At 43.5% G+C, this 222918-nt stretch overlaps 1 protein-coding gene and 2 long non-coding RNA genes across 5 annotated transcripts; 2 read left to right on the forward strand and 1 right to left on the reverse strand.

Annotated features, from left to right (window-relative positions):
* Positions 1–10987: 10987 nt before the first annotated feature.
* LOC139434876 (uncharacterized) lies at positions 10988–12974 on the forward strand. Of its 3 annotated transcripts, none has more exons than XR_011644181.1 (3): positions 10988–11366; positions 12026–12104; positions 12502–12974. It is a non-coding gene; the product is annotated as an uncharacterized lncRNA (long non-coding RNA). The 3 variants fall into 3 exon arrangements; XR_011644179.1 differs by lacking the exon at positions 12502–12974 and adding an exon at positions 12199–12427; XR_011644180.1 differs by lacking the exon at positions 12502–12974 and adding an exon at positions 12202–12427.
* Positions 12975–40768: 27794 nt separating this feature from the next.
* On the reverse strand, positions 40769–188033 carry LOC139434889 (rab9 effector protein with kelch motifs). The gene is given in 18 exon segments (XM_071204932.1): positions 40769–40873; positions 70512–70616; positions 72126–72257; positions 96157–96247; positions 116391–116439; positions 119422–119509; positions 119596–119681; positions 119772–119853; positions 120894–120940; positions 120943–120978; positions 166888–166988; positions 167081–167132; positions 167312–167458; positions 168824–168912; positions 186565–186643; positions 187013–187055; positions 187171–187243; positions 187960–188033. Coding segments are annotated over 18 exon segments (1479 nt in total).
* On the forward strand, positions 89866–94220 carry LOC117455955 (uncharacterized). Its single transcript, XR_004553214.2, has 3 exons — positions 89866–90002; positions 91321–91377; positions 94123–94220. It is a non-coding gene; the product is annotated as an uncharacterized lncRNA (long non-coding RNA).
* Positions 188034–222918: the final 34885 nt, after the last annotated feature.

Genomic DNA, 222918 nt, shown 5'->3' on the forward strand with positions numbered 1-222918 from the left:
TAATTTAATAACATGCTTTAACCACTAGGCGGTGCACACAAGGTACACACAGCATACTAATAATAACTTTGTATTATTAGTGTAGACACTTATATATGTACAACATCTGAAGATGTGCAGTTTTATTCATGTGTTTACATCATTGTACAGGATATTGCTATACTATTTCTCATGTTTTACTTCTACACATTAATATCTGATTTGTAAAACATCACAGACAGAAAGGTATATCCATCATTTAAAGTAAGCTATTTAAATTGTGATTCATAGATGTGTCTCCCATCACCCAAACCCCCTGACTATTCTCTCAACTCAGTATTTACATTCTGATATTCAAAGGAAATCAGTAATATCTTTAAAAACGTGCATTGTGGCTAAAACATCCGATCAGCGAGCTGAGGGTCTTTCCTACGTCTGTTTCCGGTATTGTTCCTGTGATGAGAGTTCACATGTCTGCTACATTGAAGGGTGGAAGACTACACATCTTCAGAAACATCACTTGCTTCAGATATAACTCATAGCAAATAAAGTATAAAAATATAAGTAATAACAAGATAAAACACTGGCATGTAATTTACGTTAGAATAAATAGAATGGTTTTGAATAATAGATGAGTCAAATCTACGTCACTTTACAGCCCCGCCCACTTTAGGGGGAACCAACGCTGGCATTTGAACGGCGATCAAGCCTGAAGCCACAGAGCTCTTAGGCTTGTTTGAGACACATTGCGGCTCGCCTCGAAAGTAGACGAGAGTAGCCGATCGCAGCCGGGGGAGGTGTCAAAAAGCTCGTCTTAAGTCGGACAGCTCGGACTCGGAGTCGGCTTGACTGGCTGGGTTTGCAATGGCGGAAATTGATTTAATCTTGCCATTTTAAATGATGTATTCAATAAATAAGGTTAAATCAAATCATTACATTACAATATATTGTATTTTAATGATTTGGTTTAACTTAAAGAGAAACTTTATTGTTATTGCACATATTACAGGTACTGAGACAACGAAATGCAGTTTAGCTTCTAACCAGGTGCAACAAGCAGTGAAGTGGAAAGTAATGTACACAATCTACAGAATAACATATAGAATGAATTGAATGATGAATAAACAGTGGGGTATGAATACACTAGATATCAGCCTGAGAGCAGTATGAACAGTGTGTATTAATACACTAGATATCAGCCTGAGAGCAGTATGAACAGTGTGTATTAATACACTAGTTATCAGCCTGAGAGCAGTATGAACAGTGTGTATGAATACACTAGATATCAGCCTGAGAGCAGTATGAACAGTGTGTATGAATATGCTAAGATATATAAAGTATGAAAACGGTAAGCAGTATAGTATAAAATATATAGATATTAATTTCATGATGATAAACATTGTGGAACAATGATGAAAAATGGGAATGGATGTGGCGACGTAAAACTGACACAAAACAACAACAAACTTTTGCCAGCCAATGGGAGAGCTTCATCAGCAGCACGTGGTAAAACCCACCAATGAGCGCTCAGCTCGAGATCCCAGCGAGCCGTTTCCCATCAAGCATTTCGCTTCCGCAGCTCGTGGAGAGCAACTGCGCCAACTCGCCTCGCTCTCAAGGCTGCGGGCGTCTTTGTCCCGCGAGATTTCAACGTCTCATGTGGGCGAGCCTCCAGAGCAAGTCGGACAACATGACTAACCATCATGCAACGCACTAGCAAGACGTTGATCGCAACTGCACAGGTCTGCGCAGGTCTTGCTTGTCTCAAACAAGCCTCTTCTGTTGCTGTCCTTTCTTCTTAGAGGAAGTTCAGAAACACGTAACTCTGGATTTGTTTTAATGTTTGAGGTGCAATAAACGACACAGCAGCTTTTTGTCATGTTAAAACTATTATTTTCTGCCTCGCTCATGAGAGGAACAGCTGGCGAAATTACAGCCTCGTCTACTGATTTTAATTTAACCATATATCAAGCCCGATTCTCGATTTCAAATGTGTGCTCTAAAATGATATTTATAAATGACTATTATCATTATTATAAGCAAGACAATAAATGGCAAAGATATGTAGAAAATAAACGTATTTAAGACACGTTCATAACGAACGTATCTGGTGTTTTTGAGTTGATGAGTAGTGCAGATATCACTGTCAAACCAATCGACAGTAAGGAGAATACTTACTTCCGGGTGTACAATTCTCCGTTATCCAATGGGAATGGACGCTCACATTGCCTTTAAGAGCTGCCGACATAAACGGGTGCGGTGCTTCCATGAGCGTCAAATCCCGCCGCCGATGGGAATACATTGCAATCAGTTGAAAGCTCTTTGCGTCCCTTTATGACGCTGAAGGAGCCTCGGAGCGTCACAACTGCACGCCACGGACACTGACCAAGCGTCGCTCCTGGACGCTTGGGGAGTGAGAGTGTGTTGGGCAGGCAGGCAGGCAGGCAGGCAGGCAGGCAGGCAGGCAGGCAGGCAGGCAGGCAGGCAGGCAGGCAGGCAGGCAGGCAGGCAGGCAGGCAGGCAGGCAGGCAGGCAGGCAGGCAGGCAGGCAGGCAGATGGATAGATAGATAGTTCATTCATCACACATTGGGAAATGTGTATAAACATTGCTGCAGCTCCAGCTCTTTCTGATACTGCACCATTTCCTCGAGCCATTTCTGCTCCAGCTTCAGCTTCTCAGCGGCCGCCTGCTCAAGTTCGCTCTTCATTTTGCGGTTATTCTCCTCCAGGATTTTGACCAGCTCCTCCCGCTTAGATTTGTCTTCCTCCTCTCTGGCCTTCTGGTCCGTGAGCTCTGCTGTCTCTCCAGCTCCTCCAGCAGCTGATGCTCCATGATGCGCTTCTCTTTTGTTGTCTTCTCTTTGTGTCTCACAGTTGAAAAGGTCCAGCTCTTTAGCCAATCTTTCCTCTTGTTCAAGTGGTTTTTTCCTGGCTGTTCTCTCCTCCTCTGACTGGATAAGAGCGGCCTCCACCTGCCTGTTCCTCAGCCCTTCCTTCCTCTGCCTCCGGAGTCTCCGTTCTTCTCTTAACATGGATACCTGTTGCCAGGGCCGGACTGGGACAATAAGTCAGGCCGGGAATTATACACCCAGCCAGGCCACTACCAGTTGCCATTCTGCTGGATTTATTTGTAAATATTTACAGCGTAGCTGCCCATAGTGATAGCTCTATAGTTTAAATCTACCCAATAATAAACATATGGACAGGGGTTACTATTTAAAAGAATATGCAAATGTATTTGGGAACCTATCCATGTGAACATATTTTAAGTGGGGGTGGACCTCAAATCCTCTAGGGGGGTCTGGGGGGCATGCCCCCCAGTAAGATTTATTTTAAAATGTTGGAGTTTAATGCATCAACCTGGTGCATTTTGAGGGGAAAATAAAGAGACTACACCTGGAACACCTATATGAAACAGAACTGTATACATTTCAATAATCATAAAATCATGGCCATAACCAATAACATATGAAAAACACTGAAAGTTGTTTATTTATTTATTTATTTTTGGTTCATTTATAGTTGTGAGTGTGTCTGTGCTCCTGAATCAGCCTCCCCTGTCTCCCTCCTCTCCTCCCTGCTCCTCTTTGAGGCAGCAGCAAAGACTAGTTTTAGCTCTCAACAAGTTTTACAAGTGTATCTTACCTTCTTTCTTTTTATTCATGCATATTTTACTAATCACTCCCCCCTCAAATGGAAATATGGGTTTACATAAATGGTGACCAAACAGTTTGAGCCTCGCAACCGTGCCGCGCCACACTAAGCGCCGCATAAGCGCATAGGTGCGCCGTATTTGCGGCTCCCTCCGCGAGATGAGGCTCCCTCCGCGAGATGAGGCTCCCTCCGCGAGGTGAGACCCCCTCCGCGAGGTGAGGCCCCCTCCGCGAGGTGAGGCCCCCTCCGCGAGGTGAGACCCCCTCCGCGAGGTGAGGCCCCCTCCGCGAGGTGAGGCCCCCTCCGCGAGGTGAGGCCCCCTCCGCGAGGTGAGGCCCCCTCCGCGAGGAGGCCCCCTCCGCGAGGTGAGACCCCCTCCGCGAGGTGAGGCCCCACGCAGTGTGTGTGATCAGCCTGTAGGGAGGGACAGCCCTGTCGGCAGGCCACATCATGTGTGGACAGACAGCACCCTGTGTGAGGCAGACCCACATTTGCGCAGCGTTGCGTTCACAATACATTAAAAAAAAGTAAAATCGCCAGGCCAGCAGGCCACTTAACAGGCCAGGCCATCGGGAAACCTCCCGGTCCTCCCGATGGCCAGTCCGGGCCTGCCTGTTGCTGTATCTGTGATAACTGCTGCTGCATGCTTCTCCAATGGCACTCCCGAATTGAGGACGCCTTCTTTGTCTGTTCATCTTCGGTGGCTTGAGCTCGAACTAGTTTTGGACTCAGCTGTGCTGCCTGGCTCAAGTGATGAGGAGGCTCCCCCCTCTTGGTCCTCCTTGCCATCCTTCTTTCCACCTCTCGTCATCATATCACTGTAGTGTGGGGCCCAGCTTCTGACACCATTTGTGAGGCGGCCCTTTAGTGGCTAGATTTGCAGTGAATGAATCGACAACGAGAGGAGGTAGAGTTGCAAACCATGGTGACATTTATTGATCAAAACACCACAGGTTAACAGATAGCCAGCATGTAGGTGTTCATCGCTCCCTCTCTTATGCCCCCTTTTCACACCAACGCGGTTCCAGGGAAAACCGGTTCTTACCAAGCAAAAAACAAAATCCGGTCTAGAAGCAAGAACCACATACGTCACACTTACGTCGGAGGGGGGCGAGATTAACTTGAGCTAACAGTTTATAATATTAAAATAATCACACTTTTTTTCTGACTATAACGGTTGTGTCTCGTATGTAGGCTCTAACTGTTGGATAAGCTATCTGGCCGTGTGTGGTTTGTGAGGGCTGCGTATAAACAGTGTCCGCTGTTTATGCACATTGGATACAGATCATACAGACATATAGAGGAACGGACCGACTGTCACTGCCCGTCCCTGAAACCCCTGTTAGTGTTTGTTTGTTTGTTTGTTTCTACTGTGTGTCTCTCTCCCTGCCTGCTGGTCTGCTCGACACGGCTGGGAGCAATCTCCAATCAACCACACCTGCAACCTGCTCGTCAGCCACACTATGAAAGCCTGCCGCCTGCACTCATTCCCTGCCAGATTGTTGACGTGAACGGTTTGTTGGGTGCCGCTCTACCTTTTTACCAGCATATTCTTTGACAGCTTTGCCTGCTTTTGCCTCACACTCATTTGTGTGTCTCTGACGACGAGTACTCCATGTACTTCCTGGTTCTCAAGAAGACAGGGGAATAGGCTACATGCACTAGGCAGTGTTGTAGTCAAGTCACCAATTCACGAGTCCAAGTCACCCTCGAGTCACCGCTCTTCGAGTCCGAGTCCAAGTCCGAGTCACCAAGGGAGAGTCGTAGTCGAGTCCGAGTCCAAGTCCAAGTCACCCAAGGAGTGTCCAAGTCGAGTCCGAGTCCGAGTCATCATTACCTGTGTTCGAGTCCGAGTCCAATTCCGAGTCACTTAAGAAGAGTCCAAGTCAAGTCCGAGTCACAAGTCTTCATGTATTAATCTTCGTGGATATATGTTTTGAAATGTAGCTGCTCCTCTACATTGCTGTTATCCTGTCTATTCAACTGCTGTGAAGCGAGTTTGGCTACAATTCTTGTAATAGATGCTATACAAATATAAAGCTTATTTCTAATATTAATATTATTATTATATATAAATAGACTATATTTAAAATGAGTTACCTTTTAGAGAAGTGATTATATTTGTATGCCAATATTTTCCTATGGTAAAGTTTTCGTTTTGCACTTTTATTTTGATAGTAATAAGATCGGGACTCTTATTTTGAAGGAACTTTTACGGGTTAAATCAGTTTACCGATAAAGATTTATCCCCAGAAAGCACATGGCTACTTAGCATGCAAAATGACGTCATTCTGCATGTTAAGTATGTGCTTTCGTTATCGGCTGAATCTTTATTTATTGATTAGATCACGTTACTCTGATGATAGTGTTCAAGACAGCCTATATGTCTGAACTCGATCCTTAGAGTAATGTGTTACGGAGCCTTCTCTTCTATATTGTTTCCACATAACGAGCATTGTGCGCTGCTCTTTTCCGATGTGGAAGCAGAATGTGTGAAAGCATACAGCACGATGCGGGGTGTGTCTCTAGACATCTCTAGACTGCAACAGCGGGGCCCAGTACGTGAACTCGCCATACAGGATAGAGGACAGGGCCGGCCCTGACCAATTTGCCGCCCTAGGCAAGATTTTAGCTGGCGCCCCCCCCCCCCAAAATGCAGACACTCACTATTTTTTTTTTTTTTTTTTAATATTTATTTGACAGGGACAGTGCACATTAATTGACATTTCTGTAACTGCGCCAGAGTTAGCCAACAGGCTATTTTTCGTCTGTAGTCCCTGGACAGATGTTAAAAGTCATCCTAAAAACAAAATTTCACTTCAAATAACAGGTAAATACTATTAGTAAAACAACATTCAACAGAGATACTTATATTATGATAAAAGCATATATAAAAACATAAAAACTAAACTAAAATACAAGCATATATAAAAACATAAAACTAAACTAAAATACAAGCATCTATAAAAACATAAAACTAAACAAAAATACAAGCATATACATAAAAACTAAACTAAAATACAAATTCACAAAGCAGACAGATACAGGTCAAGGCATATAAACAGAGCGTTGTCATGTACAGATTGTGTCAGTGTTGACAGAGATGACTTTCCACTAACCATGTTTTTAAATTAGATTTAAATAAACTGCAGGTGTTTTGTTCTCTAATCTTTACTGGGATTGAGTTCCACCACAGCTTTAAAAGAAAAAGAAGATTGGGTGAATGAACTCTTCCTTAATTGAACAACGCAGTCCCCTCTTGTTGCAGCTCTTGTTGACCTGTTACAGGTGTGCGTATGGTGATAAAATGTCTGAGCGGAGGTGAGGTAAGGCCGTGTATTATTTTGTACATGAGGCAAGCATTTGCATTTCTCATTACATTTTCCAGCTCAACAAGTTATATTTTGTGAGTATTGGGCAATGATGAGAATAAACTGACTTCTTATCTACTATTTTAAGTGTTTGTTTGTATAATGATTCCAGGGGTTTAAGAGTGGTTGTACAGGCATGTGACCAGGTTGTTAAGCAGTAGGTGATATGAGATAGAACGAGAGAGTGCATGCAGTTCCTGGTAAACCTCAAGTTGAACAGACTGAATTTGACCCTGTTGCAAACCTTTTTCACCTGAGCCTTAACATTGAGTCTTGAATCAATTAAGACCGCCAGGTATTTGTACTGTGAGACCACCTGTAGCCTCTCCCCGGACACAAACACATCTGGCTCAACGCAGGAGGACTTGGTTTTGGTGAAGAACATACATACAGTTTTAGTTTTTACTATGATTCGCACGTGCATGGTTGTGGCATGACCACAAAAACAAAGATATTGACACAAGATGTGTGCAACTGCATTTAGTTTCCTATCCATTTGAACATGATTTAAGTGGGGGGGGGCTCCTCTAGGGGTCCGGGGGCATGCACCCCGGGAAGACTTTTTTTTTTTTATATTGAAGTTAAAAGCATCAATCTGGTGCACTTTGAGAGCAACATTAGGAGATCTATGGATACATCTCTCAACACCCAGATGAAACAGAACTGTAAGCAGATTTTCTTTTTCTTTATGGATATTTTACAAATCACTCTCCTTTCAAACTATTCTTGTTTATTAATAACATATTTTTTGTACTGTCAGTATTTTATACCTGTTTTTCACCTGTTCTCTTATTTTTTTATAACTATAATGATCATATAAAGGTGTGCCTTTACCTCACTGAGCTGAGGTTATCAGAGCCTCTCAGTCTTTCAGGAGAGAGCTCTCTAAAGCTCTCCCCCCCCTCGTGGCCGCTTACACAATAAATTCCAGCACAAAAGCACACAGAAGCTGTGTACGTTTTTTGGGAGTTTGATTTATTTTATTTGTATGGGTGCTGTACGCAATATAGGCGTAGTTCTGTTAGTATAAGATTATAAGATGTACTTTGTTGATCCAAAATCGGGAAATTGTGGTGTTATGAAATAAAAAAAAAAATATTTTTTTTATTTCTAACTTTTTTTTTTTTTTCAATTTTCGGCGCCCCCTATGGGTTGATGCGCCCTTAGCATTCGCCTATACTGCCTATGCCGAGGGCCGGCCCTGATAGAGGACATCAGACTCCAGAGAAAATGTGCTCGAGTCCGAGTCCAAGTCGGAGCGTCAATGTACGAGTCGAGTCCGAGTCATCGTGGGGGGGGGGAATTCACGAGTCCGAGTCCAAGTCATCCTGTGCGAGAATTCACGAGTCCAAGTCCGAGTCGCGTCAATCAGTGCGCGAGTCCGAGTCAAGTCACGAGTCCCGAAAATCGGCACTCAAGTCCGACTCGAGTCCGAGTCCAGGACTCGAGTACTCCATCTCTGGCACTAGGGCAGGGGTCTGCAACCTTTTTGACCAAAAGAGCCATTTCGCTTCTTTTTCCCAAACATTTTTTTGTCTGGAGCCGCAAAACATATTTCATAGTTTTTTATTGTTATATCAGACAAAAACTACAGTTTTTTGCCTTTATTATGCTATTTATTACATGATATAAAACTGTTAACCTCTAATAAGAAACAAAGAACTCTTATAAGGAGAATTAAAAATAATACACAGGCCTACTTTAAAATAAATGAAACACAGCACTTGGGGAGTCCTCTGCACATTTGAAGGGAAAAAAAATATTATTAAAATGGGCCCACTTTGAAATAAATAAAACATATAGCTGCACCCTAAAAAGAGTTAAAGGTAGGGTAGGTAAGAATGGAGAAACCAGCTCGAGTGCGCTAGAATTTGAAAATACACAACCAGAAAATACACAACCTCTTCCTTCAGACTTTCTTACAGAGTCCCTCCTCCAACACACACGAACGCGCACATGACCAATGAGGGCACGAGATAAATTTGTGCACAGATGGAAGGCTGACAGGCAGGTAGGCCATCCAGTTATTTTAGCCGGGTTGAGGCAGATGATTGGTCGTGCTTTTTACAGCGCTACGGCTTCCACAGATTAATTTGTGTATGTATTTATTGTCAAAGCATTTAATATATTCATTGCTATCGGGACGTTAAGAGCATTCCATGGAATATAACAAAAAGTGTTTTCTGAAATAAATTACATACCCCATTGAATTATGACTGACGATCGTCAGCTGTCTTCTCTCCCTCGTAAAGGCTGCACCACCGTTGACAACTTCTCTCTACATATCAAACATACCGGTAAACCAGCATCGTTTGCTGTGAAAGCAGATAACTCTGTCCACGCAGAATTAAATCCTGTGTTCCTCCGGTACTTTTCTTTGATTTATCCATAGTTCGCTCATCGAGCCGGGGGTCAGGTTATTCGCCTCCAAGAAAAGGCGCTCGCGCGGGACCGGAGCAGGATGTGACGCATATTTTAGTTGACCTAATTAAAACCGTTTTGTTTTTTATTTATGTGTCACAGTATCACCTCAAAATACAAGATACGAAACATTTTCAACCATGCAACAAAATATAAATAGTCCTACAAATACTTTTATTTTATTTCCTTCTTATTTTTGTCTAAACTCAAGGGAGCCAGAGCAGAGGGATTAAAGGGCCGCATGCGGCCCGCGGGTTGCCAACCCCTGCACTAGGGTCTGAGACGTACTTCCGCCTTAGCCGTAATACGGCTCGGCAGCTTCCGGTTTGCTTCCGGTCTGCGTAAATCTATGGTTTAAATATAAGTCGACGGAAGATTTTCAAAACGGAGCATTTGCAAAGACAAGTAAAGAACTACTCCGAGCACTGCTGTGTCCCACTTTGTACGGCGTCAGCTCAATTCAACGGCGTCCTAAGTTTCCATGGCTTTCCGACAGAACTCGAGCTGCGAAGACAGTGGCTGGTTAAAATACGACGCGATAACTTTACAATCTCCTCTCACTCCAAGGTCTGCAGTCGTCACTTCGCTACGGATAAACTAATAGAGCCATTGATGGCCGTAGGAGGCTTGTGAAAGGTGCTGTACCAACTCTGTTTGAGTGGAATCACTTTACTGCTCAAACGCCGCGGGCTAGTGTTTGGGAGAGAAGGGAGCGGCCCACTGAACCAGTCTGTCGGGAGGAGCAGGAAGAGCACATGGATGTCCGTGACCATGATTACTGCTCAGCCCCTGAACCAGCTTCACTGGACATGTCCTCTCAAGCTCCAGAAGACGACTCCAACAGTGGAGGATCTGCAGAAGCAACTGCAGGAGTTAAGAGTCCATCGAGTTTGGCTTCCAGCGGTTTGCTGGCTCCGACGACAGCATCCGATTCTATACCAGGTCATGCTTTGGCTAAATTCTATCCACGTTTTGGAGATGGGTTAGCTTCTAAAGAATCCTGTTTACCTGCCGTTTGACTGCTGACTATATGCATGCAGTGTTGGAATATGTAGGCTACTCAACTTAACTGAAGTATAAGTACAAATACTATGGTTTGAAAATACTCCTGAACTGAACATGTAGAATCATAAATCATGTGTTTTCATATATAAAAAGTAACTAGAAACTATGAAGGTTAACTAAATGTGGTGGAGTAAAACATACTAATACTAACAACATACTGATAATACTTTACTACAAGTGGAAATCTTCAAAACCTTACCAAAGTCAAAGTACATGTCAATATCCACTGCGTTTCCCCCAGTTGTTAAGAATGAAGAGTAAAAGTAGTCATTCTGTGTAAAATGTTCCCTTTATGTTTTAGATTATTACTGCTGCTTTAAAGAGCTTACGAAATGCTTTTAGCACCTGTTAGTGGGCTTAGTATATGATAGAGGTTGCATTTGTATTGTGGAATGTGCCATATGATTTTTTTATTATTGATCTATTTTTAATAAATCACGATTATAACAGCATACAAAAGTTGTCAGTTAGTAACAATCGTTCGTTGCGCCGGAAACATCAACTTCGGCCATTTCCGGCGGTGACGTCATGAGTGGAACACAGCTGAGCTCAGTCCCGTTTGAATGCATTGAAGGGCCAAATATTACGACAAAGGATGCACAGCAATAAGACGCCAAGAATAATTGGCAAGCGATATGTTGTATGGGGATGTGGGGCCGTCTCAACATCTGGTTATGGGATGTTTTTGTGGCCAAAAAAATGATCAAATGTTGCGTATATGGACAAAACAAGTGCGTCGTACGAGGCGGACGTTTGCTAGACCAGGTAACCCGGGGTCGATGTAACCGACGATGTGTGGGGCAGCACATCAAGAGATCGTGTTTCGAACAATCAACAATGCCCGCTAAGGAGAGAGAGTAAACGCTTTCTCGAAGGTTCGTTTTGCTTTCTTACAACGTTACGTTAACTCAACCTTACGTTTGCCATGAGGCTATGTTACTTCCCTTAAGAGCTAGCTGTCTTAGCTAACAACAGTTAGCAGCTAACGTTTTCTGCAGTTTGTGTTTCCACTGAAAAACGTGATGTAGTTATTTAAGGGTAAGTTAACTAAACGTTATCTTACAAGTAGAGAAAGTTAAGTTGTGTTTAAAATCGTCAATGTAATGCACGTTAAAGGTTTTGTGTTGAGCATGAAGTTAGCTTTACTGTAGCTCACCAAAGGTTAGCATGTTAAGCTGCACTTTCTTTGGCAGCTCGCTTAACACAAAGAGGGATTTTGTGCTTCATTGTAAACTTTTCTTACAAATGTGTGTTAATCTACCTGAAATTGTAGGGACAGTTTTTTTCTACTCAACTATACAGACCATTGTTGAGGAGATGCAAAACATACTGTAAATGAGTTGGGTCTGACATACATGTTACTTTGCTGCTAAAAAATGAAACATTATCAGATGAGGACATCACCAAAGTGTGTGAGTCTGTCAGGGGATTTGATCTGTTCTCTGCATGTCGTGCAGGGCCTGGACACACTGCTCTGGTATGAATTAAAAATATAATTGTAAAATGTATGTCTCTCGCTCTTGTCATCATTCAGGCTTTGCATTTGAACTCCTATGACTGGTTGCGGACTTGAAGGGAACGACTCCATGGCCTTCCTGACATCCAGGAAAAAGGTGAGATTCTAATCCATTTCAATGCCAACAGCCAGTCATTGTTTTTAACTTTTTTAATATGATTTCTTTGGGGAATTTCTGTTTTATTGGATAGTAGAGATCTACTGGAGAGAGAGATAGAGGGAGGAGATGATATGCAGCAAAAGGCCGAGCCGGATGGTTGCTGCTCCGTGTGCTGACAGTGCATTGTAAAGACTGAAAAAACATTTATTTGTCTCAACATTCCTGTAATAATTTGTTTTTTTATTGTTGATATTGTTTTGTTCTTTATTTTTGTTGTGAGAATCACTTTGCAATTGTGTAAGTGCTATATACATAATTATACTAATATTATTGTTGTTACCATCATTACCATTATTAAAAAAAAAATCTTTGTTTTCTTTATTTATCGCTGCAGAAAGGATCATGCCAGCCCACATCAAACACCTGATCAAGAACTCGTGAATCTTCAGGCAGAAAAGATGAAAACACCTGTTCCAGTTTCCTGTACATGGAACCATGCCTGTCCTCTGTTCCACATGTCTTCAGTCAGTCCTGAGGCCTGTACTACGAAGCAGGATGTTCTCTTCGCGGCTAACTTCAGGGAAAACTCCGGCTTTCCGGTCCTACGAAGCTGGTTCTCTTTTTAGCGGGCTAGATCTCCATGGTAACTTATGCTGAACGGCTAAACTGCCCCGGAGCAGGTTAGGTTGCAGGCTAAGAGCTCAACTCAGTGAAAGCACCGCCTGCTGACCAATCAGAGCTCAGTGTGCGGAGTTTAAAGCGATCAAGTCACAGGAGAAAGGAAACACAGAAAAGCTGCCGTTGCAGGAAAGACGGCCGGCAAAAATCACTGACTGTGTGAACATTAATAGAATATCACCTCCATCTTCAGAGCAATCTGACTATTATACCATTAGCGGTAAGAAAGCTTACTTAAATATCGGCCACAACATCAGTAACCGGATCAGAGTAACATTAAGTGCAGTCCGCGGCATATCACTTCATAATGTATCATATATCTCCTGATCTGAGTCAGCTGAGCCGTGTCTGGCCGTGCAACACTCACAGCGTCACAGACTGTATGCAGAAGTATTATTTTAAGCAACACATTAAGTTGACGAAACACTCGAGACAAATGTAATTGAAGTCAGATCGTGTGTTAGACGGGGCAGTGATATCATAAACCTGTTAATGTACGCATTCAAACACGTGTTCTGTCCCAGCTGTGTTCACCTTGCAGGTGCAGCTCTGAGGCTTTGATCCTGATCAAGTGTTTAAGTCATGGATGTTTAAAGTTTAACTTCTTCATATTTGACTAGTATTAAAGTTCACTTTTCATTCAGGAAGTATGACGCTGCGCTGTCGGTAAGCTTCTCCATGTCTGTGATTGGTCGAATGCTCCAGATACCACCTCTCTCGTGAACGCGCACCTAACTAGATAGGACACGGCTGGCTTGAGCGATCCACTTGATAACCCACGTCGTAGGACCGCTTAGCGAGAGCGCGTGTGTTTTGGATTAGGCCAACCGGCTAACTCAAACATATCCAGGTTAGGTTGAACCGGCTTCGTAGTACAGGCCTCTGGACCCTATGACTCGGACACTAGTTCTACCAATGCTCATTAGAGGTAAGAGTGGTAGGAGAGGAGTGGAGTTATCTTTGTATTTAGGCTGCAAGTCGACAAAGGTGATCAGATGCTAATAATGATCCGATTCATTTGATATTGATTGTCTGCCAATACCGAATCCTGATCCGATTCTTCTATTTCCCAGATAATACAGCTGCACCGTGTACACTAGCTCTATTTGTTTTTGCCATTGTAATTCACCATAAGCAATTGTTGACTGTAACGTCTAGACTCTATGCCAACCAACTGTAATTTGTAATGTATTATACTTTAACGGTTCTGGCAACCACAGCAGCCCAAATGTTAACGTAAATATTAAGTTTTCTTTTTACATTGTAGTTATATCTGTACATTTCTTTTCAGTTTGCTTCAAGAAGTGGCTTCAACAGACAGAAGTGCAGGTCAGATTGGGAAAGGCTGGACGCTACACAACGAGAAACATTATGGACATGAACAAGGAAAAACAAAAACACTTTCTTTGTTGCCTTGTTCTTATCATACATAGTGTTACGGTTTGTGTTACCATTTAAATATTGAATTCTATGTATTACTTTTATTTTAAATCAAATGCACCGGTTTTAGATAATATATTTATTTTGATGTGTAGGTTGATTTGCAGGTTGGTTGTTATTTGTATAATTATTGTATTGTTACTGTGTATTTTATTATATTAACTAGCTATTTATTAAATTAAAATACTATTATAAACACTATACAATGTCTTTATTTTGTAGATACCAGAATACATGACACAATGAATCTTTGTAATATATTTATGTTCTCTTGTTTAAATAATCATACCAGTATTTAATGTATGCTGGTCACCTGGAATCCTGGTAAGCTCCCAGCAGGGTATATTTAATACTATTATTAAACATAAGCTGGTGATAGATGGATAAACCAGCCATCCTGGCCAGCTGAAGTGTCCAAAACCCCTCTAAACCAGCCAACCATTCCAGCCTAATATATACTGGCTGGTCAATTTACAACAGCCTGACCAGCTATATGTATCTAAACTGGTTATTTCAGCAGAGTCATTATTATTTATTTACTATTTTTTGAGAATCTCTGAATTTTAGTCAAATGTATATACCAGTCTCTGTTCTGTTGCCTGAGCCAAGTTTGCCTGCTACATTACGATGTATTATTATTGATTTACTATTTATTGAGAATCTCTATGAATTAAAGTGAAATGTATACCAGTCTGTGTTCTGTTGCCGCATCGGATCTCCGCCAAATGAGTCTTGTCTGTCACTCGATTCTGTCTCCAGAGTCCGACATCAGCCACAGAGGTAGTGTATTATTCAACAGGTGTTCTACTCGTGACGTGCGTGACGTCACTAACCGGCGAAAACTGTTTTGTTCGGAGCGGTCGTGTAACATCGGAAGTGAGCATGGAAAGTTGTAATAAACCACGATTTATAAATACTGCGGGCATATTGTCATGAATGACATGATTTCCCATTAATAATAGTATATATATTATCGTAATAAGAACAGTATTGTCCTTCATTTCGTAAGCTCTTTAATGTAGTTGTTACATGTTACTGCTGTATATTACTATACCTGCACCAAGTGCCTTCTTAATCAGTCTGTTTGAACTGTAATGTATTATAGCAAACAAGAGGAAAGCATTAGCCCATGTGTTTCAGTTAACGAGTCATTAATGACTGACATGTGTCTTTTGTGAACAGGTTCCCGAGCTATAACCACCTGATGGCCTTCTGGTTTTTGATTGAGCCTTCCATTTATAAAATGGTTCGTGTCACAAGAGCGATATCAGCTGCCAAGAGGAATGAAGAAGTGGTTACACACGCATAGTGCTGCGTACCTGGACTCACATTCAGGTTCAGGTCCGGACTCAAGTCCAGAGGTTCAGGTTCAGGTCCGGACTTATAAGTCCGGACCTGAACCCATGGCTTGTGTCAAGTTGTGCGAGTAACTAAAGTGAACTTATTGTGAGCTAATTATCAATTGAAATTAACTCATAAACAACTCAAATTCAAACTCGTCAGGTTTATTGTGCTCCCTTCCAACTTGTGTCTACATTTCTCTAAAAAGTACAAATGTAAAAAAAAACACTTTTTTCCACTTAGTCTACAAATGACTTATGACAGCAACTACAGTGAACTACTACAACGTTCAAACATTTATTTCATTTACCAAACTAAAGTAACCAAACAGTCCCTGAGCTGACTGAGCCTAAATCCCTAAAACGTTGCTGAAAGGTAGAGTGTAGAGTAGACTATACACATTACACTGTTACACACCTACTATACAGTATAGGCTACACTGTAGTGACTGTACAGTCAGAGTGTACTGTACTGTCTGTACACCATGTCTTTTCTACAACTCTACATGTTTACATTATACAGTACATACTACATACATAGTGATGTACATACATACTGTTAGAAATTAAAATCAATGTTGATATGGCGTAATTTTGAATTAAATACACTATTTAATTTAAATCAGTTTTATTCTGAAAATCCGGAAGTTCACACTATTTACTTAATACTTTTATTATGAAAATTCTTCACTTCCGGTTAGCATTAGCATGGGGCGAAATGCTACGTCTTCAAACCGTGAATCGAAGGTGAAATGACATGTGATGTTGTACACTGAGCACACTGGGATTAGCACTCATTTATTGACACTGAATAACGTTTATCAGGGAATGTTTAAATAACCACAGACACCAGATAATACGTAAGTGCTAGTTTTTTTGCGAGTCCAAGTACCGGTTCCTGACGTTCCGGTTTTAACCGGACTTGAACCGAAACTTTTTACAAGTCCAGTACCGGTTCGGCGTACCGGTACGCAGCACTACACACGCACGTCCATCAACGGTAGGCTACGTTTCTTTTAACACACAATCTAAACACAAACTGAAGGGAAAATGTTTCTCTGACATTTCATTGCTTTTGTGTTGGCTAAAAGGCTATAGTACTCGAACTAAAACAACTTAATGTTTTTCCCATGGTGTGCTACACTCATGACAATATTATAGTACCCTTTTTTTGTTCTTCCTTTTTCTCTGCTTCCTGTCGGTGGGTTTGAAAGAAAGGGACCTTGCAAACCGCTTCAACATACACCAGTCCACTGTGAGCCGCATCATTGCAACATGGACGAGTTTTCTTACAACTTTATTGGGGTCACAGTGCATCTGGCTTACACCTGCAGAAGTTCAAGCCCACCTCCCAGAGGCATTCAAAGATTTCCCAGACACACAGGTGATGCTGGATTGCACAGAGCTGAGGTGTCAAACACCATCCTCACTCCTCCTCCAAAGTGAAATGTATTCTACATACAAATCTCACTGCACCATGAAAGCCCTGGTTGGCATAGTCCCACATGGCGCAGTGCCATTTGTTTCCAGTCTGTATGGTGGTTCTGTCAGCGACAAGGAGATATTCAAACAGTCTGGAATAGCTGCGTTGTTGACAGAAAACATGGCAGTGATGGTAGATAAGGGCTTCCTGATCAGCGATTGCTGCAAATGCAAAGTGTACTGCCCAACTTTTCTGTCAAAGCAGAAGCAAATGCCAGCCTATCAGGTGAGGGAGACACAGGCCATTGCCAGACTGAGGGTTCATGTGGAGCGTGTCATCAGGAGGATAAAAGAGAACAAACTGTTTGATGGTGTCATCCTTAGGGTTGGGTACCGAGAACCGGTTCCGGTTCCAACATTTCGATTCCAACGGCATCATTTAGACATGTGAATTTCGGGTTCCGCTTTTCGATGCCTGAGGAAATGTTTCTCGCCGCTCTCCGTAGCCTACTGTATGACTGCGGCGGGGCGGGAAATGTAGCGTTGTACCTACACTTCCTACAGTGTAACCTGAGACCAGGGCCGGCCCGTCGCACTGGCGTTATAGATGTTCGCCTAGGGCGCCAGATCTGGGGAGGCGCTGCACTGACAGCTCTGGGAGAAAAAAAAAATGTTTTGACCGTTGGTGCTCATCCTAATTTTCGGCCTTGATGTAACAACATTCATAATTAAGTAATTGTTACACCCTTTTCATCCCGGTTACACTTTTCATTTGCCCTGTACGATGGGCGCTGCAAGTGATGAAAATGGGGGATGTTGGCTTATCTGGCACCCGCAGCTCACAGCCAAAGTGCGCGTGAGCGAGCGAGGGAGAGAGGGAGGGCGCTGTTGTTATTAGCATCTGGTGCTAGCTGCTCTGACGGAAGAAGAAGATGTTTCTACAATGATGTGGAGGGAGAGTCCTCTCCAGTCAGACTGAGGCTGATAACTACAGCTCAGTGAGGTAAAGGACTCTGAGTGTTTAGATAGTTCACTTTAGTCTAAGTTATCTCAGTGGGTCTCTCCTTTATAATTATTGGGATAAAACAGGTTTGAAATCATTCCAATGTAAACTATAGGACAGTAAACCAGACATATCGTTTTAAACTGGAGAGATAAAAACATATGCATAAATAAAATAGTAAAATAAGATATGAATGAACAACAAACATAAAATACGTTACATGTATTTGTTATTGGCTATGGGTTACTGGTTATGTTCACATACTTATTTAATTATTAAAATCTAAACCGATCTTTTTCATATGGGTGTTTAGAGTTGTACTAGTCTCTAGTAATTAAAAAAAACTGACGCACTTAGCACAGAACTCAAGGTAACATATGCTTATTACTTATCGGATCTGCACAAACAAGATATCGATTAGCAAACTGAGATTCCACAGGTTCCAGATGTATATGTATCATCACTGAGCGATCAGAACTCGGGAAGCAAAACCAGACATCACACCACTGATAATCCTTCATTCCATTTTTATGTCAATAATGGAGATTTCATATTAGCTGCTACGATAGCTACTAGAGTGTATGACAGCTTCCGGTTCCGGGGCATTCTGGCTATGCATCACTCTCATTCACCAATGGGTAATGTTTAGATGGATTTTAGGAACTTCCCCTCGATTCTATTGGCTCTATCGGTTAAAAAGAGGTGTCAATCATCAAAATCGACCGAGGGAGGCCAGAGATATGGAAAATGCACCCAAATGACCCCAGAAGTGTTTTTTTTTTTTTTTTTAAATCTCTCTAAAAAGGTCAAATGTCACTTATTTTGCATCAATCTTGATACAGGGTACTTATATGTTATAGTTTGGATTCCTAAAGCTTTTAGTGTTTTAAATGTTATAACACCAATGTGTTTCCTTAAACTATGGAGTCAGATTTGGGTCAATATTCTAGCGCGCAAAACAAGCTACTCACGACCGGGAAATGTGCTTTTACACGCGCATGAAATGACCCTCACTACAGAAACACTATATATTATACTATAGTAGTACTATTTAAAATAATATAGTCTTAATACGGAAACACCAACAAAAACACTATAGTAATACTTTTACAAACACTATAGTAATAATATGCATTCACTATGACAATATCATGCTATTAGGAGTGTTCTATAGTGTGTTTAAAAAACAACTACAGAAACACAATATATTATACTATAGTTATACTATTTAAAATAATATAGGAATACTACAAAGATCTAGATACATAGTATTACTATTGAAATATTATAGGGCTACTATGGCACTACAGAAAAAACTATAGTAATACAATAGCTGGTGAAAAATACTACAGAACACTACAAACTTACGGACACTATACAACTCTTATAGTATACTATAGTAATACTATAGTTCATTTATAGTTCATTTCGTAAGGGAGGTGCATACAGCAGACAGTAGCTAGCAGTTTTCGACAGATACAGCCCACTCAAAAATATATTGTTTTATATATATATATATATATATATATATATTAGCTGTACACTTTACGAATGTAATAGTTTTTTATGGACAACTTTACCATTCAATCTCGTCCAAATGATCTTGCAGCTGTCACTCCTCGGCTCTTGGTAGTTCAGGCATTTATCAAACCTGGCAACTCCGGGCTTCCTTGCAGCTGTCAATCAAAGTCCAGTGGCTCCGTTATGGGCATAGATATGTCTCATAATTATTTGTGTGAACATAAAAATAATTTGTGTGTAAATATGTGATTTGTAAATGTAAAACAACATTCAAAAATGCATTTAAAAGATTTGCAAACTCACAAATACATTTGCAAGTGTAAAACGGATCTGCAAATACGCTAAATATGTTCACAAATAAAAAAAAGATCTGTGAATATCTCTTTAACATTTACAACTTTCGATCAGGCATTTCTGAATCCATTTTGTATTTGTGGACCAAAAATGCGCTTGCGGATCTCAAATCTCTGTTCGCGGATCTCAAATCTCTGTTCGCGGATCTCAAATCTCTGTTCGCGGATCGTCTTTTTACACACACGGAATTTTGAGACATATTTTCTGCCGGTCTCGGCTAAAATCTACTCGTGTCACTCGGTTATTTTCGGAAACCACGTGATGGCCTGCTGATGACTACATTTCCGCATGATTTCAAAGTAAGAGCATGATGGTTTGTTTAATGCTCTGTTTTTGTATTATAATGAACAGCGGAACGTTAGATGCATTCTTCATCACCATCACCCTCATCATCATGTTATAGTGATACAGTTAGTTTGTGTTATTGGTTCAATATAGCATATATCGAGCACTTTCGTTGATGTTGAAGTGCAGGCTATACGCCACTTTCGGGTCCTGGGGGAGCAGCTGGCAGCGAAGCAGCCCAGATAAAACTCTTTCTTCATTGTGTGTTGTGTATTCAGTCAAGCGGGTCAAAGTTACAAAGCACTTCACATCTTATTAATCGCCCTAATTTTACTTTACCAGTGCAGTAATAAAGTAATCTGTAGAAAAGCACCGTATTTAGGTCAGCCTTCATAGTAAGGCTACATTACATGTTATAATATTCATCGTGTCCTTTCTACTGATATATTCCTGTCTATTGCTTTCATTTGTATTTAATGTTATTGTGTTTTATAGGGAGTGGCTATATACAGGACGGTCCTGTATATAAGGTCTCTGAAATGGCTATATACAGGTAGGGTGACCAGATCCCAACAAACCAAATGTGGGACAAGGAGTATGGTTGTGTGGGACAATGTGGGACACCCTCTCAACAGCACCCCCCAACCCCCGGAAAAAAAAACGTAACAAATATATAACAACAGAGCAGAAAGTGAAGTCAAAATGCAGTTTTTTAATAAAGAAAAGTAAACTAAGGATAACCAAGGCAGCAGGCATTATTCACTTCAAGTGTTTAGAAATGCATCTTCTTAATTCAACTAGTGTATTACCTGTACAAGTAGGCACAACATAAATTAATAGATAAAATAAAACCAACACTGGCCAGGAGGGAACAGAAACATAATAATACATCAAATAAAATAGCTTTCAGTTTTGTCCATCACAGCAACAGAAGGTGGGCCCCCACACACAGTGTGTGGGCTATTTTGTCACCTAGAACCACTGGTGTCTTTGACTCTGTCAAACAACTCTTCACAGAGGCAGGGGCAAGCACATCTGTTATTATGGACGCTGCTTTTGTACGACCACATGACATTTTCTTTACTCTCTCAGAGTCTGGAAATGTTTTAAATGTTGGACTTAAATGCATCAATCTGGTTCACTTTGAGGGGGAAATAAAGAGACTACACCCATATCAAACAGAACTGTATACATTTAAATAATCATAAAATCATAATAATATGGCCATAACCAATAACATACCATATCCAATATGAAAAAACATTGAAACTTGTTTATTTATTTTTGGTTCATTTATAGTTGTGAGTATGTCTGGGCTCCTGAACCATCCTCACCCGTCGTCTCCCCCTTCTCCTCTTTGAGGCAGCAGCAAAGACTAGTTTTAGCTTAGTGTTTAAAGTTTATCTTACATTTTTTCACCTATAGTTAACGTTTTTTTACTATTCATGCATATTTTACTAATCACTCCCCCTTCAAATGGAAATATGTGTTTACATGAATGGTAACCAAACCGTGAGATCCACTGAGAACTAAGTTAACTATTGTGGAAATTGATGTGAGATATTGTACCAAAGAAGTGTGATACATGTGAAATGGCAGAAAGTCTTGTTGCAATTTCCAGACATTAAAAGAGGTCTGTTGAGTTCCCTGGTAATTATCAAATAGTAGCAGTTAAGTGAATACTGTTCAAGCAATACCTGTGTTTGTGTTTTATAGTGATTTCTCTGTTTTTATCCTTTCATAAATGTGAGGACTAAAATGGCGAGAGACAAAGGGCTGTAAAATAAGTTTTATTGCAGTGGGGGAGGTCGAGGTATGCAGCACAGGGTGTGGGGAGAGGAAATTCTGTTTGAGATCTCTGGCAGGCCAGGTTTTAAGGAAATCTATGTATCTTGAATAAGTATATGTGTGAGTTTATACATTCCTGTGTGTTAATAGTTGAAGGAACAAAAGGTACATTTTTCCTCTCCAATATAGAGAGGTTTTTTATAGATTTCTGAAACAATGTTCCCTTTTTCTTAGAAATAGATGAGCACAATAGTTTTTTCTTTGACTTTTTACCTGTTTAACAAAAGAGTGTTTTAAGCTATTTGTGAAGAAGGAAGATGCAGAATTAAGGGTGATTTCTGTTTGGAGTGTAAAGATTATCCCTGATAATGTTTTCTGGGTTAAACCATCGATAGGTTTTACAAATGGGGAGGGACATTTTCCTTGAGTTTTAATGAGGTGCCTTCCCAACACCTGTGGCTTTCAAAGCTGCCAGCCGCTGATTTCCCTGTGAGATAGCGTTTTGGTATCTCCCCAATGAAACGCCACCCCTTCTTTGCACTAGGGAAATGTTTTTCTGGTTGTTTGGTCTCTCTTCATGCGCTGACAAGACGACAGGATGTCCGCAGTGCGTGAATAAGGGCGGGAGTACTCCACACGTTGCTTATATGATTCTTTGAATTGTATAGTAATGTATTATATTATATCGTATTGCATTATTACTACTTTGTTTAATTAAAACGGATTATTGTTTAACTGGTATCCTGGTGTCTTCTAATTCCTTCCCTGTTATGATTTCAAGCAGGACTCGTCAAAACAACACGCGGTGAGGAGTTGGGTTGTAAAAACTCAGACCTCGCAACACTATCTAAACACTCAGAGTCCTTTACCTCACCTGAGCTGTAGTCATCAGTCTCTCAGTCTGACAGCAGAGGACTCTCCTCCACCTTGTTGTTGAAACAGCTCCTTATATCCGTTAGCGCAGCTAGCTAGCACCAGATGCTAACAACAACAATAGCACGTAACCGGTGCGCGCGCTTTCTCTCTCTTGCTCACTTGCGCCACACATACACACACACCCTCCCAAGCTTGAATGACACACAGAGACCAATCGAGGGCATTAGTGTATGGTCTGTATGAAAGTGGCCCTGTCGGCAGGCCACTTCATGTACACAGCCAGTCACCCTCTGTGAGGCAGAGTCAGACCCACATTTGCGCAGCGTTGCGTTCACAATACATACATATTGTGAACAACATAAAAATATCCTCAGGCCAGCAGGCCACTTAGCAGGCCAGGCCATCGGGAAACCTCCCGGTCCTCCCGATGGCCAGTCCGGGCCTGGAGTGGGATGTCTCTTTTTGAGCGACACGTTTCTTGTGAGAATCGCATTCTCTGTGTCTTTTGACGTCGTATTCACTGCCATGTGAAATTTAAAAATTACTCTTGCAAAGATTGCAAAAAACTCTCTGAGAGTCGCCCTGCACTGGCTTCACCCATGGGTAAGTGTCTTCCCAGTCTTTGTTGTATGTGCATCTTCTTTTCTTCTTAGCTGTAGTTTCAGTTTCCTCCATTTTCCATAACCTGCTGCGTCGCCTGCGTTCGTTGTTGTTGTTTGGCGGGTGGGGGGGTGTGTGTGAGTGAGTTACTCTCATTGGTTAACACTTGACCAGCACCCGCCGTGTGTTACAGTTTGATTGACAGCAAACACAGCCCCCTGATGATAGCATTCCCTGCTATCTCAACAGCCATTGGATGAATCTGATTTTAAAGAAAAGCGTTTTAGCCAATCAAAATGAAATATGCGGGACATCGTCTCAATTTGCGGGACGCACCAAAAGTCGTGAAAATGCTGTGCAGTCCCGCGCAAAGCGGGACATCTGGTCACCCTATATACAGGACCCCCAACATGAAATACCTTCACGGAGTGCGTCAATGCGCAAGCTGTCATCCAAAGAACAGGAGGGTTTAGCTAGCGCCTCACAGCAATCTTTAAAGGTCGTTTTCTGAAAACTAGTTTTTTCTCATATTCTGAATGAGAAATGTCCACTTCAGTAGCACGTACATACACCAAACCTTCCAGTTATATTCCTATCAATATTCTGAAGGTTTTTATGGAAGGGTTTGTTCATATATCATTCATAGCCTGAATTATATAAAATGTTATACCTAAAAACATGGCTAAAATTGATATTTTAGGGCTGTTGACAGTATTTTCTGATCTATGGAGTGATAAAAAGAAGTATCCAAAATCCTTTCTGTAAAAACTTTAGATTCTAATATGACTACAAAACCTGGCTTTATCCAATGTTCAGATGTGTGTTCTTGAAATGTATTAAAAATATGCGCATTTTTTTTAATGATATTTCATAAAACTTGTCAAATCAAATCAAGTTTTATTTATATAGCACATTTATAAACGATTTTTGGTGGAGCCAAAGTGCTGTACATATAATAAAAATAGCCTACAGTAGAGACACTTTACAGCAAATACAACAGCACAGATTTTTCAGAATATCAGTATGAGAAAACGACACCCTCTGTCCTTAGACCCTCTGTCCCTAGGCCCTCTGTCCTTAGACCCTCTGTCCTTAGACCCTCACATCGTACAAGGAAAAACTTCCAGAGAAAACCCACAGTTTAAGGGGACATGGGAGAAACCTCAGGGAGAGCAACAGAGGAGGGATCCCTCTCCCAGGACGGACAGGCGTGCAATAGATGCCGTGTGTAAATCGAAGAGATAATACATTTTACAGCATAGAGACCGAATGTTAGGAAATGCATGTGTCTGTAATAAGAAGATGAATCCACGAGGATGTCAGCTACAATCCTGTGGAAGCCATCAGGGAAGCAGCATGGTGAGACCCAAGGCAGGACCGCAGAGACAGGTTCAGCCACTACCCGAAGTCCACGACTTAATCCAGAACTCAGGATAGAGGATCCAAGACACGGGACTACAGCAAGAGGATCAGCCTCGACTCCGGATCCCGGCGTTGATATAGATACAAAACAAGAAAAAAGATTTGGCTGGGTTAATCGGAACAAGAGAATACACAGACACAGACAGAGAGGGAAAAGGTAATTGGATAAAAGTTATTCTTGATAACCCTCTAGAAAGATCTCATGAACTTCCCCACTCAATCTATCAAGACCCGAGCAGTTCTATTAGATATAGATAAGAAACAGAGATAGGGAGCACAACAACCTATCTCTTCGTCAGATGCACTCCCCCGCTTATCTACAGCAGGGGTGCCCACACTTTTTGGGCCGGTGGGCTACTTTTGAAATGACCAGCTCTCTCTCTCTCTCTCTCTCTCTCTCTCTCTCTCTCTCTCTCTCTCTCTCTCTCTCACTCAAAGAGCCGGCTCTCGCCCCGCGAACGAGCCATTTTTTTTGCGGAGGGATCTAGATCGGCATGAAAGCACATTATGCAATCTGCAATGTGCACATTATCCCGCTTATTACACATGGCCACATTCTCAACAAAGTAACGACATGACTCCCAATATTAATTGAAATGATTTTATTGATTTAAAAAATAGTTTTATGTATTGATTTAAATTGACATGCATCCGCTAAGAAAAGTAGTCCGTTGTTACCGTTTGAACTAACGTAACAAAGGCAGGAACTGCTTCTATAGTGTTTTTGAGGAGCTTTTTGATTACAGATTTGAAAACATCGTTGCTTGCACAATGTGCACAAAGTAGCACAATTCATGATGTCAAACCTTGGAAAGTATCTAGATATCCCTTCCCTAATGCCAAAGTAACTGGCAACTGAATATGTGTCGCCGTAGCTATGATGTCTATGTCTGGACCGCTGCGTAAAAAGGAGGGTTTCTGCCCCATTACTTCTCTTCTTACTTCTATAAGAATAAAACACGGAGGACGGAGATCTCTTTTTGTCCCCCTCTTCTCCCCGCTGCAGCCCAGCAGCTGATCTCAGAGCACGCTCCCCTCTCCTGCAGGGGGGCGTGGTCAGCTGCAGCTCACAGAATCAGCCCCCTGCAAAAACAGCGCTGGAAAGAGCAAATGGAGCGAAATGAGGCATGGCATTTGATTTAATTATAAAAGGTATAATATGTGGTAAACTGAAGAGCCCTTTGGGAGCCGAAAGAGCCGGCTCTTCTTGGTGAGCCGAGCCAAATGATCCGGCTCACCAAGAAGAGCCGGAATTCCCATCACTACCCGGCACTTGACTGATGTTATATCGCTTTGCATTCTGGGTTAACAGACTGGAAAGCGATAGGTCGCTTTTTCTGTCAATCAAGTAAACTCCTGCATTAAGTGGCAGGGAGGACAAGGGAGGAGGGATCAAAACCTGTTTTGTCTATTTTAACGGAGCTTGATTTTTTTTATTTTAATGAATGACTCGCGGTCTACCAGCATTGCCCCCGCGGGCGACCGGTCGCCCGCGGTCGACGTACTGGGCACCTCTGATCTACAGTAAGCGACTCTGTACCCCGTTACCCTCTACCAGAGCCATTTAATAGAAGAGTTACGACATCTCCGTTCACTCCAATGGACCACTTTTTTACAGCAATGGCGGATCGTGGAGCCTCTCAATCGTTCCCCGGAAGTTAGCGCCAAGGCTGGCAGAGCTGTGGAGTTGCAGCATAATACACCGTTCGTGACGGACTTTTAAAGGTAAGAAGAAGTTTAAAGATTTATATTGCGGATATTATCAGTACATCTGATTCAAATTAACATGTGTATTAAAGGATGTCAGTGGATTATCCCTAAATTAGTAGATTTAGGGAACGTTTACAGATAACAGATTAAGCTAGCATACCGAAGCAAGTTAGCAACACACGTTGAACAGCCTTTTAATTGTAAATTCCGTTCTCTCTATGTCATTTCGTCCAACATGTTGAATTAGAGAAGAGGAGCTTCTAAACGGGATTGTATGCGGGGGTGGAGGGAGTTAAATATTAGATAAATATAACTTTGGTGCGTGTAAGAGTGAGTGTTTTTAGCAGACCCATATTGTGTCCTTGTGATTCTGTTGATTATTACCTGTCTGTATAATGTTGCAGCTCAGCTGATTCTGGATTGATGGCAAAGGGAGAGGGACTTAAGTGAGAGTGAAAACACAAGGTACGTTTAATACTACTGTTTTATATAAGTAAACACGTTATCTCCCCAAGGCAATAGGTGTGCTATATAGGTGTGTATAACCCTTTCTCCTGTCTGTTACTCCCTCTCTCAGCACAAGAACCAGAGGGGGGTTCAATGGAGCCTGAATACCTGCACTGAGACCCTCACCCTGCACCCTGAGTCTCAACTCTCAGTATTTTTCAAGCCTTTCCCTGTTTTTTTGTATTAAACAAAACATTAAGCTTTCCCAATGGTGTGGTTTTCGTTTTGTGAAAAAGTGCAAATGCAGTGTTTGTATATAAATCACATATTTTGTTGCTGTTAGTCGTGAAATTGCTCCTGCTGACTTGAGCCAGCCATTTTTTCCTCCGCTCTGTGTCAGTGGGGAAGCCGTACATTCGTACTCCTTTCTCTGAGCGATTTGAGCATCCCCAGGCAGCACAGCAAACCATGGTGGCGACTAGGAGGCAGCACAGCAAACCATGGTGGCGACTAGGAGGCAGCACAGCAAACCATGGTGGCGACTAGGAGGCAGCACAGCAAACCAGGACAACACGGAGGAAAAGGCACCGACAAACTGCATGATATGCTATTCAATGTTTATTGAATTCCATGTATTTGCAATGGATGTTCCTAAAGCAACACATTTAACATCATCATCATCATCATATCCTGTCGGTCTCCTGTCCTTTCTGAAAGCCATAAAGACGACATTAATCATTTAGATAACTTGTGTCCTCAATTACCAGGGGATTACTGAAACTACCATGAATTTAAGAAAATGGTAGAAATGAATCCAATCTGAATTTTAAAGCATTACTTTAGATCCCCTCCCTCTAAATGTATCAATAAACATTAGAAAGTGATGCTCCTGACTACCATACAAGTTTAAGAAGATAATATTGGTTTGAAAGAATTCAAAGCTATAAATAAACAGCAACAGGCTCTTTAACCAAGGCACTGTTAGTAACATGTAAACTAGTTGTTCACACTAATCCTAATAGTATCACTTAATATTAGCAAATCCGATTTTATTTTTTAAAACATATTGATGTAAATACATACACATATCGATTTGTTATCGATATTGCAAATCAAAACCTTTATTCACTAATAAATACCAAAAATCGTAGTTCTATCTCCTGTTATCAATGCATTCACATTGCCCGCCATGAACTTCCGGGGAACGATCCCTCGTCTACATGAACCACGTGACGATAACCGTTTTTGGACTTCCGGTGTCGTAACTCTTCTATTAAATAGCTCTGCCCTCTACAAGGCCATAGACCAGCGGAGGGGACCGTTACCCTCTACAAGGCCATAGACCAGCGGAGGGAAAATGGGGGGTGTGTAAGGGTAAGGATTTTTAAGAATAAACCACAAGGGTCTAAATGGAAAAAAGATGAAATATAAGGTACTATATTTTAAGTAATCCTATCTACTATTCCTATATTTGAATAATGTATAAACTATTTTAAAAATACTTTATGAAATCCTATGTTATGTTATAAATATTAAAATAAAGAACTAAATGAATAAATAAATGAATAAATAAATAACTAAATAAATGAATAAATAGATAATTAAACAAAAGTCAAAGAGAGAAAGTGAGTTTTAAGTGTTGACTTAAAAACCCCCAGGGTCTGGGCCGACCTCACATGGAGGGGCAAAGTATTCCAAAGCCTAGGGTCAGCCGCTGCAAAAGCTCGGCGCCCTCGGGTTTTGAGGCTGGTCTTAGGCACTATCAACAGCAGCTGATCAGCCGACCTTAAGGCTCTGCCTGGGGTGTAGCGATGGAGGAGTTCGGCTATATAGGCCGGAGCCAGCCCATTTAGGGCTTTAAAAACAAATAAAAGGAGTTTAAAATCTATTCTGAACCGAACTGGAAGCCAGTGCAATGAAGCCAGAATTAGGGTGATGTGGTCACGCTTTTTATGGCCAGTGAGAAGACATGCAGCTGCATTCTGAACTAGCTGGAGGCGTCTAATTGAGGCCTGGTCCGTACCCACATACAGAGCATTGCAGTAATCCAGTCTTGAGGTAACAAAGGCATTAATAACCCTTTCTAGGTCTTTAAAAGATAAAAACTACTTGGTCTTAGCCAATAGTCGTATTTTGAAAAAGCAGGTCTTGACTACAGTGCTAACCTGCTTATCAAATTTAAAGGCGCTGTTGAAGGTCACTCCAAGGTTCATAACAGAGGGGAGGATATTTGTATTGAGGGAGCCCAGAATATAAACCGGGGAGACTGTTGGTTGGCTTCCAAAAAAGATGACCTTGGTCTTACTCTCATTAAGGGTGAGGAAGTTTTGTCTCAGCCAGGATTTAATCTCTGTTAAGCCTTCCTTCAACTGCTGTAATGAGTTGGCATTTTGATTGAGAGGCAGATAGATCTGTACATCATCAGCGTAACAATGGAAGGGGATATTATGTTTTGTAAGAATTGAACCTAGGGGCAGTATGTACAATAGAAAAAGGATGGGGCCCAGAATCGAACCTTGGGGAACCCCACAGGTAAGAAGGGCTTTGGTAGAGGAGAAGACACCTAACTGCACTGAGAAGCTACGGTCCGTCAAATAAGACCTGAACCATGTATGGGCAGAGCCTGTAATGCCTGCGGACTGTTCAAGCCGTGACAACAGGATACTATGATCCACAGTGTCAAAGGCAGCAGTTAAATCTAACAGCACCAAAACAGCTGGGCTGCCTGAAACGGCGGCTAAGAGCAGATCATTAAAAACACTTAAAAGGGCTGTTTCAGTGCTGTGCATAGGTTTAAAGCCAGACTGAAATTACTGCAACTGGGCGTAGACTACTCGCTCCAGGGCTTTAGATAAAAAGGGTAGCTGGGAGATGGGCCTGAAATTTGCGAGAATGGAGGGATCGAGATTTTTCTTTTTAAGTAGTGGCTTAACCACGGCATGTTTGAAGGCAGCTGGGACACATCCTGAGCTAAGAGAGGTGTTTACAAGCAATAAAACACTTGCTCCAACTGATTCAAAAACATCTCTAATGGCCCGTACACACTACAGGCGTCAGAAAAGCTTGAAGCTGGGCGTGTCCGAGGCTTGGCGCTTTCTCGCACCCAAGGCGACCAACAACCAATCAGGAATCTCCCGCCCGCCCCTGGCATAGCAAAAAAAAGCCCGGCTCTTCTTCACTATTGCCAAAATGGATGCCGGTTTTGTAGCAACGGTAGCGTTGGTTTATTCAATGTCTCGCAGGAGGCCACGTATAGTGCGTCGCTGTTGGGTACATCCGATACTCAGAAAACGTCTGCAACGGGGGGAATACCACGTTCTTGTCCAAGAGATCCGCCTGGATGGCAAACACCCGTATGCGTTTGTCAAACGGACCCGCCGAGCGACTCGCCATCTGCCTACGGTACGTTTTGTGTATATAAAGAGAGAGAATGCATGCAATGAATGAATGAAGTCTGTGATTTAGTTCAGATTAATGACATTAATTAAGATAGCTAGGTAAACGCAGTATTGCTCCCGTGTGTGTGTGTGTGTGTGTGTGTGTGTGTGTGTGTGTGATATGTTGGTGTGTGTGTCTGCCTGTGGTGTAATTGTGTGTGTCTGTCTGTGGTGTAATTGTGTGTGTGTGTCTGCGGTGTGTGTGTCTACCTGTGGTGTAATTGTGTGTCTGTGGTATGTTGGTGTGTCTGTGATGTGTGTGTGTCTGCCTGTGGTGTAATTGTGTGTTTGGTATGTTGGTGTGTGTGTCTGTGGTATGTTGGTGTGTGTCTGTCTGTGATGTGTGTGTCTGTGATGTGTGTGTGTGTGTGTGTGTGTGTGTCTGTGGTATGTTGGTGTGTCTGTGGTGTGTGTCTGCGTGGCGTATAACTTTTTTTATTTTTTTAAATCATGTATATTACTTTTTTCTCAGGTACCTGGCAACCGGTGACTCGTACAGGACCATAGCATTCAGCTATCGGGTCGGGCATGCAGCAGTGGCTGTCATCGTGAAGGAGGTTGCGGGTGCCATCTGGACCGCCCTGGTCGAGGAGACCATGCCGGTACCACAGACGGAGGACTGGAGAGCCATCGCTGCTGGGTTCCAGGAGCGCTGGAACTTTCCAAATTGCGTTGGTGCCATTGATGGGAAGCACATGGTGATCCAGGCTCCGGCACATTCTGGGTCCCTGTACTTCAACTACAAGTCCACCCACTCCTTGGTACTACTGGCTGTCGTGGATGCCCAGTACCTCTTCAGGGTAGGGGATGCCCAGTACCTCTTCAGGGTAGAGGATGTCGGAGGTTTTAGAAGGAGCAGCGACGGTGGAAGCCTGCGGAATTCCTCTTTTGGAGAGGACCTCCGAGATGGCAGTCTGCAGCTACCACCTGACACCGTCAACACGGGAGCAGAGCGGCTCGGCCTTCTCCCCCGTGTGTTTGTTGGGGATGAGGCTTTTCCGCTGCTGGACAACCTGCTGCGTCCGTTCCCTGGACGTCACCTCACAGGAGGCTGTTCAACTACCGGCCAGGTTGGTTGTTGAATGTGCGTTTGGCATCCTCTCATCTCAGTGGAGAATGTTCCGGCGTGTCATCACCACCAGCCCGGAGGTAGCAGAGTTGTATGTGAAGGCCACCTGTGTGTTGCACAATGTCCTCCGCAGGAAGACAATAGGAAGGCCATCACGCACACCTGTCGTCGCAAAGTCGAGTGATGAAGCTCCAACCCTGCGCGATGCACCTAGGATGGGCTCAAACAACGCCACACGCCGATCCATCCAACTGCGGGAGACCTTCTGCTCCTATCTGAATGAGGAGGGTGTTGTCATGGCAGCATAACGTGGTGTAGGGGCACCATGGCTCCTCTAAACCAAAAGCTCTTTTAAGAGCTACCCATTTTCAGAGCAAATATTCCAAATGAGCCATTTTAAAATCAAACATTCCTAATAAACATGTTTCTTGAATTGATATTATTATATTATGATATGACTAACAACCTTTTTCTTTCAGCCCTGTTTTTACTGATAAACCACTCATAACTTCAATATGTTTTCACATGACCAATTACAGAAGAAAGCACATTATATATACCGACATACATGAAGCTTCTGGTATGTTGCAACTGACAAACCACATGAACAAGTGAAGACACAGTATAGCCATAACATACTTGAAATAATGTTTTATTTGAGTGAAGTGTGTGTGATGAGTGTAAAAAAATGTAATGTGGATCAGTATGTGTGAAAAAATTATAAAATTATACATTGTTCTCCTGGTCCACCTCAAAAATGAGCTGGTGTACCCCGAGGCGGACTCTTGCCCTCTGTGCCTTTGTCATCTGCCTCATGGTGGGCAAGAGGCTCTTGAAGAATTGAAAGTCCTCGTCCTCCTCCACCACTGGTGGGGTTGGCTGGGCAATTGGTCACAGCAGACAGCAGACTTCTTTCATCTTTTCTTGCAGACGTTCTCTAATGAAATGAAATGAAATAATAAAGTTAATAAATAATAAAGTGAATTTCTTTAATTTACTAAATTATTCCTCCATTAATGAATGCTATTTTTATGCTACATTCCATGCTGGCTAAATATACTGTCTATGCTTGATAGCTGTGAATCAAATCAAGTTTTATTTATATAGCACATTTATAAACGATTTTTGGTGGAGCCAAAGTGCTGTACATATAATAAAAATAGCCTACAGTAGAGACACTTTACAGCAAATACAACAACACAGATTGTTCAGAATATCAGTATGAGAAAAACGACACCCTCTGCATGTATTATGTTATATTATATATTATGCTTATACTTATATTATATATTAATATATATTATATGTTATGCTACATTACTAGCTGGCTAAATGTACTGCCTATGCTTGATAGCTGTGCATGTATTATATGTTATGTTATATATTATGCTTATACTTATTATAATATTTTTTTATTAATATATATGATATTGTAGTGCCGAGAGATATGGGAGTCGGAGGCGATCGAAGGTGGTCACCACAATATGTTATTATTATGCTACATTACTAGCTGTCTGTTCAATGCTAAAACGAAGTAAACTGGATATAAACTCTCCAAACAGTTTAAAACCTACCAGTTTCACCAACTGTCTCTGCCACCTCCCGCCATGCCTGGTTCCTCCGGTTTAGGTCCCGGTAGGTGAACAGAGTACAGTCATACAGGACTGGGACATTTGCCACGGAAATGATTAATTTGTCCTCCATTTTCTGACATAAGGAAAATAGTCGAGACCTGCATACACGCGGTTTGATTGGCTAGTGCTTGTAATGACGGGAATTCAAAAACGGGATTTGATTGGCTGACGCCAGCTTCGAGCAAGCCTCGAGCCTCAAAAGTTGAACATTGTTGAACTTTTGACGCCGATAGACGCTCGCGAGGCTTGCAACGCCTTGCCATGCTACCCACAATGCAGTTCGGTGAATTTTGAAAATATCCTACGTCACCCCATTCAAATGAATGGGCGAAGCGTTGGAAGCCTTTTTTGACGCCTGTAGTGTGTACGGGCCGTGAGGAAGCGAGAGGGAATGCTGTCTAAGATACAGTTTGTCGGCCGCAGGTGCTTGACTACTTCCGAGAGAGAAGAGAGGGATACAGGCTCAAAGTGGTCGAGGACAGCAGGACACAGAAAGGGTGCAGGATCTGGGGTAGTATAGGCTAGCCTTAGAGCAGATACTTTTTCGATAAAAAATGTAAGAAATGTATCGCAGAGAGTAGTTGATGGCACAATTGGAGAAGCATCACAAGGATTAATGATCGAATTAAGGACATTAAAAAGAACTTGAGGTTTATGGTGTTTTTGGAGATGAACAGAGAAATATACTCTGCTTTGACTGCCGTCTGATAGTCGGAAAGGCAAGCACGAAGAATTTCTAAGGAGACATGAAGTTTATCCTTTTTCCATTTTCTCTCTGCACGCCTACAAGCGTGTCTAAAAGCGCGAGTACAATCATTGAGCCACGCCTCTGAGAGAACTTTGGTGCGTCTAAGCGTAAAAGGAGCAACGGAATCCAGTATTAGTGTGCATGTCGAATCAAACAAAGAGATAAGCTCATCCGCACTAAAAGCACAGTTCACCTCTAATTTACAAATCGGATAAGTATTAAAAGCATCTGAAAACGGTGAGGCAGTCAAGGGGTTAATTGAACGCAGACAACGCGCAGGAGCACGTGATTCGATTCCTACAGAAGCGATCGAGGTTGTAAACAGAACCGGTAAATGGTCTGAGAAACGCGTTCCTGCACAGATTGCATCCACAGAGACAGACAATCCAAACGATAATACTAAGTCTAAGGTGTGTCCTTTATCGTGTGTTGGGCCAGCCACAGACTGAATGAGACCGAAAGAGTCGAGGAGGTTTAAAAAATCCCTAACCAGAGGTTTAGACTCGCAGCACACATGCACATTAAAGTCTCTGCAGATCAAAACACGATCATATTTCACCATGATCCCGGACAGAAAGTCAGAAAAGTCAGTTATGAAATCATTATTGTACTTTGGCGGACGATACACGACTGTGCAGAGTACAGACGAGGCTGGGTTCAATTCAAAAAGCTGCAAGTCAAAGCTATCATAGCTAGTTACTGGGTGAAGCAAACGGCATTGGAGATTATCTCTAAACACTGAGGCTATACCCCCACCACGGCCGGTGGTACGGGGGGAGCTGAAGGAAGTACAGTCGGGAGGAAGAAGTTCAGAGAACGGTACATACTCGCCGGTGTGGACCCAGGTCTCCGTCAGGAACATCAAATCCAGATCATGAGAGGTGAAGAAGTCGTTTAACAGGAACGTCTTGTTTTCTATTGACCTAGCGTTTAGCAAAGCCATGCAGAGTTTTCTCTCCGGGCTGGCCGAAGGTGTAGTGCGTCTCATCTGATGCGTGGATAAGTCACGGAAGAAGCCGTCAGGTGTGCTTTTTGATGGACAAGCGCACCACCACGCTTTCCCCGTCGTCTGAAGCGCTTTCGGTGAGGCAGGATGCAGGGCAGCCGGCGCAGGTAGGTGGGAATATCTGACAGTAGAGGGGGGGGGAGTCGATTTACGGTTGCCAGATATAGGTTTGGGCAGCAGTATACACTCCAGTGAGGGTCTTAGGTGGAGGAGAGCTTGGCGATCATAGACAAGCAGAGCAGGGACATTCTGACAAACATAAAACAGGATAGCTAAAGGCAGAGAGCTGAGGGAGCGGGATGCCGACACAGGCGCCATCTTGAAATCCTTCTCACGTATATTAAAACTTGTAATACAAAAAACAATTGTCTTAATGTAAGTAGCCTAATTAACTGCAGACATTTCTTCCTGATATCTTTAAGTGAACAAAATTAGCCTATTCACCTGTAGTGTCTGGCCTTAACTTATACTTTGACTTGATGAGTAATGCCGATATCACTGTAAAATCTATTGACATTAGAGAGAATCCTTACTTCCGGGTGTAAAATGATGTGGCTTTGGGGCAAAGTGAGCCACATGCTGGGGGGTAAACTGAGCCAGTGGTTCAACTTAACCCGCCATGAGGCACTGAGGTTAAGATGAGTTTCTGTAGTATAAAGTAGTGTTTTTTATGTTTTAAATATTGTAGAAGCAACAACATTCCTGTAGCAAATAACTGGAAAGAGAAGGGTTCAGCAGGTTGGGTGTGAGAGATCACATGATCCAGTAGGTCAGCTAAGATTAACTTACCCCTTAAATGGGGTAAGTTAAGCCACAAGAGCACATTTTTTTGTGATTCATTCATTATTTTCATTTTGATTGACAGAAGACATCCTGAAGTTAAGCTTCTAATTTTGCCTTGCCTAGAGGACAACATACGTAAACATTGGCTCATCTTACCCCACTCTCCCCTACAGACACACCGATTTGCTGATAGCAGCAGAGAAGAGAACACATGTAAAGTCTGACAGCAGCACTATATATGCTGTTGCAGATTTTGGCAACATCTAATCTCTGGTTAAGTGAAAGAGTGGACGGCCATAACCAACTGATTAGAAGCAGCTGAAGCATTGAGAAAGAGTAACTGTAAGGTAGTCTGTCTGATTGAACTGCAGTGAGCTTCATTTCAATCAAGAGTCTTATTTCTGAGTGAAAGAACATTTATTGAAATATGCACAATAAAAATATTAGGACTACATAGCCTATCACACACAGCCAAACAGTAGGTGACCTGCAGTCTCAACACAAACATGCTGTTGACTTTTCGTTAGCAACTTGGTTAGTTAGAAAATGTACATACTATTTCATAATAATTACAGTCATCAATACTGTTTTTATTGTGTACTGCAAATACAATCTCCACCTTTTTGTTTTTTTGAATTGTTCTTATTATCTAACAATTCCCTTGGTCACATTTGTTTGCATATTACTTCCCTGATGTAACAATGGAAATACCTCATCAAGATAGTTTGATTTTGTTTGTATAAGGTTTTAATTTAGATGGAATTTAGAATTGTAACATGGTGATAGCCTGTAAGTAGTTTATTTAGTTTATTCAAGAAGCTATAAAAGCTTATGGAAGGAAGCAGATTTGCCCAGCTCACCCAGCATTGATCACAAAGTGCTTTGTAAATATAAAACAGCAGGAAATAGTCTATCTATCTATCTATCTATCTACAGTTGAGGAAATTGTTATTTGATCCCTTGCCGATTTTGTAAGTTCACCACTTACAAAGAAATGAACAGTCTATAATGTTAATGGTAGGTTTATTTTAACAGGGAGAGTAAGAATATCAAAAAGAAAATCCAGAAATTGACATTATATAAAAGATCAAATGTATTTGCATTTAACTGTGGGTAATAAGTATTTAATCCCCTTGCAACCAACAACAAGTCTTCCCACAGACCGGTTAAATAAGTCAATTTCCTTTAAGAAAGTACAATAAAAGATCACCTGTCTACAGAATAAATCAATCAGATTCCAACCTCTCCACCATGGGCAAGACTAAAGAGCTGTCTAAGGACCTCAGGGACAAGATAGACCTCCACAAGGCTGGGACTGGCTACAAGACCATCAGAAAGCAGCTCGGTGAGGAGGAGACAACCGTTGGTGCGATTATTTGAAAATGGAAGAAAGACATGGGTCCTTCTCACTTCGGTTAAATGGATTCCTTGCTTCCCTCACTTGTGTCGTTTCCCTGCCTCCAGTCCCTCCCACCAGGGAAGCATGGAGAGACGCAAGGAAACCACGAGAAGCAGGGAAATGGGTTTTAAGAGCAATGGAACGTCCTTTCCTCCGGAGCGTCACGTGAAGCGACGTCCGTTTGTGATGACGCTGCACAGCTGATCGTCTGACAGCAGCTCTGTCCCCGTTATTTTCACACACACCCCCGCCTCTGTTAGTACACATTGACTGACACAAACATTTGTATCATCTGTTGTAGACCCAAATAAATAAAATAAAATAATAACTCATTCTCAAAAAAGATAAACGCCATTCTTAAAATGTAAACGAAAAAAGCGATCATGAAAATGTTTCCAATAAATGAATAAAATGATTTTTGACCACGTTGTTGTTCAGATATATCACATGTTTGTAACTAAATGAAACATGAATTGAAACAAAACACGGTATAAACTGAGGAGTGAGTCCCGTGAGGTTCATGTGTTTTCTTCACTCCGTTGGGAAACTGCTCTCATGTCAAGAAGCATCAGATCAGTGCATGCGCTGCATCGTCCAATAAGTGAGCGGTACACAGTAAGGGGGCGGGGCGAGTGTCTGAGGATTTCACCGGAGGATGGTCTGGTGGTTCCTCCATTATCGCTCCTCCATTATCGTTCCTCCTGCAGAAATAAGCGCCATGGGACGCTACTCAAGATGGCGCAGACAAATCAACTTCCGGTGATACCGAGGACCAAGGATCGAGGAAATGAAAATAACCGACCTGAGACGCAGCCAAAATGAGCATCAGTCGCCCTCGGTCTGGGGCTCCTCCACACAAGGTCTGGCCCCGTGAGGTTTGATGATAAGGAGAAAGGGGAGGGGTCAGCCAGAAGTACACAGGAGGAACTTGTGAATGATCTCAAGGCAGCTGGGAGCACAGGAACCAAGACAACTGTTGGTATCACACTCACACCATAATGGATCAAACCCTGCAGCGCCTGAAGCCCCCCCCCTGCTCAAGAGGAACATGAGAGGCCGTCTGAAGTTTGACTACAAACCTCTGAAGGATTCAGAGACGGCTTGGGAGGAGAGGATGTGGTCAGATGAGACCAACATCGAGATCTTTGGGAATCAACTGGACACGCCGTGTTTGGAGGAAGAGAGATGCTGACTATAACCCCAGAACACCATCCCCCCCCCCGTCAGCATGGAGGTGGAAACATTCTGCTTTGGGGTGTTTCTCTGCTAAGGGGACAGGAGGACTTCCCTGCATCGAGGAGAGGGTGGACGGGGACATGTACCGTAAAATCTTGGCCGACAGCCTCCTTCCCTCAGCCAGGACTCTGAACATGGGTCATGGAGCGGTCTTCCAGCAGGACAATGACCCTGAACATACGGCCAAGGCAACACAGGAGCTGCTAAAGAAGAAGCACATTGAGGTGAGGGAGGGGCCTAGCCAGTCTCCAGACCTTACTCCCATAGAAAGTCTGTGGAGGGAGCTGAAGCTTCCAGAGGCCAGGTATCAGCCTCAAAACCTGAAGGTTTGGAGAGGGTCTTCAGAGAGGAGTGGACCAACATCCTTCCTGAGATGTGCACAGACCTGGAGACCAGCTACAAGAAGCGTCTCTTGGTGGACACCAAGAACTAACACATGTTTTGTAAGGGGATCAAATACTTATTCCCCTCAGTTAAATGCAAATACATTTTAATCTTTTATATAATGTAAATGTATGGATTTTCTTTTTGATATTCTTAATAAACCTACCATAAAACATATAGGCTGTTAATTTATTTGTAAGTGGGCAAACTTACAAAATCTGCAAGGTATCAAATTAGGGCTGCTCGATTATAGCAAAATCATAATCACGATTATTTTTGTCAATATTAATATCACGATTATTAAATACAATTATTCATTGACTTTGAAAACATCCATTTATTGAACTTATTACTTATTATTGAATAATAATTTGTACTAAACTGTAATCTTTTTAACAGTTGATTACCCTGAACTTTAAGTATAAATTCAACTGCAAAGTATTCAGCTGAAGCCACATATTTTTCAACTTCCCCACGGCATTTGTCATTTGGGCAGTTAGTGCAGATCTGGTGAAATGATGCCGAGATGGCATCGAATAACGCCATAGTGTTAGCCAGTTGTCCATAGTGTTAGCCAGTTGTCCATAGTGTTAGCCAGTCGTCCATAGTGTTAGCCAGTCGTCCATAGTGTTAGCCAGTTGTCCATAGTGTTAGCCAGTTGTCCATAGTGTTAACCAGTTGTCCATAGTGTTAACCAGTTGTCCATAGTGTTAACCAGTCGTCCATAGTGTTAGCCAGTTGTCCATAGTGTTAACCAGTTGTCCATAGTGTTAGCCAGTTGTCCATAGTGTTAACCAGTTGTCCATAGTGTTAGCCAGTCGTCCATAGTGTTAGCCAGTCGTCCATAGTGTTAGCCAGTCGTCCATAGTGTTAGCCAGTCGTCCATAGTGTTAGCCAGTCGTCCATAGTGTTAGCCAGTCGTCCATAGTGTTAACCAGTTGTCCATAGTGTTAACCAGTTGTCCATAGTGTTAGCCAGTTGTCCATAGTGTTAGCCAGTCGTCCATAGTGTTAACCAGTTGTCCATAGTGTTAGCCAGTCGTCCATAGTGTTAACCAGTCGTCCATAGTGTTAACCAGTCGTCCATAGTGTTAACCAGTCGTCCATAGTGTTAACCAGTCGTCCATAGTGTTAACCAGTCGTTAACCAGTCGTCCATAGTGTTAGCCAGTCGTCCATAGTGTTAACCAGTCGTCCATAGTGTTAACCAGTCGTCCATAGTGTTAACCAGTCGTCCATAGTGTTAGCCAGTCGTCCATAGTGTTAGCCAGTCGTCCATAGTGTTAACCAGTCGTCCATAGTGTTAGCCAGTCGTCCATAGTGTTAACCAGTCGTCCATAGTGTTAACCAGTCGTCCATAGTGTTAGCCAGTCGTCCATAGTGTTAACCAGTCGTCCATAGTGTTAGCCAGTCGTCCATAGTGTTAACCAGTCGTCCATAGTGTTAACCAGTCGTCCATAGTGTTAGCCAGTCGTCCATAGTGTTAGCCAGTCGTCCATAGTGTTAGCCAGTCGTACATAGTGTTAGCCAGTCGTCCATAGTGTTAACCAGTTGTCCATAGTGTTAGCCAGTTGCTTAAACCCCTGGTTGCCAACTATGCACGTCTTTAGCTATGTAGAATGTGATGGCATCAGTTATATCTTTGTGTCTTTGCGAACTGGTTGAGTCGGCCGTTGCACTGTAAAGCGCGTCCTTAATTGATAACTGTGATTTGGTGGATGAAGTCGAGGGGGCACGCTCGTGAACTGTCAACGGGGGGGCGGGGGAGCCTCGCTGCAGGGAAACTGTGGACCTCTGTCACCTGTCAGCGAAAACTGAAATGATGACGTTTAAAAAAAGCGGGCCGGGCCGGCCGTCTGTGATTCTCCAGAACACACAGACGGCCGGTCCCCCCCTGCTGCACCCCCCCCCCCCCCTGCTGCACTGTACTTTTTTTTGTTCCACGTCGGATTTCCAAACAGCGGAATTCGTTTTCCTTTCTTGTTAGCGAGTTGCTCTTGTTTCTTCGAGATTAAATTACGATTAATTGCACAGCCCTAGATCAAATACTTATTTCTTCCACTGTAGCCTATCGATCTATCTCACATTCCTTTGAACTGCTGCATGATGGACAGAAGGTGTTCGCTGCGTTTCTGAATGCCGTTCTGCTCCTCTTTCATCCTCTCCTGCTCCTGTAGCACCGCCTCCTGAGACACACAGAGAGACAGGGTCCGTTTCAGTTTCAATGTGTTTGTTTCTCCCACAAAAGTAAGGAATGACCTTGCATGTTTATTATCTTGGTATTGTATTTTTCAACTAATAGAAACATCAGCTGTTCCTTTGTAAGTTCTTCAACAGAGCATATACTGTATGAATATATTTGTAAGGACATGTTGCATTGAACAGGAAAACAACTGTGAGAAAATCCACAAGAACCAACAAAGGGGGGGGGGGGTGATGAATGGTCACCAAGGTCAGTGAATGTGTGAAGGTTACTTATTCGCTATCATTTAGCTAGCTCTCTAGCTTACATTTTCTCTAACTGTGGAGTCTATTTGTATATCACATTAGAAAGACTGAGTCTTATTATTATATTATTTGCTTATTGTATGTGCTGTGATTTAGGAATAAATGGACCCAATCACCCCCCCCCCCCCAAGCAACATTATGGTTTCCCGCTATATCTGAAGAAACGTTATAGAAAACAAATGAGTATGATGGTGCCAGAGTAGGGAGGGACTTCCACAGGCCGGCCGAATGCCGATTGGAGGATCGTGTTGCCAAGAGACTCTATCTGAGTCTGCGCAGCAACCAAAGAGAACCAAGTCTAAACCACGGTATCTCTTCAGCTAGTCTTGACCAATCATAAATGTACGGGCAACGCCCTGTGTAATAAAATGTATTGTCGCACGAGGTTCGAGGCTCTTGACGGATTTGGTGGTTACAGATTACAGCTTTGCTGCCTGTGATTCCCAAAGACGTGATGAGTCCTTGGCCAAGTAATATATATATTTTGCTCTCTTTACAATAAATAGTTCAACTTAGAAGTTGTCTGTCTTTTCTGGAATTCTGAACCCAACATAACTCATATTAGCGACACCCAGCCTTTTTTGAATTTATTTTTCATAAGCATAATCTTTCAAACTACAACCTTTCTTAATAATAGTATCTTAAAATGTCATCCTCACTCTGAAGCAAGAAGCACTGCAGTTTGTATTTTATACAGAAGTAGAACACTGCAAATTCGCCAGTGTGAAAATCCTGGTGTTAGGGCTGTTAATACTGTTAATACACTATATAGTACAAGGTTGGATCATGGTGTTAAACATATTTAACGATGGATAGTGTGTTCTCTCAATCCGGGTACTTTTACATGATGTGCGTGAAATTATTTAGATCTCCGCCATCTTTTTGATGCAACATTCAGTCTCGAGAGTTACGTGACGGTAAGTTCTCGCTACGTTTCATAATTTGTTCCCCAGATAGCTTACATTAATTTAGCTTGAAAATACAGTTGTGTGTGGTAGGTAGCGTAATAATCTTTTCGTTACTAGCTTGCTAATACTATTTGACTGTATGGCTGTAACGTCAGGTGCAGGTGTAATGTCAGTTGCAGGTGCACGGACCATACAGTCAATGCTTGCTTGCTAAGCTGACGAATTAGATATGGATGTCGAATTAACGGTAGATATGTAACAGAAAATGTAATCACTACGAAGACCAATGTATTGCACATGTCTATCGTTAGTTCGACAGCGAGCTAACAAGCATAGTGTCCGTAAAAAATTTGTTTGATAATTGCCGCCTTTTCCTTTCTAGCATGTTCTCTGTCTAAGGCAGTGGTTCTCAAACTTTTTCTGTCAGCCCCCCCCCCCCCCCTTTGGAGAAAAAAAAAAGTCGGGCCCCCCCAACACAAATAGTCAGGCTCAGTGGCGGCGCCAGAGATTTATTTTGGGGGTGCTGTGGGGTAGCTTGACGTTTCATAGAGGGTGCTCAAACATTTAGGGTTTCCCATTAATGTACCGGTCGCTACAGTGGAACTTTCTACTGCAACAATCCCCACACAAATGGGCAAAAAAATAAAAATGAAACAGCAAGTCAGTTTCAACATTTTCTGAGTGAATTCAAATATGTATTTTTCATGTTTCCATGTGCCCACTGAAAAAGGTAACACTATAAGGCATTTTTATGCATTTCATTGTATACACCCCTTGAAAATGTCATTCGGCAAAACAAGGCTATTTTCCATATGATATTAAAATCAATGACAATGACACAGTCACAGATAGTGAAAAATGTAATTATTGATCTATAAGGAATCTATATCCAGGTATAACATTTTCACACCAAAACTACAAATATGAAATATTTTGTCTTTTAAGGCAATAGCTTTTTATCCGTTAACATTTTTTTCCTACATTATTCCAGTACAGGTAAAAATGCTTTCAAATAATCTGAAACCTCTTATTATAATTAAATTCCCTTCATTCTTTGCATTGTTTATGTCAAGTAACACACTATTTTATATATTTCTTTCGTTGTACTGAATGACATACTGCAATATGCCATTGCACATAGATCCAATAACTGGATGTAGTCCTACATTTAAAAAAGGATACCAAAGACTTTATAATTGAACTTTACATTTATTGACATAAAAAAACAGACTCAGTCTCATAACATGTTTCAGATGTCCCCATACTGCCCGTTCGTCATGTCGGAGGGAGTCGGAATTGGTGGCATACTGTAGGCTTGAGATGTACTTCACATTTTCTCTTAAAAGTTGCTTTCTTAACTCTTCTATTTCCCCCCTCAGTTTCCGTGTACGGTTTTCACAGTTTTTTTTCTTGCTTCCACGTGAAGCCTTATCAGGTGTTGAGGATGAGAGTGGTCCCTCCCAAGGTGAGGATGGCTGACCAGAAACAGATGGCCTTGGAAGTGAGGATGGCTGAGATGGTTCAGGTTGGGCAACTTGTGGAGGCTCCTCAAAAGAGTCCTCAGACAGAGGTGTGAGGTTCATCACAGCTTCCACCTGCCTCTTTCTTTCCCTACGTCGCCTCTGATTGAGCCTCCACTGTTCCCTCTTCTTTTCAGCAGCAGATGCTGTCACTGTCACTGTATTTGTGTACCCACAACTGTTACAATGAAGGCTCGATAATCAGCTCACGGCATATAGGTGTAAGCAGGGGTCAAGTGATATTTTTATAGGTGGTGTGTGGACCTCACATAGGGGGGTCGGGGGGCAAGCTCCCGGGAAGATTTTTTTTTTAAATATTGAAGTTAAATGCATCAACCTGGTGCACTTTGAGAGCAAAATGATTTTATGGATACATCTCCCAACATCCATAATGAAACAGAACTGTAAACAGATTTTCTTTTTCTTTATGGATATTTTACAAATCACTCACCTTTTAAACTGCATTCTTGTTTTACTGTCATATAGTATTTCATAACTGTTTTTCATTTATTCTTATAAATGGTGACCAAAACGTTTGAGACCCACTGAGATAACTAGACTAAAGTTAACTATCTAAACAGAGTCACTTACCTCACTGAGCTGTAGTTATCTCTCTCAGTCTGACAGGACTCTCCTTGTTTTAGAAACAGCTTTTAATAACCGTTAGCTCAGCTAATAATAATTCCTTACATTTATTATAGCGCTTTTTCAATGACTCAAAGCGCAAATACACACAGGAGCAAGTTCAGGTGAAGTGTCTTGCCCAAGGACACACTGGCTTTACAGACTCAGCAGCGGCGGGTTTCACCCCTTGATCTGATGATCATTGCACAGCACACTGCGCCACACCGTCCATCTTCACGCCTCGAGGTCATCGAGGCGCTTTTACAAGTACACATTGATATTATACATGTACTGTGGACAATACGGGTGAAGTGTCGTGCCAAGGACACAACGGCCTGACGCAGTGGCGGCAGGAGCGGGTTTCGAACTGGAGTTCCCCAGCACTCCCCCTTGATCTGATGATCAGATGCACAGACCACTGCGCCACCCGTCCCTAGCTAGCTAACCAGATGCTAACAACAACAATGCAAATAGTGAGTTTGGTAGAAATAAACTGTATAATAGTAACGTTTTTTAAGATGATGTCATATTTATTGAAGATTTTACATTATAAATATTCCCCACAATTATTCAAAAGCATATTCTTCCAAACTCCTTGCTGTAGTATGACCACCAGGAGACTATTGGTGTGTGTAGTGAGTTTGGTAGTAATAAGCTGAATAATAGTGATTGAATATTATTGTATTCTCTTTTTTCGGAGTTGCACTTTGCAGACGGTCCCTGAGCACTCGTTTCTTCTCCGGCTGCAGATAGAGACCAATGTAATGTGTCCAGCTCGGAGGACGGCGCGTATTGGCTTTTTTTAATCAAAATGTGATAGTAGTTTGTTGTCAACCTTACCACGGTACTTAGGATACGTCATTTGTGTCTGAATAACGTTTTGTTCATGAGTTATTGATCCGTGAAATCAGAATCTCCCAATATCGTTCCAACTTTACTGAACTAAGCCAGAAGACCGTCTCATTTCGTAGACCGCTCGGTTTGCTGTTCCTTCACTTCATTTTTACATCCACAATGTTGTATAATTCAGGCTATGAATGATATATGAACAAACCCTTCTGTAAAAGCCTTCATAATATTGATAGGAATATAACTGGAAGGTTTGGTGTATCTACGTGCTACTGAAGTTGAAATTTCGAACTCAGAGTAGGAGAAAAAACTCATTTTGAGAAAACGACCTTTAAAGATTGCAGTGAGGCGCTAGCTAAACCCTCCTGTTCTTTGGATGATAGCTTGCGCCTCGACGCACTCCGTGAAGGTATTTCATGTTCGCGGTCATTTGTATTTTGTATAACCTTGCTTCGTGCAAGTGACAATTGTTGTCGTCTTCTCTGTGAACGTTTTTTTCACCGTTCTTCTGCCATTTTGAGATTTCAATTTCTAGCGGAAAGCTAACCAGGAAGTGTTTTAGCATACCACGTGACGCATCTGAACGAATCACGTTGTCAGAAATGTACACCAGCCAATGAGATTTCGTTTCTTGGTTTAAGACCCCTTTGTGTTTTCACGATTGGTTGCTGATACAAAGGAAATTACCATATTTGGATCTGATGAGATTGTGCAGGAGAGACGGAGCTTTCCAACGATATCTCTGTTGACATGGTGCACACAGCGGTCGCGGTACTTTATGTTACGTTAGAATGCTAACTTTTGGTGAATTTAGGAGAAATCTACAGACGCAAATAGACAAACTATAGTAAAATAAACACTTAAATGTGTATTTTGTACGTTTTCAATTCAATTTGAAAAAAAGGGGAAAAAACAAACAAAACGAATATCCGAATAACGAAATTGAAACCCGAATAGTACTACAACGAACGAATATTCGGATATTCGAATATTTGGGTACAGCCCTAGTATACACTGTTTGGTATAATTGCGGCAGGCATACGTCTGTGAAATATTTACACCTAGGGTTGCCAACTTCCAGAAATGGAGAAACGGGACACTAGCATGTGTCGCGCGCGCACGAAGATTTTCGGGTTTCTGGCGGATTTAGTTACTTTTTTTTGTTACTTTATTTCGGTGTTAGGGTTATGTTATTTAATTCTTTTGGGGGAGCCAGCCCCCTAGGGTTCAAGGGGTCAAAAACCCTCAAAATGCATATAAAACTATGCATACCTATAACACAATACAAACACAATGATCTTACACCTGCATTAGGCTACTACATCACATTGTACATCAGCATGTTCAAATCGGATAGGTGGGCACTATAGGGACATCTGGGCACCTCGATGTACAATTGGCTATTTTGTCCAAAATGTTAAAAAATAAATATTTGAAAAATGGTATTAAGTAATGCAAAGTATACATGATGTGAACATGCACGGTACATCATTATTAGACTTAATGTTATCCTTCAACCAACCATTTTCCCAGCATGTTCCCATCAATCAGCACACACACGCACGCACACACGCAGAAGACCCGAGACAGATCTCCACTCACAGGCTTTACCCAACTGTGTTTTTCTTCCACTGTTTGTTGTAAGAAGACACAAGTCTTTTCCTTTTAGAAGGGCCAGGGCCCAGAACCACATCCTCTCTCTCTTCTCTTCTTTCATTATCACCTCCTCCACCGGCAGTGCTCATTTTCCCACACGACTGAACAGGCTGACATGCCACACAAACAATGATGTCGCGTCCGCGGCCCACCGGAGAAAATCTCACACACACACATGCGAGCATTGTGCCTGCCCTGTCAACTGAGCGGTCCTAGTGCCCTTCGCATACAGCACACAGGCACGCAGCCAGACACACTGCATTGCGCACAAACATAAAAATATTTTTTATTTTTCCCTTTACACTGGAGTCCGGGACAAACAAAGTCCCGAATGGGACACGCCCCTTTTGGCTCAAATACGGGACGTCCCGGCTAATACGGGACGGTTGGCAACCCTATTTACGCCCTGGAAGGATATAGCGTGGATCCAAGGTGGTAATAAGTTGTAGGAACCCGGCATCCTCAACTACAGAAAGAGGCTGCTGATCAAGTCCAATGAATTCCATTACCTTTGCTGTTATTTCTTTTGACTTCTTGCTGTCCCTGCTATAGGGTTCCTGCCGTTTAAATGTTTCACTCACTGTCAACTGAGTGGATGACGGAGGTTTTACTGACTTAGCGCTGGCTTGCCTTTCATACTCGCCGTATACTTTGATGTGATGAACTCTTAAATGTCAAATTAAATTTGTGGTATTAAATTGTCGTTGTTTTGTTCCACCACGGGGGATTTCTACTGCGCACTCCTTGCATACCGCTATTTTAATGTCTGTTTCGGACACCTTGAAATATTGCCAGACTGGTGAAGCCATTTTGTCAGTTTATTTTGCCGCGTCCAGAGAAAAAAAGTGTTATGTATTTCACATCATTTTACGTCATGCGATCGGCTCTCGCAATCGGCATGTTTAGAGGGCACCGATCGATCGGTAGCTGAATATCGGCAGATATCGATCGGTGACCGATCGATCGGAGCATCCCTTGATATAAGTATCATCACTGTAGGACACAAACTCACTGAGCTAGCAGCCAGAACAGAGCAAGAAAACAACAACAGTGTTCTAAACCATAACAATAATTATGTCTTACCGTTGCTGTTTTGTGATCAAAAGTCGTGTTCAAGGGAATAAAAACGCTGCTCAAGGTTAATCCAATGTCTCTTAGTCACTTCAGAATTGTTGCTGATAATCCATCATTAGATTCATGGCCGCAGAGTAGGTATAACGTTTTGCAGTCCGGGGCTCCGGCTGTCTCACGTGCTGTTTACGCAAGGCTCTCTCTCCTTGACGTAAGTGTTTAGCGGGGTTTACTGACCCCCCCTCGATTCTATTGGCTCTAAAGTTTCAAAAAAGGTGTCAATCACCCAAATCGACCAATGGGTTCCAGAGATAGGATCCTGCGTAGTATGAATAATGCCAGCAGCGGCTGCTTTGCGCACATGACGCAGCACCGCCAGCCGCACAACCAGCACAGCACAGCACAGCACAGCACAGCACAGCAGCAACGAACACAGCGAACAGAGAACACAGCGAACAGAGAACACAGAGACAACAGCAGGCAACCCTGATTATGAACTTCAGGAAAGGTATGTACTCTCTCTGTTTGTATCTATTAGTTGTGTATTTGGTGTATAGTGTATAGAGCCCTATTCTTATCTTTCTTACAGTGCAGACGCAAAATAATGAAAAAGGGTATGCTAACTCACAGCTAGTTAACAGCTACAAGGATTCCAAGGAACAGGAGGGCTGTATGCCGGGTAATAAATCTACAAGTGGTAGTCCTCCCTGGAACTCTCTGGGTGCAAGGCCTAAGAGTAAATCATTTCCATGGGATTTGGGAGGACGGATGACAGGCAGAGCCCAGTGCTCTGAAATCTGTGATGCGACCGGCTGGCCTGCATTGTTATCACCCAGGAAGAGTGCCTCTTCAACCCCTATTCATACTAGGAAACAGCTGTGGACAGCTGCTAAAGGGAGAACTACAAACAATCCTCCTAAACCACCAAGTGTGCCAATCCAGAACAGATACGCTCCGCTGACCGAGAGCCGGAGATCTCTTTCTGATGACCTGGATAACCTGTCCTCTTCACACAGCAGGGTAAGGACCAATAGCTACTCCAAAAGTAAAAGGCTAGAGGGAAAGCTAACAACTAGGCCTGAAACTCTGATTGTGGGTGACTCTGCTGTAAGAGATGTAAAAGGTCTGTGTAATAAGAACAACACCAAAGTACTCTGTTTTCCCAAGGATGTGGTCTCTGACTTGGCTGAGAAGATCCTGCATATTGGGGCTGAACATCCGACTGTGAAGAATGTGGTTCTGCACATTGGAACAAATGATGTTGTGAAACAACAGTCAGAAGTGCTGAAAGAAGACTTTAAATGTTTGTTGGAAACTGTCAGTTCTCTAAATGCAGATGTGTTCATCAGTGGCCCTCTACCGCCAGTCAGAAGAGGAGTGGAGAGATTCAGCCGACTGTTTGCACTGAACACCTGGCTTTCAACTGCCTGTACTGACCATTCTGTCCATTTTATTGACAATTTTAACTTTTCCTGGGACCGCAGACATCTTTTCAAGGCAAATGGAGTTTCCCTGAACAAGTCAGGAGTGAAATTGTTTATCTCTAACATATTCAACTGCCTGCGTCATCAATCTGTTCCCTCTGCCAAGGACAAGCGGCAAGAGGAATCAAAACAGGAGAAAGACACAACACATCGCTCAGAAAACCCTGAAGAATTATCACTGCACCTGCCTGAGGCATGTTCTGATTATGGGAGACATATGAGACACACGGAGGAGTCTCCCCCGCCCGTCACCCCACCCCCTGTCAACGCCTTTGAGGATACTCCGTTCACCCTTTCACCCTCGCCCACCCTCCTGGAGATCGCTGAACCCACAAAGGAGATACAGAGGGTTGGCACCGATTCCTTCCTGGAGTTCAAAGACCAAACTAAAGCGATACGCAGGGCTGGCAGCATGTCCTTTACCCCCGCTCCTCAACGACGCCCACCAAAATCACCGCGCCTACGTCAACCACCTCCCCACCCTGGCAGCATGTCCTCTACACCCGCACCATCTCCCCCGTCTCCATCACCGTACCTACGTCAACCACCTCCCCTCCCTTCAAGAAAGCATCTGCAGTCTCCGTCTCCTGATAAGGATGTGTGTGTACAAAACACAACAAACTCTCACTGATATGTGTGGGGTCCAGGATCAAGGGCGTATGGAATTTTTCTACCACACTTGCCCCTGCTAACACCTCAGTAAATGAGCTAGTAGATCATTTTAATTCAAAAATTAAAAATGTTATAGATGCCATTGCTCCAATTAAGGTAAAGGAAGAAAATATCTCTATTATCTATTTTTAGGGGACGGGTGGCGCAGTGGTCTGTGCGTTTGATCATCAGATCAAGGGGGCGTTGGGGAACTCCAGTTCGAAACCCCCTCCCGCCCCACTGCATCAGGCCGTTGTGTCCTTGGGCAAGACACTTCACCCAAATTTGCTCCTGTGGGTATTGTCCACAGTAGATGACCATTACATATCTGTATTTGTAAAGCGCTTTGAGAGTCATTGATAAAGCGCTATAATAAATATAAGGATTATTATTATTATTATTATTTATAAAGAGAGACTTGGCCTTTATAATTTGGAATTGAAAAACGCACGACAATCTTTCTTCTCTGACATCATTACCAAACACAAAAACAACGCACGTGCCTTGTTTGCTACCGTCGACAGACTAACTAACCCCCCAGTGTCAGTAGTCTCTGAATTTCTATCCACCAGGGCGTGCAATGATTTTGCCTCCTTCTTCACTGACAACATTCAGAAAATCAGACAAGCAGTCAGTGCCTCTGCATCAGGAACAGCAAATGTGTTGTCTCCGTGTCCACTTAACATCAATTCAGACATCATGACACAATTCCATCAGATTAATGATAAAGACCTAGAGGACATTATACAACTTCTGAAATCCTCCTCCTGCTACCTTGATATTATTCCAACAGGATTTTTCAAAGATGTTTTACCTTGCATGGCCTCAGAACTACTTCATATAGTAAACAAATCTCTTCACTCAGGTATTTTTCCACGGGCCCTGAAAACTGCAGTCATTAAACCGCTCTTAAAAAAGAATAATCTAGATGCTTCAGTAATGAACAATTACAGGCCCATATCAAACCTCCCATTTCTAGGTAAAATCATTGAAAAAGTTGTTTTTCAACAGTTGAGTAATTTCTTGCATTTAAATAACTGTTTGGATGTGTTCCAGTCAGGCTTTCGTCCAAACCACAGCACTGAGACTGCTCTTGTAAAGGTATTTAATGACATCCACTTAAACACAGACAGTGGCAGAACTTCAGTGTTAGTATTATTAGATCTCAGTGCTGCGTTTGACACTGTTGACCACAGCATATTACTAGACCGACTGTAAAACTGGGTGGGACTTTCGGAACCAGTTCTAAATTGGTTTGAATCCTACTTAAAGGACAGAAACAACTTTGTTTCTATAGGTAAATAATAGGGCTGTCAAACGATTACAAATTTAATCAGATTAATCACAGCTTAAAAATGAATTAATCATGATTAATCACCATTCGAACTATGTCCAAAATATGCCATTTATTTATGTATATTGTGGTGGGAATGGAAAGATACATGAAAGAAGGAGGATATATCAATTTAACATACAGTATCTATGTTTATTATAACATTTTTCTGCATGTCAAAATGAAAGACAACCCACACACCTATCAATCATCAAACCGTGGGGTCTTAATTCATTACGTGTTGATTTCTATCAACGGGGGAGTACTTCAGGAAAGTCGACAGAGGGGGGGGGGCTGCTAGTGGAGTACTTCGTGACCACAGAGTGTGGACGTTGTGATCAGCTGTTTTAGCGCAGTTCTCCAGTGATGGGGGGAGTCTCCCTCCGCAGCCGGTTGGCGTAGTTTTGGCACAGTTCCGTTGTACAGACCGACGTTAACAGCAGCCCTGTCTGTGCACACGGAGACCGACTCTGTCGTCCGGTGATCTAACCGCCTTCTGGAAAAGCTTCACAAGTACGTCGGTACGCAAATGCGCTTTGTGACACAAGTGACGGTATGCATTTCAGATTACGCACATAACCTGCGTACCAGTTATGTGCACCCCTGTACCAGAGCCATATTATTACTATTATATGGCTCTGCCCTGTACTACAGCAAAAGTATTCTCCGTCGGGACTTCCTGCAACAACACCACGCCGTTATCAAAGATGTTCTATTGAGAAGACGATCACTACGTGACAAAAGTTTTCAAAACCGTGGCTACTGAAATCAATCTTACTAACTGCTGTCTGTGCAATTTACTCCGCGCGAGTTGGCAGACTTTATTTTGCTTACTTTAACATCATTTTTCATGGTGGGGCTAAGCCATTTCTTGGTATGGGTGTAGCCTACCCCAGCCATATCCTGGCGCTGCCACTGGTGGCACGTATGGGGCGGCCCGCCCCATACGTGCCACATGCGTTAAATGCGTTAAATATTTTAACGCAATTAATTCAAAAAATTAATTACCGCCGTTAACGCGATAATTTTGACAGCACTAGTAAATACACATCTGAGTTGACAAATATGACATGTGGGGTTCCTCAAGGCTCCATCTTGGGGCCTCTTCTCTTTAACATCTACATGCTACCACTGGCTCAGATAATGAAGAACAACCAAATAAGTTACCATAGCTATGCAGATGACACACAAATGTAAGTAACAATTTCACCAGGAGACTATGCTTCCAACACTGAGTAAGTGCATTGAACAAATCAATGACTGGATGTGTCAGAACTTTCTCCAATTAAACAACGATAAAACTGAGGTCATGGTTTTTGGAGCCAAGTCAGAACGTATAAAAGTTAGCGCTGAGCTTCAGTGTGCAATGTTCAAAACAACAGATAAAGCCAGACATCTAGGTGTAGTCATGAACTCTGACCTGAGTTTCAACAGTCACATTAAAACAGTTACTAAATCAGCCTACTATCACCTAAAGAATATATCTAGGATTAAAAGACTAATGTCACAGCAGGATTTGGAAAAACTTGTCCATGCCTTTCTCTTCAGTAGACTCGACTACTGCAATGGTGTCTTCACAGGTCACAGGAAAGCTGCAGCTGATTCAGAACGCCGCTGCTCGAGTCCTCACTAACACTAAGAAAGTGGATCACATCACTCCAGTTCTGAAGTCTTTACACTGGCTTCCTGTGTGTCAAAGAATAGATTTCAAAATATTGCTGCTGGTTTATAAAGCACTGAATGGTTTAGGCCCAAAATACATTACTGACCTCCTGCTAAATTATGAACCATCCAGATCTCTCAGGTCTTCAGGGACTGGTCAGCTTTCTGTCCCCAGAGTCAGAACTAAACATGGAGAAGCAGCGTTCAGTTATTATGCTCCAAATATCTGGAACACACTCCCAGAAACCTGCAGGTCTGCTGCAACTCTTACTACTTTTAAATCCAGGCTGAAGACTTTTCTTTTTGTCGCTGCTTTTAATTGAACTATTCATATCTTAAACTGCACTGTAACTTTTATCCATGTATTTTTCCTTTTAATGTTTATTTTATTAGCTTTTCTTTTTAATGCTTAATGTCTTTCATTTTTTGTAAAGCACTTTGAATTGCCTTGTGTTGAAAAGTACTATATAAATAAACTTGCCTTGCCTTGCCTTGCCTTGCCTTGCCTATAGTAATTCCACACTCGCAAAATACAAAATGGACGCCGATTTGTTGTAGCGTTATCGTTCCGTGAGAAACTAAAACAATGACAACATCATGTTGGTGAACGTATAAATAGATTAATTGTATTTCGTGACTATAACACGGCAGTATATAAATAAAGCTGTATTGTATATACTGTTATTCCACACACGCCAAATGGATGCTGTTTTGTAGTTCTACAGACATTGACTATTAGCAGTTTATAAATAAAGCTGTATTGTATATTAGTCTATATATATAGCCTATATATATACACTATAGTGTGTGTGAAATAACAGTATACACATATGTGTATAGGCTACTATTTGTAAACTAGAATGATTTTCAGCCATTAACCTTGAACAATTAAATTAAATGATTCTCTCTTCTAAACCATCAACGTGCATGTTAGACCCAATTCCAACTAAGCTGTTGAAGGAAGTTTTTCCATTAATTAGCACTTCTTTATTAAATATTATGAATATGTCTTTATTATCAGGCTATGTTCCACAATCATTCAAAGTAGCAGTGATGAAACCGCTTCTTAAAAAGCACAACCTCGATCCAGAGGTTTTAGCCAACTATAGACCTATTTCTAATCTTCCGTTCCTCTCAACAATTCTTGAGAAAGCGGTCGCAAAACAGCTGTGTGATGACTTAAAAAACAATGATTTATTTGAAGATTTTCAGTCTGGCTTTAGAACACATCATAGCACAGAGACAGCTCTGGTTAAAGTCACAAATGACATTCTAATAGCCTCAGACAAGGGACGTGTCTCTATTCTTGTTTTGCTCGATCTCAGTGCTGCATTTGATACTATCGACCATGATATCCTATTGCAAAGACTAGAGCACTTAGTTGGCATACAGGGAACTGCTTTAGGCTGGTTTAGGTCTTATCTATCTCAACGCTCTCAGTTTGTACGTGTTAACGATGAATCTTCCATGCAAACCAAAGTTAGCCATGGAGTGCCACAGGGTTCAGTGCTCGGACCTATTTTGTTCACATTATATATGCTTCCGTTAGGCAATATTATAAGGAATCATTCTGTAAACTTTCATTGTTATGCGGATGATACTCAACTATATTTATCAATCAAGCCTGATGAAATTAATCATCAAAATAAAATTCAAGACTGCCTCAAGGACTTAAAAACGTGGATGACCTTAAATGTTTTGATGTTAAACACGACCAAAACTGAAGTTATTGTACTTGGCCCGAAGAATCTACGAAACAAATTATCTAAAGATATACTAACTATGGATGGCATTAATTTGGCCTCCAGTGAGACTAGGAATCTTGGTGTTATATTTGATCAGGATTTATCCTTTAACACCCACATAAAATCAATTTCAAGGACCGCCTACTTCCATCTACGTAACATTGCAAAAATCAGGCATATCTTGCCTCAAAACGATGCAGAGAAACTAGTCCATGCATTTGTTACTTCAAGGCTGGATTATTGTAACTCCTTATTATCAGGGTGTACCAAGAAGTCAGTCAAGTCGCTTCAGCTGATTCAAAATGCTGCAGCTCGTGTACTAACCAGAGTTAGGAAAAGGGACCACATTACTCCTGTTCTGGCTGCCTTACACTGGCTCCCTATAGAACACAGGATAGAATTTAAAATTCTTCTTCTCGCCTACAAAGCCCTTAATGGGCAGGCGCCATCTTACCTTAAAGAACTCATTATACCCTACTGTCCTACTAGGGAATTGCGTTCCAAGAATGCAGGGTTGTTGGTTGTTCCTAGAGTCTCTAAAAGTACAATGGGAGCCAGAGCCTTTTCTTATCAAGCTCCACATTTGTGGAATCAGCTTCCAGTTTGTGTTCGGGCGGCAGACACCCTCTCCGTTTTTAAGAGTGCGCTTAAGACCTTCCTTTTTGATAAAGCTTATAGTTAGGGCTGATTAGATTCAGCCCCTAGTTTTGCTGATATAGGCTTAGTTTGTCGGGGGACATCTTACTTCTTCCTTCTCTCTGTCTATACCCGTGTACACTCATGTTCCGATTAACCCAGCTTCCCCAAATGTCTTGCTTTTTGGTGTCTATATACGCCGGGATCCGGAGACATGGATGATCCTGTGGTCCTGTGTCCTGCATCGCGAGCCCTGGATCTTGAGTCGTGGCTGTGGTCCTGGATCATCGGTCCTGAATGGATATCCTCGTGGATTCATCTTCCTATTATACACACATGCATTTCCAAACATTTGGAATACCTATGTTACAAATGTATTATCTTTTCAATTTACACACGGCATCTATTGCACGTCTGTCTGTCCTGGGAGAGGGATCCCTCCTCTGTTGCTCTCCCTGAGGTTTCTCCCATGTTCCCTTTAAACTGTGGGTTTTCTCCGGAAGTTTTTCCTTGTACGATGTGAGGGTCTAAGGACAGATGGTGTCGTATTGTCATACTGATATTCTGTACACACTGTGAAGTCCACTGAGACAAATGTAACATTTGTGATATTGGGCTATATAAATAAACATTGATTGATTGATTGATTATGGGGAAGATGCCACCGCGCTGAGGAGGTGCTCTGATGCTGGCAACACAACGGTGAAGACCTATCTACTGCACTAAGTGCCTGGTGCCTCAATTCAAAAACACTAAACACATTCAGGTTGTGTATATTTTTTCTTTTTTGCCAGTGTTTACGAAAAAATGCTTGTGGTGTTATTTCGGTTTTAGTGTAGTTTTTTTAGTGTGTTATTTTGTAAATAAATCTGCTCCTGTTGGAGACAAATGTATCCTACTGTATGTTTCCTAATTGTTATTGTGTAAGTAAACCTTCCTAGAAGTGTTAGTCGGGTGATCAACATGTAAGGACTGTGGCAAAGTCCACACACAGACACCATACATAAAAAAAAAAATGTAATTTAAAAATAATTTTGTTTTATAAAAACTCTTGTATTTGGATGGAATGATTACCTATAGTGATAATAAAATTATTTTTACAGTATGGTACCTGAAAAAGGTCAAATGGCACTGATGGTATCCAAATGTGCCAAAATGTGCCCAAAGGTCAGTACTCTGACACAGAAACATCTATATTGATTCTGACACTTCTACATCCAACTCACAGATGTAACCTTGCTTTGATAAAAGAAATTATTCATATAACCCTTTTAGTTAAGTTAAGTTAAGTTATAGTCATTTGTTTTGGGCATAGCATTTTTGAGCCTGAAACCTGAAAAACAGGCTCAGGGTTTAAGAGGATCATACGAAGCCAGATTAAATTAAATAACGACTTCTCCAACCTTATACTTTTCTCCGTGGTTAATTGTTTATTAATGTGTTTCAGTGGCCTTTACCGACCGCTGCAGTGCTGCTCTTCCACTGGAGTTAGCTCCGGGTTAGCTCACACGGCTGCGGCCAATGTAAAGTTTTCACTGTCTGACTGTCACACAAGCAGCTGATACATATCCCCAATTCCCCATAAGTGAATGTGTGTCAGTCTGAATTGACGCTGTTTGTAATCACAACGCTGTTATTAAAGTTTCTATGGTATAAAATGGGTGATGTTAGCAAAGCAACCAAAGCTTAACTGACTACTTGTTGTTGCTATCCTATTGTGACATAAGCCGTTTTCTACAGGGACATTTTACTGGCGTATTTTTCATTATGATTCGACTTGTTATAGTCGGACATGTGCAGCCCATGTATTGATTCCTTCCGATAGCTGCTATAATACAAAAACGTCTGCCTGCTCTCCACAATGATCAATAACAGCGAACGGATGGTCAAACTAAGGTACACATCAACAGAATCATACGAAGCCTGGTTATTGTTGCCTGACTTTATAAAGTGTGTTTTTTTTTTACAAGTGTGTGGTTGAGTTCTAGTCACTTTGCTCAGCACTACTGCTTGTTACAACTTTTATTTGCCGTAATCGCCTTTAACTGTTAGCTCCGGTTAATCTCGCCCTCCTCCGACGTAAGCGTGATGTATGCGGTTCTTGCTTCTAGACCGAAAAATGTTTGGTTCTTGAAACGAACCGGATTCCGGAGCTTAGAGCCGGCTCCGCTGCGGTGTTAACAGGAAAAAACTGTGCTTTTCAGGCTCTAGCTCCGAACCGGCCCTGGAAACGCGTTGGTGTGAAAGCCCCAATAGTCATGGCCAGGTCCAGGCAATGTTCCACATAGCCCAATTGATCCTACACCTAACGAAGTTGGGATTTGCGGTCAATTGGAAGAAGAGCAGTCCCGTTCCTCGCCAGCAGGTGGAGTATCTGGTGATGTTGCTCGTTGCAGGTAGACTACGGGCCACCCTGTCAGAGAGCAGACAGGAATCCCCTGCTTCCCTGTTTCCCCAAAACATCTGCGGAGGGGAACTCCACTGGGGCGGGTGACCTCCTACGTCACGGTGTTCACAGATGCATCCGTGACAGGATGGGGGGGGACCTGCCTAGAGAGAGCTATAGGTGGTGGCTGGCCTCTGACAAAAACTCGGCACATCAACCTTCTAGAGCTACGGGCAGTAGTATTGGTCCTACAGCACTTCAAACTAGGGCTGTCAAGTTAACGCGTTAATAACGCGTTAACGCAAAAAAAATTAACGCCACTAATTATTTTAACGCGATTAACGCATGTGTATTTTTTTTCCTCGGCCACCCCGTAGTTTCAGAGCGCATCGAGTTTAAAATACCATCTACAAACTGATGCTGCTGACAGCCCCGCTCCTACCGCCTGCTTGTGGCAGACCACACTTCAACGCTCACCGGCAGGCACCGACTGGCCATCGGGAGGACCGGGAGGGGGTGTATGTGTGGCCCGAGCGAGAGAGAGACCTTACGTGCATTGCAGGGTTTCCACTAGGATTTTTTCTCGCCGGTCAAATGTCCGGGCAGAATTTATTTTACCGGACAAATTTGAAACTTACCGGTCATATTTCAATAATAATAATAAGAGTTGTGTAGCAGAGTTTCCGTTAGCAGGTAATTACCGGACTATGAGCAGATATGCTTCAGTTTAAAACTCAGTTCACGGGGCTCATTTTTATATTGCTTCAGTTTATAATCGTAACAGATCGAAAAATTTAGATTCATTTTTCAATAAATTATTCCACAAACAACAAACAACATAATTATTACATTCAAACAAACTACTTGTAGTAGATAACGTACATTATTCAAAAGTTTACATTACATTTGAATAATAACACGGGAGAAACGGATCCTCTTTTCCTCTCTCCCTCCCTCTCTCTCCTGACAGCCCGTCAGTTTCTCAAGCAGCTCCTGCAGCTCGCTAAACAGAGGGCGGGGCTTCAGGTGATCATGCAGAGCTGCGTGTCTCGGTCAGACTCAGCAGCTGATCTGATCTCTCTCTCGCGTCCGGTTAAACTTCACTCGCGTTTATGTCCATATCGATCAGATCCAGTTCTCCTGATCGGCCTTTATAGAGAGCACCGATCAAACTATTAAGAGTGAATAACGGCCGATAATGACCGGCGGCCGATCGATCGGAGCCTCCCTAATTATTACCAGACATTTTGACCGTAAAGTTTTGAATTTACCGTTTTTTTATAAATGTTACCAGCTAAAAACCGGTAATTACCGGCTAACGGAAACCCTGGTGCATTGTTGTTGTTAGCATCGGGTGCTAGCTAGCTGCGCTAACGGATATAAGGAGCTGTTTCAATGAAAACAGAGGAGCGCTCGATCCACACAACTGCGCCGAGCACTTGACTTTATGCAGGAAGCAGACAGTGGGACATTGTACGAAAAGTCAGCACACTCATGATTGCAGCGTCCAGGCAGCTCCCGTTCGAGCATATGCCTTGAGTTGCACATAGCTCCAACGATACAACACACACACACACACACACACACACACACACACACACACACACACACACACACACACACACACACACACACACACACACACACACACACACACACACACACACACACACACACACACACACACACACACACACACACACACCATTTGTATTGTATGAGAGAGGTTCCAGGTTGAATTGAGGCGAATATTTGGAATGTTCAGAGGTTGTTGTGTTTAATATTCATGAGAATATTTGTCATTGTTCAAATGATAATACACATTAGCATAAAGCATATTTGTCGACTCATATGTTGATAAGAGTATTAAAAACTTGAAAAATATTCCTCTAAGGTACCTTTAGAACAGATCAAAAATATGCGATTAATTTGCGATTAATCGCGATTAACTATGGACAATCATGCGATTAATCGCGATTAAATATTTTAATCGACTGACAGCCCTACTTCAAACCCTTACTACAGGGCAAACATGTGCTGGTAAGGAGCGACAACCGCACCACAGTGGCTTACATCAACAGGCAGGGCGGAGTCCGCTCCGCCGTCTTGTTGAGCGCAGCAGAGAACCTGTGGTTGTGGGCCTCAGCGAATGTTTTTTTCTCTAAAGGCACCCCACATCCTATTTGCATGCTCTATGCCTTTCCACCGCTGCGTCTCATGCGAGCCGGGTGATTGGTTCACAAACCATCGACCTGAGGGAAGCTTACTTTCATGTCGAAATTGCTAGAAAGCCAAAACACAGGAAGTATTTGCGTTTTGCATTCCAGGGGATAGCCTCCGAGTACAACAGACTACTGTTCGGCTACTCCCTGTCCCCACGCACTTTCAGCAAATGTGTGACCATAGCGCTTCAGCCTCTTCGCGGCCATGGCATGAGGGTTTTATTTTATCTCAACAACCTCGTAGTCATGGCCAGGTCCATTCAACATGGCGTGTCTTGATTGATTTCCGGGTCAAGTCCCGGAGGAGGGGAAGAGAGGAGTCGAGGAGGGGTATTGAGATGAACCTACAGCCCAATTGATCTTACACATAACCAGTTGGGGGTTTGCGGTCAATTGGAAGAAGAGCAGTCCCATACCTCACCAGCAGGTGGTGTATCTGGGGTTTTTGCTCAATGCAGCCCCAATCGAGAGCGAGGTGTACGCCCCATCGAGAAGGAGGGCAGGCTACGTGTCACTCTGTCAGAGGACAGACATACGTGGTGTGAGGAAGGGAGTCTAGAGCCTCTGTCCGGTACATTGGGCTCTATTCTACCCTGGCTATAGCTACTGGTGGACAACGGGCTTGCTCATGCCACAGTCAAGGTGTATGCAGCAGCCATCTCGTCCTGTCATGCGGGATTTGGCGGCAGACCAGTCTTTAGCCAACCGCTTATGAAGTGTTTTTTGCAGGGGATCAGGAGACAGCGCCCAGTGGTGCATGTCTCCACCCCCGCAATGGGAACTGTTATACAGCTAGACGGCTTTAGTCGTCCACCTATGCACGGCGGCATCTTGGTCTACGCCAGGCCCGTTCATAAGGGTAAGCATCTCTTAGACATGTCTGGCTCCTTTTTCATCGTAGGTGCTTGCTGGGCCAACATAGGACTGGTGAAAGGAGGAGGGCTGTGGATCAGTAAGCTGTATCTGACCCCCAGGGACCTAATGCACTTACGTTGTCCCATGCTCCTTAGGGACCTGGGAAACGTGGTGCGCAGTAAGCCCCATACAGGGCTGGAAGACTCATGCACACTCTACACGAGGTAAGCGTGTGTGAGTGTGGGGGACATGGTGCACTTACACTCTCCCCATGCTCCTTAGGGACCTGGGAAACGTAGTGCGCAGTCTATGTATAGTCACTTGCGCTGGCACCTGCAGGGTGGAGCTATGGGCTTATTCTGACCAATTAGGCTCTACCCAGCCAAGTAAGCTGCGGCCCCGACTTCTCCACGGTCAGAACCGGATGATAGGAAGTTGGGGTGCGGTGGCTGTTAACCAAAGGCCGGTCAGGGGCAGTGTGGTGGGCTGATGTTGTAGGGCGACAGGGCGTTTATCCCTCGGGGCTCCACCCACTGTACCCATAGAGTCCAGTAGAGGGCGGAGCCTGTGTAAGATATAACGGGGGGTTAGCCCTATATGCACAGGCGGAGCCCTTTAACTAGGGGCCGTGTCTTTCCTATGCCGCTCGCTGAAGAGGGTGTAGGATGACAGTCAGGAGGTGTAGCTGCCTTATATGCCTTAGAAGGGCACAATGTTCTAACAATGTTATCAAAAACATCTTAAAGGTATGGTAGGTAATAACTTCAGAAACACTTTTTGTTATATTCCATGGAATGCTCTTAACATCCCGATAGCAATGAATACATTAAATACTTTGACAATAAATACATTAAAAAGATTAATCTGTGGAAGCCGTGGCGCTGTAAAAAGCACGACCAATTATTATAAAATAACTGGATTGCCTACCTGCCTGTCAGCCTTCCATCTCGTGCACAAACTTATCTCGTGCCTTCATTGGTAATGTGCGCGTTCGTGTGTGTTGGAGGAGGTGCTCTGTAAGGAAGTCTGAAGGAAGGGACATATTTTCTTCGACTGCGTAGTTTCAAATTCTAGCGCACTCGAGCTGGTTTCTCCATTCTTACCTACCCTACCTAAGAAGGTTATCAAAAACATCTTAAGAAGGTTATCACCAAACATTTTAAGAATGTTTTTAGAGAACGTTATTCTACCTTTCAGAAGAACATTCTAGGAACCTTTCAGAAGAACATTCTAGGAACCAAACTAAAACTTCACACTGAAAACATTCCTAGAACAATGAATGGTAACATTCTCAGAATGTTTTTAGAACCAAATATTTCTAGCTGGGCAGTTTGTTGTATATCATAATACCAATACACTACATTTGACACTAGATTAGTGTTCATTTTGAACTCCCAGAGGGTTGAGGCTAATGCAAAATGCAACACCAGTATAATGTGCATTCAACACTAGCTCAGTGTACATTTCTAACTCTTAACACTAGAACCGTCAGAGGTCGCTGTATACCTAAAACCGCCAACGGGTCAAATTTACCCGCTATTAGAATGCATTGATTTTCAAGGTAAAATGTTCTTTTATTTATCATACAAGAACAGTGAGTTTTGATCGCACAGGGATGAAACTTATACCAATAGAATATTTGGACTCTCAGCTTTTCATATGATATAGTTTGTACAGATAGCATGAAGTATAACATATCGCTACCAGTGCTGATTTAAACACTTGGTGTTTCGTAATCGTCTGATAGCCTTGCAGTGTGTCTTCACCAGGCAGGTAATTCTCCTGCGCTCTTCTGCACCGCTGAAGAGCACGTCCACAAGTGGTGGCGCTTTTGATGCCATCCACTCAGCGCGCAGCTCGTGTGCCAGCTGAAACATGACGTCCCTTCTCGGGATGTTCTGGCTCATGCAGCTTTGGTACAGCACCTGGCATTTATGGCAGCGAGATCCAGCACATTGTAGAAGACAGCAACGGGCCATCTACGCGTGCCACCTGAGAGAAACAGAGGATTTAGTCAAAACTATTGACCTACACAATAATAACAATAATAATAATAATAATATTAACAATAATAATAATACCTTTCACCGAATATTGGCGAGCCATTTGGTTGAGCATGTCAACCCCTACTTTTGAGTGGTTATAATATTCCACCGTCTCTGGCTTTTTTTTCTTTCTGTGGAGATGGCCACATGCTGGTGTTGCGTAGGGTGCATCAAATTTGAATGGGACATTTTAATTTCAAAATATCAATTTGGCTGGCATTGCATTGTGTTCCAATTAACATAAAAATGACTTTTGCAAAGTTTTGAGGAATTCCATTGAGATTTAGGGATGCCATAAGACATGAACTTTTGTGAACTTTTGAAAAATGTGCCTTTTTTAGTCTAATTGCCAAAAGGTTGACCTGGAAATGTTGAGTACAGTGAACTTTTATACAGTAACATGTTCTATAGGGTTATCAAATTAAAAGTTGTTTGTTTGCCCTTTGGGCAACTTGGGCATTTCTCAGAATTCAACTTTCAAGATTCTCCATTCATTTGTCCCATAGACAAAATGAATGGAGCTCAATGGGACATGTTCACGTTACCCTGAGTTTTGTGCAGCAGTAATGGATGTCGGACACACATATAAAGTTTAGTTGACTTCATTGTTAAACACAAGGGGCGATACTGACACACTTAAAAGAACAAACCCTAACTAAACTTCAGACTTAATTGCTCAGTCTGTGCCAGAGTCCGCTCCACTGAGCAACATCACCAGGGAGAAAGAGAGAGGAAATGGAACCTGAACTCTGAACCTAGCCCGTGTGTCTCCCCCCAGATATGTCTCCCCACCCGCCACCCAAGAGTAACCGTCCTATCGCAAGCTTGCGATTAGCTTGCGATTAGCTTGCGATTAGCTTGCGATTAGCTTGCGTTTGCAGCGGCGAAGGTTTGGCTGTTGGCTGCGGTCATGTTCAACTGCCTGCAGCACATTCTGCAGGTGCTGCTCCTTCCTGGCCACTGCGGCGAAGTCGGACGTGAGCTTGACGCCACGCTCGGCACAGTCATTGACCACGTTCATTGCACATACATTGACCTCACTTTTTTTTAACGCAGCATTGGTCGCCCATTCCTTCACATCGAGACATACATTCTGGATCAATGTGCAGCTGGTGCATCCCAAACCAGCAATCCTTATTGGCGAGATCAGCCAAGCTGGTGGTTGCCAAAGCGCTGCTCAGGGATGTGCATGGGGAGATCAGCGGGCTTGTGCTCCAAGATCGCACTTGCAAGTGCACGCTTGTCCTCATTGGGCACCTTGCTGCTGAGGAGAGCCAGGGGTAGCATCTCACCTGTCAGGTACCAGCGATGCCTCTCCAGTGCCTTGATCGCGGATGCTGCAATGCCCTCATCTACAGCCTTGTATGCCTGCAGGTGGTGGTAGAGTGTCAGGTCATTCCAGGCAGCATCTACAGATTTCTCGCAGGTCAACCACCACTTTGCATAGATGTGTGTAATGAAAATAACAAATGCCCGAATCTTCGGCACCTGCTGCCGTGTGGTAATTGTGCCCTGGGGAAGCAACGCGATGTGCTGCTTCATCAAAGCCAGCTTGAGAGTATAGAGCAGCTTGGCCATCCATCGTGCCTTGTGGAGCGCTCCCAGTCGTTGGAAGGTCACTGCAGTCTGCTCTTCACCACCTGCATTCAGAAACACAAGACACAGCTGCACAAACTCACGGTAGTCACCTCGCTTGTGGTCAGGCACTTCTTTTGCGCACCTGACAAGTTCAGCACGTAACTTGCCCAGGAGTGGTTGCTCGGTGTTGCCAGGAATGTAACGGGACCATTGGCTGCTGGATTCTTGTGGTAACAGGTTCCATTTCTCTCTCAGACGTGTGAACAAGGTAACCTCTGGCGAGCGTGATGTCTCCACCTTCAGGTCTGTAAAAACCTGGTTCAGGAGGACCTCACCAATGTGGTGCCGGCACCCAGACCAAAGCAGTGGTCAGCCCAGTGAGAGCTGTATGGCAATGCAGGCTGCTGTGAGATGGCCGGTGTTTGACGCAGTGGTGTCAAATGCCATGTTGACAACCTGGTCAGCGCAGCACCAGTCCTGCAGCGACTTGCATGTCAACCGAGCAATGATCACTCCACATGCCTCATTGGTCTGCTTCTTATACGCCGGGACACCAAGCAGTTTCAGCCGCTCTGCATCTCCAACCACCACTGTAAGACGCTCCTTCAACTGGCGCACATTGCTGAGCATCGGTGTTAACTTGCTGTCCCAGTGTAGGGTGCACAATGGAGGTGGTGTCCACTGCTTGTGCCGTTCCTCACTGATTGTCTCCAGCACTTGGCGTCTTGCTCGGTCAGCTGTTGCTTAAGATGCAGAGAGATGTGTACATTCACCGCCTGACTCTGCAACCAGGCCACGCGTGAAGGCAGCCTGTTGCGTTGGTGACATCTTCAACCTTGTAGCCAGTGACACAACACTTGGTCGGCTAAGGATGTCATGTGGAATGAAGACGTTTGTTCCAGTCTTCTTACGCTTGTGGGATGGTTCGGCCTCAGATGTTGGACAGACTGTGTTAGTATCCTCCTCTGGCTCCTCATCACTCTCCAACACCAAGCTGGACATTGCCGTCATCTCCTCCAGCTCCTTTTCATAGCGGGACTGCCTGGCTGCTGCAGCAGCTTGACGCTCACCTTGAGCTGCAGCTTTTTGTCCAATACACCAAATGTGGCCACTCTGTCGGTCTTCATGCTGGCCAAGAAAGCTAGGTCTTCTGGGTTATCAATCAGCTTTTCAACATTTGGAGGCCACAGCGGAAATGTGGCATCAAGTCTGCACTCCATTTTCTCCAATTTGATTTTCCGCAACTTGTTGTTAGCATTGACTAAGTCTACCATCTTGTGGCAGGCACGCTTGTCGCTCACCATTGGGATGTTGGCTTTCTTGTAAAATGGCCGCACCTGCTCCAGGACACCCTTGGTTGCCTCGAACTGTGACAACGCTCCGTTTGCACCAGGTTTCTTGGCAAGCATGCAGCGTAAGATCTGACGACCAGTTGGCAGTTTGGCGCCGGTGATGATGCCATCCTCACTGGTGATGCTGGGGCCCAGACCAAAGACCAGGCTGCGACTGCTAGTCTGGCAGGGACCAGTTGGTGAGGGCAGCATCTTAGGAGAGCTGGATCCTGGGGTGGGTTGTGTTGTGCAGTGCCTGGGAATGAAAAGGACACAAGCTCAAGGATAGTGTTTAAAATCATATCTTAGCATACTTAATATCATTCAATTATGATAAGCCATGCTGTATTTTAGCTGTACATCGTCCAACTTCATCATTACAATGATAACTTACTCTTACATTACTACCAGAGTAGCTAGCTGTGCTTGCAAATATACTTAGGTTTAAAATGTTAATTTAATACAAGGACAAGGATATAGTTTCAAATCATATCTTGGCATACTTAATATCACTCAATTATGATAAACCATGCTTGCATAAGCCTCAAATTTTAGCTGTACATAACTTCAACATAACTTACCGTTACTACCAGAGTAGCTAGCTGTGCTCGCAAATATACTTATATTTAAAATGTTAATTTACTGTAACAACTACAATGCTACTCTCAATAAACATGAGACATCAATACTCGGAATATGACATTGTCCACTCTGGAATAGCTACTACTGTTGATGTTAAGCTTAATAGCTTAGCTAACATAGATAGATAACTGTGGTTAGCAAACTATTGCTAGCTAACGTTAGCTAGATGTAATGAGCACCAAATACCTATAAATATGACTTAAGTATACAAAGACACAACTACAGATTAATCGCGATTAAATATTTTAATCGACTGACAGCCCTAGTAATAATACATACCCAACACAAAAACAGAAAGATCACCTCAGTTTTCTTGAACTGCAGTCTTGTTTACCTCAGATCTCCATGGCGCCCATTGAGCACTGTTTATCACTTTATCCAACAAAAACAGATGTGCGGTGACACCCCTAAATCGTCATGTATTGGACAAATATTTTTGCATGTGTTGTTTCTACATATATTGGAACACTTTTAGCATCCAGCCATATCAAAATTCAAGAATTATGTTTTTTTATGCACCCTCAGTATTGTGACGTTTCTACTAGGCTTACACCAGTGGTTCTCAAATTGGGGGGCGAAACAATCCCACACCTTCCTCACGTGAGGAAACTTGTCGGTGGCCAACCGGTACCGGCGTGTCTCCTTTTTGTCAAAGCGCAGGTAGCACATGATGTCTCTAAACCTGTTCCTCGACAGTGTTGCGTTGAAGAACGCGTTGCCCCACTGCTCGGACCAGAAACTCTCCACCTCAATGATTTTCCCACAATATGCACCTCTCACGTAGAGAAGCGCAATAAAGGCCTTCAGCTCCATAATAGCTGTCTCCATTATCTTTGCGCGCTTCAGCAATGGTGCAATCATGGATTTCCTCCAACATTACACTATCACACAGACACATAAAGGCTGTGAGTTTGTCAGTAATGTTTTCACGTGTGTGTGGTGTTGGGCAAGCAGACTCCGTGAGGATGTTCTGTATCTGCCGTCTCCCTGTGCCTCCGCAAGGCTCCATGACCGTCCACACCGTGCCATCTTTCCCGATCTCTTGGGCTGGTGATGGCTCAGTGGTACACACTAAATAGGAGAGAGGAAAACACTACTTTAGTCTTAAGTATATTTCATAAATGTTTATTTGATAATATTACAGCCTCGAAAGGTAATGAAAAGATCATTTGTAAAAAGAAAAGGCATTATCTATATGCCTTGATAGGCTATCTTATACGATTTGTAGAAAAGTAGGCTAGAGTCTTATTTTGTAGTATTAGTCATTCTCCCATGAAGAGCAGGTAAGCATATACACATTGCTATCTGCAGTGTTGAGTGTGTGTTATCATATCAGAGTCATATATGCGGCCGAGTATTTTTAGCGATAAGATGGTGTGTGTATGTGTGGCTTCACTGTGTGTGTCCGAGCGTGTTTGACAGATAGGAACACTGAAGTGAGTGAGGAGTAGCCTATGTTGTTGTTGAGATCTCCATATCAAGTGAATACTTAAAACGAAAGTTAGTTATAATGAAATATAATCAATTATATTCTTGTATAACCCACAATGAAAATGCTTCATATTTTAGGTTTTTCTATATTTACAGTATAAACAAAACACAAGTGGTTTGTTAAATTGAGTGTAAGGCCTATAATGATTTATGCCTTACTCTCTGATAAGAGAGTAGGCAGTTTCTCCCCTCTCCTCTCACAGCAGTACACAGGGAGGGGGGCTCCGGACTTAAGGAGAAACATACTGAGGCCCCAAAATGGTGGTTATGTCATAGCCGAGAATAATATTTTGCAGGGGTGATGTCCTTTTTACACAAACATGGGAAGGTGTGTCTTATGCCATAGCCATGACCCCTATGGCTATGGCATATAGAATATGTCTGGTCATGTCCAGTCCTGTACATCAGAGGCCATGCCCAGTTTTCACAAATATGGGTGTGGAGGAGGTGTCTTAGGTTTCTATATCCTGTTGTTAAGCATAAAGACACTGGCGGATGGGGAGGAACTTTCTTTTTGGGAGGGAGCGAGAGAGAGAGGGGGGTTCCCCTGGTATGCTCTCTCTCGGTAAGCTCTGTCCCTCAGAGCTGGGTTTTGCTCTCGGTAAGGTTCTCTCAGACTTGGTAAATATCTCTCAACATTTCTTGGTTGAATGCTGAGTGAATTTCTTTGTGAACTGAGTGGAATGATTTGATGGGAGATGTGTTTGTGAATATTAGGCCCGCCACCTGTGAGGACCTTCCTCCGAATTCATGCGGATAGGAATGGGTTTTTGAATGTTATTCCCGCCGTCTGTGTCGGAAAAAAGGTATGAAATTGATGTGAATTGATTGGGTGAAAATGAAAGTTTGAATGTGCTTTTTATTATCACCGTCATTTATGAGGAAATGCCTCTAAATTCTATCGGGAGATTTAGAAATCACGACTGAATTGAGCAGTTGAAATTACAATTTTGGTAATAAATGTAAGACTGAGTTAAAGTTTCATATTTGAACATGATCACAGCATGATATGTTTAGTATGATTATAATGTTGTAAAGAGAGAAGGTAAAAACCCTGTATTAGTTTGGACCTATATTTCTTCAAATAAACTGATCCCAACTTTTGGACTGGAACAACTTAAAGGACATCTGCGCTCTCCTCTCCTGCTTCAAAGCTAAGACTGCACCCTGCCACACACACTTAGGTAGAGTCACACCTCATTTCTGATATCTAAATCCTTCGGGATCGCTTAAACAGATTAAAGAGTTGTCTGAATTGAAACAGCAGTTCATTGAACCTGGTTCTTCAGGAGTTAATAGAGGTGAGATCTTGCTGACGTTGGTGGATCTGAGCCAAGCAGTAAACTTACAGTAATTTCCCGGAATAAATTATCAGGACCTCACCTACTCTATTTATTTGTATCTTACCTTCTGCGTGGGCTGGTACATCAGTAGGCCCATCTTCACGCGGAGGGTCAGGATAGGATGGCCTCACTTTCCGCGGAGGCTTAGGATCGCTGTCAGATGACCCATCAGAGGCAGAACAAACCCAGGACACATCACTCAGTCCTGACACCTCCCCACCATCAGACTCTTCTTTGCTCAGATGGTTTAGCAACGCTAAAGCCTCCTGTACATTCATGAGTCTCTTTCTTTTGTCCATTTCGGAAATATGACCGGCTCTCTCTCTCTCTCTCTCTCTCTCTCTCTCTCTCTCTCTCTCTCTCTCTCTCTCTCTCTCTCTCTCTCTCTCTCTCTCTCTCTCTCTCTCTCTCTATCTATAACTATCTATCCATCTCTCTCTCTCTCTCTCAATCTATCTCTCAATCTATCTCTCTATAAGGAACCGCAGTAGACAAAAGGCGTTGCTATAGCAACACGTCATGTTTATGTTTAAGCGCAAAATCAATAGTGCGAAAATCGCTGCATTTTCTATGAGGTAAACATTATCTGCTGGCGGATATAGGTATAAATGGCAATTTTTCAATCTGACTTCATATTGACAATGTTTAACAACAGAGGGTGCTACATAACACACTTTCAGGAAAAGTCACGGACTGGGAGACTTTAATATTTTATTGAAAAAAAGTTACAATCAAAAAGCAGCTGCGGTTAAAATTGACCCGTTGGCGGTTCTAGTGTTAAAGGTGTTAGATGGGATAAATTGTTTCACTACTGTAGTGTTACTCTACACCAGGACAGTGTAACATTGCAACACTATTAGTGTACATGTTTAACTCGCAAAGGTGTTAAATGGGAGAAGATGTATCACTACTGTAGTGTTACTCTACACCAGGACAGTGTAACATTGAAGCTGCAGCCAACACTATTAGTGTTGTTCTTATCGGTGTTGGTGTTCAGTGTTGGTATAGTACTGTGATAGAGTTATATTGTCAACACTTTGGAAAGTGTTAATTTAACACTTTGCTGGTGGTTTCCATATAAACTCTTTCATAGTGTTAAAATTAACTAGATGGGTGTTGAATTTTAGATTTCAAATTTGCTGTGTGAGCCGCTTAGAACAACTACAGTACGCTCTCATTTTAGAATTAAGAATCTTAGAAATTGGATAAATAAACGCACCCCAGATAGAAAGTCAGTTAAACAGGAAATTGAAATATGTTTTGTGATTGTGTGTGCGTACGCACTCTGAGTCTGCAGAGCTCCCTCCTCTCTCTGTCGTTCTCTTCGGCTCTCGCTCTGAGCCATGCTTCATTTTGAGAGCGATGTCTGTCCAGCATCTCCTGAAGCTCCTGATACACACACACACACACACACACACACACACACACACACACACACACACACACACACACACACACACACACACACACACACACACACACACACACACACACACACACACACACACACACACACACACACACACACACACACACACACACACTTTTAGAGTGTGTGTTTAAAGTATACGACTGTAGATCAGAATAAACTGGAAAATGTGTGTTTGGTTGATTGTATCTTCATTAATGTGACGTGTATTCAGAATGTCACACACCTTTGATAAGCCTGTTCATTTCTCTTTACCTCAATACATTATCCATTATCTGTGCTCAACTGAACCACCAACCCTATCAGTAAAAAGGAATAAACAAGACATGTTTACAATTGATTAATTAAACAACCAACAGTGAAGAGTAGAGAATGAACAGCCTGGCTCCTCCCCTTCATGCTGTTCACACCCGCTGCATTCCTTAACCCGGATTGGCCACAGGTCAGCCAACTCTAACACGTTGAGCAAACCCTGTGTAACCAACGTCTGTGAAAACTGTGGATATGAGGGGGTGAACATGGAATAAGGGAACCATATTGTGGAGATATGGGATCGGCACTACTTGTCTATGTCCGACTGCACTGAGATGGCCTTCAATGGAAATGAGCCTTGTTTGTCTTTTTGATCGATGCAATAATCAGCACAGCGTTATCTAATTAATCTTCATACTGTGACTGTGCCATCGATCTTCCACTAGAAAAACACCTGGACTCTTCACTGAACAGATATTCCTCCATTGTTTGTGTTGCTGACACCATCCCACACGGAAAATACACCGTTTGACTCTAGCAGGGAACATTTTCACATTTCACTAGATAGAACCCCCCCCCCAAACACACACACACACACACACACACACACACACACACACACACACACACACACACACACACACACACACACACACACACACACACACACACACACACACACACACACACACACACACACACACACACACACACACACACACACACACACACACACACACACACACACACACACACACACACACTATCCGCTGCGCTGCTCATCCCAAAGATGCATGATTACAAAAGGGACATCAATGTAAAGGGAAATGAACAGGCTCTCCATTAATAGGCGGGATGATATCACGAGGTTTATATAACCAAGATAGGGCTAACCGACACAAAACACCTTTTATTTTCCTTCTTATTTTTTAAACCTGTAGCTGTTGTTGTCTGCAGGTCTCATGGGTTTCTTTCTCTCTTTGCAAAGCAGCCGCAGCTTGAGAAAACTCAGACTTCTCTCTGGGAAAATAAATCAGCCATGCAGAAATGAATACAAAGTTTGGTTGCAATACACTCAGAGGGTTAATAGGTTAGTCAGCAAACCAAATGATCTCTTCAAGGCGACCCTACTGAATCAATGTTCTTCTTCTGACTTCTGTGTGATTCTTTGTACTTGTTTTGACATTCATGATCTGATGTAAATAGCTAAAACCAACGTAATAAAGGTAATCAAACATGTTCATATACCGATCCAGTTTCTGGAACTGCTGGTCCAGCAGAGTGAAGGCTTTCTGTACCATCTGCATGGCCTGATCTTGACCTGCACTGAAGTCTTTGCGGACCAACACCTGCAGACAATGTGATGAGACAATGGGCTATATCAACTACATTACGTACTGCCACAACTACAACAATTACTACTACAACTCCCACTGCTACTACTGCTAGCTAATAATATAATTATAGTGCTGTCTGCTTCAACATCTACTCCTCCTCACGCACAACCATTTCCGGACCATATAGTAGAGCAGGGGTTTTCAAAGTGTGGGAAGGTGAGCCTCCCCTCAGAGAACTTAAGAACAGCCGTGCCCCCCCCCTCCCAATTATTATTGCTATTATTATTATTATTGTTGTTGTTGTTGTTGTTGTTGCTATAATGCAGGGGCATTCAATTGCATTTCAAAGAGGTCCAGTCAGAGAAAATGTCATTAAATGCTCTGTTTTCGCTGTCTACCTTTCTCTTTTTTGAGCACGCCATTTGAAATGACTCCGACTGTTTCTCTCTTCTTGTCTCGTCTCTGTGTTTGAATCTATCGTGCTGAGTCCCAGTCCTCTCTGATGTTACACTGCAACCTGCCTGTGAGACAGAGTCCAACTACACACTCTGTCTGTCCAGCACATGTCCTGCAATACACATGCTGCAGCTGCCCAGCTGCTCACTGTTTGGAAAAGTCAATAAATAGTATTTTCATTTCAATAATGTACTTTCTATACCCTGCTTCATAAACAATACTGACATCCCTGTGCTCCTCCGAGTCTGGGGGTCCGGGGATGTGAGGACAGCGCGAGGACACAGACAGGGAGGCTGCTTCACTTCATAAAGGAAATGGTGGTCAATATTAACAACACAGGAGCTAACACGCTTAATAACCTTCATTACGCGTTAGAGAAAGAACATAAGAAAGTTTGACAAAGATGAGGCTGTTAAACGGGCAGCGGATGCGCTGTGTGTAGAAAGAGAGAGAGAGCTGCAGTCCGCGGGGCTCGGCCTCGCCTCCTGTCCTCACAACTCTTATTAATCCCGGTACCGGACAATTGTTATTTGTTCCTACTCGGAACTGAGTGTTGCTTCCCAACCCTGCCGCTGTGCTGCACGTCCCACCCGCCCCGTCTCACAGTACAGAAAGCGGCGAGATGCATTTCCTTAGGAATCGACAAGCAGAACCGAAACTAACATTTATGGGCGAAAAACGTCACTTGTCCGTCGGACACGTCAATGGAAAGATGTTTTTGTCCGATATTATAAATAACACGTCCCGGACGATCGGACGTGTGCTTTTTCGCACATGTTGCCGCTCGCATAAAGTTAGCTGAAATTAAGCAGCTAGATTTCACTGTTTCTCGTTATTTCTTTCTCACGCTGCGCCTCCCCTGAAGCTCTCTGGCGCCCCCCAAGGGAGGCGCGCCTCACACTTTGAAAACCGCTGTAGTAGAGGAACGAAGGCCCCTAAAAGTTGAGGTAGAACAAAACACAACCATGTTTTTTCATTACTTTAATATGTCTAGTTTATGAAACGGATGGTTGTATACAAATATTTTACTGCAAAATTATTATTTTTGGTTAATGTTTGGAACTTTCCCATAACCCGAAAATAGTGAAAATGTAGGCTCCTCTGAATGGGGCCGTGTTGGCCTTAACCCATGTATCTCTGGAAATAATTATCAGGATGCCACCAGATGTTGCCTAAATGTTCACAGAGAGGCAAGGCATACAATAAAGCAAAGATGATATCGATAACTTTTACCATCTTTGTAATATTGACACTTAAACACACATAAATCATAGGCGGAAATGGAATAGGAAATAAAAAATGCTAAATGTATGTTTATGCTTTTCTGTCATTGTTAAACTAAAGAGTCCAATCACCCAAAAATGTCATTTGTACCAAAGACTTGTCTTTTCATAAACAAATGTTTGGACTATTCACTTCACCCTCTGCTGTCACCAGCCTCTAACAGCTAACCAGTGCAGCCAAAATGGTCTTCAGAATGGGGCCCTGTGGGTGTACCTGTATGCTAACAGTATGCTATTTGTTCAATTCAGCAAGTTTATCCACTTTTTTTCTATCTAAGGGTCGTAGCACCACAACATCTCTTTACCTATGCATGCTCTATGGGCCCCTACCCACATCCACAGCTATTCCAACCCAGTCTCACAAAAAAACGTGTAATAACTACGTTGGTCCACAACGTAGGACGTAGTATTTCTACAAAAACGCCTCTGAAATTGTAAGATCCCTACGTTTATTTTCACCATTAATTTCCAATGGCTGGCGTCTATGTCACGTGGTCTTCACATTTCTCCCTGCAGAAAAAAAAACATGGCCAACATTCGTTTTATTCTCGGTGGAAAATGCCTATTTTAAGGTTAGTTTGGCCATTAAAATGCGTTTTGATGTCATTTGATGCGAGAAATATGAGTTGTTATTTCAGATTATGTGTGATGTACATGATCTTTAGTTTGCTAGTTATTACGAGGATTACTTCAGGAAATTGCGTCCAAAGAACGTTTTCATTGTTACCAAGGTGGTTGCTAGGGACGCTGCTATCAATATTATTTCTGTTATGTTGTGTAACTGTTTAATGGTGTTATCTTTATTGCTACCCTCTTCCCCGTCAATGTATAGTGTTGGTCCACAGCGCAAACGTATTAGTTTAACACAATCCGCATCTAAAGATACGTTATTTTCCCCTGTGCAATTCCAGTCTCACATCTCACAGCACATCGTCATTAACAAATACCGGAAACATACCAAAAACATTTTTTAAAAATAAAATACTTTATTCCGAGTGCTCTTGCTTTTCTCTTTGAAAGTCATCACATAACGGCATTGTAATACACGGTTCGGCTGCATTAAATATTACTTATCTGCCGTAGTTCTGTATTTATAGCCCTGATGAGAAGACTTCTAGACAAACAGGAGGAACTGAAAACGTGATGTGGTGGATCATAAATATATCAGCCATTAAACAACATCTTACATCTCTTTTCACACAATACGTCTCCTTGCAGTATCAACACTAATTCGGCTGACTTTTATATTTGATCCAATTGGTAGATAGGCTTTATTTACACCATAAAGGTGCACAGCTGATATAAAGGGACACCTAGTGGTTAAAGCATGTTATTGAATTTCATTATTTTTATTATTAGATATTAATAGGATCCCTTTAAAGTATATTCATTACTCGTTATTCTCTACTAATAGTTCATTAAAGACTGTATATAATGACTATTTTGCACATCCCTTTTAAGATTTCAAGATTTTCTAAGGTTTATTGACATATCATATAGGCCTACACAACTATAGTGTAGTTATGCATTGAATGAAAAACCTGGGTTGCAGGTTCCTCAATAGTGCATTACAAGACATCTATCAATATGTGTGTATACCTCCAGCAATGTTAACTATGTTGAAGCACTTATTTTAACTGATATTATACATAATGTATTATACTCTTATAAGATGTATGTAGATAGTATAAGAAATGTGCAGAATAGGACAGTTTAATGGTGGAGTATACACACATATTGATAGATGTCTTGTAATGCACTGTTGAGGAACCTGCGACCCAAGTGTTTCATCTCGGACCTTGTCAGGTATTGAACAATCAATAAATAAAGAACACAGAATTATTAAATATAAAACACAGAATTTGTGTGATTATACTAAATGATTTACAAATAAACACCACTGCATATTTACAACTATACACATGCTGACGTAACGCAAATGTTTCCAACTTGGGATCAATAAAGTATATCTTATCTTAAGATGATCGATGGCTACTGCCATATTTGCAAAATGTGCCTCTGAACCTTGACAAGTGCATGTTTCAGGCTCATCAATGAACAACAGGAGGGGCCACAAACATAAGACCAGCTGTTAACCTGTTAAGCCCCAAGCCTGTTTTTCAGGTTTCAGGCAAGAAAATGACATTCCCAGAACAAATGACCATATCTTCCCTTCTAAAAGGGTTAAATTAATAATCTTTTTTCTCAAAGTAATGATAAACCTGTGAGTCGGATGTAGAAAAGTCAGAATCAATATAGATGTTTTTTTATTTTAAAGAAAATTCAGATTGAACATGGTATATGTTGTACTTATAGTGAAAACTAACTTTGGATGATGGGTTAGTAGACTAAAAGCTTTAGGAATCCAAAGTACAACATATAATAAGTACCCTGTATCAAGATTGATGCAAAACAAGTGATATTTGACCTTTCTAGACAGATTTAGCAAATAAAGCTCTTAATAATAGCTCTTCTGGGGCCATTTGGGTGGATTTTCCATATCTCTGGCCCCCCTTGTTCGATTTTGACATGTGACATCTCTTTCTGATCGTTAGAGCCAATAGAATCCAAGGGAAATCGTCCCGCACACACTCATGTTAAAGAAAAAGGTAGCCTCTCTGCGCATGCTAGCTCTCAGCAGAGGGGAGAAATATCGCTGCTCTGATATCAAGCAATGGAAAAGCTGTTTTATTGCTTATGGATTGTCAGAACATTTCAAAGGGGACGCAGTCACATTGGATTAACCCATGGATTAACTACACCATCGTTTTTATCGTTTTAATGCCATTGAAGACCAGTTTAGACCAGACAAAGACGAAGGTAAGCCATGTTAGCGTTGTGGGCAGTGGCGGCCGGCCAAAAAAATATATTTAAAAAAATTATATTTAAAAAAAAAATAGTTTTTAATGAACAAGGTAAATATTATATAATTGGTATCAGTAAAATGTATAATCTACAATACAATCTCGTTTAAAATTGTATTACGATGTCTAAAGTTACTGATAAGTCACATGATTCCTGCCTGGCCTTGCCCGTGTATCATTACCCTCTCTCGTCTGGGCAATAAGAGAGGAGCCCTCAACCAGAGCAGCAGCAGCCACTAGTAGCTGACTGTTGCTATCTGTAAACTATGCCTTCGAAACATAATTTCAGCCAATCAGCGTCGTCAAATCTGATGCAGGGTTATGGCTAGAAAGGATCCGTCTTGTGTAAAACTCTCGCGAGAGTTTGCGAGTCACGTGGCTGAATGTTTACGTTAGGCAGGCATCCTTTCAGTTACGATCGTTAACATCAGTGGGCCACAGCAAATGATGGTGAGAAGCTAAACTATCTATTAATTATGTCAATTACTGGGAGTGTGATTGTTACTGTGTGTGTGACTAGCTGGATGCAAACAGGTAAACGCTGTCTTTTGTTTCCCATGCTTGCTCTTCAAACAGTCGGGGACAGATACTATGTGCCCGTGATAAATAAACACACACACACATATTATTGTATATAGTTGAGTTTTGACAGCATCCATCAAATTAGATGTTTTGCCTTAATGGTCTGTTTTCTAATATTTCTGTGTTTCTGAACCACGTCTGTGTCTGCATAATGTTGGTATTTAGTCTCCTGATTTTAAATGGGAATTCAATCATTTGAGTGTTCCCAAAGAACCGGTGTTCTGCAGTTTGTGTGGGCCTACTGTACTGTTGCACAGTTTACTGTAGAAACTATGTCCAGGACAAGGTATTTGGAAGTTTTGGAAGATTCATAGCTGACCACACTGACGATTATGGAGGTATTGATCAGTCTTCTCATATCTCTAACATCACCAGAAGTCATAATTTAAGGGGTCATTTCTCAAAATGTTCCACGTGTGGTTTATTCACCATTGCAATAGCCCCACCTAAAATAATTTCCACCAGCCGCCACTGGTTGTGGGCTACCTAGCGCCAATTGTTTTGATGTACGTTTTTGTTGATAACGTCGCAAGTTTGTATCTTTCAGTGTTGAGGTGGGCACTGTTAGATTCTGTGTCTCCTTGCGGTCATAAACAATGTGTTGGATGTGCACCTAGGATAAGTAATAAGGGAGCTAGGTGTGATTATTGGTGCAGTAATAGGTTAGCATTTTCCGCTCGGGTCATTTAGATGCTTCTTATGAGACTTGTGTTTTGTTTTGGTAAAAATGGTTTGTATCGTCAGTTAGCTGAGATTATTCCCATTAATCTGGTATAACACATTAATAGGTTCTTAAATATTAAGATCCCCTGAGACACAGTGTCGTGAAAAAAAAGACTAAAGTACCCGCCGACGGGGACCTTCGGGTGGGTAGATATTAATGCTGCCCATTATGGGCACAAGCAATTTTCACCCATTTATTAATTATATGTTTTAAATGTGAGTGTTTTCTATCCCCTAAACCTCCAGGGATGTACACAGTTTAATACTGGCAACTTCTTATTATGGGAAATACGAAAACGTCTTTTAAAACTACAATTCCCAGTAGAGACGTGCCATAGATAGAGAACATTACATAGCCAGCATGTGTAGTTCTGGGGACGGGGTGGGGGAGGGGGGGGACGGGGTGGACCCGGTCTGCCGTGGTTCCATCCCATTTCAAGTGCTGTTCGACGCTCGGCGTTACCCTCGTGCACACTCAAACATCCAATCACAGAGCTTGAGGACTATCACGGGGTTTGTCAAGCGAAGCGGAGAGAATACTTACTTCCAGGTGTAATATTCTCTAAAGCAAATTAGCTGTAGTATGTAAAACAACTGTTGAACATTCTCACCCTGCAGAGGAACAGGAGCCTTGGTCTTGCTGACTTAATCGTGTCTGTGTGGGGAGACCAGGTCAGGTCCTGACTAAAGTGAACCCAGAGGGACCTGAAGCTGCTGTATCTCTCCCTTGTAGTCCCATTGAGGTTGATGGTGGAGCATCCTTTTCCTTGTAGCTCACTGTCCTCAATCAAGCTCCTTGGTTTTGCTGACATTGAGATGAAGGTTGTTGTCACGGCACCAAGATGTCAAGCCTCTGATCTCCTTTCTGTTGGCCGTCTCATTGCCATTGGTGTGTGAACAAGTAAAGGAGAGGGCTGAGCAGGCAGCACTGAGGGTCAATGTGGAGGATGTGGCCGTCCGGGTCCAATCACAGAGGGAGGTGTGTGCAAGGTCTCTGAGCCTGATGGCAAGCTCGGAGGGCTTTGGTCAATGTGGTAGCAGGCAGGGCGACTTAACACACCAAAGTAGATAGGTCAGTGAGGGTGGAGGTAATAGAAGTTTGATCAACCAACTAAAGCACTCCATAATGGTGGAGGTGAGTGCTTCTGAGCAGTGGTCATTCAGGCAGAGAGTGGTGGACTTCTTGAAACATGTGGGGAGTACAGACTGAAGCTGCCAGATGTTCTGCACACACCTCGGTCAGTGATGCCATCAGGTCCAGGTGCCTTGTGTAGAAATCCTTTTGAAACATCTGAACACATCTGCTCTGGATAGTATAAGTAGGCCGGTTTCCCTTGGCCTGGCCAGTGCATCCTAAGCTATTGTTGATTTCAAACCGTGCATAGGTTAATTTTGGAGAGACAGTTCTTAGTCCAGACCACATGTTTCTGTTTATGGAGCTGTGCTGTCAGACTCCTTGTCTCTGTATTGTCCCTTAGAACATCTACAAGCTCTCTGGATTATGCACATGGATTTCCAAATGACTCTGTTTGTAGGAATCAGTTTGTGCTTTAACTTTGGAAAATACTTTCTCTGGCTCGCTCCAGGGAGGAAGTCGCTTTACAGACGGTACATCGCGTATCACATCTGTCAAAGCCTGGGTTTCATAATGAATTGGAAGAAGAGCTGTCCTCTTCCCTCTCAGACGAACGTTTATCTGGAGTGGAATTAAACTCAGCCAGCAGCAGAGCGCGGCTCTCGCGGCAGCGAGTGGAGGAACTGACAGCTCTCCTCCGGCGTGTCACAACCAGAGTTGGGTGTAACGCGTTACTGTAATACTATTACTTGTGTCGGTAACGGAGTAGTGTAATGCGCTACTTTTATAATTTAGTAATCACACTACAGTTACAAACATTGCCCCGACACGCGTTACTTCGTTACTTACTAAAATCAGTCATAATCAAACCTCAACAAACACCTGCAAAGAACGCATGCTAAGGTGAAGCTAACGCACAGCTATTTGTTGTTTGTTTATATCACGTAGTCTGTTCTTCTTCTCTGTTTTCCGGTTGTTGCCTCTTTTGAATGACGAATACACACTACCGCCGCCTGCTGGTAAGGAGAGTTATTGCCACTCACGCATGCGCAGTTCGTACGTGCTCGGCTGAAGTCTTTGCGGTGCCTGGTTCCAGTGCAACACATGGCCAACACGCAGGAGAACACGCCGACGCAACAGCGTGAGCAGAGATAGACTGCGCAAAATATACAGATAGCAGGAGACAGAGAACAGCCACGGTCAGATAGCAGGAGACAGAGGACAGCCACGGTCAGATAGCAGGAGACAGAGGACAGCCACGGTCAGATAGCAGGAGACAGAGGACAGCCACGGTCAGATAGCAGGAGACAGAGGACAGCCACGGTCAGATAGCAGGAGACAGAGGACAGCCACGGTCAGATAGCAGGAGACAGAGGACAGCCACGGTCAGATAGGAGGAGACAGAGGACAGCCACGGTCAGATAGGAAAACATTCAGGATCTGGATCAGTCTTATGCGACAATGGAAACTGAACTAAAGAGAACATTTGAAACTTTAGCAGTCTGCGTGATCTGCCTGCAGGGAGGGGTGGGCCGGCCCTGCGAGTAAAGTAACGAGTAAAGTAACAAGTAAAGTAAGGAGTAAAGTAACGAGTTAATTTATGTAGAGAGTAGTGTAATATATTACTTTTTTTAAAAGTAATATGTAATATGTAATATATTACTTTTTTTTAGTAACGACCCCATCTCTGGTCACAACCCACACAGCCCTCTCCGTGACGCAGCTGCTCGGCGTTGGCGTCAGCTGGTCACGTGATGATCCCCCTGGGTCTCTTCCAACAGGGGGACACTCCAGAGGTGGTTCATTCGCTGCAGAAGCCTGCTGTTTTAACCTATTGGTTTATAAACTGCAGAGCTTGCGGCATTCCTCTGTCTCAGATATGCCTCCTACACACAGTCATAATAAAACTCACGGGCACCGTTATAATGCCTCGTGTGGACAGCACTGCACACACCACTGTTGTGGCGATCCAGCATAACACAACAGGAAAGAATGAAACAGAGAGGAATCAATAAAACACAAACACAGATATAGCTGATCAGTAATTATTATTTAGTTGTTGCAACAAACAAACAAACAACAATGGGAAGTACATCACCTGCTGCCACAGCAGCCAATCGCGGAAATGCCCCCCAACAGTAGCAGTAATCATACAGCATATATAGCCACTGTAATGAACACACACACATGTTCCCTAAGCATGTTTAACGCAACCTGATCTCACCAGAATGCGTGACTCCACCACGACTCCTTAACACCACAATGCGTGGTGGAGTCACGAACTTTGTTACATTTGCGCGTCGGCACCACGCAAACAACCCCAATGTAAAGTGAATGAGGCTCCTTTGTCGTGGTGCACACACGCATTTCTACAACGTCCCGCAGTGAGCTTTTATTCTATACAACGTTTTTAAAATCTACTATAAGCTTGTAGTAACTCACGGGAGGCTTCTTTTATTTTATTTGTATTCATAATAATTTTATTTTTCGTCAGAATGTAAAAATTACATTAGTTACGAATTTGTGTTCTCAAAAAACAGTGCATTGTGTGTAATGCAACTGTGATTTTTATTAAATTAGTTAGTTTTTAAGGAAGGCCAGAGCTTCAGCTGTGTCAAATATATTGTTCCCTTTAGTTAACGTTATTTAAAAGATAATGATCATGTCCCCTGTATTGTATTACGAGCGTCCATTCCCATTGGATAACGGAGAATTTTACATCCGGAAGTAAGTAGCCTATTCTCCTTACTGTCGATTGATTTTACAGTGATATCTGCACTACTCATCGACTAAAAAACACCAAATTGTCCTTGTTAATTACACAACATTGATTGGTTTGAATTGTGTACAATGCTTTTGTATTTTCCCCCTTCGATTCGGAGAAACAAATATTTTTTCGGAGTTTTTGGACGGCAGAAGACACTACACTACCCAGAATCCTCAGCTATCGTTTGGGACTACACCATGAACCCCGTGATCAACCCTCAAGCTCTTTGATTGGTTAACCTCCAACTGCATTCCATATGAAAAAAAACGTTTCGTAAAAGAGAAAATCATACTTTATTCAGCAGTGCTTGCTTTACTCTTTGAAAGTCATCACATGAATGCATTGTAATAAATGGTTTGGCTGCATTAAATATTACACATCTGTCGTAGTTCTTTATTTATCTACAGAGATCGGGAATCAGAATAGACCGGAAACTATTCTTTTACCGTTCTGTTTTAATTTCACAATAAAGTTAGTAGTAATATTTTGTTTTGATATTATTGTTTTTATTAACTACTAGACGACTGGGTCATGTTAAGACCATCTTTTTTTGGTTGTTATGGGTTTTTTCCATCGCTTTTGTGTTACAAATATCAAAACAATAACAAAATAATATTCGTCGTAAACTAAACCGGAAACAGCAGTATATTTTATTTTGTTAACACTGTAAACTTGACAGCCTTTTAACCTATGCTTTTAACCCAAACCACCTACTGGTTAAAGCACGTTATTACACGTTTAGAGTAATTGCAATGCAGGAAGATTGTGTTGCTTTTTAATGACTGTTTAAAATGCCTTTTTCTTAATGTCTTTCATTTTTGTAACGCACTTTTGAATGTGTTATATTTTATGAAAACATTTAAATATTAAGAGTACATACAAAATAGTGGGAAAGTAGAAGGTAAATTATATAAATATAGAATAGAAAATATCAAGAAGATACTCAAATGATATATAGAGTAAAACAGTTTAGTGCCTGATAGGAGGATGTGCTAACTAATAAGGCTTTATTTAAAGAAATGTGCAGAATACGACAGTGTAATGGTGGAAGTATACACACATTGATAGATGTCTTGTAATGCACTGTTGAGGAACCTGTGACCCAAGTTTGTCATTCATTGCATAACTACACTGTTGTGTCTATGATATGTCAATAAACCTTAGAAGATCTTGAAATGGATGTGCAAAATAGCAATTATATACAGTCTTTAATGAACTATTAGAGAATAACGAGTAATGAATATGCTTTAAACGGATCTGCAGATAAATATTTAGTCTTCTCAAGCACCAACTATCAAATATCTCGCCTGATTGTTGGCACTTGACAATCACCTTCACTGAATTTCACTCAGGTGTAACTAAAGTCTGATTTAAGGGTTGTTTATATTTCACATCATTAATCCAAATCTGTAAAGTAACTAAAATAAATGTAGTGGAGTAAAAATACCAGGTTAACCTTAAAGAAAGCCCTCAGGATTATAAAAGACCCCATCACCCCAGCCACAAACGGTTCTGTCTGCTGCAGTCTGGCAGGCGGTACCGCAGCATCCGGACTAAAACCACCAGACTCAGAGACAGCTTCATCCCACAGGCTATACGATTATTAAACACCTGAATTTAGAAATAACATTCATCTGGCTGCTACTATTATTTATCTAATATATCATATTCCAATCACTTGTATATAGACTCTTATTGCACTATTTCACTATTTTTTCTGTGTATCTGTTTTATTGCGTAGCACTGTTGGAGGAGCCTGTGACCTAAGGGGGGGAGGGGGGTAGGACACGTTCGATTCCTGTTTTGAATAGTGTGCCGTCGATGGGTTTCATTCCATTTCAAAGTCCTTTTGGACGCTCTGTGTGTAAACGTCGCGCATCCAATCACAGAGGTTGAGGACTGATCACGGGTTTGTCAAGCTAAGCACATGGTGTAGTCCCAAACGATAGCTGAGGATTCTGGGTAGTGTAGTGTCTTCGGCCATCCTAAAACTCCGAAAAAATATTTGTTTCTCCGAATCGAAGGGGGAAAATACAAAAGCATTGTACACAATTCAAACCAATCAATGTTGTGTAATTAACAAGGACAATTTGGTGTTTTTTAGTCGATGAGTAGTGCAGATATCACTGTAAAATCAATCGACAGTAAGGAGAATAGGCTACTTACTTCCGGGTCTAAAATTCTCCGTTATCCAATGGGAATGGACGCTCGTAATACAATACAGGGGACATGATCATTATCTTTTAAATAACGTTAACTGAAGGGAACAATCTGAAGCTCTGGCCTTCCTTAAAAACTAACTAATTTAATAAAAATCACAGTTGCATTACACACAATGCACTGTTTTTTGAGAACACAAATTCGTAACTAATGTAATTTTTACATTCTGACGAAAAATAAAATTATTATGAATACAAATAAAATAAAAGAAGCCTCCCGTGAGTTACTACAAGCTTATAGTAGATTTTAAAAACGTTGTATAGAATAAAAGCTCACTGCGGGACGTTGTAGAAATGCGTGTGTGCACCACGACAAAGGAGCCTCATTCACTTTACATTGGGGTTGTTTGCGTGGTGCACACACGTAAATGTAACACAGTTCGTGACTCCACCACGCATTGTGGTGTTAAGAAGTCGTGGTGGAGTCACGCATTCTGGTGAGATCAGGTTGGTTTAACGTACACACATTTTATCATGCAGCCTACCACACAAATGTCACATGTTTATCTCTCTGAAAGCGATACTTGTATATGTTTAAACGTCGACATCTTTAGGAGTAGTTAACTAACAACGGTTAACTGTTTGCATAACCTGAGGCCTTCTCTGAACTTCCTCTAACCTTGGTGTCAGCTCATTTCAAATGAATACATCTATTGATAATTCAGAACGACCATTGTCTCTCTAACTGTGTGTGACCCAACTCAGTAACACACATCTATGGAATACCATGTGATCTTTAATGAATATCAGAAATACGCTGTATTACACATTCTGCTATAACACCACCACTCATCCCCTGAGCGTGTACGCGCCTCATGATGAGAGCCGGAGTGAAATGCAGCGTGTAGTGAGACCCATCCTTGATCTGTCAGTATTCCACATGCTGACGATCAAACAGGTGCTGGAATGTGTTAGAAGCCACGTCTCATCTCCTCTGTCCTGTGTGCGCGCTGTCCTGCTATGTGGCGCGCACGGCTGCTTTGCTCCGTTCCCAGCGCCTGTTTGTGCACTACAGAGAGCGTTCGATCGGGCACAACGGCTGTCACACCGGCTGTGTGAGGCTGTGTCGCAGGCATATGTCTCCTCTGGGGTGGAACCCCCGGAGAACATCAATGCGCACTCCACCAGAGGAATTTCCTCCTCCACGGCTTTGCACGGAGGAATGTCAGTGGAAGACATTTGCACTGCTGCATCTTGGTCTTCCCCCAGTTAATTTATTCATTTATATTTGAGGGATGTCTCCCTTTCCTCTCTGACACACCCTGTACTGGGTGTCCTGTAGTGTGTAACGTCAGGGATCCAGCTGTGCGCTCTACTGCCTGTCTTCACGCAGAGAGCTGCTCTTGTCCCCCTCTTTTTGTCACTGGGCAAAGTATGACCTTCCTCTCTACTTCTTCACAGCGGCAGGTTTGTATTGTTCCCAGCCTTCGTCCCCTCATGGAAAATATTCATGTTATGCTATATTCCAGGGACTGGGATGCGCCATTACGCATGGCGCAAAAGGAAGGGTTGTTATCTAAGCAGGTGTGTCTGTGCTTCTCATTTCATTTCAAACCTTTATTTATACAGATAAAATCCCATTGAGATCATTGATCTCTTTTCCAAGGGAGACCTGCTCAAGTAGTTCCACATGAAACATAAAAGCATAAACAGAACAACAAAAGGACATCATCCAGCATCATTTACATAATTATCCACATAAACAGGTACCAACAGCTTCTGATTGAGTAGCATCCAACCGAGCTTTAAAAACATTTAGTGGCACCAGATTGTTCAGTTTCCATTTAATTTGCAGACTATTCAGACTATTCTTCTAGTGCTTCAGTGGGGCGCAGACTACATCATGCTTCGCCCTTAACCCAATAGCGATAGCCTTAGAGGGCGAAGCCTATACGAAATAGAACTGAAGTTACCTACTGTAACTCCAGCTTCTATGAGTATTGACGTAGCCCTCTAAGCGCTGGGCCCCACTGGCTCCACGAATAGCTGAAGAAAAGTAGTTTGTGTGGGAGCAGATTGTCGGGCCTCCTTCCTATTTATACCGGAAGGGAGCCCGCGGGTGGGCGTGGACTACAAGTGTTTCAGTGCTGCGCGGGTGCACAGGGGATTACCCGATAGCGATAGCCTTAGAGGGCTACGCCAATACTCATAGAAGCTGGAGTTACAGTAGGTAACTTCAGATCTCTCGCTAGAATCTCCCACCATCCAACCAACAACAACAACAACAACGTCAAGCCTTTGCGCTCTGAAACTACGGGCGGCCGAGGACAAATACACATGCGTTAATCGCACTTTAAAATAATTAGTGGCGTTAAAACAATATTGCGTTATTAACGCGTTAACTTGACAGTCCTAATTATTATATATAATATGTAGGTATATAATATTTTTTGATCTCTTAATCTATGCTTTGTGTCCTTCCCTTCACACAGGTACACCCACAGGGCCCCATTCTGACGGCCATTTTGGCTGCACTGGTTAGCTGTTAGAGCAGTGGCGTAGCCACCATAGGGCCAGGGTGGGGCCAGGCTCACCCAGTTTACTCATTGGCCCACCCTGATAAAGCTTCGGTGTAATTTTTTATTTTTTTATTATTATTATAAAAAAATGTATTCACCCATTGAGAATATCCAAGCATTCAAAGTGAAATTCAAGTGAACACATATCGAGTTGAATTAATGTTGTATGTGTTTTATCCTCTGAACCGAACTCATTTACGGTAAAAACTGGTTGTTGGTTCCGGCGCGCGCCATAGTAACGTGAGAGAGGCAGAGAGCTGCCTGCAAATGATGGCTCAAAGTTCACGAATGAACTTTGGTTTTTAAAAAAAAGCCAGACTCCAAGAAGAGCCCCCACTGCCCTCATCTAGCAGCGATCCAGGGCCAGACTAGTCCGGAGACTGTTACGTCCTCTTGCTCCACGGCGCTAGCAGTGCTCCCGGTCATCAGCATGAAGCAGGTGTAGGCCTTCTTCTTCTTCTTTCGTATAACGTTATATGTCCAACTCGGTGTCGTGTAGCCATGCCCGCATCTCTGGTCCTAGGTCGAAGAGGCTGGCTTCCGAGGGTGGTCTATATAAGGGGCAGATGGTGATTATATGGACAGCGGTCTGCTCAGGGTCACCGCACTCGCATGCCGCACTGTCCGCCAAGCCCCACGTCTTCATCGTGGTTTTAAAGCGACCGAACCCAGTTCGTAGACGGTTTAGAGTGGTCCACTGCCGGCGCGGTAGGTCGTCTCCTCCAATGGTGCCATCTCCTGGGTCCCAGATGTAACGGTGGATTCGGGAGGGCCCGGCTGACACCCACTCCTGCTTCCAAGCTGCTGCCAACCATGCATCTCTGGAGATGTCCTCAGAGGTGGAGTTGAGCATCTCTTGAGCTGCTATGTTGTAGGGGTGGCGGGACTTGAGTCTGTTTGGAGGTGCTGGAGTTATTGTGGTGTGGTGCAGGATGTGCCAGTCATACTTTTGTGCCTTCCTGGCCAGGGCGAGGGTGGCAGCCTCCCGTCGGAGGCCGGCCGGTGCTATTCCCGCAATGACTGGCAAGAGGGACACAGGGGTAGGCTTTAAGCATCCAGTTATTATTCTGAGGGAGGTATTGATAGCCACGTCGACCTTTTTCGCATGAGGGCTTCTGCTCCAGACTGGGGCGCAGTATTCGGCTGCAGAGAAGACCAGGGCTTGAGTGGATATTCGCAGCGTCTTAGCGGAGGCTCCCCAGGTTGTTCCAGCGAGGCGGCGGATCAGCGCGACCCTGGATGTCACCTTGGCCTTGACTTCTTCCAGGTGTTTATTAAAGGACAATGTCCGATCCAGACGCACTCCAAGATACTTCGGGGCTTGCTGGACCTCCAGACATTTGTTGTCAACGCGCACCTCAAGTTCCCTCTTGGCTTCTCTGGTGCTAAGGTGGTATGCCGCTGCGACTGTTTTCCCGACGCTGAGCTGTAGGCGCCACCTTCGGAGGTATGCTACTAGTGTGCCCATGTCTTCGTTAAGACCCTCTTCCATCGCCTTCCACGTTGGTCGGCTCAGCATGATGGCAAGATCGTCTGCGTAGCCATACTTTCTGGATGTTGTATCAGGTAGGTCGTGGATGTAAATATTGAACAGCATCGGCGAGAGAACAGACCCCTGCGGTACCCCGTTCTTCAGTCTTCTGAGCCTACTGCACTGGCCATTGCTGGTCTGGAGGATAAAGCTACGGTTGGAAAGAGTCTCCATGATGAACTTCACCATGTGGCGGTCCGGTATTGTCCTCAGCAGCTTCAGGTGGAGTCCCCGGAGCCACACAGTGTCATATGCAGCAGTCAGATCCAAATACACTACCCCAGCTTTCTCATTGGCCTGGAAGCTGTCCTCGATGTCCTGGCAGAGTAGTGTTACCTGGTCTGCTGTTGATCTTCCACGACGGAAACCAGCTTGTTCCCGTGGGAGCTGGGAGTCCACCACTGGCTCGATGCGCCTATGGATCATCCTCTCCAAGATCTTAAATGGGACACAGAGCAATGAGATTGGTCTGTATGACTTGGGGTCTTCTGCAGATTTATTTGGCTTTGGCAGAGCTATGACAGAGGCACGGCGCCAAGTCTTTGGGAGCTTTAATCTCTGGTAGCATGATGTGTAGAAAGCACAGAGCCAGCCAGATGTTGTTGAGCTCTGGTGGATGACGAACTCCGGGTGGATGTTGTCACGGCCAGGTGTAGGCCTACCCGCTGGTCTGTCTGCAATTGGTGAACCGCCTTCACAGCCACAATTCAAGAAGTTCCCTTACACTCTAAATCATGGGAAAGCAAGGTGCTTCTCATCAAGGTGGTATGGAGATTTTCCCTGGGTGGAATACAGCGCAAGCACTTTTCTGCAACATGTGCAGACATTTCCCCAGCCCAGGAGCTGAAGGTGCATTTACGATGGATATGTAGACTGGAAGCACAGCGTAACTCGTTGGAGAGACATAAAAAAGGTGAGGACCACTGCAAGTCCATGAGCAGGTTTGAATGCTACAACCTATTGTTGCTGTTAGTGCAATACAAGAGTAAATAACCCAATTTGTGTTCTGTGAAACTGAAAAGGTTATTACATTGTTTTTGTTACTTTCATTGCAGTTGTAAATATGTCTTAAATGTCATTTAGGTTAACTTCCTGTGTTATTTAGATGCTTTTATTTGAAGGCGAGTTTACGCTGTTGACAGGAAGTTGTTGTTGCTATGGAAACAACGTGACAGAGAAAAGGAGCGGAGATTAATCTACATATAAAGACCCCCCAAAGAGGCACAAAGTTGGTATTAACTATAATATACAAATGTGGGTTTTGTCCTAATTCGTTTATATGCTGTTTTGTAGCTTTGCTGTCTATTTACAGTTAACATTTGGTAGTATGCCAAAGTGATTCTAATACGAATGGAGCCTAAATATATTTGTTATTTTTGTGTCTGTATAGCTCTTACGTTGATATTGGAGATTTCTAGGGGGTGGCTACTTGGGCTCATGTTTCACTTAATAATAAAAAAAAATTAAAAAAAATGTTGAAAATGTTTCGGGAGTAATGTGCAGTACCGGAGTCCACCAGAGAGGCCGCCGCTGCGGGACAGTAGCCTGCGTACTGCGTAGCCTTCCCTGCCCTGAAGAAGAATGGATCCTTCCTAGTGCCTGACTAGTTTTAAGCTAATAGCCATGATGGATATTAGAAAGTTCTTCTCATCGAAGCAGGCACCACAAGCTGCAGCAGCAGCAGTATCAACAGCTGACAACAATGTCACCAGCAGTGAAGAAATAGATGATGTTTCGGGTTTGTGAATCTTATTTTAAATGTTACTTTGCTGGTTTTCTAACGTTAAAGTGAATAACAGGCTAATGGTGATATCTGCACTCTGGCTGACTGAGTAACAAGTGAAAAAGAGTGATGTAACGTTGATGTTATAGCTAGTACACATGGAGTAACTGTACTGTATACAGGCCAACAATACATTTAATATATCATCTAGGGGTGTAACGGTTCACAGAAGTCACGGTTCGTTCGTACCTCGGTTTGGGGGTCACGGTTCGGTACGGGTTCGGAACAACAAGGAAAAGCAAAAAAAAGTCCCAAATGCATAATTCCAGGTTTGTTGTTATTTATTTTTGAACAGTTTCAGTTTAAAATAAGGAACTCTGACATTTTGAATAATTAACTGTATTAAACAGTTAAAAACAAACCACAAACAGTAGCTACCACAAACACTCAGATGGCCATATTATCTTAATAACATAATGGCTGATGTCAAACAAAAAGGTTTCATCAAGCTGTAAAACTAAAAAGAATGTCTTGAAAATATTACATCATAAATAATAAGCCAAAAGCTTCCGTTATTTATTTTGGTTTCACTGCTTTTCTATTGGCTTCTTAAAAACAGCGGGGATAAGCTGTTGAACTGCTGTTGTCTTTTGCTGGGCTCCGGTGATTGGCAAATCTGGGTGATGCCTTCTGATATGATTTAGCATGTTTGGCGTGTGTTCTATTAGCATACCGCACCGCTGTCTAACAACACTGACTACACTTAATCGTTATTGTAGTCCACAGGGAACCCGAAATGTTCCCACACAGCTGATTTAAAAGAAGCAGGTGGTTCTTCTTGCTCCTGTGTGTTATCTGAAATCGCCATACTAACTTTTCTTCTTCTTATATTTTGTTCGTTTTGTTGTGTTTTGTTCTTGTTCTTCATTTGTTGTTTAAGGGCGGCTGGCAAACAGCTTTTAGGCGCAATACCGCCCCCTGGATTATATATAGTGTAGTGGATGCTGCCCTGAATGACAGACTTTTTTCCCACTTGTAAAAAAAAGGCGTATTCGCCGTGTGACTGCATGTGCCGAACCGTGACGTCCGAACCGTGACGGTACGAATACGGATACCGTTACACCCCTAATATCATCACATAACACTTAGCAGGACTGTCAATATAAGTGGTGAGCACAGTCTGCCCTGATATACATAACATAACTAGCCTCAGCCCATCAATTATGTAGTTCTATACAAATACATGATGGTGACTGACGTGTGTGTGTGTGTGTGTGTGTGTGTGTGTGTGTGTGTGTGTGTGTGTGTGTTTACCGTCTATTTTACAATATAGGTCAGTTGTTATCCAATAGAGCTGCACCAGCCAGTCCACCAAGAAAATATGTTTCAGGTTTGTGAATCTACACGTGTAATGTTCTTTTATTTTTAAGACCTACTCTATATGAAAAGTGTCATGACATAACTTTTGTTGTGAATTTTAGCTATATAAATATAATTGACTTGACTTAGTTGTGGTTGGTGAGGGGATGGTTAGCTAATTTCAGTTGATTTGACTGTGAGGACTTTGTTTTTGTCACGCAGATGAGTCAGCTACATGTAGGGAAGAGCAGCAAGGGACAGCAGGTGGATTGTCTACTAGACATTTAGGGACAAAATAAAGTGGCCCTAAGCAGGTGTGCCTCCCCCAGTACCCCTTCAGCCAATTTGGTACTCAGCAGAGAGCCTTTAATAAGAGCTGGTTCGAGCAATGTAAATGGCTGGAGTACTCTATAGCCAGAAACGCTGCATTTTGCTTTACGTGTCAGCAGTTTGGAAGGCAGAATATTCGCACAGATAAAGATGCTCTCCTCAGTAGCTCCGGATTTTCAAACTGGAAAAGGGCTTTGGATTCCTTCCGTGAGCATGAAAACACTGACCTCCACAAGTCAAGCATGACATGTTGGCAGAGCTGTAAATGCACAGGAACTCATGGGGATGTGGTTGAGCAGCTGCATACAGCAAGCGCAGAAGAAATATCAGAGAGGCGCGGCCTTCAGCGCATTGTGGGTGTAACCACGTTTCTAGGGAAGCAAGGCATCCCATTCCGTGGGCATGATGAGCAGGAGGATAGCCGGAATCCAGGCAACTTCCTAGAATGCATGAAACTCCTCAAATAATTGGATCCATTTCTCCAAAAATATACACCTCCTAAAAATGCCACCTACTTCTCCCATTCGTCCCAAAATGCAATGATTACCTGCATTGCACAAGAAATTAGTGAAAATGTCACAAAACAAATGAGATCTTCCAAAATGTACTCAGTGATGGCAGATGAAGGCAGGGATCACCACACAGAGCAGCTGGCAGTCTGTGTTCACTATGTCACAATGGAAGGTACCCCAAGAGAGGCTTTTCTTGGGGTACACAAGTTAGATACATTTGATGCAAAGTCCATTGCAGATGGAATAGAGGCGGTGCTGCAGTCTCACAACCTAGGGGACCTCATGTGTGTTGCACACACTTATGATGGAGCAGCAGTGATGAGCGGAGCAGTGGGGGGTGTCCAGGCCCGCTTCAGAGAGCGACACCCTGAAGCAGTGTTTGTACACTGTTATGCACACGAGCTCAACCTTGTCCTGTGCCACACATGCAAAGCCATCGACCTTCTTGAGAGTATGTACACATTTTTCAGCAAATCCCTGGTCAATCATAACAAGTTCATAGAAATCCAGAACCAACTTGGATTAAAGCCATCTGAACGTGTGCAGCTCTCCACAACACGATGGGCAAGCATGTCTCGGGACCATGAAGACAGCCCAAGGGATCCGGTCAAATCTCTGCAAGCCGAAGACGATCTACATGCTGGTGATGTTTTCCAAACTCCTCGGCATAACTGAAGGGCTTCACCGGTACCTGCAGGGGGAACGTTTGGACTTGGGCAGAGCAGCGCAGTGCAAGACGGCAATCCTTGAAACCTTGAGAGATCTCCGCACAGAGCCTGGGGCTGAAGATGTTTTCAAGAGCACCATGACCATATGTGAGGAACGTCACATCCAGCTCCCTGTTGGCCCCAGGCAGAAACAAAAAAGATTGGATGGTTTTGTGGTGGAGTCAGCCTGTGGGGCAACCTCCAATCCGACCACCCCAGGTGATTTCAGAGGTCAGCTTTATTATCCGTGCCTGGACAGGATGATACAGGAGCTCACCCATCGGTGTTCCGATGTGGGAGAAGAGCTTATGTCAGGCATTCAAGCCTGCAACTCAACCACAGCAACCTTTCTCGCCGAAGATGCTCTCAAAAGCCTTGCTAGCCACTATAAAATCCAACTGAAGTCAGAAGAACTCCTGGTGGCTAAACATTTCTTCAAGAGAAGGCTGGAGAAAGAGAAAGTCCCTGACATAGCCACTGTGTTCCAGATTATTGACAGTGACATGTTTCCCACCCTGAAGGCTGTCCTCCAAGTTGCCCTGACAATTCCGGTAAGCAGCTGCAGCTGTGAACGCTCCTTCAGCGCCTTACGCCGTCTGCACACATGGTTAAGGAGCACTATGGGCCAAGAGAGGCTCAATGACCTGGCCATCATGTCTATTGAAAAGGACTTCCTGGATGCCATAACCCCTGACAACATTATTGACAGATTTGCTCAATTAAAGCCACGTCGGCACATTCTTTGCCACCACAACAAGAAAAGTAGAAAAAAAGATGGGGATGGGGGGGTGGGAAAGAGGGGTGGGGGGGATAGCAGTTGGAAAGGAGTGCAAAGAAGAAATTGAACATATAGGCCAGGGAAGGAATGGATACTGAAGAAGAAAGGAGAAAAGGAGTGGAATGGATATCATGTTGATGTTAAATAGTTAACATTTAATGAAGAAGAGAAAGTCTGTATAAGGACTGAGGAAGAGAGAACAAAGTGAGGAAAATAATGCAGGAGAGAATTGGAAATGAGTCATAAAACTTGTGCAGAAAGCAGAGGAAGAGACGATAGATGAAAACAGGATTAGAAGAAGGGAGTGAAGAACAGAGCAGTACAAGACAGCAGAGGCGCCAGTCAGGATCACATTGTAAGAGAATAAGATGCATTTTATTTGATTGTTTTACATATTAATGATATGGTCAATCTTAATACCCCTTTTGTTTTATATTTTCTTCTTTCAGTGGATGTGAGGCATGTTTCCTGGATCAGTGATCTGAAGTGACTTCAACCAGCTGCTGACTGTATTTGAGCGTGTTAAGGCATTAGTTTGCTTCATTAAAGGGTGTTAATGAATAAGTGTTCTCCAGTGTCTTTTGTCCGCTTTAAGGTATTATTAAGGTAGATTTAATTTCGCTCTCAAAGTGCACCAGATTGATGCTTTTAACTTCAATATTTAAAAAAAAAATCTTCCCGGGGGAGTTTGCCCCCGGACCCCCCTAGAGGAGGTGAGGACCCCCCTAAATGTTCGGTCTCCCCGCTCAACAACTCCTGGGCTAAACCCAGGATTTCCTACAATCCTAAATCCGCTCCTGATCATCAGTCAAGTCGTCGACCATTACATTAGTACAGAGCTGATCCCAGATCAGATGCACGCTGAAGGCTCTTTGAGCAGCTTTTCTCTCACTGATTGTGCTGTTATGTTAAATGTTTGTTGTTTGTGTTTCATGTATTTTTCTCTGGATATTTGTCTGTTGATGTTGGACATGGAGCTGCAGTGACGCAAGTCAAATTTCAGACTTGATCTGACAAATAAAGTAATATCGTTTCGTATCGTATTATTCGGAGGGAAATGCTACAACGATGCTTGGCAATGGGCATTATTATATGTTATTATTATAGGCCAGGCCAACTTAAAGTCATTTTTCCCCCTGGAAAAAGCTGGCCTACCCTATTTGATACAGGCCCGCCCTAAAGTACATTTCTGCCTACGCTACTGTGTTAGAGGCTGGTGACAGCAGAGGGTGAAGTGAATAGTCCAAAAAACTATTTTTATGAAAAGATAAGAGTCTCTGGTACATATAAATGACATTTTTGGGTGATTGGACTCTTTAGTTTAAAAATGACAGAAAAGCATAAACATACCTTTTGCATTTTAAATGTCCTATTCCATTTCCGCCTATGATTTATGTGTGTTAATATTGTTAGAGAATTATTCTGTCTTACTCCGAAGATATTTAACTGTTGACGTTTATGACCAACCCTGACTCTGTTATCTCCTTTAAGGAATGTGCTGCTGCACTTATATGTGGATATTCTCAGTTTTATGACCGGTCAACTCTCGGTCACAAATGGTTTATGGGTGAGAACGCTGGCTTCGAGGCCATTAAGGGCCAGACGCAAGTGGTTCAGTGGGCCCAGCTGTTTAGATGATCTCCCCCAATATGTTGATTAACTCTCTGTAAACTAGTTAAAAGGTCTATCGAGAGAGAGAGGGAGGGAGGCTGGGCAGAATTGATGTGGCAACCCACCCGGGCAGTCAGAACCTCTGGCTGCTGTGACTTGTGATATGAATTCTCCGGCCGATACTTGTAATAAACCACCAGTGTTTGACATCAAAGCTCCAACTCTCCTTGTGTCTCTCTGAGTCCTGACTCTCCATTGCTGCAGAAGTTTCCCTTACAAATATTACAAAGATGGTAAAAGGTATTAATATAATCTTTGCTTTAATGTATGCCTTACCTCTGAACATTTAGGCCACATTTGGTGACATCCTGATCATTATTTCCAGAGATACATGGGATAAGGCCAACACGGCCCCCTTCAGAGGAGCCTAGATTGTCACTATTTTGGGTTATGGGAAAGTTCCAAACATTAACCAAAAATAATAATTTTGCAGTAAAATATTTGTATACAACCATCCGTTTCATAAACTAGACATTAAAGTAATGAAAAAACATGGTTGTGCTATGTTCTACCTCAGGTAGGGGTATCTCGATAACTAAAGCCTTTTGGGGGGTTTGTTCCTCTACTATAGCTGGTCTTTGCTTCAACATTTTATCCACTTGTCAACCTTTACAATACCACTGACACCACTAAGCACACAGATGATGTGGTTTCATAGAAGAACATCTTTATAATTATAATCAACAAACATCATTTTAAAAAATCATAATGCCTATCACACTAACGAATAAAACACATCAAATACAGATGAATAAAATAGAAATGCTAGTACATTTGTTGAAACACTTTCATTGAGCCCAGGTGTGCATTACCTGTGCATTAGCTGTTGTGTTCGAGGACTGATGAACCAGAGCGGACTCGCTCAGCTCGTAGCGAACGTTGGGGATCTTTGTTGGAGTGAAGCTGTTAACGGTAAAAACCAAAGTGTGGAAACTGTATGGGCATAGATATGTCTCATAATTATTTGTGTGAACATATAAATTATTTGTGTGTAAATATGTGATTTGTAAATGTAAAACACCACAAATGCATTTCAAAGATTTGCAAACTCACAAATAAATGTGCAAATGTAAAACGAATCTGCAAATAAGCTAAATATTTTTACAAATAAAAAAAGATCTTTGAATGTCTCTTTAACATTTACAACTTCCAATCAGGCATTTGTGAATCCATTTTGTATTTGTCGACCAAAAATATGCTCGTGGATCTCAAATCTCTGCTCGTGGATCTCAAATCTCTGCTCGTGGATCTCAAATCTCTGCTCGTGGATCTCAAATCTCTGCTCGTGGATCGTCTTTTTACACACACAGAGTTTTGAGACAAACTTTCCGCCGGTCTCGGCTAAAATCTACTCGTGTCACTCGGTTATTTTCTGAAACCACGTTGGCCTGCTGATGACGACATTTCCGCATGGTTTTCAAAGTAAGAGCATGATGGTTTGTTTAATACGCTGTTTTTTTAATGAACGTTCTGATGCATTCTTTATCACCATCATCATCATGTTATAGTGATACAGTTAGTTTGTGTTTATTGGTTCAACTTTCTTCATTGTTTGTTGTGTATTCAGTCAAGCGGGTCAAAGTTACAAAGCACTTCACATCTTATTAATCGGCCTAGTTTTACCTTACCAGTGCAGTGGTAAGCTAATTCGTAGAAAAGCACCGTATTTAGGTCAGCCTTCATAGTAAGGCTACATTAAATGTTATAATATTCATCGTGTCCTTTCTACTGTATATGCATATATTCCTGTCTATTGCTTTCATTTGTATTTAATGTTATTATGTTTATACTTGTTTCCACACATTTCACAATTTGGGATGAAAGTAGTATCTATCTATCTATCTATCTATCTATCTATCTATCTATCTATCTCTCTATCTATCCATCTATCTCTCTATCTATCCATCTATCTATCCGCCTACTTATCTATCTACCTACTTGCCTGCCTGCCGTTTCATAGAGGTTGCTCAAACATGTAGGGTTTCCCATTAATGTAGCTATGGGCTACAGTGGAATTTTCTACTGCAACACTCCCCACACGCACATACAGTACACCCGCAACTGTTACAATGAAGGCTCGATAATCAGCTCACAGCATATAGAAAGGATAAAGTGCTATTTTTTATAAGAAGATTTTTTTATTTATTATTGAAGTTAAATGCATCAATCTGGTGCACTTTGAGAACAACACCCATGAAACAGAACTTTAAACAGATGTACATTTTCTTTATGGATATTTTACTACTCACTCCCCTTTTAAACTGTATTCTTATTTTACTGTCATAGGCTATAGTATTTCATACCTGTTTTTCATGTATTCTCTTATTGTTCTATAGCCTAACTCAGGGCTCTCAAGTCTCAAGTCTTAGACATTCTGCCCTATACTTTATAGACCGGTAAGGGTTTCAACATTTTCCAGGATTTCAATACTTTGATTGATTACATTAATCAGTTCTTTACACATGGTGCTCTTTTTAGATTTCAGGAACTACTACCTTTCCATGGGCCGGAGGAACAGGACAAGGTCAGTGTGCGAAAAAGTAGTATTTACAATATCGGACAAGTAGATCTTTCAATTGACTTGTCCGGCGGACAAGTGACGTTTTTCGACCTGATTTATTGACAAATTATTGATACATTCAGTTTACAAAAGGCAGAACTCATTCGCAAATTGTACGTGTCCGCCATTGTTCGTTTAGAAGTGTTAGTTTCGGTTCTGCTTGTCGATTCCTAAGGAAATGCATCTCGCCGCTTTCTGTACAGTTAGACGGGGGCGGAGCAGGGCGGGAAGTGTAGCACAGTGGCAGGCTTGGGAAGCAACACTCGGTTCCGAGTAGGAACAAATAACAATTTTTCCGGTACCGGGATTAATAAGAGTTGTGAGGACAGGAGGCGAGGCCGAGCCCCGCGGACTGCAGCTCTCTCTATGCTCTGTATCAGCTGATCGCTGCACGGTGCAGCTCAGCGTCTCTCTCTTTCTACACACAGCGGATCCGCTGCCCGTTTAACAGCCTTATCTTTGTCAAACTTTCTTATGTTCTTTCTCTAACACGTAATGAAGGTTATTAAGCGTTTTAACTCCTGTGTTGTTAATATTAACCACCATTTCCTTTATGAAGTGAAGCAGCCTCCCTGTCTGTCCTCGCGCTGTCCTCACATCCCCGGACCCCCAGACTCGGAGGAGCAGGATGTCAGTATTGTTTATGAAGCAGGGTAAAGAAAGTACATTATGGAAATGAAAATACTATTTCTTTACTTTTACAAACAGTGAGCTGCTGCAGCATGTGTATTGCAGGACGTGTGTAAGAGTGCAAGCGTCTTTGCGTTGTAGAAAAGCGCTAGGCCTATAGGCTATAAATATAATGTATTATTATTATTAGGTTATGTCCTATGTGTTGGACATGTGTGGTTGGACTCTGTCTCACAGGCAGTGTAACATCAGAGGAGACTGGGCCAATTGTACATTCTCAAACTGCACCACTTAGAACTAACTAAACAATGCAGAGATTATTTTTATATAATTGTATTCAATAACCGTAAGAAATTAAACAGTATGTGATTTGTAAATAGGAATACAGATTTGACTTAATGTTTTCATAAATATATTTTTCTCCCAGTTTGTCATGGGACTTATTTTTACCCTCTCAAAGATCCGGAACCGAAAATAACCGGAATCGAAAAGCAGAACCGGAATCGTTAAAATCCAAACGATACCCAACCCTTTGTGTGATGCAGTAAAATCTCACTTCTCACTTACGTTAGCGGTGTCATAAAAACCGTGGGAAAATGTAAAATACGATGAAGAAGATTCCAGTGGGCCCAATTTGTGTCCATTCTGGACAAGTGAAAAATGTATTCGGACAAGTACATTTCCAAACTCACTTGTCCATGGACAAGTACTCTCTAAAAACGTTTTCTCACACTGAAGGTGTGTGAGGAGTTCCTGGAATATCAGCTGATGGATATCCCCATGCCCCAAGATCCCACCACCTTTAATGTTGAGGAGTTTTGGGGGAGTATGTCCTCAATCAAGTGCAAGGTAAGAAATATTTGGCACCACATGACATACACATAATCAATTGAAATCAAAAGCAAAGCATTTGAGTAATAGAGTCTCTTGGTTCCTTTTTTTAAAGGTGACCGGTTTGAGCCAGTTTGGGAGGCTCACTAAAATAGCTCAACTTGTTCTAGTGCTCCCTCACTCTAATGCCGACGCGGAGAGGGTTGCCACCAACACCAACAACAAAAACACACACACACACACACACACACACACACACACACACACACACACACACACACACACACACACACACACACACACACACACACACACACACACACACACACACACACACCACACACACACACACACACACACACACACACACACCTTCACTAAGAATGAAATAAATATGTTTTTATTTGTATGAATTTATGTGTCATTTATCAGATAAGACCACCGTCCCCACCCAAAGCCCCGCCGCTGCCAAAATCTCACTCTGAACTCTGTTCAAAACTTGAGAGCCCTGCCTAACTAGTGTTGCACGGTGTACCGATACTTGAAAGGTACCGCGATACCCTGCCGTTAAAAACGGTACGATTCCTCCGTTTCATTAGTATCGGTACTTTAAGAATGACGAGGAAAAGTACTCCCGTGAGAAAGCGCCGTTTTAATAAGAGCTGTGTGTGTTCAGCGCTCTGCTTCCACTCCCTGCACTGCAGCCGTGCCTGCAGTCCCTCTCCTCTCAAGCACGCTCTAATGGCGCATTTCCACTGCAGCGGGTAGCCCCGTTTAAGCGTCCTGAACCGTCCTCAAGCGGCCAGGCCAGTTTTTGGTGGCATTTCCATATAGCCTACCCCTGCGAGATGGAGTTCATGACTTTATGAGCTGTTCATGAGCACTCATGAAACATTCATGAACAACTCATTATATGTTCACTTGTCATGTTCATGAACCAACATTCTTAAAATGCTCATGAACCATTTTAAAGAGCAGTTCATGAAATGTTTATGAACATTGTTCCTGTTTTGCTCATGACAGACTTTTATGAGCAATTTATGAACTTTTCATGATCCAGCCAATCACAACATTATAATTAAAACCCCAAAAAGTGTGCATGAGTATTTCATGAACTTTTCATGACTATGAGCATTTCATGAATTTTGGATGATTGTGGCAAGTTCAGAATATTTTGGAATATTCATGAGCATTTTATGAACTTTTGATGATCAGTGTGATGTTTTTAAAGACCTCTTGAATATTCATCTACTATTTGAACATTTCTTTCTTTTTTTAAACTTTTAATCTTAAAACAAAACAATAGTGAATTTGAAACTGAACATTATCTGTATTTATTTTGGTGACATTCATATCATTTTATGGTTTATCTGTACTGTTTGAGAATCAGTACGAGTAAGTAGCGCCAAGGTGGAACCTTTGGCAGGTGAGCGGTGACATCCGGGTTACCTTAGGGGGGACACTTCCGCCCCCTCCTCAGAAGCAATCCAGACGATCAACCGGATCCTGTGTATAATTATTGCTGCTCCACTTTTCTGTTTTCTACAGGTCAGTACATAATGAAAATGATCGATGTTAACTTGTGTGAATTAGATATGATGTTGGAGATGTTTAGGAGAGTGTGTCAGAAGGTTTTGAGCATGTTTGACATAGTAACGGTATTTTAAAAATACTAAACTGTCGGCAACAATAGATGCCATTTTCGCAGGCTTCAGCCGCACCTGGGTAAAGGTGACCTGAGCGAAGGCTCGCAGGCAGGTTAGCTGCTGCGCACGGGTAATATGTTTTGTTTACCTGAGTTGTTACAGCAGGATCAGTTTGTGTGTTGTGGATACTTGTGGAGTGGAGTGAGCGGAAGGAGGAACCTATTGCGGTGAGCACGTTGTAACTTCCGGTTGTTGTTGTTTTCATCTCCGGGTATCCCGTGTGCCTGTTCTGTTGCTGATAGCTTATTAACTTAAACTTAATCGATCGTTTTAAAACTCTTGATCACGGCAACTGCCTGACGTTGTAATCACACGTTACTACAGCTTAAGCACTTACAACTCTCCTTCTCTTAGCGACTGTAACTCCACAGTTGCCTACACTCTTTTCGGGTTTGCTAACGGTAGCTACTTTAGCTTGATAGCTAGCCATGGCTCTTTCCCCACCTTCTGGTGCTATTTCCTGCTCTTCCTGTCTCATGTTTGGTTACTTCCCGGCCTCCCTTACTGGTAAGGATACATGTGTTAAATGTAGTATAGTTGTTAGGTTGGAGGCGGGAATCATAGCCATAGAAGCCCGGCTCCGCATCTTAGAAAGTAACTCAGTTAAAGTAAAGCCCATGTTAGCATGTGCGGACCGGCAAAATGTAGCTCCTCTTAGCCGTCCCCCGGCAACTCCCGAGCAGCAGGGAGGCTGGGTGACTGTTCAGAAGGGGCATAACGCGAAACCCGCAGGTCCCCACCAACCCGTTCACGTATCTAACAGATATTCCCCACTCAGCGAGACACCCGCTGAGAAGCCAACTCTGGTTATTGGTAGCTCTATTATGAGACACGTGAATTTAAAGACCGAAGCCTCCACAGTCACATGCATTCCGGGGGCCAGAGCGGGCGACGTTGAGGCGCATCTTAAACTGCTGGCTAAAGATAAACGTAAATACAGTAGGATTGTTATTCACATCGGTGGTAATGATGTTCGTTTACGCCAATCAGAATGCACAAAACTTAATGTGGAGTCGGTGTGTAGTTATGCTAAAACAATGTCGGACACCGTAATCTTCTCTGGTCCCCTCCCCAATCTGATCAATGATGACATGTATAGCCGCATGTCATCATTTCAGCGCTGGTTGTCTTGGTGGTGCCCAGCAAACAATGTGGGCTTCGTAAATAATTGGACAGCCTTCTGGGGAAAACCTGGTCTGATTAAGAGAGACGGCATTCACCCTACTTTGAAAGGTGCAGATCTCATTTCGGCAAACATTTCAGGGCTTTGTGGACGTAATCCATGACAAACTGGAGTTGAGACCAGGAGGCAGAGTCGCAGTCTTACACGCTTCTCTGCGCTCTCTCCTAGGCAGTCACCCATAGGAATCCCGAACCCAATAAAATACCCAATATTAGCGGTGTGTGTGTCTGCCCAAGGACAATTTAAGGTAAAACCTAATAGAGGTGTCATACATAATAACCTAATAAAAGTAAATGTAACAACTACTACAGTGCAACAAAACAGGAAGATTAAATGTGGTCTCTTAAACATAAGATCTCTAGCATCTAAAGCAATATTGGTAAATGATTTAATATCAGATTATAATATTGATATATGCTGTCTCACTGAAACTTGGTTGAGACATGAAGAATATGTCAGCATAAATGAGGCCACTCCACCCAGCCATGTCAACACTCATATTGCTCGAGGCACGGGCCGAGGAGGTGGAGTTGCAGCAATCTTTGACTCAAGTTTACTTATCAATACTAAACCAAAATGTAATTATACCTCTTTTGAAAGCCTCGTTTTTAGTCTTACGCATCCGACCTGGAAAACTTTGCAGCCAATCTTATTTGTTAGTGTATCGTACACCAGGTCCTTATTCAGAATTCTTATCAGAATTCTCTGAGTTTTTATCAACTTTGGTTCTTAAAACAGACAAAGTCATTATCGTAGGTGACTTTAATATTCATGTTGACGATGATAAAAATAGCCTTACTGTTGCATTTAACTCTATATTAGATTCTGTTGGTTTCTGTCAGAGTGTAAATAAACCAACCCACTGTTATAATCACACTCTCGACCTTGTTCTGACTTATGGTATTGAAATTGAGCAACTATTAGTCGAACCGCATAATCCTGCTTTATCCGACCATTTCTTAGTAACTTTTGAAGTACTGTTACTAGACTACAAAGCATTAGTCAAAAGCTCTTGCAGCAGAAACCTATCTGTTAGTGCTATAGCCACATTTAAGGAAGAGATTCAACCAATACTTAACTCGATAGCATGTCTGCATGTAGGGGAGGAAACTTATACAAAATGTACACCACCCCAAATTGATCATGTTGTTGATAGTGCTATAGATGCGCTGCGAATACAATTAGATTCTGTTGCTCCTTTGAAAAAGAAGAAAATAAAACAACATAGATTAGCTCCATGGCATAATGCCGAAACCCGCAAAATAAAGCAAAAGTCTAGACAACTTGAAAGGATATGGCGTTCCACTAAACTTGAAGAATCTCGTTTAATTTGGCATATTACTCTCAATGAATATAAGAAAGCACTGCGTAAAGCGAGAGCAGCCTACTACTCTTCATTAATAGATGAGAATAAGAATAATGCAAGATTTCTTTTCAGCACTGTAGCCAGGCTGACAGAGAGCCACAGCTCGATTGAGCCTTCTATTCCCTTAGCACTCAGTAGTAATGATTTTATGTGCTTTTTTAACGATAAAATTGTTACTCTTAGAAACAAAATTAATGACCTCTTGCCTTCGACCAGTATAGTGTTATCAACAGCTCCCGGAATCGTAAGTTCTAATATTACACTAGATAGTAAACTAGAATGCTTTTCAGCCATTAACCTTGAACAATTACATTCAATGATTCTCTCTTCTAAACCATCAACGTGTATGTTAGACCCAATTCCAACTAAGCTGTTGAAGGAAGTTTTTCCATTAATTAGCACTTCTTTATTAAATATTATGAATATGTCTTTATTATCAGGCTATGTTCCACAATCATTCAAAGTAGCAGTGATAAAACCGCTTCTTAAAAAGCACAACCTCGATCCAGAGGTTTTAGCCAACTATAGACCTATTTCTAATCTTCCGTTCCTCTCAAAAATTCTTGAGAAAGCGGTCGCAAAACAGTTGTGTGATTACTTAAAAAACAATGATTTATTTGAAGATTTTCAGTCTGGCTTTAGAACACATCATAGCACAGAGACAGCTCTGGTTAAAGTCACAAATGATATTCTAATAGCCTCAGACAAGGGACTTGTCTCTATTCTTGTTTTGCTCGATCTTAGTGCTGCATTTGATACTATCGACCATGATATCCTATTGCAAAGACTAGAGCACTTAGTTGGCATACAGGGAACTGCTTTAGGCTGGTTTAGGTCCTATCTATCTGAACGCTCTCAGTTTGTACGTGTTAACGATGAATCTTCCACGCAAACCAAAGTTAGCCATGGAGTGCCACAGGGCTCAGTGCTCGGACCTATTTTGTTCACATTATATATGCTTCCGTTAGGCAATATTATAAGGAATCATTCTGTAAACTTTCATTGTTATGCGGATGATACTCAACTATATTTATCAATCAAGCCTGATGAAATTAATCATCTAAATAAAATTCAAGACTGCCTTAAGGACTTAAAAACGTGGATGACCTTAAACTTTTGATGTTAAACACGACCAAAACTGAAGTTATTGTACTTGGCCCGAAGAATCTACGAAACAAATGATCTAAAGACATACTAACTATGGATGGCATTAATTTGGCCTCCAGTGAGACTGTAAGGAATCTTGGTGTTATATTTGATCAGGATTTATCCTTTAACGCCCACGTAAAATCAATTTCAAGGACCGCCTACTTCCATCTACGTAACATTGCAAAAATCAGGCATATCTTGCCTCAAAACGATGCAGAGAAACTAGTCCATGCATTTGTTACTTCTAGGCTGGATTATTGTAACTCTTTATTATCAGGGAGTACCAAGAAGTCAATCAAGTCGCTTCAGCTGATTCAAAATGCTGCGGCTCGTGTACTAACCAGAGTTAGGAAAAGGGACCACATTACTCCTGTTCTGGCTGCCTTACACTGGCTCCCTATAGAACACAGGATAGAATTTAAAATTCTTCTTCTCGCCTACAAAGCCCTTAATGGGCAGGCGCCATCTTACCTTAAAGAACTCATTATACCCTACTGTCCTACTAGGGCATTGCGTTCCAAGAATGCAGGGTTGTTGGTTGTTCCTAGAATCTTTAAAAGTACAATGAGAGCCAGAGCCTTTTCTTATCAAGCTCCACATTTGTGGAATCAGCTTCCAGTTTGTGTTCGGGCGGCAGACACCCTATCCGTTTTTAAGAGTGCGCTTAAGACCTTCCTTTTTGATAAAGCTTATAGTTAGGGCTGATTAGATTCAGCCCCTAGTTTTGCTGATATAGGCTTAGTTTGTCGGGGGACATCTTACTTCTTCCTTCTCTCTGTCTATACCCGTGTACACTCATGTTCCGATTAACCCAGCTTCCCCAAATGTCTTTCTTTTTGGTGTCTATATACGCTGGGATCCGGAGTCATGGATGACCCTGCGGTCCTGTGTCCTGGATCGCGAGCGCTGGATCTTGAGTCGTGGCTGAGGTCCTGGATCATAGGTCCTGGATGGATATCCTCGTGGATTCATCTTCCTATTATACACACATGCATTTCCAAACATTTGGACTACCTATGTTGCAAATGTATTATCTTTTCAATTTAAACACGGCATCTATTGCACGTCTGTCCGTCCTGGGAGAGGGATCCCTCCTCTGTTGCTCTCCCTGAGGTTTCTCCCATTTTTCCCTTTAAACTGGGTTTTCTTTGGAAGTTTTTCCTTGTACGATGTGAGGGTCTAAGGACAGAGGGTGTCGTATTGTCATACTGATATTCTGTACACACTGTGAAGACCACTGAGACAAATGTAACATTTGTGATATTGGGCTATATAAATAAACATTGATTGATTGATTGATTGATTGACTGAGTGAAGTCTTGCAGGCACATTGCCTTGTTTTTTGTTTATTAACACTGACAGTGTATTTTTGTGATCTCCATAATATGTTATATTTGGTAAGGATAGATATATTGATAGAAAGTATTATTTGATAGCGTTATGTGTTTATAGATAACAACCTGTCCTTCACTGCAAACATAGCTGCTACAACCCGCTGCTGCAGATACACGCTTTACAACATCAGGAGGATGCGTCCCCAGCTGACACAGAAAGCGACGCAGGTTCTGGTCCAGGCTCTCATCATCTCACGCCTAAACTACTGCAACTCCCTCCTGGCTGGTCTACCTGCATGTGCCATCCGACCTGCAGCTCATTCAGAATGCAGCGGCTCGTCTGGTCTTCAACCTTCCTAAATTCTCCCACACCACGCCGCTCCTCCGCTCCCTCCACTGGCTTCCGGTAACTGCTAGAATCCACTTCAAGACAATGGTACTTGCGTACCATGCTGCGAATGGATCTGGCCCTTCCTACATCCAGGACATGGTTAATCGTACACCCCAGCACGTGCACTCCGCTCTGCATCAACCAAACGGCTCGCTGCACCCTCACTGTGAAGGGGACCCAAGTTCCCATCAGCAAAAACACGTGGGTTTGCTATCCTGGCTCCAAAATGGTGGAATGAGCTCCCCATTGACATCAGGACAGCAGAAAGCTTACACATCTTCCGGCGCAGACTGAAAACTCATCTCTTTTGACTCCACTTCGAGCAATAGAACTATTAACAAAGCACTTATGGACTGGCTTATCTAAAGCCAGTTGAGGAGCACTTGAAATGTTTTTGCTCTATGAAGCCTGATGTACTTATATGATTCTGTTTTCTTCAAGTTTGTATTTTGTTGGTCGAACGCACTTATTGTAAGTCGCTTTGGATAAAAGCGTCAGCTAAATGCAATGTAATGTAATAATTTATATTGACTATGTTGAATTTCTCCTTGAGATACAGTCATTGACTGTGACGGACAGATAACTTAAATGGAGAAATGTGATGTTTGTAAAGTTCAGCTATTTGAATGTAACTGTGTACTTTGAATTTTGAATAAGAAGCATTCCAGACGATCAACCGGATCCTGTGTATAATTATTGCTGCTGCACTTTTCTGTTTTCTACAGAAATCATTTATTGTTGCTGTGGTACCCAAGCTTTTGGGACCCGTAACAAAAAATGTTGTGCAGCTGAGTGTCAAGAACTGCTTCAAATAGTGATAGGATTAATTGTAGTGCTCCACCTGTATACATGTATGTTTGTTTGTTTGTTTGGTAATTTGAGTAAATTTCCATTGTGATTGACATAATTGTTGTTTTCTATGGTTGCCAATTGACCCACCGTCAGTGGTTCATGAACAGTTCATGTACATGAACAGTTCATGAACAGTTCATAGCCAGCCATTGAATTATATTCAGTGACTGGGTATGAACTGTTCATGAACGGTTCATGAAGTTGTCATGAACAATTCTTGATATGTTCATGAACAATTCTTGAAATGTTCTTGGTTGAATATCCCTACGCACTCACTGAAAACTCCATTTCATGAATTGTTCATGAACCATTCCAGCACAGGAGTTTCATGAGTAGTTCATGAACTGCCCTAGTGCCATTTAATGTTCATGTCACTTTCATGAACAGTTCATCAACTTTGTTATGAGCTGTTTATGAGCTGTTCATGAATATGGTTCACTAATATTTCATGAACTTTTCATGACAAGTTCATGAACAGTTCACTATCATCTCACTGGGGTAGTACCGGCTAGCGGGTACTTTTTCCCTTTTTTTCCGGCCCCATAAAATCGTGGTTCTTTTTTATCAGATCAGGCCAGGGCTGTGACGTCAACACTCTCGACTGCTGATTGGTCAGAGAGAATCGTCACAAGATCGCGCGCGAGTTCATCCCTAGCGTCGCATATATATTTAGAAGCAAGCTTGCAGCATTTTTATAAACAGCATTTTGTAAACGGAGGAGCTACAAAAATGTCTACGTTTGTTAAGAAAAGCTCACCGTGGTCGACCGAGGAGGTGACGACGTTCCTTCATCTCATTGGGGATGATAAAATCCAGCGGGAGCTCGACGGAACAACAAGAAATGTAAAAGTGTTTCAGGATGTCTCTGCACAGATGTCCGAACGCGGATTTTCGAGGACTTTCCTGCAGTGTAGGGAAAAACTTAAAAAGATGAAGAGTGAATATCGCCTAATAAAGGACAACAATAACACGAGTGGTTCGACTTGTTGGACCAGATTTACGGCCACAGACCGGCCAACGTTGGCAGGGAGGGAGGCCTGGACTCTGCAACGGCTTTACTGGAGTCCCTGCAAGGTACGCTCACTTCTAACAAAGAAGTCTATTTTATCCTTACATTAATGTTCGACAACCCGTACTTTTATGGAGCCTCGAAGAGCTACATAGCTAGGCAGATAGCCTTAGCTAGAGCTATTGTTTGCTAACACCATATGTGCCATTGTTTACGTTCAGTTTTTCTTTTCTATAGTTGTTGTTGCTATTTAGTATTGTGCTGCAGTAGTTTGTGGAATTAACAAGTCATTTTGCTGTTCTAGATGATTACATTGGGACTTGTGAGGAGGAACATTCCCGAACAACAGGTGATGGCAGTGTTCCGTCCACATCGTCATTGAATCCAGAACGGACCCCAGCTCGACCACAGACACCAGCCGAAAACCCTAACCCGACTCAACCACCAACACCGAGTGCCATCACGACACCGCAGCGTGTGGTTCTAGCAGGGGCGCCGCCAGGGATTTTGGGCCCCATGAAAATATATCACATTGGGCCCCACCACCAGGCACAGGCCACTTTGTTTATAAATTACCTCGAGGGCCGTATCAAATGGTCTAGCGGTCCGTATATGGCCCGGGGGCCGGAGGTTCCCCACCCCTGCTTTAATATAATAACATTAGTATTAATATCATAGCCAAAATGTCTGTGATTAACATTTTGTTTTCAGACTGATCACTAAATGCTTCAAACTGTCCATCATCCTAAATAGACTAAAATCAGTTTTTTGTTTTATATAGATCATTGGCTATGTGGGAAAATACTGTGTTTGAAATGTATCATTTAAATTAGATGTTAGCTTTTTGTTTTATATATATATATATATATATATTGTATTCCAGTCTCCCTTCAGATATGTTAAGTGGCATGTCATTCAACACAATGCTGCTCACCTCCTTCAGTTTGGGGAAAAGCTGGTTCAGGTTCAGCCTTATGGGGGGACAGGGCTGCTGAGCCTAAAGATGGATCTGTTGCTCCTGGCACCAGGGGGAGGGACAACTGATTTAGTATGAATAGGCGCTAAAAATGTGCCTGCATTTATTAAAGGTAGGTAGGTAGGTAAGAATGGAGAAACCAGCTCGAATGCGCTAGAATTTGAAAGTACACAACCGAAAAAAATCTGCCCCTTCCTTCAGAGTTCCTTACAGAGCCCCTCCTCCAGCACACACAAACGCGCACATGACCAATGAGGGCACGAGATAAGCTTGTGCACAGATGGAAGGCTGACAGGCAGGTAGGCCATCCAGTTACTTTAGCCGGGCCAGCTCAGATGATTGGTCGTGCTTTTTACAGCGCCACAGCTTCCACAGATGACATGTTTGTATGTATTTATTGTCAAAGCACTTAATATATTCATTGCTATCGGGACGTTAAGAGCATTCCATGGAATATAACAACGTGTTTCTGAAGTGAATTACCTACCATATCTTTAAATGTCAGCTAAAAGAGCAGTGAAATGAAAGACCTCTGCATTTGCTGTAAAGATATTAACAGTACTTAATGTCAGCTTAGTAAACAAAAAAACATTAGCTAACAGAATCATTTCCACCACTCATGGACCACACCCACCTTTTCTTGTGAAAACTGGGTGACATACTGTCGCCCTTTAGTCCCTCTCTCTTGTCTTTCTCTCCTTTCTCTTCTTTTCTTAGAGCCTGACTTTGTTGGTCGTTGAAACATGGTACAACACATGTATGTAGGCTAAGTACTAGCATCCCTCCTCACATGCTTTCACTCTCTGCAAGTGCCGGTGCCGCACCGCGTTTGGAGGCAGGACCAAACCATTACATGTAAATAGAAGGGGGTGTACAGAGGCTTTGGGTAATTAATTTTTGGAAGAAAATAAGTTAAATGAATCGTAAGTTTAGTGAGTCATTTATCAATATAACGTTCTATTAATGTTAATTATTGAGGATTGATGAAAGGTTACTTACATTTTTTTCTTAATGTTCTGAACATTTTGGGGCCCCTGTCAGTCATGGGCCCTTAGAATCGTCCTAACTTTTCACCCCCTTACGGCGCCCCTGGGTTCTAGGTAAGAAATAGAAATGGCAAAACGACTGGAATTGTGTTTTGTTTTTTTAAACCTTGGATCATCCATCGTCAGTAATTAAAATAAGCTATACCACTGTGTGGAAATGCTCTGTTTCAAGTAAAGTCTTAGCTAGTAAGCAGCTAGTACAGTTGTGTGTGACATCCTATCATATACATATATTTATATTCATTATCAACAGGCTGGACATAATGTAATTCACTTTCACAATCACTGTAAACATCTAGGGCCAGAACTTTCTTTAGTTCACCTTACTGTTGTTCTGTTTATACATGTTATTCTTATATCCTTGTGTGACCTGTACCTGTCCTGTGTGTTTTCCTTATTGCTAATTATTATCTTATTGTCACCCAGGCAAGAGCAAACGAGGAGGAGAGGATCGGGCCTAGCAGGAACGGCACCATGAACAGCACATGGCCCAGCAGGAACAGCACCTGGACTGGGCCAAAGCGTCTGCTGAGCGGAGATGGGAGTTGGATGCGGCCTTGAGAAGGGAGGAGGTCGCCTTGAGAAGGGAGGAGGCAAGGGAGGAGGCCGCCTTGAGAAGGGAGGAGGCCGCTCAAACAGAGACCTTCAACCTAGCCTTCCTGCGCACTCTTGGCGAGGTGCTAGGGGGACTGGGCAGCCGACGTGGCCCGTCTCCTCCTCGTCCAACTTAAAATAACATTAATAGTTATTGTACATATTATATATATTTTTTCTAGTTACTTTTTAAATTTGTACTTTCTTGTTTATTTATGTTCTTTAAAATGTTCATTTTATTTGTACAATGCCATGTATATTTATGCTGGCTGCAATACAGTTTATAATTTTTAATTTGTATTGTTTAATGGCATGCCTTTTTGATACACCATTTTTTTTTTGTATACTGCCATCATTAAAGTACTTCTTTGACTTATCTTATCTCTTGTTGATAATGAATGGCACCCAACAGAAAAAAAATCAGATTCACATAATCTTTATTTAGAGAAGATATAAACATACATGAATTTATAAAGCAATAACAAACACCATCAGTTAGGAAAAAGCCCCTTACTTTTAAGAGATTTAAAGCAAGACATTGAGTTTGCTAGCTTGAGGTCCTCCTCTAAAACATTATTACATGTTTATTTTGTAATAGTATTAAGAATACATGATAAATATATAATACATGTAGACATTTCTCAATTGTAATACCCTCGTTCTATTAGACTCAAACAACACATTCCTTATATATTTCAAAGACGAGAGAACAAGAAACCTATAACCCATTCAAGCAAGCTTTTAACATGTCTAGAAGAAAGATTGAGGTTATATTTTAATATATTTTATATTGTGGATACTTTAGCCTCCATCCAAGTTTACAATTGTCCACACTATTTTACACTTGCATTTATGAATATAGTTTTGCTGTGTTTTACACTTTAGTATTTATGTTTATAGTTAGCTTTGATATTCGCTTAATTTCTTAGAAAGATTTTATTTTCATGATCTGATATTTCCTCAACTGTTATTATGGGGCAGTACTTACTGGTGCTTGAAATTCAAATATTCAATTCAGATAATATTTGTTTAAAACATTTGACAAACACATGTATATGAAAAAAAGGATTTATTTATGTTCAATACAATGAATGCAATACAATGCATATTTAGGTATTCAGGTAGCGCATCAAACCCTCTCTGATGTCAGTGCCCTCCTCCTCTGCACCTTGAGCCGCTGCTACCCCAGGCTCTGCGGCTGCTGCTGCATCCCACCCATCACCATAGTCCTCTCCATGACTCTCGCAGAGGTTATGCAGAGCACAGCATGTCAGCACCATGGATTTCACAAGTTTAACATCACAGTCATTTCTTTTCATGAGGCAACGCCACCTTCCCTTCAGTCTACCAAATGCGTTCTCAACCACAACCCGTGCGCTGCAAATTTTCTTGTTGTATACGACATGTTCTGCTGTCAGCCGTCCAGTGTCTGGGAAGGGTTTTAAGAGCCAGCTTTGCAAGGGATAGGCATTGTCTCCAAGCATGTAATAGCCAGCATTCACCCCACCAATGTCCCTGGTGCAAGGTGGAAAGTAGTTGCCACGACTGGCTAACTCCCACAATGAGGACAGCCTCAAAACCCGAGCGTCATGCAAGCTCCCAGGCATTCCTGCAAACACATTCCAGAAATGTCCCTTTCCATCTACAACTCCTTGAAGGATGATGGAGTGCCAGCCTTTCCGGTTGAAATAGTCACAGTGGTATTCCTGTGGTGCCAAGATGGGTATGTGTGATCCATCAATAGCACCTACGCACTGAGGGAGCCCCCACCTGTTCTCAGTGTAGGCAGCCATTTCTGCAAACTTCTGCACGTCTGGTGAACGAATTAGTTCCGGTACTAACAACGCCTCTGCAGCAGCACAGAAGTCTCGCACACACCGGCACACGGTGGTGTTGCTCACTCCGAAAAGATGTCCAATGCTTCTGTACTCTGAGCCGGTAGCAAGCTTCCACAGTGCGATGGCCACTCTCTTCTTTAGAGGTATACACACGCAGAACGTTGTGTCCCGTCTCTCCATCGCTGGCCGCAGTTTGTTGCACAGGTAGGTGTAGGTTTCCTCAGACATCCTGAAGTTATCCACCCACTGAGTGTGTGTGAAAGATGGAACAATCACAGACCACCACTCGGTAGCTCGGTCGAGCATCCGAACACATGGTCTGCGGCGACGTAACTTCTGAAATACACAAACAAAAGCATACATATTTTAATACGTAAAAGTGGTAGCTACAATTAATTAAATATTTGAAACACTTTGGTCGTATTGTGAGCGTGAGCCTAAACACATGGCTAGTTAGCGAACGTTAGCTTACCGAGTAGTAAGTCCTGTTGTAGTCTCTGCAGCGTTGTAGGACTTCCAAAACTCTCTCGTCAGCTTCTTCTGCATCTCGTCTTGCTATACGCAGCCTACTTTGAAACATCACTTTCCTGCTTGCTGTGATCACTTTCCTTCTTGCTGTGATAACAAGCCACACACCAAGAAACAAGTAAACGATCGCTTCCACATCCTCCATTGTTGTGTGTGTTTTGTGAGTTGTGTCGCATTGAAGATGACGCCACTGCAGTTTTACTCAGCGTCGCTCCGCCCAAAAAGCCCGCCAAAAAGCTGATCGCCCCGCCTACACTGCGTTGCTACCCCAGGTCCTAAACTGTAATGGAAATGCGCCACGGCCTCGGCCGGCCAGCGAGGCAGCCCGAGGCCTGAGCGAGGACGCTTAGGGACGCTTAAACGGGGCTACCCCGTTGCAGTGGAAATGCGCCATAAGTGCCTCCCCTCTCTCGTGCACGCGCTAGCTGCCAGAGCATGTGAAAAAACGAGAAGCATGGCTGCAAGTGGGAGTGCAGCTGCCGCTGCGCCTCGGCTTGTTGACAAAAAAGACGCCAGAAGTCTGTGAACGGGCCATTCAGGTGTTCAGAGCAGAGCTCCCTGTCGGAGCGGCAGAGCGTGATGTGCACTGAAAAGTTTTTCTGTCGCAATATTATTGTTGAGCAAACTTAACTAGCAAACTAGCATCACTATCTGCTAACGTTAGCTTTAGCCTTCGTTTTCTATTAGTTGTTTTCATAGGCTATACACGGAGGTGGTATAAGTATATATCTTGTACTTGAGTAAAAGTAGAAGTACTCAGGTCTTGTACTAGAAGCACCATAGTGTAGGAATACTCTGTTACAGTAAAAGTACTGCATTAAAAATGTTCCTCAAGTAAAAGTATTAAAGTAGCGACAGTAAAAGTAGTCATTGTGCAGATTGGTCCATTTCAGAATAATATATATGATATGTTTTATAATGATTGATCATGAAAGTGTTCTCAAAGCTGCAGCTAGTTTGAATGACTTTGTGTACTGAGTGCAGGGTAGCTTGTGGATTTACTCCAGGTGGAACTAAAGTCTAATTTAACACTTGATTATATTTCACATCATTCATCCACATCTGTGAAGTAACTAAAGGGATTAAATACATGTAGGGGAGGAAAAGTACACCATTATTTCTGAACTGTAGTGGATTAGAAGTACAAAGTAGCAAAAGAAACATTGAAATACTTAAATAAAGTACAAGTATCTCAAAATTGTACCCAAGTAGTACTTGAGTTTATGAACTTAGTTACTTTACACCAGTGGCTATAAAGATAGAAAGACTAAGCCTTGCACAGATGCATGAAAATACATTTTCAAAATGCTCAACAGTGCTGCCAAAATGTTAAACTCACTGCTACACAATTAAAATAAATGCTTTTATATATATTTATATTAGATGTGACTCTTTGGCGTTTCTGTTCTTAGTAACACTGCTGCTTTAGTTGTTCTGACTGCTAAAATCATGTTATTCCTAATTTTAAAGCCGATATTCCGTGTTTCCCCTTTTTTAAGAAAAGTATCGAAAAAGAATCAGAATCGCAATTCTTGACTTGGTATCGGTATCGAAACCAAAATGTTGGTATCGTGACAACACTAAGCCTAACTATAATGATCATATGAAGGTGTGCCTCGGAAATACTTGTTTACATAAATGGAGATCAAACTGTTTTGAGACCCACTGAGAGAACTTAGACTAAAGTTAACTATCTAAACACTGAGAGAGTCCTTTACCTCACTGCGCTGACGTTATCTGACAGGAGAGGACTTTCCTTTTACTTAGTTGGAGAAACAGCTTCTAATAGCCGTTAGCGCAGCAACAACAAGCTTGCTCTCTCTCTCTCTCTCGCTCGCTCGCTTACTCGTGCGCTCGTGCCACACACACAGATCCGAGCTTGAATGAAACACCCAGAAGTAGGATACTTGTACTGTACTGTAGCATATCATTTTCGAATCAATCATTTTTCAAATTATGAATTTCACATATATAAAAAAAACATACATTTATTGGGGCTGCTTAGCAGTTGCTAGCCAATTGTTGGTGTTGCTGTAGCAAGGACACGATGAATATTATAACATTTAATGTAGCCTTACTATGAAGGCTGACCTAAATACGGTGCTTTTCTACGGATTACCTTACCACTGCACTGGTAAGGTAAAACTAGGCCGATTAATAAGATGTGAAATGCTTTGTAACTTTGACCTGCTTGACTGAATACACAACAAACAATGAAGAAAGTTGAACCAATAAACACAAACTAACTGTATCACTATAACATGATGATGATGGTGATAAAGAATGCATCAGAACGTTCATAAAAAAAACAGCGCATTAAACAAACCATCATGCTCTTACTTTGAAAACCATGCGGAAATGTCGTCATCAGCAGGCCAACGTGGTTTCAGAAAATAACCGAGTGACACGAGTAGATTTTAGCCGAGACCGGCGGAAAGTTCGTCTCAAAACTCTGTGTGTGTAAAAAGACGATCCACGAGCAGAGATTTGAGATCCACGAGCAGAGATTTGAGATCCACGAGCAGAGATTTGAGATCCACGAGCACATTTTTGGTCGACAAATACAAAATGGATTCACAAATGCCTGATTGGAAGTTGTAAATGTTAAAGAGATATTCAAAGATCTTTTTTTATTTGTAAAAATATTTTGCGTATTTGCAGATCCGTTTTACATTTGCACATTTATTTGTGAGTTTGCAAATCTTTGAAATGCATTTGTGGTGTTTTACATTTACAAATCACATATTTACACACAAATAATTGTTATGTTCACACAAATAATTATGAGACATATCTAAGCCCATAAAACTGAGAGATGAGACTCAAACAGAGCGTGACATGAGACTGAAACGGCACACACACACACACACACACACACACACACACACGCACGCACGCACGCACGCACGCACGCACGCACGCACGCACGCACGCACGCACGCACGCACGCACACACACACACACACACACACACACACACACACACACACACACACACACACACACACACACACACACACACACACACACACACACACACACCAGCTGCTGACCTGTGGCTGACCCCCTGCAGACCAAACTCTGACAGAATCTCCTTCATCACTGTGGAGAAAACGTCCTGTTTTATTGTTTGTTACTGCTTCCCAGGATAAACCTTAGTTTTAATGACACCATGTCCAGCACCACCTAGCAGTAAAATGTTGGTGTATGTACGGTATAGTGATGAGAATATCGATAAAGATGAACATTACATCTCTTGAAGGAAAAGATGAGAGGGAACTTCCACATAAATTAACACAAAAAGTAAGGCCATTTGTGTTTGGTAGATTATTTATTTATTGTAACAATGCTTCTGGGCATTACATCTTATACCGTTGGAAAGCCTGTTTAATTACTTTTCAAATGGTGCCACATTTCTGAGGAACATGCAGCTGAGTATGTGGGTTGCGCCCATGAAAAATGTGACAAATCTCTACCCTTCAACCTCAAGACCACTTGCACTGGAACCTCAACATGTGGAGGAACATTATGTATGTTCAGAGCACTGGAACCTCAACATGTGGAGGAACATTATGTATGTTCAGAGCACTGGAACCTCAACATGTGGAGGAACATTATGTTCAGAGCACTGGAACCTCAACATGTGGAGGAACATTATGTATGTTCAGAGCACTGGAACCTCAACATGTGGAGGAACATTATGTTCAGAGCACTGGAACCTCAACATGTGGAGGAACATTATGTTCAGAGCACAGGAACCCCAACATGTGGAGGAACGTTATGTTCAGAGCACTGGAACCTCAACATGTGGAGGAACATTATGTTCAGAGCACTGGAACCTCAACATGTGGAGGAATATTATGTTCAGAGCACTGGAACCTCAACATGTGGAGGAACATTATGTTCAGAGCACTGGAACCTCAACATGTGGAGGAATATTATGTTCAGAGCACTGGAACCTCAACATGTGGAGGAACATTATGTTCAGAGCACTGGAACCTCAACATGTGGAGGAACATTATGTTCAGAGCACTGGAACCTCAACATGTGGAGGAACGTTATGTTCAGAGCACTGGAACCTCAACATGTGGAGGAACATTATGTTCAGAGCACAGGAACCTCAACATGTGGAGGCACATTATGTTCAGAGCACTGGAACCTCAACATGTGGAGGAACATTATGTTCAGAGCACTGGAACCTCAACATGTGGAGGAACGTTATGTTCAGAGCACAGGAACCCCAACATGTGGAGGAACGTTATGTTCAGAGCACTGGAACCTCAACATGTGGAGGAACATTATGTTCAGAGCACTGGAACCTCAACATGTGGAGGAATATTATGTTCAGAGCACTGGAACCTCAACATGTGGAGGAACATTATGTTCAGAGCACTGGAACCTCAACATGTGGAGGAATATTATGTTCAGAGCACTGGAACCTCAACATGTGGAGGAACATTATGTTCAGAGCACTGGAACCTCAACATGTGGAGGAACATTATGTTCAGAGCACTGGAACCTCAACATGTGGAGGAATATTATGTTCAGAGCACTGGAACCTCAACATGTGGAGGAACATTATGTTCAGAGCACTGGAACCCCAACATGTGGAGGAACATTATGTTCAGAGCACTGGAACCTCAACATGCGGAGGAACATTATGTTCAGAGCACTGGAACCTCAACATGTGGAGGAACATTATGTTCAGAGCACTGGAACCTCAACATGTGGAGGAAAGTTATGTTCAGAGCACTGGAACCTCAACATGTGGAGGAACGTTATGTTCAGAGCACTGGAACCCCAACATGCGGAGGAACGTTATGTTCAGAGCACTGGAACCTCAACATGTGGAGGAACGTTATGTTCAGAGCACTGGAACCTCTACATGTGGAGGAACATTATGTTCAGAGCACTGGAACCTCAACATGTGGAGGAACGTTATGTTCAGAGCACTGCCTTTAGCAAGTAGGATAGCTGCCAGAAGTTATCGTTTGGCTCAGGGGATGCGGATCAGTGAAACTTCCTGCAGACTCGTGGGGACTCAGAGCCGTTCACAGTGTTTCCGCCAGGGGGGCGTCTTGCCGTCATTTGACACCATAATTCAGCTCGTAACGCCCTGAACTCGAGCCGAGGGCGTCCATAAAAATAAATAATTTGAGAGAAGATCGAGAGTTTTTATCGCTTGAAATGGCGAAAAGTAAAAAGGACAAGGACATCCCTCTGTTGGAGGGGCAAAGGAGTCTGGTGGGATTATTTTCGCTGCCAGCAAAGCGCGTTCCTGTGACGGAAAAATACAAAACGCCGCCGCATTTTTCAAGGACCATGCCAGGAGGGGTGTCCCTGTCGGCAGGGAGACGTTAAGAGATGGTATAAGGGACGGCGCAATTCAAAATCGTGTGTGTGTGCATACGTATAGAGGATTTTGACGCTCTTGGTGACTCATATGACTCAAAGGACTAGTACGATCTGGATCTCTTCAACTGACTCAGAAGACCTTGAGTCCGTAAAAGGATCCGGATTTGCCATCTCTACTGCCTTGGGACAAATGCTGGTTGAAGAATGGGATGACATCCCACAGCAGTGTGTGAACAGGCTGGTGACCAGCTTGAGGAGGAGACGCTGTTGTGGCTGTGTTTGGTTCTTCCACACGCTACTGAGGCTGCTTGTTAAATGAATCAATTGTTAATAAATCAATTGTTGCCAATATTTCTTGTTTAATCAGACTTCAATCATCCAATCCTACAAACGCAACCAAACAAGAGTCAGCAGCGATACAAAGCTGTTTGGCATTGGCAGAGGACATTTGTCAAATTTGTCATGGGTCGAACCCACATACTCACATACTTCCAACGGTATAAGATTTATTGTCAAGAGACATTGTTACAACAAAGAAATGATCTACCAAACACAAATGTCCTTACTTTTTGTTCATAAGTTTAGTTACATTTTGAGTCTGTGTCAGGACAAACTTTACATTTTAGCTCCAGTGTTTTTGGATTGTTCTGTTCAACACTCTCAGATCTCCATAAATAGATAGTGTACATACATTTGAACATATTCATAGATGAAATATAAATGATGTACCTGGTTGTCTCTCTGAGGGGTTTATGAGTTTCATCACCTTCAAGTCATTAAACTCCTGCTCTTCATTTTCCCCTCCAAACACATACAACTGTCAACCAGAAATGTTTTATATTACAGGACATGCCAACAATAGATATCAATTATATAATTTTCAATGTTTAGTGGCACACTGACATGACTGTGGATGATGAAGGTGGTGTGTCCGTGTCGTCGGGCCGGAGGAATCCCAACGTACAGAGGAACCTTCCACTTCATCTTGGCTGCAGAGACACAATGTAAAGTACTTGAAGAACATAACTCATCCTTGGACTTTCTTTAATAATTCAATTATTCAGCAGCAACTCACTCACAAATACTGAGTTTATGGATTTCATTAGAAGACGTCTCTGTGCCGTCCTCATTTGTGCTTTTGCCACCAAACAGGTAGATATCCTTCATGGAGTTGAATAAAGTATAAAAACAAAGAAAATACATGGGGTAAAAACATTGACTGCATGTACAGGGTAAACATATACAACAACTTATTTCATTAATGTTTGAATCCTTTGATTGACTTATTATCTTCAGTCCTGAAATAGGTTTTTTTATACCCTGCCCCAAAGTTAGAAAACCCTATGAATACTTCAGACATCCCATCCGCTCCTGAATGCTATCCCTCGCTGTGACCTCTGTGGTTGCCATGGTTATGTGGAATCTATTTTTATATAACATTACAAGAGTGATTCTTGTTATTACATGATATGCTTATTGTGCTCATGAGATGTTGCTATGACTATAAAATAAATAGACACAATCACCAATTCGGTTGGATACGAAACGAAGGGAAAAGTCAGAAGAAAGTGTTAGCTTGCATTAGAAATGTTGCAAAAGCCAGGTGCAGACCCTGTAGAGACAACGAGTTATTGAGAAAAGGAGATCGCCCTGGCCTTGGGACAGTGTGTGAGCTCCCCGCCGACGCATAACTGGGAATCAGTGTAAATAGAGATTCCACTATCTATCGTAGAAGCTTCAGCAAAACAAATGGCGTAGGATAGCGTGACCAGAGTAGGGAGGGACCTTCACAGGCCGGCCGAATGCTGATTGGAGGTCGTGTTTCCAAGAGACTTTGTCTAAGTCTGTGCACCAACCAGGGAGACCACAGTCTAAACCATGGTCCTCCCCATCGAGTCTCAACCAATTCCTAAATGTACGGGGCAGAGCCCTGAATAATACAAATGTATTCACGCACAAGGTAGAATGCTTCTTTCCGGAAATATAGTTACAGATTACAGCTCTGCTGCCTGTGGTTTCTGTGACCGGACGGAGTCCTTGGCCAAGTGAAATATATCTTTTGCTCTCTTTTAATACATAGTTCAACTTAGAAGTTGTTTGTCTTTCCTGGAATTAAAGAACACAACAGTTACAAAGAGAGATGTGGTGGCAAATTCAAAAAGCTGAACCAACTTTGTGTGTTTCTTTGTGCGCATACGTACTTTGTCATGGTGTGCCGTCAGGGTTTGTCCACAGCAGGCTGCAGGGTTTCTCCCTTCACCTCCCATTTCTGCCACTCCAGGTTTTCTAAAAGCAAGAGACAGCACAAGGTCAAGAGTCTTCCCTTCCCACTGTACCTACGTTCTAGGTCCATGCCGGGGCTATGTTGGTTCCCAGTGAATTTAACTTGCAAAGCCCATAAGAACCAGAGGATCCAGGTCATGACTTCACCTTTAATGTTGATGTACCCCAGCGTGATATCAATTTACAACTACAATTCCCACTGGTTAAGGTTGAATGTGTGATTGGTACTATGTGCTTACAGTATATTGATAGCACCATATAGGGATTAATAGCAGTAAATGTACGGTTGCTTTCTGGGGATTTTTTTCTTTTTCTTATTTTCTTGTTAGAGTTCAAGAATGTTAGGTTGCATGTCTAGAATGCTCATTTCCATCAATAAACACTAAAAACATTAAAAACAATTATAGAATACTAAAATAAGTTATTGAAATCAATTCAGAATATTCTGTTACAATTACAAAATAGTAAAATTGTAGTTTGTTAAGTTTCGATTCTACAATGTTCCAACCCTACAATGTTATGATTATAAGTCTACAACGTTATAATTATAGAAAGTTGAGATGTCATTAAGAATGTGTATCTAAAATGTTACAATTATGACATATTACAGTTGTGGAAATCGTACAATTCTAGAATCCTACAATAAGTTCAGGTTTCCCGATTTTGACCATGTTACAATTCCAGAATGTTAAAGTTATAATTCTAGAATTGAACAATTGTGAAATATTGCAATTCTAGAATACAAACATTTTAGAATGTTACACAACTCTAGAATGTTAAGTTTAAGATCTCAAATGTTACTATTTAAAATATGTTGTTACATTTCTAGAATGTTACTGTGAGGCTCTCCGCTCACACAGGGTTCAAAGAAGGACGGAAAGAGCAGGGTTTGGGTTTAACACAGGCGTTTATTGTTTCCAAATCAAAGCACAAAACACGTTGCCCGTGTGGGATCCTTCACGGGTCCTTTTGTGTCCTTCCAGAATCCAGCCTACTGCAAGCCAGATCAGAACCAGGTTACCACGTGCTTTTATTCAGTGACTGATTACCCGATTCTGATCAGCTGTCCGGCCTCTGGCCGAGCCACTCCCTTCACTCCAGCAGCACGCGCGCCTCTAACACACCCCGCTGCCACAGTTACCAATCTTTAAAGTATAAAATATAGAATGTACAGTTCTAGAATGTGAAGTCACGATTCTAGAATGTGAAGTCACGATTCTAGAATGTTAACATTTTATTCATACAGTGTTCTTGATCTAAAGTGGTTAAGATTACATTTCTAAGATGTTACAAATATGCTAACACAAACTGAGTAGATTGACGTTAAAGTTGACTTTGATATGAAATGAAGAATTTTGTGAAACATTTTAAATTCGAGAATCAATCAATTTATTTATATAGCCCATATGACAAATGTTACATTTGTCTCAGTGGTCTTCACAGTGTGTACAGATATCAGTATGAACAATACGACACCCCTCTGTCCTTAGACCCTCGATCCTTAGACCCCTCACATCGTACAAGGAAAAACTTCCAGAGAAAACCCACAGTTTAAAGGGAAAAATGGAGAAACCTCATGGGAGAGCAACAGAGGAGGGATCCCTCTCCAGGACGGACAGGCGTGCAATAGATGCCGTTGTAAATCCAATAGATAATACAATTTTACGCATAGTAGACTAAGGGTGCTTCACACCAGACCACAGTTTGTTACATTGTTTCATTTTTCAGAAGGTTCGGTTTATGTCACACACGGGCAAAACCTCAAACGGGACTATCCACTTTAAACACAAGTCATGTGCACGGAAATGCTGTTCAACCATTGGTCAAGACAATTAAGGGGGTAAAAAACGCAAATCCCGGCAATTACTACCGGAGCCTCTGCCATGGAGCATCGGTACTTTCGGCAGGTTATTCTCATGCAGCTGGTTAATCTGGAGATCAACAGACACTAGCGGCCGCGCATATGATTATATAATCAGACAACGTCCCTGTTAAAAACATTATAACATAATGAGAGACGTTCTGCAGTCAGGAGGGCGTTTCACCGACGACAGGTGTTCTATATCGTATAAGGCTTCGCCCGCTAAGACTATAGTTATTTGGGTAATCCCCACTGCACGTGTGCAGCACTGACAGACTTATTCCATCGCCCACCTATGACGTGGGCCCCACCTCCGGGTCACTTCCGTATAAATAGGAAGTAGGCCCTACAATCCACTCCAACTTTTCTTCAGCACTCCGTTGCAGAAGCATTGACAGGCAAAACAAGTTCTTTTAAGAGCTACTTACTAAAAAGCAAACATTCCTGGTTCCCCTGGGCCCATCCTCCCTCTTCTCCGGACGGGAGAAACAGGGTGGGGGCCCGGTGTCAACCCGACATATAAGTTACGACCGGAGCTCACGGTGTGAGTCTTGCCGGGGATTAGAGCACGCAAACGCGGCTCTCACTCCCCAGGTGTCGTGCAGTCATTGCGTCCGTCTCCCTCTGGCCCACAGACAGTGGAGAGCGGACGCTCTCGCTGCTGCGGCCGAGGATGATTGGCTGGTCCAGGAGTCTTACTCTGTGGACCAAGCCCTTTATTTATTGGATCCGAGTGGCGGGCAGCAGTCAGGCGACTACTTCCCCTCCATTCACGGATCACCATGTGGTTCCCCCGCCCTGTCTCCCTCTCCTCCGGCGGGGGAGACAGGGCAGGGGCCCGGGGTCAGCCCGGTAGCCGAGCCTAGGTTCGGCTGCCGGGCTGACGACAGGTCAACGGGTCCCTCTATCCGCCATCACGGCTCTGCCGTCGATAGGCGGTATTCTCCAGGAACTCCCGGAGATCATCGGAAAGGTGAGCCGCCTAATAGATCATTCCCGCCGGTTGCAGGATAGCTCTCCTCTCTCGGTGATGACACTAAAGAAAAAGCTGCATAAGCGGCTGCCTCCAAAACTAGCCCTGATCGTTGGTTAGGCAGTCGCAGAGCTTACGGCTCAAACGCATCGCGTGTCTTTAAGAACCTGTCGGTGAATTAGACAGCCCGGGTTTGTTTCGCTATGTCACAGAGTGTGCCTCCTGACCCCACCTCCGCTCATTCCTCAAGCAGGTTGAGCGTGAACCTCATTATGTCGGCGGTTTAAACGAATGTTCGCCTAAACGGCGGGACATGAGATGGAGAAGCCGCTTGCGTGAATACAGGCGTGTGGAGGTGCATAAGCATGCCAGCTGTTTGTTACCTGTCGGTTAAAACAGACAGCGGGGGCTCACTGTTTGAGCCGGCTGTAACCTGTTGGGTTAGCGGCAAGCCGGGGGCTCGCGCAGTAGACAAGCCGAGCTGTAATTAAGCCAGCTCGGTTGATTATGACCAGCTAGTGGGGCTTGGACGGTTAAACCTGATGCTCCTAACCTGTCGGTTATAGGCAGCACGGTTTTTCCTCTGTCCCAGACGTACGGTGGCCCTGAAGTGCAAGACACCACAGCATTTCAGAAAACACCACAGCATTTCACAAAACACCACAGCATTTCACATTGGACGGAAAGGGTATTCCTTTAGGGAGAACACTTCTTGTTTGTGATTGGACAGAGCCAGCCAGAGAGGCACTGCTGTGATTGGTTGTTTTTGCTGCCAGTCAAGAAATGACGCTTGTGATTAGCCCAACACATCAGCCGTTAGCTCAGCTGTTAGCACACACTCAGAGCTCACAGCTCCTCATATCTGTTCAGAAACTGGACAACAGTTAAACATGTACAAACCACAGACTGTCTGTGTCATGGTGAATACAGTCGCTGCTTTATTTATGTCTGTATGACGTTGTTGTGAGTGTGGACGGAGCAGCTACAGGTTAGTTTAGCCTGATGGATCCGATTCCGATAGGATTTACATGGAGATACGGCCCGCCCCCTCTCCAGCGTCTTGTTTGAATGACAGGAGTAAACACAGAATTAATGCTTTATTAACTCATGGTTTTTAAGGGGCTTATCTCCATGTAAATACTATGGTAGACCACCCAATATTCGCATCGCTCTAATCGCTCGAGTTTCACCGCGGCTGTCAGCTGTGTTTGCTCCTGTCAATGCTGTCATTCAAACAAGAGGCGCTGGAGAGGGGACGGGGCGTATCTCCATGTAAATCCTACAACAAAATGAACATATTTGACCGTGATTTAATTGTAATACACGTTTCAAAGTGATGCCGAAGTAACTACATACTGATAACAGTTAGTAAAAACCATGAATTAACGCTTTGACAAGTCTGCAGACAAGACGGCAGGCGAAAAGCTTTTAAAATGCGTGTTTTCTGAATCGGATTCATCAGGCTAAACTAACCTGTAGCTGCTCCGTCCACACTCACAACAACATCAAACAGACATAAATAAAGCAGCGACTGTATTCGCCATGACATAGACAGTCTGTGGTTTGTACATGTTTAACTTTTGTCCAGTTTCTGAACAGATATGAGGAGCTGTGAGATCTGAGTGTGTGCTAACGGCTGATGTGTTGGGACCGGTTGGGACATATTGCGCTGTCGGGCGTTGACCAATCACGAAGCGTCATTTCTTGACTGGCAGCAAAAACAACCAATCACAGCAATGCTTCTCTGGCTGGCTCTGTCCAATCACAAACAAGAAGTGTTCTCCCTAAAGGAATACCCTTTCCGTCCAATGTGAAATGCTGTGGTGTTTTCTGAAATGCTGCGGTGTTTTCTGAAATGCTGCTGCGTTTTCTGAAATGCTGTGGTGTCTTGCACTTCAGGGCCACCGTACGGATGGGCCTACTACAGATGAGCCTAGGGCTGTTATTACGCACTGTGTGAATAGCACTGCACACACCTCCGCTCATTCCTCAGCGGGTTTGAGCGTGAACGCGCCTCAATGTCCAGTTTACGAGCCTTCTCCTAAACAGAGACAGGATGAGAGCTGGTGTGAGATGCAGCGTGTGGAGGCCCCCTCGCAGCTTTTCGGTCCGGGCCCCTCTTGGGTTGCTTCACGGGCAACGGGGCGAGGGCTCTGACGTGGCTCGTCACCATGACAACCACAGCACATCCAGAGCAGGTCGCGCGCTCTCAGAGTATTACTCAGAGTGGCGACGCGCGTGTTCAATGGACAGATGGATAATAATAAGCAGCAAGGCTCACCGGTTAAGCCGGCTGCCCCTGACCTGTCGGTTATAGGCAGCATGGCTCGCTGCATAGACCGGCTGTCTTTAAAACCTATTGGTTTTTAAGCAACTCGGACAGCTTTCCTCTGGCGCGTCACACCCCGCGGGGCGGTGACAGCCCTCTCCGTGATACAGCTGTTATTACGGATTACTCTCCGTATGGAGAGTAATCCAGCACTTCGCCCTGTGGCTGTAAAATCAACATGTGTTGATTCGAACAGACAACAAAGCAGCGGCGGCCTACATAAATCGCCAGGGAGGTGTTCGATCAGCGCAGCTGCTGAACACACATCCTACACAGCCAAATGGACAATGTTCCGTTTGGTGTGTAGGGAAAATCCTGGACCCTGTTACGGGCCCCTTGCCTCGTGCTGTCGTTCCTCCAGCTGTTGCTGGACAGGAATTGGCTTATAGCACGGTCGAAACATATGCTGCTGCCATTTCATCTTGCCACGTAGATTGGTGTCAGCACGGTGTTTAGTCACCCTCTGACAAAACGTTTTCTACGGGGAGCACAGAGACTCAGACATGTGTCACGCGCTTTAGCGCCTCAATGGGTTTTTGGCTTAGTGTTACGCGCACTGAGTAAAGCTCCATTTGAACCTTTAGATCAGGTCCCCCTGAAGTTCTTGTCAGCCAAAGTAGCTCTGCTCTCGGCTCTGACATCAGCTAAAGGGTGAGTGATATATCTGCTCTCTCTGTGGCTCCGTCATGTCTCCAGATCCAAGGAGATGGCAGCTCAGCTGTTTTGCGCCCTAACCCGGCTTTTATGCCAAAGGTGATCACAAGCTCGTTTAGATCGAGAGTGATACCTTTGGATGGCTTCTTTCCTCCCCCTCACCTCCTCTACGGCGTTGCACGGAGGAATGACAGTGAAAGACATTTGCATTGCTGCATTTTGGTCTTCCCCCTGTTCTTTTATTCGTTTGTATTTGAGGGATGTCTCCCATTCCTCTCTGACACATTCAGTACTGAGTGTCCGGTCAGAATGCCCTCTCTCCTGCCTGTCGGCACTTAGAGAGCTGCCTTTTTTCCCCCTCTCTTGATCGTTTTTAACAAGTGAGACTCGATCTCTAATTCATATAAACGACAGGTCGCCCGAGTAAGCCTAGCTTCGTTCCCTGATGGAGAATATTCATTTTTTAATGCTATATTCCCTGGGAATGGGATGCTCCATTTACGCACGGCAAAATGGACATGGGTTATTAACTGAATAGGTGTGTTTTGTGCTTCTGGTAACGGACGGAACCAGTGGGGCGTAGACTACGTCCTGCTTCGCCCTTAACCCAATAGCGATAGCCTTAAAGGGCGAAGCCTTATACGATATAGAACTGGGGTTACGAACCCAGTTTCTATGAGTATAGGCGCAGCCCTCTAAGGTTCGGGCCCCACTGGCTCCGCGAATAGCTAAAGAAAAGCTGTTGGAGTGGATTGTAGGGCCTACTTCCTATTTATACGGAAGTGAGCCTGGAAATGGGGCCCACGTCATAGGTGGGCGTGGAATAAGTCTGTCAGTGCTGCACACGTGCAGTGGGGATTACCCAATAGCGATAGCCTTAGAGGGCTGCGCCTATACTCATAGAAACTGGGTTACAGTACGTAACCCCAGTCCTTACTTTTATGTAGCTGACGGAGAATTTTTACTTTACACGACACTGTTCAACACTTCATTCTGCTTTACTCTTTAACTAAACAACCGCGGATGTCTTGAAAGACTCTTTCGCTAAAGATTTTGAAGATATCCGCGTTCTTGAGACACGTACATTCTACGCTTCCTATGTTTTGGTGCGGACTGCGTTCACACCAGCAATGAACCGCTCCAGAGTTCACTAGCAAGCGCTCCGAGACCACCTATTTTAGCAGACCAGAGTCCGGTTATTTAGTTCACTTAAGAGGTCTCGGACTGTGTTCACACCGACCCAAATGAAAAAACGCACCAAGCGGATAAACGCACCAGGGTTCGATTCAACCGGACTATAAAAGGCTGGTGTGAATGCACCCTAAATGTTTGGAAATGCATGTGTCTATAATAAGAAGATAAATCCACAAGGATGTCAACAATCCTGTGGGAGGCATCTGGGAAGAAGTATGAGAGTCACAGGACCACAGTGACAGGTTCAGCCACGACTGATTCTTTAACATATCAGAATCAGAGTCAATAAGTTCTTAAATGTTACCATTACAAATATTTGGAATTAATTTAACAAAGTTACAATTTTAGAACGTCAAGTTTATAATTCTAGAATATACAGTAACACATTTCAAATAATTAGGTTAGTCAAGTTAACGCGTTAATAATAATAATAAAAAATGAATGCCACTAATTATTTTAATGTGATTAACGCATGTGTATTTTTTGTCCTTGGCCGCCCCGTAGTTTCAGAGTGTATCGAGTTTAGAATACCATCTACAATGCTAATGCTGACAGCCCCGCTCCTGCTGCCTGCTTGCGGCAGACCACACTTCCACCCTCACCGGCAGGCACCGACTGGCCATCGGGAGGACCGGGAGGGTGTGTGTATGTGCGGCGCGAGCGAGAGAGAGAGAACGGGCACACCTTACGTGTATTGTTGTTGTTAGCATCTGGTGCTAGCTAGCTGCGCTAACGGATATAAGGAGCTGTTTCAATGAAAACAGAGGAGTGACATTTCGCCGACAACTGCGCCGAGCACTTGACTTTATGCAGGAAGCAGACAGTGGGACGTTGTACGAAAAGTCAGCACACTCAGCATGGATAGTGCGCTATGTGAATATGTGTAATGTTCAGAGGTTGTTGTGTTTAATATTCATGAGAATATTTGTCATGATAAACAAACATTTGCATAAAGCATATTTGTCCACTCATATGTTGATAAGAGTATTAAAAACTTGAAAAATATTCCTCTAAGGAACATTTAGAACAGACAAAAAATGTGCGATTAATTTGCGATTAATCACGATTAACTATGGACAATCATGCTATTAATCGCGATTAAATATTTTTAATCGACTGACAGCCCTACAAATAATACAACTATACTTTTTAATGTTAAGTAACCATCCTCCAATGTTCCAAACCTAGAATGGTATGATTATAAATAAGTGATTACGATCACGTTCTTGCGTGTTTGGATCTCTGCGCTTCTGCTTCTCTAACAATGTTCTACTCTGGCCATGAACTCTTGTAGCTCAGGTTAATCCTGCCAAAGCCTCTGAACAGTGCAGCTGTCGGGTCTTGGTGCTGGCTGAGCAAATAGTTGGTGCCGGAGTTGACCTCTCTGAAGAACCAGCACCTTACCGTGGTAGAGAGGTTTGTGTGCCCTGATGAACCTGGGGGCTGTGTTGTCTGGAACCTTGTGTTCCTGGTAGGGTCTCCCATGGCAAATTGGTCTCAGGCAAGGGGCCAGACTAAGATTGGTTCAAAAGACCTCATGAAAGAAACAACAAGAAGTGAGGATACCCGGCCCGGAGGAAGCCCGGGGTCCCCTTCTGGAGCCAGGCCCAGAAGGAGGACTCGTCGGCGAGCGTCTGGTGGCCGGGCTTGCCACGGAGCCCGGCCGGGCCCAGCCCGAAAAGGCAACGTGGGCAACACCTCCGCTTCTCCGTCCCGCGGGCCCACCACCTACGGGAAACATCGATGGGGTCGGGTGCGCTGCCAGAAGGGTGGCAGTGAAAGCGGAGGGTCTCGACGGACCAGACCCGGGCGGCAGAAGCTGGCTTTGGGGACGTGGAACGTCACCTCTCTGGGGGGGAAGGAGCCGGAGCTTGTGCGGGAGGTGGAGCGGTACCAGTTGGATCTGGTTGGGCTCACCTCTACGCACAGCGTCGGCTCTGGAACCTTACTTCTGGATAGGGGTTGGACTCTATTCTTCTCCGGAGTTGCTCAAGGTGTGAGGCGCCGGGCGGGTGTGGGGATACTCACAAGTCCCCGGTTAGGTGCTTCGTTGTTGGAGTTTACCCCAGTGGACGAGAGGGTCGCCTCCCTACGCCTGCGGGTTATGGGGGGGAAAACTCTGACTGTTGTGTGTGCTTATGCACCCAACAGCAGTTCAGAGTATTCGGCCTTCTTGGAGACCCTGGAAAGAGTCCTGTATGGGGCTCCTGAAGGGGACTCCTTAGTCTTGCTGGGAGACTTCAACGCACATGTGGGCAATGATGGAGACACTTGGAGGGGCGTGATTGGGAGGAACGGCCCCCCTGATCTGAACCGGAGTGGTGGTTTGTTACTGGACTTCTGTGCTAGTCATGGATTGGCCATAACAAACACCATGTTCGAACATAAGGATGCTCATAAGTGTACGTGGTACCAGAGCACCCTAGGCAGAAGGTCCATGATCGATTTCGTTATCGTATCATCGGACCTGAGGCCGTATGTTTTGGACACTCGGGTAAAGAGAGGGGCGGAGTTGTCAACTGATCACCATCTGGTGGTGAGTTGGGTCGAGTGGCGGGGGAAGCCTCTGGATAGACCTGGTAAGCCCAAACGTGTAGTTCGGGTGAACTGGGAACGTCTGGAGGAGGCCCAAGTTCAGGAGGCCTTCAACTCACACCTCCGGCGGAGCTTTTCGGGCATTCCTGTGGAGGTTGGGGACATTGAACCAGAGTGGTCGGTGTTCAAAGCCTCTATTGCCGAAGCCGCGGTGGGGAGCTGTGGTCTCAAGGTCCTAGGTGCCTCAAGGGGCGGTAACCCTCGAACCTCCTGGTGGACACCGGTGGTCAGGGAAGCCGTCCGACTGAAGAAGGAGGCCTTCAGGGATTTGTTATCCCGGGGGACTCCCGAGGCAGTTGCAAGGTACCGACAGGCCCGAAGGGCAGCAGCCTCATCCGTGGCCGAGGCAAAGCAGCGGGTGTGGGAGAAGTTCGGAGAAGACATGGAGAAGGACTTTCGGGCGGCACCAAAGTTGTTCTGGAAAACTGTCCGACACCTCAGGAGGGGGAAGCAGGGAACCATCCAAGCTGTGTACAGTAAGGATGGGACGTTGTTGACCTCAACTGATGGAGTGTTGGGGCGTTGGAAGGAACACTTTGAGGAACTCCTGAACCCGACAACTCCGCCCTCTATGTTAGAGGCAGAGCTGGAGTATGACGGGGGATCAACACCAATCTCCCGGTGGGAGGTCACTGAGGTCGTTAAACAACTCCACAGTGGCAAAGCCCCGGGGGTGGATGAGATCCGCCCGGAAATGCTGAAGGCTCTGGGTGTTGAGGGACTGTCATGGTTGACACGTCTCATCAACGTTGCGTGGAAGTCGGAAACAGTGCCGAAGGAGTGGCAGACCGGGGTGGTGGTCCCCCTTTTCAAAAAGGGGGATCAGAGGGTGTGTGCCAATTACAGAGGCATCACACTACTCAGCCTCCCCGGGAAAGTTTACTCCAAGGTACTTGAAAGGAGGGTCAGGCCGATTGTCGAACCTCAGATTGAGGAGGAACAATGCGGATTCCGTCCTGGTCGTGGAACGACGGATCAGCTTTTTACTCTCGCAAGGATCCTGGAGGGGGCCTGGGAGTACGCTTATCCGGTCTACATGTGTTTTGTAGACTTGGAGAAGGCGTATGACCGGGTTCCCAGGGAGTTACTGTGGGAGGTGCTGCGGGAGTATGGGGTGAGGGGGGTCTCTACTCAGGGCCATCCAATCTCTGTACTCCCAAAGCGAGAGCTGTGTCCGGGTCCTCGGCAGTAAGTCGGACCCATTTCCGGTGAGGGTTGGCCTCCGCCAGGGCTGCGCTTTGTCACCAATCCTGTTTGTAATATACATGGATCGGATTTCGAGGCGTAGTCGTGGGGGGGGGGGGTCTGCAGTTCGGTGGTGAGTAAGGATGCACCACTGCTTTTTGCAGATGATGTGGTTCTGATGGCTTCAATCGTCTGCGACCTTCCAGCACTCACTGATCGGTTCGCAACCGAGAGTGTGAAGCGCTGGGATGAGGATCAGCACCTCCAAATCTGAGGCCATGGGTTCTCAGCAGGAAACCGATGGACTGGTCCACTCCAAGTAGGGAATGAGTCCTTACCCCAAGTGAAGGAGTTCAAGTATCTCGGGGTCTTGTTCTCGAGTGAGGGAACAATGGAGCGTGAGATGGGGCCGGAGAATCGGAGCAGCGGAGCGGTATTGCAGTCGCTTTACCGCACCGTTGTGACTAAAAGGGAGCTGAGTCAGAAGGCAAAAGCTCTCTTCTACCGGGCCATTTTCGTTCCTTACCCTCACCTATGGTCATGAAGGATGGTCATGACCGAAAGAACGAGATCGCGGATACAAGCGGGCCGAGATGGGTTTCCTCCGCCGGGTGGCTGTGTTCTCCCTTAGAGATAGGTGAGAAGTTCGGTCATCAGGTGAGGGACTCGGAGTTGAGCCGCTCCTCTCCTTCGCGTCGAAAAGAAGCCAGTTGAGGTGGTTCGGGCACCTAGTTAGGATGCCACCGTGGCGCCTCCCTAGGGAGGTGTTCCAGGCACGTCCAGCTGGAAGAGTACCAAGGGGTAGACCTAGGACCAGGTGAGGGGATTATATCTCTTCGCTGGGCCGGGGAGCGCCTTGGGGATCCCCCAGTCAGAGCTGGTTGATGTCCGCCAGGGGAAAAGAAAGTTTGGGCTCTCTGCTGGAGAAATGCTAAACCCACCCCCGCGACCCGACCACGGATAAGCGGGAGAAAGATGGATGGATGGATGGATGGAAGTTGATCTGGGTTATAGGGACCAGAGCCCCACAGGAGGTGGCGGTTTGGCAGAATGTGAAGCTCAAAAACTAAAACATGAAGATTCTGTTTCTTTTAGGACTGAAAGATGGAGAGAAAACCTTCATTTCACTGGAGTGTTTACTGTGGAAATGAATGGATGTACATTTGTGAATAATGTTTGGTATTTTCTTATAATGCATTATGACCTGAAGGTTTTCTTCCCATACAGGATTTTTTACCCATGGGTTCATGTGTAAAAAGGGGGAGTGTGGGTTTAATGTGTTATATCAACATGACTGTCAATTCACTGGGTACTGAAAGGACCTGCCGCCCAACTCGGAGTGTTGCAATCCTGACCATTGATTGACAGTTTAGAATGAACCTGCTCCCTATCTGGGGATAAGATACTGTTTGATGGATGTTGACATGTCTCTAATATTGATGGAGTTATAGCAGGGTTACACAGATGCAGAATCAGTGGCCAAGGGCTACCAGAGAGATGTAACTCCAGAATGGAATACTGAAGAAGCTGACCTGTGAGTAATGTTTCAACAGGATAAAAGTAACTGAGGTTGAAAGTGTAAGAAAGAACATATTACAGTTAGCTAAAACATAGTAATGTATGAGACAGAGTTTAATTTAGACAACATCATGTAACTAGTCTGGCAAATAAGTAAAAGCCATAGACTTTATTGTTTAGGTCATTATGGGGATATATATTTCATCTAAATTCATAATAGAAAGACATTTGATGACAGTTTGTTGGAATTCTGTATTCATTTTTTCAGCTTGATAATATCTAAGCACTGACAGGTAAAAGCAGTATCACCAGGAAGCCATTCACTTTGTTAGTATCGTGATTTTGGTTGTTTTTGAATCCATAACATTAGTGTGTTTCTTTACCAGAAACATTAGCAGTTCATATTATATTTAGATTTTAAATAGGATCTCAAGGATTTCATTTAAGAATAACACAGATGCTTGTCAGAAATTCAGAGCTATTGAAATATGTTATTTAGTTTACCTAAAGATGTTGGGGTTTTGTTTTGTTGGCACAGGCCAATTATTAAGATTCTGAAGCTGCACTGGCAGATAGGAGGGCTACAATTAATTTAGAAAACCTGTTCACAGACGGCTGTTGTTTTAAGACACCCCACCAACAGGCTCCAAGCGGCCTACGCAGTGGTGGGTCAAATAGCTGAGGGCCCAGGAGCCCTGAGCGTAGGCTTAAGGGATTGGTATCAGATTTCTCCAATCTAAGACGAATGATCTCGAAAATAGAGGGAGACGTAAAAACGTTGTTTTACTAGGGCTCCCAGAGAAGTCAGAAGGCAGACAATTACTACTTCAATATATTCAACAAAAACTATCTTCCTGGCTCAAACTCTCCCTCGATCAGAATCTAGAGTTGGAGCGGGTTCACTGCTCTCTACGACCATATCCCGAACCAGGGAAGCCTCCAAGACCAATTATGATCCGCTTTCTACGAGTCAGAGATAAAGAAATGATACTGCAGTCTGCGAAGAAAATGTCAATCCACGAGGGTAATGCTAAACTCACCATTCGCCAGGATCTGTCTGCAGAGGTACACGGAAAGCGCAAGGATTTCGACCTGGTGATCAAATTATTCCTCGAAAAAGGCATGTTCAGAGGGTTTGCTTATCTTCATCGGCTCCGTATTCTTCACAAAGAGAAGATTGTAGTGACACTAGGTAGCTAACTTGATCCAACCACTCCTGGTCCTTTCATCAGACGGGAAGCGAAAGAACGAGCAAGACCCATTGCTGGTATGATAACAACCTGGTACTAAGCACACAGGCATCTTGTTAAAGTTATCTTATCTTAGCCAGCGCCATATAGATAGATTATATCTATATGGTGCTGATCTTAGCTATCTCTTAGTGGAGGAAAACAATTGTGACATCACTCTGGGATTTGTAGTCTTTCTAGTTGCGTATTTTTCATAGTCTTATATATCAACAGTGACTTTTTTGACATGGAAATTATTTTTTAAGATTGACAAACATCATGTGTAATTCATGGCACAATTCAAACGGGATTATGATGTCATAATAACATACAATTGTATAAAACACCATTTTCTTACATCTTTGTTCTCTTTTGAGAATCAAACAAAACAGATTTAAATAAAAAAAGAATGCAAACAAACAAGTGAAATTAACTAAAAAGCTGAATTTCTTTTAATTCACTGGCAGGAGCGACAAGTGAGAAGGAGAAATAAGTGAACAACGAGGGAGAGATAGAACAAAGAGAAAGAGTAGAGGACAGAGAGAGTAAAGAACAGGAAGAAGACAGAGAGACTAAAGAAGAGTGGAAAGAGAGGCTGCAGGTTATGGAAAGGAGAGAGACATGGAAAATGAATGTTGACAATGTGTTGTGATCATTTTAGCCTCTTCTGCATGTCCAGATCATTAATAGTAACAATCAACTGATTCTTATGCATTAGACACTTTACAAATAATGGATGCTGACATTGTCAGCCCACTGACATGTTTGAAATCAATAGATTATCCAATGTGTGACCCCCCACAGGACTTAAAAAAGCACCTAACTAGATCATGAAAATCCAAAATCTCGGGGTAATTTAGGAAATCCTGGATACGGCCCCTGCTCGCCACTGATTATCAGGTAGGTTTACATGTACGAGGGAATTTTGCTTTGTGTTGGAGAACTAGAAAAATATAAAAAATATTGAAAATATAGTAATATATACAGTATTTACACCGCAATGGGAATGGAATAAAAGGAATAACATATGGAATAAAAATCAGCAGTAATGCAAAATATTGTTGTACATTGTGTGTGCATTAATTTTATGCATAGACTGAGGTAAAGTGTCAGTGGGGGGGCCGGGCCTTGTTTAAGTGACCGGTAGGCGGAGGGGAAGAACTGTTCAGGTGGCGAAAGGGTTTTGGTCCTGATGGAGCGCAGCCTCCTGCCAGACGGGAGGGGGTGAACAATTTGAGTCCAGGGTGGGAGGGGTCGGCCACTATCTTCCCTGCCCGCCTCAGGGCGTGCAGGTCGTGGAGGGGTGGCAGATTGCAGCCGATCACCCTCTCTGCAGAGCGGATGACACACTGCAGCCTGCCCTTATCCTTAGCTGTAGCTGCAGCGTACCACATGGTGATGGAGTAGGTGAGGATGGACTCCATGATGGAGGTGTACTACTGTACGTACTGCCCCTAGGTTGAACTCATCCATCGCTACACCGCAGCCGGAGCCTTAAGGTCGGCTGACCAGCTGCTGCTGATAGTGCCCAAGACCAGGCTCAAAACCTGAGGGCACCGTTGTGGAACACTCTGCCCCTCCATGTGAGGTCGGCCCAGACCCTAGGGGTTTTTAAAACGACACTTAAAACTCACTTCTTCTCTCTGGCCTTCTAGTCAGAGCGGAGCACGACTCCTGACATTTCCCTGTGTGTGATTTTTATTTTTGCTGTTGTAATTTGTTGTCTTCTGTTTGCTATTGTAGTAAAGTGTTTTTATTGCTTCTACAGCACTTTGTGTAAAGGCAACCGAACAACAAATATTTGCCAGTGAGGGATATGGTGTGAAGCTTTTCCAGACGCGTGGTGTTGACAGCAAATCAGGTCTTCTCTTTGAGTGCATTTAAGATGTTTATTTGGATTGCAGGATGATGACAGCAAAACAAGAGCCGGGAGTTTAACTGATAACTAAACAACTAACTGTGATAAAGAATAACCCGAAATTAACTCAAAACAAACAGAAAATAAGCGAAAACACGCACGGTTGAAAAACTGTGTGGCTTCCCTCTGGTGATTCCCAATCCCTCACGCTGTGCACCTGTGTCCTCCCCAAATAGTAGGCTGTACCCTGAAATTGGCTGAGTCCCCGCCTATGCCCAGGTCAATTCAGTAGTATCACAGCACCTTCATATACAAATATTAAAATACATCAAATTGGCTGCAACACTTTGGCTCGACCAAAAATCATTTAAAAAATGTGCTATATAAATAAAACTTGATTTGATTTGAAGTCCAAATCGAAAACGATTGTAAAGTTCTTCTGTTGTGTACTGTTGGAGAGGTTTGGGGCGCTCGGTGTGGACCCTTTGGCAGTAACCTCTCCTTCCAGCATGGAAGATGTGAACAATCCCTGGCATGACTGTGTTCTGACTGGTGTTTCAGTCAGTAGTCTCTGAATAATTAGTAATTGCAAATACTGTCACGATCTGTCTGCGTTGTGTTTTGTCTTGTTTAGATCTGTCTGTGGTTCCCTGTCGTTAGTTTCCCTGGTGTGTCTAATTTACCCGATTGTGTTCACCTGGTGTCCCCGTGTTTTCTCCTCCCTCCTCACCTGTGTCTTGTTTGTATGATTGGTCTTGTGTGTATTTAAGTTCTGGTTTTTCTGTCTGTCTTTGTCGATTGGTCTTGTGTAATGACGTGGTCCTTCAGATCCAACGGCTGACGAGTGGTAGAGAACGGAGAAGTGGTGTACAGGGTACGATTTAAAGCGTTTGTGAGGTTTTTTTCACGGAGCCTACATATTCGTTGCTTTGGCGAACGGGTGTGGGGTTTCTTTGAACACCCCCCCTGGGGGTTCTTCCCCTGAGCTGGGTTTTTTTTTGATGACAGATTCAATGGCAACTGAGCCAGGAATGGACAAGACCACAGCAACGCGGATCATGTACAACGAGAAAGAGGGGGGCAAAACGGACGGAAAGGAGGATACCGACGAAGAACAAGGACAAAACAAGAAAACGGGAGAGGAGGAAAGGAGATGGGGAGTGAGAGGTACAGTGTAGAACTAACTGTGGAGGTAACTGTGGATGGAGGAGCCGCAGTAACAATGATGGACTTACTAAAGGGAATACAAACAAAGTGTGGGGTTGTGGACGGTGCAGAGTGAGAGGGGAGCGGCTATATGAAGTCACCATGCGGACCTGTCTGGGGAAATGAAAATAATGGAGGGGCTGAGGGTGAACGGGGTCATGGTGCACGCACAGGACCTCTTGAACAAAGATCTGACTGTCTCGTTCCTAAATCTGCCAGTATATTGTTTAGAGTATGAGGTGAGGCCCCGATTAATTTATTCCGGTAAATTACTCTGACCTCACTAATTGACCCGACCGAAGTTACTGAGTCTATGTAAGTTTACTGCTTGGCTCAGATCCACCAAACGTCAGCAAGATCTCACCTCTATTAACTCCCCGAAGAACCAGGTTCAATTAACTGCTGTTTCAATTCAGACAACTCTTTTTAATCTGTTTAAGCGATCCGGAAGGATTTTGGTATCAGTAAATGGGGTGTGTTCCTACCTAAACATGTGTGTGTGGCAGGGTGCAATCTTACCTTTGAAGCAGGAGAGGAGAGCACAGGTGTCCTTTAAGTTGTCCCAGTCCAAAAGGTGGGATCAGTTTATTTGAAGAAAAATAGGTCCAAACTAATACAGGGTTTTTACCTTCTCTCTTTACAACATTATAATTATACTAAACAACACACACAAATGATGCTGTGATCATGTTCACATATGAAACTTTAATTCACAGTCTTACATTTATTACCAAAATGTTTCCCTTTACCTGGACAATTCAGTTGTGACATTCTCTCATACAAAGACTGGTGATAATAAAAACCCATTCAAAATCCCGCAATGATTCGGAGGGATTTCCTCACGTGGGCGGGTTTCACTAAACACTCAAAATCCCGTAATGATTCGGAGGGATTTCCTCACGTGGGCGGGTGTCACTAAACCATCAAAATCCCGCAGTGATTCGGAGGGATTTCCTCACGTGGGCAGGTTTCACTAAACCATCAAAATCCCGCAATGATTCGGAGGGATTTCCTCACGTGGGCAGGTGTCACTAAACCATCAAAATCCCGCAATGATTCGGAGGGATTTCCTCACGTGGGCAGGTGTCACTAAACCATCAAAATCCCGCAATGATTCGGAGGGATTTCCTCACGTGGGCAGGTTTCACTAAACACTCAAAATCCCGCAATGATTCGGAGGGATTTCCTCACGTGGGCAGGTGTCACTAAACCATCAAAATCCCGCAATGATTCGGAGGGATTTCCTCACGTGGGCAGGTGTCACTAAACCATCAAAATCCCGCAATGATTCGGAGGGATTTCCTCACGTGGGCAGGTTTCACTAAACACTCAAAATCCCGCAATGATTCGGAGGGATTTCCTCACGTGGGAAGGTGTCACTAAACCATCAAAATCCCGCAATGATTCGGAGGGATTTCCTCACGTGGGCAGGTGTCACTAAACCATCAAAATCCCGCAATGATTCGGAGGGATTTCCTCACGTGGGCAGGTTTCACTAAACACTCAAAATCCCGCAATGATTCGGAGGGATTTCCTCACGTGGGCAGGTGTCACTAAACCATCAAAATCCCGCAATGATTCGGAGGGATTTCCTCAAGTGGGCAGGTGTCACTAAACCATCAAAATCCCCTCAAAAAACCTCTTCCATAAAATCATTCCATGCAGCATTCAAATCAATTCACTCGGCATTCAAAGCAATTCACTCAGCATTCAAAGCAATTCCCTCATTCAAAGCAATTCCCTCATCATTCCAACCAAGAAATGCAAGAGATATTCACCCAGTTTGAGAGAACCTTACCGAGAGCTATTAACCCAGCTCTGAAAGACAGAGCCTACCGGGAGAGAGTATACCATTGGTTTCCCCCCCTCTCCCTGACGAAATCCAAAAAAGCCAGTCTTTATATGCTCAAAAAACCGGATAGAAAACCCACAAACACCACCTCTATACCCAACCAACATATTCTATTGGCTCTGGCATAAGACACAACTTCCCAAGTTTGTGTAAAACAAAACATGACTAGACATATTCTATGACTATGACATAACCACCCTTTTTGAGGCCTCCATGTGTTTCTGCTTAAGTCTGGAGCCCCCCTCCCTGCTGTGAGAGGAGAGGAAAGAACCTGCCTACTCTCTTATCAGAGAGCAGGGCATAAATCATAGGCCTTACACTCAACTTAACAAACCACTTTGTTTTGTTTATGCTGTAAATATAGAAAAACCTAAAATATGAAGCATTTTCATTGTGGGTTATACAAGAATATAATTGATTATATTTGATTATAACTAACTTTCGTTTTAAGTATTTACTTCATACTATGAAGCTCTCAACACCCTCTTTTGAAAACGCAAAGTTATAAAACAGTAACAACTAAAATTGTAAGCATACCTACATATTCAAAAACCATCAAGAAGCATTCTCATTATGGGTTCATACAAGAATATGATTGATCATATATGATTTATAACTAACTTTCGTTTAAAGTATTTACTTCATACTTTGAAGTTCTCAACAATATGTACCTGATAGGATGATACTCAAGAGACGGGGAGAGTGGGGGGTCGAGCCCATCTCGGCAATCAAAAAAAGAGTGTGGCCGGGCACAGAGATCACAGACGGCACCAGATTCCTGAGAGTAAGGTTCAATGACGAGGTCAGCTCCCTCCCCTATTCCACAGAGTTGCACACAGTGAGGAGGAGGGGGGGGGGGGGGGGGGAGTACTTCAGAGTGTTGCACAATCGCCAGGTTCCTGTCTGCCGGCTGTGCATCCAGCCCGTCACTTCTTTAGGGAGTGCCCGGAGTTTAAGTGCCACAAGTGTGGCCAGACAGGACATTATGCCAGGGAGTGCAGGTTCAGGGCGGAGAGAGAGGAGGAAGAGAATGAGGACAAGGAGGAAGACAAGGAGCAAGATGAGGAGGAGGAAGATGAGGAGGAGGAGGACGAGGAGGAGGACGAGGAGGACGAGGAAGGGGCGGAAGGAGTGAAGAAAAGACCCTTTGAGGAGGTCAGCGAAGAGGATGAAGGCCTGAGTGGGGGAGGAGCGGCGGGAGGTGAGGATGGAGCTAAGAAAAGTGCAAGGCAGAGCGGCGGAGGCGCCGAAGGGAGTGGCGGAGGCGCCGAAGGGAGCGGCGACGGGGGGAAGAAGAGTCGGAGTGGTGGAGGACATCTCGGAGGCATCAGAGATGGAGGACGGGGTGCTGGAGGAGGACCCTGTGGGCACCATGGTCTTCGGGAACCCTAATGATGAGCAGAGGGGCCGCGGCATGAAGAGAATCAGGCGTGAGGATGAGAAGAAGACCTCAGCGGAGAACGCCGGGCGGAGTGCTAGACGCAAAGAGGACAAGGAGAGGGAGATGGAGAAAAGGAGAGCGAGCTCAACAGAGGGGGAGCTCGGGAAAGGAATCAGCTTAAGGTAACGATGTTAAGGACGCTTCTTATAATAACATCCCTTTTGATGGCAACCATCTCCTCCTTCAACGGAAATGGCCTCAAAAGTAGGATCAGAAGAGAACGGGTGCTAAGTCTATGTAGGGCCAGCATCACATGTCTGCAGGGAACACATTGGGATGGGGAGAGTGTGGAGGAGGTCAAAAAGGAGTGGATGGGTGAAGTGTTTGCAAATAATGGGAGTGCACATGCTAGGGGGGTGGCAGGAAGGACAAAAAGAGGATGAAGAAGAAGCTGAAGATATGGGAACTGGGGGGGGAAATGATGTAGAGGTTGAGATGGGGGGGAGGAGGTGGTGAAGGAAGGGAGAGCGGAAGACAAGAGGGGGAAAGGGGGAAAGGATGAGGAGGTTGAGTCAGAGGAGGGGGGGGATAGGATGGATGAGGAGGAGCAGAGACAGAGAGAGGAGGAGCTTATGAAAATGAAGATTTTGAGGCATAAAAAGGATGAAGTTGAGTTGGCGGGGAGGAAGAGAAATGATGACGTGGTGGTGAGGGAGGAGTAAGAGGAATGATGACGTGGTGGTGAGGGAGGAGGAAGAGGAGGTGGAAGATAGTGAAGGATCTTCGAGCGATGAGGGGAATATGAGTGATGTTTGGAATAGTGAGGATAGTGAGAGGGAGGAGAGTGGGAATGAGGTGCAGAGACAGAAGGAAAAGGACCTTCTATTTGAGAGGGAGATGAGGGGGAAAAAGAAGGAAAAGAGAAAGCAGCCACAAGGCGAGGAGGGAGGAGCTCAAGAGTTGGAAGCGCATCTCAGTTAACACAGGGAAGGTAATGATAAAGGTGTCTGGGTGGAGTGCAAGGAGGACGTGCATCACCTCAGGGTTAGGCAAAGGGCGTTTGGGGGGAGGGAGGGGGAAACCGTGGCGATATGGAGGGACATGTGGGAAAAGAGAAAAGTAAAGGCGATAGCTGTCACTCGGGTAGACGTGGATGAAGGGAATTGGGGATGGTGAATTGAAAACAATATGATGTGTTAAAGTGTTAAAGTGTTGGGAATGATGTTGAGATGAATGATGTGGGAAAAGAGAAAGGAATGGGCGATTACTGAGACCGTGAAAGATGTGGGAAATGGAAGATGGGATATAGAGTAATTGATGGTTGTGATGTGTGACAAAAGTGTGTGATGGTTTGAACATGTTTCTGCTATATTTGAGAATGCTTCATGAAAGCTGAGATTTTGTTGAAATTGATTTGTTTGAAAGCCTTGGGGTCCTTTCTTTTTGGGGATCAGTAAGGTGGACTATTATGTTTTTAAAATGTAACTTTGTTTATATTTTTCTATTAAAAAAAAAAAGGTAATGACTTGGTCTGCGGTGAGTGTTCTGTTCAGTCTTTGTTAATAGTTTATAGCCTTGAAATAAAGGAGTTATTTTTGTCAATTTAATCTGCATTTGGGTCCTGCTTCCTACACACACCGTAACAGAATGAACCGACCAGAGATATGGGCCAGCAGATCCTTTTGAGCAGGAAATATTGGATTATACCTTCTCTTTGACTAACTGCGCTAATCGATGGATGGGAGCGGTCAGGGTTCAGCAGCGAGAGGCTGCTCTGGCAGATGCATGCAAGATTACGATGAAGAGTCAAGATGTGGTTACATTCTTACCTGCCTGGCTTTTGGATTACTTCACGGTTTGTTGTCCCGATCCTGACAGACCCAGGTCTCCCAATTCCCTTTTTGATACCACACGCATCGGTGTGGTCCGTCTGGCGTCAGCCCCTGCTTCTCACCCAGTGTTTGCGACAGTCCAGGAGCCATTCGCTGGTACTCGTCTGGCTTTTGGAGGTCTACGGAGCCTCCAAACGGCTCCTAAAAGAAGGAGTCGCAAGGCCAGGTTAGCAGCACGAGCCCAAAGGGCCATGTTTCCAGAACCAGTTCAGCCCCCAGCAGCCATGGTTACAGACCCAGTTCTGGCCCAAGCAGCCATGGTCCTTGCTCCAGAACCAGTCCCGGCAGCCATGGATTCGGCTCCAGAGCCGGCCCATACAGCCATGGTTCCGGCTCCAGAACCGGTCCACACAACCATGATTCCGGCTCAAGAGCCGGCCCATACACCCATGGTTCCGGCTCAAGAGCCGGCCCATACAGCCATGTTTCCGGCTCCAGAACTGGACCTTACAGCCATGTTTCCGGCTCCAGAACTGGACCTTACAGCCATGTTTCCGGCTCCAGAACCGGACCTTACAGCCATGATCCAGGTTTCAGTTCCGGTCCCCTCAGCCATGGTTCCGTCTCCAGAACCAGCCCACACAGCCATGGGTCCATCTCCAGAACCGGCTCCAGCAGCCATGATCCAGGCTTCAGTTCTGGTATCCACAGCCATGGTTCCGGCTCCAGAACCGGCACATACAACCATGGTGCCGGCCCCAGTTCCAGCCGTGTTTCCGGCTCAAGTACCGGGCCCAGCAGCCATGGTCCCGACTCCAGCACCTCGTCTCCTGTCGGCGAACCGGCCGACGCCAACTCCAGGTCTTGTCCCATTGGAGGTCCTGCCGTCTACTCTTCTGCCGGGGGTCCTGCCAATCCCTTGTCCTGTTCCGTTGGAGGTCCCGCCGACTACTCTTCTACCGGGGGTCCTGCCAACCCTATGTCCTGTCCCGTTGAGGGTCCCACCGTCTACTCTTCTGCCGGGGGTCCTGCCAATCCCTTGTCCTGTTCCATTGGAGGTCCCGCCGACTACTCCTCTACCGGGGGTCCTGCCAACTCTATGTCCCATGCCATTGGAGGTTCCGCTGGGGGTCCTGCCAGACCTATGTCCTGTTCCGTTGGGGGTCCCGCCATCTACTCTTCTGCCGGGGGTCCTGCCAATCCCTTGTCCTGTTCCGTTGGAGGTCCCGCCAACTACTCTTCTACCGGGGGTCCTGCCAATCCCTTGTCCTGTTCCTTTGGAGGTCCCGCCGACTACTCTTCTACCGGGGGTCCTGCCAACTCTATGTCCCGTGCCTTTGGAGGTCGACACCGGGCTCTGCTCGGCCTCTGGAGCTGTCTGGTCTTCGCCCTCGAGCCCGGCCCCCTGAGAGTCGCGGTCTTTGACCTCGAGCCCGGCCCTCTGAGAGCCCGTCCCTCTGAGAGCCCGGCCCTCTAAGAGCCCGGCCCTCTGAGAGCCGCTGTCTTCACCCTCAATATCGGCCCCCTGAGAGCCGCGGTCTTCACCCTCGAGCCCGGCACCCTGTGAGCCGCATTCTTCGCCCTCGAGCCCGGCCACCTGAGGGCCACAGCCTTCGCCCTCGAGCCCGTCCCCTGAGTGCCGCGGTCTTCGCCCTCAAGCCCGGCCTCCTGACTTTCCCGGCCGCGGTCCTCGCCCTCATGCTTGGCCCCCTGACTTTTCCTTCGCCCCTCCATAACCCCCAACTTGGACTCTGTCTTGCCCCCATTTTATGTGGGTGTTAAAGGATAAATCCTGATCAAATATAACACCAAGATTCCTTACAGTCTCATGGTGGCCAAATTAATGCCATCCATAGTTAGTATATCTTTAGATAATTTGTTTCGTAGATTCTTCGGGCCAAGTACAATAACTTCAGTTTTGGTCGTGTTTAACATCAAAAGGTTTAAGGTCATCCACGTTTTTAAGTCCTTGAGGCAGTCTTGAATTTTATTTAGATGATTAATTTCATCAGGCTTGATTGATAAATATAGTTGAGTATCATCCGCATAACAATGAAAGTTTACAGAATGATTCCTTATAATATTGCCTAACGGAAGCATATATAATGTGAACAAAATAGTTCCGAGCACTGAGCCCTGTGGCACTCCATGGCTAACTTTGGTTTGCGTGGAAGATTCATCGTTGACACGTACAAACTGAGAGCGTTCAGATAGATAGGACCTAAACGAGCTTAAAGTAAAGGGCGGAATATGGATGGAAGTTACAGACAATGTGAATGCCACAGGATCTGGACACAAGAGGCCGGTGGACCAAGTGAGGTTGAGGTGGAAGAATTTGAAGCAGCAAGCTACCAAAGACCACAGCCAGGCTAAAAACCCACAGACGAGTAACAAAGCATATAAAAGGGGACAATACACAGATGTGGTACTTGATATCATTGGTGGTCAGCAGTCACAAACTTTACATGAAATACCAAACGTTGTACTGAGTCGCAGGTATGTGTGATTGTATCCTTGTCCCTATAGGACAGGGGTCTTCAACTAAAATTCAACGAGGTCCAGTTAGAGAAAATCTCCCCATGCAAAGGTCCGGAACATCAAAATGTCTAACTTGCTTCATGAATTAGTGTGATATATATTGAAGTGACCTGTAGCTTTATCAACGTCTGCATGTAATCAACAACTGACTGCCAATCAAATAAAGAAAGTACAATTCAAAAACAACTATTTATTGTCAATTAACATTACTTAAATACTGTGGATATGTGTACTGTCCCTCGGGCTGCATTTACAAATAAAATAGAGAAAATAAATAAAATAGCTTTTGAAAATATGTGCATCTTAAAAGTGCTTAATTTTAGATAAATAAAATAAAGTGTAGCAGCAGCTTGAGTGTCCCTTTTTCTTTGTTAACCGTTTCACATCATGACTTAACAGTTTCAGCCGATTATAGAACAATATCAGTCTTTACACAGCATAACAATTGAACAGTTTTAAAGTTTCTCTTTCTTTCCCTCTTATATTGCAGTCCCTCACTCACTTTTTTTAAATTCAGAGTGAGAATTGAGCTCGAGCTTGTCCTGCCAGGAGTTTGTAAATCTGGGCTGACATGGAGTCAGGGCCATTCTCATACACATGCAGGTGCTCATTGGTTACAGTGATGCAAACACAGGTATGGTGAAAAAAGAGAGAACTATTCGAAGCAGAAAAAAAACTGCCTAATATACCATCTGACAAAGGCCTTCAATGCTTCAATAATAATAACGCTTCAATTAACTGCTATTCTTTATAATATACTCAGATCAATAGGAGACAGATGTTAAGTTAAAAATCAAGGGTTTTAATTTATTATTTTTACAACATCCTCCGAGGGTCGTACAAATTATTGAACCAACCTCTGCTTAAAAAACAAAAATCACAGCCCATTCATTTGGCCTTTCTTTCATGCTGTGCAAAGAAAAAGCAACCTCTTAATCCAGATATCTCACCATGACTCACGTATGCATGCATGTGCACGGTGTGGCATGACCACCAAAACAGAAATATATTGACACAAGATGTGTGCAAATGTATTTAGTATCCTATCCATGTGAACATGATTTAAGTGGGGGGGGGGGGCCTAACCTCCTCTCGGGGGGTCTGGGGGCATGCTCCCTCGGGAATTTTTTTTTTTAAATATTGAAGTTAAAAGCATCAATGTGGTGCACTTTGAGAGCAACATTAAGAGATCTATGGAAACCTCTCAACACCCATATGAAACAGAACTGTAAGCATATTTTTCTTTTTGGATATTTTACAAATCACTCCCATTTTTACTCTATTCTTGTTATTTTTAACAACTTTTTTGTTACTGTCATATAGTATTGTATACCTGTTTTTCATTTAGTCTCATTAATAACTATAATGATATCAAGGTGTGCCTTAACCTCACTGAGCTGAGGTTATTTGAGCCTCTCAGGAGAGAGCTCTCTTCCACCTGGTTGTAGAAAAGCTCTTTAAATTCGTTAGCATAGCTAGCTAACCAGATGCTAATAACAACAGATCACCACTGTGCTTACAACTAAAGACACAGCCACGCAAACACTGCGGCATGTATACGGCTCCTTATGGGTATTGCAATATTTGAAGGGCTGGAGCGGCGTTCCGGTGCTCTCTGTCAGCACTCCTTTCAGACGAGACATACCACGTGAAGACCATAGACTGGTGAAGACATGTTACACTCGTGTTGTGTTCAAGGAACCTGTCCTTGGCCAGGAAAAACAGGTACTCGCTTGTTTAATTATTTTTGCGGTCTAGATTTCTTCTTCTTTTTTGAAGTGAGAAGTTGTCCGTCGGACCCTCCCCTTACCCCCACTCCCAAAACGAAAACTCTTCGGTTCTCCACGAATTACACAAGTCACCCAAATCAGCGTTAAAAAAGCGGGAGGCGCCGAAAAATCCCCTATTAATGTATTGATTATAGCTCCGGGTCCGTATAGGTCGGCATCCGGACCGCGGTCCGCCTGTTGCCGACCCCTGCTATAGAACTACAATTATTATCTTGTATAACTACAATGGCTATATTTCTTATATAGCATCCTTGTTCTTAAAGTACTACAATATTCCAGGAGCTTGCATGCTTTTGATTATCTTATTAAGGGGTATAAAGTATATTGATATCCTTTCATTTCAGGTCGTCAATGCACCTGATATGACACACACCATTGAAGATGACACACTGCAAGAGCCACCTCGAAAGAGAAAATGCAAGTGCCTACGAGACACTGCTGAGCTGTGAAACGGAGAGGGCGGAGATTCAGATTCGTCTGGCCGAAGAACAAATACAGCTGTGCCGGCTCCAGCAAACTGAAACCTCACTAAGAATTCAGCTCCTCAAAGCACGCCTGGATGATCCAGCTGCCTTTGAATTCATGTTTTATTGTTGTTACCCTAGTGGGAGTATTTTTTTTAAATTTCAATTCCATTATGATTGTATGTCCTTTATGTATTTAAAAATATAATTAGACATTATAGATGTCTCTGCAATGTGGTCTCTTGTCTTCCTTGTATTATTTTTCATATCCACTACATGGAGATCGGTAAGATTAAAGCACTGATATTCAGGATCTAGTAATCTGGATCAGGGTGATCCTGAATTGCTTTGAAATACTGGGACAAAATCTGTCCGAGTTGTCTGATCCTGGATCACAAAAAATGGGATTTCAAAATCTGATCGGATCTGATTGAGATTAAAAGTTTTCAACTACTGGGCCCAGATGATCCATCTCCCACCTGTAGGCAGACTCGTCCCCACCAGAGATGAGTCCGATGAGCGTGGTGTCATCTGCGAACTTCAGTAGCTTGACAGATCGTCGTACTACTTGTGTACTTTAAAGCTGCACGGCTTCATTTACAATTTGCTTGCGATTTGGCATGTTGTCCGTCTTTCTTGAAAAATCCGCAGTGTTGCCGAACGTTTGATTTGTAGGTATATTTCGGTGCGCAGTGTATCTCTTTCTCCTCGACTTCCATGTTTGTTGATAACTGTGACAAGGCTCTCGGCCTCCGTAGTGGTGAAGTAAAGATCAAAGATCGTCTCTGCTGAGTGCTGACAGGATATTATATTACTAAGAGACGCGCTACCATGGAAACCAAACAATGGGTGTAGCTGTATTAAAGTCCGAGTGGAAACAGTCCTGAGTAAATCAGATTTAGTCAGAAATCGGGAGAAATGTGACCCCGGGAGAGGGCAATGAAATCGGGAGTTTCCGGCGAAAATCGGGAGGGTTGGTAAGTATGGGTCCAGGAGCCTTGTGTGGGTTAACCCTTTTAAAGGATTTACACACATCTGCCCTGTTTTAAAACAAAAGAGCAGGGCTCCTGATCTGCACCCCAGCCTGGCTGCTCTCAAATCGTGCAAAAAAACTGTTCAGCTCATCTGGGAGAGATGCGCACGCGAACATCTCCCGCAGCACCCCCCGCTGCTCCTTTGTAGTCTGTCATTGTTCTTAGTCCCGCCCACATGTTCCGGGTGTTATAGCCTTTGAAGTCAGATTCCACCTTCTCTTTGTACTGTCTCTGTGCACTGCTAATTGCTCTCCGGATGTCACGATCTGTCTGTGTTGTATTTTGTCTTGTCCTTTTCGTCTTTAGTTTCATGTTTTATTTTGAAAAGTCTTCACCCCCTGTCTTGCCTGTCGCTTTCTGTCTGTTTTCCTCCTACCTGATTACCCGATTGTGTTCACCTGGCGCCCCTGTGTTTTCTCCTCCCTCCTCACCTGTGTCGTGTTTGTGTGATTAGTCTTGTGTGTATTTAAGTTCTGTTTTTTCTGTCTGTCATTGTTGGTCTGTCATTGTTTGTTCAATTGTGTGTCGTTGGGACTGTGTTCACGAGGTAGTGTTCTGTTTTGTTCCTTAAATCCTTGAAATAAAGGTATTTTTTCTGTTTATCCTGCATTTGGGTCCTGCCTGCTTCACTCACACTAACAGAATGAACCAACCAGAAATGGACCCAGCAGATGATCCATTTGAGGTGGAATTAAGTTATTTTACCTTTTTTTTGGCTTGCTGCTTTGATTGGTGGAAGGGAGCGTCCAGTGTTTGGCAGAAGAGGGCCGCTCTGGTAGAGGCCACCGGTTGGCAACAGAGAAGTTTTACCTGGCTGGATTATGGACTTCCTCCAGACATGTAATTCCCGGCCTGCTAGACCCCTGCCTCCCAATTCCCAACCTGACACCATACGTCTAGGTGTGTGTTCCGTCTGGAGTCAACCCGGAGCCGTTCTCGGGTACTCGTCTGGCTTTTTGGAGGTCCACTGAGCCTCCAAAAGGCTCGTAAGAGAAGGAGTCGCAAGTACAGGCTAGCAGCCCGAGCCCCAGAAGCCATGCTTTGGGCTCCAGTACAGGGCCAGCAGCCATGGTTCCGTGCTCCGTGACCGGCCCACACAGCCATGGTACCGTGCTCCAGCACCATCCCACACAACCATGGTTCCGTGTTCCGGTTCGTGCCCAGCAGCCATGGTTCCTGCTCCAGTACCGGCCCACACAGTCATGTTCCGGCTCCAGAATCTGGCCCCACACAGCCATGGTTTCCAGCCCCAGCAGCCATGGTTCCAGACTTAGTCCTGGCCCCACCGACTACTCTCCTGCCGGGGGACCTGCCAAACCCTATGGTCCTGTGCGGTTGGAGGTTTCCGCTGGGGGTCCTGCCAACTCTATGTCCTGTTCCACGTTGGGGGTCCCGCCGCTACTATTCTGCCGGGGATCCTTGCCAACCCTATGTCCTGTGCCGTTGGAGGTCCAGCTGACTACTCTCCTGCCGGGGGTCCTGCCAACCATGTGTCCTGTGCCGTTGGGGGTACCGCCGACTGCTCTTCTGCCGGGGGTCCTTCCAACCCTATGTCCTGTCCCGTTGGGGGTCCCGCCGACTGCTCTGCTGCCGGGGGTCCTGCCAACACCATATCCTGTCCTGTTGGGGGTCCCGTCGACACCTGCTCCGCTGGGTTTCCTGCCAACACCGTGTCCTGTCCTATTTCGGGTCCCATCGACACCAGCCCTTGCTCCGTCGTGGGCCCCACTGACACCAGCCCAGGTTCCGTCCAGGGTCTCGTCTACGTCTGACCCGCTAGGGGATCCACCATCTCCTGCCCGTCCTTGTGCCCGCCCCCCTGAGTGCCGCGGTCTTCGCCCTCGAGCCCGGCCCCCTGACTTTCCCGGCCGCGGTCCTCGCCCTCTGAGTTCGCCCGCTGTGGCATTCGTCCCTTTGTGAACTCTGCCTTGTCCCTGGTCGTCCGCCTGAGACCCCCACCGCAAACTCTGCCTTGCCCCCGGGCCGTCCGCCCAGATCCCTTCGGGTCTTCCGCTTTGCTCCTGGGCTGTCAGTCTCCAGGTCTCCTCCGAATCTCCAGCTCTGTGCCGCGATAGTTTCAGTTTGTGCACGCACCTCGCCTTTATCCAGGCTTTTGATTTGGGAATGTTTGTACAGAAACCTTGGTACCACGTCATCGATGCATTTCCCAATGTAGCAGATGACCATATCCGTGTATGTGTTGATGTTATTGTCACTCCAATCCGTAGATGCAAAGCAATCCTGCAGTGCTGAATCTGACTCCTCACTCCATCGCTGTACTGTCCTTGTTACCGGTCTGTCCCTTTTAAGTTTCTGCTTGTAAGCAGGCAGCAGCAGGCAGCAGCAGCAGCAGCAGCAGCAGCAGCACTGACATGTGGTCTTATTTGCCGAAGGGAGGGTGAGGGAGAGCCTTATATCCATGTCGAAAAGGGGCATAAACATGGTCCAGTATGTTTCCCCCGCGCGTCGGGCGCTGATGTGTTGGTAGTACTTTGGCAGGACCTTCTTCATGTTAGCGGGGTTGTTACAATTCTCGGCCACAACGATCGCCGCCTCTGCCGTGAAGTCTCGGTCTTGTCAATAATCTCGGTCTTGTCAATAATCCCAAACAGCTGAGTGCCGTGTTGTTGTTGGCTAGCGGCGGGAATATACACTGCTGTTATCACAACAGATGTGAATTCTCTCGGCAGGTGAAAAGCCCCGGGCATGTGATCATTAGGTGCTCTAAATGAGCCGAACAGTCCGAAGAATAACCCTCACATCTGTGCACCAGTTGTTATTAGTCAATACACCACACATGCCACCTTTACTTTCCCCCGAGATTAACAGTCCGGTCCTGACGAAAAATAGTGAATCCGTCAGGAACAATGGCGGAATCCCGGGATAGCGGGGTTGAGCCAAGTCTCAGTGAGAGTTAACATGTTACAGTTCTTAATGTCCCGTTGAAAAGCAATCCGACTTCTGAGTTCATCTAACTTATTTTCAATGGATTGAACATTAGCCAGAAGAATACTCGGAAGCCTCGGTTTTCTCGTTTCCTCAGTCTGACCAGCAACCCGGCGCGGGACCCTCGCTTGGTCTTCCTCCTGTGTCTCTCAGGTAGGACAGCAACAGGTAGCCATGGTGAATCTCCATTGTCTGTCGGTGGGTCGGATATGAAGTAGTTCCTCTCTGCTATATTGTATAGCAGAGTGGGTGCGGTTGGCTTGCATGTTGCGAACCATGTTAAAGCAAAACGGCAAAAAGTAAATAAACACGCACAAAATACGAAAAAGTGCAAATTTGGAGAGGAGCCAAACGACAATGCGGCCATCTTCACCGGCGCATTTGCATCATCACAGAGCTTGAAGATTAATCACAGGGTTTGTCAAGCAAAGCGACTGTAGTTCCAAGCGATAGCTGAGGATTGTGGGTAGTGTAGTGTCTTCGGCCATCCTAAACTCCCAAAAAACTATTTGTTTTTCCGAATCTAAGGGAGAAAACACAAAAGCATTGTACACAATTTAAACCAATCCATGTTGTGTAATTAACAAGGATAATCTGATGTTTTTAGTTGATGAGTACTGCAGATTACTATGCAAACTTCGAGACCGGAAATACTGTTTTCACCCCAAGCTGTTGCCTGGCAACGCAATTATGTTGATAGTTATCGCATTAACACCATATCCCAACGTGCATTGCGGCTAGAACATCCTAGGCTTCTTTGAGACGAGCAGCGGCTCGCCTCGAAAGTAGACGAGAATAGCCGATCGCAGCCGGGGGAGGTCTCAAAAAGCTCGCCTGAAGTCGGACAGCTCGGAGTCGTCTTCTTCTCTCGGTTTTTTGGCAGATTGCAAACAACTTTAAGGTGCATACCGCCACCTCCGGACTCGGCTTGACTCGGTTTGCATTTATAAAGAATGCACACATGTGTTTAATCGTTAATGTCAGATAGATATGTATTAAGTAAATACATGCAGTATGCGAAATGCAGTTTAGCTTCTAACCAGGTGCAACAAGCAGTGAAGTGAAAAGTAATGTACACAATCTACAGAATAAAATGAATTGAATGATGAATAAACAGTGGGGTATGAATACACTAGATATCAGCCTGTGAGCAGTATGAACAGTGGGGTATGAATACACTAGATATCAGCCTGTGAGCAGTATAAACAGTGTGTATGAATATGCTAAGATATATAAAGTATGAAAACGGTAAGCAGTATAGTATAAAATATATAGATATTAATTTCATGATGATAAACATTGTGGAACAAAGATGAAAAATGTGAATGGATGTGGCGACGTAAAACTGACACAAAACAACAACAAACTTTTGCTGAGCCAATTGGAGAGTTTCATCAGCAGCACGTGGTAAAAACCACCAATGAGCGCTCAGCTTGAGATACCAGCGAGCTGTTTCCCATCAAGCATTTCGCTTCCGCAGCCCGTGGAGAGGAACTGCTCCGCCTCGCTGCGCCTCGCTCTCAAGGCTGCGGGCGTCTTTGTCCCGCGAGATTTCAACGTCTCATGTGGGCGAGCCTCCAGAGCAAGTCGGACAACATGACTAACCATCATGCAACGCACTAGCAAGACGTTGATCGCAATTGCGCAGGTCTGCGTCGGTGTCGCTTGTCTCAAACAAGCCTCCTATCACCGAGCTTCAACCATAGCCGAGGATCTTGGGTAATCAGTTCAGTGGGTGTGTATCGCCTACGTCTGTTTCCGGTGACTTTATTTTCAAATTCAGTTCCTGACGGACGGCAAAAAAGCCAGAGATTATAGAATTAAACAAATCAATAAAAACTAGGATAATTGTGTGTTATTGGTGAGTAAATAACAGTGTGTTATTTAGAAAAGAATAACAAATTAGCAGGAAAAAAAGATTTAAAAAATATATATTTCAGTATCCTGAGCCCCATTTCTTTTCCTCACAGACGAAAAAAAAGTCAGACATTATACGATTTAAAATCAAATCAATAATCGTGGCTTGATATTGAGTAAGAAGATGTTTTTATGAACCACAAAGCTTCCGGTCTTTCAAGACTCGACCGGAAAAAAAGACGTGCTGCAGGCACGAAACATACTACCAATAGAAATACATTGCTTTTAAAATCGTTCTGTGTGGCATGAAAAAAAGGGGGAAATCGTGTGTGTGAAGTGAACACGAATCAATAGATTAAATATCGTGACTATAACACGAAATGCCGTGAGACTAGGTTGGACCGAATGAAGAAAATGTGCGGGGAAATAGAAGGGTTTGCAGTTGTTGATGAAAGTTGAGTGGAGAAGTAAAGTGGGAGAACAGTGCTGCAGTATCACTGTCACCATCGTTACACCAGCCACTGTTAGTATAAAAGCATATTCCTCCACCTTTTGATTTGCCGGAGAGCTCCGTGTCACGATCCGCTCTGAACAGCTGGAAGTCTGGCAGCTGCAGCGCCAAGTCCGGGATCGATCCACACTACCAGGTCTCAGTGATGCACAAAACACAAGATGTAGGAAAGTCTCTGTTTCTACCAACCAGTAGCTGAATCTCGTCCAGTTTGTTGCTTATGGAACGCACGTTGGAGAGAAATATTCCGGGTAACGACGTGCAGAGTGCGCGGCTGCAGAGCATAGACTGCAGAGGCGCGCGAGCGTCCCGGCCCGTTTCCCCCTCCTGTGGCGTTTCGCTGCTCGAAAGCAGGTAAGCGCCACCTTTCACAAGAATGTCCAATCATTTCACGGAAGAACAGAGAAAAGTGGGAAAGTAATCCGCTGAAGTTGTTTCTCTTATGTTTAGGAGCTCTTCCCTGGTGAAAGAGTTTGATGTACGTAAACACTGAATTAACGCACAAACAAGCGCACCACAACACCGAAGCAGCCATCCCGCGGCGCCGAGTTGTCAGTTATTTAATTTCTGCTATGAAAATATAAATACTAATGAATTTTTTTAAATAGATTGCTTACCTGTGTTGAGAACATAGAAGTCTTTACAGAAGTCTCCATTTGCTTCACAACCTCCAAACATGAACACCTGATCTCCAACCAGACCAAAACTCTGACCACACCTACGTTAATATAATAAAAACCATGTGTATTTTAGTTAAATACAATACAACATTACTGCTTTGCTTTGTAAAACTATAAATACGTGTCTTACAGGGCGGGAGGCAGCGATCCACTCGTTTTGACCGGCATCCAGGTGAGAGATGCTGAAAAAGAGCAGAGATAAGAGATTAAACGCAAAAAAAGAAATTACACATACAGACTTAATAAAGTAATTCATTCTAAATGAATGATGATGATGATTTGGTTACTTATGGTAAGTCGCTTTGGATAAAAGCGTCAGCTAAATGTAATGTAATGTAGTGTAATGTAATGATTTATGGACCTGTATTGAAGACCATGAGATCATCAGTTGGATTCCCTCCCAGAATGCCTCCATACACATAGATGTTGTCTCCCACAGCAACAGAGCTGTGTCTGAGGGTCCCTGAGGGTCACCCCTCCAACTGCTAAGTGATCCCAGGTCAGAGACACTGTAAGGAAATGGAAATATCATCACAGTACTGTTAGACTTTATTTGACTTTTGTAAGAAATTAAAATCAATGTTTAATGACGTAATTTAGTTTAAACTACAGTAAGCTTAAAACTGTTTTATTCTGAAAACATTTCCGGTTAGCATTAGCTTTGTGGCTAACGTTGTTGCTAAAGGAATGTACAGTTTATTTTGAAAAGCTTTACTGTGACGTCACTTCCGGTTTTACGTTAACAACGATTACAGCCATTAAAATGCGTAAAAAGCAAAAAAATGCGTAAATACGTAAAAAGTCATGAATGAGTGTATGAGGAGAAAAGGCGTGTGGAGTTATACAATGAAACAACACATTCTCACTCCCAACTCGGCCTATGTTGACGTTATGTCAGGGTCCCTGTCGTCACTTTCCAACGCAAGGGGGGGCCCTTTTGCGTCGAGTTTCAACTATCAACTCCAAAAGTCCGACATTATACAATCAAACAAATACATAAACACAAGGATAATTGTGTGTTATTGTTGAGTAAATAACAGTGTGTGGTTTAGAAAAGAATACAAAATTAGAAGGAAAAAACTATGAAACAATACAGATTTCAGTTTTCTGAGCCCCTACTCTCCTCCTAACTGACGGCAACAAAAGTCCTACATTATTCAATTAAAATAAAGAAGTAAAAACAATAAGTGTGGCTTGAGATTGAGTTAGAAAAAGGACTGGACCTTACAGCCATGTTTCCGGCTCCAGAACCGGACCTTACAGCCATGATCCAGGTTTCAGTTCCGGTCCCCTCAGCCATGGTTCCGTCTCCAGAACCAGCCCACACAGCCATGGGTCCATCTCCAGAACCGGCTCCAGCAGCCATGATCCAGGCTTCAGTTCTGGTATCCACAGCCATGGTTCCGGCTCCAGAACCGGCACATACAACCATGGTGCCGGCCCCAGTTCCAGCCGTGTTTCCGGCTCAAGTACCGGGCCCAGCAGCCATGGTCCCGACTCCAGCACCTCGTCTCCTGTCGGCGAACCGGCCGACGCCAACTCCAGGTCTTGTCCCATTGGAGGTCCTGCCGTCTACTCTTCTGCCGGGGGTCCTGCCAATCCCTTGTCCTGTTCCGTTGGAGGTCCCGCCGACTACTCTTCTACCGGGGGTCCTGCCAACCCTATGTCCTGTCCCGTTGAGGGTCCCACCGTCTACTCTTCTGCCGGGGGTCCTGCCAATCCCTTGTCCTGTTCCATTGGAGGTCCCGCCGACTACTCCTCTACCGGGGGTCCTGCCAACTCTATGTCCCATGCCATTGGAGGTTCCGCTGGGGGTCCTGCCAGACCTATGTCCTGTTCCGTTGGGGGTCCCGCCATCTACTCTTCTGCCGGGGGTCCTGCCAATCCCTTGTCCTGTTCCGTTGGAGGTCCCGCCAACTACTCTTCTACCGGGGGTCCTGCCAATCCTTGTCCTGTTCCTTTGGAGGTCCCGCCGACTACTCTTCTACCGGGGGTCCTGCCAACTCTATGTCCCGTGCCTTTGGAGGTCGACACCGGGCTTGCTCGGCCTCTGGAGCTGTCTGGTCTTCGCCTCGAGCCCGGCCCCCTGAGAGTCGCGGTCTTTGACCTCGAGCCCGGCCCTCTGAGAGCCCGTCCCTCTGAGAGCCCGGCCCTCTAAGAGCCCGGCCCTCTGAGAGCCGCTGTCTTCACCCTCAATATCGGCCCCCTGAGAGCCGCGGTCTTCACCCTCGAGCCCGGCACCCTGTGAGCCGCATTCTTCGCCCTCGAGCCCGGCCACCTGAGGGCCACAGCCTTCGCCCTCGAGCCCGTCCCCTGAGTGCCGCGGTCTTCGCCCTCAAGCCCGGCCTCCTGACTTTCCCGGCCGCGGTCCTCGCCCTCATGCTTGGCCCCCTGACTTTTCCTTCGCCCTCCATAACCCCCAACTTGGACTCTGTCTTGCCCCCATTTTATGTGGGTGTTAAAGGATAAATCCTGATCAAATATAACACCAAGATTCCTTACAGTCTCATGGTGGCCAAATTAATGCCATCCATAGTTAGTATATCTTTAGATAATTTGTTTCGTAGATTCTTCGGGCCAAGTACAATAACTTCAGTTTTGGTCGTGTTTAACATCAAAAGGTTTAAGGTCATCCACGTTTTTAAGTCCTTGAGGCAGTCTTGAATTTTATTTAGATGATTAATTTCATCAGGCTTGATTGATAAATATAGTTGAGTATCATCCGCATAACAATGAAAGTTTACAGAATGATTCCTTATAATATTGCCTAACGGAAGCATATAATGTGAACAAAATAGTTCCGAGCACTGAGCCCTGTGGCACTCCATGGCTAACTTTGGTTTGCGTGGAAGATTCATCGTTGACACGTACAAACTGAGAGCGTTCAGATAGATAGGACCTAAACGAGCTTAAAGTAAAGGGCGGAATATGGATGGAAGTTACAGACAATGTGAATGCCACAGGATCTGGACACAAGAGGCCGGTGGACCAAGTGAGGTTGAGGTGGAAGAATTTGAAGCAGCAAGCTACCAAAGACCACAGCCAGGCTAAAAACCCACAGACGAGTAACAAAGCATATAAAAGGGGACAATACACAGATGTGGTACTTGATATCATTGGTGGTCAGCAGTCACAAACTTTACATGAAATACCAAACGTTGTACTGAGTCGCAGGTAGGTATGTGTGATTGTATCCTTGTCCCTATAGGACAGGGGTCTTCAACTAAAATTCAACGAGGTCCAGTTAGAGAAAATCTCCCCATGCAAAGGTCCGGAACATCAAAATGTCTAACTTGCTTCATGAATTAGTGTGATATATATTGAAGTGACCTGTAGCTTTATCAACGTCTGCATGTAATCAACAACTGACTGCCAATCAAATAAAGAAAGTACAATTCAAAAACAACTATTTATTGTCAATTAACATTACTTAAATACTGTGGATATGTGTACTGTCCCTCGGGCTGCATTTACAAATAAAATAGAGAAAATAAATAAAATAGCTTTTGAAAATATGTGCATCTTAAAAGTGCTTAATTTTAGATAAATAAAATAAAGTGTAGCAGCAGCTTGAGTGTCCCTTTTTCTTTGTTAACCGTTTCACATCATGACTTAACAGTTTCAGCCGATTATAGAACAATATCAGTCTTTACACAGCATAACAATTGAACAGTTTTAAAGTTCTCTTTCTTCTTATATTGCAGTCCCTCACTCACTTTTTTTAAATTCAGAGTGAGAATTGAGCTCGAGCTTGTCCTGCCAGGAGTTTGTAAATCTGGGCTGACATGGAGTCAGGGCCATTCTCATACACATGCAGGTGCTCATTGGTTACAGTGATGCAAACACAGGTATGGTGAAAAAAGAGAGAACTATTCGAAGCAGAAAAAAAACTGCCTAATATACCATCTGACAAAGGCCTTCAATGCTTCAATAATAATAACGCTTCAATTAACTGCTATTCTTTATAATATACTCAGATCAATAGGAGACAGATGTTAAGTTAAAAATCAAGGGTTTTAATTTATTATTTTTACAACATCCTCCGAGGGTCGTACAAATATTGAACCACCTCTGCTTAAAAAACAAAAATCACAGCCCATTCATTTGGCCTTTCTTTCATGCTGTGCAAAGAAAAAGCAACCTCTTAATCCAGATATCTCACCATGACTCACGTATGCATGCATGTGCACGGTGTGGCATGACCACCAAAACAGAAATATATTGACACAAGATGATGTGCAAATGTATTTAGTATCCTATCCATGTGAACATGATTTAAGTGGGGGGGGGGCCTAACCTCCTCTCGGGGGTCTGGGGGCATGCTCCCTCGGGAATTTTTTTTTTTAAATATTGAAGTTAAAAGCATCAATGTGGTGCACTTTGAGAGCAACATTAAGAGATCTATGGAAACCTCTCAACACCCATATGAAAACAGAACTGTAAGCATATTTTTCTTTTTGGATATTTTACAAATCACTCCCATTTTACTCTATTCTTGTTATTTTTAACAACTTTTTTGTTACTGTCATATAGTATTGTATACCTGTTTTCATTTAGTCTCATTAATAACTATAATGATATCAAGGTGTGCCTAACCTCACTGAGCTGAGGTTATTTGAGCCTCTCAGGAGAGAGCTCTCTTCCACCTGGTTGTAGAAAAGCTCTTTAAAATTCGTTAGCATAGCTAGCTAACCAGATGCTAATAACAACAGATCACCACTGTGCTTACAACTAAAGACACAGCCACGCAAACACTGCGGCATGTATACGGCTCCTTATGGGTATTGCAATATTTGAAGGCTGGAGCGGCGTTCCGGTGCTCTCTGTCAGCACTCCTTTCAGACGAGACATACCACGTGAAGACCATAGACTGGTGAAGACATGTTACACTCGTGTTGTGTTCAAGGAACCTGTCCTTGGCCAGGAAAAACAGGTACTCGCTTGTTTAATTATTTTTGCGGTCTAGATTTCTTCTTCTTTTTGAAGTGAGAAGTTGTCCGTCGGACCCTCCCCTTACCCCCCACTCCCAAAACGAAAACTCTTCGGTTCTCCACGAATTACACAAGTCACCCAAATCAGCGTTAAAAAAGCGGGAGGCGCCGAAAAATCCCCTATTAATGTATTGATTATAGCTCCGGGTCCGTATAGGTCGGCAACAGGCGGACCGCGGTCCGCCTGTTGCCGACCCCTGCTATAGAACTACAATTATTATCTTGTATAACTACAATGGCTATATTTCTTATATAGCATCCTTGTTCTTAAAGTACTACAATATTCCAGGAGCTTGCATGCTTTTGATTATCTTATTAAGGGGTATAAAGTATATTGATATCCTTTCATTTCAGGTCGTCAATGCACCTGATATGACACACACCATTGAAGATGACACACTGCAAGAGCCACCTCGAAAGAGAAAATGCAAGTGCCTACGAGACACTGCTGAGCTGTGAAACGGAGAGGGCGGAGATTCAGATTCGTCTGGCCGAAGAACAAATACAGCTGTGCCGGCTCCAGCAAACTGAAACCTCACTAAGAATTCAGCTCCTCAAAGCACGCCTGGATGATCCAGCTGCCTTTGAATTCATGTTTTATTGTTGTTACCCTAGTGGGAGTATTTTTTTAAAATTTCAATTCCATTATGATTGTATGTCCTTTATGTATTTAAAATATAATTAGACATTATAGATGTCTCTGCAATGTGGTCTCTTGTCTTCCTTGTATTATTTTTCATATCCACTACATGGAGATCGGTAAGATTAAAGCACTGATATTCAGGATCTAGTAATCTGGATCAGGGTGATCCTGAATTGCTTTGAAATACTGGGACAAAATCTGTCCGAGTTGTCTGATCCTGGATCACAAAAAATGGGATTTCAAAATCTGATCGGATCTGATTGAGATTAAAAGTTTTCAACTACTGGGCCCAGATGATCCATCTCCCACCTGTAGGCAGACTCGTCCCCACCAGAGATGAGTCCGATGAGCGTGGTGTCATCTGCGAACTTCAGTAGCTTGACAGATCGTCGTACTACTTGTGTACTTTAAAGCTGCACGGCTTCATTTACAATTTGCTTGCGATTTGGCATGTTGTCCGTCTTTCTTGAAAAATCCGCAGTGTTGCCGAACGTTTGATTTGTAGGTATATTTCGGTGCGCAGTGTATCTCTTTCTCCTCGACTTCCATGTTTGTTGATAACTGTGACAAGGCTCTCGGCCTCCGTAGTGGTGAAGTAAAGATCAAAGATCGTCTCTGCTGAGTGCTGACAGGATATTATATTACTAAAGAGACGCGCTACCATGGAAACCAAACAATGGTGTAGCTGTATTAAAGTCCGAGTGGAAACAGTCCTGAGTAAATCAGATTTAGTCAGAAATCGGGAGAAATGTGACCCCGGGAGAGGGCAATGAAATCGGGAGTTTCCGGCGAAAATCGGGAGGGTTGGTAAGTATGGGTCCAGGAGCCTTGTGTGGGTTAACCCTTTTAAAGGATTTACACACATCTGCCCTGTTTAAAACAAAAGAGCAGGGCTCCTGATCTGCACCCCCAGCCTGGCTGCTCTCAAATCGTGCAAAAAAACTGTTCAGCTCATCTGGGAGAGATGCGCACGCAGACACTCCCGCAGCACCCCCCGCTGCTCCTTTGTAGTCTGTCATTGTTCTTAGTCCCGCCCACATGTTCCGGGTGTTATAGCCTTTGAAGTCAGATTCCACCTTCTCTTTGTACTGTCTCTGTGCACTGCTAATTGCTCTCCGGATGTCACGATCTGTCTGTGTTGTATTTTGTCTTGTCCTTTTCTGTCTTTAGTTTCATGTTTTATTTTGAAAAGTCTTCACCCCCTGTCTTGCCTGTCGCTTTCTGTCTGTTTTCCCTCCTACCTGATTACCCGATTGTGTTCACCTGGCGCCCCTGTGTTTTCTCCTCCCTCCTCACCTGTGTCGTGTTTGTGTGATTAGTCTTGTGTGTATTTAAGTTCTGTTTTTTCTGTCTGTCATTGTTGGTCTGTCATTGTTTGTTCATTGTTTGTCGTTGACTGTGTTCACGAGGTAGTGTTCTGTTTTGTTCCTTAAATCCTTGAAATAAAGGTATTTTTTCTGTTTATCCTGCATTTGGGTCCTGCCTGCTTCACTCACACTAACAGAATGAACCAACCAGAAATGGACCCAGCAGATGATCCATTTGAGGTGGAATTAAGTTATTTTACCTTTTTTTTGGCTTGCTGCTTTGATTGGTGGAAGGGAGCGTCCAGTGTTTGGCAGAAGAGGGCCGCTCTGGTAGAGGCGCACCGGTTGGCAACAGAGAAGTTTTTACCTGGCTGGATTATGGACTTCCTCCAGACATGTAATTCCCGGCCTGCTAGACCCCTGCCTCCCAATTCCCAACCTGACACCATACGTCTAGGTGTGTTCCGTCTGGAGTCAACCCCGGAGCCGTTCTCGGGTACTCGTCTGGCTTTTGGAGGTCCACTGAGCCTCCAAAAGGCTCGTAAGAGAAGGAGTCGCAAGTACAGGCTAGCAGCCCGAGCCCCAGAAGCCATGCTTTGGGCTCCAGTACAGGGCCCAGCAGCCATGGTTCCGTGCTCCAGTGCCGGCCCACACAGCCATGGTACCGTGCTCCAGCACCATCCCACACAACCATGGTTCCGTGTTCCGGTTCCGTGCCCAGCAGCCATGGTTCCTGCTCCAGTACCGGCCCACACAGTCATGGTTCCGGCTCCAGAACTGGCCCACACAGCCATGGTTCCAGCCCCAGCAGCCATGGTTCCAGCCTTAGTCCTGGCCCCACCGACTACTCTCCTGCCGGGGGACCTGCCAACCCTATGTCCTGTGCTGTTGGAGGTTCCGCTGGGGGTCCTGCCAACTCTATGTCCTGTCCCGTTGGGGGTCCCGCCGACTACTCTTCTGCCGGGGATCCTGCCAACCCTATGTCCTGTGCCGTTGGAGGTCCAGCTGACTACTCTCCTGCCGGGGGTCCTGCCAACCATGTGTCCTGTGCCGTTGGGGGTACCGCCGACTGCTCTTCTGCCGGGGGTCCTTCCAACCCTATGTCCTGTCCCGTTGGGGGTCCCGCCGACTGCTCTGCTGCCGGGGGTCCTGCCAACACCATATCCTGTCCTGTTGGGGGTCCCGTCGACACCTGCTCCGCTGGGTTTCCTGCCAACACCGTGTCCTGTCCTATTTCGGGTCCCATCGACACCAGCCCTTGCTCCGTCGTGGGCCCCACTGACACCAGCCCAGGTTCCGTCCAGGGTCTCGTCTACGTCTGACCCGCTAGGGGATCCACCATCTCCTGCCCGTCCTTGTGCCCGCCCCCCTGAGTGCCGCGGTCTTCGCCCTCGAGCCCGGCCCCCTGACTTTCCCGGCCGCGGTCCTCGCCCTCTGAGTTCGCCCGCTGTGGCATTCGTCCCTTTGTGAACTCTGCCTTGTCCCCTGGTCGTCCGCCTGAGACCCCCACCGCAAACTCTGCCTTGCCCCCGGGCCGTCCGCCCGAGATCCCTTCCGGGTCTTCCGCTTTGCTCCTGGGCTGTCAGTCTCCAGGTCTCCTCCGAATCTCCAGCTCTGTGCGCGATAGTTTCAGTTTGTCACGCACCTCGCCCTTTATCCAGGGCTTTTGATTTGGGAATGTTTGTACAGAAACCTTTGGTACCACGTCATCGATGCATTTCCCAATGTAGCAGATGACCATATCCGTGTATGTGTTGATGTTATTGTCACTCCAATCCGTAGATGCAAAGCAATCCTGCAGTGCTGAATCTGACTCCTCACTCCATCGCTGTACTGTCCTTGTTACCGGTCTGTCCCTTTTAAGTTTCTGCTTGTAAGCAGGCAGCAGCAGGCAGCAGCAGCAGCAGCAGCAGCAGCAGCAGCACTGACATGTGGTCTTATTTGCCGAAGGGAGGGTGAGGGAGAGCCTTATATCCATGTCGAAAAGGGGAATAAACATGGTCCAGTATGTTTCCCCCGCGCGTCGGGCAGCTGATGTGTTGGTAGTACTTTGGCAGGACCTTCTTCATGTTAGCGGTGTTACAATTCTCGGCCACAACGATCGCCGCCTCTGGCCGTGAAGTCTCGGTCTTGTCAATAATCTCGGTCTTGTCAATAATCCCAAACAGCTGAGTGCCGTGTTGTTGTTGGCTAGCGGCGGAATATACACTGCTGTTATCACAACAGATGTGAATTCTCTCGGCAGGTGAAAAGCCCGGCATGTGATCATGAGGTGCTCTAAATGAGCAGAACAGTCCGAAGAAATAACCCTCACATCTGTGCACCAGTTGTTATTAGTCAATACACACACACTGCCACCTTTACTTTCCCCCGAGTTAACAGTCCGGTCCTGACGAAAAATAGTGAATCCGTCAGGAACAATGGCGGAATCCGGGATAGCGGGGTTGAGCCAAGTCTCAGTGAGAGTTAACATGTTACAGTTCTTAATGTCCCGTTGAAAAGCAATCCGACTTCTGAGTTCATCTAACTTATTTTCAATGGATTGAACATTAGCCAGAAGAATACTCGGAAGCCTCGGTTTTCTCGTTTCCTCAGTCTGACCAGCAACCCGGCGCGGGACCCTCGCTTGGTCTTCCTCCTGTGTCTCTCAGGTAGGACAGCAACAGGTAGCCATGGTGAATCTCCATTGTCTGTCGGTGGGTCGGATATGAAGTAGTTCCTCTCTGCTATATTGTATAGCAGAGTGGGTGCGGTTGGCTTGCATGTTGCGAACCATGTTAAAAGCAAAACGGCAAAAAGTAAATAAACACGCACAAAATACGAAAAAGTGCAAATTTGGAGAGGAGCCAAACGACAATGCGGCCATCTTCACCGGCGCATTTGCATCATCACAGAGCTTGAAGATTAATCACAGGGTTTGTCAAGCAAAGCGACTGTAGTTCCAAGCGATAGCTGAGGATTGTGGGTAGTGTAGTGTCTTCGGCCATCCTAAACTCCCAAAAAACTATTTGTTTTTCCGAATCTAAGGGAGAAAACACAAAAGCATTGTACACAATTTAAACCAATCCATGTTGTGTAATTAACAAGGATAATCTGATGTTTTTAGTTGATGAGTACTGCAGATTACTATGCAAACTTCGAGACCGGAAATACTGTTTTCACCCCAAGCTGTTGCCTGGCAACGCAATTATGTTGATAGTTATCGCATTAACACCATATCCCAACGTGCATTGCGGCTAGAACATCCTAGGCTTCTTTGAGACGAGCAGCGGCTCGCCTCGAAAGTAGACGAGAATAGCCGATCGCAGCCGGGGGAGGTCTCAAAAAGCTCGCCTGAAGTCGGACAGCTCGGAGTCGTCTTCTTCTCTCGGTTTTTTTGGCAGATTGCAAACAACTTTAAGGTGCATACCGCCACCTCCGGACTCGGCTTGACTCGGTTTGCATTTATAAAGAATGCACACATGTGTTTAATCGTTAATGTCAGATAGATATGTATTAAGTAAATACATGCAGTATGCGAAATGCAGTTTAGCTTCTAACCAGGTGCAACAAGCAGTGAAGTGAAAAGTAATGTACACAATCTACAGAATAAAATGAATTGAATGATGAATAAACAGTGGGGTATGAATACACTAGATATCAGCCTGTGAGCAGTATGAACAGTGGGGTATGAATACACTAGATATCAGCCTGTGAGCAGTATAAACAGTGTGTATGAATATGCTAAGATATATAAAGTATGAAAACGGTAAGCAGTATAGTATAAAATATATAGATATTAATTTCATGATGATAAACATTGTGGAACAAAGATGAAAAATGTGAATGGATGTGGCGACGTAAAACTGACACAAAACAACAACAAACTTTTGCTGAGCCAATTGGAGAGTTTCATCAGCAGCACGTGGTAAAAACCACCAATGAGCGCTCAGCTTGAGATACCAGCGAGCTGTTTCCCATCAAGCATTTCGCTTCCGCAGCCCGTGGAGAGGAACTGCTCCGCCTCGCTGCGCCTCGCTCTCAAGGCTGCGGGCGTCTTTGTCCCGCGAGATTTCAACGTCTCATGTGGGCGAGCCTCCAGAGCAAGTCGGACAACATGACTAACCATCATGCAACGCACTAGCAAGACGTTGATCGCAATTGCGCAGGTCTGCGTCGGTGTCGCTTGTCTCAAACAAGCCTCCTATCACCGAGCTTCAACCATAGCCGAGGATCTTGGGTAATCAGTTCAGTGGGTGTGTATCGCCTACGTCTGTTTCCGGTGACTTTATTTTCAAATTCAGTTCCTGACGGACGGCAAAAAAGCCAGAGATTATAGAATTAAACAAATCAATAAAAACTAGGATAATTGTGTGTTATTGGTGAGTAAATAACAGTGTGTTATTTAGAAAAGAATAACAAATTAGCAGGAAAAAAAGATTTAAAAAATATATATTTCAGTATCCTGAGCCCCATTTCTTTTCCTCACAGACGAAAAAAAAGTCAGACATTATACGATTTAAAATCAAATCAATAATCGTGGCTTGATATTGAGTAAGAAGATGTTTTTATGAACCACAAAGCTTCCGGTCTTTCAAGACTCGACCGGAAAAAAAGACGTGCTGCAGGCACGAAACATACTACCAATAGAAATACATTGCTTTTAAAATCGTTCTGTGTGGCATGAAAAAAAGGGGGAAATCGTGTGTGTGAAGTGAACACGAATCAATAGATTAAATATCGTGACTATAACACGAAATGCCGTGAGACTAGGTTGGACCGAATGAAGAAAATGTGCGGGGAAATAGAAGGGTTTGCAGTTGTTGATGAAAGTTGAGTGGAGAAGTAAAGTGGGAGAACAGTGCTGCAGTATCACTGTCACATCGTTACACCAGCCACTGTTAGTATAAAAGCATATTCCTCCACCTTTTGATTTGCCGGAGAGCTCCGTGTCACGATCCGCTCTGAACAGCTGGAAGTCTGGCAGCTGCAGCGCCAAGTCCGGGATCGATCCACACTACCAGGTCTCAGTGATGCACAAAACACAAGATGTAGGAAAGTCTCTGTTTCTACCAACCAGTAGCTGAATCTCGTCCAGTTTGTTGCTTATGGAACGCACGTTGGAGAGAAATATTCCGGGTAACGACGTGCAGAGTGCGCGGCTGCAGAGCATAGACTGCAGAGGCGCGCGAGCGTCCCGGCCCGTTTCCCCCTCCTGTGGCGTTTCGCTGCTCGAAAGCAGGTAAGCGCACCTTTCACAAGAATGTCCAATCATTTCACGGAAGAACAGAGAAAAGTGGGAAAGTAATCCGCTGAAGTTGTTTCTCTTATGTTTAGGAGCTCTTCCCTGGTGAAAGAGTTTGATGTACGTAAACACTGAATTAACGCACAAAACAAGCGCACCACAACACCGAAGCAGCCATCCGCGGCGCCGAGTTGTCAGTTATTTAATTTCTGCTATGAAAATATAAATACTAATGAATTTTTTTTAAATAGATTGCTTACCTGTGTTGAGAACATAGAAGTCTTTACAGAAGTCTCCATTTGCTTCACAACCTCCAAACATGAACACCTGATCTCCAACCAGACCAAAACTCTGACCACACCTACGTTAATATAATAAAAACCATGTGTATTTTAGTTAAATACAATACAACATTACTGCTTTGCTTTGTAAAACTATAAATACGTGTCTTACAGGGCGGGAGGCAGCGATCCACTCGTTTTGACCGGCATCCAGGTGAGAGATGCTGAAAAAGAGCAGAGATAAGAGATTAAACGCAAAAAAAGAAATTACACATACAGACTTAATAAAGTAATTCATTCTAAATGAATGATGATGATGATTTGGTTACTTATGGTAAGTCGCTTTGGATAAAAGCGTCAGCTAAATGTAATGTAATGTAGTGTAATGTAATGATTTATGGACCTGTATTGAAGACCATGAGATCATCAGTTGGATTCCCTCCCAGAATGCCTCCATACACATAGATGTTGTCTCCCACAGCAACAGAGCTGTGTCTGAGGGTCCTGAGGGTCACCCCTCCAACTGCTAAGTGATCCCAGGTCAGAGACACTGTAAGGAAATGGAAATATCATCACAGTACTGTTAGACTTTATTTGACTTTTGTAAGAAATTAAAATCAATGTTTAATGACGTAATTTAGTTTAAACATACAGTAAGCTTAAAACTGTTTTATTCTGAAAACATTTCCGGTTAGCATTAGCTTGTGGCTAACGTTGTTGCTAAAGGAATGTACAGTTTATTTTGAAAAGCTTTACTGTGACGTCACTTCCGGTTTTACGTTAACAACGATTACAGCCATTAAAATGCGTAAAAAGCAAAAAAATGCGTAAATACGTAAAAAGTCATGAATGAGTGTATGAGGAGAAAAGGCGTGTGGAGTTATACAATGAAACAACACATTCTCACTCCCAACTCGGCCTATGTTGACGTTATGTCAGGGTCCCTGTCGTCACTTTCCAACGCAAGGGGGGGCCCTTTTGCGTCGAGTTTCAACTATCAACTCCAAAAGTCCGACATTATACAATCAAACAAATACATAAACACAAGGATAATTGTGTGTTATTGTTGAGTAAATAACAGTGTGTGGTTTAGAAAAGAATACAAAATTAGAAGGAAAAAACTATGAAACAATACAGATTTCAGTTTTCTGAGCCCCTACTCTCCTCCTAACTGACGGCAACAAAAGTCCTACATTATTCAATTAAAATAAAGAAGTAAAAACAATAAGTGTGGCTTGAGATTGAGTTAGAAAAAGGTTGATAAACGCTGTGAGAATGGATCTGCGGAGAGCATCTCGCCGCGATCTCAACTCGTCTATTACCAACGTTCAGGGAGCTCTATGCAAGTCAATGGGACGCCCTGATAGTTGAAACTCAACGCTATAGGGCCCCCCCTTGCGTTGGAAAGTGACGACAGGGACCCTGACATAACATCAACATAGGCCGAGTTGAGAGTGAGAATGCGTTGAATGAACACACTACGTCTAAATCCTCTGTTTTACGCGATATCGGACATAGAAGAATGTGGAGGGCGGACCCCCGTCGTCACAGTCATTGAGAGGAGGAGCCATGCATGAGATACAGACTGAGAGACAACGTGATCTCTCTCTCTCTTCACCACAGCTGTTGTCCCTATATCGCTCTGTTTGTTTCAGAACCACATTACTTAATTAAAGTATCCAATTTGAACCTTTTCCGAGACTCCATTAGTCTCCTTTTAACTTTCTCCTGGCTGCGAAAGAACCAACACAAATCGACACTTTACTTTATTTACATTGTAAACAAATATGTATTAGTATTTCCTTGTCTGACTGTAAGACCAGTAATTTCCCCATATGCACATTTTTCAAATAAATGTATCTTTTTAACAACGTCAACAAAAAAACTCTTTTCCTAAACATGCTCACATGCTCACCTATATCAAAGCTGTAGACTCCTGGGAGACACTCTGCTGCGTCAGGGCTGGACGCTCCTCCAAACAGATACAGCTTCCCTTTCACAACACTTCAAAGGAGGCAAGAAGAAGCTATAATACAGAGCTGTACTCAGAAGTGAAAGAAGTACTCAGATCTTGTACTTAAAGGGGACCTATCATGCAAAATGCACTTTTGTATGTCTTTTATACATGAATATGTGTCCCCACTCGGGATGGGTATCGTTAAGGTTTTAACGGTACTACTACTTTCATCGATACCGCTTATCGGTCCGGTCTTTTAACGGTACTTTTATCGGTTCTTTTGGAGAGAAAAAATAAGGTAAACTAACTAAACAAATTGTGAACAAAACTAACATTGCTTTTTATTTAAATTAAATACATAATATTTCACATCAAAAGAAACAACACTGTTTTAACAAATCGTATTAAATAATGTGATGACAGAACTGTAAACAGAATAGCTGAAACTTTAACAAAATAAATAACTCAAAGTTTCCTCTAATCATTATGTTTGTATCATTGGGTTAACTCCGTGTGTTGCTGCTAGCATACAGAACACCTGACGTGGAAACGTTACTCGTGGAGGGGGCTACAGAGCTGCTAGAAAGACAGTAGAACCCGGTGCACTCCTCCGTCTGCATGTGGAGCACTTTTGATAAATGTTAATACAGATTGCTCGTGTTACCGCCCTCACATGCTGAACTCTGCTCCATCGACAGTTTAGGTGAAAATGTCGATGGAGCAACTTTACATTTCTATGCGGATGATACTGTGATGTATTGTGCAGGTCCCTCCATTAAGGAGGCTGGTGTTACATTACAGGCTGTTTTTAACACTATTCAGACTCAGCTCTCTGAACTAAAGCTTCTTTTAAATGTTGATAAAACCAAGGTAATGCTCTTTTCTAAAGCTAAAAAGACACCAGAGCCTGTTTTAGATATTGTAACTACGCAAGGAACAAAACTTGAAGTTGTTGCCTGTTACAAATACCTTGGTATCTGGCTTGATTGTCTCTCTTTTAAACTCCATGTCAATAACCTGCTTAAAAAGCTTAGGGTTAGGCTAGGTTTCTTTTTCAGGAACACGTCCTGTTTCTCGCTTGAGGCCAGGAAAAGGCTCTGTGACCTTTGACCTGTGCTGGACTCTGGGGATCTGGTCTATATGAATGCACCTGCCAATTGCCTGGTCAAGTTAGATGCTGCGTATCACAGCGCTCTGAGATTTGTCACAAACTGCAAAGCATTAACCCATCACTGTACCCTGTATGCAAGGGCTGGTCTGCTTTCACTAACTGCACGGAGGCTCAGTCACTGGTACATTTTTATATACAAAGCCATGTTAGGGAAACTTCCATCTTATATCTGCTCCGTGATCTCTCGGAGAATTGTAAGTGGCTACTACCTGAGATCGAATGCTGTGGTTTTATTAAATGTGCCAACTGCTAGGACTGTCTTAGGGAAGACAGCTTTTAGATGCAGCTCCTCTGTCTTGGAATAGTCTGCAAATTAAATGGAAACTGAACAATCTGGTGCCACTAAATGTTTTTAAAGCTCGGTTGGATGCTACTCAATCGGAAGCTGTTGGTACGAGGGGGGTGTACTACGAAGCAGGATTTTCGTTTAGCCGGCTAAATTCAGGGAAAACTCCGGCTTTCCGGTCCTACGAAGCTGGTTCTCTTTTTAGCAGGCTAGATCTCCATGGTAACTTATGCTTAGCGGCTAACCAGGGGGGTATACTACGAAGCAGGATTTTCGTTTAGCAAGATAACTTCTGGGATTTCCGGTATTACGAAGCTGGTTCACTTTTTAGCGGGCTAGATCTCCATGGTGACTTATCCTGGAACCTAGTCTGTGCTCCGAAGCAGGATAGGTTCCAGGATAAGAGATCAACTCAGCGAAAGCACCACGCCTGCTGACCCATCAGAGCTCAGTGTGCGGAGGAAATACAGTTTAAACTGCGGTTGCAGGAAAGACGGCCGGCCAAAATCACCGACTGTGTGAACGTGAAAATGAATAGAACATCACCTCCATCTTCAGAGCAGTCTGACTATTATAACTATCATTATACTATTATGTTAAGAAAGCTTAATTAAATATCTGCTACACCATAGCCTAAGTAACCGGATCAAAGTAACATTACGTAGCCTACAGTCCGCGGCACTGTGAGTGCAGACGTCGATGTGTCCCATTATCATTCATATCACTTCATAATGTATCACATATCTCCTGATCTGAGTCAGCTGAGCCGTATCTGGCCGTGCAACACTCACAGCGTCACATACTGTATGCAGAAGTATTATTTTAAGCAACACATTAAGTTGACGAAACACTCGAGTCAAATGTAATGAAAGTCAGATGGTGTGTTAGACGGGCAGTGATATCATAAACCTGTTAATGTACGCATTCAAACACTTGTTCTGTTCCCAGCTGTGTTCACCTTGCAGGTGCAGCTCTGAGGCTTTGATCCTGATCAAGTGTTTAAGTCATGGATGTTTAAAGTTTAAAGGTGACATGTCATGCTTTTCCGGTTATTGCCCGTCCCCTTGCAACCCTGTCTCCTAAAAATTACGTTCCCACAGAACTAAACTGCATTCTCAATTACGTTTAGCTAGAAACGTATTTACTCCCACGTTACGTTTGTTATGAACGTATCTCAAATACGTGTATTTTCTACATATCTTCTAGAAACATGTTTTCTCCCAGGTTACGTTCCTTATGAACGTATCTGAAATACGTTTATTTTCTACATATCTTTGCCATTTATTGTCTTGCTTATAATAATGATAATAGTCATTTATAAATATCATTTTAGAGCACACCTTTGAAATCGACAATCGGGCTCGATATATGGTTAAATTAAAATCAGTAGGCGAGGCTGTAATTTCGCCAGCTGTTACTCTCATGAGCGAGGCAGAACATAATAGTTTTAACATGCCAAAAAGCTGCTGTGTCGTTCATTGCACCTCAAACATTAAAACAAATCCAGAGTTACGTGTTTCTGTACTTCCTCTAAGAAGAAAGGACAGTAACAGAAGAGCTCTGTGGCTTCAGGCTTGATCGCCGTTCAAATGACAGCGCTGGTTTCCCCAAAAGTGGGCGGGGCTGTAAAGTGAAGTAGATTTTACTGTCATCTATTATTCAAAACCATTCTATTTATTCTAACGTATTACATGCCAGTGTTTTATCTTTTATTTATTTGTTTTTATTTTAAATCGTATAATGTCGGACTTTTTTTGTCGTCTTTGAGGAAAAGAAATGGGGTTTAGAGATTCAAAATACTGAAATCTGTATTTTTTAAAATCTCTTCCTTCTAATTTGTTATTCTTTTCTAAATAACACACTGTTATTTACTCAACAATAGCACACAATTATCCTTGTTTTTATTTATTTGTTTAATTCTATAATCTTGGGCTTTTTAGCCGTAAATAAAGTCACCAGAAACAGACGGGACATTTCGAGATTTAGGATGGCCCAAGACACTACACTACCCATAATCCCCAGCTATCGTTTGGGACTACAGTCCCGTTGACAAACCCCGTGATGTTGCGCCAAGGTTACGCCGAGCGTCAAGCTCTTTGAAATGGAACGAAACCACGGCAGACTATTCAAAACTGGACTCGAACGCCCCACCAGAACTACACATGATGGCTATTGTGTTTCGCAACATGTTCTCTATGGCACGTCTCTACTGGGAATTGTAGTTTTAAAAGACGTTTTTCCCAAATGTAGAAGTTGACAGTATTAAACTGTGTACATCCCTGGAGGTTTAGGGGATAGGAAACACATTGGTGTGTACACATTTAAAACATCTAATTACTAAATGGGTGAAAATCGCTTGTATCCATAATGGGCAGCATTAATATATACCCACACGACAGCTCATTGTTACTTTGTTATTCTACTCCACTACAATTCAGAGGTTAACCTGGTATTTTTACTCCACTACATTTAGTTTAGCTACTTTGCAGATTCTGATTAATGATGTGAAATATAAACAACCCTTAAAGCAGACTTTAGTTACACCTGAATACAATTCAGGGAAGGTGATTGTCAAGTGCCAACAATCAGGAGAGATATTTGATAGTTGGTGCTTGAGAAGACTAAACATTTATCTGCAGATCTCTATAAAGTATATTCATTACTCGTTATTCTCTACTAATAGTTAATTAAAAACTGTATAATGGCTATTTTGCACATCCCTTTCAAGATTTCAAGGTTTTCTAAGGTGTATTGATCTTATACACAACTTGGGTCGCAGGTTCCTCAACAGACATCTATCAATATGTGTGTACTGTATACCTCCACCATTAAACTGTCATATTCTGCACATTTCTTATTCCATCTACATACATAAGAGTATAATTAATGTGTATAATATCATTTAAAATAAGTGTTTCAACATAGTTAACATTGCAGGAAAGCAATATTTTAGACGTTAAGTACTTTGTCAGGCTTAATATTCATCTGTAGATAGATACCCCCAGAGCTTTTTTCTTGTTTAAAAGAAGACCTTAACCTAAAGTATTTTTTAATGTGTTAATAAAGGTTAATTCGTTTTTCTGTTTTGCACATCCTCCTATTAATATCTTTGAACATCCAGCACTAAACTGTTTTATTGTAGAGATCACTTAGTATCTTCTTGACTTTTTATATTCTATATTTCTATCACAGACCTTCTACTTTCCCCCTATGAAAGTATGTACTCTTAATATTGTTTTGATCAAATAAGATTATTCAACAAAAATAATTCAATAACATGCTTTAACCACTAGGCGGTGCACACAAGGTACACACAGCATACTAATAATAACTTTTTATTATTAGTGTAGACACTTATGTATAACATCTGAAGATGTGTAATTTTATTCATGTTTTTACATAATTTTACAGGATATTGCTATACTATTTCTCTTGTTTTACTTCTACACATTAATATCTGATTTGTAAAACATCACAGACAGAAAGGCATAGGCTGTCCTTCATTTAATAGTAAGCTATTGAAATTGTGATTCCATAGATGTGTCTCCCATCACCCAAATCCCCTGACTATTCTCTCAACTCAGTATTTACATTCTGATATTCAAAGAAAATCAGTAATATCTTTAAAAACTACAAGTCCTTTTCTATCAGCTGTGCACAGTTATGGTGTAAATATAACCTATATACCAATTGGATCAAATATAAAAGTCAGCCGAATTACTATTGATACTGCAAGGAGAAGTATTGTGTGAAAAGAAATTGAAGATGTTGTTTAATTGTTGATATATTTATGATCCACGTCAAGTATTCAGTTTTGGCAGCAGTTCTCCTGTTTGTCTCTCTCTATAAATAAAGAATTACGGCAGATGTGTAATATTTAATGCAGCCGAACCGTGTATTACAATGCCGTTATGTGATGACTTCCAAAGAGAAAAGCAAGCACACTCTGAATTAGGTATTATTTTATTTTTCGTTGTCGGATATCATATCTCCTTATCATATCAACACCATATCCCAGCGTGCATTGCGGCTAAAACATCCAATCAACAAGCTTCAAGCTGAGGATCTTGGGTAATCAGTTTGGTGGGTTTGTGCATGGGTTTGTGGTGTGTATCGCTCAAAATGTCCCGTCTGTTTCCGGTGACTTTATTTACGGCTAAAAAGCCCAAGATTATAGAATTAAATGAATAACTAAAAACAAGGATAATTGTGTGTTATTGTTGAGTAAATAACAGTGTGTTATTTAGAAAAGAATAATAAATTAGAAGGAAAAGATTTAAAAAAATACAGATTTCAGTATTTTGAGGCTCTGAGCCCCATTTCTTTTCCTCACAGACGGAAAAAAAGTCCGACATAATACGATTTAAAATAAAAACAAATAAATAAAAGATAAAACACTGGCATGTAATTTACGTTAGAATAAATAGAATGGTTTTGAATAATAGATGAGAGTAAATCTACTTCACTTTACAGCCCCGCCCACTTTTGGGGAAACCAGCGCTGTCATTTGAACGGCGATCAAGCCTGAAGCCACAGAGCTCTTCTGTTACTGTCCTTTCTTCTTAGAGGAAGTACAGAAACACGTAACTCTGGATTTGATTTAATGTTTGAGGTGCAATAAACGACACAGCAGCTTTTTGGCATGTTAAAACTATTATGTTCTGCCTCGCTCATGAGAGTAACAGCTGGCGAAATTACAGCCTCGCCTACTGATTTTAATTTAACCATATATCGAGCCCGATTGTCGATTTCAAAGGTGTGCTCTAAAATAATATTTATAAATAACTAATTATCATTATTATAACCAAGACAATAAATGGCAAAGATATGTAGAAAATAAACGTATTTAAGTTACATTCATAACAAACGTAACGTGGGAGAAAATACGTTTCTAGAAGATATGTAGAAAATAAACGTATTTGAGATACGTTCATAACTAACGTAACGTGGGAGAAAATACGTTTCTAGCTAAACGTAATTGAGAATGCAGTTTAGTTCTGTGGGAACGTAATTTTTAGGAGACAGGGTTGCCCCTTGTGTTATGAAGGTTTTTATGCATGTAAACGGTCTGCAGAGTCAAAACCCTCAAAGTACACCCTGTAGGGAGTAAAACTCTAAAACAGAAAATACCTCCCCAAAACGCCTCGTTGGAGATACGTCACTGTCCATTTGATTCTTCCGGGGACATCATGATGTCATGTCGTCCCCGGAAAGAAATGGACCAATCCGTGGAGCCGTTACGTTACGTCCGCGGAGCCGTTACGTTAAGCCCCCGCTGATTGGTCCAAATTGACCAATCCACGACTTCCTCACACACTCAGTGCAGGCAGCTCTGCTGATCTCTCCTCCCTCGCTGCAGGCTGATAACAGACAGTTGGGATCGCGGCAAAATTCTCTCTGCAGACCCATTCTCACAGCGTTTATCAACCTTTTGCTTACTCAATATCAAGCCACACTTATTGTTTTTACTTCGGCTGTGACTTTGTGTGTGCTCAGGGTGAATTTGACTAATCGGAGCACACTGGGCTCACAGGGAGGGGGGGGGCAAGAGCTGCAACGAGCCGTTAAGGACAGAGAGTGAATACACGTACTTTACAGAGATGCTGTATGCGGAACCAATGTGAGTTTGGAAAATTGCACAGTATAAATCTATTCTAGTAGAGCTCAACAATGGAATTATGATCAGTGGAAATGGCCATGACATGTGACCTTTAACTTCTTCATATGTCTATTATTATAGTTGACTTTTCATTCAGGAAGTATGACGCTGCGCTGTCAGTATGCTTCTCCATGTTTGTGATTGGTCGAATGCTCCAGATACCACCCCTTTCATGTGAACACCTAGATAGGACACGGCTGGCTTGAGCGATCCACTTGATAACCCGCGTCGTAGTACCGTTTAGCGAGAGCGCGTATGTTTTGGATTAGGCCAACCGGCTAACTCAAACATATCCAGGTTAGGTTGAACCAGGTTCGTAGTACAGGCCCCTGCTCATGTGGATAGTTATTGTAAATTGTAATCCCTGTAATGATGCTGTAAGATGTCCTTTTTGTTGTTCTGTTTATGTTTTTATGTTTCACGTGGAACTACTTGAGCAGGTCTCCCTTGAAAAAGAGATCAATGATCTCAATGGGATACACCTGGGTAAATAAAGGTTTGAAATGAAATGAAATGAACCACACCTCGGAGCGCGTTCTCTCCGCCATCTCCTCCGTGTGTGTGTGTGTGTGTGTGTGTGTGTGTGTGTGTGTGTGTGTGTGTGTGTGTGTGTGTTTGTTGCTGCATGTAGCAGCCGCGTGTGTGTAAACTGCCCCGCCCCCTCGCAAGCAGACGGGGCAGAGAGATCGAAAATACTAATTATAATCATAGACGCATTTTGCAGTCTTTTTGCGCATTAGAAACGGAGTTGGCGACAGTAAAACTGCAATATAATGTTTGTGTAGCAATAATACATATGACATATATTTTTTAGATGTCTCCAGTAGCCTACCGATAAAAAGACAGATAACGTCGGAGTTTAACGGTACCACGGTCTTTAATAATTCAGCCCCATAGCCCGTTCAATACCGGGCCTCGGTACCCATCCCTAGACCCCGGTGTGTCAGGGAACTCACTAAGTGTCAGAAAACACAACCGTCTCTTTTCCATCCATCCATCCATCCATCCATCTTCTCCCGCTTATCCGTGGTCGGGTCGCGGGGGTAGCAGTTCCAGCAGAGAGCCCCAAACTTTCTTTTCCCTGGCGACATCAACCAGCTCTGACTGGGGGATCCCAAGGCGCTCCCAGGCCAGCGAAGAGATATAATCCCTCCACCTGGTCCTAGGTCTACCCCTTGGTCTCTTCCCAGCTGGACGTGCCTGGAACACCTCCCTAGGGAGGCGCCCAGGTGGCATCCTAACTAGGTGCCCGAACCACCTCAACTGGCTTCTTTCGACGCGAAGGAGGAGCGGCTCAACTCCGAGTCCCTCCCTGATGACCGAACTTCTCACCTTATCTCTAAGGGAGACACCAGCCACCCGGCGGAGGAAACCCATCTCGGCCGCTTGTATCCGCGATCTCGTTCTTTCGGTCATGACCCATCCTTCATGACCATAGGTGAGGGTAGGAACGAAAATGGCCCGGTAGACAGAGAGCTTTGCCTTCTGACTCAGCTCCCTTTTCGTCACAACGGTGCGGTAAAGCGACTGCAGTACCGCTCCCGCTGCTCCGATTCTCCGGCCCATCTCACGCTCCATTGTTCCCTCACTCGAGAACAAGACCCCGAGATACTTGAACTCCTTCACTTGGGGTAAGGACTCATTCCCTACTTGGAGTGGACAGTCCATCGGTTTCCTGCTGAGAACCATGGCCTCAGATTTGGAGGTGCTGATCCTCATCCCAGCCGCTTCACACTCGGTTGCGAACCGATCCAGTGAGTGCTGAAGGTCGCAGACCGATGAAGCCATCAGAACCACATCATCTGAAAAAGCAGTGGTGCAATCCTTACTCCACCGAACTGCAGACCCCCCCCCCCCCACGACTACGCCTCGAAATCCGATCCATGTATATTACAAACAGGATTGGTGACAAAGCGCAGCCCTGGCGGAGGCCAACCCTCACCGGAAATGGGTCCGACTTACTGCCGAGGACCCGGACACAGCTCTCGCTTTGGGAGTACAGAGATTGGATGGCCCTGAGTAGAGACCCCCTCACCCCATACTCCCGCAGCACCTCCCACAGTACCTCCCTGGGAACCCGGTCATACGCCTTCTCCAAGTCTACAAAACACATGTAGACCGGATAAGCGTACTCCCAGGCCCCCTCCAGGATCCTTGCGAGAGTAAAAAGCTGATCCGTCGTTCCACGACCAGGACGGAATCCGCATTGTTCCTCCTCAATCTGAGGTTCGACAATCGGCCTGACCCTCCTTTCAAGTACCTTGGAGTAAACTTTCCCGGGGAGGCTGAGTAGTGTGATGCCTCTGTAATTGGCACACACCCTCTGATCCCCCTTTTTGAAAAGGGGGACCACCACCCCGGTCTGCCACTCCTTCGGTACTGTTTCCGACTTCCACTCAACGTTGATGAGACGTGTCAACCATGACAGTCCCTCAACACCCAGAGCCTTCAGCATTTCCGGGCGGATCTCATCCACCCCCGGAGCTTTGCCACTGTGGAGTTGTTGAACGACCTCAGTGACCTCCCACCGGGAGATTGGTGTTGATCCCCCGTCATACTCCAGCTCTGCCTCTAACATAGAGGGCGGAGTTGTCGGGTTCAGGAGTTCCTCAAAGTGTTCCTTCCAACGCCCCAACACTCCATCAGTTGAGGTCAACAACGTCCCATCCTTACTGTACACAGCTTGGATGGTTCCCTGCTTCCCCCTCCTGAGGTGTCGGACAGTTTTCCAGAACAACTTTGGTGCCGCCCGAAAGTCCTTCTCCTTTGAACACCGACCACTCTGGTTCAATGTCCCCAACCTCCACAGGAATGCCCGAAAAGCTCCGCTGGAGGTGTGAGTTGAAGGCCTCCTGAACTTGGGCCTCCTCCAGACGTTCCCAGTTCACCCGAACTACACGTTTGGGCTTACCAGGTCTATCCAGAGGCTTCCCCCGCCACTCGACCCAACTCACCACCAGATGGTGATCAGTTGACAACTCCGCCCCTCTCTTTACCCGAGTGTCCAAAACATACGGCCTCAGGTCCGATGATACGATAACGAAATCGATCATGGACCTTCTGCCTAGGGTGCTCTGGTACCACGTACACTTATGAGCATCCTTATGTTCGAACATGGTGTTTGTTATGGCCAATCCATGACTAGCACAGAAGTCCAGTAACAAACCACCACTCCGGTTCAGATCAGGGGGGCCGTTCCTCCCAATCACGCCCCTCCAAGTGTCTCCATCATTGCCCACATGTGCGTTGAAGTCTCCCAGCAAGACTAAGGAGTCCCCTTCAGGAGCCCCATACAGGACTCTTTCCAGGGTCTCCAAGAAGGCTGAATACTCTGAACTGCTGTTGGGTGCATAAGCACACACAACAGTCAGAGTTTTCCCCCCCATAACCCGCAGGCGTAGGGAGGCGACCCTCTCGTCCACTGGGGTAAACTCCAACAACGAAGCACCTAACCGGGGACTTGTGAGTATCCCCACACCCGCCCGGCGCCTCACACCTTGAGCAACTCCGCAGAAGAATAGAGTCCAACCCCTATCCAGAAGTAAGGTTCCAGAGCCGACGCTGTGCGTAGAGGTGAGCCCAACCAGATCCAACTGGTACCGCTCCACCTCCCGCACAAGCTCCGGCTCCTTCCCCCCCAGAGAGGTGACGTTCCACGTCCCCAAAGCCAGCTTCTGCCGCCCGGGTCTGGTCCATCGAGACCCTCCGCTTTCACTGCCACCCTTCTGGCAGCGCACCCGACCCCATCGATGTTTCCCGTAGGTGGTGGGCCCGCGGGACGGAGAAGCGGAGGTGTTGCCCACGTTGCCTTTTCGGGCTGGGCCCGGCTCCGTGGCAAGCCCGGCCACCAGACGCTCGCCGACGAGTCCTCCTTCTGGGCCTGGCTCCAGAAGGGGACCCCGGGCTTCCTCCGGGCCGGGTATCCTCACTTCCTGTGTCGTCTTTCATGAGGTCTTTTGAACCAATCTTAGTCTGGCCCCTTGCCTGAGACCAATTTGCCATGGGAGACCCTACCAGGAACACAAGGTTCCAGACAACACAGCCCCCAGGTTCATCAGGGCACACAAACCTCTCTACCACGGTAAGGTGCTGGTTCTTCAGAGAGGCGTCTCTTTTCCTCCATACCCAAATCTTCCCGCGGGAAGATTTTTTGTTTTAAATATTGAAGTTAAAAGCATCAATCTGGTGCACTTTGAGAGCAACATTAAGAGATCTATGGATACATCTCTCAACACCAGAGGTGGGGACTCGAGTCACATGACTTGACTCGAGTCAGACTCGAGTTGCATATTTTTTGACTTGAGACTTGCTTGACTAACATTGATAAAAGACTTGACTTGACTTTGACTTGGTATTTATGACTTGAGACTTGACTTAAGCTTGAGATAGATGACTTGAAAGGACTTGACTGTTTAAAATTAAATATTTGCGTTTGTTTTTGTAGTGAGATATTACATTTAGTTTTTTCGAAAAACGTGATTATAGCGCTGTGCGCGCAAACCTGGCAACCCACTAGAAGGCAGGAGTCTCAGTTAACATGGCAGCGGCTAGCTTTACTCCAAAAATACTGAAGTTTGGATTCAAGGATTATGTTGTCGTTGACGGCAATAAGAAGAGAACAGCGGTATGCAGGGTCTGCAGCATAAAGATCAGTGACAGGACCACCACGACATCCAACTTCATTCATCACTACAAAAAAAACACAGAGAAAGGTGCGTGCATGTGTTGTGTTAGCTAGAATGCTAACGTTAAGTTTAAGCTACGTTAGACTTGGTTTCAAATCGATTAAGCATTGCAAAGAGAAGACAACGGTAAATGAACACTAGAACCTCCAAGGGATTCATTTTTACTAACCCTGATAGCAGTGGCGGCCGGCCCATAGGGGCGCTAGGGGCGCCGCCCCACCTCTTGCCAGATACAAAATAAAAAATTAAAATTAAAATTAAATAAAATATATTTAAAAAAAATATATTTAAAAAAAATATATATTTTATATTTACATTTTTAATGAACAAGGTAAATATCATACAATTAGTATCACAAAAATGTATAATCTATAATACAATCTCGTTTAAAATTGTGTTACGATGTCTAAAGTTACTGATAAGTCACCTGTTTCCTGCCTGGCCTTGCCCATGGCATTAGTTTATCATTACGGGGCAGAGCCCCCGAGCGAAACAGCAGCAACCAGCAGGTTGCAAAAGTCTCAATAGTAAACGGTGCCGCCGAAACATAATTTCAGCCGATCAGCGCCGTCAAATATTTTGGTCACGTGGGCGCTCACGTTGGCGCCCATGTTGCTTACGTGCGTTGACGTGATTTGTTTTTTAGACTCGTGAGTAACCAAGGTGACGCAGTATTTGGATGAGAATGGTGTGCAGGTGGAGTCGCCGCACCTCGGTCCGCACCCAATTCCGTGCAAGAGCCACTCTCCAATCCTTTTGAAAGGAGAAGTTTGGGAGATAAATTGATACTTAAAGACCTTGGACCGGACCAACCCGATTTGTATATATCACAGCAGGCTCGTGAAAAAGACAAAACGTATCAACAAGGCTTCTCACATGGCTAGCTGGATGCAAACAGGTAAATGCTATCTTTTGTTTCACATGCTTGCTCTTCAAACAGCCGGGGACAGATACGATCTGTTCAGAAACTAGACAAAAGTTAAACAAGTACAAACCACAGACTGTCTGTGTCATGGAGAATACAGTCGCTGGTTTATTTATGTCTGTAGGCCGTTGTTGTGAGTGTGTACGGTCGGAGCATATATAGCGTTAGCTTAGCCAAGCTCCATTCAGGGAACAGGCATTCTAAAAGGTTTTTCGCCTGCCGTCTGTCTGCAGACTTGTCAAAGCATTAATTCATGGTTTTTACTAACCGGTATCAGTATGTTGTTACGTCGGCATCATTTAGAAACGTCTATTATAATTTAATCACGGTAAAATATGTTCATGTTGTTGTAGCTGTAGCTCCCGAGCCAGCGCGTCTTGTTTGAATGATGCGAGTAAACACAGCTGACAGCTGCGTGAAACTCGAGCGACTAGAGCGATGCGATAGGAGCGTTTAGAGCGAAGCGAATATTCGCATCGCGTCCGGTCTGAACGCAGCATTAAAGCGAGCTCCGCGCTGCACTGGAAACGCGCCATTACATCACCAGAAGTCCTAATTTAAGGGGTCATTTGTCCCAAAAAAAATTGTTTTACTCACTCTATCAATAGCCCCACCAAAAATATGTTCCACCAGCCGCCACTGCCTGATAGTGACGGGCTGTCAGGAGAGGGAGAGAGAGGAAAAGAGATGACTCGTTACTTTCCCCTGTGTTATTATCAGAAGTTACTGTAAACTTTTGAATAATGTAGTTCATCTACTTTTAGTAGTTTGTTTAAATGTTTTAATTATGTTGTTTTTGTTTGTAGAAGTGCATCATTCCTTGATTTATTGTAAAATGAATCTGAACTGTTTGATCTGTTATGATCATCCACACTGCAGATTTGGGGACAGAGCCTTCTCAGTGGCAGCTCCTATGCTCTGGAATTCCCTCCCCCAAGATCTCTGCCCTTTCACACCAACGCGTTTTCAGCTCCGGCTCGGAGCTGGAGCTGAAAAGTGCCGGTTTTTCCTGTTCATACCGCAGCGGGGCGCCTCTTAGCTCCGGAATCCAGTTCACTTCCAGCTCCAAAAGATTGTCGGTCTAGAGAGGCAAGAGCTTCGGAGCTAAGAGGTGGCGTCGCTTACGTCTCTCTTACGTCGAGGCGTGCAGGAAACTAAACCCACCTCCCCTGAACATGGGTCGACTGCAAGCCCCCAGGAAGTGCGCCGGAGTCTGATGAGAATATTCGTGCTGGTCAAACGGCGGTACTACACTTCCTTTAGGTTGCTGGGCCCGGAAACACTTTTTCCCATTGACTTACATGGGGAAAGAGTGGTCTGTAACTCGTTGGAGAATTTTTTTAAAACTAAATAAACTACCCAGTATGAACACTTGTATAGCCCTTATTAAAAACATTCGTTCCTCAATTTGTAAAAATGTGCTAATAACGTTATTCTGAGAGTTATTTCCCTCGGCATTATGAACGCGCATCTAACCCACGGGACCGCGCCGCCCGGCACATTCATGTTACGTGTTCAGCACTACATGAGTTTCTCTTTACCCATGGATGCACAATAACAACGGACCCATATCGCCTTACTGCCAGCCCACGGAGCTGTAATAATGGGGTACATGGGGCACTTGCGCTCTCCCCGTGCTCCTCGGGAGAGGTAGTGCATAATGAGCCCATACAGGGCTGCCTATGGGCGGACGGGGGGAGCTCTCAGCACTGTTTTCCGAGCACACTTTTCTCGAAATAAACGCGTCAGTGTCCTCTGTCAGCCGCAGCCCGGACTTCTCCATGGTTATAGCCGAGGGAGAAGTGAGTGAGGCGCAGCGGCTGCTAACCAGAAAGCCGGTCAGGGACAGTGAGGTGGAACGGTGTTGTTGGATGACAGCGCGTGTATACATCGCCTGTGAGAGATATAACGAGGGGTTACGTATGGTAACCCTTGTCATATAAGCACAGGCGGAGCCCTTTACTCGGGGCACTGTCTGTCCTATACCGCTCGCTGAAGAGAAGTGTAGGATGACGGGAACGGGAGGCGTGGCCGCCTTATATACGGTGGACTTGTGCACGCATTCAGGTAGGCCCGCCCCGGGGCCGGCTACGTCTATGGAAATCTCAGTAGGTGAATGCTTGCATGATAAGGTAGTACCCATAGAGTCCAGTAGAGGGCTCCGCCTGTTCTTATATAACAAGGGTCACCATAGGTAACCCTTCGTTATGTTCACATACTTATTTGATTATTAAAATGTAAACCGATCTTTTTCATATGGGTGTTTAAAGTTGTACCCCCTAGATCTAGTCTCTAGTAATTCTGCTCAAAGTGCACCAGATTGAAGCATTTCACTTTAAAATGTTCAAACAAATCTTTCCGGGGGGTATACCCCCGGACCCCCCTAGAGGATGTGACTTCCACCCCCAATTAAAACATGTTCATACAATACTGAATATATTTGAAACCTTCTTTATGTATATAACCAACATGTCAATACCTAATCATAATCTCGCAGAGGGTACCAAAATGTCTAGAACCGGCCCTGACCGTGGCAACTCTCTCTCTCTAGTTTTGAGGACGCTGATTGGCTACATTTTATGACACACGTTCATATCTTTAATCAGCAATTGGCTAACCTGCTACAGAGACCCGCCTCCGTGCGGCTCTCTCTCTCTCCATCTTGGGGCCTCTTCTCTTTAACGTCTACGTGCTACCACTGGCTCAGATAATGAAGAACAACAAAATAAGTTACCATAGCTATGCAGATGACACACACATTTACGTAACAATTTCACCAGGAGACTATGCTCCAATTCAAACACTGAGTAAGTGCATTGAACAAATCAATGACTGGATGTGTCAGAACTTTCTCCAATTAAACAAAGATAAAACTGAGGTAATGGTTTTTGGAGCCAAGGCAGAACGTTTAAAAGTTAGCGCTGCAGCTTCAGTCTGCAATGTTCAAAACAACAGATAAAGCTAGAAATCTAGGTGTAGTCATGGACTCTGACCTGAGTTTCAACAGTCACATTAAAACAGTTACTAAATCAGCCTACTATCACCTAAAGAACATATCTAGGATTAAAAGACTAATGTCACAGCAGGATCTGGAGACACTTGTCCATGCTTTTATCTTCAGTAGACTGGACTACTGCAATGGTGTCTTCACAGGTCTCACTAAAAAATCTATTAGGAAGCTGCAGCTGATTGAGAACGCCGCTGCTCGAGTCCTCACTAACACTAAGAAAGTGGATCACATCACTCCTGTTCTGAAGTCTTTACACTGGCTTCCTATGTATCAAAGAATAGATTACAAAATACTGCTGCTGGTTTATAAAGCACTGAATGGTTTAGGCCCAAAATACATTTCTGACCTCCTGCTAAATTATGAACCATCCAGATCTCTCAGGTCTTCAGGGACTGGTCAGCTTTCTGTCCCCAGAGTCAGAACTAAACATGGAGAAGCAGCGTTCAGTTATTATGCTCCAAATATCTGGAACAAACTCCCAGAAACCTGCAGGTCCGCTGCAACTCTGACTACTTTTAAATCCAGGCTGAAGACTTTTCTTTTTGTCGCTGCTTTTATTTGAACTATTCATATCTTAGACTGCACTGTAACTTTTATCCATGTACTTATTCTTGTAATGTTTAATTGAACTATTTATATTTTAGACTGCACTGTAACTTTTATCCATGGATTTTTTTCTTAATGTTTATTTGATTAGCTTTTCTTTTTTAATGCTTAATGTCTTTCATTTTTTTTTTTTTTTGTAAAGCACTTTGAATTGCCTTGCGTTGAAAAGTGCTCTATAAATAAACTTGCCTTGCCTTGCCTCTCTCTCTCTCTCTCTCTCTCTCTCTCTCTCTCTCTCTCTCTCTCTCTCTCTCTCTCTCTCTCTCTCTCTCTCTCTCTCTCTCAAATGTCAGGTGAACAATATTGCCAAAGCGTCAAGGATAATACAATTCAATAGTGATATGATAAGAAAATTAAATACAATTCATTCATTAAATAATTTACAACAATATATTATTACAAAACCGCAATTATCAAAATATAAAAAGAAAGAAAGACCCATGAAGTAGAGGAGTAATCAGAGTGAGCTGTGAGGAGATGAACAGCTGTTATGTGTTGTTGTTGGTGTTGTTGTTGTTGTTGTTGTTGTTGTCTCTTAGGCTGTGACATGCGCTCTCTCTCTCCCTCTCTCTCTCTCTCTCGGTTAGTAAGCATTTTAGCTCCTTTGTTGTTAATATTGATGGCCATTTCCTCTATAAAGTACACAAGTCTCTCTGTCTGTATTCTCGCGGCGCTGTCCTCACATCTGTGAGACTGACAGGCAGAGGGAACTCACTATATTGTTTTGAATCAAACATCAATCAATTAATGTAATATTTGTAAATGAGAATAATCACTTTTTGAATAAATATGATGAAGTTGGATTCATATCTTACTGTTTCATGTGGGTCTTTGGGGATGTGGAGTTTCATGTGGGTCTTTGGGGATGTGGAGTTTCATGTGGGTCTTTGGGGATGTGGAGTTTCATGTGGGTCTTTGGGGATGTGGAGTTTCATGTGGGTCTTTGGGGATGTGGAGCTTTCAGATCAAATAGACTTTGGTATCTTTTTTATTGTAAGTGTATCATGTAGTGTTGGATTCACACTAGTCTGGTTCCGGTCTTGACTCGGTCTCGCCCTGCCTTGGTCATGGCCTTGACTTGGTCTCAACCTCTTAAAGTGTTGGTCTTGTCTTGGTCTTGGTACTCTCCGGTCTTGGTCCTGTCTTGGCTTCGGTTAAGGTGATCTTGACTACAACACTAGCCCATGCTATTCATTTAGCAGATAAGCTTACAGAAGCAAACTGTAACACCTTGCCAAGGCTGGTCATCTATTTAATTCCAATGATTTACTTTCTAGCGCGATAGAGAAAGTGTAATATTTTTCTCAGATATTCCCCAATGCTCAATGACAAGTAATAACCCAGAATTGTAGTTTACCATAGAGTGTGTCCTTCTCTGGCTGAGGGAACTTCTCCGCTCTGAGGAATCTCTTCCCACAACACAGCATCAGGAGAAACTACAAACAACAACACAATCTCAAGTTACTTTTCATTACAACATCACAGCACCAATGTAATATCTTCTGAACACCCAAAATGTCATGTTCATAGTTTCATTTTGTAATTCTAATCAAACACATAAACACTGAAATACAATGGAATGTTTAGCAGAAACCATTTTCGCTGCAAAGAAACAATACATAAAAGCTAAATGGAGACCTGCTTGTAAAGACGTTACTCCTTTGAACTACTTTGAACTAAAAAATTTCACAGAAACTCATAGACATATTTCTACACACACAAAACGGTAATAAAGAACAATTATATAATACATTTTCAGACCTTCTGGCCCTCAGTATAAGTCGGACATCATCTTTCATGTGTACCTGTTAGCATGTAGAAGTCGCTGTTGTAAACAGGGATGTCCTCCTTGAAGAGATGCAGAACAACAGATTACACCTCAGATGTTTTTTGTGTGTCATTGTAAAGCAGGCGGAATTTAAAAAAGGGTTTGAAAATACAATTAAAAAAAAAAAAAAGTCACCCCTTGGTTGATGCTTGAGGCCCCTCCGAACAGAAAGGCGATGTTTCCTGCAACAGCTACTGAGTGGCCCTTTCTGTGACATTAGACACAGACAGACAGTCTAATCATGAGCAGCCATCACAGAAAAACGTCACGCACCCCACATGACGCTTTGAATAAGTGCCGCATCTCGTGTTTCAGAATTATCCTGCCGATGGGAGTAATCATTGGCGGTTCTCGACACATTTGACTGGAGGCTAGTTATTTTTATTTTTTTTAACTGTTTATTTTCATTTTAGCAAATCAAGACGAGACATATCCTGACAGGTCATTTTCATTCAAATGACAGATGGTTACATGACAAAGCAAAGTCTAATAATTAATAATTAAATAAAGCAAATCCAGTATAAATTGAAATAATTAAGTAAATAATATAAATAAATACAAACTGGGAAATATAAATAAATAAAGTAAAATGAAATAAATACTAATGAAAGCATTTGACACAGGGACTGATATCTTTGGCACAGCAGGATCAGATACACAGGGACTTTGTCCATGTTATTCATCTAAAGTTCAGTTCAGTTTCAACAACCCTCTTCAACCAGCGATACATCCAGATATCTTTTAACACAGTTCCATCTTTGGGTAAAAGAGTACATTTGTATCTGCAGGCTCGCCGTCATTCTTTCCATCGTGTAGACTTGTTTAAGTCCGTGCTTCCACTGAATGATTGTCGGAGGTTTTGCATTTTTCCAGTTCACAGTTATAATCTTTTTGGCAATTAATAACAGTATCCGTAATATGTACCTCTGGTCTGAATCATGAGTGTCTGTAGGTAAAGCTCTGAGCAAGACCAACATAGGCTCCAGAGGAACAGTCATTTCCAGGATGTTTCTAATCTCCTCTTTAACAGATTTCCAAAATCCTTTAATTACTGGGCAATCCCAAAAGATGTGTGTATGATCCCCTAGTTTTCCGCATTTCCTCCAACATAATGCGACCGGTGGTCCTTGTACATATTTAGAAATTAAAAAAGGAGTGTTAAAAAATCTGATTTTCAGCATCCAATCAAACTCTTTCCATAACTGACTATGCATTCCTTTATGGCTGCCCACACATAAGCTTTCCCACACTGCATCTTCGATTATAATGTTTAGTTCCAATTCCCATTTATCTCTAACATTCCAGGTGTTCTGGGAGTCGTCTGCCACAAGCCTCTTATATAAGTGAGAGACATGTTTCTTATTTGGGAAGCATTTTTCTGCAATACTAATAAAATATTCTTCTATAATGTTTGGATTTTTTTGGACTGCTTCTCTTTCTTGTGGCTTGTAATATAGTGTCTTATCTGGAAGTACCTATACAAATCATTTGATGGGAGCCCATATTGTTCTTGAAGGTGGGAGAAGGATTTGACATCTGTTCCATCAAACATGTGGTTCATTGTGATAAGACCTTTATCGGCCCATCTTTTAAAACCTCCATCCCTTACAGATGGAGGAAACTCTATATTGTCTATAATTGGCATGGCTCTAGATATTGATTCTGGGCTCCTGAACATTTTAACTGCCGTCCACAACTTTAGGGTATGCTTTATCCATTCGTTCTCAATCTTAACTTTCTTGACAGATGTTATATCAATAAAAGGCAAAACTGATAACGACACACCCCTAGTTGCACTCTGCTCTATCTGTGCCCATCCTGTTTCCTCGTCCTTTCTAATCCAGGCCACTATAGCCGTTAACTGAGCAGCCAAATAATAATATTTTAAATTTGGCAGGCCTAGGCCTCCCTTATCTTTTGGCAGAAAAAGAGTTTTAAGTCTTACTCTGGGTCTCTTATTCTGCCAAATAAACTTAGATATAAGTCTATTTAACATGTTGAAGATGGAGGCTGGAATTCTCACGGGAAGGGATTGAAATAGGAAGAGTAATCGAGGGAGTAGGTTCATTCCTACAGTCTCTACCCTTCCGAATAGCGACAGGGGGAGAATTTCCCAACGTATAATGTCGTTCTTTATTTGGTTTATTAATGTATTATAGTTAGCCTCACTTAAATGCATAGGGTGGTGAGTAAGAATAATCCCTAGATATCTAAACCCCTGCTTGGACCAGCGGTAAGAAACATCCTCTTTTAATTGTGTAGGCCAACTCCCTGTTATCATCTTTGCTTCTGATTTAGTTGGATTAATTTTGTATCCCGAAATGGCCCCATACTTAGACAAGCACTGCATAAGAGCTGGAATAGAAGATAGGGGGTGTTTTATAAAGAGTAAAATGTCATCTTAAAATAAAGATATTTTATGTATTGACCCTCCCTCGTCCGCTATTCCTATTCCTGTTTATTTTAGCGTATAGCCTCCGCTAAGGGTTCAATACTGAGTGCGAAAAGAAGAGGTGATATTGAGTCGCCCTGCCTCACCCCCCTCTCTACTTTAAAACAATCCGAACAATGCCCATTGACTCTTATTATTGATTTAGGATCCTTATAAAGCAAACTAATCCATGTAGTACATTTTTCTCCAAAACCCATTTCCAATAATGTTTGTTTAAGAAATAGCCAGTCCACTCTATCAAACGCTTTCTCAGCATCTAGGCTGAGAAGCATTGAAGGTTGTTTATCTTTTTCCGCTGTTGACTGAAGGTTTAAAGCTCTCCTCACATTATTTGTCCCTTGACGACCTGAAATAAATCCTGTCTGGTCCGGTTTTATCAACTTCTTTAAAATATGTTGTACTCTGGTTGCTAAGATTGAAGTTAGTATTTTGTAATCAACGCATAAAAGACTTATGGGGCGATAACTAGTGCACTGTATGGGGTGCTTTCCCTCTTTATGCAGGACTGTGATGATAGCTTCTGACCATGATTTTGGGGGGTCTCCTGTATTTAATAAATAATTTTATACTCTACATAATATAGGGGAAAGATCATTTATGAAGGCTCTATAATATTCACCTGCAAACCCATCTACTCCCCGTGATTTGTTGTTTTTTAGTTTAGTAATGGTTTCCTTAATTTCCTCCTCTCTGATAGGCTCTACTAACTTAGATGCTTCATCAGTTGTCAGTTTATTCATATTGAGGGGCTTTGAAAATTCACTAATTCTTTCTTCCTTAAATTCCTGATCTTCGCTTTTATACAGTTGCGCATAATATTTTGCAAAAGCATCTGATATTTCCCTAGGGTCTGTTTCTGTCTGGTTAGTTTCAGGATGTTTAATTTTGGAGATTATGCGGCTGGACTAAATTGAAAGGCCAATAATCTGCTAGCCTTATTTCCCATTTTCGTAATATTTTCTATTTATCAACCTGAGGGCTCCCTCTGCTTTGTAAATTCATTCTGCATCTAGCTTAATTCTAACTTCCTTCAACTTTTTGAGAACTTCCTTTTTTCTAGATGTCTTATGTTCCCTCTCTAATCTTTTAATTTCTGTTTCCAGTTCTTGTTGTTTCGCAAGTCTTTGTTTCTTTAATTCAGATATAGAAATCATGTTGCCCCTAATCGTGGCCTTACCAGCATCCCATAGCACCGAGGGGGAGACCTCACCATTATCATTCAAGGCAAAGTATTCAGATATTGCAGAACGTATTTCCTGTTTTATCCGGTTATCTGCCAATAGTGAGACGTTAAGTCTCCAGTACTTAAACCATTTATCTAACCCCAGATTGATTTTCATAGAGACAGGACTGTGGTCTGAGATTCTTATTGGTTCAATTACACTATCTTTTATCCGGTATGTATCCTTTTTCGACACCAAAAAGTAATCTATTCTTGAATAACTTCCATGTACATGGGACATGAACGTGAAGTCTTTGTCACTTGGGTGTAGGTGTCGCCAGATATCAACTAATCCCAGCTCCTTCATCATGTTTAAGACATTTCTGGACATTTTAGGCAGGGGTCTTATTGTTACGGGTAATCTATCCATGTTGTTGTTCAGTGTGCAATTGAAGTCCCCCCCTATGATTATTATTCCCTCTCCATGATCTGCCACTAGGGCTGCAATCTTTTAAAAAATAAATTGCAGTCTTCATTTGGTGCATACACATTTAAATAGTTATTTTTAGGCCAGCTATTGTTCCAATTACCATAACATAACGACCCTCAATATCCTGGAGGACTTTCTCATTGTTATAGTATACTGATTTGTTAATTCAAATAGCTACTCCTCGTTTTTTACTCTTCCCACATGATGCACTGTAGATCTGATCCACCCACTCTCTCTTTCATTTTAAATGTTCTATTTCAGATCAGTGAGTTTCTTGAATCAGAGCTTCAGAGCATTCCAGTTTCTTTAATTGTCCCAGAATCTTTTTACTTTTAATCGGGTTGTTAATTCCCCTTACATTATAGCTAACAATATTTAAGTAAGCCATAATCTCTGTTTAGCATTAGAGTAAATAGCCCTGCCTGCTTGAAGACACATGAAAAAACGTTGCCTAAATCGCATAAACAAAAACAAACAGTAGAGCGCTGTCTGTCAGGAGAAACATACACAAAACACTAGAACTGAACTTCCACCTGTCCAATCAGCCACAGCAAACGAACTATAGCTGTGACGGATCCCCACTGGCGCTGGGGCAGAGAGGTGTGACCAGCCCTCGGTGGGAAAACCTGACCAATGATACACTAACATGTAAAAAAGGTCGAAGTGAGTGTAATTCACTCATTCCGAACTAAGAAAACGGGCTCCGCCAGAGGCTAGAATTGGTAAATAACATTTTAGAATAACTTATGAGAATAACTAATTTGTAGTATTTGCACAAGTAACAACCACTTTATATAACGTATTTTCACTGTCAACGTGTTACCGTTACTGTGTGCAGAACAGAGCCGACTCCAAACCTGTTTCAGTCACTTTGGGTTTTTAAACGGCATCGGGAGACTATTTAAGCTTCTTCTTGCATGAAGGCCATGAGATCCGATGCTGACAGTACCGTGTCTCTTTTCTTCTTCCCGCTGCTCCTCCATCCGTCCTTTAACTCATCCTCTGTGCGTTCTCTTTCTCCGCAGCGCACGTCGACTCCCAGGCCTTTCAGCACCTCTGCTGCGCTGGACAGTGTGGTGGAGGTCTTCTCCCCCGTGCCCAGCTTGAGTTTGAACTGTGCTGGGTATATACACCTCGCCAGTATGTCCTTCTTTTTTAGCTGCTTGATGACTTTGTGCACCTTTGCCCGCTTCTTGTGTAACTCGGGAGAGTAATCCTGATCAAAAAATATCCTTTTATCTTGGAAGGAGACCTGTCCCTGACTCCATGCCTGTTGTATCACCAGATCTTTAACCCCTGCATCCAAAAGTCTCACGATGATGTGTCTTGGAGGGGCTGTCGGGTCTCTATGTGGCGTAAACGGGGCTGAGCGGTGTGCTCTCTCTATCTTAATATCCGTTTGTGATGGTATTTTAAGCACCTTGTGTAGCAGTTCTTTAATACATTCTGCCATGTTTCCTCCCTCACTCCCCTCTGGTACCTGAAAGATTCTCACATTATTTCTTCTCAGTCTATTCTGCAAGTCGTCGCAGGTGGCCGAGAAGGCAATACCATGGTGGAACAGGTATCGGAGCGCCCTCTGATGCCGCACCGCTACGTCCTCGGCCATCCCGACTCGGTCCTCCAACTTTCCAATCCTCCCTTCATGTTCGCCCATTTGAACTTTTATATCTAGCACCGTCTGTTCCAGTCGATCCAGAGACATTTTAGTTTGATTATGCCCCTCTTGATTTTCCTTACGGAGTTTCCCAAGCTCCTCCAGCAACGTAACTTCATGGTCCGACTCGCACATGTTGCTATCTGTTTTCAAGCTAGCGCTAGCTGGGCTGGCCGGTCTCCGTTGTTTATCGGTTTTTTCCTTTGAGATATCTTGTTTGTTGGGGGCTTTGTTTCTGGTTGACGAGCTCATCATGCAGGAGTGCTCTTTCTGCCTCTGACAAGGGACTTGTCTCTATTCTTGTTTTGCTCAATCTCAGTGCTGCATTTGATACTATCGACCATGACATCCTATTGCAAAGACTAGAGCATTTAGTTGGCTCAGTTTGTACGTGTTAACGATGAATCTTCCACGCAAACCAAAGTTAGCCATGGAGTGCCACAGGGCTCAGTGCTCGGACCTATTTTGTTCACATTATATATGCTTCCGTTAGGCAATATTATAAGGAATCATTCTGTGAACTTTCATTGTTATGCTATATTTATCAATCAAGCCTGATGAAATTAATCATCTAAATAAAATTCAATACTGCCTCAAGGACTTAAAAATGTGGATGACCTTAAACTTTTTGATGTTAAACACGACCAAAACTGAAGTTATTGTACTTGGCCCGAAGAATCTACGAAACAAATTATCTAAAGATATACTAACTATGGATGGCATTAATTTGGCCTCCAGTGAGACTGTAAGGAATCTTGGTGTTATATTTGATCAGGATTTATCCTTTAACGCCCACATAAAATCAATTTCAAGGACCGCCTACTTCCATCTACGTAACATTGCAAAACTCAGGCATATCTTGCCTCAAAACGACGCAGAGAAACTAGTCCATGCATTTGTTACTTCTAGGCTGGATTATTGTAACTCTTTATTATCAGGGAGTACCAAGAAGTCAATCAAGTGGTTTCAGCTGATTCAAAATGCTGCAGCTCGTGTACTAACCAGAGTTTGGAAAAGGGACCACATTACTCCTGTTCTGGCTGCCTTACACTGGCTCCCTATAGAACACAGGATAGCATTTAAAATTCTTCTTCTCGCCTACAAAGCCCTTAATGGGCAGGCGCCATCTCACCTTAAAGAACTCATTATACCCTACTGGCCTACTAGGGCATTGCGTTCCAAGAATGCAGGGTTGTTGGTTGTTCCTAGAATCTCTAAAAGTACAATGGGAGCTAGAGCCTTTTCTTATCAAGCTCCACATTTGTGGAATCAGCTTCCAGTTTGTGTTCGGGCGGCAGACACCCTATCCGTTTTTAAGAGTGCGCTTAAGACCTTCCTTTTTGATAAAGCTTATAGTTAGGGCTGATTAGATTCAGCCCCTAGTTTTGCTGCTATAGGCTTAGTTTGTCGGGGGACATCTTACTTCTTCCTTCTCTCTGTCTATACCCGTGTACTCTCATGTTCCCATTAACTCAGCTTCCCCAAATGTCTTTCTTTTTGGTGTCTATATACGCCGGGATCCGGAGTCATGGATGATCCTGCGGTCCTGTGTCCTGCATCGCGAGCCCTGGATCGCGAGTCGTGGCTGTGGTCCTGGATCATCGGTCCTGGATGGATATCCTCGTGGATTCATCTTCCTATTATACACACATGCATTTCCAAACATCTGGACTCCCTATGTTGCAAATGTATTATCTCTTCAATTTACACACGGCATTTATTGCAAGTCTGTCCGTCCTGGGAGAGGGATCCCTCCTCTGTGGCTCTCCCTGAGGTTTCTCCCATGTTCCCTTTAGACTGTGGGTTTTCTCTGGAAGTTTTTCCTTGTACGATGTGAGGGTCTGAGGACAGAGGGTCTAAGGACAGAGGGTCTGAGGACAGAGGGTCTAAGGACAGAGGGTCTGAGGACAGAGGGTCTAAGGACAGAGGGTCTAAGGACAGAGGGTCTAAGGACAGAGGGTGTCGTATTGTCATACTGATATTCTGTACACACTGTGAAGACCACTGAGACAAATGTAACATTTGTGATATTGGGCTATATATATATAAACATTGATTGATTGATTGATTGATTGATTGATTGATTGATTGATTGATTGATTGATTGATTGATTGATTGATTTCTTACTTTTTAAAACGTCTTATATTTCTATTTGTCTCTATTTTTGTGTATAGTCTGGCGGAGCTCCACTTCTAAGCTGCTGCTTCTTCCATGACATCACCGGAAGTGGGGCTCGTTGTTTTATGAGAGTGGCACATGTAATGTGACAAAAGTTAAAATTACAGTGTTCAAGATTTCAAAATGTTTAGTTCAGTATAAAGTCATAGAGCAAAAAAAACATATAATATCTTGATTGGTGTTTGTTTTAAGATCATCATTTGTGTCAATTGATTAAATGAAAAAAAAACTAGAACCGCCCATGGGAGTAGTCATTCACTATAAGGGGATGAAACAATATGACCCACCTGGGACCCGGGGGGTCTCCCCTCATCTCTTTCTCCAGCCAATGACCGCTGGCTAATGCCATCTTCACATCTGCTTTACACACACACACACACACACACACACACACACACACACACACACACACACACACACACACACACACACACACACACACACACACACACACACACACACACACACACACACACACACACACACACACACACACACACACACACACACACACACACACACACACACACACACACACACACACACACACACACACACACACACATCAAAACCCCTATCTGACATCATCATCTTCAGTAGCTCTTGTTCACATTATTGCAACAGAATGATGTTAGATTTTAGTTGAGTATGTTGAGGACATTGTTAATATGTGTTGTTTGTTAGAGTTGTGTTTTGTATTTATTTATTGTAAGGTTTCTAAAGACAACATGTGATAGTGAAGCCTACCTGCTGCTGTGTATCTGTCAGGACGCTGGCTTCGTGATGTTCTACTTGTTCTGTCGGCACAGAAAAGTCCTCTCAGCTCACAGTCCAACAGCTGTCCTCTGGGTCTCAGCTTACAGGTAAGATACACTTTCCTCTGCAGATACACTGTTGCTAAGCAATGCCTCCAAACACATTCTGCAGGTGAGGCTCTTTTGTTTGGCTGTTCAGCCATTATTGCTGCTGATCACATCTATTTAGTTCGTAGGTATACCTAACAGACTGGAAGCAGAATGTAAACAGCATTATGAACATTACGGACCAGACCTGTGTTTGATGTTGTGCTGTATAAAATCTGAAATAAATTGAAACAAACTGATTAAGGCTCTGCAGAGCCAAACCATGTTCATGGCTGTGACCAGTATTCACGTGAGAGAAAAGTGGTGTTTTTGACTGCATTGCCCATTAATTAATTAATATAATGTAAAGGGATAGGGTAAGGGTAACGGAGAGTCTGTGAAAGATGAAGGAGGCTATACCGAGAGGGTCAGTATTTCCAACCTCAAGGCTTTCTCTCCGGATCCACACACTTCCACTGCTGTTAGCTTGGCTCTGGCTCGACTGGGCTGGTTTTCTGCAAGATTATTTTTAACGTCAGTCTTACTCCAGCTGGCATCTCCAATATTACCTGCTCAGTGGTAAAATGTCACAAAGTACATTTACTCAATACTGTACTTACACTACCAGTCAAAAGTTTGGACACACCTTCTAATTCGAAGGTTTTTATTTATTTTAATTATTTTCTACATTGTAGATTAATAATGAAGACATTAAAACTATAAAAGAACACATATAGAGTTATCTAGTTAACAAAAAAGTGTTAAAAAAATCCAGAATATGATTTTTATTTTTGAATCTTCAAAGTAGCCCCCTTTTGCCTTGATGACAGCTTTGCACAGTCTTGGCTTCTCTCAGTCAGCTTCATGAGGTCGTCCCCTGGAATGGTTTTCAATTAACACGTGTGCCTTGTTAAGAGGCAATTGTGGTGCAGGGTGTTGTGCGTTGGTGTTCGGATCAGGGGGTCACAGGTTCAAACCCCACTGCAGTCAGCATGTCGTTGTGTCCCTGAGACACTTCACCCCAAAGTGCTCCTGTGGGGATTGCCCACAGTATTGAGTATGTAAGTCGCTTTGGATAACAGCGTCTAACAAGTGACGTGTCATGTAATATAATTTGTGGAATTACTTGCCTTCTTAATGTGTGTCTTAATCAGTTGTGTTGTGCAGAGGTAGGGTTAGTGCACAGTGGAAAGCCCTTTTTGACTACTGTTGTAATCCATATTATGGCAAAAAACACTCAACCCAATGAAGAGAAACGACCGTCCATCATTACTTTGAAATTAAATGAAGGCCAGTCGATCCGGAAAATGTCAAGAACTTTGAATGTATCCTCAAGTGCAGTAGCAAAAACCATCAAATGCTATGATTAAAACTGGCTCTCATGAGGACCCCCCTGGGAAGGGAAGAGCAAGAGACACCTCTGCTGCAGAGGATCAATACATCAGAGTTACCAGCCAGAAAGCACACATTAAAGCACCTCAGATTAGAGCCCACATAAATGATCACAGAGCTGAAGTAGCAGACAATCTCAACATCCACTGTTCAGAGGAGACTGCGTGAATCAGGCCTTCATGGTCCAATCGCTGCAAAGAAGCCACGACTGAGGATTGTGGTGGAAACTTCTGAAGCAATGGAGACAGGACTCAGAGAGACACGAGGAGAGCTGGAACTTTGATGACAAACGCTGATGGTTTATTTGGAGCTTCGGCCGGAGAATTCACAAGACATGTCGTGTGAATTCTGCCACACCAATTCTGAAGATCTCTACCCCAGATCCATGTATTTAGCTGGTTCTGAGAGAAGAATCAACATTGTGCATAACAAGGTAAAACCATAACACCTCTATCAGCTGACGCCAACATGCAGGAATAGGGAGACAACACACTGAGAGCACAGCAGCTAAGGCTACAGGTGCCTGTGCTCAGTCAGGACAGTATAAACGGATAAACTGGGTCAAAGTTATGGGCCTAGGAAAATATTTCCCCAACAAGGATGAAGAACAAGAAGAAGAGAATTGTTTGGGCTAAGAAACATCAAATGGACATTAGAACAGTGTAAACTGTACTTTGATCTGATGAGTCCAAATTTGATATTTTTGGTTTTAACCTCTGTGTCTTTGTGAGACGCAGAGAAGGTGAGCAGATAGTTTCTGCATTTGTGGTTCCCACCGTGAATCATGTAGGAGGAAGTATGAGTGTGTGGGGGGGGCTTTTCTGGGGACACGGTTTTGTTAGGCCTTGCTAGGCCCAGCTCACTTTATGCTGCGCTTCCATTACAGTTTAGGAACTGGGGCAGTATCTATAGTAACGCAGTGTAGGCGGAGCCGTGACGTCATCTTCAATGAGCACCCCAGAAAAACAACATCAGCCGTTAGCTGTTAGCACTCAGAGCTCACAGCTCCTCATATCTGTTCAGAAACTAGACAAAAGCTAAACAAGTACAAACCACAGACTGCCTGTGTCATGGCGAATACAGTCGCTGGTTTATTTATGTCTGTATAGGCCGTTGTTGTGAGTGTGGACGGTCGGAGCATATAACGTTAGCTTAGCCGATCTCCATTCAGAAAACACACATTTTAAAAGGTGTTTCTCTGCCGTCTGTCTGCAGACTTGTCAAAGCATTAATTCATGGTTTTTACTAACCGGTATCAGTATGTTGTTACTTCGGCATCATTTTGAAACGTGTATTATAATTAAATCACGGTCAAATATGTTCATCTTGTTGTAGTTGTAGCTCCCTTGCCAGCGATTCTCTCTCTAGTTTAGCATACTCAGCCCGACTCAGCCCTGTTTGTTGGCCCCGATAGAACCACGATTTTGTCGGGCCAGAAAAAAGGTGAAAAAGTAGCCCCGGGTCGGAACTAGGCATAGTGGAAACGCAACCAAAAACGGGCCCCGCACGGCTCGGCACGCTTAAACCGCGCTCCGCGCCATGTTGGAAATGCGCCATTGGTGATCTGTTCAAAATTCAAGGCACACTTAACCAGCATGGCCCGTTATCCCGACTTTTTTTGGGGAAATGACAGTGCATACATTATTTGAAATATATTTCGAACTCAGACTTAATTTTAAGGACATTTAGGCAAGACATAATAATATGTGAGAAATTGTCATTTTCTTGGACCTTGATGTGAAGTCAAGAGTTTTGATAAGCTTTAGGTATTGCAATTTCACACGTGTACAAAAGTAGCTTAATTCAACTGATGAGGGCTACGTGAATAAATGTAAGCGATGTGATGGAAGTAGCTCTTGGCCACTTTCATTTTTTCAAAGTAGCTCTCAGATGAAGAAAGGTTGGAGACCCCTGCTTTAAATGGACACGAATCAGATTGCAGCACCTCACTTTCTGAGCCAGGAAAATTGTTTAAAAGTGGTTTAAATGGCTGGACGAGTGGTATAGAATGTCCAATTGATGGACTGTATTTAGTATTAAAAAGGTATTTGAATCGTACAACACAGGGATACTAAATAAAGTACATCAATTGGACATGAACAAGGCTTCAATAGAGCACTTTCTGAGCCAGGAAATCATGTTTAAAAGGTCGGGAAAAGTGTTTTGAACGTCTGGACGAGTGTTAGCATGTCCAATTGGAGGAACTTATTTAACATTGAAACCGTCCCTGAAGTGTACAATGTTGTACATTCCAGGGGTCCGTTTCAATGCAAAATAGGTTCCTAAATGGACACGAACATATTTTCACAATGCATGGACATGCTCATATTTCCACAATGCATTGACAGAGGGAGCTGATATTTGAACGGTGATATAAAGGCCACCATATGATGTATTGGTGTGAAAATTGAGACATTTGGACAATGTCAAATATTTATAAACATCGCAGGGATTAAAAACTTGGTATAGTGACAGGTGGTACCCGCTGTAGCACACCCATAAAGTTTGGGGGCCAGGCACACTTGTTTACCCATTTAAAGCGCATTTAATCATAAATACACTTTATTTTTATTTTTCCACAAGTACAGCAAAGATATTACACTGTCTTAGAGCTCCCCCTGCTGGAAATTGTAAATATTGCATTTTGTGTCACTTTCACAACACTCCTGCCATTGGCTGAAATTTGGCCAAAATGTGTATATGAAGAGGACGTCTCAATGCAATTGAGTGCGGGAGAATTTTCATGTTAACTCTGTCCAAAAGGTGGACGTTTCCCTTACTTGATGCTCCCTATTTCAAATACAATTCCAAGTGGTATTCAGATCTCAAAGTATCCCATGATGCACTGCAGTTTGGGGCAGGTGCGACTAAAGGCTAGTTATAAACTGATAATTGTAATGGAAACTTCTGGAGCATGGAGTGGAAACACAATGAGACGGGGAAGGGTGGAGTGTGATGGCAAACACTGAAGGTTTATTATGAAATTACGAGAATTGACGAGACATACTGCAGACACGAGGTGACACAGATCATGCCGGACCAATTCTGAAGATCTCTACCCCAGACCCATGTATTTAGCTCTGAGAGAATAATCAACATGCTGCATAACAAGATAAAACAGGAGAAGCACTATAACTCATCAGCTGACGCCAGCAGGCAGGAACAGAGAGGCAAAACACTGAGAGCAGCCCAAGGTTGAGGCCTGTGCTCAGTGAGTGCAGACTGATAAACTGGGTCAAAGGTGTGGGCCTAGGAAAGTATTTTGCTCAGCAACACTAATCAACAGACATGAAGATGCGTCTGTTTGGATGCATACAGCCTGAATATTATTATTGATGCCCAAAATGATGGCCAAACACTGGTTTACACCTAAGAATCTCTTTCTATAGATGGGATAGATCATTTTAATATTCGATATTCAACACTCAAGATAAAAATGAAACATTTTGTCGTTTATGTTCCGTCCTTAAAGGTTTTCTCACAACGATGCCATCAGAATAACATGTCAGACCAATGTGCCTTTGGATGTATCTAGTGTTTTTATTGATTGCATTATCAACAAAATTATTATTATTATTATTATCTTATACTAACAGAACTACGCCTATATTGCATACAGCACCCATAAACTATGGCACACACCCCCCCCCCCCCCAAATCAAGTTGAACTGCCCCAGCCCCAGTAAAAACCAGAGGTTTATGTGAAATAGTTCTTTTTTTAAAATAATGGTTTTAGTGTATAGGTTTTAATGTTGTATTTGTGTTAATTTAAAATGAATCAAACTCTCAAAAAACGTATACAGCTTCTGTGTGCTTTTGTTAACATTGGAATTTACTGTGTAAGCGGCCGCGGGGGGAGAGCTTTAGCGAGCTCTCTCCTGAAAGATCTCTTAATGTTGCTCTCAAAGTGCACCAGATCGATGCTTTTAACTTTAACAAAAAATCTTCCCGCGGGACCCCCCTAGAGGATGTTAGGTCCACCCCCCACTTAAATCATGTTCACATGGATAGGATACCAAATACATTTGCACACATCTTGTGTCCAGATCTTTCTGTTTTGGTGGTCATGGCACAACCGTGCACATGCATGCATGCGCGAGTCATAGTGAGTGTCTGCATTTTGGGAGGGGGGGGGGCGCGAGCTAAAATCTTGCCTAGGGCAGCAAATTGGTCAGGGCCGGCCCTGCTCTTCAGGACCATAACCCTCCCAGTGTACCATACTGCAACCCTCTTCCACGTCGCCGGGACTTGATGAGGCGACGGACAGTGTAAACCAGGGGTGTCAAACTCAAGGCCCGGGGCCAAATCCGGCCCGCGACTTCATTTTATGTGGCCCGCAAGAGCTTGCAAAGAATATAATACGTTTATTATACGGTTACATGCCACTTTACAGAAGCTGGTTGACCATAAACTACATGTCCCACAATGCATCTCGTTTTGTGACATGCACACAAGAGACTTGCAATTATTTGCCCTGGACTTCTGCTTTCAGACGTAGTTAGTTATTCCCCCGATAATAATCCAATTCAGAGGCAATAATGTAATATAATACATTATTTTATATATATTATATATTTATATATGTATATTTATATAGTTACAACCGGCCCTTTGAGTGCAACCATAATGCTAATGTGGCCCGCGATGAAATTGAGTTTGACACCCCTGGTGTAAACAGTCTCCCCGTCGATAATGCGGGGTGGTGGTGGGGGTCTAGAGGGGGGCTGAAGAGGGCTCACATTAACTGGTTTGATCTTGGACACATGGAAGGTAGGATGAATTCTCATAGAAGGGGGCAGACGCAGGCGGCTCGTTGCAAATGGTACACTGTGGAGCTGGCTTGCGACGGTGATTGACCGTGGTCGGAAGAGCGCAGTAGCGCCGAGCGGGCCTTTAACCACATGCGTCGACATCGGCTTACAAACGCCTGGGCAGATGAGATGCTGGCTTCACGTTCCTGTGCAGGGAAAAGGGGTTGATCGCCTTTAATTTTTTTAAACGGCATCATGTAAGTTGCGCTGACAGGCGACAGAGGTCCACAGTTGCGGTCGTCCACAGCGAGGCTCCCCCCGCCCTCCCGTAGACAGTTCACGAGCTCAGTCACTTCATAACACCAAAGATGGGTCGCGGTAAACGCTCTGAAGTGAGGCTCCACTACACTAAAAAAGAAAAAGACAAGGCACAGTGTAATGCCTGTTAATAGCTTGCCAAAGGCATAGCTCAGTTAAAATAAAGCGCAGCTAATACATTTGTATTGCATATATATTTCAACACACCCCCCTCCCCCACCCTGTCCCCAGAACTACACATGCTGGCTATTGTGTTTCGCAACATGTTCTCTATGGCACGTCTCTACTGGGAGTTGTAGTTTTAAAAGACGTTTTCGTATTTCCCATAATAGTATTAAACTGTGTACATCCCTGGAGGTTTAGGGGACAGGAAACACTCAAATTTAAAACATATAATTAATAAATGGGTGAAAATTGCTTGTGCCCATAATGGGCAGCATTAATATATATATACCCACATGCCAGCTAAGGTCAGAAGAGCTTTATCTAACAGCTGGTCTTATGTTTGTGACCCCTGTGATAACATTACATTACATTAATTGATAAGCCTGAAACATGCACTTGTCAAGGTTCAGAGGCACATTTTGCAAATATGGCAGGAGCCATCGATCAGCTTAAGATAAGATATACTTTATTGATCCCAAGTTGGAACATTTGCGTTACATCAGCATGTGTAACAGTTAAATATGCAGTGGTGTTTATTTGTAAATCATTTAGTATAATCACACAAATTCTATGTTTTATATTTAACAATTCTGTGTTCTTTATTTATTGATTGTTCAATACCTGACAAGGCCGGAGATGAAATATCTACATACATCTTAAAAGAGTATAATACATTATGTATAATATCAGTTAAAATAAGTGCTTCGACATAGTTAACATTGCTGGAGGTATGCACAAATATTGATAGATGTCTTGTAATGCACTATTGAGGAGCCTGCGACCCAAGTTTTTCATTCAGTGCAGAACTACACCATAGTTGTGTAGGCCTATGATATGTCAATAAACCTTAGAAAATCTTGAAATGGATGTGCAAAATAGTCATTATATACAGTCTTTAATTAACTATTAGTAGAGAATAACGAGTAATGAATATACTTTATAGGGATCCTATTAATATCTAATAATAAAAATAATGAAATTCAATAACATGCTTTAACCACTAGGTGTCCCTTTATATCAGCTGTGCACCTTTATGGTGTAAATACAGCCTATCTACCAATTGGATCAAATATAAAAGTGAGCCGAATTAGTGTTGATACTGCAAGGAGACGTATTGTGTGAAAAGAAATGTAAGATGTTGTTTAATGGCTGATATATTTATGATCCACGTCACGTTTTCAGTTCCTCATGTTTGTCTAGAAGTCTTCTCATCAGGGCTCTATAAATACAGAACTACGGCAGATATGTAATATTTAATGCAGCCGAACCGTGTATTACAATGCCGTTATGTGATGACTTTCAAAGAGAAAAGCAAGCACACTCGGAATAAAGTATTTATTTATTTTTTTAAATGTTTTCGGTCTGTTTCCGGTATTTGTTAATGACAATGTGCTCTGAGATGTGAGACTGGAATTGCACAGGGGAAAATAACGTAGGCTATCTTTAGATGCAGACTAATATGTTTGCGTTGTGGACCAACACCATACTTTGACGGGGAAGGGGGTAGCAATAAAGATAACACCATTAAACAGTTACACAACATAACAGAAATAATATCGATAGCAGCGTCCCTAGCAACCACCTTGGTAACAATGAAAACGTCGCGATTTCCTGAAGTAATCTTCGTAATAACTAGCAAACTCAAGATCATGTACATCCACTGCACAAACAATCTGAAATATTTCTCGCATCAAATGACATCAAAACGGATTTTAATGACCAAACTAACTTTAAAATAGGCATTTTACACCGAGAATAAAACGAAGTTCGGCATGTTTTCTTTTTCTGCAGGGAGAAATTTGAAGATCACGTGACATAGACGCCAGCCATTGGAATGAATGGTGAAAAAAAACGGGGTTTGTCAAACAGAGCACATGGTGTAGTCCAAACGATAGCTTGGGATTCTGGGTAGTGTAGTGTGCATGGATAAGGTGAAAAGAGAGTGTTTCGCTGTGGTTACTTGACATGCTCATTTGAACAGGAGTTGATCGGTGTGTCACTCTGCAGAGAAGACGACCATCTAGAGCTGTAGCATTGATGGGCTTCTCCAAAACCTCCCGACCAAGTCCCATCTGGAAGACCAGTGTTATGTCCAAAAGACTGGCATCAGCACCAGAGTCAATAAGAACTGCCACAGTGTGCATTTTCCCCGAGCAGTTCGGCTGAGCATGGATTAGGGGTCGAGAGGGCATTTCTAAATTCATAATCTGGCTCACCAGCGCCCTCTGGATGACTGGTGAGCCCTGCCTTTTATAGGACAAGAGGAGGCTAAATGACCCTCCTTGCCACAGTACAAACAGCAGTTGTCCCGCAGGCGGCACTGTCGTTCTGCCTCGGAGAGCCGGGTCCACCCCAGCTGCATTGGTTCAGAAGAGTTAAAAAATTCTCCTGTCACCTGTTCAGGAGCATAAGCAGACGGAAGAAGCGGGGCCTGAGGAGCGACGGAGAAAACCCTCTCTTTCCTCCGCTCCCGAAGTCGGCTGTCAATGCGGATGGAGAGAGCCACCAGCTAAATCAGCAGGAAGGTCCCGAGCTGCCAGTTAGTCTTTAAGGCGATCCGACAGACCGTTGTAGAAGGCATCGAGAAGTGAAGAAGCATTCCAGTTACTCTCGGCGGCTATGGTACGAAACTCGAAGGAGTAATCTGGCTGTCTTCATGGACTCCACCATGGCGTGGAACTGGGGTCCGAACAGCCCGTCCGGGCTGATTGGAGTGTCCAGTAGCACTTTTCTGGCCATCTCCGTAACATTACATTGCATTTAGCTGACGCTTTTATCCAAAGCGACTTACAATAAGTGCATTCGACCAACAAGATACAAACTTGAAGAAAACAGAATCATATAAGTACATCAGGTTTCATAGAGCTAAAACATTTCAAGTGCTACTCAACTGGCTTTAGGTAAGCCAGTCCTTTATTAGTATATAAGTGCTTTGTTAGTCATTCTATCGCTCGAAGTGGAGTCGAAAGAGATGAGTTTTCAGTCTGCGCCGGAAGATGTGTAAGCTATCTGCTGTCCTGATGTCAATGGGGAGCTCATTCCACCATTTTGGAGCCAGGAGAGCAAACCCACGTGTTTTTGCTGATGGGAACTTGGGTCCCCCTTGCAGTGCGGGTGCAGCGAGCCGTTTGGTTGATGCAGAGCGCACGTGCTGGGGTGTACGGTTTAACCATGTCCTGGATGTAGGAAGGGCCAGATCCATTCGCAGCATGGTACGCAAGCACCATTGTTTTGAAGTGGATTCTAGCAGTTACCGGAAGCCAGTGAAGGGAGCGGAGGAGCGGCGTGGTGTGGGAGAATTTAGGAAGGTTGAAGACCAGACGAGCCGCTGCATTCTGCTGCAGCTGCAGAGGTTGGATGGCACATGCAGGTAGACCAGCCAGGAGGGAGTTGCAGTAGTCTAGGCGTGAGATGACGAGAGCCTGGACCAGAAGTTGCGTGGCTTTCTGGGTCAGCTGGGGACGTATCCTCCTGATGTTGAAAAGCGTGTATCTGCAGCAGCGGGTTGTAGCAGCGATGTTTGCAGTGAAGGACAGGTTGTTATCTAGGATCACACCCAGATTCCTTGCAGTCTGAGTCGGGGAAACAACAGAGGGGCCGATGTTGATTCTCAGGTCAAGAGTGGGACAATCTTTTCCCGGAAAGAAAAGCAGTTCAGTCTTGTCAAGGTTGAGCTTGAGGTGGTGAGCAGACATCCACTGAGAGATGTCAGCTAAACAAGCAGAGATGCGTGCGACGACCTGGGTCTCTGAGCGGGGAAAGGACAGGATTAATTGGTGTCGTCAGCGTAGCAGTGGTATGAAAAACCATGCGGTCTAATGACTGATCCGAGCGAGTTTGTGTACAGGGAGAAGAGGAGGGGACCAAGAACAGAGCCCTGAGGGACCCCTGTAGTTAATTGACAAGGGTCGGACTCGTACCCTCTCCAAGTTACCCTGTAGGTGCGGTCTTTGAGGTATGAGGTGAGGAGGGAAAGTGCAGAGCCTGAAACTCCAAGTTCTTGGAGAGTGTAAAGGAGGATCTGATGATTCACCGTGTCGAATGCAGCAGACAGGTCCAGAAGGATGATGACAGACGCCTGCTGCAGCCAGAGGTGGCGCTGGATCTGTGTCACCCACGCGGAAATCCTCGCCTCGTCAGCGGCCAAGGTGGTGGACCGCTCTACCAGCGTCACCACCGAGTTTGGAGAGCAACGCCTGAAAGGCACACTGGTGCATCCGGTCAGCCTGGCGGGCGACATACTGGTCTCTGGGGGCGCTCAACGTAGGGTGCCGTCCGGCGATTATGTTGGCCTGTCTTACCCCAAAAAATGCCGTCAGGCTCGGCTCCAGAGAAGGGGTGGCTGGGAAACCAGCATCTGTGAACCCCTCCACCTTGGTGAGGGGAACCTTCAGGGTCCTCGGGTTCACCGCCGCCCCCTCCTGGAACCTCCTGATGGCTGGGAAGCGTGGCCAGATCGGGTTACTCCTGACCGTCTTCACCCGCGAAAAAACTCCGGTCATGTCATCCGGAGCACACCTCTCCTGAGCTAGGGGAACAGGGATATCTGCGTATGATCTCCGGCAGTTCCCCTAGGATGCCACCTATCGCCGGTAGCGCTGTGGTGACGGAGAATGGGAAAGCATGTTCGGCCGCCAAGCTAGCACCCTGCTCCGACTCTGTCTTCCCCGTCCGGGGGAGAGGAGGGAGGGAGGGGAGAACCGAACGGTGAACCGTGGAGGGAGGCGGGGTAGAAGTCGTCCGACTCCTGCCCGGCTCTCGGCCCCAGGGACACGAGGCCCCCGTCCGCGGGCTCGTAAGCCTGGACGGGCCAATCGTCCTCCTCGGCTGCAGCAGCGAGAGCGTCCGCTCTCCGCTTCCTGTCGCCCGAGGGGAGACGGGCACAGTGGGTGCATGCTACCTGCTGGTTTAGAGCCGCGTACGCGTGCTCTGACCCCAGGCAGGATTCGCATACTGTGTCTGGTCATAACTCATTATGAACCCAGCGCGACATGAGGGACAATCTCTCACACAATTGTTACTCATGTTTACTCTGCAATTGAAGTGTCTCTTGTGCTTCAGTAACGGGGTGCTGAAGAAAAGAGGGAGCAGATTGTCGGGCCTCCTTCCTATTTATACCGGAAGGGAGCCCGAGGGTGGGGCCCACCTTGTGGGTGGGCGTGGACTACAAGTGTTTCAGTGCTGCGCGATAGCCTTAGAGGGCGAAGCCATATATACGAAATAGAACCACGTATAAAGAGAAAGAGGGAAACACGACTTAAAATCTTGTCTACTTTTTAATCAACACTCTCAAATCAAGTTCCACTTACAGATCAGCTATTTGTGGCGCTTTTGACTTCATTAGAGCGAACATTTCAAAGCTGCTGTTTCCCTTTTAACCCTGCAGTTTGAATAGTAACTCTTCTGGCTCCTCGTCTTCTGTTTGAGCCTAATCCATCAATGTACCCAGTCCAGCTGAAATACATGAGGGCGCGTTTAACAACAGTCAAAAAAGTATAAAAGTATATCTAAACACCTGTTTCGCAGATAACTTGTTGTTCCTACAAGTCCAAAAGAGTAGATTATTATGTTGTTGATGGTGCCCCTTACTGTTCTTTTTACAATTCACTCTATCTTTCAATGCTTTGTTCAACAGTAAGGAGTGTGAGGGAATTGATTCAGAGATACTTGCAGATTACAGGTCAGTTACAGATGTATAAATCATGTAACCTGTGTGTGATTTGGATCTAGCATCTGCAGTCTATGGCATTGTCAATATTGAGAGTGAATTGTTGAATATCCGCTTTAATGCAGATGAGCTGTAGTGTAGACAGTCAGTGATGTGTTGGTGATGTGTTCCTACAATTGTTACAAAAAACCTGACTGATAGTGTGTTTAACGAACTTAAACTAGCTTTATTAAATGTCAGGTCTTTGGCAGGAAAAACATTTTTAATCAATGATTATATCACTGAGCACAATCTCAATTTTATGTTTTTAACATAAACTTGGATTGAACAAAATAACAGTGCAGCTGTTCTTATCGAATCAACACCTCCCAACTTTAGTTTTATGAGTCAGGAAAGAATGCATAAGAAAGGGGGTGGAGTTGCTATTCTGTTCAATGATTCCCTTCAATGCAGGAAGACATCGTATGGAAACTTTGCTTCTTTTGAATATGTGGCCCTTCAGCTGAAATGCTCCTCTCGAGCTCTGTTCCTAAATATCTATAGACCACCCAAATACTGTGCAAGCTTTTTTGATGATTTTACCGAACTGCTGTCTATAGTGTGTATTGACTTTGACCGTCTAGTCATTGTTGGTGATTTTAACATCCATGTTGACAACCCCCAGGACAGAGGGGCTAAAGAACTGTTTTGTGTTCTTGATAGCTATGGACTGACTCAGCATGTGAGAGCTCTATTTCTGTTCACAAAAATGTTCAAAAAGAGGTAACCACAAAGCGATGTTTAACTGAAAATACTAGGGAAATGTTTACTCCGAATTTTTCTTCCACACTTGCCCCTGCTAACATCTCAGTAAATGAGCTAGACTAGCTCTGGCCACAAGCATCATTTTAATTCAAAAATTAAAAATGTTATAGATGCCATTGCTCCAACTAAGGTAAAGGAAGTGTCTGGCAAGAAAATATCTCCATGGAGAAAGGCCATGACCGTGAGAGCAGAACAAAGAGAGTGTCGAAAAGCTGAACTAACTAGGGTGGCGAAAAACAAATCTCCAGGTTCACTTTGAAATCTATAAAGAGAGATATGGCCTTTATAATTTGGAATTGAAAAACGCACGACAGTCTTTCTTCTCTGACATCATTACGAAAAACAACGCACATGCCTTGTTTGCTACCGTCGACAGACTAACTAACCCCCCAGTGTCAGTAGCAGGGTGGGATTTTCACGGAGGCCATGACGGCCATGGCCGTCGTAGCCCCTCGGTCTGGCCGTTATGCCCCACAAATAAATGTACGTCCTACGGCCACCATGGCCTTTGGGCCCCTCACACTGTTAAAATCTTGAAGTTGCTTTAAAAGCATCAGAACAGTGGTTTCTGAACTGAATTATGCTGCGTTCACAACGGACGCGATGCGAATATTCGCATTGCTCTAACCGCTGGAGTTTCACCCGGTTTCACCCGGCTGTCAGCTGTGTTTACTCCTGTCACAGGGCGCGCTGGAGAGGGGGCGGGGCTGATATCCATTTAAATACTGTGGTGGAAACCAACTACGACAAACTTATCCTATTTTACCGTAATTTAATTGTAACGGCCCGTCCACACAGCGGCGTGCGTTGACGCTTGCCGGCGGGCGTGTCTGACACTCGACTAACAACCAATCACATGAATCTCCCGCCCCTGACACACAAGCAGCGGTTTGATTGGCTAGAGCTTGTACTGGCATATGATTCGATTGGCTGACGCTTCTGCCGAGGCCTCAAAAGTTGAACATTGCTCAACTTTTGCATCGAGCCACGCCAGCAACGCTCCGCGTCGCTTCCCACGATGCAGTTCGGCTAAAAGTGACGTCACCCCATTCAAAGTGAATGGGCAGAAGCGTTGGAAGCTTCAACGCACACCGCTGTGTGGACGGGCCGTAATACACGTTTCAAAATCATGCCGAATTAAATAAATACTGGTAACGGTTAGTAAAAACCATGCTTTGACAAGTGTGCAGACAAGACAGCAGGCGAAAAACCTTTTAAAATGCGTGTTTTCTGAATGGAGATCGGATCAATCAGGCTAAACTAACGTTGTAGCTGCTCCGTCCAATCTCACACCAACGTCCTAAAGACAGACATGACACAGACAGTCTGTGGTATACACACACACACGAATGATATATGTGCAGAGTTTGACCCTTGAAGGCTGTTTCTTCTGCTCTGAAATGGAATCTATTTGTTACATATTAATATCATTTTTGATTTGATTTCGGATTTTTGAATGGGAGAAGTAGTAGATGGAAAACATACCAAACACTAATTATTCAAAGTAAAGTATTTCATATACGGTAATACTAAGGAGGCATAGGCCTATAGGATGATATAATATCTGACATTATTGATATAAAAAAAGTGATGTCATTCGTGTGTTCATCAGAAAGTTTATTTATTTGTAAGCTCCAAATCCAAATGTTTCCCTCAATGGCCTTTGTGCCCTGGCATGTGGCCTTTCCGTCCTGAAAAAATGTGTGACACCAAAGGCCAAATGGCCTTGCCCCTAAAATGACGAAAATCCAAGCCTGGTCAGTAGCCTCTGAATTTCTATCCACCAGGGCGTGCAATGATTTGGCCTCCTTCTTCACTGACAACATTCAGAAAATCAGACAAGCAGTCAGTGCCTCTGCATCAGGAACAGCAAATGTGTTGTCCCTATGTCCACTTAAAATAAATTCAAACACCATGACACAATTCCATCAGATTAATGATAAAAACCTAGAGGACATTATTCAACTTCTGAAATCCTCCTCCTGCTGCCTTGATATTATTCCAACAGGATTTTTCAAAGATGTTTTTCGTTGCATGGCCTCAGATCTACTTCATATAGTAAACAAGTCTCTTCACTCAGGTATTTTTCCACAGGCCCTGAAAACTGCAGTCATTAAACCGCTCTTAAAAAAGAATAATCTAGATGCTTCAGTAATGAACAATTACAGGCCCATATCAAACCTGCCATTTCTAGGTAAGATCATTGAAAAAGTAGTCTTTCAACAGTTGAGTAATTTCTTGCATTTAAATAACTGTTTGGATGTGTTCCAGTCAGGCTTTCGTCCAAACCACAGCACTGAGACTGCTCTTGTAAAGGTCTTCAATGACATCCACTTAAACACAGACAGTGGCAGAACTTCAGTGTTAGTATTATTAGATCTCAGTGCTGCGTTTGACACTGTTGACCACAACATATTACTAGACCGACTGGAAAACCGGGTGGGACTTTCGGAAACAGTTCTAAATTGGTTTGAATCCTACCTAAAGGACAGAAACAACTTTGTTTCTATAGGTACATACACATCTGAGTTGACAAATATGACATGTGGGGTACCTCAAGGCTCCATCTTGGGGCCTCTTCTCTTTAACGTCTACATGCTACCACTGGCTCAGATAATGAAAAACAACAAAATAAGTTACCATAGCTAAGCGGATGACACACACATTTACCAGTTCACCAGGAGAGTATGCTCCAATTCAAACACTGAGTAAGTGCAATGAACAAATCAATGACTGGATGTGTCAGAACTTTCTCCAATTAAACAAAGATAAAACTGAGGTAATGGTTTTTGGAGCCAAGGCAGAACGTTTAAAAGTTAGCGCTGAGCTTCAGTCTGCAATGTTCAAAACAACAGATAAAGCCAGAAATCTAGGTGTAGTCATGGACTCTGACCTGAGTTTCAACAGTCACATTAAAACAGTTACTAAATCAGCCTATCACCTAAAGAACATATCTAGGATTAAAAGACTAATGTCACAGCAGGATTTGGAAAAACTTGTCCATGCTTTTATCGTCAGTAGACTGGACTACTGCAATGGTGTCTTCACAGGTCTCACTAAAAAAAAATCTATTAGAAAGCTGCAGCTGATTCAGAACGCCGCTGCTCGAGTCCTCACTAACCCCTAGTTTCCACCGGGTCCGTCTGCGGCGCGTTACGGCTGCGCCGCGGTTTTGATCCGGCCTCCTCCGGCGTCATACCCTACCGGGCGCGTTTCACGAGCGTTTCAGAAGCATTACGGAAGCGGAGCGTCGTGCATGCCGGCTCGCAGTTCTTGTTGATTTGGGCATATTTCCTGGACATTTGTACTTCTACAAGAAAGTAAGTAGGCTACGTAGTTAAATGGTTTATTTTTGTGTCTGTTTAAATCGTGTTTATTGTTGTTATTTCCTATTTTGTTGTGTTGTAGACTACATACATACTTAATAATAATTGTAATAGTCCAGTTAAAAACATGAATCAAAGATGGGTTGCTGTATTTTAGTGGTAAAAAAAATGCATTCATCATCATAATTATTCTATATAATTTACACACAGTGCCTGTAAACCGAAGGAGAACGCTGGTGTTGTCCTTGTAAAAAAGATGCGTTGTGTCCATAGCGTTGTGTCATATAAAATCAAGTGTTTTTCAACTTCCAATATAAAAACGTCGTCGTCCATTGTGCGTGTCATTGTGGAGACGATGGAGTGATGTGAAGGGGGGTCTGCAAATGAGTTTATTTGGGGGGTGGGCCGGATGCTGTCACCGTTCCACTTCCTGCCCGACATTACCTTACGGCTGCGGCGCGTTGACAAATAGACTTCAATCCTTGTTATGTCCCCACTAAAGTCTAGGGGACCTGGAGACAAAATAACATACAACCAATAATTATGAGAAAGTCAGAGTAAACTTTGACAAAAGGTTTATTCCTTGTAACCTATCATAACATACAATTAAACAGAAACACTCTGTTGGTGAGGAGGAGGAGTCAAAGGATTGTGCCAAACAAAAGAAACAAGCATAACAAAACCAGGCCTATCTCTACAACTATCCTTTGAAACCAAACTCAAACAAAAACCCTCACTAACTAACTACAAAGAATTTGACAAAACAATATACAGGGGTGGCAACAATCCGCTTACCTAGTGTGTCTAAACAATAGTTAGCTCGGTGGTGAGAAATGTACAGGGTACCCCAGACTTATCTAACTCCTCCACCTCTCAACACACACACATTAACAAAGGTCAGAGTATTCAAAGAGCTTTAGTTGCTAAACACAGCCGTGTTCCTTCCTCAGCAACAGGCCCAGAGTGAGAGAGAGAAGACTTCCTGGGTGCCTCCTTTATGGTCGGCCCTGGTTGCTGATAGGCCAGCTGAGGGTGAGAGGATCCAATCAGCCATCAGCCTCAGGTGCACAGGCAGATACCGATCAGCTGCTGATTAGCTGTGCAGAAGACAGGGAGAAGAGAGAAACACAGGAGGGAAGGAAAACCACACATGTACAGCCTGCCTGGCACGTAACACCCCCACACATATAAATCCAAACAGTGTGTTTGGCCCTTACAATGAACATTCTATTTACATAGCAGGAGATAGTGCATCGGCAAGAACATTATCGGACCCCTTTTTATGGCTTATGTCAAGGTTGTAGTTCTGGACAATCAACGACCAACGCATAAGGCGTTGATTGTGGTTGTACATCCTTGAAAAAAAAACAGCGGATTGTGATCAGTGTATACTTTAATAGGTTTTACACTGGAGCCAAGATAAACCTCAAAGTGCTGCAAGGCAAACAATAGAGCAATAAGGACCAGCAAATTTAGTAGACAGAGCAGAACCAGGTACAGGCAATAGAACCAAAACCTTGTCACCTGGCTGAAACAAGCGCGCTACCGCCTTCTGGTCGTAGCGTTTCTTCATGTTCCCCTGGGTAGAGGTCAGAGCTTCCCTAGCCAAGGAGCAAGCACGATGTAGACGATCCTTAAGTTTGGCGACATACTCCGGGATACTGCAAACTGTTTTCGTGGGCATGATCCACGAAAACACTAGCTCAGCAGGACTAACACCTAGAGACTCCTGAACAGCTTCACGGGTAGCAAATAACACTAAAGGAACACCGTCATCCCAATCTTTATGAGACTCATGGCAATGTTTTCTTAACATGCATTTCATAGTCTGGTGAAACCTCTCCAATGCCCCCTGACTTTCAGGATGATACGAGCTGGAAGTCACCTTTTTGATACCTAAGGTGTCAAGTACCCGGGCAAACACTTTAGACATGAAGTTGGTACCTTGGTCTGTTTGAACTACCTTCGGTAGACCAAACATGGAGAAAACTTCAGAAGTGCCTTGGTGATGACCGGGGCAGTACTTTTCCGTAGTGGGATGGCTTCTGGGAACCTAGTGGAAGCACACATGACAGTTAAGAGAAACTGGTTTCCAGTTTTAGTTTTAGGTAAGGGTCCCACACAATCCACAATCACCCTTTCAAATGGCTCTCCCATTACCGGAATAGGAATGAGAGGAGCATGGTGAATCACCTGATTCGGTTTACCAACAACTTGGCACACATGACATGTTCGACAATAAAGAACTACATCAGACTTAAGTCCTGGCCAAAAGAAGTGTTTTAAAACTCTTTGATATGTTTTTGTTACCCCCATGTGACCTGACCATGGATGATCATGAGCCAAGGACATCACCTGAGAACGATAGGTTGTTGGCACGACAACCTGATAAATTGCTAAGGAGTCTGACTCCTCACAGGCATCACTAATCCAGCGACGCATTAATAGGTGATCTTCCATAATGTAGGCCATCTTCTTTGACTTGGCCTCTTCGTGACTGATAACAGAAGAGAGACATTTAGAAAGTGTTTCATCACTTAACTGGGCTGCCATGAATTCTTCCCGAGTGGCAGGCAGTTGTACAAGCTCTGAGCTGTTACTGGGTGATCCAGCACCAGCAGACCGGGCCTCCTCTGGCAGTCGGTCCGACACTGTCATGTCTTCAAGAAACTGCCCTGTAGCAAGAAAAGAATCAGACAAGTCCTCTCCGTATTTCTTTGACTGTGCCCTTGTAACAACACAAGCAGGAAAGATTTCGGGAGGTACTTCAGCTGATTTCTCTGCGTCTAAACTTAGATCAGGAGAATCAATGACCTCAGGTACTGGCTTAACTTTGCCCCCAGCCAAGTCATTACTGAGGATGAAATCAACACCTTTGATGGGCAAGGCAGGGAGGACAGCTACTTTAAAGAATCCTTTGACAAGAGATGAGTGAATATAAACATTGTGCAAAGGAGCCGCAACTAGTGTCATGCCTATCCCTTGAACAACAGCACTTGATCCACATGATGATCTGGAGGTTAAAGGTAAGATGCCTTCCCTAATAATGGACTGAGAACCTCCTGTGTCCCTAAGTACCTGTACTGGCAGCTGGTCTTTAGGATCCCCTGTTAAAGAAACAAAGCCCTTGGAAATAAAGGGTTTGAAACAGGGATCAGGTACATCATCTTCCTGGGACATTTCTATGTCTGATAGGGAAACTCCTTTAATGAGTCCCATGCCTTTTGGGCGTTTGAAAGCGTTGCGAAAATTGTTGTTTACGCTTTAAGAAATGACACCCTGAAATAAGGTGTCCTGTTTTATGGCAGTAGTTACACTCACGGGGCCCCCGTGGAGGTGATGGTGGTCCTCTAGATCTTTCAAAAGTTGTTGGGCCAAGATCAGGTCTTCCGGTTTGTGATATTGAAACTCTATCTGGGCGCAAGGGTGAAGAAAACACAGTCTTGTGAGTGAGCATAAATTCATCCGCTAAAACAGCTGCCTTAGCCAGTCAAGTAACCTTCTGTTAATTTAAGAATATCACAATCCTTTCAGGCAAAGAATTCTTAAAATCTTCCAAGAGAAGTAACTGACGAAGACTCTCAAAATGATCCTTCACTTCATTAGCCGCACACCATTTATCAAAGAGAATGCCCTTCTCTCGCGCAAACTCAACAAATGTCTGCGTAGCAGACTTTTTATGGTTTCTGAACTTCTGTCTGTAGGCCTCCGGCACAAGCTCATAAGCACGCAATATCGACTCTTTAAGCACTTCGTACTGCAAGCTTTCTTCCAAAGAAAGTGAAGATACCACTTCCTGAGCCTTACCTACTAATTTGCACTGAAGTAGGATTGGCCACATGTCTTTAGGCCAGACTAGTGCGGTAGCAATTCTCTCAAAAGCACAAAAATATGAGTCAACCTCTGACTCTCTAAAAGTTGGCACTAAAGCAATATTTTTACTAACATCAAAACTCTTTGTATGAGAGACTGTATGTGAAGGTCTTGACCTCTCAAATGTCTGCTCTGAAGAGATTCTCAGGGCATCAACTTCAAGCCGCTTTAACGTGATTTCTTTCTCAGCTTCTATCTCTAACTTGCGAATCTGCAGCCTGTGTTCATAGTCCGCTCTACGCTCCTTTTCCTGGCCCTCCATCTGAAGACGGACAAGACGAACTTTTAGTTTGGCATCACTACTTGCACCTAAGCTACCCGGAGAGAAAGCCTCAAACCTAGGAAGCGTTGCAGGAGGAGCTTGAGGACTAAACTTGTCAACTCTAGGTGTAGCTAATACTCGTTCCCCATCATCTTCAATAGACACCTCAGCCCTAGGCTGAGTTGACATGCTTGGGATTTCAAGAATCTTTAACTCCTCTAGTTTTTGCAGGATTTTCTCTCTTATCTCTTTTTTTACTTTATACTTGTCTACTGTAATGTTAAAGTGAGCTGCAATACATAACATGTCATCTTTGCGACAGGAATACAACGTATCAACACTTGGACTTTCAATAAAGTCCTGTAAGTCAAAACCCATTTTTCAGCCAATGTACAACAGCTACAATAACTTCTCAATTATTGATTGTTTTTATTTCAGGAAAATAGATTTATCGGACGAGCCCCCATTTGTTATGTCCCCACTAAGGTCTAGGGGACCTGGAGACAATAACGTACAACCAATAATTATGAGAGAGTCAGAGTAAACGTTGACAAAAGGTTTATTCCTTGTAACCCATCATAATCCACAATCACCCTTTCAAATGGCTCTCCCATTACCGGAATAGGAATGAGAGGAGCAGGGTGAATCACCTGATTCGGTTTACCAACAACTTGGCACACATGACATGTTCGACAATAAAGAACTACATCAGACTTAAGTCCTGGCCAAAAGAAGTGTTTTAAAACTCTTTGATATGTTTTTGTTACCCCCATGTGACCTGACCATGGATGATCATGAGCCAAGGACATCACCTGAGAACGATAGGTTGTTGGCACGACAACCTGATAAATTGCTAAGGAGTCTGACTCCTCACAGGCATCACTAATCCAGCGACGCATTAATAGGTGATCTTCCATAATGTAGGCCATCTTCTTTGACTTGGCCTCTTCGTGACTGATAACAGAAGAGAGACATTTAGAAAGTGTTTTATCACTTAACTGGGCTGCCATGAATTCTTCCCGAGTGGCAGGCAATTGTACAAGCTCTGAGCTGTTACTGGGTGATCCAGCACCAGCAGACCGGGCCTCCTCTGGCAGTCGGTCCGACACTGTCATGTCTTCAAGAAACTGCCCTGTAGCAAGAAAAGAATCAGACAAGTCCTCTCCGTATTTCTTTGACTGTGCCCTTGTAACAACACAAGCAGGAAAGATTTCGGGAGGTACTTCAGCTGATTTCTCTGCGTCTAAACTTAGATCAGGAGAATCAATGACCTCAGGTACTGGCTTAACTTTGCCCCCAGCCAAGTCATTACTGAGGATGAAATCAACACCTTTGATGGGCAAGGCAGGGAGGACAGCTACTTTAAAGAATCCTTTGACAAGAGATGAGTGAATATAAACATTGTATTTTAGTTTGGCATCACTACTTGCACCTAAGCTACCCGGAGAGAAAGCCTCAAACCTAGGAAGCGTTGCAGGAGGAGCTTGAGGACTAAACTTGTCAACTCTAGGTGTAGCTAATACTCGTTCCCCATCATCTTCAATAGACACCTCAGCCCTAGGCTGAGTTGACATGCTTGGGATTTCAAGAATCTTTAACTCCTCTAGTTTTTGCAGGATTTTCTCTCTTATCTCTTTTTTTACTTTATACTTGTCTACTGTAATGTTAAAGTGAGCTGCAATACATAACATGTCATCTTTGCGACAGGAATACAACGTATCAACACTTGGACTTTCAATAAAGTCCTGTAAGTCAAAACCCATTTTTCAGCCAATGTACAACAGAACAACATATCTGTCCACATGTACAGGTGCCAACAGCATCTGATTTTGTAGCATCCAACCAAGCTTTAAAAACATGTAGTGGTACCAGCTTGGTAATTTTCCATTCTTTTTGCAGACTGTTCCAAGTTAGTGGAGCTGCACATCTAAAAGCTTTCTTCCATAAGACAGTCCTAGCACTTGGCACATTTAATAAAACCACAGCATGCGATCTCAGGCAATAAGTACTTTCAATTCGCAGAGAGATCAGGGAGCAGATGATCAGTGGGGCCTTGTTGTTACTGAATGATGTGTTTTTTTATGGGGAATTCAAATATGAGCTTATTATTAGGATTTTCGGAGACTTTGCACACGTTCTCACAAACATGTTCACGCTAGGAGTACTTCCATTCGCTTCGTCTTGATCTGTAGATGTGATTTGATGTGTCGTGTGTCTCCCAACTCCTCTCCAAAGTTCAGATACTATATAAAAATACTAAAAGGTAAGTAAAATATTAAACAATGACAAAATAACAACCTGAAAGATATGTATTCTATCTACACATTTCGTAATTATCTAATCTCGTGGCCTTATAAAAGTGTTGGCTAAAGTAACGCAGAATATATATATTTTTTAATTGTAAATAATTAGAAACATTATTTATGTGCACAAGTACACACACAGAACAAGCTGTCCCGAGTTCCTCCGGCTGCAGTTCCGCAGACGGCCGGTGTGTGGCAGCAGAGCGCTGGGAGCAGAGGGAGGTGAGTAGACGGATATGACGGATGACGGGTGCGACGGAAATACACCCGAACATATCTGGTACCCCGAACACATCTGGTACTGACACCGTAACGCAGCGCGTCTGGTGGAATAGCACCCATTGACTAGAGTGGCCGCTTTCTTGCGGACGCCGCGGCGCAGCCGCAACGCGTACCCCCTGATCCCACCAGAAGCGTCTGCGCTGCGTCTGCGCTGCGTCTGCGCTGCGACCGCGCCGCGCCGCGACCTCCTCCTGCGTCATAACCCACCAGGCGCGTTTCAAAACGTTGCGGAAGCGGAGCATCGTGTGTGCAGCCTCGCAGTTGTTGTTGATTTTGGAATATTTCCTGGACATTTGTACTTCTACAAGTAGTAGGCTACGTAGTTAAATGGTTTATGTTTGTGTCTGTTTAAATCGTGTTTATTGTTGTGTTGTAGACTACAGACACAGTTAACAATAATTGTAATATTCCAGTTATAAACAACATGAATCAAAGATGTGTTGCTGTATTTTAGTGGTAAAAAAATATGCATTCATCATCATAATTATTGTATATATATATAATTTACAGTGCCTGTAAACCGGAGGAGAACGCTGGCATGTATTCTCCTACTTGAAAGACGGTGGTGGGGGGGAGGAGAAGGAGCCGGTTTTGGGTGCACCCCCTCAACCAGCAAAGCAGACAACAAGGTGATTTTCATCACTTCCTGCCTGCGCCGCGCTGCGCCGCGGCAAAAATAGGATTCATCCTATATTTTAGAAATTCCTTGCGGCGAGGAGCTTCTGGGACGCTTCGAGCCGCGGCGCAGACTTTTCTTTTTGTCGCTGCTTTTAATTGAACTATTCATATCTTAGACTGCACTGTAACTTTTATCCATGTATTTTTTCTTTTAATGTTTATTTTATTATCTTTTCTTTTTAAAGGTGGTAAGTTTCAGAAACCGGCTCGAGATACACTTTTTGTTATATTCCATTGAATGCTTTTAACATCCCGATAGCAATGAATATCTTAAGTGCTTTGACAAAAAATCCATAAAAAAATGTAATCTGTAGAAGCCGTAATACTGTAAAAAGTACAACCAATCGATTGGTTGGCCTACCTAACTGTCAGCCTTCCATCGGGGCACAAACTTATCTCGTGCCCTCATTGGTCATGTGCGCGTTCGTGTGTGTTGGAGGTTGTGTATTTTCAAATTCTAGCGATCTCGAGGCGGTTTCTCAAATGTACCTACCCCACCTTTAATGACTGATTTTAAATGCCATTTTATTAATGTTCATTTTTTGTAAAGCACTTTGAATTGTGTTGAAAGGTGCTATATAAATAAACTTGCCTTGCCTCACATGCAGTGGCGTTTCTATATGTACAAAAGTGGTGGGGCACAAACAACGTAGATGTCTATATATAAGCTTCTGCAGTGAGGTTCATGGCTGCTGAGGCACTGGCACTGACTCTTCAGGTTTACAAATATTATATTTTGACCTAAATCAAAATATAATATTATTTTCAAAAGCTTTTTTTGTCTGATGCTTCAATTAATTTTAAACAGACAGTTCAACAGAAGGATACCCAAAAAATGTAATTTTATCATTTAAATATTGAATTGTTCTCTCTTAGTAAGATCCCATTTTCAATAAAATTGCAGTCTTACCTTGACTTGAAGATTAAGTCCATTTGCCTATCCTTCTGGACAAAAATCTCTATTACTTTTTTGTAAAAGTCCTCCTTATGTTCTTGTAGTTTCAAAAGTCTATCATAAATCTAATCTAATCAATAGATTTATGATTCGAAAATTATAAAAGTAGGGTAGACATGTGGATATTATCCGGCTGAACAAAACGTACATTTATCTAACAGCTACGTTTCCCACAGATCTTATTTGGAGCTATTTTCTAAATCTTATGGAGAAATCTCATTGCTTTTTTGTCGAGGGAAGCCATGCGCAGCTTACTTCCTGGTTTTAGGACGCCTCACTGCAGCTCTCTCGTCTCTTCTTCACACACCACACTTTTCGCGGCACACGTACTTACAGCCAATCAGCTCTGAATGATGTGAGATGACGTATGGTGGGGATGGCAGCTATATGCCCCTCTGGTCATTATTTTTTTGCCACACACATTAAATAGGAAAATACTCTGAGCATGCGCAGTGTAATTTTTGCAGTCATCGTTCACTTAGACAGTAAGAGGGAGGGGCAGGATCGGGTTTTGTCCCACATGGCTCTAAACAGCTCAATAGGCACACACTGCAGACACTAATTAGAAGAACACAGACTAAAACAGCAATGTACAGACGAATCAGATGATTAAACATGATCTTAAAATATATTTAATTAATTTTTAATTCATTTTTTGCATTTTTTGGTAATCATTATTTTTAATACTTTCTGCTGACACTAGGTGGGGCTGCCCCTAATGACCAGTCGCCACTGCTCACATGTCTGTTGGAGTTTTGAAGCAAGCTGGGACTCAGTGGTCCCTGCTGGTTCATCACTGATGTACGTATAGGAGGGATAGGGGATAATCAACCTGTGTAACGGTAACTCACTCTATATGCAGCCACTGTCCAGGCGAGCACACATGTTTAAAATGTGTGCAGCCTAATGTTTCAAACTCCTGTCAGCCATCAAAAGCAAAGTGGCTCTATGGATGGCCATCTGTTGTAAACAGATTCACCTTCCCTAGCAGGAATTGTAATATTTTGGTGATCCTCTTTTCATCTAGAGCCAACATGACTCTCTCTTTGCACACGTCTGCACAGCCCTCCACTTTACAATAGAATTCACTGAAGTTTGCCATATACTGTCGCATATTCATTGTCCTAAGTGTTTTAGCTTTTTAGGTTCTTTGTATATTTAAATTAAAATGTGGTGTAAATACTTGTGTTTATTCTTTTGTAATGCTAAATAGTTTCTAAAAATGATTCTTTCTATTATCTTTATATCTTTGACCTACAACAACAACAACAACAACAACAACTTCTTTTTTTAGTTTATGTTCGCAGCACCTGACACCAAAGCAGATCTGTTTGGGGGTAGCGACGGACTTTGTTTATTCTTTGATAATAACATGATTTATTTGCATGACTTACAGACAACGAAAGACAGAGTTATTGGAAAGAAAAGAAGGAAGCACTCAGGTTCAGCCAGCCCTCGGTATGACGTAGTTCATTTGAATGATAATACACACATCGATCTGACCTCCAACTCTCCATGGCAGCTCCGTGTTTCAGTCTGGTGTGGAGCGTTACGTGAGTGGACCCGGCAGCAGCAGCTGTAACCTGGTTCCAGCGGGAATGGAAACAGAGTGAGCTGTGCTGTGAAGGATTGGATTACAGCTCCTCACACAGAAACACACTTCCTGTCCTGCGTCCTCTTCTTCTCTTCATCATGAAACAACACGCTCTTCCTCCTAGCAGAGGAAGGCCATAACAGCGTACACATTCCTCTCGTGTCATGTTTTTAAATGGATGCTTGTATCAAAATGTGTTGTTGATGTTTGGATCGTTCTCAGAGCTGAACATATTGAATAGTAGCTGCATTAACTCTCCTGATACACTCCCACTTGATGCTATGACCTTTCTTCCTTCAACTGTATCCTCCATTGTATCCCTCTGTTTTAATGTAATCATTCCTTCTTTCCCAACTCCCTTTCTTCTTTGATTATTTATTTCCTTCCTTTCTTTCCTTTCTTCCCTTGCTTCATCACTTCTCTTCTCTCTCTCTCTCTCTCTCTCTCTCTCTCTCTCTCTCTCTCTCTCTCTCTCTCTCTCTCTCTCTCTCTTTTCTTCTGGCTCAGTGAGTCGCAGTAAATCCTATTGTTATGGTAAACTGAAATTCGGAGAGAGAGCGAGCAGTCCTGTTTCTGTTACAGCAGCTCTGGTCTCTTTCAGTTTGAGGAATAAAGCGGTGTTTCGGACTTCCTCCTCTCAGTAACCTGTTGCAGCTCCTCACAGCCTCGGTAGTTTTGGTTGGAGTCTTCCGGAGAACCAGCCTCTCTCTAAGGTGTGCACTTTGCAGGA

Source organism: Pseudochaenichthys georgianus, chromosome 12 (genome assembly GCF_902827115.2).
Source record: "Pseudochaenichthys georgianus chromosome 12, fPseGeo1.2, whole genome shotgun sequence".
Classification (NCBI taxonomy): Eukaryota; Metazoa; Chordata; class Actinopteri; order Perciformes; family Channichthyidae; genus Pseudochaenichthys; species Pseudochaenichthys georgianus.